Source organism: Dipodomys merriami, unplaced genomic scaffold, assembly GCF_024711535.1.
Source record: "Dipodomys merriami isolate MVZ:Mamm:240054 unplaced genomic scaffold, mDipMer1.0.p SCAF_64, whole genome shotgun sequence".
NCBI lineage: Eukaryota > Metazoa > Chordata > Mammalia > Rodentia > Heteromyidae > Dipodomys > Dipodomys merriami.
In genome coordinates, this window is record NW_027206224.1 from 1,153,455 (window position 1) to 1,385,511 (window position 232,057).

The 232,057-nt window shown below is 44.0% G+C and overlaps 4 protein-coding genes across 4 annotated transcripts; 3 read left to right on the plus strand and 1 right to left on the minus strand.

Moving 5' to 3' along the window:
* Nucleotides 1–55,588: 55,588 nt before the first annotated feature.
* Nucleotides 55,589–63,352, plus strand: LOC138815349 (26S proteasome non-ATPase regulatory subunit 7). Its single transcript, XM_070004684.1, has 7 exons — nucleotides 55,589–55,767; nucleotides 57,608–57,699; nucleotides 58,985–59,077; nucleotides 59,677–59,774; nucleotides 60,051–60,131; nucleotides 61,451–61,542; nucleotides 62,376–63,352. The coding sequence occupies exons 1-7, from the start codon at nucleotides 55,694–55,696 to the stop codon at nucleotides 62,818–62,820; spliced, it is 975 nt and encodes a 324-aa protein (XP_069860785.1). The 5' UTR covers nucleotides 55,589–55,693; the 3' UTR covers nucleotides 62,821–63,352.
* Nucleotides 63,353–77,787: 14,435 nt separating this feature from the next.
* LOC138815351 (NEDD4-like E3 ubiquitin-protein ligase WWP2) lies at nucleotides 77,788–196,453 on the minus strand. The gene is made up of 24 exons (XM_070004685.1): nucleotides 196,359–196,453; nucleotides 183,415–183,498; nucleotides 178,441–178,588; nucleotides 178,011–178,132; nucleotides 147,306–147,443; nucleotides 145,088–145,184; nucleotides 123,253–123,380; nucleotides 115,871–116,078; nucleotides 101,534–101,623; nucleotides 96,281–96,455; nucleotides 90,051–90,105; nucleotides 86,921–87,002; nucleotides 86,351–86,479; nucleotides 85,863–85,938; nucleotides 85,548–85,619; nucleotides 85,247–85,335; nucleotides 83,459–83,618; nucleotides 82,139–82,272; nucleotides 81,718–81,858; nucleotides 81,000–81,120; nucleotides 80,630–80,734; nucleotides 80,136–80,232; nucleotides 79,892–79,964; nucleotides 77,788–79,515 (listed from the first exon to the last, which is right to left on the minus strand). Exons 2-24 carry the CDS (start codon nucleotides 183,482–183,484, stop codon nucleotides 79,416–79,418), a joined length of 2,610 nt encoding a protein of 869 aa, XP_069860786.1. The 5' UTR covers nucleotides 183,485–183,498; nucleotides 196,359–196,453; the 3' UTR covers nucleotides 77,788–79,415.
* A 183-nt stretch (nucleotides 196,454–196,636) lies between these two features.
* Nucleotides 196,637–209,939, plus strand: LOC138815352 (RNA-binding protein NOB1). Its single transcript, XM_070004686.1, has 11 exons — nucleotides 196,637–197,143; nucleotides 199,545–199,624; nucleotides 200,384–200,972; nucleotides 201,070–201,202; nucleotides 203,255–203,385; nucleotides 205,032–205,103; nucleotides 205,476–205,604; nucleotides 205,695–205,886; nucleotides 206,462–206,559; nucleotides 208,392–208,536; nucleotides 209,376–209,939. Exons 3-11 carry the CDS (start codon nucleotides 200,910–200,912, stop codon nucleotides 209,643–209,645), a joined length of 1,233 nt encoding a protein of 410 aa, XP_069860787.1. The 5' UTR covers nucleotides 196,637–197,143; nucleotides 199,545–199,624; nucleotides 200,384–200,909; the 3' UTR covers nucleotides 209,646–209,939.
* An 8,393-nt stretch (nucleotides 209,940–218,332) lies between these two features.
* Nucleotides 218,333–229,333, plus strand: LOC138815353 (NAD(P)H dehydrogenase [quinone] 1). Its single transcript, XM_070004687.1, has 6 exons — nucleotides 218,333–218,785; nucleotides 223,746–223,910; nucleotides 224,027–224,157; nucleotides 226,099–226,212; nucleotides 227,083–227,184; nucleotides 228,421–229,333. Exons 1-6 carry the CDS (start codon nucleotides 218,779–218,781, stop codon nucleotides 228,733–228,735), a joined length of 834 nt encoding a protein of 277 aa, XP_069860788.1. The 5' UTR covers nucleotides 218,333–218,778; the 3' UTR covers nucleotides 228,736–229,333.
* Nucleotides 229,334–232,057: the final 2,724 nt, after the last annotated feature.

Consider the following 232,057-nt stretch of genomic DNA (forward strand, 5'->3'; position numbering starts at 1 on the left):
AGCAGAGAAGGGAATTTGTCTGGTCAAAGTCTTGGTGAAATATCTACATCCTTAAACATATAAACAGCCTCAGGATTGCAGGGAATGCCAAATGTCCATCATCCCTCACTCCCAGAATGCTTGAAAAATACATTTACATGCATTTGCCAATAACATCACCTCCTAAAACAAACACCTTTTTGCTTATGAATTTTTCCCTACTCTGACCACGTGAAAACCTGCCAATTTAGCATTCACCAGGAGACGAAGGCAACCACATAGACCATCTATCTCCAGCTAAGAAATTGAAATATAGATATAGAGATATATAGATATATATATAATGGAATAGAAAAAAATCAACCTTTGATGAAATAATTGCTTCTACTGTTATTTTTTCCTATTGATTCAGAAATGTGCTCGCTCTCTCTCTCTCCCTTCCTTTCTTGTCCCTACAGTGAGATACCCTGCTGCTGTACAGATGAAAGGTCCAGCCTCTTTAAAATTTCATGCAGCGCTCTTCACAACATCGAAGCTTTAAAGGCCCATGGGAAATTCAACATATTGTTACACTTGATGGAAGGAGATAAAAAATTACATGCAAAATATACTGTATATTCATTGTCTGGAAATGCTAGAAAGTTACGGCTTCCTGAATTTCACTAACCAGTATGGATGTGTATGTTCTGATTTCAATATTTGGAAACACAAAGGATGTCCACGGAGCACTGTAGCAAAAAATAAGACTGAAACTCCAACCATCCTGAGGTTAGATTCAGGGTCCCAAGATGAATGACTAGTGTTATTCATACTTTGTAAATTGCCCAAGATACATGAAGCATATTTTAAAGATACAAAAAGGAAAAAGGAAAAAGAAAGATCTTTTGAAATTTGTATATATTGTGGAGAGTTTTGGGGTTTTTTTAACCCAAAGTAACCTTTAATTTCTGTATGTCTGTAAGAAAAAATATGGAGATGGCCAATTTCTTACTATTTTATGTATAAATTACCTTCAAAAATTAATACTAGGATAGGCAAAACAACTCATGCCTATAATCCCAGCTATTTAGGAAGAAGAAATTGATAGCATCACAGCTCAAGGTCATTCCAGAGAAAAAAGTGGGACCCCTGTCTCAATCAATAAGCCAGATAAGATGATGGGCATCTGCCTCACAGATTTCAAACCCCAGTACTGCCACTATATAAATGTGTGTGTGTGTGTTGCATAGATGAATGAGTGCTGGAATGAAGTGTATGATGGCCTCTGAAGCAATCATTACTCTCTGTGATTTAACTATGAGTGGCCTTCATTTTGAAGACTAAATTTACATGTTAGACTACACAAATGTTAGGTTGTGTTTCATTATGGCCATCTACATGATCCATTAAGCCAGATAATTGTATTTTTGTGCCCATTCATCTTCTTCTTTCAAACATTTATTGGACATCAACTATGTTCCAGGTGCATGCTAATTATTAGTGATAAAACAAAGAAGTGTCCCCTGCCAAGGGCCTCTGACGTGTAAAGAAAGGATGCAGGTGGCCAAGCCTGGATGTCCCTCAGCAAAAGTAGATTTAGAATATCACAGTGGCACACAATGTGTTCTTCCCGGAGGAAGAGAAGAAAAATATGGCCCAAAGTCAGCCTAGGACCAGAAGCCCAGAAATCAGCAATTTGGTGAGATAGGTCAAGGTACTTGTAATAGAAGGCCAGTTTCAGCCACTATCAAGAGTACAACCACAGCCGGGCACTGGTGGCTCATGCCTGAAATCCTACCTAACTCAGGAGGCTGAGATCTGAAGATTGTAATTCAAAGCCAGCCCAGGCAGGAAAGTCCGTGAGACTCTTATCTCCAATTAACCACCAGAAAACCAGAAGTGGTGCTGTGGCACAAGTGGTAGAATGCTAGCTTTGAGCTGAAGAGCGCAGGGACAGCACCAAGCCCAGAGTTCAAGCCCCACAACCAACAAAAAATAAAAGAAAAGAAAAGAAAAGAGTGCAACCTCTACTGGACCTGATTAGAAGTAGAAAGCAAAAGCATGAAAGAAGAGGAGAACAAATCAGCATTTCCAGGGTGTCCACCAGTGTCATCGTTGTCTTAACAGTTCCTTACCATCTGATGTATGCCAGGAATTGGTCTAACTATTAAACACATCAGTGGAGAAATAAAACACAAAAGAAACCAACTGTAAGAGTAAAAACAAGCCTAGCACCAGTGGCTCGTGCCTATAATCCTAACTACTCAGGAGGCTGAGATCTGAGGATCATGGTTCAAAGCCAGCCTGGGCAGGAAAAGTCCAGGAGACTATCTCCAATAAACCACTCAGAAAACCAGAAGTGGCACTATGGCTCAAGTGGTAGAGTGCTAGCCTTGAGCTGACAGCACCCAGGTCCAGAGTTCAAGCCCTACAACCGACCAAATTAAAAAAAAAAAAAAAGGAAAACAGAACCTATTACTATTTGGATGTGTTTTGTCTCCACCAAAACTCATGTTGAAATTTTATGTTGCACAGTAGTGTTGGTATTTGAGCCATTAAGTAGGATGAAGGTCCTTTTCTTGTTCTTAAGTCTGGATTTGTTCTTAGAGTTCTAGTTTGGTTCTTATGTAGGCTCCACTGTCCCCTCCTCTTAGGCACAAGCCCAGTCCCCATTGCACGTGTCGTGAGATGTCATCTGACACAGGGCTGATGGCTTGAAGCCCACCATGTCCTTTCAATTTTCTCAATCTGTTTTGCTGCTTCCACTTTCCTTCTCCTTGGTCCATCTGGAAATCGCTGAGATGTGTCTCCTTGCTAGAAGTCTGCAGAGACAAGGCCAGGGGGGTGTTCAGGCCTGGGAGGTTAGGAGATAACCTCTCATTTAACAGAGGAAGGCCCTGAGGCATCAGCCACCTTGTCCAGGGTCTCACGGCAAAGCTGAGACCTGAAGCGGAATCCCCAGACCTAGATGGAATCACTGAACTCAGCATCTGGCAGTGAGTGTGGCCAATAATAGATGAAAAATTCAAGGGACAACTCTTAAAATACTCCAACTTTCCTAAAATTGAAGCGCTTTGTCAAAGGAAGACCATTCATGCTATTTTCAATCGCTTAACTCGTACAATTACCTATTACCATGTTTCTGGCTCAGGTATCAAGCCTGTTTCTTTGGTGGTGAGGGGGGAGGCGGGGAACATTACTGGGATTTGAATCCAGGACCTACACTACAATCTTACCATTTACACTTTCCATGTGGCCGGGATGACCATCACACCCCACACTTCTTGGTTGAGAAGGTTGAGAAGGTATTTCACGTGCTTTCTGCCCAGGCTGGACTGGAACCCTGGTCTTTCCCCTCACAAGTAACTAGGACTATTGGCATTCAGCCACCACACCTGGCTTCAAGCCATTTCAAAACTCAAAATTTTCTCTGAGAGACCCCAGGGAGATCTTTGCCTGATTTGTCCTCCATCTTTCCACCTGTGATCGAAATATTAACAGCTCTTCCTCTATGTAACACTAACAACAGACATTCTCTAACATTTATTCTGTAAAAAAAAAAAATTCACATGCAAATACTTATACAAAGTTATAATTGGGGATAACTGAATAGGCACTATTAATCCAAAAGCTTCTTTAAGTTTATCAGATAATAAAGCACACACTGAAAGATCACAGAAACAGAATGTACCCTCGAGTTACATCACACAGGAGGGGAAAAAAAAAATCTCTGGATAAGAAATTCAGGTTTATTTTATCTTAAATCAGAGCAAGGGGATTTAGGTTGCTCTTTTAATCTACTTGTGCATAATGATCTCTCAGATTAATCATACTGTTTAATAGAATATTACTATTAATTAGAAATGTCAGCGCTTCAGGCAGAGAATTATTGGGAAGTAAAAAAGGTCTATATTCCAAAGGCACATGAGAGAGAGAGGGAGAGATTTCCATTTCTGTCCGTGACATGATTCAGTTTCAATTCTCAATGGAAATTCCTCAACAAATCCAGCCTTTATAACACTAACATTTAGAAATATCTCCTTTTGAAGAACTAGTTGAACCGGAGTTTGCCTTGGACAATATTTTTGGTTATTTATAAGCCAACAATATTTTTTTAAATGAACGTGGGTTCAGAAAACCCTTCCTTGCTGTCCAGAGTCTTATTGCCACAAGTAGGGACCCTAGACAACACTAAGGCATAAGAACAGTTGGAGCTTCATTTATCCATCACACTGGCATCTTCCAAAAATGTCTTCCCACCTATCCGTCACCTCTCAGAGGGCCCCCTGCTGCCTCCTCATCCCCCCTGAAGCCACACATGTTACAAGCATGCCACTCTAGCTACCCAGGAAAAGCTCCATTGTCCATGCAGAGGCCCATGGGCTCTATCTGGAACATTTGTTCACTCCATACTTTTCTCTATGCAAGACACTTTCAGAATCATTCTCAGGCCCAGATCTAAAATCAGAGGCACCTCGGGTTTATGATTCGGTCCTATCTATTTTCACTCACTTGTGTTACACACATACACACACACACACACACACACACACACACACAGAGTAGGTATAAGAGCCCAACTCCCTCCATTTCTGAAACACCTCCCAAGGGATTTTCCAAGCAGTGCACAGCTCTTCTCTTCACTTGTCACGCCATCTCCATTCTCTTCAGGAACTGCCGCCCAATGTCCTTTGCCTCCCTATTTTCGACCTGTCACCTTTGACTTACTCAGTGGCTCTGTGGTGCCATACAAAGACACCTACAAATCAAGAAGAATGAGACCCACCCACCAGTGCCACCTTGATCTTTTCAGAACCTCTTCTTCTCCTTACCACTGGGCTTCTTCAAAACGTAGCAAGCTGAAGTCGAGAGCTTTCCAGAGCAAGAACGCTAGGATGGAAAAGATCGTGGCCCTCTGTGGAGTGTCAAGGTAGAAGTGGAGGAAAATGGCAAGAGAATGGGAAAGCTGGCTAATGATGGGCAAGGGCCAGATAATGGTAGCTTCAGGAACAGAAGATGTGTTTTGAAGATTAAAGTTTGTGTATTAAGTGCTTTCTGTATGCAATAAAATGGAGCGACTGCTCTTCTAAAACATACAACTTGGCTCTCTTCAACTTCATTTTGACATCCTCCAACCCACAGAAATAAGCCCCTCTCCTTCACTTGAAGTCTAATTGAAAATGAAGAATAATCTCTCCACTCTGGTGGGCGGGGGGAGGTGGCTTCCCTGGCAATGTCTGGGAATGGGAATGGATACAGAGCTTTATGTCATATAATGAACATGCAGAAATTAGAAGGCTTGCTTGGAAGTTTGGGTTCTGACTGATGGAGGCTGGATGCATTTGGTGAGAATTGAGCCAGAACTTGTCCACTGACGATGATTCGGTCTCACAGGGCAACCAAATTCAAAAGGTGATCCTGGTCTAGATCCTGGAAGGGGGGCTGTGAGGAGGAGAAATGATGAGGTTCGAATATGCACTGTGGAATACATAGAGGTAATGTGTCCATGTTCAGCTTCGTGTATTGGGAGTGATTATGTAATGCACATGAAGACTAAAGGGTAAAGAGACCCCCATGTACGCAACCTACTCATATGGTTCAAAGAAAGACTTTGTGTGTTTATATAGCAAGGAGATGGTAAAAATGGGTAACTGGTATATCTGAGTCAGTCATAAGAATCTTGTTTGTGCTGTTTCTGGAATAAGACAAGACCCCAAGCTGTGCCGCCACAGCCCATCTCTCCCGGAAGAGCTCCTGCTCAGCTGCTCATGCTCTATTCTCCTGAGTCAGCTGGGGGAGGTCCCATATGAGCTCTTCATCTTTGTAGACTTGAAAGTCTAGTCCTGATTCAGCCCTTGCTTGTTGTCTCTGGATCCAAAAGGATCTTTGGGAAAGTAGAAATGCCTGTGCCTTCTCCCTCTCCCCTCCCCACCACCTTCTCTCTTCCCTCCCCTCCCTTTCTAGGTTCTATCAAGACGGCTATCTCATTGTGACTTTGGTCAAAACCAAGCAATGAGTAGGGTTGTTGGAGATTTCCACTTTTCCTAACCTTTGAAGCATATGCGTCCTGAGGAGGCCCTAGACGTTCCCAGCACTCTCCGCCACATGCCCCCCACATCCCCCACATCCTGGTGTACAGGAAACACAAAATCCAGACAGCCCACCACCAAAAATGGCTACACTGGTGTTACACTATTGTTATATGTATGTGTATACACACACATGTATGTATATTAAATTGTATCATTCCCCACAAATGTGTATACATGTGTCCATTTTAAAAGCTTGATTTTTTTAATGGTACTGTTAAATGCAAAGTTGAAGGTGTAGCAGAAGACAATTGAGTGAACTCAATACACCCATATTTTTACAACTCCACCTGATAAAGATGAATGCTGCAGCGATTTTCAATTTTCAATTTAAAATATCTGCAAGCATGCTAAGAAACCTTTGTGTTTCTATAATTAATACACACGAATGGAAGAGTGCTATGCATATACTATCCTCTTTCCCCTTAACTGAGCTGGGCAAGCCATGGCTATTGCACCGACACAAAGCAGATGGTTGTAGATCTGGGGACTTCCCATCATTCCTCAGGAATGAGCTCAGGATGAAGACTGCATTTCCTCCATTACCTGGGTGGTTATGACATAGATGGCGATTGTCTACAATGTCCATCGATAGCCTCAGGCATCTTTCACATGGTAAAATTAAAATAAACTTGAGCAATCCCAGGATAGGGCACACCTGTCCCGCAGTGAAACTCCTTGTCAAGGTCCTGCCTGGCTGTGAAGTCAGAGAGGACATGGACAGGAGAGGAGGAGGAAGAAGGAAAGGAAGAGGGAGAAGAAGAAGGAGAGGAAGAGGGAGAAGAAGAAGGAGAGGAAGGAGAGGCAGAAGAGGAACAGTGAGAAGAGGAAGAAGCGTTTTTGTGTGTGTGCCAGTCTTGGGGCTTGAACTCAGGGCCTGGGCGCTGTCCCTGAGCTGCTTTTGCTCCAGGCTAGTGCTCTACCACCTGAACCACATCCAATTTTTTTCTGTTTATGTTGTACTGAGGGATTGAACCCAGGGCTGTATGCATGCTAGGCAAGCACTTTACCACTAAGACACATTCCCAGCCCAAGCTTTCTTCTAGTATTCATGGGTTGGTCTCTTCATCTGGTCTGTCCTGTTCTGATGATTACATAATAACCGAGAAGCTCATCACATAACCTAGGCTGGCCTCGAATTCACAGTTCTTCTGTCTTTTGTCTTCATTGCTAGAATTACAAGCATGCATCGCTACACCCTGCTGGGACTATTTTTTTAGGCAACATTATATACTTCCAAAATTTGAGATGCAAAGAGAAGATGAAGAATCTAAAACCTTAAAGTCATATCTTTGATTTCCCTGAAAAAGATAACCTTGCTTGGTTTATATTAATGTTGTTAGAAGGGCATTTATTCTTTTAAACACTATAGATACTCTTAGAAAAATTGCCTTAATAAACGCATAGAGGAAACTTTTACTTTTAAGTTAACTTGAAATATTTTATGGCCTCTCTTTTTGTATTCTATTTCTCCATGCAATTTTATGTAAGTTAAATGAACATTTTTCTTATGAACTAGCATAAGGTCTGAAAAAAATCTTACAGAGAAAAAAAAAACCAACTCTCTTCCCCTAAAACTAATACCCTTGAAAAAGGAGTCTAGTATTCTCCAAATGATAATTTGGACCAAATTGTGGGACTTTTTCATTGAAAAAGAAAAAAATAATACTATATTTTGAGTGACTAGGAATCAAGAGTTATAAGGAAATTTTCTGGAAGCTTTAACACTATAACTTATGACTGAAAATGTTCCTTCGTATATTAAATCTATTTTTACAAGATTATGCATTTTCAATTATACACAAAAAGGACACAGACGATACCTTTAAACCTTACAAATCTACTCATATGTGTATCCACTTTGTTCTTTTTTTTCTTTTATAAAATTTCCTGTGTTTTGTGTTCATACTCTACCTGATCAGAAGGTAACCTAAAACACACTTACTTTAATAACTTTTACATATCCATAAATATTTTTAAACCCTATAAATGTTTAACATTAGTATAGCATATCAAAGTACTGTTCTTTCTTCTGTAAATAAATCATTTGTAATCTGAAAACGGGGCTCAAGGGGAGGAAGGGGTGGAGAACAATACTGATCTTCTGGCTTATGAATCAAAAGACATTCCCAGACATAGACTTTCTTTCCAAATATGAAAGGCATTAAATATCTATCTTATAATAAGATGTTTTCCGCATGTTTCCTTTGGGTCAAACCCACTCAGCACATTCCTCCTCCCATTGCATGATGGAATTCTTAGTCTACTTTGTCATTTCTCCCTCTCGGAGGAGGGAGCTAGGATAGCTTTTGACCAAGAGTAACCCCACTCAGCATGGGCCCAATGAGTCACAATGTAAAAGAAAGAAAAAATATATCTATATACTATTACCGAACAAGTTATAATGTAAAAGATGAAAATATTACAAATGAATAATAATGTAAAAGAAAGATGAAAATACACAAATATTATACAAGGAGTTATAAAAAGATGAAAAAATATATTGTCCAATGATTATAACATAGAAGAAAAATGACAATATATAAATACTGCACGCACAGAGATGGCTGATCACATTACTTCTAAAGAAAAGGAGAAAATTCCCACTACCTGTGCTTTGAAAAGAATGACAGTGGCAAAAGACATAAGGCATTCACAAGATTGAAATAAATTTTAGGGTGACTAAATGTAATAGTTAACAGCAGTTTTTGGGGGTTTGTTTTTTTTTTTCCTGTGCTAGTACTGGGACTTGAACTCTGGAACTAAGTGCTCTCCCTTACCATTTTTTTTTTCTACTCAAGGCTCTACCACCTTAGTCATAGCTCTACTTCCAACATTTCTGGTGGTTAATCAGAGTTAAAGAGTCTCATGGACTTTCCTGCCCTAGATGGCTTTGAACCTAGATCCTCAGCTACCAGCCTCCCCTTTAGCTAGGATTACAGGCATGAGCCACTAATGCCTGTCAGTAAGGCATATTTTCAATTAAACCTTTCCTAAAACAGCCAACTGTCCAATATCTAAAGGACTAAAGGCAAACAATTGCTAGATCTCTAGGCACCCAGCAGCTATTGGCAGCCATGTTGCTTAGGCTTGTGCTATTCGAGTTGGTGATCGTGGTTCTTTTTTTAGAAGAAAACTCTCACGTTACTTCTGTGGTATCTCTGTCCCCTGCTTTTCCAGGCCTGTCACTAATTGATTACACTAGGCCAAGCAATTAGGACTGTAGCTGTCAATAAGTCTATATGAGCAGCCTTCCTCCTTGAGTGTGTCTTTGGCCACCTGAATTGTTCCACCTCACTTCCTCTCAGCCATATCAACTACTTCAAACAGACAAGGTGAGTCTGAAGCCATCACTTGGTTCTTCTGTGCATCTTTTAATTTCATGCACTACGGGGGGGGGGGGGATTGTAATCAGCATTAAACAAAAAATTGAGTCTTTAAGGCTTTGTTTTATATAATTTATCTTTCACCCAATCTGTTAGCACTTTATAGGAAATTTTAAAAGGCAGAGGGGGGAAAAAAAGTATTTGGTTGATCCTAGGTATTCAAGGAGCATTCAACCTCCAAATCTGAATCCTACTGCATTTCTATGAAATGTTATTTATCTGTTATCTCAACACAGTGAGACCTAATATGTTAAGCTAGCCCTGTTGTGATCTCCGGAAGAGAGAAGCCTTCAGCCCATGATATCACGGGTTTAGATCGGCTTTTGTCGCATGGCCTATAATTTATATGGAAAAAAGAAAAGAAAGGACAAAAGCGGCAAGGGAGTGGGAGGCAGGGGGAAGCAGCGAGGAACGGGATTAATATACCAGGATGGAGTGGGGGAACAGAACTGAGCTGATCTGTCCTGTGATTTAGCTTTTGCTTTGACACGAGCATTATTTTCACATTGGCAGAGATGTCTAGGGAAAAGGCTGGTCTTTTCCATTCCCCCATGTGATTAGGAAAGGACCAACACCACAAGTCACAGATGACAGGGACCCCACCCCACCCCCACCCCAAGTCCAGCAATTCGAACCTGACTAGCATCAGGAGAATGGCACTGAAGGGCAGCCTGGCAGATCAGATGCTCTTCAGCAATCACCTACTCAAGGAACTTTTCCTAAAGGGGAAAAAAATTAATATCTATTAAAAATGAAGTGTATATGAGAAGTACAACACTCCTTCCAACAAGGACTTTTTGAAAAATTCTATTTACAGCCCAGACTTTCCTGCCCTCTTGTGGAGAAACAACAGAGCTGTCTGTGAAGACATGATGGTGGCTGTTAGGAACAGACAGACAGTATTTTCCGTGATACTAGTGGCTTAGTGTCATGGTTGGGGTCCTCTGATGGAGACAGAAACTTCCCTAGCTGTTAAATGTTGTAACCAACACACAAATAAACTCTGGATAATAGAACAGAGTGGAGGAACCAGAGAAAACCGCAATGAGCTTTCAGTAATATTTAGACTTTTTTTTTTTTTCAAATAACTAAGAAGGTCAGGCACTAGAAGCTCATACCTGTAATCCTAGCTACTCAGGAGGCTGAGATCTGAGGATCTCGGCTCAAAGCCAGCCTGGGCAGGAAAGCCCATGAGACTCTAATCACCAATTAACCACCTAAAATCCGGAAGTGGTAGAATGCTAGCCTTGAGCTGAAATGCTCAGGGACAGCACCCAGGCCTAGAGTTCAAGTCCCATAACCACCACCACCACCAACAACAACAACAAAAAAAACACTAAAGAAGAGAGCAAGAGAAACAGCAGAGTTTTCAAAGACACACCAGGAAGATGGAGTTGTTTTTTAGTGTTCCATTCAGAGGATGGGTATCTCTTTACCACGGGGACTGCTACAATACATGGTCACCTAGCTGAACTAGCCTGGGCAGAGAACACAAAAACTCCATCAGCAACTCCTATAAAACCAGCTTCCTGCTATGCTTTGGGCTTTTTTAACTTGGTTGTTATTGTTGTTAAGCTTGTTGGTTTAAACTGACACCAATAAAACCTGAACCACATGTGCCATCCCCAGTTCCAATCACTGGCCAACTTAACACATCGGTTTGAAGTCTAAATCCGCAGTAGCCATCCACAGATGCTTTTTTTTTTTTTTTTTCACTTCTGAAATTAGCATAGGAAAGGCACTACAGTAGAATCCCAAGGGTTTTTTAAGGTTGTTTTTTAAGGCTTTAGAAGTAATGGGGGCAAGAAGAGAAAAATTCAGCGTCCTAGAAAAAAATTATCATGAAAAGTATCTTAAGCCTTCTGAAAGGCAGCATGATCTATTACAGATAGAACTTCTTCAAAGTTACACTCAGATGTCCACTGAGAATCCTAAACCAAGTGCCCAGTGTTAGAGCAACACAAGAGAAACACATAATGATTCCTGCCTTCCGTCTCTACATCTCTACCCAACTACTAGGGGAACCCAAGGAGATGAAGCCGGTTACTAGCAAGGCCTAAGTGGGCAAAACAGACTCACTAACGAATAAGCCAGAAAGAATGTCCAGGGCATCAGGGATTTCCTGACCAGAAGTGTGAGGGTTGAAGAGAAGGAGAAAGAGAGGGAGGGACAGAGGGAGAAAGAAGGCAGGGGAGAGAGAAAGCAGAGAGTGACTGAAGGTAGAGAAGGAATGGAGGAGCTGCTCCATGTAGCCCAACGGCTTATCAGGACTGGGATGTTGGGTTGGAAAGGCTCCTAGACGACATGGCACCTCAGTAGAAGGTGACTATTGTCAAAAGCGAGAGGTTGCCTAAGTAAAATGGAGCCAGATTAGCAAGAGCTTTGATCACAAAGCTGGAGTCTGCATTTCGTCATCAGGAGGCGATGAGCCATGTCCGGTAGGGGTTTATTGATGACCTGTCTGCAGAGGACTCTCAAGAGAGCATGGGGATGAGTAAGGCCATTCCAGTGATGCTGTAGTGACTCGAGCTGAGCAAGAGGAAGGGACTGAAGACAGTAACGAAGTACAGTTATGGTTGACCATAGGAAAGAACAAAGAAAATGCCTGCCATCCTGTGGGGATGGCAGGACAAGACACTGAGCAGACAGTCCCTGTGCTGTGTTCCCAGCCCTGTCTCAGGTGACACAACGTGGTGCAGGGTAGAAGTGTAACGTTCCTTCCGAATAGTCTTCTGTGTTTGTGTAAGCTTGAATCTACAGCATGCACAAGGCTCTGGGATCAATTCCCAGCATCACACACATAAAAAAAAAAAAAAAAGGAAAGGAGTGGAGGGGTAGACAGTCTAGATGCTCTCAGAATTTACCATTTGTGCTGGGTGCCTGTGGCTCACACCTGTAATCCTAGCTACTCAGGAGGCTGAGATCGGAGGATCATAGTTCAAAGCCAACCAGGGGCAGGAAACTCCATGAGACTCTTACCTCCAATTAATGACCAAAACAAGCTGGAAATGAAGCTGTAGCTCCAATGGTAGAATGCTAGCATAGAGCAAAGAAGCTCAGTATCCAGGCTCTGTGTTCAAACCTCAGGACCAGTGCCCTCCATCCCCCAAAAAAGAGAGAGACAGAGAGAGAACTTACCATTTGTCAATTGAGCACCTACAAAATAATAGAATTACATGCCAACACTTTCTCAATACATTTTCATTTAAGCTTTCTTGATAACCTACTGTATGCCTGGGAGTATATTAAGAAATACAAGAAAAATACAACAAAATTAAAACTCAGCCCCTGATCTCACCTTTTGATGTAGAGGAGAAATATAGGGACACAGTCTACTATGAATAGGGAGAATGAAGTCCAGCCTGTCTCAAAGGTAGTATGAATAAAACACACAGAAAAGCAGAGGAAAGGGGCTGGCAAAGTGGCTCAGTGGTAGAGTGCTTGCCTTGCATGCATGAGGCCCTGGATTCAATTCCTCAGCACCACACAAGCAGAAAAAGCCAGAAGTGGCACTGTGGCTCAAGTGGTAGAGCGTTACTTGAGCTGAAGAGCTGAGGGACAGCACCCAGGCCCAGAGTTCAGACCCCATGGCCAACAAAAAAAAAGAAAAAGAAAAAGAAAAGCAGAGGAAAAATGCCACCGATAGAAACCAGAGACTATAGAGCACATATCCTGAGTCTTGCAAATCAGAAAGTATGAATGTTCAAGATTTCCCCCTCAAAATTCTCTATACTAATGAAAACAAGTACAAAGTTAATAACAACAAAAATAAAGGGCTTTTGCAGGATTCCAGTGGCTCATTCCTATAATCCTAGCTTTTCAGGAGGCTGAGATCTAAGGATTGCGGTTCAAATCCAGCCAGGGCAGGAAAGTCCATGAGACTCTTATCTCCAATTAACCGCCAGAAAACTGGAAGTGGCGCTATCGCTCAAGTGGTAGAGTGCTAGCCTTTAGCTGAAGAGCTCAGGGACAGCATCCAGGCCCACAGTTCAAGTCCCATGACCGACAAAAATAATGGCTTTTGAAAAGACAAAGGGGCAGGAGATCAAGAGTTCTGTTGAGGGTGTAACACAGGTAGGTATATCGTAATGGATGACGCTGGAGAGGCAAGGGGCTCTCACTGCAGACTGAACGGGCAGTAGGGCACTCTAATGGAGTCACTTAGAGAGTTCCAACAAGGCTTGGCATGGATGGAATATGACCGGTAGGGAATTTAATATGGCAATAATGTATTTTGGGGGGGTCGGGGAGGATTGTTAATAGGTAAGGGTAACCAAAACCAATGTAAATAATCTCTATCAACAGCCTAGAACAAAATTGATAAGAAACTAAGAATTTTCTTTTCTTTTCTTTTCTTTTTGCCGAATACCTATCATAGTCTCAGCAGTAAGAGGGAAAACAGGCAGATTTCCAGGAGCATTTAAATAAGCAGACATAAGCAAGATGCCTCCAGGCTACAGTTTTTTTTTATTAGAATTCCCAATCCCCAGGCTGATCTTCCAACTTAAGCTGCCAAAATAAATGTAGATAACCTTTTAGTGGAGTTCAAAATCGAGCCAGTGAGGTCAATACATGTTCACATTAGTAAACTTTTCTTAGTGACTTACTGCAGTCTCTGGGAACATATTTTTTTATTACCCCAACAGCAATTCTTCTAGAAGAATATAAATACTGTTTATGGATTCCAATCCCAGCCTTTTCATGCTATCTGGGATTCCTTTTTCTTTTATCTTTTTTTTTTTGGGGGGGGGGCCAGTTCTGGGACTTGAACTCTTGGCCTGGGCACTGTCCCTCAGCTCTTCAGCTCAAGGCTAGCGCTCTACCACTTGAGCCACAGCGCCACTTCCGGCTTTTTTCTTTTTGCTTATGTGGTGCTGAGGAATCAAATCTAGGGCCTCAGGCATGCAAGGCAAGCGCTGTACCACTGAGCCACCTTCCCAGCCCCGCCCTGGGATTCTTGTATCTAGGATTAAACCCAAAAAATGAAAGTAATCTACTTGTTCTTGGGTAGCTTGTGCCCAAGGCTACTTCTTCAATTCTTAATTATGACCCCAAATCAGACAATCACAGTCATTAGACTCATGGGATAGTATCCCCCTACAAACCCAAAATTAACTTTTTAATGCAGTGTACTCAGCTATGCACAGGTAAAATTCCATCAAAATGGATTTAATTACAATTTTTAAAGCAGAGGTGGGAAAAGATCTGTATCTCAAGAGAGAACTGCCCCACCAATGCAATGATTTCTACAAGTAGAGATTTATTCCTAATCCCTGACATGGAAAGTATGAGTTCTTTTGAAGAGATTTGATCTCCTTCTAGGAGAAGAGCAAGATTTTCTTTGGGCTCTTTTATTTGTCATCAAGAAATAATTACCCTTAAAAAAAAACACTGCATTTGAAATTAAAGTAGAATTGTAAAACAGCTCAAATTTAACACAGCAATGAGCTGTCGTTGGCTTTTCGAATATGCATTTTGCCAATATATATTCTGATGCTAACAACCAGCTTTAAGGACAATTTGGAAACATGAAATTGAACACTTCTGCAGGGCAATTTGACAATATTTCTGTCCCAAAATGTACATATGGACCCTGATTATATAATTCCACCTCTAAGAATTTATCCTGAGAATAAGAAGTCATAGATCTATGCAAAAACTTAGCTTTAAGGAGGTTTACAGAAATACCATTTAGAACATAAAACTGTAAGATTAGGGGCATGTTTTATTTTTTATTTCCTAATACTTCAAATGGCTGTACAAGATGGTTACATATACTTGAATATTTAGTAAAGAATGGAAGACTGATGCTGGGCACCAGTGGCTCACACCTGTAATCCTACTCAGAAGGCTGAGATCTAAGAATCACGGTTCAAAGCTAGCCTGGGCATGAAAGTCTGTGAAACTCATCTCCAATTAACTACCAAAAAGCCAGAAGTGGATTTGTGGCTGAAGTGACAGAGTGCTAGCCTTGAGCATAAAAACTCAAGGACATGGGTTTGGAGGCTCAGGTGATAGACCATCAGACAATGAGTGAAAGTGTCAGATATCTAGTTGGAGTGTCAGTCTGGAACAATTTTTTTTAAAAAGCTCCAGGACAGCACCCAGGCCCTGAGGTGCACACACTCAGGTACACACACACACACGCAAAGACTGAATTTTAAAACAAAAATGATAGTAATGGTTTTCCCTAAACAGTAGGTCTCCAAACCATTTTTGGCTATTATTTCAAATTTTCTTCAATGAATATTTTTCTAGCAAGAAAAATACCAAAAACCAAAAACAAAAGAAGACCTCCCCTTCAGCTCCCTCTCCTCTTCCTCCCTAGATAGTCCACCCTTGAAGAATAACATATCTGAAGTCTCAAACCTCCAAAAAACAAAAAAACAAAAAAAATCACACCATGAAGACAAGAATGTACCCAACATCTTCACCAAGGCATGTTATTTCTTAATTTCTCCTGCTCAGTTAAGACCCTGTGTTCATGTGACTGATCAGTCTCTCTTTGTATTTCTCTATTGCTAGGCACTGTATGCCGGATGCATTTTCACCCTAACAAGCCCTAACACAAGTCTTGTGGACTGTTCATGCTTACCACTGAAGCAGACCCCTAAGATTGCTTGCTTCTCAAATACAGACAGACAGGAAGTCACTGTTGAACAAAAACAAATTTAATACCTTTGTAAATTTTCCCTGTCGCCGGACGGGAAGCAGCAAAAACTGAAAGATTTGAGACTGAGCTCTTCCTGCACAGCGTTAGTCCAGAGAGCTCATCTTAATGATGCCCCTGGTGGCAGGTAACATTTAATTTTTCTCAGTGTCATTGAAGAAGAATTAGATGTAAAACTCCAGGTAAGAGATTAATATTTCACAGCCTGAGGCTAAATACTTCAACATGAATATTCATAAAAGCCTATTCCGAGGGAAATCTCCTGTGAGTGTATATTTGAATCTTTTACATAGTTCAGAGAACTGGGCATTCTAGAGAGACATCTGGTCAACGAGCAGGCATTTCACTGCGTGTCTCGCTGCGTGTCTCGATATGCAGTCGTGGGGGAAAAGGAGGGGGCACCACATACACATACATACACACACACGCACGCACGCACGCACACACGCACACACGCACACACGCACACACGCGCACACACACACACACACACACAGCGCCTTTTTTTTTTTTTTAATCAGTTGCGGGGGCTGAACTCTGGGCCTGGGTACTGTCCCTCAGCTCTTCAGCTCAAAGCCAGGGCCCTACCACTTGAGCCACAGCGCCACTTCTGGCTTTTTTCTGCTTATGTGGTGCTGAGGAATCAAACCCAGGGCCTCATGCATGCAAGGCAAGCATTCTACCACTGAGCCAAATTCCCAGCCCACAGAGCCTCTTTCTAAAAGCACCAACCTAGTTTAAATGTGATCATTTACTCAGGTTTAACTCCCTGAGAATTCAGAGCCTGACTATGAATGGGCCTCTCTTAACGTTCCAAGATAACTTGGGGTGAAGGATGCTATGATTTGAGTGTGTTCCCTCCAAAATTCTGGTGTTGTCAATGTGATAGTGCTAAATAGATGGAAGCTGGGCACCAGTGACTCACATCTATAATCCTGTAATACTACTCTGGAGACTGAGATCTGAGGATCAAGGTTTGAAACCACCCAGTAGGAAAGTTCATGAGATTCTTAATCTCCAATTTAACACTAAAAATGCCAGAAGTGGAGCTGTGGCTTAAGTGAATGGTAGACCTCTATCTTTGAACACAAAAGCTGAGGAACAGTGCTGAGCTCCAGAGTTCAAGCCCCAGATCCAGTGCATGTGTGTGTGCACATACACAAAGATGGAGCCTTTAAAAGGTGATTAGCCACACAGAGGGTCAAACAGCAGAGCAAACGTGCCTCCTTGCAAATAGCCAAGCTTTTGGCTCTGTTCTATTTCCCAAGAATTCTGACAGTCCTATGGTACACCCTTGCAGGACACTAACAAGAGATTCCAGTGTTAAAGTTATGCAGAAGGACTTAGGAATTCCCTGAGCAATCTTGGCTTAGTAGTCATTGGACTCTTCTTCCTTAAGCTCATGTTGCCAACAGAATTCATTTTCTACTTTAGATACACTAGCTTATTATTCAAATCCAAAGGTGAGTTAACTTGCTGGTAGGGGATAGCTTTAGCACCACTCTATTTCATTATGGCACTGACAACCAAAAACAATCCATTTCATGATTCAGATCTTTAATAAAATTTCACTACACCCACAAAAATGCCTACTAAAATACATCATGTCCTGATTTTTTTTAATGCACACATTAGAAAGACATTTTCTCCATCATCCAAGAAGACTTTGGAAAACGCCCTGACAGGATTGCTGTCACTTTTCCTTGTACACATGACTCACTTCTGCCATCTGTTCTCATCCATCAGCTTCCTGAATGTTCTTTGGAATACAGTGTGTTTAGTTAGTTATCTCCAAGGAATATCAGCAATTGCCGGAAGCAGGAGCAAGACTTGATGCCAATTTGACATAATAGCCCAAACACAGTGATTGAATTGTTTAATTGAAGCCCCCCCCAGCTATAATGGGGTGCATACAAGGCCCGGACATCATGGAGAAAGAAAAGGAGCACTGTTCACAATAGCCAAGATTTGGAAACAACCTAGATGCCCCACTACTGATAAGTGGATCCAAAACTTGTGATACCTATACACAATGGAATATTATGCAGCCATTAGAAAGGACAAAATAATGGCATTTGCAGGGAAATGGATGGAACTAGAGCAAATTATTTTGAGCGAAGTAAACTAAGAACAAAGAAACAAATGGCACGTGGTCTCCCTGATATGTGGAATGCAAGAAGATATGACAAAGTAAACAGGACTCGGGAAACAAAGGACAGCCACCCACTTTGTCATATCATTGCTAAATGACTCCATGTTCTTGACCATATATATGGTAGATATATGCACACAACAGAAGGAAGCCAGAAGGAGGAACAGAGTAAGTGGGAAAAGGAACAACATACAACAAAGGGGCCGATCAGCCCCTTTGGACATAGAAGAAAAAGAACTAAGCAACCCAAAGACAGCGATGCAAAGGGAGGAATGAGAGGGAAAGAGGGAACAGCCTACACTAAGCAAAAGGAAAGAAATGTAAACATCACCTGATGGGGAAGAAATAATTTGTGTTGTCAAAGCTCATAGAATTCACAAACCTTATACCATGATGACAGTTTGCCTTGTGAGGGTTAAAATGTGTTTGTGACTTTAACTAAGTATCACTATTCCACAATTCTGTGAAAAATGTAAAATTTCTGTAAATCATCTAATCTCAGTTTTTAAAAAAAGTGAGAGAAGGGATGGGTTAGTAGCATTGGGAGACAATGTTGTCAGACACCTTGTACTCATATACTGTTTTGTAGAATGGGAACTTCTTTGTACAACTACTTAAAGGTATAATAATAAAAATGTTTAAAATAGGAAAAATGAGCTAGTGCTAAATAAAAAAAGGAGCTGAACCATGATCTGCTCTTTTTTAAGAAGCCACCCAATCCTCAAGGGATTACATCTGGACTCTGCAGAAGCCAGTCTAAAATCCAGGAGAGAGAAGTGACAAGGAAATACAGAGATGTACTGTATAGACATTGAGTCTGAATTGCTTGAAATCCCTTCATCCCTGCCCTGGCCTATAGCTTTCCAGCAAAGTGTGTGCATGTGGCACTTGCCATGTTGGGGCTGGTGTTGCCCATTCACCAATCAGCTTAGTAAATCTTGCCAACTTTCGGGCTACCCTAAAGCTCTCAGCTCTTGGAATCTGTGGGGCACCTGCACTTAACACACCCTGGCTGACTTGTGAACAAATTACTGTGTCATTTGGAAGATACTAGGCACTAAGTTTGCTAATTCTGGATGGTTCCTAATCCTCTCCCAACACAAAATATTCCTATTATTGCATCGGGGTACAAGGCAATTGGCCATCCATTACTGAGGTTTCTCTGAATCTTGACCCACGGTACTTTTTATGCCATTGTTTCTGTAACATCCTATCTTTCCCCCTACATTAATCTTATACTCAACAAAATGTTCAATAAATGATTCCACTGATGAGTTGTTTACTAGATAACGAAATCACTCTCCTCTGCACATATGGACACCTTGGTGTTTTCCCTCACCATCCTGGCCATTACTATAAAATGTTTTCTATCTGGTAGAGTGCTTACCTGCCTACCATAACCAAGATTTAATCCCTAGCACTCAAAATAAAAATGCTACCACCAACCAAGTCTTTCTCTTTAGTGTAAGTTCATCCACTGGCATGAGCTACACCTAAGATACAGTGTCCTATTTCTAGTTATTTTCCCTCAAGTCCAGCAAAAACATAAAGGCACTCACACAGCAATTTGAAAACAGATTTTTAGTATTTGGGATACCCACATTTTGTTCCATTTTCCAATGGAAAACATTGAGCAAACACGCATTCGTGGACTTTTTCTAAAACAATGATGGTAATTTTCTTAGATATAACCACACTGGTACGTTCACAGTCTGTCCGTGTATGTGAGGCTTCAATTGCACAGCTATGATATCAAATAAAGCTGCCACCAGCAGGTTTGGGAAGAGGTCCATCTGGGTCAGTAACTGAGGCCAGAGCCCATTCGTGGCATCAATCCTGCCCCCGGGGAACCAATCTGCTGTGGTTACACCTGGTCTGCATGGGACACCTTCCTTCCTCTTGGTGACTTAGCTGTTTCTGCCAATGTGTCAGGCGCCATCCTCAAAGTGAGCCATGTTGCACCCCAAGATGACTTGTGGCTTAAGTTCATAGTTGGGGGGAGGGTCCAAGCCACAGCAACCTCATAAACTCCGAAATAAAACGCTTAGCCCTGGAGTTGGGGGAAAAGCGAAGTTTTCTGTTGTTCGGTTTTCTTTCTGTTCTGGGGGTTCAATTCAGGGCTTTGTGCTTTCCAGGCAACTGTTCCACCACCACACACGACCAGATCCCAAGAGTGAATTTCCTGAAGGAATGGGATCACGCTGGACACGTAGCTCAGTGATTGAGCTCTTGTCTCACATGTGCAAGGGTCTAGTTCAAGCCCTAGTGTTAAAAACTACTTTTAGAAAACCAGAGGTAACAGCCAAATGCTATAACAGCCAAAGAAAGTCAGGAAATGATGCTATGCTGAAGGACAATCTGCAGGACAGGGCCTGCTTCAGGACGAGTTGCTTCCAGGGCGAAAGCCAGCAGGCAACCATGCACAGGTGCACTCAGTGGAGGACGTCTGAGCCACCCCCGCTACCCCCATGAGGAGCCACACACTCAAAGCCACCCAGAAGTTCTTTCACACAAACAGGGCTGGTAGGCCCTGCCCAGCCTATTCCACAGACACAATAAGCCAGGTATACCAGTTGGGGCTTCATGTAAATTGGCTCCTTTTAATCCTATGGCCACCCTGAAAAGTGAGTTTTCCTGATGAGAAAAAAATAACATTTTACCCAGGTGTACATTATAAGGACAAGCTAACCCCAAGACTCAAATTCAAGGACCACCAATCTCCTACTCCCAGACCTGCCCCTCCAAGCACTACATAACAGTTTACTTGTTTACCGTGGCACAGGAAAATGAAACAAGGCAAAAAGAAAAAAAAATAGAACTACCACTGCCAAAGCAGCTCTTCAATCTGGTAGCTTTCAGAATCAAAGCATGCTCCAAGATCTCCAGCTAAGTTCACAAAGGACATCAGAAAGAGCCAGAGGAAGCCTGTGAGCTGGCAACAGCCGAGGGAGACACAGCTCTGTCCCACGCACAGCAAAGCCCAGGTATGGCAATTCAACCCCATGGGTTCGATCTGTTGGGTCTAGCACAGGTGCCAGTCCAAGTCATGGCCTCTTGAAAGTCCCTCGGCATTTCCAGCACCCTCAAAACTCCCACCACCACCGAGGAAATCTTAGCCACCAAATCTCTAACAAAACTCAAAGCTATTTGTGCCCATAGTTTTCACTTCTGGAAACTCAGGAAAGATAACCTTAAATCTGAAATAATAAGCAGAAGACCACAAGACTAACAGGCAAAGGAAAACATTTCCATTTTGCATAACAACACTTATAAGAGAGGGCTGGGAAGGTGGCTCAGTGGTAGAGTGCTTGCCTTGCATGCTCGAGGCCCTGGGTTCGATTCCTCAGCACCACATAAGAAAAAAGCCAGAAGTGGCACTGTGGCTCAAGTGGTAGAGTGCTAGCCTTGAGCTGAAGAGCTGAGGGTCAGTGCCCAGGCCCAGAGTTCAGGCCCCACAACTGGACCAAAAAAAAAAAAAAAAAAAAAAACTTATAAGAGATTAAGCCAAAGGAATTAACATATGGAAGTTGTCATCAATATAACATCTCCTATCACAGAGAAATTGATGTTAGTTCTTACTCATTTTCTTATCTTTCTAAGCAGCAGTATGCTACTTCTGTGTCCATGAGAAATTCTAGAAAGAAAAATAAACTGGCATGGTCAAATACCAGAACAATATCTGCTACTTCCAAAGTATTTTAAAAGACAAAAAAAAAAAAAAAAGAATTAAAGTATCAGAACAAACAGAAAGGTATTTTTACTAGATTTTTTTCTGAATTTTTTTTCAATTTAAATCGAGAAAGGCTAGAGGTGTACCTCCAGTGGTAGAGCTCACACTTGCTCAGCAAGTGTGAGACCCCTGTTCAAAACCTAGATATTAGAGCAGACAGTTGTCATACTTTACAAATCTATTCAAAATTATTAAGAAGTTGGTTTCTTTAAAGCTAAATTCAGGGGTATGGTAGAGCACTTGGTAGAGCACAAGGCTCTGGGTTCTAACTCCAGCAGAAAGAGAGATAGAAGGACAGAGATAAACTGAGACAGAGGGAGGGGGAAGAGACAGAGAGAGAAAGAGACTATGAGAGAGGTGGAGAGGAAAGTTGAATTCGGAAAGAAATGATTTCTGCATTTTAGCAAGGAAAAGTCACATACCTTATTCTTCGGCCTAGAAATCCACAGACCCTCTACCAGCTGACCTTGTTTAAGAAGTGGACCCAAGCACAAGAGTCTAGAAACTGACTCAGCTGAGGACAGGGAGGTGGGGCCTTTGACTACCAACTGCCATCGCCCATTGGTTGAGGACTAAGCACAGAATCAACTCCACCCCCAACTACTCATGGGGAGCACCTGTGCCCCCCTCCAGCTCCCCCAGCTTGCCTGGCGCTCACCCCAGCTATGGGCAAGTGGGTAGGCTGAGGACGTGCAGCAGGGGTCAGCAGAGGTTGCCACGGTACTGAGTGGGTTGTTTTGTGGGGGGGCTGGGAGGGAAGGGGGTGTGTGTTGGCATTTGTTTCTTTGGTTTTTGTTTTTTTTTTTTAGTGCCCTCTACTTTGCATCACAGAGCCAATTGTGGGTAAATGCTGGCCTGCCAGGTCAGACTGTGCCAATAGAGAAGTCTAGAGACCTTGAGGAACTCTATCACTGCAAACAAATAAAAGTGCTGGGTATATTAATTTAAACAAAATATAAACACACGGGTGTTCCTGTACGACTGCCTTTGGCTGACATCAATGTTAAAATGGGTGAGCTTCCGGCAAGCAGATTGCCTGGTGTACGTGAGCCTCATCCAATCAGTTAAAGGCCTCAAAAGTGCAAAACAGTGGATCGATCCCCTGCAGAGTAACGGAGACTTCCTCTGTCTGGCTTGAACTGAGACACTGGGTTCTTGCCCTTTAACTCAAACTTCATGACCATCCCTTTTGGTTCTCGGGCTCCTCCTGACCTCAGACTGGAATTACTCTATTGGCTTTCTGAGGTCTTCAGCTTGCTTACTCACTTACCCTGCCGATCATGAGATTTCCCAGCCTCCATAGTTGCATGAATCAAAGCTTTATAATACATGTGTGTGTGTGTCCTTTGTACAGAAGTGCTGTCTTTCATTCCACAGGCAATTCTCTAATACACAACTGCTGACTGTTCTCATGTAAGGGTGAGGCGCAGAAAGATGGTATGTGAAAAAGACAAACCTCAAAGGTGACCAGATGAAACCTCGCGCATCTCATTGAGGGACTCTGGGGACATTACCGTTAGTAGGGCATTTCAGCCATTTTCCCAGGCAAAACTCCTCCAGTCTCCAGTTCCACACAGAAACTTATCAGAGCTTTCTTTTTTTTTTTTTGTATGTATGCCAGTCCTGGGGCTTGGGTGCTGTTCTTGAGCTCTTTAACTCAAGGCCTAGTGCTCTACCATTTGAGCCACAGCTCGACTTCCAAGTTTTCTGGTAGTTAATTGGAGATGAGAATCTCACAGACTTTCCAGCCCTGGGCTAGTTTTGAACCACCATCCTCAGATCTCAGCCTCCTGAGTTAGCTAGGCTTACTGGTAGGTGTGAGCCATCAGCGAGCGCCTGGCCTGTCAGGGCTTTCTGAAAGCTGTGGGGGAGGTGACAGTGGCTCCCATCAGCCATTGGGCATTCATCATCATTCTCATCTCAGGAGGAGTCACTTTGGTGGGAGGGGGGCTGTTTACCTGCTCCTTCCAGGGGCTTGCACCTGCTCCCCTGCCCTTGGCTGTACCCTCACCTGTTGGGGGCCTGAGCCTCTCTAGCGCTTGACTACTTTCCAGCTTCCTCAGTCCTTCAGAGTCAATTACGCTTTCCCAGCTAGTTGTCTGCCTCCAGGCTGGAGTAACAAGTGTCTGGGGTCCTTTGTCCTAATTTGTTCCTTAACTGTCATGGTAATGGAGCTGAAAGGGGACCCTGCTCACACTCCAGAAGTGATCAGTTTTAAAACTCCTCTTCCTCCAGGGTCCAAAGAATACTGTAGTCTGTGGTTTCCCAGAGTTGAGATTGCCACCCCTGTTTAAAGGAGAGAGGCCACAGAGGCAAAACCTGGCACTCACTGCCTCTGTCATTCATCATGCGATCCCAAACAAGCCATTCCAGTTGGTATCCTCAGTTTCTTCACCATCAAAGGTCAAAAAAAGTCGTGTGTGTGTGTGTGTGTGTGTGTGTGTGTGTCTGTGTCTGTGTGTGTGTATCTGTGTGTATGTGTGTCTGTGTGTGTCTATGTCTGTGTATGAGTATGTGTCTGTGTTTCTTTGGGGTACTGGAGATGTAACTCAGGGCCAAGTTCTCTACTACTTGAGCCAGGCCCTCAGCCCTTCTGCTCTTAGTTTGTGTTTCAGGGTCTCACGCTTTTCCTTTGGACGAGTCTTAGCCCAAGAGGGTGCCACCATACCTAGCTAACAAGCCATCTTCTCCTTGATGCAAAGATTGTATCTAAAGAACAATGGAAAAGTCAATATCAAATAAAAATGAAAACTATCTTTGACTTTTCAAATTCCAAAATTTCCTTTAAGACACAGGTCTGAAACAATTGGTGTTTGTTTGTTTTTGCTCCCCTCCTGAAACTCAGTAAGGACAATGCGAGGGCTAATGGAAGCAGGAACGGTATAACACCAATCAGAAGGTTTTTGCCCAGGGTAATTCAGGAGAAGCTCAAGGGACTTTCTTGAGTACTGAAGCTCATTAACATTAATAGCAGCTGTTGAGTTCATAATCAAATGGAAAGTGCCTCATGGAGTAAAAATACACTAATCTTCTGTATGGGCCACTCTGTCATACTCGCAGCATTCCAGGGGAAATGCGAACTGAGAAAGCATTAAATATATAAACATCACTGCCTTGTTAATTGAACTTCGTTTCCCTGCTCTCAACCTCTTTGATATGGGGGTTGGAGGAAGAGAGGAATATTTAATGTACATTTTTCATGAAAAGTCTCAATATTCATAGAAGCTTATATAGCAAGATATTTTTATAATAAAATAGGTATTTTTATAATAAAATATTCCCCTAGAAACTAAATCCCTGAAAAAAACCATAATTTTATTTTACTCTAAAAGAGGGAGGGGGAAGCTATCCTATATTTCTGTAAAAATATAATTCATCATTATTAAATTACCAGATTACATGCACAATTAAACTTATTTATTAAACAAGACATATGCCAACAACTTCCCTATAATCCTCTAAACCGTAATAGCAGATTTTCAACCTTAATAACAACATCATGCAGCTAATACTCAAAGGACTAATTTTAAAAGTAAAGTCATTTGGTAATTGAAACTGAAATTATACAATTAAGCACTTGAGTAACTTAAACATGAACATAAGTATCCTGACTCTGCCACTCTTGGCTTTTAGTCAAATGTGCTAGTGCCAGTCAGGATGTGTCACTCTAATCATTTCTGCTCTCTATCACATCTTGCTGAAAAGAAATCGAGAATCATTTGAAGTATTATTTTTTTTATTCCTGTGACTTTGCTCCTTCAGAACCACATTACTACTTCCTCTAATTAAGGCTTCAGTCAGATAATCAAGAATAACCCCACAATAATCAGGACTCCACAGAGATGGAGAAGAGAGATCTTTTATTTCTGTATCTATTCCCAGAAGGATGTACAAGATAAAAAGTTTCAACATCAGAAAAAAAAATATTATCTCAGCTGGGTGTAGTGGCACAGGCCTGTAATACTGGCTACTTGGGAGGCAAAAATAGAACTGAAAGTTCAAGGCTGGCCCAAGCAAAAGCTCGAGACCATCTCTGCAAGATAAACTACTATAGACCAGTGACAGGTGACATGTTAAGGGTCATCCCGAGCCAAAACAGGACACCGCCACTCCTCATCCCAGGTACTTGTTCAGGGAAAAGCCGAGGGGTTGAAGAGTCGCTGGACAGGCCAGCTCCGTCATGCAGTGGTCCCACGGTGTGCCCGGTGTGCCCGGAGCTCAGCTCCTCATTCAGACAGCAGTTGTTCCTTAGGTGATTATCCCATGTAGGTTCTGAGAAAACAACAATGGGCCAAGGAATGCCAATTCCTGCCTCCATTCCTGCACTCATTGTCGGGAAAGTTGTCAGATCTAAGATGGAGTCACGTATGTCAAACTCTCAACGTCATTTTGGGGCTACAATGGGCAAGTCCACATGCACATGTGTCTGATCTTAAGAACTGTCACAAGAGACTCAACCCAAACCACCAACTGGGCACAAAAGTCACGTGGACCTGATGGCAGAGGGACTGCCTGCTGAACTCTGGACTGCACTGTCTTGACCTTGTCCTCACAGTCCAGGACATTTGTTTTGAAATGGCTTCTGTGGCTTTCATCGCTTTACCTCCCACCATCCTCAGCTCCTTTGGCCTCCTCGGCTGGGTCCGCGCTCCACCATGGCATGTGCCCCACATGGCAGGTTGCAGTTCCTCCTCCCTCCCAAGGGTGGCGCAGCGGAGCAGGCATTTCTCCAGCAGTCGCTCCCTCCCAAGCCCCACTCATTACAATAAGGGGTCGCAGGTGGGCTGAAGACTTGGTTCTCCGTTGTACAGTGACAGTTTAGCGAGTGCCAGGCCCTGCGTTCAAACCCCAGTACCACCAAAAAAGAAAACATCAAGAAACAAAAGAGGTCGCAGGAGGATAACAACCCTGATCCTTTTTAATATGGCTTGATTCTGTACATGTAGTTTTGCTTGTTTCTTATCAGCCACAGAAGAAAGCCATGCTTTTAGATTAAGCCCCACATCAATGTTCATAAAGAAAGAAAACACTGATTCTTAATGGTGACAAAGTTCAGAGACAAAGAAAAGAGAAGAGAAGAAGGGGAAAAGCAACATTCTAGCCAAGTTTGCCCTTGGACACTCACAAGCAATCTTTTAATAGGCTGGGATAATTTAAGAGAACTGAAAGGCATTATGGGATGCTCTTACTAATGTACAAAATAAAAATAGCTGGATTCAGTCCCATGGGGAGTAAAGCAAATTCTTGAAGCTCTGATTTCCTACTTTATCCAGTAGAAGAATGAAAAGTAAAACAGCTCTACTTTCCAACCACTACACTGTGCATGTCTGAATGGTGGAGACAAGCCATTTCCAAAGCTTGTGCCTGGCAGCTTTGCTCCATGACTGGGAGACTGGAAACTATGAGACATAGCCAGCAAGACAGAAGGCTATGGGCTGCCCCAACACCATTCTAGTTTTGTTAGGCAAAATTCACATGATGTATTACCTCAATTGATCCTACAATGATCTCAAGCACTGGCCCAGCACCCACTCTGTGCCATGGGATAAGTGTAGGACAAAAGATGGAAAAACAGTCTCGTTATATTCTGTACACATAGATAAGCCACTGGCTTATACCATATACACTTGCCTACCTTGCTCAGTAAATGAGCAGTAGCTGCTGAATCAACATATAAACATCTAGAGTGCCAAGATGTTATGTTTCAAGAAAATAATTCTTTGGCCATATTAGCATCTTCAGCTATTTCAGACTCAAGAACAAAACTGTTCAACCAAGAAGGACTCCAAGCTACTCAAAGCTACTACCAAGTCACTTTGTAGAATCCCTTTCAGAGGCAAATTAGAAAGTAAGAATCTTCCTTGATTAAGCAGAGAAACACCTTCCATGGAAAAGGGTGAAGGAGGTGAATGTGGTCCAAAAAGGTGATGTGCATGTGTAGAAATGGAACAATGAAGCTTGTTGGGGAAGAGGGTAGAGGGAAGGAGGGAGAGTGATGGAGGAGCTGAATCTGATCAAGGAACACTTGATGGACATGTCAAAATGAACCCCCTTGTATGACTAATTGTTGCTAATTCTTCAAAGGTAGGGAAAAATTTCCCTTCCAGTATCAACATACTCCATCATGTTCTATTGCAATGCTAAAGAAATTAAGATGTAAAAATCTTGATCTAGATGTATTCAGAATCTAGATGGAGATCTTCTGCCCAATTCGACATCCACTTCCTCATTCAAAGGTCACTAAAATGCATACATCAGTCATCTTCTACTTTCTTTTAAGAATGCTTAATTTTAAACCTGATAAGTCTAAATGCAGTTGATATAATCTACAAATGACCTTACTAAGTCTTTCTACATCCCATAAAATTATATTAATTGTATCATTGTATCTAAGTTCCCAACTTACTGTGATATATTAGCATATTAAAATTAACTCTGCAGGCTCTAGTCAGTTCACCTTCTAAGCCAAGTTATCAGGACAAATTTGATTATATATATATATGTATATATATATATATATATATATATATATATATATATATATATATATATATATATATATATATAGTACCCCCTTGTGGTGTTACCTTCATACCCTCTGAGGACATTTTGTAACATTCTGTTTTTTTTTTAATCTTCTTCCACTAAGAGCAGTGGATACCTAATTAACCTTTTCTAGAAGCTAATAAAACCAAGGGGAACGTAAAGGGGCTATCATCAGATGGTGAGAAGTTATATGGCATTTCACCATTGAGTGATAAGTTTTGGAGCCATGTGTATTATTTTAACAGAAGGAAAATGCTCTTGAGAAAAAATTTCTACACACCAATTTCTATAGTTAAATTAAGGTATACAATCCTGAAATTATTCGCTCGGTTTTAATTCGTCTTACCAGCACATCCACTCAATACTAAGGAGAAATCTGATTTTTCAGAATAGTAAATGAAAATAAATTCTTCAGAAATCAGGGAGGGAAAAAAAGGAAGTTAGTCAAAAGATAAATTCGATGATTTTTCCCTCATAATTCATCCAACTTCCCTTTAGCAGATTGAAATGAACTATATCTTGCTGTTGTTCTTTTCAAATCTTCTTTACTAATTATGATTTTAATTTTATTAAAGTTTATGATACCATTTGCCAAAATTAGTAAGATTTGAAGGCACACAGGTAGATACAAATCTTATCCTGGTTTCATTTTGACTTTCCTATCTTTAATTTGTTACTATACTCCCCTCCAATCTCCTAAGCTCATCTTCTGTTTTCTTCAGCAATTGATTTTCATCTTAATTTGATTTCACCTTAATTTGATTTCATCTTAATTCTAGAACATTTTTATAATAACTCGGGAGCTACTGGATGAATCCGTAAATGAATGAATGAATGACAAATGAGTGGATGTGACCATCCACAATATTTTTGAGATCCCTAAAATAATGCCTGAGACATCGTTTAACCACATTTACTCACCTATGAGTTAATATTTTTAGATCGATTGTCAATAAGTTGGCAATCTCACATTCACAGTGAATTGCTACAGAATCAAACCAGTACATTTGTCAGACTAGTTTCACTCTGAGTTAAACAGTCCTGCAGTTTATCTTTGGTTCAAGCCAGTCAGCAATCCTAATTGATTTACAATGAAAATATCAAGCAGCTTTGTGTCAATTTACCTCTGGTTCAATAAAACAGCAGTTCTCGTTCAGTTCTGGAGATGCAGAAACATATTTACTAGGTACTGACTCAGATTCCATTGGATTCTTGATTACCATCTCAAATAAAACACAGTGAATTGGGTAGTTATTCATTCAACATTTTTTAAGACCTTACTTGGTTCCAGGAACTGTGTTAGACATTGAAATACATAAAGTAATAAATCACAATCCCTGACTGAAAGAATATCATGGTCTAGACGGAACAGGTGAGATAATATAGAGAGAAGTACATTATCCTAAGAGCTATTATTCTAATCCTAAATAAAAGTTAGTAAATAAATATAAAAATCAATGATCTCGGGTGGGTTAGAGAAGCCCTTGATGAGAAAATAAACAACAAATGCTGATGGGGATGCAGGGCAAAGGAACACTTATACCCTGTTGGTGTGAACGTAAATTAGTGCAGTCACTATAGAAATCAGTATGGCGGCCGGGCGCTGGTGGCTCACGCCTGTAATCCTAGCTACTCAGGAGGCTGAGATCTGAGGATCGTGGTTCAAAGCCAGCCCGGGCAGGAGAGACCGTGAGACTCCTATCTCCAATAAAACCACCAGAAAACCGGAAGTGGCGCTGTAGCTCAAGTGGTAGAGCGCTCACCTTGAGCTGAAGAGCTGAGGGACAGTGCCCAGGCCCAGAGTTCAAGCCCCACAGCCGACAAAAAAAAAAAAAAAAAAAAAGAAATCAGTATGGCACATCCTCAAGAAACCAAAAATTGTGTGGGGATTGGAGGAAAAAACTGGGAGAGAATGAAGGAAGGGGCAACATTGTCCAAAAGGAAGTGTATTCTTTCCTGATTCATGTAACTGTACCCTTCTATATAACACTTTTATAATAACAATTTAATTTTTTAAGGAAATAGAATGTACACCCAAAAGAACCCACATCATTCTCTAATAGTGATATCTAAATACCTCTGTTCATTATGCCAGTACTATTTGCAGTAGCCAAGTTATGAAATCAGTCTAGGTGACCATCAATAGATGAATGGATAAGGAAATTGGTATATATGCAGACTGGTGCCTGATTCAAGAATTTTAAAAAAGAATGAAATGTGTTTACAAGAAAACAAATGGGTTTGGAGAACACCATGTTAAGCAAAACAAGCCAAACTCAGAAAGACACCTACAGCATGTTTTTTTCTCATATGCCTAATCTAGATTAAAATTGTAAAAGACATGGAAGAAAATGGGGAAACTATTTGAGAAGAGAAAGGGGACCAGCAGGAGGAGAGAAAGGAGGACAGAAGACAATAATGGAAGGGATCTATGATCAAATATCCTTTATATACATGCATGAAGATGTCATAATTATTTTGTACAATAGTTATGTACAAACAAATTTTTTTAAGAAAATGACTTCCTGAGCCCTTAGAGTAATGGACTCACCAAAAACTATCAGAAAATTAAAAAGTAGGGCTGGAAATGTGGCTTAGTGGTAGAGTGCTTGCCTAGCATGCATGAAGCCCTGGGTTCAATTCCTCAGTACCACATAAACAGAAAAGGCCAGAAGTGGCGCTGTGGCTCAAGAGGTAGAGCGCTAGCCTTGAGCAAAAGAAGCTCAGGGACAGTGCCCAGGCCTTGAGTTCAAGCCCCAGGAGGAAGGAAGGAAGGAAGGAAGGAAGGAAGGAAGGGAGGAAGGGAGGGAGGAAGGGAGGGAGGGAGGGAGGGAGGGAGGGAGGGAGGGAGGGAGGGAGGGAGGGAAAGAGAAAGAAAGAAGGAGAGAGAGAAAGAAAGAAGGAGAGAGAGAAAGAAGAAAGGAGAGAGGGAGAAAGAAAGAAAGAAAGAAAGAAAGAAAGAAAGAAAGAAAGAAAGAAAGAAAGAAAGGGAGAGAAAGAGGGAGAGAGAAAGAAGGAAAGAAAGAAAATTAAAAAGTAGTTACTAGATCTTGTGCTATCAATAGGCAGGTCCTGAGCCCTCTCCTAGGCTGAGCATCCCTCTGCAGAGGGGCAAATGCTTTTTCCCCCATTTTCTGCTTCTTAGGGGAGGAAGGGTGAATAAATGCAATCAGGGTATCCAGCATACAGCCTGTGGAAAAAGGAAGGGTGACATTGTCCAAAGGAGAAATGTACTCACTACCTGAATTGAGAATACCTTCATAATAACAACAAAATCATAGTTTAAAAAGGAAAGAACCAAAAGAGAACCCCATGGCCATGGAGATCTGGGGAGACAGCAGAAATGTCTAGGTGTTTCCATAGTTACTTGTCTTGGGGTACCATATAAGCCCTTCTTTCTCTCCCCCCTATAAACCCAACTTTCCTCTGGATCGTTAGATAAGTGAACTTGGCATTTTACTATTGCTTTTGTTTCTGTTTAGCAAAGGGATGGCGGTGCTACCCTTTGGAATTTAGCTCAGTAACAAACCAGAGCTGATTTTGACATCCTCAGGGGCCCGGGGCATAGACTGATATTGCTGGACCCAGAGAACAGGGGGAAAGTTGACATCCAAGTTATGCCAAGTTATAATTGAAAAAATAATAAAAGCTACAATAGAGGTTCTGGGAGAGAGGAAAGGAACTGCCCGCTCTGCCTCAGGGAGGCAGTGATATCACATGGAAAGCGATTTTTAAACTCAAGTCTTGAAGGTTGAATAGCAATTGCAGAGAGAAAGAGACCAGAGACCGGGAAAGGCCTTCTATGGAGCAGATAGCACAAGCATGCTGGTGGACATTTAGGAAGAGCCAAGACAGCCAAGTATGGCCGGATAAGAAGGGTGCTCCTGCTTTGTTCGCGGCCAGAAGAGGCGCCATTTCTGTGTTGACGGGAACAGGTGTCTACTGTCATGAAATTTCTTGAAGTAGACTGGTTCTCTCTATATAATAGACTGTCCAATTTGTCTTCAGAATTTCCTTCCCTCCCCTTTCATCCATGCTTCCCTGGCAGAAGGACTTAACTCTGTCACAGACTTTGGCCATGGAAGGATAGAATGGGGAGCGATGGGTGCTCATTGCAAGCAGAAGCTTTGTTGACAGGATGCTTCTTCCTGTCCCTCTTACAAGGCCTGCCTTCTGTCATGAAAGAGTATGCCCGCCCAGCCACAATATATTATTTTCCCAGAGGAGGAAAATAAATATGAGGTGCTGAATTACATCCTTCTGCCGAAACTCATGTTGTTGAAGTCCTAACCTCCAACACAGTAGAATATGGCTCAGTGTGGAGACAGGCCCTTTGAAAAGGTGACTAATACACGGTGAGGCTGTTAGGTTAGATTCTAACCCAAATTAACCCTGTCCTTCTAAGAAGAGAAACACAGAGAGAAGCCAGGGATGCTCAGGCATCAAGGAGAAAAGACCATATGAGAGCACAGAAGTACAAATGGCTAATAGACCATGAAATGCTCGACATCCTTAGGCAGGAAGGAAATAAAAATGAAAACTATACTAAGGTTTCATCTCGCCCTGATCAGAACAGCATCCCTCAAGAAGCAACAATAACAATGCTGGCAAGGATGTTGGAGGAGTGGAGGAACCCTCCCACACTGGGGGGAAGGTAAATTGGTACAACCACTATATGCATCAGTATGGCGTTCCCTCAAAAAAGTAAAACCAGACCTATGTTACGACCCTGCCATCACCATTATTGGGCATAAAATGGAAGGAACATACGACAAAACACAAGAAAATTTTTCTACCCTCGTGTATAACATTCCTGTTTACAACAGCCAAACGGCAGAATCCGCTGAGAAATCCAAAAGCACAGACATGAATAAAGAAGACGCAGTGCCTACATGCCATGGAATACTACACAGCCATAAAGAAGAAAATAAAAAGTAAAATCATGTCATTTGCAGGAAAATGGATGGAACTGGAGATCCTCATGTTGAGTAAGATAAGCCAGGCTCCCAAAGCCAAATATCACATGTTTTCATTCATATGTGGAAGCTCAATGTAAAAGACTTACATATTCATAGGCATGTACAGTGCCCAGCACCACTATGGCAAGTGGAAGTTACAGAATCTGGCTTCCCCTTCCAGGGCCTGTGGGGAACCAGCACAACCATCTGTTCCTGGGGCCCCATGTGACTCTTGTCAGCCTCTGCTCCATCCTCGGTACAATCATCATCCGCTTACCTGGGTCTCGGACTCCCTCACATAGAGTTGTAAACTAGGTCCAGAGCGGGGCTGCCTCAGGTAATACTGGACCCTTCCACTTCACTTCCTCCCATGAAGCCACTGCCCTTCCAATCTCTGAGGCATAGACTCAGGAGAGAAAACCTGATTGGTTTCTGGCTAGCCAATGGAATGGCTGGCTCTGGCCGGATGCTCGTGCCTGTGCAACAGCTGCGTTCGATGGGAATCTGGGTCTGTGGTGGGGAAGGGAATTAGACATAGATAAGCCAGGAAAGAGTACATTTCGAAGGAAAGGTGGCTTAAACTATGGAGCGAGTATGGGTAATAAAGAGATTTATTACCCTTTCCTCGCAAAGGCAAATGTTAGAGGGCATAAATGGAGAACAGGAGTCTTGCATGGAAGACAGAGCGTGTGGGAAAAGGGACAAGAAGAGAAGCAATTCATTGATATAAATTTGGGCTATAAACGGTAATTACAGGTAATTCCCAGTAAGGGCTGGATATTGTAGAACATGCACGTAATCCTAGCTACTGGGAGAGTATAAATAGGAAGATCTCAGTCCCAGGCTGGTCCCAAGTGAAAAAACACAAGACCCTGTCTAGTTGGGGCATGGCTCAAGTGGTAGAATGCTTGCCTAGCAAGCACAATGTCCTAAATTCAAACCTTAGTTCAAACTGAAAAAGGCATTCCTAAGCATAACAATGAATTCAAAGCAAGTTTACTGACCACTGAAGTTAAAACATGTTGATAAGCCACCTTTTCAGTTTTAATAATTGACTCAAAGTCAACCAGGAAGACACACACACACACACACACACACACACACACACACACAGAGCATATCCTGCCTTTAAAACAAATCACCCCCAGCCCTTGGGTAAAGGATGGAAATAGAGCCTCCAAGATAAAGCAAACCTTTCCCAAGCTAGAAACAATGTTCATGCTGACCCAAAGTGCCATAGACAACTTCACCAATGCCACATGCAACTTGACCCCAAAATAAGACTCCCTCTCTTCCCCCTTTCCCTTTCTCCCTCCATCCTTCTGTGTGTCTCTCTCTCTCCAATCCTTTGCACCAGGAATGATTTTTTTTTAATTGCACCTCTCATTTTCTGGAGCACCTCCCTGAGATTCCAGAGGAAGCCATCACTGCTAAGCGGCGGCAAGTGTTTCTTTCCCAGCAAGGCACATTAATAATAATTACGTATGCTGCCATGCCAGCCTGTAGGCTCTTAGCTGAACTTATTTGAAGAATGAAGTTAATTTGGTTCCCCTCCCACCCTCACCAAAGACCTTTACTTAAATCAACTCTTACAATAATGAACAATAAGTCACAAGGACCTAAGGACCAGTCTTTTTTTTTTTTTAATTTGCAGTTTGCCAAGACCATAGACTATAAGCATACTTTCAGGGCTCATACACTGTCCTCTTTTCTGGTGCTCCCAGGCCTGGGCCTCAACTCCTTTTTTTCTGAATTCTCTAAAATTCTAGTAAAATATTAATTTTCCAGACAAGCCACTACTAATCATTTTGTGATAAGTTAGCCAAGCAAGCTTTATTTCATCATCCATTAATGATTACAAAAAATAAGAAAACCATCAAACCAATATGGTTTCAACATCTGTTTGGGTTTTTTTTTTCAATTTTTTGTTTGAGTTTTGTTAGATGTTCCTGCAGCCTTTCATAAGTGACTAATAGGAAAGAGACGAGACTAATAGGGAACACAGCTTTTATGTGATGGTTGTTTCCGTTAACAGCTGGTCTCAAAACTACTCAACATAAAAGCATACATTTTTTTAGGGAAGAAAAAAAACTGACCCCCAAAACTGCTTCATAAAAACTAAAGAATTTCATTTTTCAAAGCTTTAGAATTATTGGAGAGAATATAGCACTAAAAAGCCCCAAGAGTTTTGTTGTGTTTTTTAAAAAGAGAAAAAGTTGAAAGTTTCCACCTTAAATATCAGAGAGTAGAGATTTTACAGTACAATAAGTGTCAGAAGCAAAAATGCAATTCCTTTCAAAATCACATTTTAAAAAAAGCCTCTGTTTAAAAAAAAAAAAGTTCTCTTTCCCAAAATGAAATATGAACCTCAAACCACAGCAGCCTTGACCATCTTTCTATAAAGGTGCTCAGATATTCAAACCTACCCACCCAAACACCTTAGCACTCAGATTGAAGACAGTGTTTCCTCAGTAGTTGCTCTTTTTGGTTGAGGAAATAATATGAGATACAATGTTAAGACACACAGACACACACAGATACACATACACACACACACACAATCTGCACTGGTCACTGTGGTATGCCTGTAATCCCAGCTACTAGGAAGGCTGAGGCAGAAGGACAGCAAGAAGCCAGAAGTTAGAAGCCTAGACATGTGGATAACACAGTGAAAGCTTATCTCTTAAAGAAACACACACACACACACACACACACACACACACACACACACAACTTCCCATCATCCTGCACTTCCTTCCCAAAATGCATCAAAGATGTGAGTTCTTCACTTCAATGATTGGGGTGCTGTTATTGTTGTTTCTCCATCCCATATTTTCCATAGCAATGGACTTCTTTTATAGATGGGTACAAGTAGAGGATAGCTTCTCTGCGAAAATGTTAGGTGGACTCCGGGAGAGTATCTAGCGGCCAGGACTCTGGGAATAAAAGCCCAGCCCTCGCTAGAAGCTGCCTGCTGAGGCCCATCCCTGCCAAGCCTGCCCAGTTTTCACATGCCAGGGACCTGCGCCTCCTTCCCAACTGGGATAATGGGCTTTTCAGTCCTTTTTGCCAAATTACTGAGAGAGGGACCTATTTCTCCTCCCTGTGAAAAGAAACTAATAGTGACCGAAGTAGAATAACCTTAACCACTAAATTATACATTTACCAAGGACGGATGGATAAATGAAACTCCCGCCTCACACCCCACCAGATTCCTTCACAGTCAAAAGTTTATTAGAATGGCCAACACTTCACAAAAGTCCCTGACCTGCTTTTTTTTTTTTTCCTTTCCTCCATTCTTCATGGGCCTCCACCTTCCTACGGTCTGGCAAACATATTGGTTTTTCATTAATACACTGATGATTAAAGGGCAGAGTGGATTACTGCAGAATTGGAAAATACCAACAGATCTTTCTTAGGAGCTCCTGTCTTTTTCTGAGAGTAAATTCACACCAGCAGCTCTGTGAGGGAAAGCCTTTCACAACTGAGCATCTGTGTCTGTGTTCCCATGAGCACAAACACCACCGTTGTCTCTGGTTCCAGACCATTGACATTTTTCTCTGTAATCTTCGTGCCCGACACGTTGTCATGCACAGGTAGGTGCCTAATAAATACTATTGGATGATGGATGTACTCAATTATAGAATATTCGAAAATGCCCTATGTTTTAAAAATCTCTGGAACAGCAAAACTGTTAGAGCCTTTATGTCCAGCTTAATGCAACACCTGACTAGCTCATTTCAAAAAAAAACAAACCCACAGATGTGTAATCAAAGCTCAGAGTTTAAAAGCATCTCTGCCTATCAGCCCCACAAAACACAAAATCAAAATCAAATATGGAATTAATTTTCTAGGAAGCAATCAAAATTCAGATAAAATTTGCTACCCCCAAGAAAAATTCAGACTTAATATAGAAATGTTATGTTTTTCATTAAATAAAAGTTTTTAAAAGTCCACATTATTTAACATTCTCATCCACTCTCTTTCAAAACAAAACACACACACACATACACACACACACACACACACACACACACACACACACACACACACACACACACACAAAGTATTATTCCAAATAAAGTAGGGATTAGTGTTACAAATATGTTAGCAGCTAAGGACTGTGAGTTGAAGGGAAGCCCGCAGCATGGTTCACAGCCAAGTGTTGAGGGTGTATCATCGATGTTTTCGTCCTAACAATTTATCATTAAGTGTAGATGAGGTGGCCCCTGACTGTCACCAGCGGAGTCTGGTTTGTCCAAGTTTAGAGAACAGGGAATGGGGAGTGTGTCTTGCTATAGAACAAAAGAATTTGTTTTTATCACTTGCCTTTACCGCTGGAGAAAATGGCTGTGGTGTGTGGGACTCCATGATAAATGTAACCCCTCCAGTTCTTTATTGCCTCTGTAAATCACAGGACTGACAGCAGTTAATAAGAAAAGCTTCTGAGTGGTTTTGAAGTTTTGCTTTGTACAAATAAAGTCACATATTAAAGATTTTGCTACTCCTCAAGGTGTAGAGAAAAAAAAAACGTGTAGACCTTCCATAGTTTTTACTGTCGTCTTGTTTTAATTTTTCAAAACAAAAATAAAAAAGGTGGGAAGAAAACCTTTCAGACATGCCCATTGGAAGCATAAAACCAGATCATCCTTTAAATGGCTTCATATACTTATAGTGTTGACATTACAATCTCTTCTAGCTAAGCAAAGCTAGCTATTCAGATAAATACCAGAAAAGAATAGGGCTTAGAAAGATGGTCGTTACAGCAGATTTACTATTACATTTCTGACCATAACTGTATTCATTTGGCCAAAGCAAATTTTGATTCAGTGCTGAGGAGTAGAACTAGAAGCCTCACTGATCAGCTAGCTGACAGTGCAGTCATAGATTCTGGAATGCAAGTAGCTTTGCTCTCCAAGGAGCTCTGAATGCTTCAACCCACAATGATATCAAGGTCCCAAAGGGGTAGGCATCCATAGCTCACACTTGAAATCCTTGCTACGTAGGAGACTGAGATCTGAGAATCATGGTTTAAAACCAGGCCAGGCAGAAAAGTCTGTAAGACTCTTATCTCTAATTACCACTGAAAAGCTGAAAGTGAAGCTATGGCGCAAGTGATAGAGTGCTTTTTTTTTTAGCAAAAAAAAGCTCAAGGATGGGGGCTGGGAAGGTGGCTCAGTGGTAGAGCGCTTGCCTTGCATGCCTGAGGCCCTGGGTTCGATTCCTCAGCACCACATAAGCAAAAAGGAAAAAGCCGGAAGTGGTGCTGTAGCTTAAGTGGTAGAGCTCTAGCCTTGAGCTGAAGAGCTGAGGGGCAGCGCCCAGGCCCAGAGTTCAGGCCCCACAACCGGACCCAAAAAAAAAGCTCAAGGACAGCACCCAGGCCCTCAGTTCAAGGCCCAGGACTGGAACACACACACACACACACACACACACACACACACACACACACACACACACACACACACACACACACACACACACACAATCTAAAGCATAAATATTATTATTTGTAATTTCTTAGGAACAAAGCTAAACGACAAAACACAAGGAATGGTCTTTCCTGATTATCACTAAAATCCTCCACAGAACCAAAATCAGGATGAAAATCAGTATTCTTCTCTCAAGATCCCACTTGTTTTATCATCCAGAAAAATAGGCATTTTTGAATGTATTTTCCTGACAAGCACAATATGAAAAAGTTAGGAATGTTGTCCACCAGAAACTGGCCAGTTTACAACTTGAGGTTGTAAAGTTTACAACTTAAGGATTGTCCTAAGCAGCAAGAGCAAATAAAAATTAGACTTCCCCCTGCTACCCACTGACAGCTATTCAGGAGACTGAGATCTGAGGATCATAGTTTGAGGCCAGCCCAGGCCTCAAACAGTCCATGAGACTCTCATCTCCAATTAACTACTAAAAGCTGGAAGTAGACTATGCCTCAAGCATATTCTGTAGTTTTCCTCTCCATGGTTGGCCTTATTCTCACTGACCAATTCTTTCCAAGTTTCTCAACTTGTACTTTCCTCCCTCTAGCAATGACTTCCTGCGCCCAAAGGTGCCATGAACTCCTCTGAGGAAAATTCCAGATTGCACATGAATTATCTGAGTAAAGTTCCTTCACACTCTGATGGAGTTCACTAGTAGCAATGTGGCCAAGGTCTCTGGAGAAAGTCAGGTCTACTAAGGTGTTATATAGGTGTGAGCACATCAAAGCACCCAAGAGAGCTTCCCTACAGATGGACAGCACAGTAGACATCCCAACCTGATAAGGCAGAATGGGTACTACCACCATGGCATGTACCAGATTTCCTGGTGTTTAGAACAATTAGACTCACATCCAAAGGACCAGAAACATAGGACAAAGCAGTACGCAAATCCAAGCTGAGCCATTTTCTAACTTCCTGCCTTGCAAATCGCATATCTGAGTCCCTTTAAATCTATCTTACAGGATTTGTGCATGATAAGGTTCATAAAGCACTTGCAGAGTGCCTACACAGACAGTAGCCAATAAATCACTCATTTATTCAATGAACATATGCCAGGAAGAATGCTTTACATACATTATTTCATTTAATCTTCACAACACTTGTATGAATGGCCTTTACATAAAAGAAATATAGACAGTGGGATGTTTTTAAGAAATCCCAATCCAAAAGGGTAGAGGTAGAAAGAAATGGGCCTGAGAATGTAGTCAGAGAAGAGGCGTGCGGCCTACAGTCATTCTTCCCAGAGTGGGACTCAAAAGTGGCCCTGGAGAATCAAGTCTGAGCATCTACCAATCTCAGAAACCACCTCCCATGAATCAGGATTGAATCTATTCAACAAGTCTTTCCCAGGATTGTTGGTTCGATCTGGATGTAATAGGCAAGAAAGCTCAAAACAAAGCAGAAGCCATATTCTGAATAAATCAGGCTTCCTCTGCATTTATTTAAATTACATTGATAGTCATTCAGGCTATCTGAAACCCTTTTTCTCCCTTTCCAAAAACAAAATAGTTTTCCCTATAATCTGAGCTCACTGAGCAAACCTCAACCCTTCATTTCCTTCCTTTTGGGGAAGGGGGAGAGAGGGGGGAGGGGAGGGGGAGTTGGGAGGGCAGGGATGGTAGGGGAAACAAAGGAGGAGGCAACAATGCTTGATAAGAAATGTACTCATTACCTTGCTCATGTAATTGTAACCCCTCTGTACAGTATTTTCACAATAAAAAACTTATTAATAATAAAAATAAATAAATGAAGTTGTGGATCTTGAGAGACCCAGATGCAATGGGCATAAGAATATTGACTGATTTCAAGTACTGGCCAAGAAAGAGGTGATGATTAGACAGGAGACCACCAGGGCTTCAGGGGCATTGGGAACAGTCTATAACTCAGCTGGGAGAACATGTTTTATATATTTGACTGTTCTTACACACACATACACACACACACACACACACACACACACACACATACACACACACACATCATAGTATACTAAACACTCCACAATTAAAATGCAAAAAAGAAAAAGAAAACAGAACAAACAAAATGAATATTGTTAAAAAGCTCATGAACAAGCCAGGTGCCAATGGCTCTTGCCTATAGCTACTCAGCTACTCATAGCTACTCAGGAGGCTGAGATGTCAGGATCGCAGTTCAAAGCCAGCCTGGACAGAAAAGTCCCATGAGACTCTTATCTCCAATTAACCACCAGAAAACCAGAAGTAGTGCTGTGGCTCAAGTGGTAGAGTGCTAGCCTTGAGCTGAAGAGCTGAGGGACAGTGCCAGGTCCCGAGTTCAAGATCCACCACCACCACAAAAAACAAAACAAACAAACAAAAAAAAAAATCTGGAAGTGGACCTGTGGCTCAAACTGTTAGAGTGCTGGCCTTGAGCAAAAACAAAACAAACAAACAAAAAAAAAAAACTGGAAGTGGACCTGTGGCTCAAACTGTTAGAGTGCTGGCCTTGAGCAAAAGAGCTCCGGGACAGCACCCAAGCCCTGAGTTCAATCCCCACAACCATACACATACACACAAACACACATATACACAGCTCATGCACAAATTCTCCTAAGCTGATTGTGCTTTTGTACTGAATGCTCAGTGCCAACTTTTCAAAATCTATTTTATAGTATTTCATTTCTCTTAACTCTTTGAAGTGAGTTAACATTAATTCTTCAAACTTGGTTAATATGACCACGTTTGTGGATCTTTTAGAATCAACCTCCCTGGGCTGGGAAGGTGGCTCAGTGGTAGAGCGCTTGCCTTGTATGCATGAGGCCCTGGGTTCGATTCCTCAGCACCACATAAGCAAAAAGAAAAAAAAAGCCAGAAGTGGCACTGTGGCTCAAGTGGTAGAGCGCTAGCCTTGAGCTGAAGAGCTGAGGGACAGCGTCCAGGCCCAGAGTTCAGGCCCCACAACCGGACCCAAAAAAAAAAAAAAAGAATCAACCTCCCTTGCATGAACCTATAAGCTTCAATATACTAAGAATGTAACTAAATCATGTACTTGTTCAAAAGCAACCTAATTATCTTTCACATACATCTGTGTCTCTAGTGTCCAAGTTAATTAGAAATTACTAAACTGTAATAGTAAAATGGATACTTTTATCTTTATAATACTGGATAATATAAACTGGGAGCTTATAATATTGTTTCTTTACTACATTTTTTCATCCAACACACTTTTTAAAAAATGGCTTCACCTTTAGAAGACTGAACTTACAACATGTAAGTGATGTATAGATTTCAAATGTTTTCTTTTAATGGTTAGAATGGCCTAAAATTAGCTAAATTAAGTTTTTTTAAATGGAAGGGGGAAAGAAGATCCTTTGTAAATAACACCTGCATGTTACTTCATCTGACATACATTTCCTCTTCCTATGGTGCCTGTCTGTGTGGCCATGGACGGCTCCTAATCCCTGTTCTATGGGATGTATGCTGTATGTGTCATCCCTTGCTGAGGGAAAGCAAGATGTCATCTGAGTATCCTCTGTATTAGAAATTCCTACATCATCATAAATCCATACTCAATGCAGCTTAAATTATTCCCTATTGTCGTTTTGTATAACTTATTACATAACTTATTAACGTACATGTTACAACCAGACCTAGTTTTTAGCTTCAAACAGATTAGTTCTATCCAATGGCTTCCAACCTCTGAAGGTATACCTATCAGCATTTCAGCTAGTTTTCTTTCCTTGCCAGTGAGTAATTGCACAACTGTAAGATGTGAGCTCATTTGGAGGCATGAAAAGAGCTCTCCCTAAGATCACTTAATAGACTCAGGCATAATTATCAATTTCCTCTTGAAGCTAACATCTGATAAGAGAAAAGGAAAAGATTTTATTAATGATCAAAACACTTGACTTTCTGGACCTGTTCCATTTAATGAGGAAAACTCAGTTCTCTCCTCTTGGGTTTCTGCCAGGTGGTCTTTTACCAGGAAATCATTCTTAACTTCTAATCACAGTTCAACAACCATCTGCCAAATCATATACAGGTATTGATATTTGCCACTTTAGAGTTAAATTACATCAAATGTCAATGCAATCAACTCATTAGCAGGCTTGTGCCGAGCTTTGATGCTCACTACTCACTTCTCCGTCTCTTTGATTAAGCCATATATGGACCATATTCCCTCCCTGCCTATGAGCTGACCTGCTCAGTAATACCATTAATATAGAATCAAATAAGCAGGAGGAGGAAGTGGTTAAAATAAAACAACCCTGTGAGTGCTTTGGGTCCCTGTTAGGCAGAATGTCAATAGACTTTCATCTAGCAAGAAAAGCAAATGAAATCACAAAGTCACAAATCAAAAGCAAAAAGCAAATGGAATGAATCACAAAACTGCCCATGTTCAGGGAGAGTCACCAGAGGTCATTCCAAATTCCTGTGACTGCCTTTGGATCACATTTTGGTAGCAGTCTTCTACCTTCCTTGCTACCTGGGATTCTCCATCCTTCTAGCTGATGTCAAAGCCATATGCACACCTAGCGTACCAGAATGTGAAGGCAAGAGGTCAGCGTGGCTTGCTGGTATGGTGGCCCACTGCTCCCAATTTTATATCTCTTCTCTCCCTCAGTTATTGCCTGACATGATTTAACAACTGTAATTCCTTATTTAACGATGTCAAAGGTTTTTAGGAAATTGACTGTATTTCACCAGCGATGTATTTCTTCTTGATTACGGAGTGGTTAAAATGATTTTAAACCAAGACAGCAAAATAAAGCAGTAATAAAATCAATAAAAGGTGCTTAAAACATTCCTTCTATTAGGTAATGGCATTTAAAATATCCGTAGCTTGTAATGGCACTTAGGATATGCCCAAAAATCAATGAGCTAAATTACTTATTGAACTAGTTAATTTGAACATTGAGTTTTTTATGTATATTGATAAAATGGGCTACAGAATACTCCCAGAGTAGCAATACCACGTTTGTGGTCAGATGTCTCCCTCTGCTGGGAAAAAAAATTCTTCCAGTTACAAAAGAAAAAGGTAAAATGTATACATATTAGAAGATGTAGCCACAAAAGGTCCATAGGAGGCTTCTGGATCTTAGAAGGCTCTGAAAATTCATGGGAATAATGCAAAATTACTAAACACACACTTTTTAAAAAGGGGGGTGGGTGGCTCATACCTATAATCCAAGCTACTTAGGAGTCTGAGATCTGAGGATCATGGCTCAAAGCCAGCCTAGGCACAAAGTCCATGAGACTCTTATGTCCAATTAACTACCAGAGGGAAAAAAGCCAGAAGTAGAGCTGTGGCTAAAATAGTAGAGCACTAGCCTTGAGCAAAAAAAAAAAAAAAAAGCTCAGGGAAAGCACCTGGGCCTTGCGTTCAAGCCCCAGGACTGGCACATATGCACACACACGCACGCGTGCACACAGGCACACACACACACACACACACACACACACACACACACACACACACACAAATTGTTCTTAACTGGAATAAACATGGTCTCTTAGATTCAGCAAAAATAAAAGCTGAGACTCAAACTTTCATTATCTCAAAACTCTCTTCTTGATTTTCTAAACATTATCCTGGGGCGGGTTGATATATTCAGACTAAGATTATAAAAGCCTTGAATCCTTTTCCTTTGATGTCGGAAGGAAGGAATTTGAATACTAAAGTTTAAACCTATGCTCAAAGGAAAGGCTGCCTTTTAAGGAGTTTAATTTGATCCAAATCAAGCTTGAACTATCTTGATAAAAGAAGTCAAAGTACAAATCCACCAAGCAGTTTCACAGTCCTGGACTGTGGAAGGGGCAGGGAGGGACAGAAGAGTTTCCAATACTATTATTACCTTTTTTTCAAACATCTACTATTTAAAATGCCAAGTACTTGGTTGAAAAGACTCTCTACTGCTTCTCAATCTCTCCCCCCTGACAGTTCAGTCCTAAGCAGATGCTGGGGTTCTGAAGAGCCTCGACTTTTAACTCTGGCTACAAAGGAGAGCTTTAGACATTATGATAAAAAGGTGTGAAAATAGAAATGAAGGTGAAGCGGTTATCTGACACTTACTAAAAAGGTACATAAATCCTCCCGAAAAGTTACAGCTGGCCCAAAATGGACCATTTTCATTGCTAAGGGCTTCGTTAGTCCATCTCTTTATTTCCCTCACATTTCTGCACATGTCACCAATAGTCAAAATAATAGGTATATATAAAATTACATGCACTGATGAGAAATATTTAGTCAAAGAGCTCTGTTCTTTTTATGTAAGTTGTGGGGGGAGTTGTTGTCCTTGTTTTGTTGGTGTTGGTTTTGTGTTGGTTAGTACTGGGGCTTGAATTCAAGACCTTACATTCTTGCTTGGCTTTTTCATTCAAGGACAGAATTCTTCCATTTGAGCCACAGCTCCACTTATGGACTTTTACTGGTTAATTGCAGTACTTTTCTGCCAGGGCTGGATTTGAACCACGATCCTCAGATCTCAGATTACAGGCATGAGCTACCAGTGCCTGGCTCTACATAAGGGTTTTGTTTGGTTTGGTTTGGCATGTTTTTATACAAGACTACATAGGAAACCACTGCTGTAAAATCATTAAGATCCTGTAGTATAGACAGGCACCAATGGCTCACACCTGTAATCCTATCTATTCAAGAGGCGAAGATCTGAGGATTGCAGTTCAAAGTCAGCCCAGGCAGGAATGTCTGTGAGACTCTTATCTCCAATTAACCACTAGGAAACTGGAAGTGGTGCTGTGGCTCAAGCGGTAGAGCGTTAGTCTTGAGAAGAGCTCAGGGGCAGCACTCAGTCCCAAAGTTCAAGCCCTACAACCAACCAAAAAAATTTTTTTAAGATATTGTAGTATGTTACGTATTGCCAAGTTTTACATTACAGTTAAAAAATATCTGATTCTTACTTGACACCAATTCTAAAAAGATTATTAAGCTCTGGGGGGAAATTGCATAGATTTAAGGTGTATAATGTACACCTTACTTGTGAATTTATTACAGTTTTGACCAAGCTGAGTCAAAAATAATTTTAGGAAAAATAAAATAATCAAAGGAAATGTAAAAAAAAAAAAACAACGTTAACTTCCATGCACATACCACACAGCTCTATTGATGCAGAGAAAGTTGGTCACTGGTGGCTCACATCTGTAATTTTCAGTATCCAGGAGGCTGAAATCTGAGGATCAGAGTTAAAAAAAAAAAAAAAAAACAGCCTAGACAGGAAAGTCCATGAGATTCTTATCTCCAATTAACCAGTACAAAGCCAGAAGTGGAAGTGTGGCTCAAGTGGGAGAGTGCTAGCTTTGAGCAAAAAAGTTCAGGAACAGCATTCAAGCCCTGAATTCAAGACTCAATATGGGCCTTGAAGGGAGAGGGGGGAGGCTGGGCGAATGGCTCACGCCTGTAATCCTAGCTACTCAGGAAGCTGAGATCTGAGGATCACGGTTCAAAGCCAGCCCGGGCAGGAAAGTCCATGAGACTCATCTCTAATAAACCACCAGAAAACTGGAAGTGACATTGTGGTTCAAGTGGTAGAGTACTAGCTTTGAGCTGAAGAGCTGAGGGACAGTGTCCAAGCCCAGAGTTCAAGCCCCATGACCACAAAAAAAAAAAAAAAAGAGGAGTCAGTTGCATACATGGTCAGTTGTATTTAAAGCACTGTGCCATCTGTTGAGTTTCCCCTGCTCTTCATTTTGTGGAAATCTACCTCTGTAAAAGACCACATGGCAGCTCACACCTGTAATCCTAGCTACTCAGGAGGCTGAGATCTGAGGACTGCTGTTCAAAGCCAGCCTGAGCAGAAATGTCTGAGACTCTTTTGTTGTTGTTATTTGTTTGTTTTTGCCAATCCTGGGGCTGAACTCAGGGCCTGGACACTGTCCCTAAGTCTGTGCTCAAGGCTAGTACTCTACTACTTAAGCCACAATGCCACTTCTGGCTTTTTCTGTTTATGTGGCACTCAGGAATTGAACCCAGGGCTTCACGCATGCTAAGCAAGCACTCTACCACTAAGCCACATTTCCAGCCCACATCTGAGACTCTTATCTCCAAATTACCACCAAAAAGCCTGAAGTGTTGCTGTGGCTGAAGTGGTAGAGCACTTGAGCACAAAAGCTCAGGGACAGTGCCCAGGCCCTGAGTTCAAGCCCCAGGACACACACACACACACACACACACACACACACACACACAAGTAAATGATGCCCATAAAGCAAGATGGCAAAATGAAAGCACTTGGTTTACTTGATAAAGTGAAGGTGTTAGATTGTGTTAAAAGATGGTACATCTATGGTGGAAACTGGACAGAGTTATGGAAAAACAAATCAAGCATCCTCCATGCATAACTGAATTCTGCATCTGGAGTATGTGAGTTTGCATCAGTGGCCATATCCTCAGAAATAGAGAGCTATGAATACCAAGGTCCATTCTAATGTTTTGATACACTATCAAATGGCTTTGATATTCAACTAATTAACATATCCATTACCTTACATAGTTACCTTTTTTTATGTGTCTCGTGAGAGCATTAAAGATGTCATTCTAAGCAAACATCAAGTATATAAGAGAGTATGGTTGAGATATGAAACAAACATACATATATTGTAGGAGGGAAATATATACAATATATATTATATTTTCCCTCCATTTGCCAATATTTTCCAGGCAAGCACTCTACCACTTGAGCCATGTCTCTAGGCCTTTTAATTTTAGTTTTTCACATATGGTCCCATGGTTTTGCTGGGCTCATCTCAGACTACTATTCTCCTACTTCTGCCTCCCTGGTAGTTGAGATTATAGGTATGCACCACCAAGCTCAATCCTTGGATAGTTATTTTCTCAAAACTTGTAATACACCAAGTTCAAAGTGATTTGACTTGCTTTTAAAAGTTTTTCTAATTGTATTAAAATTCTGCTTCAGTTTCCACTCCAACTAGATCAAGTATGCATGCCTGGATCCAAAAAGAGAAGATTTATATAGAACAAAGCCTACACATCACATTGACGTTAGCCTTAGGATTGAGTTGTGTTTTGTTTTTTTCTTCTTCTTCTTTCAATGCATATTATTTAATATTGTTACCTCTGGGTGTCAAATTAACAATAAATGCTTCTTTGAGGCACTGCTGAATAAGGGGGGGAAAATCTCTGCCTTTAAAAAGAAGAAGAGCACCATGTGTTTTCAACTTTGTAAGTGTTTTGATAACAGATCCATGGGCCTGCTTCTAAAAGTCAGATAAAAGTAAGAAGGAATGCTAGGCAGTAGCATCCCACACCTATAATCTTAGCTACATAGGAGACTGAGATCTGAGGATTGTGGTTCAAAGGCAGCCCTGGTTTAAAAAAAAAATGTCTGGACACTATTATTGCCAATTAACCACCAAAAAGTTGAAAGTAGAGCTGTGGCTCAAGTGGCACAGCTCTAGCCTTGAGAAGTAAAAGCTAAAGGTCAGTGTCCTTAGCTGGCCTAGAGTTCACCCCAGTACACACACACACACACACACACACACACATACACACACACACACACACACACACACACACACACACACTTTGATTATTTAGGCTGATTGATTAATTATTTCTATTGAAGCTGGCACCATGTATAATAGGAAGAAGAGGTAAATTCAAATAAAAGTCTTAGAAGGCTCAAGCCAAAATGGCTTCTCTTCTAAGTCCGACCCACTAGGTTTTTCCTTTTATGGTCAACTGTTATAAGTGTTCCTGTGCCAATCTGAAAGTGTCTGGTTTAATCACAGCAGCCTCCTAGAAGAAAATTAACTCTTCAGATAGGAGATTTCCTACAGTCTCCACCGCAGTCTCACTGAGCTTCATCCAAGAGCAGGGAGCCATATTCCATGGTGACCACCTCCCAGGGCCTGAAAACACAATAGCAAATGATTTTCGAACATATTTTGTACCATGCAAGGGCTCCTGCGGAGAGTTCTATTTCCTGGATATGAACTAGAAATTGCTGCAATATTTCCAGTTCTTTTTAATTTTCAGCTAAATGAAATGTAACAACAACAGGATGAATGACAACCCGTGTCAAGGTCCAAGGCTAACTACCACACAGGACCATTCCTGGTACAAAGCACGAAACAAGGAGAGCTCATTAAACAAACTCAGTCTCCCCGCAACCATCAGCCACTGGAAAGATCAACGTTATCCTGAGCACAGTTTCAGAGAAAGGAATGATACAAAAACAATTAACTAAAAATACATGAGATAAAAGATAGAAAAAGAAAGTCTTGGTAAGGGCAAAAGTGAATTTTAATTCCTAATCTGCTAATTTACATAAAATATAAATGTCAGGGAAGGCAGAATGTAGTAGTACTTCATGCCTCTAATCCATATACTAGGAAGTGGAAATTAGGACAATAACAGAATAGGCAAAAAGTACCAGAATCAACTCCAAATGGATCAAAGAACTTGGAGTCAAAGCAGACACTCTGAAACACAAGGAAGGAATAGGAGAAACCCTAGGTCTCCTTGGCTCAGGCCGAAATTTTCTTAATAGAGATCCAGAAACACATCAAATCAAAGAAAGGTTGGACAAATGGGATTGCATGAAACTATAGAGCTTCTGCACGGCAAAGGACATAGCTAGCAAGAGCAATAGAAAGCCCACGGATTGGGAGAAGATCTTCACTAGCCATACAATGGACAAGGGTCTCATATCTAAAATATACTTGGAACTCAAAAAAAATTAAATCCCCAACAACAAATCCTCAAAGAAACAACTGCCCTATAAATAAGTGGGCTAAAGCCTTAAAGAGAGACTTCTCTGAAGAAGAAATAAGAATGGCCAATAGACACATGAAGAAATGCTCAACCTCTCTAGCCATAAAAGAAATGCAAATCAAAACAACATTGAGATACCACCTCACCCCAGTTAGAATGGCTATGACTCTAATAACAACAGATGCTGGAGGGGATGTAGCCAGAAGGGAACCCTATTGCATTGTTGGTGGGAGTGTAAACTTGTTCAACCACTTTGGAAAGTAGTATGGAGGTTCCTCAAAAGACTCCACATAGAGCTCCCCTATGACCCAACAATCCCACTTTTGGGCATTTACACAAATGCCCAAACAAGACCATACTAAAGCTACCAGCACAACTATGTTTACTGCAGCATTATTTACCATAGCTAAGATATGGAACCAACCCAGATGCCCCTCAGTAGATGAATGGATCAAGAAAATGTGGTATATATACACAATGGAATTCTGTGCCTCCATCAGAAAGAATGGCATTGCCCCATTTGTTAGGAAATGGAAACATTTGGAAAAAATTATATTAAGTGAAGTAAGCCAGACCCAAAGAAACATAGGTCTCATGGTTTCCCTTATTTGCAATAACTAGTATATCTCTGGGACAAGCAGAAAGGTCAGATAAGATGGTGTTAAGCGAAATGAACCCCAAGATAGGGACACAAGTGGTTTTTTCTTCCTTGCTATTGTTTCTAATATATTTATAAGGTACTGTGTGATTTTTTTGTTGCTTTGTATGTTCCTCCCCCACAGTAAAACCCCTGTTTTCACTGTATTTGATGTTGGTATAATTTGGGGAGAGGAAGGGAAAAAACAAATTGTTTAAATACGGATACAGATTGACCCATTGCAACAATGAGATGTACAAGATGCTATGTCAAAAACAAACTTTACAATGGGGGTGGGAGTAGCTGAGGAGGTGGGAGGGAAGGGATGGTAGGGGGAAAACAAAGGAGGAGGCAACAATGCTTGATAAGAAATGTACTCATTTCCTTGCTCATGTAACTGTAACCCCTCTGTACAGTATTTTCACAATAAAAAACTTAATAAAAAAAAGAATAGGCAAGAAGTTAGCAAGACCTTATTTCAACAAAAACACTGGGTGTACTGGCACATTCTTGTCTTCCAAGGATGATATATATGGGATAGTTAGAATGAGCATAGTCTAGAATAACCCAGTCCAAATACACACACACACACACACACACACACACACACACACACACACACACACACACACACAAACACAACCCCATCTAAAAAAATAAAACAAAAGTGGCTGGGTGTATGCCTCAAACAGTAGAGCACTTGCCTAGAAAATGCAAGATATTGAGTCAGGTACAATAGTGCATACCTGTAATCCCAGCTATGTGGGAGGTAGAGTTGGGAAGACCACAATTGAAGGCACAAGTTAGTAAAACTCTATCTCAAAAACAAGCAAGGTGTGTTGTGGTATTTTCCTATAATCCTATATAGGGCAGGAAGCAGAGGTAGGAAGAGTACCCGGTCAAAGCTATGGATATGGCTAGTAGTAGAGCACCTGCCAGCAAATTTAAGGCCTTAATTTCAATGCCCAGTACTATAAAAAAAAAAAAAAAAGACCAAAGGATGCTGAAAGAGGAAGTTCGTTTTGAGTTCCTGGAATCAGCAGGATTGTACCACAAGGTAATGAATTTGCCTATGTGTTGCAGCCTCTTACAGTAGGATCCAACAGTAGCAACCGAGAGTTTTCTGGCTAATATATTGGTATGCTGAGCCTTTGCATAATTAAATACAAAGATGTTAAAATGAGAGGCCTGTTTATCTATGAGGTGTTGCACTAGTAACCACTAGTAACCAGTTGCCCTGCTAATAGGCAGGGCATATTTTCAGTGACTCCGCTAAAACAATAGCAATATATAATAAATTTAGAAAAATTACAAAACAGAACAGCAAGAAAAAGTGAACAATAGTCAAGGGCATTGGCACACACCTATAATCCCAACTATATTGGAGGTCTCATGTAGGAAGACCATAGTCCAAGGCTGGTCACAAAACACCAAAGCAGCTCTCCCTCCTAAAGGGGGTTTGGATGTGTGTCTCAAGTATAGGATGACTGCCCAGAAAGCACAAGGCTATGAGTTCAAACTTCTTCAATAAATACCTAAATAAGAGAATTAAAAACATTCAGAATTGACTTAAAGATCAACATAGTTTGCACAGGAGCTCTTAGCAATACCAAGGTTAACTTTCCCACGCTCCTGGACAGAATCCATACCAGAACAGACACTATTAAGACTTGCTACACAGATGACAGAGTGGGAGGAGCTACAGAGAAAGCACAGGAAAGACACCAAAGCACTAGTTCTCAACATGGCCAGTACTTAAATGGTGGGTAAAGAAGCTGTAACAGGTGACGGCCCTTTCAAGCACCTACAGGAGCCAGGGCTGGAGATTGTCATAGAGCTAACCCACCATGGCACTCTGGACTTCTATCAAAATCCATGAGGTGCTAAACTGAGAGTCATGGCCAGTTCTTACTATGTAAGAATTCCCATTTTTGTCTCCAAAGACTGAGTCTGTGATTCTGCTTTAAGGCAGTCTGATTCTTCTCTTCTGAGGAGGTCCATCCTGGATCGCATTGGCTCATACACGTGGAATTCCAGTGGGCTTTTGGTTTGTCAGGTATGCTTAAGAATAGGAAACATAGTAATGAATACAGCTTAGGCTGAAGCTCTTCTATCTGCATTTTTTTTCTTCTAATCTTAACATGATAAATAGAAGCTGCCAAGTTGAAGGCATGCTTGCAGAACTATTATCCTAGTTCTTGGCTTACCATCAATAAGAACTCTTTCAAGATGCTGCCATCTGTGAGGGTTAACTTCCTAAACTAAAGACAAAGACCATCAAAGGAGAGGAAAATGCATAAACCTTCAAATCTCATCAGGTCTTCTTAAAGTTAAGTCCAAAATTCAATAAGCAAAAGATTTCTTATCCCTCCCTTCTGCATTTCTCTGAAAGCATTCAGCCCCAATAATAGTTACAATAACAGAGATGATTTCAAGTTAGTTCTACTTTTTGAAAAGTAAAAGGTAACAGAAAATACCTTCTTTTTCTTTTAAAAATAATCATTTTTAAGAAAGATGTACCTTTTATATTTCCATGCTTAAGCCTTATTTGACACATAAGAAAAAATCAAAATCAATCTTTGATCATCCAATAGTCATTCTTTATTTTATTTTAGTTGGTCGTGGGGCTTGAACTCTGGGCCTGGGAGCTGTCCCTGAGTTCTTCAGCTCAAGGCAAGTGCTCTAGCACCTAGCACTTGCCTTGAGTTTTCAGGTGGTTAACTGCCCAAGCTAGCTTTGAATTGTAATCCTCAGATCTCAGCCCCCAGGGTAGCTAGGATTACAGGTGTGAGCCACCGGCACCCAGCTTAGTCATTCTTTAAATATCCAGTTGTTAACAATAAAAGTATAGGGAAAAACTCTTCCTCACTCTTTCTATAATAGAAACATGAAGTTTCTCCTATGTTGAAGAGCATTATGGATGAAACTAGAAAGTCTCCCTTGAATCAAACACTAAAGACCAGTAAACATGATTTAACAAATTGTATAATGGGGCCTGAGAAATTTTCTTTTTTTTTTTTTTTGGTCAGTCATGGAGCCTGAACTCTGGGCCTGGGCGCTGTCCCTCAGCTCTTCAGCTCAAGGCTAGCACTCTACCAACTTGAGCCACAGCACTACTGCCAGCTTTTTCTGCTTATGTGGTGCCGAGGAATTGAACCCAGGGCCTCATGCACACAAAGTAAGCACTCTACCACTGAGCCACCTTCCCAGACCTGAGAAATTTTCTTAATTTAAAAATTCTGTTGTCATAATAGTAGCTGTCACCTATAGTCAAATAGCAATATTAAAAGGAATGAGGAAATCCCTAAGTAATACTCCCCAAAGTAGAAAGAATACTTGTAATGAATGTAGTTGGTTAGGAACCAGAAAGAATATCAGAAGCTCCCTAAACACACTAAAAGGAGGCTAAGATTCAGAGTGAAAGTAACTTAGTCATTCTTCAGACATGGAGGTGAGATCTCTTGAGCTCAGACCCAACAACAAAAGCTTATTTCTCACTCAGCAATTAAAACAGTAGTACATAGTATCCATATACACATATTAGGTGAATACTGAGTGACATTCAAGATATATTGTTTATAGAATACACTGTTTATTGAAGAGTATCTTCCAATAATTTTGAGTTGTATAGACTCATGCTTGCCTCTGTGTAACAGTTTGCAGATTAAGAAGACACCGGCTACCATGAATCTGTCTACTGGGATTTCTTTCCAGCACCCAGCAACTCTGCCACATAGGTACCTGCTGCATTTAGATTAGGTGTGCACCATCTAGTCATCATTTTATTTGTCATCCTGCTAACACTTTGTTGTTTGCATCTTTCTCAGCAAGAAATCCATGGAGCTTCATTTTTTTTTTAATGTTGGTCATGGGGCCTGGGTGCTGTCCCTCAGCTCTTCAGCTCAAGTCTAGCGCTCTACCACTTGAGCCGTAACACCACTTCCGGCTTTTTTTGTTTATGTGGTGCTGAGGAATCGAACCCAGGGCCTCATGCATACAAGGCAAGCACTCTACCACTGAGCCACCTTCCCAGCCCTCCACAGAGCTTCTTAACAAGGATTTTTATCTGTAGTGAACCCATTGTAGATATAACCCTGAAAATATGGACCCCTTGTTTGGGAGAGCCAGAGCACAAGCAGGGTATCTAGTTTACCATAATTAATTTAAGCACTCATAGTTTAGCCAGGACTTTCATTACTCAAACCACATTAAGAAAACTTAACAGTAAAAGAGAAGACATGTTTTTAAATAAATATCCATCAGAAAAGATGAGTATCTTATAAACAGTGGGAAACCTAATGCATTTTAGAAACATGTTGGGACAGTTTTTACACACAACACAGCCTTTTAGGCTTAAAGCAAATTGGGAATTATAATGAAGTAACTGGGCCTTTATGAAGAACTTATAAAGAGGGCCAAATTTGGGCTGTAGATCTAGCTTAGTGACATTAGGTTCTCCAACCCTCATTGTAAGATTTTATTTGAAAATGAACGTCTGTGGCCTGACACCAACTGCTTCCTGCTAGTCCTGTTAAGTAAGATAAAAAGTTAAGTAAAATAAAGACAGTGGAAACCTATAAAGATTAGGGAGAAATTCCCAACAATAAAAATAATGAGATTAAACTGGGCAGCAGTGTCTGTCTTATGCCTGTAATCATAGCTACTCAGGAGGCTGAGATCTGAGGATATAGGTTCAAAGCCAGCCCGGGCAGTAACCACCACAAAAGCTGGAAGTGGCGCTGTGGCTCAACTGGTAGAGCACTAGCCTTGAGGACAAAACTCAGTGCCCAGGCCCTGAGTTCAAGCCCCAGGACCAGCAAAAAGTATAATAATAATGATGATGATGATGATGATAATGATGATGATGACGATGATGAAAGATGAGATAAATTGTCTGCATTTGCATCAAAAGTGTGGTTTGGCATGAGTTCCTCCAAGAAATTCTGTTAAGTTTTGTGGAAATCTAAGGAACTGCTATTTATGTTTTTCAGCATGGTGGTTTTGAGGTCTGTTTGTTTTCTGAGGGGGAAGAACTGTGAGCTAAGAAGGAACTGGGGTGAAAAGCCATGGCAGGTCCAATACCAGGTCCAGCTTCATCGTCAGCTCTGAAGTCCAGAGAAGCCACCTCCAGGCGCGAAATCCAAGGCGGCCCCGCCACTCCTCAGCCCTCTCCCTTCCACAACATGGCGGCCCCGGCGACACTGTGGGCGCGCCACGCGAAGCACTCTGGGAGCGGAAAAAGGCTGCGCAGCGACCACCGGACCGGAAGAGGAGGAGCTAGGCCCGGAGGTTCCGCCGGTTGTCGCGGTCGCTCCCGCCGTTGGTGTTGCGGGTCGCCAAGAGCCAGGCCTGGCGGGCGGGGTTTGTCGCGATGCCGGAGTTGGCGGTGCAGAAGGTGGTGGTCCACCCCCTGGTGCTGCTCAGTGTGGTGGATCATTTCAACCGGTGAGCGGGCGGCGAGGGACGGCCTAGCGTCCGGGCGCTGGGGCTGCTGAGTCACCGGCGCGCTGGGGACGGGCACCGGCGCGGCGGCCCTCGGCTGCGGGAGCCGGCGACCCGCCCAGCCTGCGCTCCGGAGCCCGGGGCTGCCGGCTGGTGTGCGGAACTCCGGGCGATGGCGGGCGATGGCGGCGAGCAGATTCCAATTGACTCTGACCGCACGCACACACACACGCACGCACACACACGCACACACATACACACACGCACGCGCACACACGTCCCAGGCTCCTGCCACCCGCCTCTTTTCACCAGCAAAGACCCGGCACTTCCGCCTGGCGCTCAGGTGGCCCGCCGGGAGAAAGCTGTCACCGAGATTCTGGGCCTCCTGGAATGGGGAGGAAGAAGGGCGGTTTCCATTCATAAAATGTCTTCGTGGGAATCGGGTCTGATGCTATCCTGAAAACGTATAGACGAGGTGTGTCAGTTCTGGGCGTTACTGAATCCGGTGGGAGAACATCCCACAGAGCGCCCGGTGGGTGAGCTTTTGTTTGTTGTTTCTTGTTTTTGTTAGTGGTGGGGTTGTTTTTTTTTTTTTTCCTCCCCTCTTGGAAGCTGTTCATCCAGCTAGACCTGTTGCACGTGTTCCGAAGTTTCACAAGATAATTTTACTTGAATGAACATGTAAAGATCTCGTATGTTAAAAAAAAAAAAAAGTAAAATTACCTGCTGTAAAGTCGTGGCTGCCTATTGCCTGTCCCCCACACACACACACTCCCCCCAATTCTCCTGAACCTTACTTAGTGCAACCAGAAACAAACAAGAGTGAGGTTTGTGGTCTCCAGTTCCGCCGTTCAGCAGGATATGTGGGCTTTTCCACTGTACAGTAATTAGTAGAACCCATGGGATTCTAGGGGTTCTGATGGGGCATAGCCCAAGCAGATGCTGCCAGCTGCGGTGTCACATAAGTGTAGGCTTTTAATAAGTGGAGATATAGGGAAACTCAGTGTTAGAAGTGTTTGCAGTTAATTTCAAAGAAAAATAGTAACCATGAAGAATACAAAATCCTTGATTTTGTTCCAAACCCCAGATTTAGTGAACAGTTGATAGACTTGCTAAGATATGTGCCTTTAAAAAAAAATGTTTCAGTTAAAACCAGTGTGAAGACTAGAGGCTAGTTAAGGAATTGTGGTTGCATTTTATGCTGGCTTTTGTTTGTTCTTAGCAGAGAACTGCATTTCTGTGTCTTATTATTTGCTTAAGGTGATTTCCTGAAGATGGGTGACAAGAAGGGTGATTCACTATTGCTCTCTAGAAAGAAATCACTGAGGAGGAGGTTTGAATTGGAGCTCATCATCCTGATTCTCATTCATCCAGCCTCCCTGTCAACTCCCTTCTACCTTGTGCCTGATAAGGTGCATGTACTGGCACTTGTCGATATGGAGCAGATGTTCCACAAAAGAATTGGCAACATGGAAGGCATACCATAAAAACTGAGACCACTCTAGCAGCTTTGGCCCCAAAAAGATCTGGGGATAGGAAGAAAGTGTAGAGATGGGAAAGCTGCAAAGAAAAAAATTAAGTCACTTTTTTCTAAGCATGTATTACTTTGCAGCCAATGGTAAATAAAAATTGCTAGTGTGCAGTAGTACAAAGTACGCGAATCACTCCTCATGTGTAATAGGGTTGGGGTAGGTAGGTTAGGTAGCCAGTCCTACCCTAACCCTATTACATTTATTTAGGCTGATTTATTCCAGGGTAAATTGTTCAACTGTTGATAATCTGCCACCAAGTATCTAATGGTTAGATCCACTATGCAGACTGATCCGCCTGTTTCCTCACTTAGAATCGGCAAGGTTGGAAACCAGAAGCGGGTTGTTGGTGTGCTTTTGGGATCTTGGCAAAAGAAAATCCTTGATGTATCCAACAGTTTTGCAGGTAAAAAGCAACCTTTACATTTATCTAAGCACTATTACCTTCTTTTTCTTTCTTTTCCTTGAAAATTGTAACAAGGATTTCTTTTTAGTATAACTGGGTTAAATTAGGGAGAAATGGATAAGAGAGAAATGTCCTGTACCCCATAAAGTCTCCTTTGAGTTTACTTTTGGTTATCACTAGGTAAACATTATAGTTAGGCTGTATGGTCTACATTGTTGATTTTCTTCTCTTCTGTTGGAATGCTGGTGCACTGCAGACAGTGACAAAAAACAAGTAGGGCCATGTTTTAGGCTTGTCAGCACCTTAAACTTTCAACCGTGGCTATTGGAAATCTTTAGTCTTACAATTTGAATCATGAATTGTTGCAAGAACTTTACTTTTAGATCCATGTATTGTGTTCATGATCAAAGTTGCAACAAGAAAAAAGAAATAAAGAATTGCTGGCATGACCTGATTAGAGATCATGAATCCCACTGTCAAAAAGAATTGGCCAGCAGAGTGATCATCTAATGGAAGATATTAGAAAGTGATGGGGTGTTTAGAAGATGAAAAGCATGTGGCCAGTTTATAGAAAAGCTGGAAATCTGGAACTTTAATATAAATTCTCTTTTTTTTTTTGGATCCAGTCATGGGGCCTGAACTCTGGGCCTGGGCGCTGTCCCTCAGCTCTTCAGCTCAAGGCTAGCACTCTACCACTTGAGCTACAGCACCACTTCCGGCTTTTTTCTTTTTGCTTATGTGGTGCTGAGGAATCGAACCCAGGGCCTCAGGCATGCAAGGCAAGCGCTCTACTACTGAGCCACCTTCCCAGCCCAAATTCTCATTTTTTTAAATGAGGGCAACTAAAAAATATACTATGTTGTACAACAGAGGGGCCTATCAGCTGCACTGGACATAGATGAAAATGAACTAAGCAACTCAAAAGCAGTGGTGGAAGGGAGGGATGAGAGGGAAAGAGGAAGTGCTTCCATTAAGCAAAAGGAAAGAAATATAAATACCACCTGATGTAGAAGAAATAGTTGTATTGTCAAAGCTCATAGAATTCACAAGCTTGATAGACCATGATAATAACAACTTGCCTTGTGAAGGTTAAAAGTGTATTTGTGACTTTAAGTATCACTATTCTACAATACTGTAATATATGTATGTAATATATGTAATCTCAATAAAAAATGTTAAATATATATGTGCTATGTTGGACAAATAAAACAAAAAAGTGAGTTAGATTTGGCCTAGGGAATCTACCCTTCTGACGGCTGTGCTTTAATGTTTCTTTTTTTCTTAGTCCCTTTTGATGAAGATGACAAAGATGATTCTGTCTGGTTTTTAGACCATGATTATTTGGAAAACATGTATGGAATGTTTAAGAAGGTCAATGGTAAGTCTTGACTTTCTGTAGTGTGATGGCAGGATATTGAATTATATGTCTGTTTCTTTTTTGTTTAAGGCCAAGTGACCTTAAGTAAGTGGTAAAGGAATGAGTTAAAAATAAATAAGAAACTAGAATGCTGGCTTACAAGCCAGGTAGACCACCTAGTTTGAGGGTAGAGCTAGTCCTCTGACTGCAGCAGAAGAACAAAACATTCGCTAATAAAATCTACCTGCCCCTCAAACTTGAGCAAGAGATATATCACTTGGATTTTATTTCATTACAGCAACTACATTGCTTTGTATATAGTTAGTCCCACAACACTTACAGCTGCCATGTATATGATGTGAACTTTCAGTTACTCTTATATGGCCTTGGGATTGTTCTCTGGTTGTTTGACATATGACCGGTACACTAAACTAATTTGGGGTATTCGTGTCTCCAGATGACACACTGCTTGTTTTCCAAGAATTGTTTGAGTTTTCGGTTTCACAGTAGCATAAGTCAAGGGATTTTCAAAAATGCTGATGTCCTTCTCCTTCTTGAGCTGCTGCTATCAATCTTCATGAACTGATTTAAGCCTACTAAAGTTTTTTTCTTCTTCCCAGCCAGAGAAAGAATAGTTGGGTGGTACCACACAGGCCCTAAACTACACAAGAATGACATTGCCATCAATGAACTCATGAAAAGATACTGCCCTAACTCAGTAAGTACTCTCTTTGCCCACTAACTCAAATAAGAGAATCCTAGAAACGATTTGGATAGGAAATCCTTCCATGGCTTTGTAATAAATTTGAGCTCTCCTGATTTCTTCTGTTTAACCACACTATATACCACAACAAATGACAGGCTCATTTGAAATATAAACTCATTTTATGGCTTGTCTAACTGAATGAATGAAATAATTTCAGCAGTCAGGAAAAAGGCTGACATGATCCGTTAATTCCAGTGTGATATTTGCTAAGCTGTGTTTCTCTGCCAGGTATTGGTCATTATTGATGTGAAACCAAAGGACCTGGGGCTGCCCACTGAAGCGTATATATCAGTGGAAGAGGTTCATGATGTAAGTTATCTTTCTGTGCATGCAGGTTTAGTGGGGAGTTTCTTATTTTCAAGTCGACAAATCCTTTGTCTGTAACAAAGAGGACATTGATTTCTGCTGCCAGTTTTGATCTTGAATTTTTTATTGTCCAACTTTAGAAATAACAGACGATAAGAGAAATCCAAGATGCCCAGTTAGAGAGTTTGGGGCATTATTCCTCATCTAATAGGATCTCCATTCTTGTTGAGCCTATTCTTTGTCAGTATTCTCTTCTTCTTTAAGGTTTTAAATTCTTTCCTACAGTTAGTCAGAGCTGCCAAGACCCAGATGGCAAAATCCAAAGAGTTGAGGGATGGATTGCAGTCTGCTTTTGGATTTAGATATATGGTATTTATCCTTAATGTGTTGTAAAATTTGGAAAAGGATATTAAAGAGTACCTTCCTGCCAGTGTTCTTACACTAAGCCCTAGCCTTCTGTTTTTTCTTGGGGGTTGGAGGGGGGAGGATTGTAGCCAAATGGATTGCCTAGTTACAATCAGGCTTTTATCTCTGAGAGGTTGTTGGCTTTTTTTTTTAAGTTGATTTTTAGTGCTGCCTCTTTAGAAAAGGAATTTGGAGCTACTCTCACCTAAGAAGCAAGGATTTCAGTAGAGGATGAAAAGAGCACATGGCTGGGCAGAGCTTTCCATGAATTCCTAAAGACTGCAAGGCTCACACCATCCTTGTGTCCAAAGCAGGAGGGTGGGGGGTGCCTGGTAGATGATTGACACCATCCTGAGAAAGATAAGAGCTGACTTGTATAGCACATCACATCACATCGCTGAATGACTTGCCCAAGGCCCCTCAGCTCCCTTATCACATGCCCTTAACACCGATGGTGTTCTCTCATTCTGAACAAATCACAGCACCTTCTGGGCCTCCCCCTCCCAGCAGTCTGGCCACTGAACCCCTCACAGACTTTTGTACCACCTTTACAGGAGATGTGCAGCCTCTGGCTCTAGGCCTAAGAACAGTGCTCTCCACTCCCATCAAAACATCATTAAGCTGTCCAGAGATCCAGATCATTCCCCAACAGATCACTAAGGCAGACCACCAGCTACTCAGATTGCAGGCTTTTCACAGAAACAATTTAGAGGTCAGTGCTAACAGTCATGTCTAGACAGACTGTATCAGTGAGTATCCTTTGAAGACTGAACTTTCTAGGCTAAACTGACCCCCCACTGCCATGCAGATCTCAAATGAGACACTCATAAAATGAGATGACTGAAAGCAAAAGATTGAGGGTACGAAAAGAACAGTTTGTTTATTGAAAGTGAGTAACTATAAGTGTCTTCTCCCAGGATGGAACGCCAACCTCAAAAACATTTGAGCACGTGACCAGTGAGATTGGAGCAGAGGAAGCAGAGGAAGTTGGAGTGGAACACTTGCTAAGGTGAGACCCTTGTACAACATCTGAATTTTTTTATTGGAAAGCCAGAATCAGCTGCTGGTTCTGGCCATGAAGTAATGATTCTCCCATTTTGATCTTGTTTCAGACAAGATCTTACTAATGCAACCCATGCTGAACTTGAACTCTGTTCTCCTGCTTAGCCTCCTAAGCACTGGGTACTAGGGTTATAGTTATGTGCTGCCTGCTTAGCCCTTTAGTTTTCCTATCTCTAAGTTGGAGTGGTCTTATTAGTTCATCTCTAAATATCTTGAGTCAGAATATGTGACATTGCAGATAGTACATCTTATCCAGAAACCAAACATTGACTGTTGGGAACAGGTGTGTGAGATTCCGGTCTTCGCTCTCCACTGGCTGTCTTTCCAGTGACCAGAGCCTACTTACAGAAGGGATCTTCATCTTGGGATGGTGTTCAAACACCTTCATGTAATCCTCATTTGAAAAATTCATAGGTAGTGGTTGTGTGGGGTTTTTTTGTTTGTTTGTTTGTTTGGGGGATGTTTTCTTCTTTTTTGCACTGTCAAGAATCAAAGCCAGGTCCTTGCATATACTGAGCAAGACATACCACTGAGCTCCAGTTCAGTTCTGAAAAAGTCAGTTTTTATCAAGCAGTTTCTTCCCAAAACATGCCATCATCCTTCATGGAACAGTGAAGGAAGTAAAAGCTATGTTTGACTCTAGACAAAGTGAAGTAACATTTTTTTTTCTTTTGAAAATTTACCCCTCCTCTGCCAAGCTGGGTGTTTGCTTAGAATGTGAGGCCCTTCGTGGGGATGCGTAGCCTGATGCTCTTTCCTGCCTTTCTGTGGCTTATCCAGAGACATCAAGGACACCACCGTGGGCACTCTGTCACAGCGGATCACAAACCAGGTCCATGGTTTGAAGGGACTGAACTCCAAGCTTCTGGATATCAGGAGCTACCTGGAGAAAGTAGCCACAGGCAAGCTGCCCATCAACCACCAGATCATATACCAGCTGCAGGACGTCTTCAACCTGCTGCCGGACGTCAGCCTGCAGGAGTTTGTCAAGGCCTTCTACTTGAAGACCAATGACCAGATGGTGGTGGTGTACTTGGCCTCGCTGATCCGCTCTGTGGTTGCTCTGCATAACCTCATCAACAACAAGATCGCCAACCGTGACGCGGAGAAGAAGGAAGGGCAGGAGAAGGAGGAGAGCAAAAAGGAGAGGAAAGATGACAAAGACAAGGAAAAAGACAAGGAGAAGGGTGATGGAAAGAAAGACGAGAAAAAGGAGAAAAAGTAAAACTTGTAGCTTTTTTTAATGTGTGAATTAAAATCTTATAAACTAAGTCAGTGTGCCACTAGAGGGTTCTTTTTCACTTTCAGTGCTTGTTAAAGCTGTCTTGGTGAGAGCTCTCTATCACAGTCACTTCATGTGGCATTCCTTGGGAGTGAATGGACACGAACTGATCGGGAACCCAAACCACAGCTTCAGCTCAGGCGTCTTGATTGTATGAGAAAAGCAAAGAGAACTCAGCGTATCACTTTGTACTCTTCATTCTTTTGTCCATAAAACCAGGAGTTGAATTTGTTCCCATTTTAAGAGATTCATGGGGTCTGTTTCTGGTGGTTGACAAAATTGCTAAAAGGGATGCCTTGATCCCATATGCTCCCTGCCTCCTGACCCCTTGAGATCTGGCCCTTCTGAACCTTCAGCTTCAGAACAGCACGCGATGTTTTGGACCCACAACGTAGCTCTTGCATTCTCAGGGCTTGGGATCTAGCTCCTTACATTGTTTACCTTCAAAGACACAATTAAATGGCTTGGTTTTTAAGTCTGTGTTCTAGTAGTTTTTGACTTTTGAGAATGGTGATGTGTTCTTTGTTATAGCAAGAAGACAGATCTTCCATTGGAACTGCCTTACATTCTTTCATTTGATTTTCTTCATTTTGTTACTTTTTTTTGTTTTGGCAGATCTGGATACAAACTCAGGGCCTTGTGTTTTCAGAGTAGATCCTCTACCACTTGAGCCACAATCCCAGCCTTCACTACTTTAGGTTTTTTTTTCCCAACAAGGTCTTATATTGTAGTCAGGCCAGTCTGGACCACAATCCTCCTATTTATACTTTGCACATAGCTAGGATGACAGGCAGGTGCCATTGTACCTGGGTTTTTATATGTTAAGAGGAAGGTTTGGCCTTTTGCCTGGGCCAGCCTTGACTTTGATCCTCCCAATCTCCTGAGTAGGATGACAGGTATGAACCACCACCATTTGTCCTGCCTTGAATTCTATTTGACTTGATATCTTTTAGGAAAGAGAAGCACTCCTGGCACCCATCCCCTAAAACCAGGGGCCTAGTTTGTGTCTCAGATTCCTCATTATGAAGTGGTAGGTTGAAGTAGGACATCTCTGAAGTCCCCAAAACAGAAAAACTCATTTGCACTACCTAGAATGTTACTAGATATACCTAGGTATACCCAGGTCTCCTACTGGGACAAGAAAATAAGTTACTTCATCATTTGATAGAGTAGTCACCTGTATGTTCCTTTTCTTTCTTGAGCAGCTGAAGCTTTAGGTGGTCTCAAGTGCATGGTATGGATGATGGGAAATTTAAGAATATATAAAATAGCACAAAAGGTAAGTCAGTTAAATCTCCAAAACCTTATCATAAAATTATAGTGCCTGGAAATGGTCAGAAACATCTATTTACATTGCCCATGCTTGCCAAAGGGCTAAAATGGAAAAGTAAACTTACTCTTAAACACCCATGTCAAGTCCTTGAGGCTCATTAAGATTCTGAGATGAAAGGGAAAACTAAAGAAGAAAGTTTCATCTTTCACAGTTGCATCTAACTGGATAGAAGAAACGAAATAGTTCAAAACATTAAGACATCCAAGTCATGGGAGTGTTGGAAGACTTTGAGATTCAGGTGCCATGTTTAGAACCTGCTAACATGAGAGAAGGAAGTAGACAGTGGACTTGGTTCCAGGAATGAGAAAGACACAAGTATAGGGGAGAATAGGAGGCCCTGGTCCCTGGGCATTAGACAGGGAAAACGTGGAGAGTCACCTAAGGAGTGAGTCCTTCATATAAGGGACAAGTGCACTCCTGAGTTGAGTCCACACAAAATTCAGGTCTGCCTTTAATAGTGTGAATTGGACATTGAAAGTTTTTCCAGGGCTGCAAAGGTGGCTCTGCGGTAGAGTCCTTGCCTTGCATGCATGAGGCCCTGGGTTCCTCAGCACCACATAAGCAGAAAAAGCCAGAAGTGGTGCCATGGCTCAAGTGGCTCAAGTGGCAGAGCACTGGCCTTGAACTGAAGAGCTGAGGGACAGCGCCCAGGTGCAGAGCTCAAGCTCCATGATTGACAAAAAAAAGTTTTTCCATAGGCTAGTGAAATAGCACAACGCTACAAGCTTTTAAGCTTGTTAATAGTTCAATGGATTTGCATACTTATAGTGTAAGAAACAGGAATGCCCAGGCCTTATTCTGATAAATGTTTGACTCACAGAGGAGCCAAAAGTAACTTGTTTTCTTAATGAAATCTTCATTTCAAGAGAAAAATAATTTAAGGGGCTAGCAGGGCAACCCCATGGTAGAGTGCTTGTCTAATAAATGAGACCTGGGCTTGGTACCCAGCACTGCAAAAAGAAAACTGTAGCCCTTAGTGTCAGGCTCATTTTCCAACGTGAAGCTGCTATCAGCATGTAGGCTGATGATGCAGTCTTGCTTATATAAATAACTGTGTGGCTGCAAAACCCAGAGCCTACACCTAAAACTTTTATATATCTGACAATATATATCTAGGTTTATATATCTGACCATCTCCAGAGAATTTTCCTAAATAACATTTTTGAAAACACTGGAAAAGGTATCCTAGAAGAAGTCTGATCCCAAGACTGCATCTCACCACAGCTCTACCTTAGTGTGCCCTCCATTCCCCAATCCCTTCCCACTGACATCAGAATCCAGCCTGCTCCAGTCAGACCTTACACATGGTGGCATTCACTCCCTCCTGGTTTTCTGCCTCAAAAACAGCATAAGTATCCCTGAGGTTATGGGTTATACTTATTAAAAAGATGGAAACTATCAGGATTGGAGTAAGAACTTGGAGCCAACCCAATTAATTAAACACTTCCTCATTTGGCTCAAACCATCAAAACCTAAAGTGACAAAAGGGACATCCTCATTGGTTGGCCTTCCATATTCTCCAGAGTGCTACATGCGAAGTAAATCAAACAGGGCATAGAGACATAGAAGTGTACTCCAACTTTTGGACCCTTCAGTATGAAAATTCACACACATGCAATTATTTCATTTCTAGTAAATGCTTGACACTGGCCCTCATAAAAGAGGGCAATACTATTCACTAGGAAGCTAAGTGCTGGTCTTTTCTTCTACCACTTTCCTACAAAATGATTTTTTTTTTAAACCCTGATTTAGGGATGTTGGTTAAACTACATCATAGCTAAGAAAGCTGTATCTACTCAAACTGGATGGACGATACAAGCTAGGAAGTCAGAGGAATATTTGACATAGGTAACCCATAAGAAAACATTTACCCTTTCCCTAAGCAAATCATGCATAATGCAGCACTCCTTTGCATATGGCCTGACCCAGTCAACTTGGCATTATCCATTGTTGCCAAGGAACCAACACAAAGATCTTTTCCAGAACTAATAGCTATTTTTTTTTGCTGGACTAGACAAACAATTGACTCTGAAAATATAAAAAATTGAGGGAATATAAAAAAACGGGAAAGAAGTGAAGAAGAAACCATAATGTCAATGTTTCCAGGGCCCAAATAAAAAATTCCTTTATCATTCTTTAGGGGAGATCTGTTCTTCAACACTAGATGGTGCTGCTAACTGCTCTTAACCCCTTGTCAGGAGTAATGTTTTGTTCCAGTTAGCATAGACATGGGATCCCCCTAAAAACTGCTTCCTTACAGTTCTACTTTGAGCTGCAACCATCTAGGTAAGATTTTGAAGGAATTTGGATGGTGTATGAATTCAAAGAGGTTGGGTCAAGCTGCCTTAACTACTGTTCAGAGAATGAATGTATGGGTTTTATCTGACCTTTAGATGGCTCCTGCTCTGATATCCTCACTGCTTCTGTCATTTCTCCTGTGTGTGTGTGTGTGTGTGTGTGTGTGTGTTGTGTGTGTGTGTGTGTGTGTGTGTGTGTTGTGTGTGTGTGTGTGTGTGTGTGTGTGTGTGTGTAAGAGAGAGACAGAGAGACAGAGTGTGTCCTGAGGCTTGCTCAGAGCTTGGGCACTGTCCATGAGCTTTCTTTGCTCAAGACTGGTGTTCTACCACTTGAGCCATAGCTCTACTTCCACCTTTTTGGTGGTTAATTAGAGACAAGAGTCTCACAGACTTTCCTGCCCAAGCTGGCTTTGAACTGTGATCCTCAGACCTCAGCTTCTTGAGTAGCTAGAATTACAGGTATAAGCCATGGATCCTGATTTCTTTATACACCATTGTCAGTGAGTGTACTGGTGAACATGTATCAGAAGTTCTCCAAAAGCTAGGTATGTGGATTTGCAGCCATTGCCAATGTCTCTGGTGTAAATACACCACTTGATTCCAAGTGAACACCAGGAGTTGGGACCTGCACAGTTGCAACATTATAAAGTAGTTCCCCCATACAAACAATAGCCTCAAGAGCACGTAATAACAAAATGGTAAAATAATGAGGATATGATGTGTTTTAAGTCATTAACTTTTTCAATTGTTAAGTTTATGCTTTATTTTTTCAATGCCATGAATGCCAGGCAAGTGTTCTGGAGCTGAGTTAGACCCCATCCCTGGTTATGTTTAAACACCAGTTAAATTCCTGGCAGTTTAACAACTAGTTCTTGTGAACCTGAACTGGCTCCCAGCCAGTAGCAAAGAACCCCTCCCCCCTCCATCTTCACCAGTCCTGCTTCAATGACCGCTATCCTTATTAAAGACCCCAAAACCAAGGTCCAGCCCCTGACAGTTGATGCTACTTTGCACCTGCTTGCTTCTGCTCTTTTCAAGAAAAGTTAACATGGCTCGGGTCTTTAAAATCAACAGCAGCAGAGCATTGAAGGTGATAAACGCCTATCCTGTGCCTGAGGATTCTTCCAGAATAGGGGCATGGAGAGAGGGGGGAGTTGTTGGATTTAGTTCCATTTTTTAAAGCCCTTAATTGAACATTTTAGATCAACTATTCAAAGAGTGAAACCAACAACATCAGAATTAACTATGATCATTATTAAAGATGCATGTTCCTGGGCTCTAATTCAGATCTCTATATTAGAATCCCTGTGGGATTCTAAGAGTGAAAGTGTTTGTGGTGGTGGTGGTGGTGGTGGTGGTGGTGGTGGTGGTGGTCTTGTTGTTGTTTTTTTGTTGTTGTTGGTCATGGGGCTTGAACTCTGGGCTTGGGCGCTGTCCCTCAGCTCTTCAGCTCAACGTGAGCGTTCTACCACATAAGCCACAGTACCACTTCCGGTTTTCTAGTGGTTAATTGGAGACAGTCTCACAGACTTTCCTGCCTGGGCTGGCTTTGAACCGTGATCCTCAGATCTCAGCCTCCTGAGTAGCTAGGATTACAGATGTGAGCCACCATGCCAGGCCAGGGGTTTTGGTTTTTTATGGCATTAGGTTTTGAACTCAGGACCTCAAGGGCCTCATGCTTGCTAGGCAAGTGCTCTCATACTGAGCTATGTCTGTCTCCAGCCCTTTTATGTATCGGTTATGGTCTCACTTCCTACACAGGCCTGGAACATAGTCCTCCTATTTTTTGCTTCCCACCATAGCTGAGATATCAGGCCCATGCCATTGTACTCAGCTTCTTTGACTGAAATGCAGTATTGTGAACAACTGTACCCAAGCTAGCCTAGAACCACTGTCTTCTCACTCTCAGCCTCTTACATGGGCAGGATGGCAGGGGTGTATCATCATGTCCAGTTATCAGTGGAGAACTCTTTTTTTTTTTTCCTGAGCTGGCTAGAACAACAATCCTCCCATTCAAAACAATCAGGTAGGACCCTTGGTTTGTACCTAGTGAATAATACCATCATCTTCACATTTCTTAACCCCCAAAATGTAGAATTCACCCTTGATTTTACTCTCTCCCTCAGGCTCTATTTCCAATCCACTGGGAAAATCCTGTCAATCAACCTCCAGAAGCAATGCATACCTGCTCATCTGCCCATTTTCCACTCCGAGTCAAAGCCAGCGCCTGACCCCGCAGCCATCCATCCCCTCTCCTAGACTACCCAGCTGCCCACCAAGTTCTGAATGTGCCACACACCACACTGCCTTCAGGGGAATCTGGTTCGGCCATACCTCAAGTCACACCCCTTCAGGGTTCAGGCTCTCTCATTCTTCTCAGAGTCAAACCCAAGCTCTTCACAAGGGCCCAGAGCTAGACTCCCTCCCCTCCCCACCGGCCAATCTCATCACCCCTACTGCTACTCCCTCCTGGAAGCTCCCTCTCAGACCTCTTCCTCTCCCTCTTTACTCACCTGGCACCTTCTTATCTTTCTAGTGTGTAGGCTGAAACATCTGTTTAGAGATGCTTTCCCCACTCCCTAATCTATGGTTGCCCTTTCATCCACACCCTACTTTGCCACATCCTTCACTATTGTATAGTCTCTACTTAGAGGTTTCCTGTATTCTATGGCCAAGACGATCCATAGTGTGGCGGCGCTCTTTTGGAGAGGGACCAGGTATTAGTCAATGCTTAAATGCACAGGCCACTTCTCACCCACCTCTTATTTTAACTAGTATGAGCCAATTACAGGCAGTTGGCAAACCATGACTATAAGAATGGAATGAACTGCTGCCCAGAAGAAACAAGGCTTCTACACTGATGGCAGGCCAGCCCAGGTGCTCACAAAGAGGCCACTGAGGCAGGAGCTGAGCCTCAAACACTCCCTTCGGTGGGAGGCTGGGGATGCAAAGGCAGTCCTTCACACTAATTACTGCTGCAAGAGCATTGTCTTCCCTGCCACGCATGCTGTAATTACACAGGAAATGGCCTCCAAATTGTCCTTGAGAGACTGTCTTGCCAACTGGGTTTGGCTGGAGGCCCAGACAAGCACTAATGACATTGGAGGCCGGGAGTCGCAGTCACAGGCTGGGCCAGGCCCTGGCCAGGCAGAAATGTCAGGAGGGGGAAGGGACAGGGGAGACATCCACTCCCCAGGACTCTCCTTCCCCAAGCGCGGAGTGGGGAAGGTTCTCTTTCATTTGTTAGAAGCCATAACCATGTGTTGGGCATGGTGGTGTCATGCTTATGATCCCAGCACTCAGGAGACTGAGACAGGAGGAGTTCCAGGCCAGCCTGGGCTACCTCGTAAGATTCTGTCTCAAGGGAAAACTGTAATCTGATTTGAGAATAATGCATTTGTTATCTATGGCTGAGTAACAAATTATGAGACAACCTAGCAGTTAAAAATCAATACACATTTGTTATCTCCCAGTTTCTATGGGAAGGTTGCCCAGGCCCAGCTTACCTGGCTTCCTCGGCTCAGGGCTGCTTTTCAGGCTACAGGTGTGGCTACTGAGCTGTTAGACATCTGAAAGTTCCAGAAGGGAAGGATCCAGTTCCAAACTCAACAAGGCTTTCGGCAGGATTCAGGTCCTCCTGGGCCACAGCGGGCTGAGCTCATCTCTTGCCTGTGGGTCTCTCCAGCAAAGCAGTTTGATTCCTCATGCCAAGAAGACAATAGGAAGGCAGCTGGCAAAATGTAGCTGACAATCTTTGGCAATTAAACCACAGAAATGGCATTGCCTTGTGGGTGCCATATTTTCTTGGTTAGAAACAAGAATTAAACTAGCACACACTCAAGGGGAGAGGGTTACGCCACAAAGCTGAGAGCCCCATGAGGTGATCATTGGGGGCCAACTAAGAAATCCACCTATTTCAAGTAGGAACAGGAATTCACAAGGGTAATAAGCAATAGGCTATGTGTGGGTGGTTTGTGTTTTTTAGTTTTTAATTATGCAAAGGGGACTCATTATGCTATTTCCATATATGTATATAATGTACTTGGGCCAAATTCACCCTACTTGTTTTTAATCCCTCCACACCCTAGTAGGGTTTTCTTAGTAAATTTTGGTGCCTAATGAATGCCTTAGGATGAGGATAATCTTAGTGGGAAACACAAAAGTAAAATATCACCATGTCCTAGAGACAATAAAACCAAGGAAACCCATCTTACCACCCATCCCTTTATCTCCTCCTCCACTCCCACCCCAGCATCCACACACTACCACATCCTTACCAACCACATCTCTTATCCAGTCCTGCTGCATCCCAGCCCACCTCCACCTTACCACCATCACAGCCATTCTCTGTTGTAATAAAATACCCGAGACTGGTAATTTAGAAAGAAGTTTATTTGGCATGTGTTCTGGAGGCTAAGTTCCAGAGCATGGTGCTGACTTCTGTGTCTGGTGAGGGTGTTCTCAGCTCATAATGTGGCAGAGGGCGTTGCATGGCGAAACAACAAGTGTGATGACTGGAATCTCTTTCTCCCTCTCCCCCACCCCCACTATTAATGCCACCATGAGTGCCCTGCCCTTTTCACCTCATCTAACCCTAATACTACTCTATTTTTATTTTTGCCAATCCTAGGGCTTGAATTCAGGGCCTGGGCACTGTCCCTGAGCCTCTTTGTGCTCGAGGCTAGTGCTCTACCACTTGAGCCACAGTACCACTTCTGGCTTTTTCTGAATACTTTATTGTAGATAAGAGTCTCATGAGCTGGGCATCGGTGGCTCATACCTATAATCCTAGCTACTCAGGAAGCTGAGATCTGAAGATGGCAGTTCAGAGGCAGGAATGTCCATGAGACTCATCTCCAATTAACCACCAGAAAACTGAAAGTGGTGCTTTGGCTCAAGTGGTAGAGCACTAGCCTTGAGCTGAAGAGCTCAGGGACAGTGCCCAGGCCCAGAGTTCAAGCCCCACGACTGACCAAAAAAAAAGTCTCATGGACTTTTGTGCCTGGGCTGGCTTCCAATCTCAGCCTCCTGAGTTGCTAGGATTACAGGCATGAGCCATGGCCCCTGACCCCTCCTAATACTATAAAAACTCAATGTTCAACACATTAATTCAGAGGCACATTCAAATCATAGCATTCTATCTCTACAGTGACTGGAGGCCCTCAAACAGAGACCCTGTACATTTAGGGCCTCAATGTAAGGGTCATTAAGGAGTTGAATCTTCCTCTTAAACAGAGCCAGACGTATGGAGTTGTTCCTCTGTCCGCCTGTCCTCTTGTTGCTTTTTAAGGGTTTCAGCTGCCTCCTCCTACACTCCGGAGCCCATTCTTCCAGTGGCAGCCTGGGGCCCCGGCCTGGCATGACCTAGGAATAGCTGGCCCAGGACTATTGGTTTGGCTTGGTGTTTTGGCTTCCCTAGGCTCAGAGCCAGCGTCCAGAAGCCCAGCGGCGGCAATGTGCCTTTGCTTGCTGGCTGGCCTGCTGTCACCACGGGGGAAGCAGCAAGCTGGCCGTGTCTTCGTCGGGTTGGAGCTGACACAGACCTTGTCACTAGCTGTCTGTATAGGGCCACACCGCAGAGGCCCAGGAGCAGCAGCTCACAGTGTTTCTCTTGCTCAACAGTTCGTTTGCACTTTGGGTTTTCTTTCTGGCCCACACAATAATCCCTTTTGATTTTCAACAAGCCCTTCTTTTTCTATTTTTTTATTTTTATTTATTTTTCTTGGGGTCCGGTTGTGGGGCTTGAACTCTGGGCCTGGGCACTGTCCCTCAGCTCTTCAGCTCAAGGCCAGTGCTCTACCACTTGAGCCACAGCGCCACTTGTGGCTTTTTTTCTTTTTCTTTTTGCTTATGTGGTGCTGAGGAATCGAACCCAGGGCCTCAGGCATGCAAGGCAAGCGCTCTACCACTGAGCCACCTTCCCAGCCCCTTCTTTTTTTTTTTTTTTCTTTTTCTATTTTATGTCTTTATAATAATTGGAACAGAGAAGTTGACCAGGTAAGAATTTAGTAGTGAAGTTTGAAAGAACCCCAGGCTCTGATTTCCTCCTCCCCAGTACTAAGGGTTCAAATCAAGGCCTCTTATTCTACCCCTTGAACCATATCTCCAGCCCTATTGTCTGATGGGATCTCATGCTAGCTTTGCCCAGGCCAGCCTTGAGATACACTCATCCCACACCTCTGCCACTGGGTAGCACTACCATGCTTCACCTCTGTGCCTTTTTGGGGGGGGGAAGGGGAGGGGATTGGTAGGTCCGGAGGTTTGAACTGAGCCTGATCGCTGTCCCTGAGCCTCTCTGTGCTCAAGGCTAGCCGCACTACATGAGCCACGGTCTCACTTCTGGCTTGTTCTTAGTTTTATTAGAGATGAGTCTCAAGGGGACTTTCCTGCCCCAGGCTGGCTTCAAACTGCTATCCTCAGATCTCAGCCTCCCGAGTAGTTAGGATTACCGGAGTGTTCTTCCACTGGGGGCTTGAACTCAGGGCTTCATGTTCTTGCTTAGCTGTTTTTGCTACCACTTCAACCACAGTTCTACTTCCAATGTTTTGTTGGCTAATTGGAGATAAGAGTCTCTTGGAGTTTTCTGCTGAGCTGGCTTTGAACTATGATCCTTAGATCTCAGCCTTTTGCGTAGCTGGAATTATAGGTATGAGCTACCAATGCCTGATTGATAGTTAATTTTTAAATTTATTTTTGTTGGTCATGGGTCTTGAACTCGGCCTGGGCGCTGTCCCTGTATTCTTTTGCTCAAAACTAACACTCTACCACTTTGAGCCACAGCTTCACTTCCAGTTTTCTGGTGTTAACTGGAGATAAGAGTCTCTTGGACTTTCCTACCCAGGCTGGCTTTGAACCATAATCCTCAGATCTCAGCCTCCTGAGTAGCTAGGATTACAGGCATGTGCCACAGTGCCTGGCTAATTTTTTTTAAATACCAAAAAGATTCAAGGTTGCCAATAGTTGTTTTATGTTTCAGGAAAGAGAAATAAAGTTAGAAATATATTATAAAACATCAAAGATACCAACAGACATGACAACAGAACTAAGATGCTAGATGGTAACAAGCACCAGAATGCAGGCAAATGATTACAAAGTACTTGAACGGACACTGGTCCACAGAAGATATATTAACAAGCCCATGAAAAGAGGCCCAACACTACTAACCATCAGACAAATGCAAAACAAAACTACCTTCCAACTGTCAGAAAGGTGCCTATCAGGAAATAACAAAGGCTGGCAAAGATGTGGAAAAGGTAGACTACTTGTACACGAGTAGTGGAAATGTAAAATGAGATAGCTATGGACTGATGTCTTAAAAAATTAAAAATAGAATTACCATACAATGCATCAATTCCACTCCTGCATATATACCCCAAATTAAAAGCAGAGTTTCAAAGAGGTGCTGTATACTCATGTTCATAGCAGCAGTGAGAATGCAGAAATGCCCAACAGATAAATGAACAAACAAACTGTAGTATGTACATATAATGGGTTATTATTCAGCCTTAAAAAGGCCAATCTGGACTACATAGTAAAACTCTATCTTGAAATAAAATAAGGGGCTGGAGTTATAGTTTAGTGACAGAGCACTTAACCCAGAATACGTAAGGCCCAGGTTTAATCCCCAATACAGGGATGTTTGTGGGTACAGTGGCTCATGTCTGTAATCCCAGCTGCTCAGGAGGCAGCAATCAGGATTGCAATTTAAGGCCAGCCTAGGCAAATAGCTCACAAGACACTTCATCTCAACCAAGAGCCTGGAATGGTGGGACACACCTGTCACCCCATTGCAGGAAGCATAAGCAAGAGGATTGGGGTCCAGGAAGTAATGTAAGATCCTATATGAAAAAATAAACAAAAAAGGCCAAGGCATGGTTAATATGGTAGAGTGGCACCCTAAGGAGGTGAGTCCCTCAGCTCAAACCCCTTATACCAAAAAGAAAAGGAGGGCTGAGAATGTGGCTTAGTGGTAGAGTGCTTGCCTAGCATGCATGAAGCCCTGGGTTTGATTCCTCAGTACCACATACACAGAAAAAGCTGAGAGTGGCACTGCAGCTCAAGTGGTAAAGCACTTGAGGGACAGAGATCAAGGCACAGGACGGACCAAAAAAAAAAAAAAGAGGAGGAGGAGGAGGAAAGCAAGCAAAGAAAGAAAGAAGGTAGTCAGAGGCTGGGAAGGTGGCTCAGTGGTAGAGCACTTGCCTTGCATGCTCGAGGCCCTGGGTTCTATTCCTCAGCACCACATTAAAAAAAAGCCGGAAGTGGCGCTGAGGCTCAAGTGGTAGAGCACTAGCCTCGAGCTGAAGAGCTGAGGGAAAGCGCACAGGCCCAGAGTTCAGGCCCCACAACCGGACCCAAAAAAAAAAAAAGAAGGTAGTCAATCATAAAGATAGAAAGTAAAATGCTCATTGCCTGGGCTGGAGGAGAACTAAAAATGGGAAGTTACTTTTTAATGGGTTCAGAGTTTCTACATGATGAAAACATTTTTGGAGCCAGGTGTGAGAGCATACTCCTGTAATCCTCAGCACTCGAGGCCTTCACAGTGGTGCAAAGCCATCCTCAACTGAACAGAAAAACCTGTCAAAAAAATTTCTGGAAGCCGGGCGCCGGTGGCTCACGCCTGAATCCTAGCTACTCAGGAGTCTGAGATCTGAGGATCACGGTTCAAAGCCCGGGTAGGAAAGTCTGTGAGACTCTTATCTCCAATAAACCACTAGAAAACCAGAAGTGGCGCTGTGGCTCAAGCGGTAGAGCGCTAGCCTTGAACTGAAGAGTGCTGGGAAGGTGCCCAAGCTCAGAGTTCAAGCCCCACAACCGACAAAAACAAAAAACAAAACAAAAAAAATTCTGGAGATGGATAGTGGTAACAGTTGCACATTATAAATATATTTAATACCACTGAACTATATACCTATGATCTGTTTTCTTTTGTGTATTTTACACAACAGAAAAACCATTTGATAAATGAGTCCCTGAGTTCATGACAATGCTCAAAAGTTGCAAGTATTAGACAATGTGACTAGGCAATCTCAGCACCTGGGAGGTTGGGCTGAAGAATCCCGAGTTCAAGGCCAACCTGAGCTAGAGTAGAAAACCTCTCTCTCAAAAAAAAACCCCAAAACACCAAAGTCAAATTGTATGTTTCCATCTGAATCAGCTACTCATACAGGCCTGGACTAGAGGAAAGTGGGCTTTGGACTATGGTGCCTGAGCTACCCAAGAGTCAGAAGGACCTGCATTACAGGTATTGACCCAGGTCCCAGGGCAGACTGTAGGGAAATATGCTGAGGTCATGGCTTTGTGAAATGGACTCTTCTTCACTAGGAGAGGGGCCTTGTGGATACCAAGTCTGAGTCACCCTCCAAGAAGGCCCGCTATTTGTAAACATCTCTTTAAATGGAAGGAAGCTCTCAGACCTTTTGTGTTTCCAGAAAGCCCTCAATGCCCAGGACAGTGGGAGGGCAAAAACTGGGCTTTCCAGATCAGGCAAGAAGGTTCTACCCTCACAAGCCTTATGAGCACCCCGGATCCCCACTGGGGACTCAAGTGCCAAAAAGTCCTCCTGTTCTTCACTTCTGAAATATGTACCTCTGCCTAATAATATGTACCGATACTGGGGTGAGGTCTCTCTTGCAGTCTAGTTTTATTTGAAACATTTTAGACTAAGAAAAAAATTGAAGCTGGGTGCTGGTAACTCATGTCTATAATCCTAGCTACTCAGGAGGGTGAAATCTGAGCATTGTGGTTCAAGGCCAGACTGGAAAGACATTCTTTTGTTGTTGTTGTTGTTGTTTGTTGTTGTTTTGTCATGGGGCTTGAACTCTGGGCCTGGGCACTGTCCCTGTGCTCTTCAACTCAAGGTGAAAGCTCTACCACTTGACCCACAGAGCCATTTCCAGTTTTCTGGAAATTGGAGATATGAGTCTCACAGACATTCCTGCCCAGGCTGGCTTTGAACCACGATCCTTAGATCTCAGCTTCCTGAGTAGCTAGGCTGATAGGTGTAAGCCACTGGTGCCAGGCTGGAGAGACAAATTCATGAGATTATGATCTCCAATTAGCCTGCAAAGAGCTGTAAGTAGAGGTGTGGCTCAATTGGTGTGACTCAAGCACCAGCTTGAGTGAGAAAATTGAGCAAGAGCACAAAGCTTGGAGCTCAAGCCCCAGTTATGGCAAAGGAAAGGGGAGGGAGAGGATGGGAAACAGAAGGGTGGAAAGAGAAAAGAAAATCAAGAAAATAACTGAGGATATAACAAAAAGAGGGGAAGAGGTAATTGGGACCCAAGAGGAAAGCTGTGCTGGAAATCACTGCATTAGTCTATATAGCAAAACTATGTAATGGTAGTAATCGAAATATTTAGTCACTTTTTTTTCTTTTTAGAATAAGCTTCTACAAAAAGGGCCGAAGTCACATACAAGTACAAGGGCAGGAGGCAGGAGTTAGAAATAGGATAGGACAAGAGACAGGTGCTCACAGGTGTCCGCTGCAAAGCAGGTAGCAGGAGATTCTGGCAGGGCTAGGCTGGTTCGGCAAGGGCCTGTGAGGACTTCAAAGTTTATCTGGAGTGATCCAAAAGCAAATACATCAACAATGGTTGCCTCCAGAAGGGGATCAGAGTGAGCAAGAAACTGTGAGTGAAGGAGACCTTTGTGTCTGTGAATTTGAACTTTTAAAATAAAGGCACAGCCAGACAAAATGGTACATGCCTGTAATCCCAGAATTACACAGTAGAGGCAGGAGGATCCCCCCATTCAAGGCCAGCCTGGACAGGTATTAAAAGTTTCAAGTCAGCTTGGACTAGCCAATGAGATACTGTCTTTAAGAAAAAGTTCATGCTGGGTGCCTGTGGCTCATGCTTATAATCCTTGCTACTCAGGAGGCTAAGATCTGAGGATCGCAGTTCAACGCCAACCCAGGCAAGAAAGGCTGAAACTCTTATCTCCAATAGACTACTCAAAAAAAAGCCAGAAGTGACTCTCTACTTGAGCAAAAAAGAAGCTCAGGGACAGTGCCCAGGACCAGAGTTTGAGCTTCAGGACCAGTTTAAAGAAAAAAGAGAAAAAAAAAAGCTCATGATCAACAATATCATTTCTAGAAATGATATTGATATCCACACCTCCCAGAAGTAGGGCCAGCTTGGTAATGGCACATATGCTTCTCAAACTCACAAGGGGGCCAGGGAACTTGCCTTGGTCTGGGCCTAGAGGGTCCACAGGGCTCCAAGGCCCATGGCCTGGAGGGCAGTGAGTGGGCAGACAAGCCACACCGACACTACCCACAGCTGCTGATTGTTTATTGCACAAGAAACTGGCAATACCAAGGCAGGGCGGGCATTACAAAACAGTCCATCAACCAATCCAGCGGTGCTGCTGCAGGGCATTCCACAAACACTTCAGTTATATACATGTATGCACGCACACATACGAACACACGTGAACATCCTCGCTGGCAGCTCCCACACAGCCCCCAGCCCCCAGGCCCTTGCGGTGACTCGTGCAGAGCAAGTACAATGAGTGATCAAAGGAAGGGCTGCACTGCAGCAAGCCGGCCACTCAAATCACTGCAGCCTGGGTGGGTGCGGACTGAGCCTCCCTACACAGGGGAAGGACTGGATGTAGAGGAAAGACCATCCTCAGAAGGTGTCAGGGACTGGCTGGAGAACCCGCCCAGGGCCCAGGAGGCTGGTCTGCAGCCTCACAGCCCTGGGAACCTGGACTAGGGAGCACCCAAGCAGAACTTGCACAACTAGATGTCAATCAGGGGCTGCGTCCCCACAATGGAGGCTCATGGGAGTCAAATAAGCCAGGCCCTTGGGGCAGCTCCTGAGCTAGCCTTCTGCTAGTTTTCGGTGGTGTTATTTCCCACTGGCAGATAAAGACTCAAGTCTATACAGCCTCAGCTGGCCAGGATGCCTCCATTCTAAGCTAGGGACTGACAGCTGCTGCAGCTCCGGAGGTTCTCAGAGATGACCCCCAGGCCCACCTGCCCCTTGCCGGGGCCCCGCCTGGGTGACTGCATGAAGCAAAGGGAATCCTAGTGAAGGCGCAAATGTGATGAGCTCAGGGCCTTGGCTGCTGGGCAGCCAAGCCTCCAGGTGAGGCCTACTGAGCTCACAGAACGGCTAAGCTGGTTCCTGAGAGAAGGGACAGATGGGAAAACTGGACCGATGGGGCTGGGTCCCCTTGAGGCCTCAGGACACCCGAGGTACCAGCTCCTTGACAGAAAGGGACAGCAGCATACCAAAAACAAAGCAGGAAACAACCCTAAACACAAACACTTCAAGTTTCTGTAGAAGGCCAGCCTGAGGGAGTTCGTCATTTCCCTCCTGGGGATCCCTGTGGTGTGTGGCTCACCCAGTCCTTGGCTGGCAAGAGACGAGCTGGCCACACCAAGAATTGGGGGAACCAAGTCCACTGCTGAGCCTCTGTGGCTACGGCCTGCCTGGGAGGGAAGCGAAGCTGCCTCCATGCAGTTTCTCCCTCAGACCTGCATTTCAGACAGACCTGGGAAGTTGTAGCTAAGCACAAACTCCCATGCCCGCAAAGACCCTCGGCTTTCTCACTCCAGGGCAGCCATCCCAAGTGGCTGATCTCGCCTAAGCACGCACTCTACACAGCCCAGGCTTTTGTCCTAGGGGTAGTTCTGAAGACAGGGTCAACCCTCAGACTTTGCAGTGGGTGATGGGGCCAAAGGTGACTAGGGGCTTTATTCCAGACTGCCACCAGCAGGCAGGAGGGAGGGCTACAACCGCCTCCTGGCTCTTCTGTCACCAACGTGATGAAAGCAAGGTCCCACGCAGGGCCACCATCCATGGGGGCCTCCTGAGGGCTGCGTGGCCAGTGACCTCTCGGGCAGGGAGGACTTGGGACTACATGTGCACTGAGGGGTATGGGAGGGACCGCCGCAGTTACTCCTGTCCGAAGCCCTCAGTCTCCTCAATGGCATACAGCAGCTTCTCTTTCAGCTGTTCATAGCTCTTGTAGGGTGGGAGATCCAGGCGGTTGAAGCTGTCAGGATGGGAGAGAACGGTGCGCATCAGGAGGCCAGGGCCCTAGGGCACTACCACATCAGCCCTCTGTGAATTAGGTCCTAGACCCTGAAGGCATCTGTGGAAGGTACAGGACCCTATAAAAATGGCGAGGGACTAGGGGCCCTTGGCACAGTAGCTCTGCCTACTGCAAGTGTTCTGTTTCAATGGAACAAGACGTAGGTCAGAGGCTGGGGGAGAGGTGATCTGTCACAGCCCCACTTCTCCCGCCTGACACCCCAGGGCCGTGCAAGTGTCATTCTCAGAGCCTAGGCCCCAGTTGCCCTCCTCACTGGACTGGGAGGAACCCGTCGGATCCATGCAGCTCCACCACATCCCACCCAAAGAAGGCTTACCAGGTATGGCTTCTGGGCAGCCATGTTTCCTTGCCAACCTTGTCAATGCAGAACTTCTGTGGGCCATTGCTCCCTGTTATCCAAGGTGAGAGCACATCTTCCGTCAGCCTTTCCCATGGCACAGCCCGCATGCAGCTCTTCCCCACCATTGGCTTGCTCGCTTTCAGAAAGACGCCAGGTCCCACCCTCCTCTCCAACCATCCTGACCCCCAGCCAGGGGGGCAGCAGGACAAAGAAAACGTACCAATGAGCTCGGCAAATCCCCCAACAGGCAGGCGGCAGGTTCCTGTAACGAACTGCAGGAGGCGGATCCTCTTCTCATTGTCCATCTCCTTCACCACCTGCGACCCCAACAAGCCAAGGCAGTCAGGGGACACAGCTGGCCCAGGCGCCCACTGGGCAGGGGATGACAGCTACCAACCCGGGAAGCCTCAACCTCTACCTGAACCGCTACGAGGTATGACCAACAACAACTGTACTTCCTGCCTGCAGGCCTCCCTAGGTCCTTACCAGCTGGCCCCAGGCTGACCTCCACACACACTGGCCCCAGCCCAGCCCCCTTTCTGTCCAGAGCCAGGCTGAGCCTCTCCTGCAAGTTGGGGGAGTTGAGGAGACTGTCCGAGAGTGTCCAGGTTCTTGAGCCCGAGGTCTAATGAAGTCCCATTTCCTTGAGGTCACTCTAAAATGTCCTCTGCCAAGACCAGTCCCCAGCCCAGCAGGAGGGGACCCAGCACCCACCTGCCAGAACCACTGGATCTGCTTGCTGTTCTTGGTGTAGTGCCGGTAGATGGTGTTCTTCTGCCAGTCACTCATGTCTATCTCCTGCATGCCGCACAGCATCAGCTGCAGGGACGGAGGAGTCAGCGACCCCAGCAATAACCCCACCTCTGGGGTGGGGTTATAGCAGTTTAAGTCCTATGGGTAACACATGTCCCTGCACTCTCCACCCATGTGTCCCAGGGAAGTGGGGGCTGAGGACCCCAGTGACAACCACCCGCCCTACCACACCAGGCAGCCAAAGGTTGGGGGGGCGGGGGGGGAGTTGACTAGGGAGTTTCTGTGATTACCCCTGAAGCAGGGACTCGGGGTTCCTGCCTTCAACACGCACCTCCAGCTCTTTTTCATCAAAGTAGCGCAACCACTCAAGTGGGGCTACCTCGTTGAAGCCATCCAAGAAGGCTCTGGTCTGCTCTTCCACACCACGTGTGAAACGCCAATCAGTCAGCAACCTAGAACCAAAGAGCAGACACAGGTGGAGCCTGGGACACCTGGCCTGGCTGCCTTCCTACCTGTGTAGTGAACAAATCCACTGAGTCATTTGGGATACTCAAACTATGGCCTTAGACCAGAGCCCAGAAACGTCTCTGTGACATGGAGATATGCCCCATTCCCATACTACCTCCTCCTCGCACTTTTCCCACCATCACTCATTGAACCTTAGCTGTTCAGCAGTGTGGGCAGGAAAGCCTAGGCCAAAGGCCTGAAGAAGATGTGTGGAGGTGTGCACACCAGCACCCAACAGATAGCGGACTTAAGCAAGTAAGACACAGAAATTCCCTGTTGGGAAAGAGATGGTGATATCTAAGTAAGTTCCCTCAGCTGGGAAGCCTCCCTCACACAGAAAGGTAAGCAAGGGCCAGAGGCTGTGGCTCCCCTAGCTCATGTCATTACATGGCCAGCCATGGACCACCAGCCCAGGTGAGTGCAACTGAGAGGCTCCTGCAATCTGTGCTGACCTATGGGCCCCAGAGACAAGAGTAGAAACCCATTCTCAGGGACCTGCTGGGTCCCTCCCTCCCCAACCCCTCCCATGACCTGAGACTCACATGATGTACTCTTCCTTGTTCTCCTCGGTCACTCGGATGCTCTCGCCACCTTCCTTCAGCTCATGAGTTGTCACCTTGCCCAGGATCTCCATGTCCTGGATAAAGAACAGCTCCAGGCCACATTCTTCTAGGTTGTTCTCTCTGGAGCACAGGAGGCCAAGGGGGAAGGTGTTCATCTTGTTGCCTATGAGGCACCAAAGACTCACAGATGGGCCTAGAATCCTGATCAGTGGCAGAGGACATCTCCTGATATAGGAGAGGACTCTGGACTCACCCTACAGTGCCTGGAAAGTCTCTCCACAAGCTCATAGAAAAGTCAGGTAAGTGTAAATGCTCAGAACCTCTCTGGCATAGGAGACTAAAACCGAGTACCCAGGTAGAGCCCTGTTCTCTGTCAGCTCAGAGCAAGCACAGGACTTACTTGATCCAGACAATGGAGTTGTAAAATTCAGGGTCAATGGACTCCAAGTCTTTCAGAGTTGGTCTCTTGTTGAGCATCCGCTTGTAGAAAGGGAGGGTGAAGCCTGTGTCAATGAACTTTCCATGGTACAATGCCTGAGGAAGGAAGAAGCAGGGTGTGAGGCAGGCAGGCAGGCAGGCTCTGAGCCAAAAGGCTGCTCCACTACCTTCCTTCCCTCCCCAGGGGGACTGTAAGCAGCCAGCTGTTTCGGGGACCAGGAAATAAGCATACTATTCTGTCTTGACGTGGACCCTGAGACACACTCTGATCCCATCCTGCTAGCCACAGAGATAAGGAGCAGGGCTGACCCACTGTGGCTGAGAATGCCCCCCAGGCTACTCCTAGTCAAGCAGAGGCCTGACTCATGCCCAAGGAAGACTTGTTCACAACAGCTCCAGGTGGCAGCCCTGATTCACTGGGTGCTCACAGCAGGTGGAGGAGGAAGCCAAAACAAAGCCAGTGTGGTAGAGAGTGAAACCTGGTGGCCAGGGGTAATAGTCTAGGGCTTCACTGGCCTGTCCTGGTTGCTGGGCCAGGCGGGTCTCCAGCCCACTTTCAGAGCCTGGAGCCTTGGCCAAGGACATCCAGATGATGGGAAGGACCATATTTAGTCACAAACCCTTAAGGACCTTATCCTCCCGAGAGGGGAAGGAGGATACTTTTGGGACTCCAGGAAAAGAAGCACAGCACAGTCAGCACAGCGGCGGCTATGGCCTCCACAGGCTCTCTTGCACATAACTGGATCTCCATTCCCACAAGATACCGTGGAAGACATGGCATGGTCTCCCTGTCCACAGTCATATTGGGTGCCTATATCTGGGTGCCTCCCCTAGGTTTTGCACCAGTCTAGTCTTCCCTCCACCCATGGATCATGACAGGCGGCAGCACCTTCCAGAGACTGGCAGGCAGCTATGGCTTTACTCAGCCCAGCCACCAACCCAGTACCCCACAGGGTGCACTTTTAACATTAGTGAAGCCTACTGCTCAGGGACCCTGGGATTCTACTCGTAAAGTGCTACACAATCACATGAGTAACCTGCAGTACTTCACAGTGGGTCACCGAGAAAGCTCTGGATTCTCTAGAACTATCTCTAGCTCTTCCCATTTTCAGGTGCAAACTTCTGCGGGGGAGACAGCGGGTGCCAGTATAGGAAGCGTGGCTCTCCCTGGGTGCTGCCTGGAGGGCTCAGGGGAAGAATATGTCCCCCTGGTATTCCAGGGGGAGGAAGGGAAAGGGAAGGAAGCACTCCTGGGACTTGGGGACTTCCAGGTTCCCCTTACCATAGCAATGAATCTGCCAATAAAGCGGAAGTAGGTGAGGTGGTCAGGGTTGATGGACGAGGCCGGGTTGATCTGCAGACAGTAATTGTTCTTGCCAGCATATTCAAATAAACAGTACATAGGGTTGAGCACCTCGTGGGACAAAAGGAAAAACCACTCTCTGTGAGGGAAGAGAGAAAAACAAGAGCAATAGATCCCTCCGTACACCTGCACAGAGATTGTGACTGCCGTGTGTCCCAGGGGGTCTGGGGACTGTTCCCAGACAAGCAGCTGGGTAGCAAGCCAGCTGGGCTCAGACTGAGGGTGAACTAAGACAGTGGCACTTGAGGATAATGCTCAGGAAAATTGTGAGTTCCAGGGCTGTGGCACATTCCAAGACTTTATGTCATCTGTGCAGCGCTTTGCATGACTAAGTTGCTCCTATTGTCCTTGGCCTCCAGGCATAACTGTGTAGGTTGTACACTACACAAGGGTACTAAGTTATACATTTCACACATTTGCACATTTATTGCTATAGTATTTCTATGCAGTTGCTGTATGACAGCAACCAACCTGCTTCCACTTTATCTGATGCGGCATGTAAATATATGGTAACATTCCCAATACCTGCACCATGAAAACTGTGCTGCGCATACCTCCAGATTCTAATCCTCACCAAGCAGCAATAGCACAGGCATCTCACTTCACTCACCATTGCCCTCCCTCACCATCTCCTTTCCCACGCTCCCCCGCATTCATCTGAACCCACACCCACACCTTAGCATCTATTTGCACCCCAGGTCCAAGCCTCAAGCCAGAATTCAGAGTCCTTTCAGGCTTGAGCTAAGTTGGCAGAGGACTGTTCCCAGTGGGGCGGGCCCTGGAGGCTGGGCTGTTTGTGGCTGGGTAGACGGAGTCCTTCGATGCAGAGGGTACCCCGGTATCCTGTCCGTGGTTCTACCCTGTGGTAGAACAGCATGATGTAACCTACCATAGGGTAAAACCACTGGCAGGACACAGAGAGAGACAAACAGGGCGGAGCCACACCAGAAGCCCACCAAGCAGAGCCTGGAGAGGAGTCACCACAGAAAAAAGAACAATCCATCCACAGGGCAACACAGAAGGCAACACCACCAGCAAACAGAGGGTGAGAAGAGGGGGAGCCCAACACCAAGCGAGGAGATAGCCCCACACCATGAGGTCAGCGGGCTGAGGTCACCGCAGCTGAGATGCTCCTTCTCTCTGTCGGGGCTATGGGCCTATTGGCGGAGGCTGCACTTTCTCGGGCAGCTTGTTAACTCCTGTGAGTACACCAGGCTGAGCACAGGATAGTGTCCTGGGCTCTTTTGGAGTCTAACAGCCATTTTGGTTTTCTTGGTCTCTGTACACATAAGAGCCCTTTATCACAGCACGGTTTATACATTCCATGATACCCATCTTCACCTGTCCTGGACCCCTTGGGATTAAAGGAGCCCTGGGATTGACTTTAAGGAAAACCCCAGGGGCCCCAATATTCAGCCACTGTCCACTGATACAACTGGACTGGTTGCTAAGACAGAAAAACAATAACATGTTGTCTGGTATAGAGCCATGGCCTTGTCCCCCAGGAGCCCTCTATCAACCCATTGCCCACTAACTAAGGGCTGGTGCCTGCTCCTGTGCCTACTGGGACCAGCCAGGAGGGTTAAATGTTCTGAGTGTCATCCCATGGCCTTCCGGAAGATGCAATGTGAGCAAGGAGGAGACACTTTCTGGCTCCTCCCCCCGTAGCCACTGGGTACAGCACATCCAACTGACATCCAAGCTCACCTGGCGATGCCACCATAGTCCAGGCCCTCCTCGCCACGCATGATGATATAGAGCCGGCGGCGCAGGTCATAGGGTTTCATGTTCATGATCTGAGGAAACAGGGTATCTGGCCAGCCTGCCACTGTCTCCAGGATGGCAGGTGAAGGATGGGGAGGTGGGAAAGAGACTCTAAGGTCTGTTCAAGAGACACATCACTGATGCCTGTGCCTTGGGAATTCCACAATATGGGTCTGACAGAGGATGCCTGTGACAGAGGGTAGGGCAATGGACCAAGGGCTTTTGCTGGCCCTGGATCTCTAACCTGTTGGAAAGAATCCTCAAAGAGTGTCTGCCTGGAAACGCTGATCTTCACGTGACTGGGTAGGGCATTTGACTGGAGAAAAAAAAAAAGACAAAAAACTCAAAACCTCACAGGGCATCTGTTCAATGGGTTTTCCTGTCTACATGAAAAGGCATCTCCCCCACTTTCCAGGAATGGAAGCTAGCTTCCTAGATACCTAGAGCAGGGTGAGAGAAACATGGTGCCTGTAGCTAGATTGCAGACATTCTAAGGGCTGGACCAGTAAATCAAATTAAGAGCATTCAACAGTCCCGGGACCCTGGGACCAGAACTCACATGGCAAAGGAAACGGAACTGGTGATACTTCCACCGGAAACTGCGGTCATAGGCACCAGGAGAACCTTGTTTCGTCCTGGAGAGAATAAATAACGCTCTGGAATTTGTGATTTCTCAAAAATGAACAACCTGTCTTTGTTAGCTGTAGGGAAAGCAGATGCTATGGGAATTTCAAGATGTAAAGTAAAAGCATAAAAGAAAGGAAATGACTACTACTAAGAACTCTGGAGAGTCAAGAGAAAATGTAGAATCAATGGCAGACCTCTTGCTTTTGGAGAAATATCTCTAAGTGCTATTCTGAATCAACAAGATAGCCCTTTCCTCTCCATTCCTTTGTAGTGACACCAACACTGGCCACTAGAGGGCAGTGAGCAGCATAACACATCTACTCTAGCCACCCAATGCTAAAGCTCCCCACCCTGAGCCAGCCTGACAGTTTGGGCCTGTGCTTACACTCACTGCTGCCACCTATGAAGGAAGGTCCTTACCCTGACTCAAACCCTGGGCGAGGATCCTTAAAGGTGGTGGTGCGGGTATTGTGGTCCACGAAGTACCGCACTCCCTCACTGGTATATTTCATCTCCCATCCTGGGGGCAAGGCTGGTTCCTGGATCATCCTGGAAGCACAAGGAGAAGTTAAAAGCTGGTCCCATCTCTGGACCTCCACTTAGGAGGCAGGGGTCCTCAAACTGCTGCTCTGTTGATCTCTGGGGTGGGCAGAGAGAAACCACTTACTAGGGCCAGGCTAAAGGCCAGCCCTGGACAAACGGTTCTAACCTGAGTGGCTGCTAGCAATTGTGAGCCACCAAGTTCCCTAGTCCTGCTTCTTATGAGGTGGGGTAGAAGTGACCTCCGCCTTTTGCAATCATATTGTCACAGTCAGTACAGACACTGCAGCCCCTACCAGTGGTTACTCCTTATTCACCAGGACTGTCTATTTAAGGAACCCCAATGCCATAGCCTAAGAATCTTGTAGAGATTCCCAATGTCAGCACTTGTAGAGTAAATGCAATTCAAAGCCACTTAGCCAATGAGCCCCTCTCAGCCTGAACTCTTACCCCTGGGTTCGAGGGTCTTCCCACTGAGTGGTGCGTGTGTTGTGGTTCACGTAATACACCCGTCCATTGTCCTGTCTCTTTTCTGCCATTGAAGAAGAAAGGAGAGAAAATAATCACATTCAAGCACCCTTCTCCTCAGCTCCTTTGGCCTGGGTGCTAGATGTGAATTTCTTTCCCTAGAGCCATGTTTAGGGACCAAAGCCTGGCTAACTCATGCTTGTCAAAAGAAAAACGAATGAAGAGACTTTCCCTGTTGCAGAGTGGGGAGAGATGCACACGTTTCTAACTTGTGGCTGTGGGAAGGGGAGCATGGCGGCTCTGAGTGGGACAGCCTGGCTAAACCAGCCAGCTGTGTTCAGCCAGGCTGATCCCTACCCACTCCACACACACACGCCACGCTAAGTCTTCCTTCAGCACCACAGGACAGGACATGGGGCAGGCCATCAGCTCCACATGGGTGGGAGGAAAATGGGGGCCAAGGCTCTTAAGCCCAATGAAGCCACCTTTCCTGGGAAGTTTTTGATGCTTTGAAGTTGTCCTGGAAACAAACAGTATTAATGGCTCTCCCCCTTTTATAACAATAGGATGACATTAAAGAAAGTGATAATAATTAGTTCCAGAAGCTCCGAGAAACCTAAAAAGTGAAAGGAAGGCCGAACTGAGGAGATCAGGCTCTTCCTGACAGAAGCAAGCTTGAATACTCCCAGGATCAGTCCAAGGTTTTTGTCTCCAACTCTCCCTTCCTGCTGTTTTATGGCTGGAATTTTATAAATACAGACATTACCTGTCAATCATACTTCAATGAAGATGAGAAATGAAATAAAAATAAAGACAAATGAGAGAAAGAACAGGAGGTAGATTCAACTATTACAAAGCGACCACCTCCTGCCCATGGATGCTACTGATCATAGAAGGCTGTCCTCCCCTGAGGTTCCTGAACAATGGCCACTCCTAGCCCAGGAGCTATGGCTGTGACCTACAGTGGCTCGGAGGCCTGGGCCACCATTCCTGGCATAGCCACAATGCTGAGGCCTCTTTACACTCATAAGCAGCCTTACTGCACACAAATTCAGTGTACGGGAACAACCATGGAGTCATCCCTGGAGTGGCAGAAAGAGACCTGGAAGCTCGGGGCAGGAGGAGCACTGGCAGGCTCATCGCTGCTGCCATGCTCCTCTGGCTATGGCAGGAGCTTCTCGGCCGCAGCCCTGAGGCTGCTAACACCAAGCCCAAACCAGTGGGATTGGCCTCTGAGCAGAATGTTCTTTTTGTACTTTTGGAACGTAACTGTTTTGTGGCTCTTTCTGATTGTTCATAAACAGCACGGACTCTTCTCTGTCCAGTTGTAATGTTTTCCCACTTAGTGCCTGGGACCCATTTACAAGTCTTGATAGCTGCTCTTTTTTTTTTTTTTTTTAAAGCAAAACTTCTACAGAAATAAACTCACTTGACTAGACTCCATCATCTGCCTCTGAAGAGCTAGAAACAAACTCCAGGTCCTGATCTTGATGTTGCTGGCTGCCAAACAGCCTTACAGATTCTTGTGAGGCCAGAGGTCCTTTCCCTGTCTACATGAGGATCCCAAGAGCATGTTTGATATGCTGCTCATCTTGGAGATACTAATAACCTTGTATTGGTCCAAGGAACCTGGCAGGTCACTTGCGTACACAGAGATTCCCTACCTGAAAGTCAAGAAATACATGGAAGCTAGGAGTACTGGCTATAAGTCTAGCTATTTGGGAGGCTGAGAGCAAGAGGATCATGGTTTGAGGCCAGTCTGGGCAAAAAGATTATAAGATCCCATCTTGATAGAAAAAGCTGGACATAATGTATCATCCCAGAGGCAAGAGTGAGACTCTACCTCAAAAACAGCCAGAGCTAAGAGGGCTCACTTGATAGAGCACCTGTCTAGCAAATGTGAGGTCCTGTTTTCAAACCCCAGTACCAAAGAAGAAAAAGAAGAGGAGGAGGAGGAGGAAGAAATAATTCTACCGAAAGGAAATGTACTCTTTATGTGACTTATGAAATGGTAACCCCTCTGTATATCACCCTTATAAAAACAATAAATAATGATGATGATGATGATGATGATATGTGGGAGATTTACTGATAACTCCCACTAGAAGAGAGTGTCTCCTAGCACTCTCGAATGCAGTGGGAACTCACCAGCTGAAGCTCTGTAGGTCCAGAGGAGTTGACAGAACCTCTAAAATTACTATAAGGGAGCAGCTGCCTGGACAGGCTCCAGCCCCCCAGCAGCACTTCTGCAGGCAGATGCCCATCCTACCACTGTCAGCATCTCAGGAGTTTCACCACTTCTGGGGGTGAGCACTCCCTGCCAAGTGAATACTGTCTGTGAACACCACTTACTGTTTTCTGCTGCCCCAACCAATAAACAAAACACACCACCCGCTGATTCCTGTGAAAACTGCCCCCTTCAGCACTCGGGGACTCTTGCCGGATTGGACGACATCCTACCCACCTCAGAGAACTGCAGAATGCGCCCATCTCACCATATCTAATGACACCTCTTTCATAGCTACTCCTTCCTAGAATAGCCATGAGGCCTATAATCTCTCCTAAGCCATGGGTGTCTATCCTTTAACTCATTCTTGGTGCATCACATCAACGACTTGGAATATGTGAGTGGTAGTAGCTACCAGTGGAAAGGACTGAGCATGATGCCATAGCCCTTAGAAGTGCTAACTAGCACTGCTGCCCTTTCACACTCACCGTCCAGTACAAACAGCTATGTGGCAAATACAAGAGGGGCTGCATTAGTCAAATTAAGCTGAAGTTCCCCAATATCTTAGCTGCAAAGAAAGATCTGTTAAGGTGCTCCCTTCCAGCCAGAATCACAAACCTGACAGAAGTCCATTTGGAAAACAGACAGGGGTCAAAAGACCTTGTCATGGGCTGGATTTCTGAGTTGACACCTTGAAACTTCCGACCAGAACCCAATAGTCCCACAATCTTTTTAGGGTCACATTCCTTTGCCATGGCCCAAGGAAGTCCCAACCTGCCAGCTCCACCATTTGTCATTGCTCTGACATGCAGAAGAAGGGAGAGAGGGGCATGGCTGATGCACCGCAGGCCTAGGGCACAGAACGGAAAAGGACGCAGTACTTACCCCAGCCAGGAGGGAGGGGGCCCAAGGGATCGTGGTCAGTCGAGGCGCTCGAAGACTAAACACAAGAAACACAGCAGAACACAGAGGTTAAAAAAAAAAAAGAAAAGAAAAAAAGCCACCAGTTAAAAATAAATCGATCAAAATAAAACACTAACAACTCACTTCCACATTTCAGCAGCAGGACCTTAGGTGGCACTACTCTTCTAAAGTCTTTGTTTAAAAACAACAAACAAATAAACAAACCCAGAAAAACAAAGAGCTCTGAAGAGGGCAGAGCCCAACTGGGTCTGGAGAAGTGTAGAGCGAGTCGGAGGAAGAGGTACTCGGAAGAAGGTGGGCCAGAGTGCTAGGGCAGGAGCAGGCGCAGGTATGGCAAGAGGGCTTGGGAACACAGGGCTGCCCCGCCAGCTCGCCGCCAGCTTCTGCTCAGCTCCTGCTCAGAGCATCCAAGGCAAATGAAATCCCCACCACCCCTAACTTTCTCCAAGAACCACACACGGGAGGGGAAAAAATACCACAGGCCTTTCCAATGAAATCATTCCCACAAGCCCTGCCCACACCCAGGGCTTCCTGGCTAGAGCTGGGCCCTCCTCCTTTCACCTCCCTCCTGGGTATACAGCATCCACCCAGACTGAGGGCACATTCATGCCCCGAGCCCCTCACCTCCCCCAGGAATGCTTTCCTTCCCCTGCACAAAGCACCTTTATTCTTCCCCTGCCTGAACCTGAAGTTGCTCAGTGTTCTGTGTTTGCCTGTCTGGGGAAGGTGAGCTGGGGGTGGGGTGGCAAGAGAGATGGGGAGAGGGAGAGGGGGAACAGGCTCCAGGACTTCAAGGTCACTGTTTGCATTAGAGTGCCCCCCACCCCTCCCCACCTAATTCTGCTTCAAGGTCCCTGGGGAAGGGCTTCAGTGGATGGAGAGTTCTCATATCCTTTGGGGAAGGGGAGGGGGGATGCTGTCAAAACCTTTTCATAGTTAAATAAAACAAGTATTGTTCTGCTCCTGCTTACTCCCCCCTCCCCGAAGCATTTTTATTACACTTACTAAAATTTAATCGTTATATTAAGGGATCAAGTTCTAAATGCAGACTTCAGGCTGCGGGGCTGGCCCCGTCTGGGAGTGATGGAGCCACACGCAGGACGCAGGATGAATGGGGCTCAGTCTCAGCTTGAGCAAACATTGGTGGAGTTTTTACTGCCAAGAGCTCCCTTCATAGCCCTCCCTCCACCCGCGAGTGAAAGAACAGAGAAACGTTCTTTCCGAGGTGGTAACACAGGCTACTCTTCCAAGCCAGTTCCAACAAAGACGTTTTAAGTCTTGCAACCATAAGTTCCTTGACGGGACAGGGCCCCTTTCAGTGGAGGGCCTCTTGCCACACAGAATGCAACTGCACCCAGCAGGCGAAAGCTGGCCTCAATTTAGGGCACAATCTCTAGGATGTGCGTACAACCACCATTGCAATTCAGACTTGTCTCAACACTGGAAAACACTGCTCCAATTCACAGCGGTCATCTGGGTGTGTGTTTGGAGTGGAGGAGGGATGGAGGTGGTGGGGTGCGGCATTTCACAAATCCCAATTCCTCCCACTTTGCTTTGTAGTTACCACCTAAGAACAGTCACTGTGAAAAAAAAACAACTCAGCAACAGGAGCAGAAGAGCAAAAATGAAAGTGCATCTCATAGATAATGATAGAACACTACAGCAATGGCTTCACAAGAAGTGTCTTCAAGAAACTAAAGAAAATTAAAAAAAAAAAGGAGGATTGCCAGGCACTGGTGGCTCCCCTCTGTAATTCTAGTAACTGAGGAGGCTGAGATCTGAGGACAGAGATTCAAAGCCAGCAGAGGCAGGAAAGTCTGTGAGACTCTTATCTCCAATTAACCACCAGAAAACTGGAAGTGAGGTGACTGAAAGTGGTACAGTGCTAGCCTTGAGTAAAAAAGCTCAGAGACAACACCCAGGCCCTGAGTTCAAGCCCCACAACAAAAAAGAAAAAGAAAAAAAAGGAGGACTTGGTACCTGCTGCCTCCAATCTCTTTGAGGAAGGAATGTATAAAGTACCCACAGGCTCCAGTGGGAATTCAGCTATGATCAGTAGATTTATAGTTATCTTCTGCTTCACTCTACATATCAACAGACCAAAAGTTCTTTACTGATGAACAAAAATGTTTATCAGATCTTTTTTGTTGTTGTTGTTGGTATGTGAAGCTTGAATGGGAGGCCTGGGTGCTGTCATTGAGCACTTTTTGCTCAAGGCTAATACTCTACAACCAGAAGCCACAGCTCCATTTCCAGCTTTTGAGTGGTTAATTGAAGATAAGATAAGCTAGCATGAGCTAGCTCGAACTGTGATCCTCAGATCTCAGCCCCCTGAGTAGCTAGCACTGCAGGCGTGAGCCACTAGCACCCAGCTTAAAAAAAAACAACAAACAAAAACAAAACAAGGTCTCAGTATGTTGCCTCCACTGGTTTCAAATCCCTGGGCTCAAATAATCCTCCTGCCTCAGCCTCCTGAGTAGCTAGGATTACAGGGGTCTGCCACCATACCAGACATAACCAACCTTTTTCTTAGTTTTTGTCATTAAAAAAAAAATATCCAAAATCCCACAATGTTGGCTCTTTTTCATTAAAGTGCGTTCTTATTTCATGTCTTTGGGACCCTCCCATCCATCTCCCTCAGAACTCCACTCATCCCACCTCAACCTAGAGGAAGAAAGAAGGACAGCAGAGGGAGAGACCCAACGTTGACACACAACATAGGAAATCAGAATCATTGGAAACATGCTCATATAATTTTACTTCTCATAATTAGAGCAAAGCACTTGACTATTTTGGATATTTCTTCCTAAGGCATATATTATAATTTGAAAAATGAGAAAAGAAAGCTAAGGAAGAGAGTGAACAGAAGCTAAGGAAAAGTGAAAAATAAAAGCCAACTATAATGGCCAGAAAACAAATAAAAATCACCTCCAATGAGGTACTAAGGGGTCAAACCAAGGGCCTTGCATGTGCTAAACATGTGGGCCATGCCCCAGCATAACTGCTGCTTCTCTTCCAACACATTTCTCCTAAAAAGTGTCATACGGAACAGAGCTGGCAAGCATACAGATATGACGAGGGGACTTGGGGCCACAGGAGACACCCTGGGAGATAGTGGTAACTACTCCAAGAGGCAATATTATTTGTGGTTAGAACATAATGGAGTGCTGTGCTACTGGACTGCTCTCCTATGTCCCAGGATTGGGATATCTGGGGTGCAGACCATGAGCCAGAGAGCTCACGTGAGTTTAAGTCCCTCAGGGACTAAACACAAAGTCCCAGCAATATTTTAAGATACAAACTAAGAAATAAAGAATGTCTAGCAAATACAGCAGAGAAGCAAATACAGCCTAGGGCAAGAAAGGTTCTGGGAAGGGCAGAGGGGTTGAAGAGGGGAAGGAGGCATTGCATTTTTTTTAGGATATACCCAATGGACTTGGAACGAAACCGAGGTGCTTGAGAATTCAGTCTGAGAAGGCTCTCGGGAACGGAAGGGAGGTGACAGCTTCTGGATAGTGCCCATAGATAGAACACATAGTTAGGAGCACACCATGATTTGTGTCAGCCCTGCCATCGCTGGCTTTCTTCTTTGCTCATTAGGACAGGGCAAGGGGGGAAATGAAGGCCGAGGTACTGCAGAGATGGCAGGCTATGTGACTGGTTTTGACACAATGGCACAGGACCGCCAGCGTACCCAGTGGGCCACAGCAGTGGCCCCACAAGCATGGGGCCAAAGAAAACTACAAGGGAGAAATAAACAAACAAAAATACACATACAATGACCTCAAGAAACAAAGGCAAATTGGGAGTTAGGAAAGAAACACACACCAGAAATATGGAGAACAATAACCTAGAGAACATGAAGAAAGTATGAGTGGAGGCAGACGGAGGAAACGTGGGCTTCGCTTGACTCCCATTCTGAACTGTATTTCATACTCTCTGCAGTCTAGTTAAGAACAAGATCTCAGTTTAAGCTGAGCAAGAGGAGGAGGGGACACCACTGTATAGTATCAGCTCTTAAGTCTTCCGAGTCAAACCCTGGTCCAAAGCCAAACCCCAAAACAACTGTATGAAAGCAACCCTTCTTGCTTGTAACCAGGACATGGCACCACAGCAAACGAGAGGGAAAAGTAAAGCCATAGGGGGAGGAAAAGCAACAGAAGGACATTGAGAGCAGAGCAAAACAAGATTCCCATCACATTTTTCAATACAAGATGTGTTCCATGGAGAAAAGGCGGCCCCCACCTCCATACAGTCCTGTCCTGTGTCCCCAGCTAAGCTGTGCAAACCATTTTTGAGGACTCAGAAAGAAAGACGTTTCTACATTGTAGTTTTTCTTCTAGGGAATTCTCCAAATCCAAGGTCTACCAGTATGGGAAGACATGCTAAAATGAGAGAGGCAGGCAAGAGGAATGAGGGCTCCACCAACGCCACACAGAGTTGGGTGGCAGCTCCTTCCAATCTCCCCTTTCACACCCAAAACATCCCAGTCAACCTCGAGAATGAACTGCCTGGAATATGGTACAGATTAAAAGACAGTCTTCAGTGCACTTTTTTTTAAAGAAAAGTTGGATAAACAGGAAGACAAAACCATGGTAAGACTTCTAAGTTGTGTCCTTGTCTATAAGCCAAAGTACAAACAGATCAAAGAAGAAAGATGCCCCAAACCTTCCCAGGTCTGGAGCCAGGATCACCCAAGGAAATAGCAGGCAAATTCTCTGGGGCCCAGTTCAAGAGGAATGAGCTGGGGAAATGACCAGATTTCATTCAATTTTGAAACTTCCTATGGATGCCAGGCATACTCTGGGCATGTGGCATAGTGACAGTCACAATGCTGACTGGGCAAGACCACCAGGGCCTGGTGCTCATGAATGGGCATAACAGTTGGCTGTGAAGGCAATTTCCTAAAACAAACAGCATCAACCCTACTAAGAAAACTGAGGTACTCCTCCGTTTCCTCACTTTCTGGCAGAAGCAACAGAGGGACAAGCTAGCCAAGAGAGATGCTATCATGACTTACGGTTGAAAATGGAGTTTCTGGTTTAGGTAAGCAAGTCAAGAGCCACAAAGGTGATAAAACAACTGCTATTTTATTAAATGGAATTAAAATTTTTCTGAGCACCTAATTAAAATAGCATCTAATTTAGAAATACACTGTGGAATTAAAATTCATTTCAAATAAACAAAGTTATACATGATGATTAAAAGTCATGGTCCAGCCAGGCTCACGTCTATAATCCTGGCTACTCAGGAGGCTGAGATCTGAGTATGGAAGTTCAAAGCCAGCCCAGGTAGGAAAGTCATAAGACTCTTCTCTCCAATTAACTACCAGAATACCAGAAGTAGAGCTGTGACTCAAGTGGTAGAGTACTAGGCTTGAGCAAAAAATCTCAGGGACCCCAAGCCCCTGAGTTCAATCTCAGGACCAGCACACACACACACACACACACACACACACACACACACACACACACACACACACACACACACACACACACACACACACACACACACACACACACACACACACACACACACACACACACACACACACACACACACACACACACACACACACACACTCACTCATGGCATGGTCCAGTTCAAAATACTAATGCTAGGGGCTGGGAAGGTAGCTCAGTGGTAGAGTGCTTGCCTAGCATGCATGAGGCCCTGGGTTCGATTCCTCAGTACCACATAAGCAGAAAAAGCTGGAAGCGGCGCTGTGGCTCAAGTGGTAGAATGCTAGCCTTGAGCTAGCACCCAGGCCCAGAGTTCAAGCCCCACAACCGACAAAAAAAAAAAAAACTATAGCAGTAACAAAGATCAAGTGCTGTGATCTAGAAAGCTGAATACGGGCCAAGTCAAACTTGACCTCCAGGTTTCAAGTCAGAAAAAATGGCTTTGAATGGAGAAGGTAGCAAAGAAAGCCAGTCTTAGACGATAGTGAAGTCAGTTTCAGATATGTTGATTCCCTAAACACCAAGGCTGGCCATGGAGTTACCAAGTTAGAAACACTGGAATCCGAGGAATTTCACTGTGATGAGTAAAATCTCCAGAGTCAGAGCACTGACATCTCTGGCCACCTTCTTCCCAGCCCATCACCTATATGGGTCTATAGTCAATGCGTGAGACTGCATATTCTAGCACGTATGGAAGTTGCCCCCCTGGTGGCAGGCCCCTGTCCTCACCTGGTAGAGGAATCTTTGGCTGAAGTGCTGCATTGCTCCCTGAAGCTGATTCCGCTGTGACTGCCATTGCTCATAGTTCCGCACATATTCAGCTGTCGGGCGCTGCCAGGTGGTAGTCCGAGTATTGTGATCCACATAGTAAAACCTCCCTCGAGGATCTGTGCGTTTTTCCCAGCTAGAAATATTAAGCTCAGAATGAATATAGTGACCAACTACTTCCATCCACAAACTCTAGACAAATCTCAGATGGCCCCTCAGAAAGGGCTGAGGGAGGGTGAAGCGTAGCTCAGGAACATGGATGTTCTGTAAGGCAAGGTCAGGGCACAGAGGCTTATGGAACTAGATCGTTATGACAGGCCTCTGTGGTTTCCAGTTTGGGGTTTTGTAGAAGCTGAATTTGTTCCCAAACTGAGCTGAATGCTTAACTGGGCTAGGAGTAAGCATGCAATCTGTACTGGGAAAATCAAAGTGGATTTCAGAACTTTTGCTAGGTATTCTGCAAACAAACAAACAAACAAACATCCAGAAAACATAAGTCATCTTTTCTGCATAGTGTCCTGCATCCTATGCTTTCTTCTTCCTCAGAGGTGTTCCCAAACTTGACTCTACTCTGAGGAGGTTCTCAGGGGCAGCAGCATTGCTGTTGATGTGTATATGTGTATGGTGGTGGTACACAGGTGGCAGTGTGTATGTGTATACACATGTGGCATGCACATGTGGCAGAGGAACAGGAGTGATGGGAATCTAACAGCTCCCTTCACAAACTTTCAACTGGTCTAGTTTTAATTTTATCTCACGCACTCTTTGGGTTCTCCAATCACTGAGCCTTTCTAGGGCTCCATGGAGGCAGCTAGGAACCACGTCCTGCTGGATGCCTGATCCTGCAGGCTTGGGTTTCAGCGTCCTAAGCTCTGCCACTTATGATCAGAAACTAAACTTGAATTAATATCTCTCCCACATGTTGTTTGTCCTCCTCCATTCCTTTATTTTTGAGGGATTATACTTCATTGTCATTTTAGTAGATTTTCTAGAAGAATGGAAATACATATTCAATCTACATTTTAACTAGAAGTCCTCTGCCACAGTCAATTTCAGCTTCAAAAGCTATCTCTCCTTTCCTGTCCTCTCTTCTTCTCTCCCCCTCTTCTTTTCTTCTCTCTTTCTCCACCCAGCCTTACAGTTCTGAGGTATGAATTTACTTAAGCTCAATCATTTAAACTACATCACCAGCCCAGTAACAATTATGCTCCTTGTCCATTTTTTGTTTTGTTTTGTTTTTGTTTTCACAGTGCTGAGGACTGAATTTAGAGCCTTAAGCATGTTAGGCATGTGCTCTGCCATTGGAGGACATCCTCAGCTTTCAGGAGAGATCTTATGCACTAGTAATATTTAAAAACAGCAGTGCTTGGAGGCCTAGTCAGTCTTTTCACTGTACAGAATATATCACTGAACTAGGAGCCTTGCTGCACACACCTTGAGTACCTTGAATTTACACTAATGTTCCATTCCAGTAAAGCTGTTCCATGCATCATTTTTCACATTCCATGTGCAAGCTGGTGCCTCCACAGTCTTTCCAGCCTGGACCATCTTCCTGTTCTTACATTAAGTCCAACCCTTTCTACAAGAGTTTGCTCCACCTCCCTCTGGAAGGCTTTCCAAGCCCTAATGCTCTATAATCATCCTTCCTTCCACCTACTTCTGCTCTGAGCACTGCTTGAGAGTGACTAAAAAACAAATGATTGGATTCATTGTAGCTAACAGTTCCAAAGTTTTGAGCTCCTAGATAAAATGCCAGGGCTGCACACATGTTCCCATGGATTTTCTTTTTCTTTTCTTTTCTTTTTTTTTTTTTGGGGGGGGGGTCCGGTGGTGGGGCCTGAACTCTGGGCCTAGGCGCTGTCCCTCAGCTCTTCAGCTCAAGGCTAGCGCTCTACCATTTGAGCCACAGCACCACTTCCAGCTTTTTTCTTTTTGCTTATGTGGTGCTGAGGAATTGAACCCAGGGCCTCAGGCATGCAAGGCAAGCGCTCTACCAGTGAGCCACCTTCCCAGCCCCCTCCCATGGATTTTCTATAAGGAGCTGGCCATGAGAAAGTATGAACCCTTTGGTTTCATCTTGTGCCTTGTGTCTTGGTATGTTGAGATAATGGCACCATCTGTAGTTTCAAAGTTTCTCCCATTATGGTTTATATTTTCCTGGGGTAGGACTTCTCCCATTAACTGGTCTTAAAATAAAAACCATAATCATTGTGTTTTGAGTACTCTATTATAATTATATAGTAAAGTAGGAGCAAAAGGTTCAAAGATGTTCATCTAAAACTTAGAACTAATAAGCTATACCCTTAGAAATTATATCTTTACTTCAGTTCTATCCAAATCCTCATCAGGCCAAGGTCTTCATACTTTGTAGACTAGAGAATTGAGAGGCAGCAGTAGCTCATTTCCAGAATTCCTGCTGCTTTCAGAAATGCATATCAAAATACACAAAGTTCAAGTATGCAACACATTCCACTGAAGTCAATGCTTAATTTGTGATACACTGAGAAATTAAAATATTGATTAGATGTTTGAGCATATGAAAGAAATACTAACAATATATGGTACTTTTTTAAAAAATCTGCACTGATAGATGGATAAATGATATACTGCTTAAGATTTGCTTCAAAATACTCTGAGTGTAGGAGGAAAGTGGACATGGGTTATACAGGAAATGATCTTTCTCTACAAAGGGCCCAAAAGTAGGTATTTTAGGCTTTGGGGTCATTTAATCTCTGTTGCAATTACTCCAGCCACCGGTCAGCACAAAAGTCATTTTAAAAGGTAAGCAAGGATGGGGATAGGGCTGTGGTAGAGTCCTTGCCTAGCATGCACCAGACCCTGGGTTTGATTCCTAACACCACTTTAAAAAAATAAAACAGGCTTGCTCTTGCTCTTGCTCTTGCTCTTCTTCTCTTCCTCTTGCTGCTCTTTTCTTGCTCTCTCTCTTTCCCAGCCACATGGAGTGCCAACCTTGCCTGGTCCCAGCAGGTCTACCCCTTAACCTGAATACCACGTGAGTGCTACTGTTCTTACCCCTCTCTCTGCTCTTTTCTGGCTCTTTTCTCTCTCTCTTTCCTCTCTTCCCAGCTCTCTCTCATTCCCAGGCCTTTCCCAGCCATGTGGAGTGCCAACCTTGCCTGGTCCCAGCAGGTCTACTACCCCTTACCTGAATACCACGTGCGTGCTGGTGCAGTTCTTACTCGGCTACCTCTTTTTAAAAACCTAACAGTTTCCTCATGTTATTTATAATTTAAGGAAGCTCAATGCCAGACATTACTATTTTCTGTAGTTGTATGTTACAAGATCTACATTCATTCCCATGGAATGTTTTATTTTTGTTGGGTGTGGTGGTCCTTGTACTAGGGCTTCAACTCAGGACCTGGTAATGTCACTTCAGTTTTTTGCTCAAGGCTGGGACCCTTCCACTTGAGCTACCTCACTGCTTCTGGCTTTTTAGTGTTAACTGGAAATAAGACTGGATAGGTTATGGAGGGGGTATGACTGTGATACATTGTATCCATGTATGGGAACTTCACAACCTCCTTCTTGTACAACCAATACTTGCTAATAAAAAGAAAGATAATTAGAAAAAAAAATAAAAAATTAAAAATTAAAAAAAAAACTGGGTGCCAGTGGCTCATGCCACTAGGATTACAGAATCCTAGCTACTCAGGAGGCTGAGATCTGAGGATTGTGGTTCAAAGCCAGCACAGGCAGGAATGAGCTATTAGAAAACAAGAAGTGGTGCTGTGGCTCAAGCGGTAGAGCACTCACCGTGAGCTAAAGAGCGTAGGGACAGCACCCAGCCTAGAGTTCAAGTTAAAAAATAGGCAGAGGCCTACCCTTGATACAGCTGAGACAAAGCTGGCTATGAGTTTACAGTTGCTGAAACAAATGGTAAATATGTGAAGACTTATTTAACTTATTTACTATCCTCTCTATTATGCACATACTTGAAACTTTCCATTATATGAAAATTTCCACAATCAAATAGTGAACTGGCTTTTGTTTTTTGGTTTTTTTTTTTATTAAGAAGTCAATGTTTAACTTTGGTAACATCATTTGACTTTAGGAAACAAAGTGAACAGTAATGATGACAAATGATGAGTTCCATTCCCGGGTGGGTAAGGAAGTGAAGGGAGACTCGAGCATTCTACTGGAAATTTCTAGGGCCAGAAGGTGAGGTGGTATTTGCCTGGCACACGCCTGGTAGCTGGAAAAAGCTAAGCACCGAAGCTTGCCCAAGAGTCCCCAGCACTACCATCCTTCCCTCTGCAAACTTGGGTGGTGAAATGTTCGTATTTATGCAAGAGCCCTTCATGGCTGCCCCAGTGGGGAATGAGCAGAACACATTCCTTTTTGACAGAGTACTTTCTGTCCCTGGCAAACAGGGAATCAAACCCCTTCTCCTTAAACGTGGGCAGTTTTCCCTCCCTTGGAAGCCGCTGTCATCTCTCGGCTTTGGAGAACTCAGCTGTGTTCTCACCAAGTCCAGCTGTAAGATGAGCACTGTGGAGTCGGGCACCGGTGGTTCACGCCTGTAATTCTAGCTGCTAAGGAAGCTGAGATCTGAGAATCATGATTTAAAGCCAGCCCGGGCAGGAAAGTCTGTGAGACTCTTATCTCCAATAACCCATCAGAAAACGAAGTGGCACTGTGGCTCAAGTGGTAGAGCACTCACCTTGAGCTGAAGAGCTGAGGACAGTGCCCAGGCCGAGTTCAAGCCCCACCACCACCACCACCACCACCACCAACAACAACAACAACAACAAGAGCACTGTGCCTTTCAGGGCAGGTTCTACAGTGATGTGCATAAATGCTCTTTCTAAATCAATCTCCCTGTACCTGTTTTCTCCTTAGCAATTTTCTAAGAATTTTAGTATGTCCTAAGAAATGAGAGCAGAATTCAGGTAACTGGATAGGAAAAGCAATCAAATAAATCAGAATAAATATCATCATACTCTAATACCATATAGAGAACACCCAGACCTAATGTGGGTGACATGATTGGGGACCAAGGAAACACTAAGGCCCGGAGGCTTTTCCAGACCCTTTGCCTTCGGTCATGTCAGTTCTCAATATCATTTAATGAAGCCCAGGGACATCAGTCAGCAGTACAGGGTAAAACAGACAGTGATGGTGAGAATGATGGAGAAGCCCTGGGAGTCTCTTGTTGCCAGTTCTAAAGTCTCAAGGCTTTACATGTGTCCTTACCCTGGAGGGAGAGGCCGCTCCCAGGTGGTTGTCTTTGTATTGTGGTCAACATAATAGACACGCCCATTGGGTAGCTCTCGCTGCTCCCACCTGGAAGATAAAGCCAAGGATGATGAATGAGATACACAGTTCCAAGGTATAGCTTCTGTTAGAAAGGCAGTCCTTAACTACAGGTGTGAAAAATTTTCAGGAAACACCAAATATGAGGTTCAAAGTCAACCCACTGGTCACACCAGTTCCATGCTATCACTTAAGGTAGCTTCCAGGTATGCTTGTTTCATTTTGTTTTGTGAGACAGGATCTTACTATGCATACGTAGCCCAGGCTAGCGTCAAACTGGCCATACGTCTGCCTCTGCCCTTCAAATGGTAAGGTTTATCGGCATGTGTCACCAGGCCCATCCATGAGTTGTTGAGGAGACTACAGTAACCACCCTTTATGTGTGTCCCTACACAGACGATTGCAATGTACCTTGTAAAGTCTAAATTTATAATGCCACACCTGTTCTTCTAACACTATATATATTTATAGCCATATTTCCTTTTAAAATAATTCACTAGAAGATGTCCTTGCTTTTCATTTTTTAGTCATGCTAGGGATGGAAGCCTATGTACCATGCTAGTCAAGTACTTACTACTGAGCTGAAACTCGCCAGTCCTAACAGGGATTTTTTTTTTTTAAGAGATCTGAATGGGTCCAAAAACATGACATACAATTATTTACAGACTGAGGTTCAGTCTGGATGCAAGTTACTGTTACCAGGGTGCTGAGGTGAGGTGATTCATCGGTGCTAACGGAAGAATGACAATGCTAACACATGATGCAGAGACCCCATGAGCAGGAAATACAAATCAGCCTAATGTCATCCCTGTACTCCTGCCACTCATACACAGTCTGACCACTCCACTTACCTACAGTACAGCCTACAATTAAACATACAATATGGTAACATATATAAAGGATACAAAAACTTTATATAATATCTACCACCTTATAAAAAAATGTTAATGATCCAGGAGCCTCTATGTTTTCATTTGTTTCGATTTCTTCTGCATTTGGGTGTTGCTTAGGGGAAGACAGCACCTTTTCAGAGAAACTACTATGTATTCTGTTGTGCTGAGGTGCTTGTTTTGAAAACGTCTATTTGTTTGGGCTGAGTACAGCTTTGCAGTAAATGATTTTGCTGCTTCAATTAGTTTCCCTTCCTACCCCCCCCCTGCTTGAAATAAAAAATAAAAATAAGAAAATGTGAATCTGTTCCAGAAAACGATGTGAGCAAAACGTACAAAGACATGACTGTATCTGTAATAAACACTAGATGAACATAGAAAATTTCCTAAGCAAACCTGGCCATAAATACTATACAAAACCTATAGACACGTACAAGCTATCTCAGTTTACCACATTATCTGCCTCACTATCTATACCTAGTATTCTATCTCCTGTCTGATTTCAGCTAACCCTCTATGGCCAACTTGATATAAACACCCATAAGTCCCACTCCTTGCAATATCTACTTGCACAAGCAGTTTACTCCAAGACAAGAGCCCTATTGACTGTGATGTTACATCATTAAATTATTTAACATGTGGGAAATTGTTATATTGGTAAGTTCCTAGCTCTTTTGCATGTCACTGACAAATTCTGTGTATGCCTGGAACTCATTTTTCCTCCATAAGCCCTTTGGTGTTTATTATACAATTTCTGCATAGTGTGGTAACTTGTAACCCTATTTACACTATAGCAGATCTGACTGCATGCCAAAATGTATCATAACTTCTACTATTACACCTACAGTAGGTGTAATAGTAAAGGTAAAAACAAAATAAAAACAAAAGGAGGGGCTGGGAAGGTGGCTCAGTGGTAGAGCGCTTGCCTTGCATGCATGAAGCCCTGGATTCGATTCCTCAGCACCACATAAGCAAAAAGAAAAAAGCTGAAAGTGGCACTGTGGCTCAAGTGGTAGAGCACTAGCCTTGAGCTGAAGAGCTGAGGGACAGCGTCCAGGCCCAGAGTTCAGGCCCCAGGACTGGAACCAAAACAAAAACAAAAACAAAAGGAGGTTCAAGTAGTATATATTTCTTAGTATGTACAAGGCCCTGGGTTCAATCCTTAGTATGGAGGGAAAAGGGGGAAAGAAGGAAGGAAAGCAAGAAGACAGGGGAGGGGGAGGGAGTTGGGAGGGGAGGGAGGAAAGGAAGAAAAAGAAAAAGGAAGGGAAAGGATATTTACTTTTTACTCCATTTACATTTGACACAAGAGGAAATTTTTGGTTTTATTATATTTTGCCTAATTTTTAAATTGGAAGATAGAAGAATACTTCAAATTCCATGCATTGCTGCAAACAAAATTGAGTTAACTCCTCCTCTCTTATCATCTATGATTTCGGTGGCTCTTTTGAGCCCAGGCCCAGATGAGATCTGCCCTTCCCATCTTTGATCACAGCTGATCCTAGAAATGAAAGTCTCTCTTTCAGGGACTGTTATTGTCCAGCAAGACTCCATGTCCTTCTACAAACCCTCTCAACTGGCTTAGCTAGAAAATAGTTATTACCAGAGGAACAAGACCTTTCTTGCACAGCCCCTTTTCATATCTACATTTTTCCTTTTAAATTGGACTCCTGCTCAGATTAAATGTCCGTGTGGGTCCTCCCTGATCCCTGACCTGGTCTACCTCCCTTTCTTAAGAGAACTCTCACTCCTCCCTAACCTGCACAGCTATTCAGGAGTCACACAAATCTCTTCCCTTCATTCATGCAGCACAGTCAGTCACTTCTATTGCCAGCCACATGAGTCTCCCGCTTTTGCTGACCCACATAGATTAAGCCTCCCGACTCTCTTGGTATGGCCTCCCCTTGCCAAGAAAATGATACTGGCATTGACTTTTCATCAGCACATCCCTGTCAGGGGTTAAGTTCTGTCCCTTGCAAGCTTCTTCTTCACACAGAGATGAAAAGGCTTTTCAATCCAACTGCCCATGGGTCTCCCTCAATGCTGCATCTTGGACACGTGGGCCATATCTGCTCTGGCTGAATAGCTTTCTTTGATGCTCTCAGAAACAGTGTTCAAAGAACTGAATGGCTCCTTGGCCTTCAGTGAGTAGAGTTGACTGTGGACTGCACAGGGTATTTGTGCTGGAAAGCACTTAACAAGGAGTCTCGGTTACAACTAATCTCAGGTAATTTTTCTTTTACCTAGATTACCATTACTCCTACAGGTGCCCTTTAGATGGTTATACCTTCTGCCCACACACCTTAAACTTCCCACACTCACCATCACCAAAAGGTCAAACACTAAAAGAACTGCCTATTAAGATGATGGCAATCATCTCTCTCTTGTATTATCTGAAAAGACTTTGTCTGGTCACTGGAACCATATTTTTTTTGTAGAAGGCTTCCTAAAAGATCTCTATTATCTCCCATTAAGTGTGCATTCAACCATCTCAATCAATCAATGTCTTAGTCAGATCTCCCTGTGTGTAGACAGAATCGCAGTTTTACCCAAAGTAGTAGCAGTTTTACCCAACTTTTTGGGGAGGGGTTAATGCTGGACAAGGAATATCAGTATTAAAGAAGTTTTCCTGAAATGACCCTAACAAATTTATATCTCAAGGTTCAAGTGGTAGAGTGCCTGTCTAGCAAGCATGAGGTTCTAAGTTCAAACCCCAGTACCACCAAACCAAGAAGGAACAAAGAAAAAGAAGATATACATAATAAAATGCTCAAAAATTCTCTTAGTAAGTGCATTATTAATTTGTATTAGTCATTAGTTTGCTCAGTTCTCATTAACGCAGGCACTGGGCAGTAGTAAAGCTCTCAAGCAAAATACACTTTCTCCATTAGAAAATAAAGTCATGCCAGAACCTTTATATACCCTAGAGAAATGATATCTTGCTGGGGTTGGACAAAAGATGAACTTCAGAAGAATATTCTGGAAGTATTCAAGTTTTCCTAAAACTGTCTATGCAGAAAGTTAATTCCCCACAGGCAAAACAACATAAAACTTGTGTTTTCTTTTTTTAAAATAAAATATATTTTATTATGGATGCTTCACCAACAAATCCTACCCCCTACAAACTCTGGCCACTTCCGGGGTGAAACATAAGATTTATATCCTGCGAAGGGATGTTTTTAGCCTGTTTTATGAGTCAGAAACCTGTGTGCAGTGGCACATACCTCTTGCTCACAGCTTTCACGGCTTTAGGAGATCCTTTGTCAACTGAGTAGGAAATGTTTTAAACTGCATCCTTCCCCCCAAGGGCCTTTTCTGAAATACTGAACTAGCCTTTAATAACGATCAACAACCAGCGCTTTATGCTCTCTAAGCTCAGTATATCAGAGTACCAGCTACTGAGGCTCCTGACTTAAGTCTGGTTTTCTTCTCCTTTTCCTCAAGTCATTCCATTTTCTCTGATTTGGAAAAATGCCCAAAGCTCTTCAATGGAAGTTGGAAACACTCAAAATATGTTTTCAAGACAATTCTTGGACAAGGTGTCCATGAAAACAATTTTTTTCACATTTACTTTCATATAAAAAGTTGGAAATGTAGAGTCTGAAAATAGTTAATGGGAGCCAGAAAAGGGTCTTCTCTTTCTAAAGAGCAATTTGGCAAGAAGGTCTTCTCTGTATGAATGTCCTTTAGCACATCAACTTTTCCTTCTAGAATATAGCCTAAAGAAATAATTATGTGTCAGAAATTGAACTGTACGCATATATATCATATCACACTATAAATGCTGTAAGCAAACTGAAGCAATCTAAAGTTGATCAAAGAAATGACGTTACTCCCACAACAGTTATTCATTATTTGAAAATAAAATTGTAGATGACTATTGATTTCTAATTTTTACAATACATTGAGTAGAAAAGCTATTTAGTAAATGACATATTTAAGATAATTTAAGTTATGTGTAAATTAAATATGTATGCTTTTCTTATTAAATCTAAAATGTCACTGGTTATATGAGTATTTAATACACTGCTAAAAAAAAAGGACAGGGCTGGGAAGGTGGCTCAGTGGTAGAGCGCTTGCCTTGCATGCTCAAGGCCCTGGGTTCGATTCCTCAGCACCACATAAGCAAAAAGAAAAAAGCCAGAAGTGGCGCTGTGGCTCAAGTGGTAGAGCGCTAGCCTTGAGCTGAAGAGCTGAGGGACAGTGCCCAGGCCCAGAGTTCAGGCCCCACGACCGGACCCAAAAAAATTTAAAAAAATAAAAAAAAATAAAAAAGGACACTGTCAATTAAACAATGGTATGCCAATGCTCATACATTGCACCATGATTTTAAAGAAGTGAAATAAGATACATAGCAAATCAATAATACATGAGAGGTGTATATATATATATGTAAAATTTTTAGAATTCCAGAGTAAGGAAGAATATGAAAAATTTGGCTTTAAAAGTTTAAATTCCAACACAATAAAAGTCACCACAAAGTGAAAAGATAGAGACTGAGCAAAAGTATTTGTAGTGCATATCATTTAGAAGTGATTACTATCCAACAAATATTAAGAATCCTGCAATTTAAAAAGATACAAAAGGCAAATAGAAAAATGGAAAAAATAAATGAATAGATAATTCCCAAAAGAGAAATCTAAGAATCAAATAAAACATTACAAAGAGATTCAATGTCAATGGTGATGAAGGAAACTCAAAACCGCACACACACACACACCAAAATACCATTTACACCATTAGACTGGCCACACTGAGAAAATCTGACAATAGTGTATTAGCTGGAGAGTTTACACACACACACACACACACACACACACACACACACACACACACACACACACACACACACAAACACACACGAGTACGAATTGGTGGGCAGACTTGAGAAAGTAATTTCTTAATTATCTACTAGAATTCAAAATCTTCATTTGTACAATGTACATATTCCAGTTCCAGGACAAATCTTTTTGTTTGCATTCTTTTGTTATTTTTTTTGAAACAGTTTCACTAGTGGCCCAGGCTGGCTTTGATTCTCCTGCCGCTGCCTCCCAAGGGCTAGGATGACAAGTGTATACCAACATACCTGGCCCAAAACAAACCTTAAAGCAACAAACAACATGGGGATAGTGGCACACACCTGTAATTCCAGAACACAGGAGGTATAGTGCTGGAGAGTTTGAAGCCAGACTGGGCTATAGAGCAAAACCCTGTCTCAAGAAACCATACATACACACATATACACACTGTCTCTCACACACTATAATTCTCAGGTACTTGGGAACTGGAGGTAGGGGAGCCAAAGTCTTAAGATTAGCCTGGGCAAAAGACCCTATCTGAAAAAACAAACTAAAGCCAAAAGGACTAGGAGTGTGGCTGGAGTGGGAGAGTATGAAATTCTGAGTTCAATGAAAAAATCCTTAGTACCATCAAAAATAACAACAACAAAAAAAAATAGGTGGCACTGGTGGCTTACACCTGTAATCCTAGCTACTCAGGAGGCTGAGATCCGAAGATAGCAGTTCAAAGCCAAGCTGGGCAGAAAAGTCCCTGTAAGACTCTCATCTCCAATGAACTGCTCAAAAACCAGAAGTGCAGCAGGGCACCGGTGGCTCACACCTATAATCCTAGCTACTCAGGAGGCTGAGCTCTGAGGATCCTGGTTCAAAGACAGCCCAGGTAGAAAAGTCCGTGAGACTCTTTATCTCCAATAAACGACCAGAAAACTGGAAGTGGCACTGTGGCTCAAGTGGTAGAGCGCTCACCTTGAGCTGAAGAGCTAAGGTACAACACCGAGGCCCAGAGTTCAAGCCCCATGATCAACCAAAAAAAAAAAAAAAAAAAAAAAAAAAAACAGAAGTGGCACTGTGGTAGAAACACTAGCCTTGAGCACAGAGGCTCGGGGACAGTGCCCAGGCCCTCTGAGCCCAAGCCATACATCTGACACACACACAAATAAAAGACCAGGCACCAGTGGCTAACGCCTGTAATTCTAACTAATCAGAAGGTTGAGATCTAAGGATCATGGTTCAAAACCAGCCTGGCCAAGAAAGTCCATGAAACTTTTCTTTCTAATAAGCTACTCAGAAAAAGCTGGAAGTGTCATTGTGTAGTAGAAGAGTGCTAGCCTTGAGTAGAAGAGTGCTAGCCTTGAGCACCAAGAGGCTCAGGGACAGAGCCCAGGCCTTAAACTCAAGCCCCAGGACCAGCAAAAAAAAAAAAAAAAAAGTAGCTATACAAGTAGTATAGTGTTGTGAAGACTACATAAAATAATCTAGGAATAAAATTTAGCCATCCTCAACACACTATAAATGTTTAGAATAATTTTTAAATGTCAATGATTAAATCTGGGTGAGTCTGTACTACATTATTGTTGTTGCTGATCTATTTCTTTTCTAATTTTATATCAATGAGCTTTTATAATGAGATCAAGAAGGAAATTAAGCTGGGCACCAGTGGCTCATGCCTGTAATCCTAGCTACTCAGGAGGCTGAGATCTGAAGATCATGATTTTAAGCTAGCCCAGGAAGGAAACAGGAAATTATGTGAGACTCATCTCCAACTAACCACTCAAAAACTGGAAGTGAGCTATGGCTCAAAGTGGTAGATGCTAGCCTTGAGCAAAGAGTGCAGGGACAGCGTCCAGGCCTTGAGTTTAAGCCCCACACTAACCAAAAAAAAAAAAAAGGAAATTAAAACTGGAAGTATGGTTCAAGTAATTAATGCCAGCCTTGAACAAAAAAAACCTAAGCAAAACACCAGGCTCTGAGTTCAAGCCCTAGTACTAGTATAAAAAGAAAAGCAAAAAAGAAGGAAATTAAAATTAAAGAGTACCCATTTGACCAATATTTATCTGTCTCCATAGAAGCCATATATTATACTGAGAGGTGGGAATGCAAAGATGGTCACAATACTCCTGCTCTAGAGATGCTCTCAAGAGGTATAGTGAAAATGGAAACAGTTATGCATGGTTACACACACAGACACAGAGCAACGACCTGGGACATTAGACCAACGATGTCTTTGGAAAAAGCCTTCTATTCTGAGATGAGAAGGAAGCCAGATGCATACTATTCAGCATTACCTAAGCATGTAAAACCCTTTCAGGGTCAAGAGCTAAACTATATTCAGCCCTAAAACATGCTAGGGAAAGGCATCAAATCTCTCAATATAATCCTTTAATCTGGAGCTACTCAAAATGTGATCCACAGCCTAAACTGTAAACAGTCCTAGGACCAGACAAGTTGCTTAGCACTTAGAAACTTTTGTGCCTTTAACATCACCACAACATCCAAATGAATGAATTCACAAATTCACCCCCTTGCACAGAGTGTAGAACAAAAAGCATGGTTCTGCAATACATTGAAATTTTTTAAAATACATTGAAACAAAACAGCAGTAAAATGGCCAATTCCTTACAAAACATCTTAGAAGTGTTGTTTTACAACTCTGGGTAGGGCTGGGAAGGTAGTGGTAGAGCACTTGCCTTGCATGCCTAAGGCCCTGTGTTTGATTCCTCAGCACCACATAAGCAAAAAGAAAAAAGCCAGAAGTGGCGCCGTGGCTCAAGTGGTAGAGTGCTAGCCTTGAGCTGAAGAGCTGAGGGACAGTGCCCAGGCCCAGAGTTCAGACCCCACGACTGGACCCAAAAATAAATAAATAAATAAAAAATAAAACTCTGGGTAAACACGGTGAGACCAAAAAAGGATACTTAAGAGAGAAACACAAAGGTGCAATGCCTATATGCCTCTTCATATTAGCATAAAATAATATATATTTCGAAACGAACTCCAAGATATCTCTCTTTTTTTGTTTTAATTCATATCTTTTTTATATTTTTTATTTTGTGATGATCTGTCTGCTTTCCCTTATGTATAATATATTCAAGTGTGTATCTTTAGGAGGGTTGGGGGAGGGTACTGAGGGAAAAGAGTGGAAAAAGTTCAACAGCGAAGCTCACTAGACACTGGTGAAAGTGAATTATACAATTCATGGGTAGGGACAGGAAGGAGAGACTGGGAGAGTGAGAGAACAGAAGACACTGTACAGAAGGAAATATACTCAGTACCTGGCTCAGGTAAACATAATCCTTCTGTATATCACCTCTATTGTAACAATAAAGTAAATTAATTAATTTTAAAAAACAAAAAGGGTAAGGTTCTGGGGACAGTGCGGAACTTGAGTTTGGAATGGAACTCAATGATAGAGGTTTGTTCAGAGCTTAGCAGACACACTTCAAATTCTAATGTCTTTTCCAGTGTTTCTACAAACAAAACACCAAAGAACTGTCACAAGGCTGTCATCTTTGATAGGGTCTCAAAGACCATCTAGCGAAAGTGCCTCTTGGGTCTTGGGGGGGCAGGGCAGATAGCAAATCCAAAAGATCTAGAAAACACCCCTCCTCAATTAATTCTACTGTGAGGCAGGAAACAGGGCAGCCAATGACTGCAGGAGCAAAAGCATGGTGTGAAACTGCAGGGTTGAGGGAAAGCCAGCAGTCCAAACACAACGCCCTCCCTTATGTAAGAAACCACAGTCGTGTGCTGGCTGCCAGGGGGAAATAATGTGCCTCTGTGTAGGAGGGAACGCAGAGAGCTGCAGAGACCAGGGTGCGCTTGGGGTTGTCGAAGCCACGTACACATGGTCTGTCAATAAGCATTCAGTCCCCAAAGTGGGCTCAGAGTTGACAAAAACCAGACAGCTGACTAACGCAGACTCACTTCCCATTACCCCCTGCTTAGACCCCTATATCTCACACATCCCTTCAAAGCCCTGCAGCCTGGGAGCTCCACACCCTGGCAAGGGCTTCTTTTGTCCTGCTCAAGTTAAAAGCTCCAGAAAAGTTTCAAGAAAAGGAAAGAGGGAAATAATTGAGTATTGTATTTGAACTTGCCTAGTTCAGGCCTTCAGGGCTTACATACATTACAGAGATGTGTGACTTCTTTACCGCTAGTCTCCTGGACTGGAAATTTTAGAAGGGTGCCCCGCAACCTGCAAAATAGACCCTTGAATCCCCAAGTGAACCTTGATCCCGTTGTTCACTGAGGAAGACTGAGGAGTTGAGAAGATTAAGTTTGAAACAGTTGGCTGGAGGCCTTAGCAAACAATAGTTTGTCTAAGAAACTTCTCCTTAAAGAGGAGCCATGCTCCAGGGATATATTTGAACCCCAAACTAGGAAACCCAGTTAACAATTGTGTTCAGCTCAACTTCCTTGCTGGCGGGAAGAAAATGTAATATTCTTGTCATAGTTGCTCTTCCTTTGAAACATTCAAGAAGCAGAATACATTTATCCAGGTAAAGGAAACATTTTTTAAAGATAGTATTTAAATGTATTAATTTATTACTTACAAATAAGTCTTGGCAGCCTACTTGTGCCATCCAACTTGTTCTACTTTCTTCTATCTATCTTCCTGCTATCTATAGACCAGTAGGGTGATGATCACAGTGTGACAAGAGCCACACACATACATGCAAGGGTCAGAGAAGGATTCCCAGAGGTATTACCAATGGAGCTGAGAGTTGAAGACATTTAGAAATTAACAGACAAAATGTTAAGGACACTCTCAGGAAGAAGGTCCTGCATGGGGGAGGGTCCTCAGCCTGGAGAAAGGGTAGAATGCAATGGTCGAACCAAAGGGAAGCAAGGAGAAAACTGTTCAGACTTGCTCAAGGATTTAGGAATTTATCCCTAATAATAATAATAGGATAGCTCATGCCTATAATCCTAGCTACTCAGGGGCTGAGATCTGAGGATGGTGGTTCAAAGCCAGCCCAGGCAGGAAAGTCCGTGAGACTCTTATCTCCAATAAACCACCAGAAAACCAGAAAGTGGCACTGTGCTCAAGTGGTAGGATGCTAGCCTTGAGCTAAAGAGCTGAGGGACAGCACCTAGGCCCAGAGTTCAAGCCACATGACTAACAAAAATAATAATAAAAAAATAAAATAATAGGAAGCTCCCACACACAGTACTTCAAGTAGTGAAAGGTCATACATACTCAGAATTTTAATTTAAAAGATTTAAAAAACTGGACAAGGGTAAGAACAGGTCATTTGAGTGACAGAGAATGGTACCTTAGTCTGGGATATGGCAAAAGCATGTAGTCAAAGGGGAAGATTTGACAGTTCTTTTAGAGATAGAATCATTCATTCACTTAACCATTTCCTAGAGTCCTGTGATGTGCCAGGCACTGTACTAAATGCTAGACATGTGGTGGTAATAGGAAATACATAATTCCTGCCTAGCGGCACTAATAGTATTAGAGAACAGGCAGCCACTCAGCAAAGCATTTAAATTGCACTTGGAACAAATGCTAAGAAGAATGGAGAACTAAAAGCATAATCCAGAGGACTAGAGGTGGGGCTGGATAACTGGACAGATGTCAGAAAGAAATAAAAGATGAATAACCTGAGAGTTGGCTGGGCAGATGGTGGCACTATATTTGGGAGGGAAATCAGATTCTAGACAGGATGAGGTTAATAGGATGACGGGTTTTGTTTCAGACATGGAACAATAGGCTGAAGATACAGAAAGGAGAACTAGCATGAGATTCCCTTTGGAATCTCACCCAAGGGAATGGGTGAGGTAACCAGAAGGACCAAAGGAGAATACAGTGGTAGACCATTTTGAGCACAAGATCATTTCTTGTTCTGCATTTGTAATACCAGTCCTGGACTTGATATATCTTAAAAAGTATGAATATCCTGTTTGATAAAGAATTGGATGGGCTGGAAATGTGGCTTAGTGTTAGAGTGCTTGCCTAGCATGCATAAAGCCCTGGGTTCGATTCCTCAGTACCATATAAACAAAAGGCCGGAAGTGGCACTGTTGCTCAAGTGGTGGAGCACTAGCCTTGAGCTCAGAGAGAGCCCAGGCCCCGAGTTCAAGCCCTAAGGACCAGAAAAAAAGAAAAAGAAAAAGAATTGGAACATGTAAAATCAAGACTGTCACCAGAGTACCAGTAAATAACGTAGGTGCTGCATTTATACACACACACACACACACACACACACACACACACACACACACCACACACCACACACACACACACACACACACACACACAGACACACACACACATATACTCACAAAAGACAAAGACTAGGTAATAAGTCTCATTTCCTATGGGCAGCCCTTCTATTGGGCTATCACCAATACCCTCTGTGCTATTTGAATTAACATAACAGATTTCATTCCCTCATTAGTCTCTAATTCCTGAAGCCAAAATACCATAAATAAGTTAATAATCCACTTATCTGGGTCTTTAAATTTATACACAAATTTAGGGTGCGATGGGCAGGGGTGGCAGGTCTATGAATCCAAAGGTCACTGTGGAAACCATGTCCTTTCTTGCTTTGAACACAGACAAGACATAGGAAAGCCTGTTGTCTCACTATTGTACACTCAGCAGGGCTGGTGGTCATCCCTAGTTAGAAAACAGGTTATGTAAACCCTGAGACAGTCCTCAAAGAGACTGAGCATGCCTAGTTGTCATACAGATGGGCACCTAATAGCCTTTGTAAGCTAGGAAATTGTGACTTCCATACCCTTCTCAGGACCATCATACATATTAAAGCAGGTAACAGCTACCCCAGACCCACACACAGGCCTTGTCACCTCCTAAATGTTCCAAGGGAAAAGAGCTGTTCAGACTCTTCCTCAGAAAAGTGGTTCAGCCTCTGGCCAGATGAGGGAGGGGAATGAGCCTCTCTGGGCTGCTCAAGTCGCCAGACTGAGAATAAAGAGCGTTTACAGAGTCTGGAGTTTTCCAGCTGCCTGGAAACAGGAAGTGCCCAGTCCAGGAGAACAGTAACCTTCACACACGCCCTACATAAAGACATGTTGAGCCATTAGCCCTAATTGCCTGTGACTGACACAGGACTGAGGCCGGCCTTCCAGGCATTTGCTCAGTGGAAAGAAAACAAACAGCTCACTGGGGACACAGGCAGCCATTTTCTCTGTTTTCTGCCAAAATGGTTCTGCTCTCTTCCCCCCAAATTATAGCATAGAGATTTGAAATTACACACCGAAGGTCTTTTGAGTATTCTGCACCACACATAAAAGAGAAAAGCAATCTCTGAAGGGAGTAGTTAGACATATGCAATTGGTTAATAATCTTTTCACAAAATCAAAAACTTGACTACCCCCCCATCCCCCCCAAAACTAAACTTTAAGAGCTGCCTTTCAACATTTTCAATTGTCTCAGGGTCAAAGCATTAAGTATTTGAAATACTTTTTATTTGATCAACATACTTTATTAAGAGACTGGAGTTAACAGTGTACCCAAGTATACATGGCCAAAAATCACATATGCCTTCAGGTTTAGGATTTTTAATGGCTGGCTTTCAGAAATGGCTTTCAGAACAATAAAGCACATTGTATGTCAAGCAAGAGTTCTTAGATTCTTCCTTTCTCTCCTTCATGAACTATACAGAAAGGTTCAGAGGACATCCACAATCACCAAACCAACTTCAGCTGGATTATCAGGGCCTGTTACACTCTCGGCATCAGTTTCTTCCCTACCATCTTGATAACCAAGGTAAAACTGGACTGGTCCTGACCATGGTCAGTAGTTGCTAAGAGTTCATTTCCCAGTTTCAGAAGCATTCTCTTCCTTAAGGAAGAGAATGCTTGTCTCTTTCACAATCACTTTGTTCAGCAAGTGCTTCACATACACCACTTTCTTGGAAGTCTCTAAGCTTCCTAGAAAGATGTGTAAGCTCATTATCTCTACCTTACCAAAATGGCAGATGCTGCCCAGGATCACATAGGAGGGATGAAAGGGCAGATTCAACCCCAGGTCTATTTGATTTACAAGTCCTGGTTCTTCGAACTCTGCCCTCTATACATTCAAACTTGAACTTCCCTTTGGCTCACTGGGATCATCTTCTCATTAAAGGTCTAACCACTAGTTTAATTCCAAACTAAAAGGATGGGAAAAAAAATGAAACATTAGGAGCTATGGTATCATCATCTCCAGCTATAGAAATAGCACATAGCAATATTAATTAACCACCAACAATCCAAGGCCCCATAGGTGAAGATAAAATTCCAGAGAGAAAACCCTTTCTACATGGGATCAAGGGAAACACCCTCCCAAGATCCAAAAAGGCAAAATGAGTTCCTTGTTCCACAGAAGCCACTCTGAATCAAGCTGTTCAAGTCTCGGCATAAGGTAGCATTGATTCTGTCCAGATGATTTAGATTCCTTTTCAGATTTATGTAGAACAAGCAGTTTTTCCACACCTCCCTCCCCTTCTATACATGGAGGTCTCCCTAGAGACTACCGGCTACTAGTAGGTAATAAATAACCATGCTGTTTCTGACCTGGTGAAGGAGGCCCAGTCTTTGAGGAGGAAAGCACTGCGGTGGGACCACAGGCTACTCACCCAGCAGGCAGGGCATCCGGGGCCTGGGCAGCAGGCAGCTGCTGTGTCCCTGAAGTACTGGGCTCTTCTCCCCCAGCCGGTGTGGCAGGAGCAGGGAGAGATGTTGTGTTGGGGTTTGGGGTCACACTCAAGGCTGTGACAGGCGGGGATGTGACACCAACAACAGAAGGTTCTTCAGGATCCGGGGCTGTAGTAGGTTCCTCATTCACTGAAAATGCACAAACCATACTTTAAAGATCGTCTTAGGAATAAGAATGTGTGCTTACTTTGACTAAGCTTTCTACTAAATGGGCATCTGCAGTTTCCGCTAAATGTAGCATCTGCAGTTGCTAGGTGACAACAAGAAGTTTTATAAAATGTTTTATAGTTATAGTAATCAGGAATCTGAAATAAATATATCAAATACTATCTTTCCATATAACTGTACTAGCCTTTTCTAATATATTGTGGTTATACTGACTATAATAAAAGAAGGCACCAATGGCTTATGTTTATAATCCTGGCTACTCAGGAGGCTAAGACCTGGAAGACAAAAGTTTGAAGTCAACCCAGGAGGAAAAGTCTGAGATTCCATCTCCAATTAACCAGCAAGAGCTAGGCTGAAGATGTATCTCAAGGGGAAGAACATCAGCTATGAGCAAGAAAGCCAAGCAGGAGCACAAGGCCTTTGGCTCTAAACCCTCATACTGGGAGAGGGAGGGGAAAGAAGAAAAGATGAAGATAAAAGGGAACCACATTGGTAAATGAAACCAAATTCACAGGGTCACATCCTTGTTTTTTGTACAGTTGTCATTTGTCTGCTAGACAAACACACATTCTTTAAAAAAAAAAAAAAAACTCCACACATGAAAAGGCAAAAAACAAACAAACAACACTTCCAGTAATGTGCTTACTTTTCTTTAAGATCTATGCTTAAGGACAGAATCTAGGATTAACATTCTAAATAAAAGGGGTATCAAATGTTAAAGACTGCTCTCATAGGTAATAGACAAAGAAGTAAGCTACTTCCTGTGTTTCCTTATTTTGCTATTTTCTCCATAGCTCTGACTACTGTATATGTCCACAAGGACCCCAGAGCATTGCAACATCATTACCTTTAAAAAAAATTATCAAATGATTTTTTTTAAAAATTGGCATTTTAGAAAAATGGATGAGTCATATGCAGAGAAATTTTTACATGTGCTTATGTAAGTGTACATTTCTATTAATTTGCATTAGAAAACACCCTAATCATTATTTAGCCTCACCTCTCCAACTCAGAAACTTGTTTTATAGTTTCAAATGGCTATCTAGATTTTTCCTGGAACATTTCTTCTGACAGGGGCCCACTATGGAACCTAAGCAGGGTTGAGCAGATACATCTGCAAAAAACTTTCTTCTTTTGTTAATCAGAATTCCATTAGCTAGTCTGAGTCTTGAACCTCAAAAACAATTCAGAGTAAGCATCTGGTATATTTCATGCTTTGCATTAGTCCTCTTCTCTAATAAGAAATCTATTTCTTTCAGTGGTTATCATTTGGCAGCCCTCTCACAGCTGTCTTCTGTCACTCCCCTAAATAATATGAGGAACTGAACATAATAAATTAGATGCCACCAGACCAGCAGAGTCAGATTGCTAAACTAAATTAGATTAGTTAACATTTATAGAGCATGGGTCTATGTGCTAAGCCAAGGTGCAAAACACTTTTAAGTTGTTTCCTTTAAACCTCATACACAATCCCACAATTTAGGTACCATTGATGGCTCACACTTTATTTACACTGAAGAAACTATCAGAAGCTAAGTAACCTGAAAGGGGCATGTTGCATCTAAATTTGCCTGCATCCAAGATGGAAAGTACCCATTCTTCACTCATTCATATTTAGATTCTCTGCACACTGTTTATTGTGATCCAAGATTTTGATAATTCTGATCAACCACTGGATACAAAATGGCTAAACATGAGAGTGTTGGTGAGCTGAAACTACAAGCCTTCACAGGATGTAACATCAAGTTTAATCTTCACAAGTAGGAAAAAGACAGGATGCAAGGGATGCCTCTGGTTGATTCATTCAATTTTTCCCCAGTACAGAAACTATCTGGCACATGTGCAAAATTACTTGCTTAAAAAATGCCTAAATCTTATGCAGTTCATGTTTCCCATAACATAAATGCAAGACTTTATATTTGTATTCCTTAGTCTATCTCAGTCAAGCTAGTAACACATAACAGATGGCAATTCCTTTTATGTTAATCTATAAATTCAACTCAGTTCCATTTTTTTAATCCTATCATTGCATTCTCCAGAGCTAGGTACGTTCATTCTAAAATTTATAAGGAGAACTAAGTCCAGAGTACTCATCCCTTGTGAAGAATCACAGCACTTGTGATTTCAGCTTTACTGCCCACAGCCCCTGGGACATCCATTGGTACTTAGCTCAAATGTGGCTTCACCTCTTTTTCTTAAAATTATGAAGGACTAGTCTTATACTTTTTTACATTGTCTACAATGTTTGGCAAAACAGCTTTGATAAAACACCTAGTCAATAAATACTCATTCAATAAACCCAATCTAGGGGGAAAAAGACATTTGAAGACAGGCACAGTGGCTCACACCTGTAATTCTAACTACTTTGGGAGGATAATAGTTGGTGGCCAGTACAGACTGCCCAGCTCAAAAAAAAAAAAAGTCGGACATGGTGGTAAACATATATCAGCTACAGTGAGAAGCATAAATAGGAGGATCATGGTTCAGGCTGGCTTGGGGAAAAAAAACTAGACCCTTTCTCAAAAAATACCAGTGCAAAAAGGGCTGGGAATCTGCTTCAAACGGTAGAACAGAAGGCCCCAAGTTTAAACCCCAGACCACCAAAAAATAAGGATATGGGGGGGAAGATATTTGAAATAAAATCATGTGCATTTATTTCCAAATACTATTGAATATTCTATTTTTTAGAATAAATTTTGATATAGCAAAGTTGGGTGTACCTTCACCCAATATTATAATTTTATATAACCATGGCTCATCTGTTAAAAGTAAAATATTAATTAGCATAGTACTATTCACTAAATTCAACATTATTTGGATTTTACTAATTTCCCACTAAGGTTCATTTTCTAAGGAAAATGAAACAATGAGGTGGCACTTAGTACTGACAGCAATCAGGATCCTTCATTGCCTTCAGTAGATATAATATACTTTTATTACATCCTTCATCCTCCCAAGAGCCTCCTGAGGAAGATATTGTTTCCATTTCCCCCAAAACAGCACTGAAGTTTACTGAAGGGCAACTTGGAGAAATACCACATATTCAGCAAGCAGGAGAACAGTGCTCAAACCCAGAACACCCTGAGGTGAAACAATGAAGAAGGAAAGAAATGAAGGTGGCTCAGGTGGTTTTCCTGGATAGGAAGAAATGCAGGGCACCAAGTGTGGGTGGGGTTAAGTAGGCAAAATGGCAGTTGAACAGCCTCTGGTTTCTCTAACTGTGGATATTTCACAAGATTCCCTCTGTGATGGTGGTTAAATACTCGTCTTTATGAATCACATATTCATTTAAGACTAGGACACACTCTAGCTATAGTTAGCCAACAAAAAGATCAGCAATTGGAAATTCTCTTTCTTAATCCTAGACACGCTGCCAGCTCACTCTGCATTCCCAGACATCCAGGCGGGAGGGCATAGGCTCCTGGTGTGCACACGTCTTTTTAGTCCATACCTCAGACACATGGAGGGTGATCAGCTACAACAGAGGCATTTTCCATGAAAGATAAGCTCCTAATGTGATCCACAGTACAGCAGCCAGAATTGTTCCCCTGTGACATGCAAGCATCTGCACTTCCAATGCAGTTGCTCAGTCACAAATACACAAAAGCTACCAAAATAGAAAAAAAAATGTTCATGAAAGCAGGGAGATTACATGGAAAAAAGAGGCACAGAAAATTACAAACTTATACCCTGGTAACTGACTGATGGGATGACTAAATTCCATTTCCAGAAAATATAGAGATTAATACAATTCTCATACTACAACATACTTGTAAGACTTCAAAGCCTAGAATTTGTTTTGAAAAATCTATGCACTACCAAAGAGAAAAGACAGTAAGATAGATCTAGCCTTCCCAGACATTATATCCTATAGCCAGGCACTGATAGCTCCTGCCTGTAGTCCTAGCTACTCAGTAGGCTGAGATCTGAGGATCACAGTTTGAAGCCAGCACAGGTAGGAAAGTCTATGAGACTCTTATCTCCAATTAACCACCAAAAAGTGGTAGAACACTAGCCCGGAGCAAAGAAGTCCAGGGATAGCACCCAGGCCCTCAGTTCAGGTCCCAGGACCAGCACATATACAAAAGAAAAGTAAATAGAAAGATTATATAGGTAAGTGGAAGCATATATAAAAAGATAATAAAGTGAAACCACCTATTTCCATGCTGCATAATTATTTTTTTATTGTGAAAATACTGTACAGAGGGGTTACAATTACATGGGCAAGATAATGAGTACATTTCTTATCAAGCATTGTAGCCTCCTCCTTTGTTTCCCCTTCCCATCCCATCGTCCCCCACCCCCCCTACTCAACCCTCCCCTCCCATGTTGCATAATTATAACTATATGAAATTATAAAGACAAAAGCTATATGCCAATCTCTATGACTTATATAGCTTATTCTTTATAATAAAATTTATGAGTTACATATTCTTTCTCACTTTAAGAATGAGAAAATGAGCCAGGTGCTGGTGGCTCATGCCTGTAAATCCTAGCTACCTGGGAGGCTGAGATCTGAGGATCACAGTTTGAAGCCAGCCCAGGCAGAAAAGTCTCTGTGAGGCTCTTATCTTCAATTAACCACTAAAAATCGGAAATAGTGCTGTGGATGAAGTGGCAGAGTGCTAGCCTTGAGCACAAAGAGGCCTAGGGACAGCACCTAGGCCTTGAGTTCAAGCCCACAACCAACCCCCACCCCCACCCCCAAAAAAAGAATGAGAAATTACTGCCCAGTAAGTCACTGCTCTTATACACACTACACAAAAGAGTCAGGATTCAACCACAGCCAGTGTGACTGATGTGCATGGAAATTACATTTAAGGAGGCAGTAACAAATGTAATTTTTTGGGTAAAGTTTTCAATAAAGAATTAGAAAGTAAATCATTCCATACAAGTCTCAATGAAGTGCTATACCATTAGTCTATTTCTCAGTTCCACCACTTTAAAACTTAGAAATATTATAGCTATATAGACAGGCTACCACTCACTTTCATTTTATTAAAAAAAAAAATTCACAGTTGTGACAACATGAAAAAAAAACCCACCTGGAACTCAATTCTGGTTTTACCCCAAATTTCTTTTGCATGCATAACTGCAGCACACAGCCAAAAGAGCTGTTAAATAAATCTTGAATGTCTGTGAAACCTCTGTTGGGAGGCATAGCTCCTACCACCGCCATCTTGGAACTGGTTCTCACAAGGCTCACATCCTCAAACCTTCTTTTGTCCTGCATGGCCAAAGCAGAGAGCTTCTGCTTGTCCCCACCCACTCCACAGTACACGGAACATCTTTCTGTACCTTTGGATAGACATGAAAGAGCTTCTAAAGTCCAGGCTGCCTGAGAGATAAAGGTAAACCGTTGTCATGGCAGAAAGCAGAGAAGCAGAAGCCAAGCCTTCATATTTTAGTGGGCAGGGATCCCTGAAGTACAACTACTTAAATTTTAGGAACAGTTTGGGCATTAAAATACACCACCATAAAACATTTCCCAGGCAGGCTGGGGCTTTCTGTAGACATGGCTGGCACCTACCTCTTCTACTGGAACAGAATGTTCCTGGAGATAAGGACAAGAAGCAAAGGTACCCAAAACAAAATGTAGGAGAAACAAAAATCTGACTAAATGCTCAAGAAGATTGACTCAAAGACTGTCACCATATAAAGTGAACTTCCAGTAGTTTCAGGAAGAACAGCAGTGGTGGTTGAGGGAAACCACTATCCCAGTAATGTGGACCCTGGAAGGAAAAGAGGTTGGGATCTCAGCCATGCCATCTGGGAAACAACTGGTCCAAAATGGCCAGTTCTTTTCCCCCATTTGGAAATGCTGGCCCTTCTCCACAAGCAACTTATTTTTCTAAGAGAAACATGTTTACTGGCACAAAGTGCCAGGACACTGTCGCCTTCACACAGACAGAAAGGTCCCAACATATCAATACAGTTATTGGCACATGTGTTCCAGGCAGACTAAGACAGTAGCTGCTGGGACTCCTCCTTGTCCCCCAGGCTCAGGGTGAGCTAGTTAACCCAGATCCTTTAGAAAAGTTCCAAACTTCAGAGAGGAAGTCAAGTCACTGTGCTTTCAGTGAGCTGTGCTGGACATAGACTACTCCACCTAGTAGTCCATTGCAGATAATAAATAACTAAATAAGCTACCCAAGGGGCTCTGAAGGCCCCATACAGTGCTGCCAGGAAACTGGAAGTTATTACAGAGTAATTCAAATAGTCTTTTTTACTCTGTCTATCACACATAAGTCACTAACAATCAGATGACCATACAATGCTGCTCTGGATCTTGTGTCTTTCGTGTTATATCTCTGCCATCACAAACAAGCATCTTCAAAATTATTTCAGGGTCACTTACCAATTTGAAAGCCTGCATTCTCTGACCTAGAGTTTGTGGAGGCAAATGTCTATGACTCTTTCCTGTCCTAATTAAGGCAAATGACCACGTGACCAGCAGTCACTAAGTTTCAGCCATGTCCAAGAAGTTAAGAAAAAAAGTTTGTTCTCTTCTCTTTCTTTTCTGACACTTTCCCAATCATACAGAGAGAAACAGGACAAAGAGCAATTTGTTTTGAAACAGGTCCTTCCGTTGCTCTTACAGGAAAGCAGAGAAGTTCTATTTGTATGTACATAAAATCAAGTGTCTCTTCTCAAATGGGATCCACTCTGGAATGGGGTCAGCACAGTCCCCTGTGGCACTCTGACTTTGCACCAGGTCGGCAAACTGACCCCGCTCCCAATGCTGCCAGATCTTCTCCAGCTCACATCTTAGCAATGAACTTGGTCTCTTTTCTCTAGTCTGACAATTTTCTTAAATTAAGGAAACATTTTAAACATGATGTATAAATAAGAAATAGTCCCCCAAATAAAATTCAGTGTTGGTAAGAAATGAATAGGATATTTCATTTTAGAATATTTTTAGAATATTTTATTTATGTGTAAGAGAGTACTTTAGAAATGAACAGTAACATGAAAAATAACCTTGGTTGTCCAGAAAAAGCTAGAGATCAAAGATTAAAATGATGGATTTAAATTGGTGTTGGTATTGGAGTTTTCTATCACCACCCCTACTCTATATGCTGACACATGTCTGAAACCATGGCTGGACAGGTGAGCATTCTGTGCTATCACTCACCTGTGCCACCGGCCAGGCCACTGTGGCTTGGGTTCTTGGTGGGTTGGCGGTGCCGGTTCCTGGTACCAGGGCTTTGCTCGCTGGTTGCTGTGGTTGTTCTGGCTGAACCACCTGAATGTCTGTGTGTCCTGGGAATTCAGAGTATAAAGCAGACAGATATAAGTCACTGTGAAAAAGAAAGATGCATAGCCCACTTGGACACTGTATTCCCTCTCTTGCTATTTATTAGAAGTAAGATCTGTAATAGCCCATCTTAGGTTTTGACTCAACAGAGGTTGGCTCCAAGAGATGCCCAGGAAAGCTTCCTTCTTGGTAAAAGCCCAACAGGCAGCTTTGTGCAAACTTTTCCACTTGAAGTAAACAAATCCAGAGTGAATTCCCCCACATCTGAAGTAACTGTGAAATATCCTGAGCCCATCACACTGTTTTTATTGGGCTTCAATGTTAGAAATAAACAAGACTCACTGGACAGACTACAGATGAAGTATTTTCCCCATTAGGCAAAAAAAGCTCACACTTATCCAAATCCATTTTTTCTCCTATAGCTGGCAAGATGAATTTCTTGGAAGCAGAAGTTAAAGGGCATTAAAAAAAACTGAGCTGGGCACTGGTGGTTCACGCCTATAATCCTAGTTACTCAGGAGGCTGAGATCTGAGGATCACAGTTCAAAGCCAGCCCAGGCAGGAAGTCCATGAGACTTATCTCCAATTAACCACCAGAAAGCTGGAAGTGGCGCTGTAGCTCAAGTGGTAGAGTGCTCGCCTTGAGCTAAAGAGCTCAGGGACAGCACCCAGGCCTGAGTTCAAGCCCCATGACAAAAAAAAAATCCTTAGTCAATGCATATAATGATATGTTTGACCTAGGAAAGATGACTCAACAGCTTACTCAAATGCAGGAATGAGACCCAATGCAGAAAGTGATCTATTATGCCACAAAGGAGACAGTGGGATTGAGCTGAAGAAAACCAACTTGACATATACACAGAACATAGGCAATGTGTGTGTGTTTATATATGTATATATGTATACATATATATATATATATGTATATATGAATTGGAACTATGAGATTATTTAAATCATCAGTGAAGACTCTCCAAACAACAAAACAGAAGCCCAGAGAACAACTTACAATATGTGACACAGAGCAATGTGATAGCACTATTATCAACAATCAAAGTAATAATAATGACCATGATGACCAGGGAGGAATATGATGTTTATTCATCTGAAATGTGTTCCAGTGTACATATGTGTGTATATGCTCATTTAATGTGGCCATCTAAAAGGAACATACTGTTGTTACCTGCATTCTAAAGAAGAAAAAAACTAATACAAAGAAGTTACATAGAAAGTGGACACAGAGCATAGATTTGCATCCGGGCAATATAACTTTGATAGTTCCTTCTCACTGGCTGGAACATGGGTAGGAAGCCTTTTTAATTCTTCTTGGGCTATTCTTCCACCAGTTAGCTGGCCAATGCCAAGACCAAGACTTAGCACAGAAAGTTCCCTGCTAGGAGAATCTAAACCCACCAGAGCATCCTTCTGATGAGTCTTTGGTCCATAAGAGAACAAGCCTGCAGCACAATAAACGAAAGGATCCAGGGGGAACTACCCTTGCTGACTATCTTCTCAGTAACAGATTTTTCTGACTAGATAACACAAACCAAAATATGAACATCAATTATCTTTGGATGCCAGGAATATGGACATCTTTAAATTAACATGTAATAAGATAAGCAGATTATATTATGATAATTCCATAGATGTGTACAGTGTTCTTTGAACAAGTGAGTCCTTCCATTATACACCCATCTTCCCTGCTTTCCAAAGTCTTCAGTGAGTTCTATTATCTGTCTTCATGTATGTGTGTGCATGTGAGCAAATATGTGTGTGTGCATAAAAATATACTTCAGTCCTCCTCACCTTTCAGTATCTTTTTCTTTCTCCCATTTATATTCCCACCATTATTTTTTATCATCATCATCATCATCATCATCATCATCATCATTTTGGGTCTAGATTCCACAGGTAAGTGAAAACAACTGATAGCTAGCTTTTCTGTCTCAGCTTTTCTTACTCAACATGATGATATCCAGCTCCATCTCCTTTCCTGCCAATGTCATAATTACATCTTTGTTTATGGCTGAGTAATATTCCATAGTATATATGTACCCTATTTTCTTTATCAACTCATCATGTCTTGAGCATTTTTGCTGATTCCATAGTTTGATTATTGTGGAGACAGCTGCAGTAAACATGGGTACACAGGTATCTCTCTCATATACTGATTTATATATACACCTACCTACAAGTAGTAAGATAGGTCTGCTTTTAGTTTTAGGGGGAACCTCCAGAGTTACCTTAGTTTACATTCCTACCAGCAATATATAGGGTTCCATTAGCCCCACATCCTCAATAGCGTTTGTTGTTTGTGTTCTTGATGATTGCCATTCTGGCTGAGGTGAGGTAGATCTTGGTGTAGTTTTGATTTGCATTTCCATTTTATTTTTGCTTTTTGTACTCATCTAGATTTTCCTAGTTTCATTTACTGAGTCTGTACTCTTTTGAGTAAAGAAAAGACCCACAATTTTTCAAAGGGAAAAAGAAAAGTTTTCTTCAGAGAGGGAGAGAGAGACTTAGCAGACTCTTAAGTCTGTCATACCTAAAGAAGGTGTGGTCATTAAAAATGGAGAGTATACTGATCTGTGGAAATAAAGATTCACTTTAGACTCTCTTTTCCATCTTATTTTTTCCCCCGAGCTAATTTCATAAATCAAAAGCTGTCAACCATACCTCAAAGAAAAATATTTCAAAGTCTCCACTTCATGGGAAGAAATGTTGGTATTAAGCATTTTACCACAACTCCTCATTGAAAGCAGAATGAGCACAAACTAGTTCCAAAAGGAAAGGCAGTGTTTAGCAACTGGCCAACATGTGTTTGTGTGTGCATATGTGTTGAGAGAGAAGATCTTGAGAGAGGTAAAATTGGTTAATAGGAGGTTCATTTCAGCCAAGAATTCCCTTACAAGGACAAAAAAGGCCTTTCTGATTTGCAGCTCTCACCCCAGGAGAGGCCTCTATCCCGTCCAGAGCAGCAGGCTATGTGGGCAGCACCAGAAAGGAACATCAATCCTGTGAGAGGATGGGTCCTCCCAAGGCCTGATTACTTCCAGTGGCCATGGCTTGTGTCCTTCTGCAGAGCATCTAGGCACAAGGACAGGGTGGGTCCCATTACTCTATTGGCTCCTCCTTCCCATCTGCAAAAGGGCATGTGGTCAGAGTTGAGAGAGAATACTTTCAGAAATGTTTAACCACTAATGATAGCAGCTCACCCTGAATGACAGGCTGGAGCAGGGCCGGGATTAGCCTATAAACCAGGGGCAGCTGGGACCACTTTGCATGAATTGCTACCTCCCTGCCTATGGCCAAGTGCCACCCACCTCTGCCCATGGCCTCCCTCCCCCAAGTCATATCCACAGGCTTTGCCCAGTTCTTCCCTGCCCCAAATCTGGAGTTTCCAAGTTTTTACTCTTGTATTACCTTAAAAAAAAAAAAAAAAAAAAAAAAAAAAAAAGACATTCAGAGGGAAGAGAAAAGTCTCGAGAGTTGAGGAAAATCAGCAGTTTCTGCTCCTGGAGCACTCATTCATCACTTATAAGATGTGATTGTGTCATAACTCTGAACTGGCCCACAGAATGAAACCACATACCACAGGCCAAAATAACACTAGAACAGACTTGGGGTGATGGGGAGGAGATGAGCTGGCCTCTGCCACAGACACCTTGGCTTCGGCTCTGCCAGTGACTTCAACCTTGGCCTGATCCCACTCAACATTTAGGGGGCAGGGAAGAGTTATGTAGCCCCAGGACAGGAAGAAAGAAAAGGGACAAACTTCAGTCTGGCCAAATTCCACGGGTAGTATCAAGTCACCCAAAGTACAGAAATTCGGCTCACTCTATACCATGCTTTCCCCAGAAAGCTCGTGTGTCTTTATCTAAGTTCCTTCTCTCTAGAACTGAAGGCAGAAAGGGATGCCAATCAAAGCCAGAGTCTGGGGACCCTCTCTCCATACTCCTCAAAGTGTATGTGAGAACTCAGGAGAGAAGAGTTCTTCGTTATCACAGCCCTGTTCTCTGTCATATTCTGACAACTAGAACTTGGGATGTTTTGGGACATCCTGCCTCACCCTTCATGAAGGCCACTGAGTGTACTCAACCATTATTTTCTGAGTGCTTGGTCTTCTTTGAGGATTGGCAACAAAACAGAGTCTCTGACCTTGACAAGCTCACACCTTGGTGGAAATGCAGGGATGTATAATTTGGCTTTAATACTGATGTGTGGGAACCATGATGACCAGTGAGTGAGCCTTGCTGACTACTTGGCGTTGCCCTGATAGGGTAGCCTGGGTAGGGTAGCCTGGCTCCCCATATTCACATATGATACAGAGTAATTCAATAAAGTCAAATTGCATCTCTTTGGTTTAATAAAGGAAACCACATTTTACAACACTCTGGATGGACTTAATACTACTGAACTGTTCACTTTTAAATGGTTACAATGATAAAATTCCATTATGCAGCCTTCTATGACTTTTTTTTTTTGAGCCTCAAACTCTCCATCCTCTGCTGTAGCCTCCCAACTTGTAGAAGGCTAAGCCAGGAGGTTTAGTCATTAAGTCTCTCAAGTGCTGGGAAACTGAGCCATTAAGGCTAAGGAGGTCATGAACTCAGGACCTCATATTTGCTAGACTGGTACTCTTGTCATTCTAACCATACCTCCAGCTGTTTTTTTGCTGGTTATTTTGGACATAGAGTTTTGAGAACTTTCCTGCCCCAGCTGGCCCTAAACTATGACCCTCCAGATCTGTTTCCTGAGTAGTAGGATAATGGGCTGAGCCACTGGTACCCATCACCTTATAGGTTTTACTTCTATTAAGAAGGGGAAAAAAATAGCACCAGATGTCAGTAGCTTACATTTGTAATTCTAGCTACTTAGAAGGCTGAGATCTGAGGATCACAGTTTGAAGCCAACCCAGGCAAGAAAAGCTGTGAGACTCTCATCTCTGGTTAACTACCAAAAAGCCATTAGTGGAGCTGTGGCTCAAGTAGCAGTGTACTACCCTTTAGCCAAAATAAAAGTTCAGAGACAACGCCCAGACCCTGAGTTCAATCCCATGACCAATACAAAAAAAAAAATTAAAAAAGAAATGAAAGCATTAGTAATGTGCAGAGTCTAAAAATATAATGACTTAAGTCAGAAAAAAAACATGTTTTACACATTGAAAAGTAGAATTCAAGGACTGTGGGGCAGCCTAGTGATAGAGTAGATACAACAGCCTAGCATATTTAAGACCCTGAGTTTGACCACCAATGCACCAAAAGAAAACATAGAACTCAAAATTTGGTAGTGGCTCAGAATTTTAGATTGTTAAATATAGCTTTAACAAACCGATTAAAAGAAAACAGTTTAGTGCTAGAGTGATAGTTCAGTGGTACTTTCTTAGTATCTAACATGAATCTGAGGTCAAAGAGCCTCCCTTCCACATGTTTTGATATATTAGATTTTTCTCAAACCTTCTTGCTTTTTTTTTTTTTTGGTTGGTCATGGGGCTTGAACTCTTCTGGGGCCTGGACGCTGTCCTTCAGCCCTTCAGCTCAAGGCTAGCACTCTACCACTTTAGCCACAGCGCCACTTCCAGTTTCCTAAGTGGTTTATTGGAGATAAGAGTCTCACGGACTTTCCTGCCCAGACTGGCTTTGAACCGCAATCCTCGGATCTCAGCCTCCTGAGCAGCTAGGATTACAGGCATGAGCCACCAGCGCCCAGCTTGCTTTTCTTAATTTTGAAGTAGTGATGATTAAATTTAGGACCTGTACTTCATAAGCAGGTATTCTACCACTTGAGCCATGCCTCTAGCCATTCGCAAAAGTTTTTTTGTATCAATGAATGTGGAGATTCATTTTAAGCCCAGAGAAAAACATCAAGAATTCATGGATGGCTCAATACCAGACACCAAGTATGCTGAACTATCATGGCAAAGACTCACAATATGGAAGGGAGGCTCTTTAAGCTCACATTAACCCATTAGTATTCACGCTCAGAAAAGAGAAATTTAAGGATCTAAGGAAGCCAGGCACGAGTGGCTCACATCTGTAATCCTAGCTACTCAGGAGGCTGAGATCTGAGGGATCACAGTTCAATGCCAGCCCCGACAGGAAAGTCCATGAGACTCTAATCTCCAATAAGCAACCAGAGAACCAGCTCAAGTGGCAGAGCTCTAGCCTTGAGCTGAAGAGCTGAGGGACACCACTCAGGCTCAGAGTTCAAGCCCCATGACTCCCCTCCCCCGCCCCAAAAAAAGGATCTAATGATTGATGACTGGTTTTCTGCCATTTTAATAAAACAAACACAGGTTAAGATTGCCTAATAAATTTAACCCATCTCATTCTAATCCAAGGAAAGAGAATTGATATTTCCCTGGGATTACTACAACCTAGAGGGCTTCTGTCTCCCATTCTACCTCTTCTCCAGTTATGCTAAACTGGTCATTGTCTTTTAATAGCAGTATGAGGGAAAAAACAAAAAAATTGAGTAATGCTGGGCTAGCTTCCAGCAAGACAGAACCAGCAAGATACTGGTACTTGAAATAGAAGCACAAAAAAAAAAAAATTAAAAAGGGAAATGGTGATGGGAAAAGAACCAGTCTCTACCATTGAGAAAGGTATCAATAAGCAACTGTACTCTACCCACACCTTTCGCTACTCTTCCTCTTTACTCTTGTGGATTTTAAAAAAGGAGAGGTGAGCCAGGAAAGGTTCAATTACAGTTAAAATAGAACCATTCTAGTCATTCTAACAATAATTTATGGCTCCATTCCACACCCTACCTCTAGGCTGCCAGACAGGGAAGGTAAAAATAAAACTGCTGCTAAGTCCATTCTAAATTACAGAAAGACAAATTTTTTACTTTTGTTCAACCTGGAGTACACAGAAATCCTCTCAATGGTGGCAGCTTTACTGGACCAAGACATTCATCTCATGAGAGAACAAACAATAAATTGTGACTCATCCAATTCTAGGTTGTATATTGGGCTTAATTGAAAAGAATGCTAAAACATGTCTGACCTTGAGAAAAAGCCCAAGTTCAGAGGGGAAGTGTTCACCTACTCAGCACAGATTGTGATTTGTCCTGAAGACTAGGACAAATCCTGAAGCTGAATGATAAAGGAATGGGATGCTCTCACAGGAGCAAGAATTGGGCCTCCAAGCTCCCCTAACATAAAGGAAGAATCCGCATGAAGCTGGTCTAGAAAGGGATTTGAAATACCAACTTGTAGATGGACCAGACAGTATCTTTACCTTCTTCCTACTGCTATCATATTATCATTGAATCTGACCCCCAAAGTAACTTGAAGGATCTATATAAGAGATGACCCTCTCCTTGAGATGACTCGTCTATATCTGTTGGATTCTACTTCCACAGATTCAAACAACTGCATATCAAAACAAACACGGACTTTCTTTTCTTGGCATAGCCTTCTAAACTCTTGCTGAGGGAAATTCAGGCCCTTTTCCAATCTGTTTGCTTGGCACACTCTTTTCTGGACTCCACCCAGATGGCTTCTAAGCCAAATCAAATGTCCCTCATCTCCCAAATGAGAGTAAATCTTTCATTTTCTAACAAAGCACACTGATCACTTCCTCCATGGCACTTCTACTTGCAAGCATGTATTTGTCTGTGTTTATGTAATGTCTGTCTCCAATAAGGCCAAGACAGTGGGACCACATAATTATTTTCTGTGTCTTTGTACACCCAGCACCTAGCATGTTGAATAAATTAAAGAAGCAAGCAAATCAGGTTCAAAAGCACTCTAGGACCTATAATCTGTAGAACTTTGCATATTTTTGTCAATCCAGTCACTCATCACCTCTCCCATTGTTTTTAAAGAATGGAACCTGCCAGCAGAGCACATACCTCTAGTCATAACTACTCAAGAGGCTGAAGCAAGAGACCACTTAAGTTTCTAAGATGTTTGAGACCAAGATGAACAACATAGTGACTCCCTGTCTCAAAAAATGAAGCCAGTAGTGGTAGAGTGCCTGCCTAGCAAGCTTGAAGTCCTAGGTTCGATTCCTAATTAACAAATAAACAGAAAAAGCCAGAAGTGATGCTGTGGCTCAAGTGGTAGAGTGCTAGCCTTGAGCAAAAGAAGCTCAGGGAACAGTGCCCAGGCCTGAGTCCAAGCCTCAAAATTGGCAAAAAAAAAAAAAAAAAAAAAAAAAAAGCCAGGTGCTGATGGCTCACACCTGTAATTAGTCTAGCTAATCAGGAGGCTGAGATCTGGGGATTGTTTGAAGTCAGCCCTGGCAAAGAAACCAAAAGCAGAGCTATAGTTCAAGTGGTAGAATACTAGCCTTGAGCAAAAGAAGCTCAGGGACAGCGCCGAGGCCCTGAAATCAGTATCAATCACAAAAAAATAAACGTGAAACAAGGGGAACTGAGCAGGCAGAGAAACCCACCCCTCTGGTGGTGAGAGATGCTGAGGAAACAGAAAACCAGTCTCCCCCGACCAAGGCCCCTCAAGCCATCACACCTCAGGAGTCAGGACGCCAAGGAATGTAAACCAGTAGCAAGACCCACCTGAAGTTCTGGCAAATGACGAGGGGGAATACAAGACTCTTTCAACTCAACAAATATTGACTGAGCGGCTGCTACGTGCAGCCAGGCACTATGCTGGGTCCTAGTAGGGACACAAAGATGAATAGAACACACAGAGCCCTTGAAGCAGTGTTCTGCCAGGCCTCAGGCCACGCGCCACCAGAAACCCAACAAACAACATGAAACAGGAAGAAGCAAGACCTCGACTCTATTCATCATCCCTTTCTATGTGTAAAGAAAAAAAGAACACACATATAATTTGATTTCAAATAAAATTCTCTCTTCCTTTTTTTTTAAGCCAGGGAAAAAGTATGTGCTTAGTATACTAAATTGAGTCCCTCAGTTTGATCTCCAGACCAAAACAAAACAAAAAAAACTCTTTATGATTTTTTTTTTTTTGGTTGGTCATGGGGCCTGAACTCTGGGCCTGGGCGCCATCCCTCTGCTCTTCAGCTCAAGGATAGCGCTGAGCTACCACTGAGCCACCTTCCCAGTTCCTGAAATAGTTTTAAGGTAAAAATCTCAAAATAAAATTGTTAAGGAAAAAACAAAATAAACCTAATCTCCCTTGGGCTGGGAAGGTGGCTCAGTGGTAGAGTGCTTGCCTTGGCATGCATGAGGCCCTGGGTTCGATTCCTCAGCACCACATAAGCAGAAAAAAGCCGGAAGTGGTGCTATGGCTCAAGTGGTAGAGCGTTAGCCTTGAGCTGAAGAGCTGAGGGACAGCGCCCAGGCCCAAAGTTCAGGCCCCACGACAACTAAAAAAAAAAAATCTCCCTTTTTTCCTCCATATCCTACGTTTTTAATTAATTTCTTTTTTTTTTTTTTTTTTTTTTTTGGTCAGTCGTGGGGCCAGGCCTGAACTCTGGAGCTGGGCACTGTCCCTCAGCTCTTCAGCTCAAGGCTAGCACTCTACCACTTGAGCCATAGCACCACTTCCGGCTTTTTTCTGCTTATGTGGTACTGAGGAATCGAACCCAGGGTCTCATGCATGCAAGGCAAGCACTCTACCACTGAGCCATCTTCCCAGCCCTCTCTTTTTTTTTGCCAAAATAGTAGTATGACTTAAATGTTAGAGCACCTATTTAGCAAGCTGGAGGCACTGGGTTCAAATTTCAGTACTGTCAAAAAAAAAATTTGTTGTCAGTGTATTAAAGAAGTCCAACTTCAAAGGCCATTTGTTAGCATATAAAGTAGACCCAAAACATAGATGTAATATGTCCATAAAAAGCCAAACAAGGAAGTGGTGCTGTGGCTCAAATGGTAGAGCACCAGCCTTGAGCTGAAGAGCTCAAAAACAGTGTCCAGGCCTGGAGTTCAAGCCCACGACCAACCAAAAAAAAAAAAAAAAGCCAAACAAAATCTGCAGATAGGCACTAATAAGTAAGTTCTTGTTCTCTTGACACTATTGGATGATACATTTGACATTCCATTTTCAAATAATCAGCAAATCATAAATCTGTTCTTTTTTTTTTTTCTAAAGCACTACTGGGGTTTAAACTCAGGGCCTCATGCTTGGTAAGTAAACATTTCACCATTTGGCCATAGTTTTTTCCTTTTTGGCAACAGGGTCTAGCTGTTTGAATCCAGCCCAGATGGCCTCAAATTTATAGTCCTCTGCCTCAGCGTCTAAGTAGTCAGATCACATGTGTGCATGACCAGGCCAGGCTAAGATTCTTCTAGAGGGCAGTCTCACCAGATGCCAGTGGCTTACACCTGTCATCCTAGCTACTCAGAAGGCTGAGATCTTTGAACCAAGATTCAAAGCTAGCCTGGGCAGACAAATCCAAAAGATTGCTTTCTAATTAGTCAGTGAAAAAAAGCTGTTAAGTGGAAGTGTGGCTCAAGCAGTAGAGTGCCAGCCTTGCACTCAAAACCAAAACAGTGAGGCCCTGAGGTCAAGCCCTAGTAATAGCACACAAAAATAATTTTTTTTAAGATTTCTAAGGATTGGAGGCATGGCTCATTGATAGAACATGAAACTTTAAAAAATTACAAGTACAAATAAAATTCACCATTTTTTTGTTTGTATGCCAGTCCTGGGATTTTAACTCAGGGCCTACATGCTGACCCAAGCTTTTTTTCTTTTTTTTTTTAAATCAGTTGTAGGGCTTGAACTTGGGGCCTGGGCATGGTCCCTAAGCAGTTTTTGCTCAAGGCCAGTGCTCTATCACTTTGAGCCACAGCACCACTTTCTGTCCTGAACTTTCATGCTCAAGAATAGAGCTCTACCACTTGAGCCACCAACTCCACTTTTGGGTTTTTGGTGACTAATTGGAGATAAGAGTCTCAGGGACTTTCCTGTCCAGGTTGGCTCCAAACAGACATCCTCAGATCTTAGCATCTTAAGTAGTTAGGATTACAGGTATGAGCCACTGGCATCTAGCTCTACAATGCCTCTTTTGAATAGCATAATCAGTCACCCTTTTTTATGAAATACATACACACACATACAGTATACTATACATATACACATATACACTATTTTTCTTCATGAACCCAACATTTCTTCCTTTTATTTTTTGAGACAAACTGGATTAGAAATCACAATTCTGTGTCACTCTCAAGAGTGCTGGGATCATATATATATACATACATACATATATATATATATATATACATACACTACACCTGACTCAATCTTAGTATTTATTTGTTTATTTGTGCATACATGTGTGTGTTTATGTGAGGGGGGTGCATGGGCACACATGTGCACACTGGTCTGGGGCTTGAACTCAGGGTGCTGTCCCTGAGCTATTTTGCTCAAGACTAGTACTCTTCCACTTGAGTTACAGCCCCACTTCCAACTTTTTTTTTTTTAATATTTTTATTGTAAAGATACTATACAGAGGGTTACAGTTACATGAGTGAGGTAATGAGTACACTTCCACTTCCTCTTGAGCATTGTTACCCCCTCCATTGTTTTCCCCCTACCATCCCCTCCCTCCCTCCCTTCCCCAAGGTTCTTTTTTTTTTTTTTTTTTTTTGTCGGTATAGTGGGGCTTGAACTCTGGGCCTGGGCGTTGTCCCTCAGCTCTCCAGCTCAAGGCGAGCGCTCTACCACTTGAGCTACAGCGCCACTTCCGGTTTTCTGGTGGTTTATTGGAGATAGGAGTCTCACGGTCTCTCCTGCCCGGGCTGGCTTTGAACCGTGATCCTTAGATCTCAGCCTCCTGAGTAGCTAGGATTACAGGCGTGAGCCACCAGCGCCCGGCTCTTTTTTTTTTTTTTAATTGTGATTAAGTGATTACTTAATTTCCGGAAATTCACAGTATTGTGGAATAATGATGCTCATTTAAAGTCACTAGTTCATTCTAACTTTCCTGGAGCAAATTGTCTATCACAGTCTGTAATATATAACGGTGCTCATATGTTATATACCATATATGTGATCAGCAGCATGGGGATATTTAGTAGTGGTTCAACCAGATGAGTGGGAGTTCTTTGTTTCTTAAGTCCTGTTAGTTTTGTCATATCACCTAACATTTTGGATTCATCATCCACTTATCAGGGAGACCATGTACTGTTTGTCTCTTCGTTCTTGGCTTAACTCCCTCAACATGATTCCTTCTAGCTCCATCCATTTCCCTGCAAATGCCATTATTTTGTCATTTCTAATGGCTGCATAGTATTCCATTGTGTATAGATACCACAATTTTTGGATCCATTCATCTGTGGTGGGGCATCTAGGTTGTTTCCATATCCTAGCTATTGCGAACAGTGCTGCAATAAACATGGAGGTGCACGTGTCCTTGTATATTGGTTCCTGTTGTTCAGGGTAGATGCCTAGAAGTGGTATGACTGGGTCGTAAGGGAGGTCAATCTTTAGCTTTCTAAGGACCCTCCAGACTGCTTTCCAAAGTGGTTGTATGAGTGTACATTCCCACCAGCAGTGTAATAGTGTTCCTCGTTCTCCACATCCCCTCCAGCATTTGTCGTTGGCTGATTTCCCACTTCCAACTTTTTGGTGATTAACTAGAGATAAGGAACTTTCCTGCCTGGGCTGACTTTAAATCACAATCCTTAGATCTCAGCCTTATGAGTAGCTAGGATTACAGTCATGAGCCACTGGTACCTGGCTCAAACTTACTTTTTAAATGATTAAGCTTTTAAAAGCCAGAAGGAAAAAAAAAAAGCAACACTGGAATTTCATTATTCTATTATTAAAGAAGTCAAGGCAGGGGCTGGGAAGATGGCTCAGTGGTAGAGTGCTTGCCTTGCATGCCTGAGGCCCTGGGTTCGATTCCTCAGCACCACATAAGCAAAAAGAAAAAAGCCAGAAGTGGCACTGTAGCTCAAGTGGTAGAGCGCTAGCCTTGAGCTGAAGAGCTGAGGGACAGCGCCCAGGCCCAGAGTTCAGGTCCCATGACTGGACCCCCCCCCCCCAAAAAAAAAAAAGAAGTCAAGGCACAAAATGCTTCTAGAAAGGATTTGGCCACTGTGTTAAACCTGCCAATAGCTCAGATGGGCTTTTATGGCAGTAATTTTTGAAGAATGATAGGAGCGATGCCAGGGTGGTAAAAACTGATAAATAAGTGGGAAAGCTCAAAGAATACTGAGACCAATACCTTCACTACATTTTCAAAATAACTTCATGAAACCATAAAACAATACTATATTTCAGTGAAAAGCCTAATTATGGGATTCTTTCAGCATTTGAAAGGCATTCTATTCGGCTATGCAGTTTGTAATCCCAAAGGTAGTCACTGAACCAAACCCCAAACCACCTCCACCAACCATGGCGCTTCTAAAAGAGCTATCCAGTTCCAACAGAATCCTAAAGGAAAAGTCTAAACTCATCATACCAAACCACAGCCACAAACACCATGGCTTATGCAACCCCTTTCCTTGCCATCACAGCTGTCCAAAGCATTCACAGCCAGTGGTGCTCTGGTCTATCACCATGTACCAAGCTGCCCATGAATAAAGACTCATTCCTCCAAGACCTGTATTTATTTTTAAATTAGCTTCCCTCTGAATCCTTTCTCTTTTTGTCACAAATTTTTAGGACTGAGAAGCCCCAGAGTCTAGTCACAGATCTGGTTAACATAGAATTATCACTCCTGCATTCTGTGATGCTGTCATTTTGTCTCAGTCCTCTTGCCTATGATTAAGAATACGATATTTTGCTCTGTCTCTTAAGTGTGGTTTTTATTTCTCTTCCTCTTATAGATGTACTTTCATAGGAACGGCTCTGCTCAAAAGTCATGAAGTACCCCTATTCAGAGAGCCTGCTCACACATGTAATCCTAGCTACTAAGGAGGTTGAGATCTGAGGATCATGGTTCAAAGCCAGCCCAGGCCAAAAAATCTGTGAGACTCTTATCTCCAACTAACCAGAAAACTGGAAGTGATGCTGTGGCTCAAAGTGGTAGAGCACTAGCCTTGAACAAAAGAGCTTAGGAACAGTGTCCAGACCCTGAGTTCAAGCCACACAACCAACTAAAAGCAACAAGAAGAATGGTGTATGGAGGCTGGAGGAGACAAACAAAACAAAGCAATGTGATTTAAAACTGAGCAAAAGACCCAAACTGACACCTTCCAAACAAAATACAGAGATAGAAAGCAGTAAATGAGCTGGGTGCCGGTGGTTCATGCATGTAGTCCTAGCTATTCAAGAGGCTGAGATCGGGGCTGGGAAGGTGGCTCAGTGGTAGAGCGCTTGCCTTGCATGCATGAGGCCCTGGGTTCAATTCCTCAGCACCACATAAGCAAAAAAGAAAAAAGAAAAAAAGCCGGAAGTGGCACTGTGGCTCAAGTGGTAGAGCGCTAGCCTTGAGCTGAAGAGCTGAGGGACAGCGCCCAGGCCCAGAGTTCAAGCCCCACGACCAGACCACCCCACCACCACCAAAAAAAATCAAGAGGCTGAGATCTAAGGATCACAGTTCAAAGCCAGCCCAGACAGAAAAGTTCCCGTGAAACTTTTCTCTCCAATTAACCACTCAAAAACCAGAAGTAGAACTGTGGTAGAGTTTAGACTTGTGCAAAAGAGTTCAGGAACAATGCCTAGGCCCTGAATTCAAGCCCTATGACCTACGAAAGAAAGAAAGAAAGAAAGAAAGAAAGAAAGAAAGAAAGAAAGGAAGGAAGGAAGGAAGGAAGGAAGGAAGGAGAAGGAAGGAAGAAAGGAAGAAAGAAAGAAAGAAAGAAAGAAAGAAAGAAAGAAAGAAAGAAAGAAAGAAAGAAAGAGAACGAAAACAGTACATGAAATAAAATGTTCTTGGGCTGGGAAGGTGGCTCAGTGGTAGAGTGCTTGCCTTGCATGCATGAGGCCCTGGGTTCGATTTCTCAGCACCACATAAGCAAAAAGAAAAAAGCCAGGGGCTGGGAAGTTGGCTCAGTGGTAGAGCACTTGCCTTGCATGCCTGAGGCCTTGGGTTCGATTCCTCAGCACCACATAAGCAAAAAGAAAAAAGCCGGAAGTGGCGCTGTGGCTCAAGTGGTAGAGTGCTAGCCTTGAGCTGAAGAGCTGAGGGACAGCGCCCAGGCCCAGAGTTCAGGCCCCATGACCGGACCCAAAAAAAAAAAACCAGGTGGCAAGCTAGATTTGGTCTTAGAAACCATAGTGGGCTGCAGTGATATCTCCCCAATCAATAACTTATATACCAACACTGCCAAATATTCTCTACTTCTCAGGATAAGTTAGGATACATTCTCTTATTACCCTTGCCTTTGTCCTTGCTGTACATGCCAGTAGAATCTCCTTGACCCCTACCTCGGGGGTCAGGCAAATGCCTTCAAAATGCAGCTCGATTGTGTGAAATCACCTCCAAATCCACTAAGTAAACTTCCCCCTGTGTCTCTCTTACCTGTAACACACAACACCACTAAGGGACCCATTACCATAGACTAAGACTGTTGCCCAATTTATCTGTCTTCTATTAAGAGGCAATTCTTGATGTCAGGAAGCATAACTTTTATTGCTTTGTGACCAGGGCCTTCATATGCCATGCTTCTTCCTAGTCCTAACCAGTTTTGTTTTGTTTTGTTTTTGGCCAGTCCTGGGGCTTGAACTCAAGGCCTGAGCACTGTCCCTGAGCTTCTTTTGCTCAAGGTTAGCACTCTATCACTTGAGCCACATGCTCCTTCGGGATATTTTTGTTTATGTGGTATTAAGGAATCAAACCCAGGGCTTCCTGCATTTTAGGCAAACACTCTACCACACAGCCACATTCCCAAGCCCCCTAACCAGATTTCTAGCATCACATCTCCCTAGGTTCATACAGAGGAACTACCAAATAAAAATCTATGGAACCTGAATAAATAAATATATAACAATGGAGTATGTATCATTTAAGTTAAAGCATAACTAATATATCAGTATATAAGTTAATGTGGAATTTATCTCCAGGATTATCTTCTCCACTTCCCCAAGCACTAGAGCTTAAACTCAGGGCCTCTGGCTCTTTTTTCAGCCTTTTTTTGCATTCAACTGGGGCTTTACTATTTGAGTCCTATCTCTACATCTGGCTTTTTGCTAGTAAATTAGAGATAAGAATCTCTTGGATTTGTCTGCCCCAGATTAGCTTCAAACCTCAATCCTCAGATCTCTGCCTTCTAAGTAGCTATGATTATAGGCCTGAGCCACTGGCACCTGGCTCATGATGACTTTTGATGTCTGGCTTTGTGGGGTCCTTACTAGTCATGGTCCCAATTTATTCCATACCTGCCAACTGCTTAGAAGAAAACACACAAACAGAAACTGTCTCATTTATCACTGTTTTGCTTACTCCCTTCTCTTCGTCAGCAACGCTAAATAATGCTGCAGCCAGAATTTAAGGAAACGCTGTTGAGTGGGAGGACTGAATGGAAACTGTGAAGGAGCTAAACTCAGTTTCAAGTTGACAGAGTGACATCTCACAGTCAGGTAGCTCGCAGTTGTCACAATGGAAGATGGGGCAGCTGTAGCCAACACTAACAGAGAATGGCCCAGTACCTGAAGGCTCAGCTCCCAAATTCCCTCTTTCTCTGTCGGTTTCCCTTCCCAATTCTCCACTGGCCCTCCCAGGACTTCCTGAAGTGTTCCCAGCAGCCTCACACCCGTCTGAGTTTATTTTTCTTTCCTTTCTGGGATGGGCTGTCTGCAGACACAGCCGATGAGCTATTTAGAGCTCACCAGAGACTTTGGGGCTGCACAGGTTCCCAGAATATAGCCCTTTTAAGCCCTCAAAGGTCACTAATGCCAAGGCAAGGGAGCCAATAAATCTGGTGCATTTTCATAAAGCAGGACAAAAAGGAGGAAAAGGTGGGAGAATAAAAATATGAGAAGAGTTTTGAAACTTTCATACGCAGAGAATCACTAGAGGGACATGTTCCCATGCAGATTTGGAACAACATTGGCCAATACCAACAGCTAGTGAGGAATGAAGGCCTTTAGCTCTTCAAAACCTCATACACACAACTGAAATGAATATACTCAGGAGGGGGTAATAACGCTGGATAGGAAATGGACTCATTACCTTGCTCACGTAACTGTAACCCCTCTGTACAGTATCTTTACAATAAAAAATATATATTAAAAAATGAAAATAAATTGTTTAAGCCCTAAATACACATGCTCTTTTCTTTCTCTCCTTTCTCTCTCTCTTTCCCTCCCTCCCTCCTGTCCCCCCTCCCCCCATCCACCCCCCCACCCCCACCACACACACATCCCGTGCACCAGTCCTAAGAGCTGTCCCTGAGTTTTGTTGTACAAAGCTAGTACTCTACCACTTGAACCACAGCTCTACTTCCAGCTTTTTTCTTCCTCTTCTTTTGGTGCTTAATAGAAGATAAGGGTCTCACAGACTTTCTTGCCCAGGCTGGCTTCAAATTGCAATCTGCAGATCTCAGCCTTCTGAGGAGCTAGGATTATAGGCATGAGACTCCAATTAAATACCCAAAAAGCCAGACATGGAGCTGAGGCTCAAGTAGTAAAGTACAAGCCTTGAGCACAAAAGGCTTAGGGACAGAGTCCAAGCCCAAGGACTGACACACACACACACACACAAAAAAATTTTTTGGGGGGGTCCGGTCGTGGGGCCTGAACTCTGGGCCTGGGCGCTGTCCCTCAACTCTTCAGCTCAAGGCTATCACTCTACCACTTGAGCCACAGCACCACTTCCGGCTTTTTTTCTTTTTTGCTTATGTGGTGCTGAGGAATCGAACCCAGGGCCTCAGGCATGCAAGGCAAGCGCTCTACCACTGAGCCACCTTCCCAGCCCCAGATTTTATAGAACTCTTTTTTTTTTTTTTTGATTGGTCGTGGGGCTTGAACTCTGGGCTTGGGCTCTGTCCCTGCACTCTTCAGCTCAAGGTAAGCACTCTACCACTTGAGCCACAGCACTACCTCAAAAAAAATTTTAAGTAATCATAAAAATGTTTTGTTTGCTGGGCACTGGTGGTTCATGCCTATAATCCTAACTACTCAGGAGGCTGAGATGTGAGGATCTTGTTTCAAAGCCAGCCTGGGCACAAAAGTCTGTGAGATTTTTTTTTTTTTTTTTTTTTTTTTGCCAGTCATGGGGCCTGAACTCTAGGCCTGGGCGCTGTCCCTCAGCTCTTCAGCTCCAGGCTAGCGTTCTACCACTTAAGCCACAGCACCATAGGACAGCACCCAGGCCCTGAGTTCAAGCTACATAACCAACCAAAAACTAAAAACAAAAATGTACTGTTATCCAGTTCTCTTTTCCATTTCTTACCAGTATTGGGACAAAACCACCATGTTAATATAACTCGTTCACCCATGTTTACTATGGGATAGTTTTCCATCGCAGGAACAGTGTCAATATCATCAGTCTGCTTGCAGACGAATTTATGCCACTTGAGTCATGCTACTATCCCATGCTGGCTTCCATGTGGCAGGCCAGACAACAAAACAATCAGAGACCCTTCACCTGACTGTTCTTTGTAAGTAGGCAAGATCCCTCTAAGGAATGAAGTCAGACCCCTTGCTGAGGAAGCAGATGGTGGCTTGCTCTGCAGGCTGAATCTCTCACAGCAAACCCCTCCACAAGTCCACTGCTGCTCTCAAAGTCCAGGAAGAGGAAAGGAAAGGCTGCCTTGGCCTTGCAATTTTCACATTCTTGAACACATCAGAGCATCTCTGTTTGAGTTCAAAAAAAGACCTACCCTTTAAGACAGTGAGAGCTAAATATTTAGTCTAGGAGGCAGAAGCCCATCATTCTCTCTGCCCAAGGAAGCAAGACCTGCAGCAGATTGCCCCTTGAATCTTGAAAGTTCACTTCACCACCTCCCAATCACAGTCCTGGCTAAGCGTATCAGCAGTGTCTCACTTCTCAGGACCTGGATGGGGAGGGGGGTGTGCAACAGTAAGACTCAAGATGCAAAGAAAAACCAGCATCCTACCATCACTGAGCACTCTCGGTATGCAAAGCCCTCCAAGTGGCACACCTCATTGCAGTTAATTATTATAGTAACTTGGTGAGGCAAGTGACATCCCTTTTTACCCTTTAAAAAATTGAGGCTCTTAAGAGACTTAAGAGAATTCCCCAATATCAATTACAGAAGTTAAATGACAGGCTGGGGTTTGATCTGTCTTCTGATTCCAAAGCCTTACATCCTTACCCATTGGACTACTCAACTACAACCTAGACAGGGAAGTACACAGTGATCTTTACAATGGCAGAATATTCTATCTTGGGTCATATCTTCAAAAGTGTTTGCTGCTGAATGGCAGCAGGCTCCACATGAATGCATGATAAATACCAGACAGCAGAATCTGGTGAAAACTCAAGAGGGCACAGAGGGTCAGATGCCACAGCAAATGGGCAGACTAACAAGGACTCCACCCAGCTCAAGCTCTGGAAGGCACTGTGCCCACCAATAATTAACCAGCACTGAATGCCTATCATGTAGGATGAGTGAGGACTTTCTGGTGAATTCTGGCTGCTATTTTAACACACACATACACACACACACACACACACACACACACACACACACACACACACACATGCACGCATGATTTTCAACACAAATGAGTCAAAGAGAAGTTATTAGAATCCATCAATGTCAAGGTTGATTAACAAAGAAATCTAGAGACTAATAAGTAGGTCAAGAATTCGGGTTCCAACTTGCTAAGAGTTGTACTCTCTGCCTTCCAGCCCCAAGTTAAGTGACACCAAACTTTCCCAAGTCCAACTTTAACCCAAACTTTCCAAGTCCAACTAAAGGAACAAGCCAGCAGTTATTAAGCACCCAAGCAAAGGCAGCAGCACTCTCAGAAAAGTGAAATACTGATGTGTGCCATGTCACTACTGAAGACATTCTGTTCCCTCCAGTTCTGATTCATTTCTTTATAGATTCAAAGTTTACCGATCATATTGTCAAGACTAACTTCTATGCCCTTTCTGTTTATCCAATCTTGTAGGAATCTAGCAACTCACAGAAAATACAGCTTGTCTTCATGTACGACATAACAACTGTGCAGACTTGAAATGAGAACAACTTCTAATTCTACAGACAAAGGTCTAAATGTCCATCCTCTCTTGTCCCCAGCATCTTCTGATAACCACAACCTCTGTGTATGTGACTTTATGTGTGTTGTGTGTGAACATGCGTGCATGTGTGCACACATGTGCATGTGTTCCAGTCCTGGAACTTGATCTCAGCACTGTCCCTGAGCTTTTTTGCTCAAGTCTAGCACTCTACCACTTTGAGTTGCAGCGCCACTTCCAGTATTCTGGTGGTTAACTGGAGATAAGAGTCTCACAGATTTTCCTGCTTGGGCTAGCTTTGAACCACAACCTTCAGACTTTAGTCTTCTGAGAAGCGAGGATTACAGGCATGAGCCACCAGTGCTCAGCTGATAACCATAACCTCTTAAACTCACAAACCAACCCAAGCTAGAGAAGCTGAGAGCTGCCCTCAGAAGAGGCTGTCAAGATGATATGGGCCATTAACTGGCTAAAATCAGACTCTACTTTTCAAAGCATTATTCCCTACTCCCTGGGATTTGTTGAGAAGTTTTTACCCATTCTTCACCCACTGACAAAAAAATAATATAAATTTATAAGCTATACTCCTAGGATTCTTTTTCTTAAAAATACTTGAGAGGATGTATATTATAATAAACAATAAACATATGACCCAACATTCTCACTTGCCTCTTTAATACACTCAAAACTATTCTGCTTAAGAATTTGGTTGCCATGGAAATAGGTTTATACCATTAATGCAGGTATAAGATGGGGAAATAATAGCCAGGTGCCAGTGGCTCATGCCTGTAATCCTAGCTACTCAGGAGGCTGAGATCTGAAGATCATGGTTCAAAGCCAGCCCAGATAAGAAACTTCATGAGACTCTTATCTCCAATAAACCACCAGAGAACCAGAAGTGGCGTTATGGCTCAAGCTGAAGAGTTGAGCAACAGCACCGAGGCCCAGAGTTCAAGCCCCTTGACAAAAAAAAAAAACAAAAAAAGGGGGGGGGAATAAAATTATATCATTCTGGTATGCAAAATAAGTATAATATAACTCAGACTACAAGCATAGACTTGTTTTTGTTTGTTTTTGTTCGTTGTGAAACCTGAACTCTGGGCCTGGGCACTATTCCTCAGCTCTTCAGCTCAAGGCTAGCACTGTACCACTTGAACCACAGTGCCACTTCTGGCTTTTTCTGCTTACGTGGTACTGAGGATCAAACCCAGGGCTTCATGCATGCAAGGCAAGCACTCTACCACTGAGCCACCTTCCCAGCCCCATAGACCTGTTTTTAACTGACATTACAAAAGGAACCACAGGCCACTCCTGAAAATAAAAATACAATCAAAATTTTGTATCCAAAAAACCATGCTCCACATACTTCTATATACATCCTAAAAGGACAACTATGGCCGGCCAGCCCCTAATGTTTAAAAAAGCAATTCCAAAATCATTGTCAAGGAGTCACTGCTCCTTCTAAGAATCCTGAATTCTTTAACATACTGAATAAATTATAAGATCAATAGTTGGCTTTTTCTTTTCCTTTTGGAAATAGGATCTTGCTATGTAGTCCAAGCTATTTTCAACCTCTACATCCTCCTATCTCAGTGTCCTGAGTACTGAAATTACATATGTGCCACCATGCTCAGCTTCCAATGTTTTCTAAATAATTTCTTGCCATTTCTCAGGTGATTTCAATCCCTTCAAGCACCTTCCCATTTCTTTCTCATTACCAAGAGGGGTCTTACCGAGATCTTCCACCAAAGCAGTTTGTGCTGGGGGGTTGATGCCGGTTCTCCGAACCAATGGATGTCCCACTGGATTCTCTAGAAGATGACTGTGATCCTGGAAAGAAGATCAATCACAAAGACAGAGAGAGAGAGAGAGAGAGAGAGAGAGAGAGAGAGAGAGAGAGAGAAAATCTCAACCCTTGTTTGGTAATTGGCTACCAAGCACAGAACTTCCACTATTAAGTTCTTCACCACAATGGGCTATGGACATTCTGCTAGCTATAGCTGCTGGCAGGAGAAGGAATAGGGACAATTGTGTGAGATTTAATCTATACTACAATAGGAGGGTTGAGCCTAGGAAACAGCATCTCTTCTCCAAGACACTCAAGAACATCAAAGGTACTAATGAGGGCTAGGAATGTAGCTTAGTTTTAGATTACTTGCCAAGCAAGCATGAAGCCCTGGGTTCAATTCCTCAGTATCACATAAACAAACAAACAAACAAAAAGCCAGAAGTGGCTCTGTGGCTCAAGTAGAGCACTAGCTTTGAGCACAGAGAGGCTCAGGGACAGTGCCCAGGCCCTGAATTCCTGAATTCAAGCCCTAGGACTGGAGGAGGGGAGCGGGGAGGAAGGTACTAATGAGCAGTCTGCCACATTAAGTGAACTGCAACCTCACAATTGTGAGACAAAGAACATAAAGTTAGGAATAAGGAATGAGGGCATTTCTCCATAGTGGAGAGAGCCTTTAAAAAGCCAAATGAGACAGGCACTGGCAGCTCACACCTGTAATCCTAGCTACTCAGGAGACTAAGATCTGAGCATCACATCTTGAAGCCAACCCAGGCAAAAAAGTCCTTGAGATTCTGCTCTCCAATTAACTACCAAAAAGCTGGGAGTAGAGCTGTGGCTCAAGTAGAAGTTTTGAACAACAAAGACTCAAATGAAATCAGACACTCTTCAACTAAAGCCCTTCTGCTTCTCAGAATGAGGTTCAACATCCTTGTGATGGCTGCATGATCTGAGGAAAACTACCCTTCCAGTCTCATCTCCATGCTCCTCCTCCTTGTTTCCCAGGATCTGGTCACCCTGGTACCTCTGTTTCCATGTGGACCCAGCACCTTTTTCCCCTGCACTCGCAACCCAGCCTATCTAAATGTCTCATAGACTCTTCCTTGGTTTAGATGAAATCCTCCAGGGTACACGAATCTTAAACCACCCTGTATTTTTCTTTCATGGCTTATGTTTCAGGGTCAGTTATGTAATTACTTGCATGTTTACCCATTTGATGTGACTTTTGCCCATGACCATCTGGACAGCACCTGGACTGAGACTTTGGACATTCCAGGTGTTCAATTATGTATATCTGTATTGAATGAGTGCATGAGGTGTGTTTTCCTCTATGCAGAAGTACCCCAAGTGCCGTTCAGCCTGGTGGAGGAAATCTTGTCAACAGTCAAAATATATCCAACCAGATTCTACCCACCTACCTTTGAATTAGAATCCAAATTTTACCCCCTTGAAACTCAGAAAAGTGCCATGGTTACAACACATCTAACAAAATTTTTATAAGAAAAAATTATAGAGAAACCCAACCCTTTGCAGACCTTAGACTTCATGAAATAATTTCCTGTTAAATCCAAAGCTGACTAATTTAAGACTAAATCAGAAGGAACATTCTATAAATCCCCAAAACAAAGCAGAAGACATTCCCCAATCTCCTTGTTTCAGTCTGCCTTTTTTTCCCCGCTGTTTTTGGGATGGGAGATGAGACAGAGACTCTAGGCTGCCAGCCTGTCTTTTGCTGCTGTGTAATTCTAGAAGTACGTGTTGTCCCCTCCTCAACCTATACCAAAAGGCAAAAACTTGTCCTTCTCAGGAAGTACTTCTTCCAATACTAGGGAGAAGAAAACAGGCCAAAGTCATATTTGCTAATGATATTTTATTTTCCAGAGTTTACGTGGGATGAAAAAGCATTTTTTCTCTTGCTTTCAATCAAAAAAAAACACACACAAAAAGATGTGACATTTATTTTGGTCCTTGATCAGAAAACTGCTTGGAAATTCATGTCACAATTTTGATCTGGAAAGCTAAGAAGAGTCAGAGCTAGACGTTTGCCAGGAATGATTATACAGTACTCAAAGTGAGACACCTGGTAGAAAACCAAGCTCTCAGAACCTCATGGTCCCTACCCTGCCTTGTCCTGGTTCAGCCCTGGGGAGCAGGGTGACACTTACCATCTGTCACAGCACTGCCATTAGGCACACTTCCCAGATCAACAGTTGGTCCATCCAGGAAAATTGTCAGCTCTCCACCCGAAACAACACTGCCTTTGTTCTCTGTCTGCAGGTTCAGGGTCAGTTGTGTATTCTCCACTGTTGGGTACAAAATGCAATACGGTTAAATTAAGTCAAATGTACCCTTACTATCCATAGGATGTTGCACTGGGTCTCTCCAGCTCCTTTGGGCATCTGAAGCTATTTTTGGTCAGTTTCACTGAGGGTCTTGGTGAGTTTCTACAAAATAGACACTGGTAATTTGGAAACTAGTTCTTTCAAGAGCCAAGGGGTGTAGGAGAAGCTGAAGCATCTGCCCCTATCAGCATTTTGGTGAATGTAAGCGTGCCACCTTGGAAGTGGATCCTCCACTTCAGATGAGCGTAACCTAGGCAACATGGCCACTACTACCTTCTAAGAAGAGATGCCAGGCCAGGCTGCGCCAAACTGTGGACACACTACAACTATGAGAGAAAGCATGCTGCTTTCATTTCTCTGAACAGGGAATGTCCCCGTTCCTATCTCTAGCAGACCCAAAACCTAAACGTCTAGCAAAGCAGTACAGGAATTAATCAGGCAGATGCTGTCAGGCATACTGGATTCAAATCTTAGCGCTACTACCTAAGAGCTGAGTAGCAATTCGCAAATTACTTAACCAAAGCACTGGTCTCCCTGCCGGCAAAACAGAAGAAATCATAGCACCTTTTACAGAGAACAGTTTGAGCACTTTAAAGAGCTCCAATAAGCTACTATTTTTACTATCACCTGTTGACTTTCCCGTTGGCTAAAGAGTTCATTTAGTCTATAGTCACCCTTGATCTTTCTGAGACTTTTTTAGGCTGTAGTAACGAACTCCATGAATCCCCAGATAAGCCACAAGATGATCACAAGGATAAATAGCCTATCTTGTTTCTAGGACAACTCCCAAGGACTTTTTGCATCACTGCTGGCACTGAGATTGCCTTCCTAATATCTCAAGCCTATTGGTTTACAAATGGAAGGTGGGCATTTACCCCAATTCCTGGAGTGATGCAATGTTCAACAGGAAAGTGGTGGGCACAAGGCCTCCAGCTGCTGAATGCCCTCTATCCTGCTCTTCTGACAGTCGCCACAAGCATCACCTGAATTGTCTTCTCCACAGTCTCTCCTCAAAGCTCAATTTAACTCTTCTACCTACCTTGCCCACTAATGTCTCCAGCAGATTTGACACCCTTATGGACACACAAGTTACCCTATAACCTTTTGGGGTAGAGTTAATGTTCAAAATGAGCCAGTCAGGAAGAAGAGTCTGAATGTTTGAGAACATAACCCTATTATGTTCTATTTACTAACAAGAAAGCCAGAGAGACCCTGGCAGCCATCATCACCAAGTAGTCAACTTTAGCATCTCTAAGAACACTCAGTTCCTGATGGGATGGAATATGAAGAACATGTTACTTGTAAAGTCCTTTTGCTAAAAGCACTTAATCTAAAATCTATTAAAGCCTCTGAATCTACTTCACAGTTCACATGAAATAGGGACAGGCTAAATAATAACCATGAGACAAGCACACAAATCCAGAATATAGAACATCTCCAGGATAATTTTCCAGGATTCTTGGAAAAATCAATAGTATTTAATACATTGTTATTGAAACAAAAAAGTGGGGGAGGAAAGGAAGGACTCTTTCTAAATTAAAGAAGAAAAGTGTGCCGGGCGCTGGTGGCTCACGCCTGCAATCCTAGCTACTCAGGAGGCTGAGATCTGAGGATCGCGGTTCAAAGCCAGCCCGGGCAGGGGAGACCGTGAGACTCCTATCTCCAATAAACCACCAGAAAACCGGAAGTGGCGCTGTAGCTCAAGTGGTAGAGCGCTCGCCTTGAGCTGAAGACCTGAGGGACAGCGCTCAGGCCCAGAGTTCAAGCCCCACGACCGACAAAAAAAAAAAAAGAAGAAAAGTGTGTGTCATGGATGATTGGTTTTTTTTTTTCTTTTTCTTTCTTTTTTTTTGAGGGGCTTGAACTCTTGGCCTGGGCACTGTCTCTGAGCTCTTCAGCTCAAGGCAAATGATCTACCACTTGAGCACAGCACCACTCCCAGTTTTCTGGTGGTTAACTGAAGATAAGAGTCTCATGGACTTTCCTGTCCGGGCTGGGTTTGAACCACAATCCTCAGATCTCAGCCTCCTGAGTAGCTAGGATTGCAGGCATGAGCCACCTGTACCTGGTTATTGTATTCTAAACTAAGTATTAGATGACATTTGCAGTTAATGTAAAGTTTCTTAGGTTCAATAACAGTACCACCATTTTAAATATAAGAACATCCTATTCTTAGGAGATGGAGAATAGATTATATCTATACTTACTCTCAAGCGACCTTTTAGAACAGGCAAAAGTTTTTAGGATAAAGTGTCATGGTATCTTCAGTTTATCTTCACTAGGTCAGGAGAAGATATGCACATAGCCACACATTCACATGTACAGAAGATAAAACAGATGCTGTAAAAAGTTAACTGTGGCCGGGCTCTGGCTAACGCCTGTAATCCTAGCTACTCAGGAGGCTGAGATCTGAGGATTGTGGTTCAAACCCAGCCCAGACAGGAAAGTCCATGAGACTCTTATCTTCAGTTAACCACCAGAAAATCTGAGGAAAGTCGGTGAAACTTTTATCTCCAATAAACCACCAGAAAACCTGAAGTGGCACTGTAGCTCAAGTGGTAGAGTGCTAGCTTTGAGCTGAAGACCTGAGGGGCAGTGCTCAGACCCAGAGTTCAACCCCCATGACCGACAAAAAAAAAAAAAAAAAGTTAACTAGGGATCTGGGTGGAGGGCACTTGGGTGTTCATTGCAGCACACTTTTAGTTCTCCTGTATGCTTGCAAATTTCATAATAAACAGTTGGAGAAGGGATTTTTGAAATTGGTTAGGCTATTAAAAATTAAACCTCTGAGAACAGAACGCCTTATTATTCTCTCCAAAAGAAATTTAAAAAAAAAAAAACAACCTGAGCCAGGGGAACCCTACAATGCATAATGGGACTAAAGAAACCATTAGCTAATTGAGTGACAGACTGGAGCACACAGACAGGCTGAAAGGCGTAAGTGTGGCTGGAACGCATACACTGGAATCTTAGTTATAAATAGCGTCCTCAGCCACCTCACCTCTGAGCCCTCTGGTTTCACTACAGCCATGCTGACATCTCTACAAAGACCCTTTCTCTTCCAGCAAGTCTTCCTACTGCTTTTGGAGGCACAGCTCAAAAAATCAAGAAACCCATGGGGGTTGGGGTGTAGCTTGGTGGTAGAGCATGCATGAAACTTTGAGAAGGAAGCAAGCAAGCAAAGAAGGAAAGAAATCAGAAAGAAAGAAAGGAAAGCCATGCAAAAGTGGAAATAGGAGGGCAATTTCCATAACTGGAAATGCTTTTAGCAAAAAAAAAAAAAAAAGCTCATCCACCGCTCTAAGCTTGGCAGGCCCTGCGCTAGCTGGATTCTTGAAGCTTATGTATACTTTGTACTGAGCACCCACATTCTGTACTCACTGTGATTCTACCAGAATAAAATATGAGTATCCATACACCAGAGGTGTGAATATTCTAATTGGAAGAAAGAGAAAACATGGTATAATCTGTTTAGAAGATGGCAAGTACAGTAGGAAAAAAAATGAAAACAAGCATGGGGGTCAGAGAGCTTCACTGAAAGATGACTGGGGTAGAAAGTCTCATGAGAGAAGTGACAACTGAGCATATGGCAGAGGCATGTAAATATCCAGAGGAAGAATAATTCTATTCTAGGCCAAGGAAAAAGCAAGTTTGAAGGTCCTAGGTGAGAGCTTGTCAGGCTCATGTGAGAAACAGCAGAGAGGCCAATGTAGATGGAGTAAAGTAAGGAGAGAGAGGAGAGGGAGATGAAGGCAGGAGGTAATGGAGCCGAAGCATTAGCCCTGGAGCCCTTGCAAGCCCTCGGTGTTCTCCATGTAAGTGGGCTGCCACGAGAAGGTTGGAAGGGAGAAAATCCTACAGAAGCACAATCCCTCTGGCTGCAGGACAAACAAGGGTTGATGCAGACCAGACAAACTAGGAAATCACTGTGTAACACAGACCAGAGGAGAGGGTGACCTGGGCCAAGGCAATGGCAATATCTTCCATTTGTCTTAGAAAATTCAGCCTAGAATTTTTTGTTTTTGTGTTCCACTTCCATATTTTGGTCTGTAAAAGGCTTTTGTGGGTAACATTTCATATGACAGGGGTTATTTTATTGAAGCAATGGCATTGACATTCTCTTGGGTTTTCTCTCCTTATGAGATTCGATTTCAAACAAGTAGTCTGGACCATTATAGAACAACATTTTGTGTTTGGTCTACATCAAAAGTGGTCTGCCTAAGTTACTCTTGGTTATATCTAAAATATTTTTAATATTCTTTACATAAAAATTGATGTTAGGGTTTTTTTTTTTTTTTTTTTTTTTTTTTTTTTGCTGGTTGTGGGGCCTGAACTCTGGGCCTGAGCACTGTCAGCTCTTCAGCTCAAGACTAGCACTCTACCGCTTGAGCCATAGCGCCAATTCTGGCTTTTTCTGCTTATGTGGTGCTGAGGAATAGAACCCAGGGCCTCATGCATGCAAGGCAAGCACTCTACCACTGAGCCACCTTCCCAGCCCTGATGTTAGGTTTTTAAAGCTTTAGGGGCTTTATCTATTTTTCCAAGTCACTTAATTATTTTTTTAAAGTATTTGGGAACTATAGATGTGGCTCAAGCAGTAGAATATCTGCCTAGCAAACATGAACCCTTGAGTTCAAACTTCAATACTAACAGAAGAAAAAAATAACAACCAAAAAAGTATTTTGTCCCTACTTTGTAATTTTATCAAAATAAAATATATTGAAAGCAAGGGCTGGGAAGGTGGCTCAGTGGTAGAGCGCTTGCCTTGCATGCATGAGGCCCTGGGTTCGATTCCCCAGCACCACATAAGCAAAAAGAAAAAAGCCGGAAGTGGCACTGTGGCTCAAATGGTAGAGTGCTAGCCTTGAGCTGAAGAGCTGAGGGACAGCACCCAGGCCCAGAGTTCAGGCCCACGACTGGACCCAAAAAAAAACAAAACAAAAAAAAAATATATTGAAAGCAAGATAATAAAAAGAAAAAAGAAAAAAAACTTAGGACTCAACCTCCTGTTTGGTATAATGTTAGGAAAGACCCATGACTCCCCACAGAGCACATGAGCAGGCCCTACAAACCCTTTGGACAATTCATAGGCAGGGACAGCAAATAAAAGGCCAACTGAGGGCATGGCTAGAGGAAATCAGATTTAATTAGAGCCAAACAGAAAATAATAATAATAATAATAATAATAAACATTCTGCTGGCAAGAGACTTCAGGTCTACCAAAAAAGCCAAAGGCATGAGGCTCATGCCAACTTCAGCAATCAGCCAGCATCCTTTTTTGTTTATACGACCACACTCTTTCTTCTTATTCTAAGTACCAACTAGTTACTAGAACACCATGATGCTACTTTATGAAGATCGACAAACAGTGGTAAAGCTGGTATTAGAATCTGCGGGAATGAACCTGGAAAATCTCAAGGACAGTGTCAGGCAAGGCCTTTAATAGCCAGCCCACCAAGACACATAAGCAAATGCCAGGTTCCCCCTAATGGAAATGCATACCACCACGCCAAGAACAACAGAGAACCTGGATCAGGACAAGCCCTTAGATCCACCCATGAGTGTACAGAAGCAGAGTGATGTTAAGCCACATTTCAGGGCAACAGTAACAAAACCTAAAATGAGGAAAACCAGACAGGACAAAGTGTTCCGTTTCGTCAACAACAGACTCAAAGCGTGAAAAGGAAGGAAATCCCTAGGTTAAAAGACTTGTAAGGACCTGATGGAGTGGCTCAAGTAGTAGAGCACTTGTTTAGCAAACAAAGACCTGGCTTCAAATCCCAGCACTCTCTTCTTTTTAAATTTTATTTTAATATGTTAGCATTTTCAAAATTTAAAAACATTAAAAGAAAGAAAAAAACAAGTAAAAGAAAAGGAGAGATTTGAAAGACATAGCAATTTTGTTTGTATCCTGACTTAAATAAACCAATGGCAGAGAAGAAGAAACTTGCACAAGTGGAGAAATATAAAAACAAGTTAGATTGCTGCTAAGATAAATAATTACCATTAGAGTTTTTTAGGTATGAAATTAACATGAAGGTTATGAGTTCAGGTTGGTTGGTTGGTTAGTTGGTTGGTTGTTTGGTTGGTTGGTTGGTTGGTTGGGTTGACTAACTGGTGTAGAGATTGAACCCAAAACTATAGGTATGCCAGGTAAATGTTCCATCACTGAGCCACACCTCTAGCCCAAGATTATGATTTTGAAGAGCGCCCATCTTTCAGAGATACAGACAGACATATTCATGGATGAAATAGGTCTGGGGTTTACTAAGCCAGTGGGCATGTGGTGGGCAATTAGATGAGACAGGAATGGTTGTTTGAAGATGTCTGCTGAGCTGGGTGAGAGGCACACATTGACTACTTTTTGCACATGGGTGTTTTCATGTCTGCTCCATATTTTCTTCACAATTTTCTATTTTCCCCCAGGCCAGCATACCTAAGGCACAAGCAGCAACTAAAAAACTTGAAAGAGTCAACATTACACACATAGCTGGAAATACTAAAAGACAAAAAATACAGTGGTCAAGCTGTTTGGGGAATAACTGCTACTCCTATTTTCCTAGCTTCAAAGCTTTGGATGTACAAGTGGCTTCAGGTTAACAATGTCCTATTGTGAAGAGTTGGTACGCATAACAAGAATGAGTAAGACTTTTCTAAGAGTTACTTTTTCACTTTCTTGACTTCGACTTTATAATATGTTGTTTGCAAGTGGTATTAATAAGTATAGATAAATAGGGTCCGGAAGTTGCCCTCATTCCAACAAAAGAAAAAAACCTACATAATCCATAACTGCCAAAAACATGCTACTAAAAAGTGATTCTATTTATGAAATTCAGAACTCTTGCCCAGACAGTTTCATAGTATGGTAGGAAGAACTTTCTGATTAAGGGTCTTTTATTATCACTATCTCTAGCACACCAACAAAATAGGGCATGGAGCACTATGTTGAGTTTTGGGTTGGTTTTGTTTTTTGAACTGCTAAAGATAGAATCCAGGGCCTCATATACACTCTAATGTATTTGTCTTATTTTTTTTAAAGAAAAAATAGCTTTCTTTCTGTTCCTGTTCACAGGTACGGATTTACCTGGAAATGTGAGAAAATGAAATGACATAAAAGTAGAATGCTTATATAAGGGAGACCCAGAATTTTAGGGTTAAGTAGTGTCTCTAAAACCTAATGAAGCTAGAATTGATTTGGCCTTCACAGAGCTGTTCCATAGAACCAGCCTCCTTCCTTCTGGCTCCCTCTGCCTTCAATCGCACAAGTCCATCAAAACAACGTGAAAAGAAACGGAGCATTCATTAACAGGTCAGTGTTCATTCTACACATAACTGCAAAACACTGGTGCACAGAGGAACGGAACCAGAGGAAATTCCAGAAGGGTAAAGAGTAAATAGTGTCCTTTCTATTCCCCAGGTCCCTGTAACCTGGTACTCACAGGCTGGAGTCTACCCAAGTTGAAAGAGAGCACTCTTTCACATCCTCTTTGCAGTCAACAAAACCAGAAAATTCAAGGTTTACCATTATGAGCTTTCTCTGGCACCCAACTGTAGCTATAACCTAGTAAGTATAAGTCTTTCCTACCTAGCTGGAATCCGGTTGTAAAAACTGGAATGCTTGTTGGAGTACCAAGAATGTCTTTGCTTTGCCCACCTTTCCCCTGCCTCTAACATGCATGCCTTGGCAGGTTCTTCTCAGAACACAGTGGATAAGGGTCTATCTTGACCTTGAAGACCCTTCATTGTTGTGCTGCTGGAAATCTACCCTTCAGCATACCTTACTATTTGGGTCTACTGTGGGCTCCATTAATTCTTTAAGAAAATGGTTTCACTTTACAAAAACAGTTTATAAGTTTTGTTTCTCTCTTTCTTATTCATTTATTAGAGAAACATCGATTAGGCACCCACTATCTGCTAAGCACTGCTAGGGGCTAGGTTATGATAGAGGAGAAAAGCACATGTTCTGCTGATTACTAAGTGATCAGTTTACATTGATTGCTAGCAGGCAGCCTGAGGTTGGGCAAGCTTTAAGACTGAGCCACAATCTAGGAAAGCCTGGAAATTAAAGGACATTTAGTAATACATCCAGCCAGGGCCCAGGTCACAGACTTACCTCAGGCAGAAAAGGGGAAGAATACCCTTAACTCACAAGTCCACACAAAAGAGCTTAAATAATAGTCAAGAGGAAGAAAGGCTAAACAACAAATTCAATAAAATAATGACAAGAATGACCAATGAAATAAAGGAGATGATGTACAAACAGCTAAAATTCATTCAAAGATGCAAACTACTAGAGACTTTGAACCACTGAATGAACTAGAAAAGACAATAAAAGAGGAATTCAATAAAGATACAGAAATCTTGACAGGGAAAAAATAGAATCCTGGAAATGAAGATCAATGGTCCAAATAAAAAACTCAATCAAGGGGCTGGAAAGGTGGCTCATTTGTAGAGCACTTGCCTTGCATGCCTGAGGCCCTGGGTTCGATTCCTCAGCACCACCTAAGCAAAAAGAAAAAAGTCGGAAGTGGTGCTGTGGCTAAAGTGGTAGAGCGCTAGTCTTGAGCTGAAGAGCTGAGGGACAGCGCCCAAGCCCAGAGTTCAGGTCCCATGACCGGACCCAAAAAAAAAAAACCTCAATCAAAATCCTCTTTAATTGAACAGAAGAAGCTGAAAATAAGGCATCAGAGGTTGAAGATAAAGTGGAGGCATTTGATTAGTCAAAGACATTGAAAAAAATAAGAAGATATCAATGGAATTCACAAAGACATTGGGGGAAAAAACTAGGAGGATATGAATGGAATTTACAATGGAAAATTAAAGGTCTTAATTCTCCCATCAAAAGACTAGAAATTCAACTTGAATTAAAAAGCAAGACACAAGCTGGGTGACAGTGGCTAATGCCTATATTCCTAACTACTAAGGAAGTCTGAGATATATGAATTGAGAGTCAAAACCAGCCAAGGAGACAAAATTACAAGACTCTTCTCTAAGTAAATAGTAAAAGGCCAGAACTGGAGGTGTGGCTCAAGTGGTAGAATACCAACCAATAAAAGCCTAAGCACAAGTCTCTGAGTCCAAGCAGAAAGAAAGAAAGAAAGAAAGAAAGAAAGAAAGAAAGAAAGAAAGAAAGAAAGAAAGAAAGAAAGAAAGAAAGAAAGAAAGGAAGGAAGGAAGGAAGGAAGGAAGGAAGGAAGGAAGGAAGAAAGGAAGGAAGGAAGGAAGAAAGGAAGGAAGAAAGAAAAGAAGAGGAAGAAAGGAAGGAAGGAAGGAAGGAAGGAAGGAAGAAAGAAAGAAAGGAAGGAAGAAAGGAAGGAAGGAAGGAAGGAAGAAAAGGAAGGAAGAAAGAAAGAAAGAAAGAAAGAAAGAAGGAAAGAAGGAAAGAAAGAAGGAAGAAGGGAGGGAGGGAGGAAGGAAGGAAGCAAGCAAGCAAGCAAGCAAGCAAGCAAGCAAGGAAGGAAGGAAGGAAGGAAAGAAGGAAGGAAGGAAGGGAAAAGAGAAGAAAATAAAACCCAGCCACTTGTTGACTACAAGAAACATATCTTGGGCTGGGAAGGTGGCTCAGTGGTAGAGCGCTTGCCTTGCATGCCAGAGGCCCTGGGTTCGATTCCTCAGCACCACATAAGCAAAAAAGAAAAAAGCCGGAAGTGGCACTGTGGCTCAAATGGTAGAGTGCTAGCCTTGAGCTGAAGAGCTGAGGGACAGCGCCCAGGCCCAGAGTTCAGGCCCCAGAACCGGGCCAAAAAAAAAAAACACATCTTACTCACAAAGACAAGTATAGCATTAGCATGAAAGGATGGAAAAAGATCCTCCAAGCAAATGGACTTGAATTATACTATAGAGTCATAGTAACAAAAACAGCACAGTACTGTCATAAAAAGAGATCTGAAGGCCAATGGAAGGGAAAAGAAGACCCAGGAATAAAACCACACAGCTATAGCCATATAATTTTCCACAAGGGAGCCCAAAACATACTGAAGAAAAGACAGCCTTATCAATAAATGGTGCTGGTAAAACTAGTTATAGACCTGCAGGAGACTGAAATTTAACCCGTATCTTTAACCCTGTACAAAATCAACTCCAAATGGATCAAATAATTCAAAGTAAAACCTGAAACTTTAACAAAAGAAAAGGCCTGGAAGGTAGAGGCACAATTCCAAATGTCTTGTAAACAAGAATATGAATTGACAAATGAGCTGGTCACCAGTGTCACATGCCTGTAAAACTAGCTACTCAGGAGGCTGAGATGTAAGGTCACAGTTCAAAGCCAGCCCAGCACAGAAGTCCATGAGACTCTTGTCTCCAATTAACCACCAGAAAACTGGAAGTGGCACTATGGCTCAAGTGATAGAGCACTAGCCTTGAGCTGAAGAGCTGAGGGACAGTGCCCAGGCCCAGAGTTCAAGCCCCATGCCCCCCCCCAAAAAAAGAATAAAAGAACTGACAAATGAGACTACATCAGATTTAAGTTTCCATACTACAAAAGAAACAATTCCTAGAATCAAGAGTTGACCTACTGAATGGGAGAAAAAAAGTCTTGGCTAGCTACTCAACAAATAAAGGGTTAATGTTCAGAATATACAAAGAGCACAAGCTGGGCAGCCTGTAATCCTAGCTACTCAGGAGGCTGAGATCTGAGGATCGCAGATTAAAGCTAGCCCAGACAGAAAAGTCTAAAACTCTTATCCCCAATTAACCACCAGAAAACCAGAAGTGGTGTTGCAGCTCAAGGCAGTAGAGCACTAGCTTTGAGCAAAAAAGCTCAGGGACAGCAAGCACCCAGGCCATTGAGTTCAAACCCTATGACCAACCAAAAAAAAAAAGCACAAAATGTTAAGCAGTTAAAGAACAATTAATCCCACCAGGTACCCATGGCTCAAACCGGCCTGTAATCCCAACTACACAGGATGATGAGATCTAAGGATCTCAGCTGGAAGTCAGTCAGGGCAGAAAAGTCCATGAGACTCTCATCTCCAGTACCCAAAGGGCCAGAAGTAGAGCTGTGGCTCAAGTGGTAGAACACTAGCCTTGAGCAAAAAAGCTCAGGGACAGCATCCAGGCTCTGAGTTCAAGTCAAATGAAAACACTGGACCTAAGACATACATATTCATGAATATATACATATGTCCACATACATATATAAGTGATATTCTTGTGTATATCATATATATGTATATATACACACACATAGAATAGAATTCTAACTATAGGACTATGTAGGAGGATAGGGAAAAGGAGAGGAATGAATATTTCTAAACACATTACAACAGTGTATGATGTCATAAGCAAGCTCAGTGAATGTTGTAGATTAGTAGGGGTTGGGGAGGTGAAGAAAGAGAAAACAATAGAAAAGTTATTCTCAGAAAATATACTACATGCAGGTCAGAAATACCAGTAGGTGGCAAGGGTATGAGGAACTAATAAAGATGAATAACAATCAAAGAATTTTATTTGCATGCATGAAAATAAAACAATGAGCCAGGCACTGGTGGCTCACGCCTGTAATCCTAGCAACCCAGGAGACCTAAAGATCACAGTTCAAAGCCAGCCCAGGCAGGAAAGTCTGTGAGACTCTTATCTCCAATTAACCAAAGGGGGGGGGGGGGGAAAGAAGTGGTGCTGTGGTTTAAAGTGGCTAAATAGCTCAGGATAGCACCTAGTCCCTGAGTTCAAGCCCCACAACTGACAAAAGAGAGAAGAGAGAAGAGAGAGAGAGAGAGAGAGAGAGAGAGAGAGAGAGAGAGAGAGAGAGAGAGAGAAAACAATGAAACCAGTTAAAATGTTTTATGATGGGGAGAGGAGTAAGAAGTGATTAAGGAAATGATGCTGATTGATATACATTGTAGACATGTATGGTAATATCCCAATGAAACCCTCTCATTGTACAACTAATGTATGCTAATAAAAAAATTCTAATAAAGATTTAGGGAAATAAAATATAGATCAGGAAAAATAAAGTCTTTAGAATAAATAGTTCACATCGGTTACTGCTGTCTCCTCATTAGCGCTCCTTTGCCTCAAGGGTAGGGAAAGTCCTCCTCACACCATTAATCTCCATTCCCAGACTCGCCAGCTTTCACAGATCATCCATTCTCTGTGCCCAAAGGAAATCTCAGCCACACACTACCTATCACTGTTGCCCAGGACCAAAGCCATGTCTATAAACACAGCAGGCTTGCAACACAGACCTCCTTTTAAAGGTTATTTGCATAGCAAAATGTAGAAGCCTACTAGAAAAATAATTTTATGGAGAAAATGCTGGTTTTAAAAGACTCCCTTTTTAAAAGCAATTTTGTTCCTCTTATTCATTTTTGTTATTCATTTATTAGCATATATTTACTTTATTAGTGTAGGTTAATTTAATTGCTCATTTTACTAGCATATATCACTTGTACAAAATAAAGAATTTCATTATGACACTTCCACACATGTATATAAGGTACTCATACTCGGCCATCCTTTACCCTCTCTTATCTCTCTATGCACCCTCTCACTTCCCAAATAGTCCAAATAGTCCTTCTATTTTCATGACTTTTCCTCATATGGGAGAAAATGTGGTATTTGTCTGTCTGAGTCTGGCTTATTTCACATAACATCATAATTTCTAGTTCTATTTGTTTTCCTGCAAATGACATAACTTTGCCTTTTTATGGCTAATAATACTCCATTATATTTTTTATCTATTCATTTCTTGGGCACTGAGGCTGATCCCGATAAGTTGGCTAATATGAATAATGCCACAATAAACATAGGTATGCAAGTATTGCACAGTGACTTAGATTTCTTCAGAAGGGGTAAAGCTGGATCATAGTTATTCTATTCTATAGGAGTCCATACTGACTCCTATCATGGCAACACTGATCTACATTTTCAGCATGTGCTACAGCATACAAAGCTTTCTTTATCTTTTCCACCCTCACCCTCATTTGTTGTTTCATCAAAGATAACCATTCTGACTGGAGTGAGAGAATTTCAATATAGTTTTGATTTATGTATTCCTGACAGCTAAGGATAATGCATATTTTTTCATATATATAATTAGCCTGTGTACTTCTAGTACTAGTCTACATTTGTGTCCGATATATACTATATGTATATGCAGAGACTTGATCTTAGAGCCTCGAGCTGTCACTCAAGATTGGACTCAACTACTGAAGAGTTGTAAACTTTTGAAGGAGTTTATCCCTTGTTGTCACTGTATTTGATTTTGGTACCCTAGGTATCGTATATACGTTTATCTGAATTAGGGAAGGGAAGAGGAACAATAAGATGGTGAGATGAAGGACAAGCAAGGAACCAATGCAACAGCAATATTCACAAGACAATATGTTAGAAATGATCTAACAACTTGGGGGGGGGAAGGGGAGAGAAATGAGGGAGGGGGTAACAAGTTTGACAAGAAATGTACTTATTACTTATGTAACTGTAACTCTTCTGTACATCACCTTGCCAATAAAAATAAAAAGGAAGAAAAAACTTTTGAAGGAACACATTGCCTTACTTTTTCATATTTCTTATGTTTCCAAGTTATAATTTGCACATCTGATTGGATGTTAACTCTTGGTTTTCTTCATCTTAATGAGCAGTTTTCTTTTCTCCCTTCCTCCCCTCCTCCATCCTTTCCTTCCTTCCTTTCTTTCTTCTTCCCTTCCTCCCTCCCTCCCGCCTTCTTCCTTCTTTCTTTCCTTTCTATTTTTGATATGTCAGTCCTGTGGCTTGAACTCAAGGCCTAGGTATTGAGCTTTTGTGCTCAAGGCTACTACTTAGAGCCACAGTTCCATTTCTAGGTGTTTTTGTTTGTTTGTTTGTTTGGTGGTTAACTGGCAATAAAAGCCTCATGTACTTTCCTGCCCAAGCTGGCTTTGAACTGTGATCCTCAGATCTCAGCTTCCTAGGTAGCTAGGATTACAGGCTTGAGCCACTCAAACACAGCTATGAGCAACCTTCTTTTGAGAGCTCAATCCCCAGGTGCCACGTGTGGTTATGGCTTCAGTTTCTCCTCCCTCCCAGGGAGGCAGGGTTCAAAGGGTTCAAGCTACAGGCTATTTCCTATTTTCTGTTCATAGCTTTTCTGTTTCTCCATGCTTTTCAGCTGTTCTGTCACCAGTTTTGTGATTCCTGATGATCTCCTTAGAATACACTGTTACACTGACTACTACTCACTCATTGACTCACACATAACCTTCTAACCCACCACCTTATTTCAGAAGCTAAAACTGAATTTTTAGAAACTACAATTTCAGAGGTTTGAAATACTATATCCAAATTAGGATTTGGATTAAGCAATAATTAATCTATAATAGTAAGTCTAAAGAAGAGATGTTATAGAATGATTGTAAAAACAAGTATATCAAGGGGAAGAAAACAGTCCATCTCCAGGCAATGGTCTCATTTTCCAATTAGCAATTCAACGCCACTATTTCATGCCTATAACATTTCCCAGTTTAGACATGATGGCTAGGTGGCTGACAAATAGCTCATGTCTTCCAAAAAAAATCTGAATTATTCTGGAAGCAGGTCAAGAGGAATGGAAGGTATTTCTAGAACTGTGCAAATAATATAGCTTTACACTAACAGTAATTTGAGTCAGAAAAGTAGTTCCCTGAACTTCCTTCAGTGATTTTGCCTCTAAACCTCAGTTGGCCAGTGTGGAGGCTGCCCAGCTACACATAGCCACTGAGCACTTGAAATGAAGCCACACTGGATTGAGATGTGCTGTAAATGTAAGAGACACATCCAATGTCAAAGACCTGGTATCAAAAAAAGAAAATATTTCATTGATAGTTCTTTTCTTTATATTTAATGTGTGACAATAACCTTTTGTATTGTAAGCCAGGTACCAGTGGCTCACACCCGTAATTGTAGCTACTCAGGAGGCTGAGCCTGAGGATCACTGTTCAAAGCCAGCCCAGGCAGGAAAGTCTATGAGACTCTTATCTCCAATTAGCCACCAGAAAATCAGAAGTACAACTGTGGCTCAAAGTAGTAGAGCAACTAGACTTTAGCAAAAATGCTCAGGGACAGTGGCTAGGCCCTAAGTTGAAGCTCCATGATTGACAAAAAAAAAAAAAAAAAATGTATTATTAGCTATACAGATATATAGTAAGTACAAGATACACTGTTAGAATTAAGGTCACCTTTACTTTTTTCCTTCTTTTTAAGGTGGCTACAAATTTTAAATTACATTTGTTGCATTATGTCAACCTGGTGCCAGCTTCCTTCTTTCATCTCTGTCAGTCTTGTCCTGCTCTCTACTTACCTTGCCTGGTCCCAAGTCCTTCTCTGTACAAACTGACCCCATCCAGCCCATTTCTACCATGAACTGTTCTTCACAGCCTGGAATGTTTTTCTCTTGTTCTCCTTCTCACTCTCTGGGTAAATAGCTGTCACTCTACAAAGCCTTCCCTGCCATACACGCATCCCTCCTCAAGGCTGGGGCAAGTACCATGATGCAATCCCAGAGCACCTATACTTCTTCCCATGACATCTACTCAAATGGAATGTCTTAAGCCATTAGTCTGTTCAATGCCTGTCTGTTTTTTCTCTAGATTTTCTCTCCTTAATTTCAGAAGAACTATAATCTGTTCTGCCTTGTTCAGTGATTCAAAGCTAACATCTAGCTTAGCAATTAATTATTTATGGTATGAAAGCCAGCAAATAAACTCTTCTTGTTGTTGTTTTGTTGTTTTGGTTTTTTTTAGCAAATAAACTTTAGTCTTTCCCTCTACAGGGAATCTCACAATCCTAACCAAATGCCCTGCAGAGATAAAGGAAATCTCTCCTCCACACACAAAACCCTGTTCCAACATAGAGAACTGAAGTCTAAGAAGAAAGAAAAGGTGGAAACACCTTGATCACCAACTCTAGATTATAACATAAAGGTCATAATATACCTTAGAGAAAGAAAAAGCTGGCAACTGCCTTGGCCTGCATTCAGCCTTCTAAGGGTAAAGTCATCCTTTATCACACACATGTTCTCCAAAGGCTGGCCAACTTTCAGAGCCCACAGCCTTACAGAACACTTCAGAGGCAGCAGCCCACCCGGCTGCATTGAGGTGGCCAGCCCAGGGAATGAACTCCTAACAGAAAGCTTTTCTTCTCTCCTCATATGAGTTCCACAAGGCAATCTCTCAGCCAGTAACACAGAAAGTAGGTTTGTTTGAACATTCATTGCAGGGTCTATATGTTTATTTTTCAAGACTCCTGGCTAAAAGGACCTTTCTTTCAAGCAGCTCTTGACTGACACCAAAGCCACAAAATGGACCCCTCCTATAACTTTGAGGGGGTAGGAGTGCTGGCTGCAAGAGGGGGCTCTTTTGGCTTCCTTAGGTATTTCTTGAGGCTCTGGCTTGGGCCTATCTGCCTGAGGTGCAGATGATGGAAAGCAACAACACACAGAGACCTTTTCAGAGACTATTAACGAGGGGTTGAAATCCCAGAGCCTGGCATCTGGTGCCAATCAAGAGTACAGTAGGGGGCTGGGAATGTGGCTTAGTGATAGAGTGCTTGCCGAGCAGGAATGAAGCTCTCAGTTCGATTCCTTAATACTACATAAAGAGAAAAAGCTGGACGTGGTACAGTGGCTTAAGTGGTAGAGTGCTAGCCTTGAGCAAAAGAAGCTTAGGGACAGTGCCCAAGCCCTGAGTTCAATCCCAGGACTGGCAAAAAAAAAAAAAAAAAAAAAAGTATGGTCGTCACTAATGTCACCACAACCAGACAGGGGCAAATGAAACAAAGGCTTGCATTTGGGATACCAGGGACCAGAATGGGAATTTACTCGAAATGGGCATAGAGGATTGTTGAAATGATGAAAACATTCATAGTAATAGTCATACATGTTTTGGGTTGTTGTTTTTTTTGGCCAGTTCTGGTGGGGCTTGAAGCCAGGGCCCAGTTGCTATCCCTGAGCCTCTTTGTGTTCAAGGCTAGACCTCTACCACTTGAGCCACATTACTACTCCTGACTTTTTCTGAGTATTTTATTGGAGATAAAGGGTCTCATGGACTTTCCTGCCCAGGCTGGCTTTGAACCATGATACTCAGATCTCAGCCTCCTGAACAGCTAAGGTTATAGGCATGAGCCACCAGCACCCACCTTCTTCTTCTACCCCACCCCTCACCCCTTTGGTGATACTAGAGCCTGAATTTAGGGCTTTGGCACTTGCTAGGCTGGCCCTCTACCACTTGAGCCATACCTCCAGCCCTGTTTTTTTGCTATTTTTGAAGTAAGGTCTCACTTCCTCCCACTGAGTACCAAGGTGAATTGTGATCTTTAAGCTTTCTCATCTGTCCTAGCTAAAATCACAGGGACACCAGCCTCTAGCATCCTTCCATGGAGATAAGAATCTCACAGCTTTTTGCCTGAGCTGGCCTGAAACTGTGATCCTCCCAGTCTCAGCCTCCCATGTGTCTCAGGATGAGAGGCATGAACTACTAAGAGGTCTCTCAAACTATTCTGCCTAGGCTACTCTAAAACTCTGACCTTCCTAGTCTTGGCCTCCCAGTAGCCAGTGTCAATTTGGCAAATTTCTTAAAAAGCATACAGTTGAAGCCAGGCACCAGTGGCTCACGCCTGTAATCCTAGCTACTCAGGAGGCCGAGATCTGAGGATCTCAGTTCAAAGCCAGCCTGGACAGGAAACTCCGTGAAACTCTTATCTCCAATAAACCACCAGAAAACCAGAAGTGGCACTGTGACTCAGGTGGTAGAGTGCTAGCCTTGGGCTGAAGAGCTCAGGGACAGCACCCAGGCCCAGAGTTCAAGCCCCATGACCGACAAAAAAAAGCTCAGGGACAATGCCCAGGCCCTGAGTTCAAGCCCCAGGACTGACAAAGAAAAAAAAAGGCAAAAAAATAAAAAATAAAAGCATGGATGGGAGGTGTGGCTCAGGGGGTATGATGCCTACCAATGGGAATAAAGTGTCAGATATTGAGTTGGAATCCAGGTCTCAGACCAAATTAAAGAAAAAAGAAAATGCAGTATGAGAAGGAAGGCCTCACTGAGAAAATATCTGAAAACATGATAGCATGACAGAGAGAACAGCTATGAGGACACAGGACAAGGATTTCAGGAAGAGGGCAGCCAGTGCAAAAGCTTTAGGCAAGAGGGCATCAGTGAGCCAATGAGAAGAGCAAGGAGGTAAGACAGATTGCTCTAACAGTCATCAGGTAAGGGGAGGATCTGAGAGCCTTCAAGGCAAAAAGGGATCGGCCTTAGTTGTGACTCAAAGTGAGATGGGAAACCTCTGGAGGAGGGATATGACTTGACCTAGTTTCAAGTATTCATGTTGCAGGATTCAAAACTCTATTGTAAAGAGCAAAGGAAGAGGCAAGGAGACATTAAGAAAGCTCTATAAAACAGTTCAGAGTGATAAGGGCTTGGAAATAGGCAGCAGCTGCAGAATTAGAAATGATCTAATCCGGGGCTAGGAAAGTGGCTCAGTGGTAGAGTGCTTGTCTTGCATGCATGAGGCCCTGGGTTCAATTCCTCAGCACCACATAAGCAGAAAAAAAAAAACCGTGGCACTGTGGCTCAAGTGGTAGAGCGCTAGCCTTGAGCTGAAGAGCTGAGGGACAGCACCCAGGCCCAGAGTTCAGGCCCCACAACCGGACCCCAAAAAAAAAAAAGTAATGATCTAATCCTAGAATACATGATCAAGTTACTGAAGACAGGAGTTGCTGATGGCCAGGTTGGAAGGCAGATACACGTATATATTCATTGTCCATGTGTAAATTGGTCCAGACTTTAAAAAGAGCTCAGGCAGCAGGCACCAAAAGGGTTGAACTATGCCTGCCTTTTCACCTAGAAGTCACATCTAGAAATATACCCTAAGAATAAGAGTGAACAGGAGTACAAAGTTATCTGTACAAGAATTTAACCAGGGGCTGGGAAGGTGACTCAGCAGTAGAGTGCTCGCCTCACATGCATGAGGCCCTGGGTTCAATTCCTCAGCACCACATAAACAGAAAAGGCTGGAAGTGGCGCTGTGGCTCAAGTGGTAGAGCTCAGGGTCAGCGCCCAGGCCTAGAGTTCAAGCCCCACAACCAACCAAAAAAAAAAAAAAGAAAGAAAGAAAGAAAGAAGAGAAAAGAAAGAAAGAATGTAACCAAAAAAAAAAAAGATTAGAATAATAAAATTACAAAAAATGGCCATGGCTTAACAGTAGGTACAAAACAAAACAAATAAAACTTGTTATTACCGCATTAGAACTAATCCAGTTTCACTGAAATGGAAAGAAAAAGGTCAAGAAAAAGTTACAAAAAAGTATGTAACTGAGCTCCAACTTGAATGAAAAAAGGAAATACATACAAATGTGCACACAAACATGACATTAGGACCCCTTAATGGATCTATAAAGGTATATTAACAGGAGTCTGAGTAACAGACCTAGTGTTTTAAACTCTCTCTCAAAAGGCAGCATGCACAAGTTATGGACAAGGGCTAGTGAACAAGAAACCTATGTTAAATCTTAACTCTCCCAGGCCCATCAATGACCTTGGACAAAGTATGTAACCTCCCTCAGCCTTGGTTTCCGCATCCAAGAAGATGGCAATATAATTACTTTAAGGTACAGAGGAGGTTAAGGAAGCTCAAATACAGACAGTCCCCAGCTAGGTACTATATAATCCTAGCTATTGAGGAGGCTGAGATCTGAGGATCACAGTTCAAAGCTAGCTCATGCAGAAAAGTCCCATGAGAAAAGTCCCATGAGACACTTATCTCCAAATAACCCAGAATTGAAGCTGTGGCTCAAAGTAGTAGAATGCTAGACTTGAGCAAAAGAGTTCAGCGACAGCACCCAGGCCCTAAATTTAAGCCCTACAACCCCCACCCAAAAAAAGATAGAGAAAAAAAAATAGTCCCCAATTTTTAATGGCTCATTTTCAGATTTCTTAACTTCATGATGGTGCCAAAGCAATATCCATTCAATGGAAACCACACTTGTAATTTTGGATTTGAATCTTGTCCCTGGCTAATGGTTTACAGATCTCTGTCTCTCTCTCTCTCTCTGATGATCCTGGGAGGGAGAGGCAGACCACAGCTCTCAGTTAGCTAGGATACCCAGGGAGAAGGGCAAGATACTCAACACATCACACTGTGTTGCTAAACTCTGATGCTTGGTAGGTTAGGTGCATCAAATACACTCTCAACTCTGGATATTTTCAACTTACAATGAATTTACATTGTAAATGTAATGTTATATAATGTAAATGGATAATATAACCTCGTAAGTCATAGAAGGTCTGTAAAAATGTACGAGAGAGAGAGAGAGAGAGAGAGAGAGAGAGAGAGAGAGAGAGAGAGAGAGAGTGTTAGTACTGAAGCTTGAACTCAGGGCCTAGTACTTTCCCTTAGCTTTTTCACTCAAAGATGGTGCTGTACCACTTGAGCCATAACTCCACTGCTGGCTTTTTGCTGGCTAACTGAAGATCAGAATTTCAGATCTGTCTGCATGATACTTAAGATATCAGCCTCCTGAGTAGACAGAATTATAGGCATGAGCACTAGTGCAGGGCTATCTATATATTCTTTTATTTTTATTTTATTTTTTTTGTCAGTCATGGGGCTTGAACTCTGGGCCTGAGCACTGTCCCTCACCTCTTCAGCTCAAGGCTAGCACTCTACCACTTTAGCTACAGCGCCATTTCACGGACTTTCTTGCCCGGGCTGCCTTTGAATCGCGATCTTCTGATCTCAGCCTCCTCAGTAGCCAAGATTACAGGCATGAGCCACCAGTGCCCAGCTCTATATATTCTTATATATACATAGAGAGGGAAACCAAACAAGGTCTGACACATACTAAGCACTCAGAATATTTGTCTTCTTTTTAAACAGTATGTATGAAATAAGAAAATACACATTTAACTTTAATACGTATTGCTTTTTGTTTTATTTTCTTCTGCTTTTTATTCTTTTTTTTTTTTTTTGCTGGTCGTGGGGCCTGAACTCTGGGCCTGGGCACTGTCCCTCAGCTCTTCAGCTCAAGGCTAGTGCTCTACCACTTGAGCCACAGCACCACTTCCGGCTTTTTCTGCTTATGTAGTGCTGAGGAATTGAACCCAGGGCAAGGCAAGCACTCTCCCACTGAGGCACCTTCTCAGCCCTGCTTTTTATTCTCAATTGTAGCAATACATATAGAAAAACACATAGACTTTCATTGCTGTTAATAATCAAAAATAGTAATAATTTCCAATTTCAAGAGCAAGAAAAAAAATCTTCTCACTTTGAGTATGCCATGCATTTGAAATAACTATTTCTCAGTTATTTCTGTTATTTACTAGGTTTACCAAGTTTATGAAAGTAACTAGCTATGTAGAATGTGTTTAGCCATTTCAATCATGAGGCCTGTTGTGCTTTATTGCTGTATCTGAAATGATCATTCTCTACTGGCTTACAGAATGTAATACAGTGCTTTTCACCTTTTTTCCTTTTTCTTTCTTATTTTAAAAACAAACCCTCACCCAGGCTGGCCTCAAACTTCTGCACTCCTCAGCTTCTCAACTGCTGAGATTACAGATGTATGCTACACAACCAGGCAGCCTTTCACTTTCGTCCCTTAACCACTGCCTCCTCAGCTATAAAAATGTGAGTGGAAAAAAAAAAAAGAGTGGTTTTTCAGACTTAAATTTTCAAATCGTTTTTAACTGGATGGCGACTTTCAAAATATTTCCTCTCTCTCCCTCTGAATCAAGTTCCAAGAAAGGTGTGGGAGTTTTATTTATTTTTTAGCTGAAAAAGTAGAAAAACAGTGTCTGTATTTACTTCAGAATAAGTACATGCACTATCTATCAGGAGTGGCTCTTGAACCCTGAGGCCCATCCACTACAACACTCCATCCTCACCAAAAACCAGGAAGATCTGGCTCCTAACTGGCCAGTCTGTTTTCAGAAAGGAAGGCACCCTAACAAGTCTGTACTTAAAATATTTTTAACTAAATAAGGATCTGTTTTCTTTCTTTCTTTCTTTCTTCTTTTAATCGGGAGGGGATTCAGAGAGGGGAAAGGAAAGAACCATATGTAGAAAACCCTCCATTTGTCACCACAGTATGGGGGCAATTCTCAAATCACCTCTATATATTCTAGACTTCAGGAAACAAGTGACTGACTGTATGGACGGTGCTGGGGCTAGGGTTCTCAGGCGCAGCACAGCAGATCCAGGGTCTGAAATTGGGATTGGAGGGTTCAGTGTGAAGTCTTGATATTGAACAGATAAGATACAGAAAGCAATATTTTCATGTGTGCACAGATGATGTGTGCATGTGAGTATGTGTCAGATTGTTAAAAAATAAAATAAAAATTCTGAAGAGCCAAGAAACTTCAGAGGAAGACTGGTGAGAAGTGTGTGGAACCATACGAGGATGTAAACAATCCAGAAGGGAAAAAAAACAACTAGATCCCTCCCCCAAAATAAAGTCCACACTGATTTAAAAGTAAAATGTTTTAAAAAATAAGTAACAAAAAGCATCTCACATGTAGGTCAGGTTGATGTAAAGGCTGTAACTAAATTTACTTCCCCACACACACTACTTGTTTAAAGGTTCTCAAACTTAACTTTACATCTGTGACTCCTGTGGGGTTTGTTAAAACACAGATTGCTGGGCCCATTCCCCAGAGTATCTAATTCTGTGGTCTGGAACAGACCTAGGCATTTACATTTCTTTCAGGAGACGCCCATACTGCTAGTCCCAGGACCACACTCTGAAAACCACTAGGTTAGCTGGCATTGCAATGCTCATTTGCCCTTCTTTTCTGAGTTTAAATGTCACCATCATACGGTAAATTCAAAAGCTGAATTATATTTGGACAAAAAAAAATATATGATAGGGACATGTCCAAATACAGGATCAAGCTTGAGAGAGCTACCCACCCTTGAAGAAGACAAAGTACCACTTCATCTCTTGAAGAGGCCACACCATGGATGATTTTAGCATCAAGAGGATGGTAGTAATAAATTACAACTCCATGAATAAAATAAGAAACCATGACTGACAATACATAGTATGCTTGTATACAAGAAAAAGAGAAAGCTCTTTCTTGTAGCACTATGTCAACTGGTAAGTAGAAGATGAAAACAGGAATAATAACCACCATCACAGTAAAACCATGACTGCACATAAAACCTAGTAAGTGAAGGTGCAAAAAGAAACCCATCTCCTCACAAGTTATTTTTTTAATTGCAAAAGCAAACAGTTGCAGTGGAGAAACACTAGAGGGCAGCACCATAACAAAATGATCAAAATTAATGTCATGTGAGTTGTCTGTTGAGACCATGAACTAAGGATATAACATCCCTGCTCATCAGAGAATGCATATTCTGACTCTAGTGAGAAACAGCAGAGAAAGCCAAAATGAAGGGATTCTATCAAATGATCTGTGCTCTTTTTCTTTGATGGGGGGGGGAGAGAGGGTACTGGCATTTGAACTGAGGGCTTTGCACTTGCTCAGCTGGCACTCTATCACTTGAGTCACACATCCAGCTCTGACTTTTGGTCATAGACTTTGCTCAGGCTGGCTTTAAACAGTGATCCCCTGGATCTCAGTATCTTGAGTAGCCAGCATTACAGGCATGAACCACCAATGTCTGGCTGATCTGTGCTAACAATGCAAAATCATGAATAAAAAAAAAAAAAAGGCCTAAAGCCAGGCACTGGTGGCTCATGCATGTAATCCTAGCTACTCAGGAGATCTGATAGTGGTTCAAAGCCAACCTGGGCAGGAAAAATCTGTGAGACTTTTATTTCCAATTAACCACCAGAAAACAAGAGGTGGAACTGTGGCTCATTGTGGTAGAGTGATAGCCTTGAGCAGAAAAGCTCAGGAACAGTGCCCATGCCCTGAGTTCAAGCCCATGACTAACTAAAAAAAAGGCCCAAGAACCCCAGATTTGGTAACTAAATACAAAGCAGCATCTTAGTAAATGCATGAAATACTGCACCAAGAGAAAAAGTCACTTGAAGCTCATTACTGTGACAACTCAAAAACTGAAATGAGAAGATAATATTATAAAAGTTAAATTTCATTTGGTTAGTTGCACTATATCTATGTAAGAGAAGAAACAATCCATCTTGTTAGCAAGTAACAAGCATTTCAGGAGAAAGCACAAGGTATATGTTACCCTAAAGTGGTTCAGAGAATAATTATATACGTATATATAAATGAAAATAATGTAAAAGCAAATGTATTAAAATATTAACCATCAGTTGAAGTGTGCAGAGAAATTCTTTGTTATGACATTATTTTTTTGAGGTACTAAGGATTGAACTTAGGGTTCACGCAGCTATTCCCTTAGCCCTTTTTGTTTTGTATTGTTTTAAAAATGGTATCTATATAACTTTGCTCAGGATCTGCTTGAACTCCTACCTCAACCTCCTAAGTACCTGGGATTATATGTGGGCACCACCACACCAGCACTCAGGAAGCCAAAACTAAAAGATCACGAGTTCAAGGCCAGTCTAGGCTACATAGTGAATTCTAGGCCAGCCTTGACTACATAATGTGATTCTACCCTACCAACCTCCTCCAGGAAAATACCTCTAATAGAAAGGGTTTTTGAAATCAATATGTGGGCTGGGTATATAGCTCAGTATTACAAGCTAATGCTTACCTGGCATGCATTAGACCCTGGGTTTAATCTCTAACATGAGTGCACATGCACACACAAACAATACGCAACCCAATTGATTTGGAGTAGAACTATCTTTAGGAGCCAGACCAGCACTTTCGGTCAAATCCTCTCTGCAGCCATACCCAGGTCAACATCCCTGCAGAAAGCCAAGGCTGGCCATACATATACAGAGCCTGAGAAAAACCCTCCAGCATAGCATCCCTCTGCTAAGAGAAGACACAAAACAGCCAGCTGAGTTTCCTAGTCAACTTACAAGTCCAACCAAGGGAAACAAGGAAACAAGTGCAAGAACTAGTTACATCTGTGGAACAGAAGAATGCCAGGAAGGGCATCTGCTGCCTTTCCAGAGAAGAGCTATTTTAGAATGACCAGACCAAAGGGAGAAAAACCGATCTAACATAATGGGACCCATTTGCCCTGTGTGACTGCATTCATATCTGGCCTCTGGAAGCATTTGCAGCCCAGCAGCTCTAGGCTGACAGCAGGCACCGAAAACATGGTGTTGAAATGTCCCAAGATAAGGACATTTCCACTCCACCTCACCAAAGCTTCTGAATTTGCCCCACCCTGGGATTCTCTTCAGTGACAACTTCAAGACTGCCTCCAGGCAAAAGGCCTCACACCAGAAAATGATCTCTGTGGCCTACTTCAGGGACTCAAACTTGCTAACTTTTAGGATGAACTTTTGTATCAGAGGAGACAGCTACTATTTACATAGGTCTTACATGTGCCAGATGCTGTTCTCAGTTCATTTGATATCAAAACAACATTTTGCAGAAAATGAAATAAAGCACATAGAAGTTCCGTGACTCACTCCTCAATGTCAGCAAACTGCTGGAATCAAGACTGTCATCCAGTTAGTCTGGCCCCTGCATCTACAAAGTATGAATAGCTCCTCTATACAACATATTTACAGTCACCCAGAAATGGCTTTGCTCTTTTTAATAGAAGGCTTTGTGAAACATGACCATAACATTTTGTACACAGACTGTGCTGCTGTCATTCTAGATTTGATTTCCCGAGAAAAAGTAGCCACTGCCCTACCAAGAGCCACACTTCCCATCAGACTCTGATCTAATGGGCTTACTACCCAACTCAGCCATACACAAATGTGCCAGCAACAGCTACAACCAACACCCCAAGCAGCACAACCATTGGAAAGCACAGAACATACCTTTCTAGGGCTGGGAAGATGACTCAGTGGTAGAGTGCTTGCCTTGCATGCATGAGGCCCTGGGTTCTATTCCTCAGCACCACATAAGCAGAAAAAGCCAGAAGTGGCACTGCTGTGGCTCCAGTGGTAGAGTGCTAGCCTTGAGCTGAAGAGCTCAGGGACAATGCCCAGGCCGAGTTCAGGCATCACGACCGACCAAAAAAAAAAAAAAAAAAAGAATATGCCTTTCTAAATAACCCTGGGCATGAAGAGGAAATCTCAATATTAATTACAAACAATGAGCAAAACAACAAGATTTATGAAATACAGTATTTGTACAGCACTAGAAAACTGATGATACCTACAAAAGGTAAACATATCCACCCTGTGAACCCATGCTGCTATGCATGCGTAGATCTCCTCAAATATGTGTGTGAAGAATGGTCACAGCAAGGACCGGGGGTGTTGCAGCTTGCATGGTAGAACACCTGTGTGCTGAGCAAGCATGAGGCCCTGAGTACCCCTGCCCCTCCCCACAAAAAAATGTTCACAATGACAAAACTGAAAACAACTCAAATGCTCACCAAGAGGAAATCAGACAGATTGTGGCATACTCATATATTATAATATAACAACTAAATCTCATACCAGACTTCTGATACATTAATGGGTGAATTTTATAGATATAAAATGATAAGCCAGTCAAAAGAGCATGTTTCAAGTAGTAGAAAACCTGCCTAGCAAGCACAAGGCCTTAGGCCTCGACTTCAAATCCCATAGAAAGAAAGAAAGAAAGAAAGAAAGAAAGAAAGAAAGAAAGAAAGAAAGAAAGAAAGAAAGAGAGAGAGAGAGAGAGAGAGAGAGAGAGAGAAAGAAAGAAAGAAAGAAAGAAAGAAAGAAAGAAAGAAAGAAAGAAAGAAAGAAAGAAAGAAAGAAAGAAAAAGAAAGAAAGAAAGAAAGAGAGAAAGAAAGAAGAGAGAGAGGGGGAGGGAGGGAGGGAGGGAGGGAGGGAGGAAGGAAGGAAGGAAGGAAGGAAGGAAGGAGGGAAGGAGGGAAGGAGGGAAGGAAGGAGGGAAGGAGGGAAGGAAACAAGAGAAGCGAGAGGGAGGGAGAGGGAGGAAGAGAAGGAGAGAGAGGGAAGAAGGAAAGAGAGAAAGAGAGGAAGGGAGGAAGAAGGGAAGAAGGGAGAAAGAGAAAGGGAAAAAGGGAGAAAGAGAAAGACAGATCTGCAAAGACAAAAAGAAAAGTAAAAGGAGAAAAGGGAAAGAAAGGAAAGGAAGGGAGGAGAAAAGGGTACTGTATGATCTCAGTGATATGAACATTAGGAAAATGTTCTGTATCTTGATCAAAGTGGTGATAAGCACAGATGTGAACGTGTGAATATATGCACATATTCATCAAGCCGTAACATTTAAACTTGTGCACTTTACTTTGAAAAAAAATTCCAATACTCACAAGAAAAAAAATCAGAGACAAGTTTAAAGCAAGAATATTTTCATTATGAAACAAGAAAGGACAAAAATGTACTAAGCTTTCAATTTGAAAAGTTATAAAATGAGTGAGTGAGTAAATGAATGAATGAAGACAAACAGATATAAGGGAAAAAGTGAATAAAGCTAAAAACAGAAAATAGAAAGTATGACATAATTGACAAATCCAAATTGCTCTGTTTAAAGCAAGCTAAAGGACTAGGTACATAGCTTAGTGGTAGAGTGCTTGCTGAGTATGCACAAGAGCCTCTGTTTCATCCCAGCACCACAGGAAAAAAAAAGAAGAAAACTAAAAACAAAAAGTTAAAACAGCTGAGCGCTGGTGGCTCACATCTGTAATCCCAGCTATCAGGGAGATCTAAAGATTGCAGTTCGAAGCCACCCAGGGCACAAAAGACCCCATGAGACACTTATCTCCAATTAACCACTCAATAACCAGAAGTGGCACTGTAGCTCAAATTAGTAAAGCGCTAGCCTTGAGCAGAAGAGCTCAGGACAGCACCTAGGCCCTGAGTTCAAGCCCCATGACCAACCAGAAACAACAACAACAAAAAAGTTAAAACCACTTAAGCTAGTCAGGAAGAAAAGCTGAGAGAAAAATATATGAGTACCAAAAATCTAAGTAAAAACAATTACCCACATTTGATAAAATAAAATACTATTTAGATCCTTATACTAGTACATAAGAATATCTCATGAAACAATTCTCTCAGAAAAAAATGAATTAACAAAATTGACTCAAGATGAATCAGGAAAGTTGAATAAACCAATAATTATGGAAAGTGGGGGACTGAAAAGCCATCAAAGAATTATTTCAAAGGAAGATGCCAGGCCTGGTTGGTTTTATGGTTGAGTTCTTTCCTGTACTCATGGAACAGATCATTCCCGTGCTAGGAGTCAGTTCCCAAAGTTGGAAAGTGCTTCAATTTACTTTATAAAATTAGTTTAGCCTTGATTTCAAAACTTTCAAAAATAGAGCAAAACTACAGACAAGTCTTACTGATGTATACAGACAGAAAACCCCCAAGAAAGAATTAATAGTGATCCTAACAAAATCTTCAAGGAAAAATCTACCTCAAGCAATTAAGTATATTCTAGAAACTCAAAGACTATAACTATTGGGAGGTTAAAGCAGTAAATAGCAATCATGTCTTCATCTTAACGGTTGCTTAGAATATCTGAGAAAAGTTTAACAATCATCCTTTTTTAATAATAATGATTAATAAAGCAAGTAAGACAAGTTACTGCTGAGTACTAGTGGCTCATGCCTGTAATCCTAGCTACTCAGGAGACTGAGAGCTGAGGATCACATTTCAAAGGCAATTAGGGCAGAAAAGTCTAAGAGATTCTTTTTATTTTCATGGGGCTTGAACTCTGGGCTTGGGCGCTGTCCCCCAGCTCTTCAGCTCAAGGTGAGCGCTCTACCATTTGGGCCACAGCACCATTTCCGGTTTTCTTGTAGTTTATTGGAGATTAGAGTCTCACAGACTTTCCTGCCTGGGCTGGTTTTGAGCCCCAATCCTCAGATCTCAGCCTCCAGAGTAGCTAGGATTACAGGCGTGAGCCACCAGTGCCCAGCTAGGAGACTCTTTATCTCCAACTTATCACCAACGAGCTGGAAAGAAAGCTTAAATGGTAGAGTGTTAGCATTGTCCAAAAAATGTTCAAGGTCAGCTGAGTTCAAACCCCAAGACCAATATAAAATAATAAAATAAAATACAAATAAATAAATGGCTAGGCATGGTGATACATATCTATAACCAACAATCAGGAGGCTGAAGCAGGACCACAGTGACTTCAAGACCAGCCTAAGCTACATAACAACACTCTATCTCAGAAAACCAAAATAGTAAAAATAAATAAATGAAGACTGATACATTTTACAGAGGCAAAGGCATACTGTGTTCACATTATGCTCTGAACTCTGCTCTGTTTCATTGAAATCACACTATTAATATATGTCTGCACACAGATTAAAAGCTAAAAAAGTATACATACCAAAATGTTAGCAGTAATGTGAGGTGCTGGTTTACAGTGAGTTTTATTTTTTGCATGTTTGTGTGCTTTTCTGTAATGTTCTGATTTTTCAACTATTACTTCTATAACAAAGACCTGGTATGTAGAGTTGGAGGTGTGATTCAATAAAAGAGCACAGGCCCTGGTTCAATCCCCACTACTACAAACAAAAACAAATCTTGTCTGTTAACTAGACAAATGAAGATGGGGAAAGAGTCCATTCATATTTGTGTTACACCATAATGTGAGAATTTCCAGATAAATAACAAATACAACCTTCCTTGATAATCAATCCCAACAAGCAGGCTAGGGCTTGGGAAAATAAAGACTAGTAAGCATCAGAACCAAAACAGAGACATAGCCATGCTCTTTCACCATTCCTCAGGCCAACAGGGTCCATCACATCTCTATAATGCCAGCAGAAAAGACTGGCTCCTAAGGAAAAGACTCTTAAATCAATGTAAACTTCCCTGGGACTCAGCACTCCCCACCCCCACATCTCTCTCAGCCTAAATCTACTTTCAAAAAATATTTTCTCAACAGCAGCCATCAAGGCTTTCTTTCTGCAACGTTCAGTCGCTACATATGGCCCTGCTCTGAATAGAGGCTTTATGAGGGAGGGTCTAAAGCCCACAGGCTCAGGTTAGGCCACTGACCACAAACAGCAACAAACAGAAAAGTGAAGATTTATATGCCCAGGTGACAGAGGCACTCTCAATAATTCAGGTGGAGCTGCCATCTCCCAACATCCAGTAATCACCCACAAAGCCCTACTAACCATGAGGTACATGCACACACACACATATGTGTATGCACACGCATACATACACAGACACATATGTGTATGCAAACGCATACACAAACACATACACACATATACATCCTTTGTTCTGTTCTAGGGTTCAGAAAAGGAAAGCAGTGATTTAGGCTGGAGGCATTTGACAGTTTAACCCAACATATCACACATCTGAGTCAGAAAGGGGCACAGGGAAGGTCTACACCCTGAGAAAGGATGGGGGGACTCGGCAATTTATCTCACCACTAAGGCCCAGGATGCAGGAGATTGAATGCCGGCAGAGGCAGAAAGGCTCTTAGCCTTCCTCACATTCCACAAACAGCAAGTGAGGTCAGAAGCATTGCAGCCCTGGCCCTAAGTGTTGAAGGTGAAAGGGTACCCCAGGCCCACTTGCTTGCCCTCCCCAGCCCCACGGATGAATCACTTCAGCTACCCCTTCATCATACGTACTTTTGCCCCCATTGTTCTTCAGGACGTTAGATAGGTTGACAGAAGCGGTGCCTAGAAGTTCATTTCTCAAGGTATGGCAGCTCCAGACCTTCAAATCTAAGTGGCTCTGGGCCGTGACATTCCTGGAAAACAAAGACCTGATTCATGGCATCGGAGCAGATTGATCACTCCTATAACTTGCAAGAAAACAGTTACACTACACAGCTAACATCTGGGGGTTGCAAAACAGGAAGACACTGGCATACACCTTTCCCCACCCCAATGCTGACCTGCAACCCTCTAGCTAACAATGAATGCTCTGTGAGCTCTATGATGCAGAAACACGGAGAGAGGAGCCCTGGGGCAGGAGCCAGAGGCTCCCCCTCATCCTTGAAGGGAACCTCTGCCTTCCCCTTCTTATTGCCTTCCAGAAGAAATGACTTTCTCTTACAAAACGATGATCTCATTCCAGAGAAGCTCAGAGCTCCCGATGCGCTTGCCCGTCTTCTTGGTCTCGCTGGGGAGTCCATCCACGGCCACCTCCACATAGGAGTTAATACGAGGCTGTCGAGTGTGCACCTTGGGCTTTGCCGACACCACTGCATTGGACAGGAGAAAGAGTGGAAGATGAGCCAGAGAGTTCCCATGCCCTCCTGTGGCAGGTGGTCTGCCTACTCTTGTGGAATCTCTTCAAAAGTAAATTTTCCTTTCTCCTGCTTCTTAAAAAGAAAAAAGAAACCTTTATAAGAAACGAGTATTGAAAAATTTAAAAACCATGAAGCATAAGAAAAAAGTCAGTTTTTATCTGAAACCCCTGAGATGATCATCATTAGTTATCATGACAAACTTATTTTTATTTCTTTAATTCTTTAAAGTTCTTCCCCATCCAAAGTCTTTTTTTTTTTCATTTGGCAGTGCTGAGGATGAAGACTGAGTAAGCAAGCATTATGTCAGTGACCTATACCCAACCCCCAAAACAACCCTGCAATATAATTCTGTTGTATGACAATGTTCATTATTTTTTTTACCATTGTTAAGATTTGCTTATAATTTCTTGCTCTACGCTAGCCTTGAGCTAAAGAGCTGAGGGACAATGCTCAGGCCCAGAGTTCAGGCTCCATGACCAGACCCTCCCCCCAAAAAAAGAAAGAAAAATTGCCACAAATATACATATATGCATGTACTGAATATTTCCCAAAAGTATATGAACATTTTCATTTATTTATTTTTTGTCAGTCCTGTGGGGCTTGAACTTAGGGCCTGAGCACTGTCCCTGAGCTTCTTTTGCTGAAGGCTAGCACTCTACCACTTGAGTCACAGCTCCACTTCCAGCTTTTTTTTTTTAAGTAGCTTACTGGAGATAAGGATCTCATAGACTTTTCTGACTGGGCTAGCTTTGAACCACTATCCTCAGATCTGTCTCCTAAGTAGCTAGGATTATAGGCATGAACCACTGGCACCCATCATAAACATTTTTTTTAAGTTCTTAAAACTGCCTAATTCCCTTTCACAAAGGGTAAACCTAGGTGGACACTACATATAGGAATAGATCCATTTCACCAAACACTGCAGAGTGCTGATTAATGTTTCTTCACTCTTGGCAAACCATACAGATCTTTAAAAACAGTTTCAAGGTAATTTTAAGACTCAATGAGGACTTATCATAGACACTGCTATGCACACACTATCCAACAAATGCATGAGATGGGGAATAAGCCAGCATGCCACTTTACCAGGAAGAAACAGGACTAAGAAGTGAGGTCATTGGATGCCCAGCCAGAAAGCCACAAGCCAAAATGTACACCCACCAGCCTGACTCCACACTATACTGGATGTTGTTGTCCACTCTAGTATTCTTCTTCAATAAACAGTAAGGCCAAATATTTTTCATGTGCTGATTAGTCATCTGTATTTCCTTCCCCACCCTCCCCCCCAGCCCCTGCCTGTGGCTATAATTTTATTTTTTCTTTTTTTTAATATATATTTTTAGCCGGGCGCTGGTGGCTCACGCCTGTAAACCTAGCTACTCAGGAGGCTGAGATCTGAGGATCGCGGTTCAAAGCCAGCCCGGGCAGGAGAGACCGTGAGACTCCTATCTCCAATAAACCACCAGAAAACCGGAAGTGGCGCTGTAGCTCAAGTGGTAGAGCGCTCGCCTTGAGCTGAAGAGCTGAGGGACAGCGCCCAGGCCCAGATTTCAAGCCCCCACGACCGACAAAAATATATATATATATTTTTTTTTTAATTGTAAAGATACTGTACGGAGAGGTTACAGTTACCTGAGTAAGGTAATGAGTACGTTTCCTATCAAGCATTGTTACTCCCTCCTTTGTTTTTCCCATACCATCCCTCCCCTCCCCTGTATTTCCTTTTCTTTTGGTAGGCTTTCTCATGTTCACTTGGCACCAGCAAGCCAAAATCTCACAGAGCAACAAGCCAAGCAAGTACTATGCCTCAGGGGAATGTGTCTCTCAGGACCTCATGATGCTGGCGAAAAACCTAGGCTGTAAGAAAAAAAAAAACGCCTCTACCATCTTCCATGCTATGCCCCAAATCACAGGATGTGACTGATCAGAGGCACCCTCTGTTGAGAGTAAGCAAATCTCCCTCACAGGCAATAAGGGAGGTAGATGACTGTCCCTTACAGGCCCACAACCTAGAATAGGTCAAATATTCCAGGTTATATCTGCAATAACTTTCTCCAGAGCCAAAAGGAAGGAAGTCTAGAAACAAAAAACAAAAACAAAAGCAAAACACAGTTGTGGCTATGATTCAGAAGCAACAAGGGTCAGTATTGGGAATTAAGGTTGGTGGTGCTGAGGCTGAACGGGGAAGAAAAACACAGGACCTTACATACAGCCCAAGGTTAGCTGAGGCCACCTGCTGGTGAAAAGGCAGCCCTACATGTCTTTAACTTAAGGCCTTGTTTTAATGGAGAGTCCTGTAATTGAAAGGAAATTTGCAAAATGAATACGAAGAATTCCTCTACACGCTCCATTCAAGTCACCTGATGTTACTGTACATTACACTAGCTCTGCTTCCCCCCCTGAATCTATCTCTTTCTCTCTCTCTCTCTCTTTCTCTCTCTCTCTCTCTCACACACACACACATTTGTAGATACTCTGTCTCTTCACTTCTCATTACCTCCAGGTATATTTCCCCCAAAACAAAAATACTTTCCAGCCAGGTGCTGGTGGCTCACACCTGCAAGCACAGCTACTCAGGAGGCTGAGATCTGAGGATCATGGTTCAAAGCCAGTCCGGGCAGGAAAGTCCATGAGATTCTTATCTCCAATTAACCACCAGAAAAAACGAGTAGTGGCTCTGTGGCTCAAGCGGTAGAGCGCTAGCCTTGAGCTGGAGAGCTGAGGGACAGTGCCCAAGCCCAGAGTTCAAGCCCCATAACCAACAAAAAAAAAAAAAAAAATTCCAACACAACCAAGGGTACAATGATCAAGACATTTAACAATTTACACTATTCTTTAATCTTCAGACCTTATTCAAGTTTTACTAACTCACTGTCCATCATAGGACCCAATCTAGAATCACATGTTGCACTTACTAGCCTTACTTGATGTTTCCAACATACAGAAAAATTAAAAGAACAAGGAACATCTGCATAGTCATCACTAATTGTTGCCATTTTGTTCTGTTTGCTTTTCCCATGTGTCTCTATGTATCTGTATCAGGCTCTGGAAGAGAACTTCTGTGATAACAAATTATAGTTACTTTTTTTGGAGGGGGGAGGAGGTTGGTCATATGGCTTGAACTCTGGGCCTGGGCACTATCTCCTAGCTCTTCTGCTCAAGGTGTTTACACTCTACTGCTTGAGAGCCACAGCACCACTTCTGGTTTTCTGGTGGTTAATTGGGGATGAGTCTCACGGACTTTATTGCCAGGGCTGGCTTTGAACAGCAATCCTCAGATCGCAGCCTCCTGAGTAGCTAGGATTATAGGCATGAGCCACCAGTGCCTGGCTATCTGGCTACAGTTACTTTTGTTGCTGCTGTCTGAACTGGGTTTTGAACACAGAATCTCACACTTGCTAATCTTCACTTGAGTTATGCCTCCAGCCACCCCCCACCTTTTTTTTTTTTTTTTTTTTTTGACTTTAGGTATTTTCAGCCAAGCTTTCCTTTTATTTATTTATTTATTTTTGCCTAGGCAGGTCAGCCTGGACCACAAACTCTGGCTTAAGTCTTTGGTGTAGGATGACAGACACGAATAAGTATGCTTATGTTTTTGTTGTGATGGGGGGGGGGGGGTCTTGATAACTTTGCCCAGGCTGACCTCAAACCCAGATCTTCCACACAGATCTCCACTTGCCAAGTAGCTGGCATTACAGGTATGAGGTACTGCATCTAACATGACCATTGGGTGCATTTAGAAGACTAAGCCACCAACCAGGTTGGCTCATTCAGGATATGAGGAAGAAAATTCAGGAGCTCAGTTCTGGACATGTGTAACACAGATATTTACTAAACACTCAGATATATTATCCACCGGAAAAAAATAAGACATACTTCTTTTATCAAGCTCTGACTTTCCCTTAGAGATATTCTGTTCAACTCTGCCTCCTCTAGACTTTGCCCTAAGTGTCCTGTGGTCTTCCTAAGCAATCCAAGACTTCTGCATGGGACATTCAGTCATTACAAGACCGAGGAACAACAAAGTGGAGGTGACAAGTGGGCTACTAGATACGAATGTGGAGTTCCAAAATAAGGCCCAGCTGAAGACACAAATTTGAGAATGAGTAGACACTAATCACTCCATCAGGCTAGATCAATCACTTAGGGTATGAGAAGATAGGAAAGAGCCCAGGACAGGAAAAAAATCACCATTTCAGACCATTTTAGCCCAAAGTTCCTTTCTTCATTCCTTCTTTTTCAAGAATCCTGGCTATAGCCGGGCACCAGTGGCTCATGCCAATATTCCTAGGTACTCAGAAGGCTGAGATCTGAGGATCATGGTTTGGAGTCAGCCCAGACAGGTAAGCATGTAAGACTCTTATCTCCAATAAACTACTCAGAAAAAGCCAGAAGTGGTGCTGTGGCTCAAGTAATAGAGCACTAGCCTTGAGCAAAAGAAGCTCCGGAACAATGCCCAGATGGCCCCAGGACTGGCAAAAGAAAGAAAGAAAGAATGAAAGAAAGAAAGAAAGAAAGAAAGAAAGAAAGAAAGAAAGAAAGAAAGAAAGAAAGAAAGAAAGAAAGAAAGAAGAAAGAAAGAGAAAGAGGAAAAGGAAAAGGAAAAGGAAAAGAAAAAAATGCTGTCTACAAAGTAACAATCTGATAAGAATGAGGAGGGAGGCTCAAAGGCTATTCTAGAAGATACTGCTCTCCATACCAAGGTGTGGATATGACCCACATCCTGCCCAAAGAATGGGCTATATGACAAATGATCTCCACCACACAGAGCCACTCACCTTTCAAGGTAAGCTGAGACTTCTCAAAAGGGAGGGCCACTCCTGCCCGGCTGGAGCTGGCAGATGCCATATCATCACCAGGAACTGCAATACAAGCAAAGCAGTGGACTTAGCTACTTCTTGAGAAGATTAAAGACATAAACTCAATTTTAATATTTATGTTAAAATTAAAGAGACAGAAAAAAAACTGCATGGCGGTACATGCCTGTAAGCCCAGCACTTGGGGGTGGGGAAGAGAAGGGTAGGGGGTTGAAGCTAGAGTATTACATATCTGTTTATCCCCATCTCAACCCAGCCTGGGCTACATAGCAAGTTCTAGGCCAGCCAGGGCTACATCTTGAGACCTTCTCAAAACAACAAAAAATTAAAAATAAAGAGACAGAGGCAAAATAAATCAGAGTGTTTGTTGTCCCTCTGTCTCATAATGGCTAAATGCTCCTACAGCAGTTTTAGGAGAGCCTAAGAGGACCACAGGACAAAAAGGGCAATGTCTGGAGAATGCAGAATAGAACAGAACATCTCCAAAACCAAAGTCTCTGATCAACAACAAAAAACTAATAGGACTGTTTGAATTGGGTAAAAGATCTGAATAGACATTTCACCAAAGAAACCCAAATGGCTAATGAAGCCATCAGGTGTCCCTGTCACTCCATCTTGACTAGAAGCGGAAGTCAAGCTGGCATTCTGAATGTATCTGTACTCAAATGTTATTTTTCTTTTGGAACATCATCATTTGTCATTTGGAAAGACATCAGCTCATTAAACTATGTAAAGATTCCAAATGTTGACACATTTCATTATACAATATCAAAAAAATCACATTTGTGAATGTCACCTCTAATCTCCTCACATAAACCTCCAAGCACTAGTAGTTGCCCAGCTCCTAGTGGTAGATATACAAGTCCCAAAATTCAGATCTATACTTAAGAACTATTTTGTCACTGGCAACAAATACTGCCAGTTGTTTTCCTTGAAATGTCAGGCTCACTTCACTCATTTTGGAGAAGTCTGCCAAATACTCCTCTAGTGACTTTCATTTGTCTCTTAGTTGTTTTCTCAAGTAAAAAATGACATTTCATGAAAAAGCAAGAATTCAACCCTTAATTCAAACAAGTGTTACAAGTGCTGTCAGCACAGCCCTCGCAGTTCAGTGTGCAGCGTGTACTGTCTGGCCTACTCCCCGTCAGCCCAGAACACTACAAACACATGTGCTTGCTCCAGAGTCAGTACTGAGTACAGGCACAGGTTTCACTGTGTCTGTACACCTGAGTTCATGCTGCGGCACTGTTTTTCCACCCTTTGCTCTGCAGGCAGCAAACAGAGTCAGGCTGTGTGGTCTCTGTCTCTCTCTCTGTCTCTCTCTCTGTCTCTCTCTGTCTCTCTCTCTCTCTCTCTCTCTCTCTCTCCTCTCTCCCCTCCCTCCCTCCCTCCCTCCCTCCCTCCCTCTCTCTCTCTCTCTCTCTCTCTCTCTCTCTCTCTCTCTCTCTCTCTCTGCTACCACCATCAGGGTGTCCCAAAGCTCAGGGCTGTATTCTCCTCTTAGTCTTCCCAGCCTGTCTCATAGTTTTCAGATCATCTTCTTGTTGACAATCCCAAATTGGTGTGCCCCATAGGATGCTCAGCCTTGATACTCAGAATGTCACATGCACTGACCTGGAAAGAAAACTGCACTTTCAACACAGAGACAGAGGAACTGCTCATCCGTCCTCAGCTCAGGACAACTCCTTCTAGTGGCTCAGGGCAATCCTCCCAACTTGCCTACTTCCCCTTTCTCTTCTACACCCCACAGCCAAAGTCAATAAATCCCTCTGGTCATACCTTTAATCTTTCCAAGTTCAATCCAAAGCACCAAGATCTCTCACCCAGATTATGGTTGTCCCTCTACCTGCCCTTTGCCCCCATCAATCATATCTCCAATTCATTGGAGTCATTTTTGTTTTAATTATGTAAAGGATGTCCCATCACTCAGATATTCAAAACTATCCAGCCACTTCCTATCTGCCACGGTTTGGACATGAAGAAATCCCCTAAAAAGGCTGCTGTGGGAAGGGCTTGGTCTCCAGCTGGTGGAGTTATGGGGAAGGGATTGGCTCATCGGGGCTCTAACCTCACCAGCAGATGACCCATCCCATGAGTTCACAGCTGAACAACCCAGTGGTGGGGTCTGTGTGGAGGAAGCAGATTGCTGGGCGTTTACCCTTGAAGAGAGGGTCATACACTGCTCTCTGCCCTCTCCCCAGCTATCCTCTAAACATGAGATAAGCAGCTTGCAGCCCACATGCTTCCTGCCAATATGTTCTGCCATGGACTGAAACCAAGAGTAGAAATAAACCTTTCCACCTTTAAGCTGTTTCTCTCAAGTATCATCACCATGACAGTAAACTGAGACTACACCTTCTAACTCTGTAAAAGTCAAAGTTGTACAAGTGACCTACAAGGGACTCCATGATACCCTCTTATCCCTTATCGACACACACCTCCCTGATTCCATCCTCTATGGGATCTCTGCAGTCCCAGGGCTGAGGAGTTTATTCCTTTAATGTCTGCCTACTGGCTGAAGTGTAAGCCTCCTGAGGGCTGTGATGTCTGACTCAAGTTTACCTGGAAGTTGGTTTCTAGAACAAGACCTGGTTCTTAGTAGGAATATTTCTGGAATGAATGAACTTGAGCCTCAGGTTTCTAAGATTTAAAAAGATGTTTCCACTCCCTTAAACTAAATTTATCTGGGAGAAGCAGGAGGAAGACCTAGTCTCTCTGCTGCTATCAGAAAAGAAAGATTAAAAGCCTATTGGGAAGAAGTCTTGAAGGCTTCTAACTCTACCCTACCTCTTACTTCTTTCATGTTTGTTGTTGCCAGTCCTGGGGCTTGAACTCACGGTCTGGGCACTGCCCCTGAGCTGCTTTTGCTCAAGGCTAGCACTCTACCACTTGAGCCACAGCACCACTTATGTTTTTTTCTGTTTATGTGGTACTTGAGAATCGAACCCAGGGCTTTGTGAATGTTAGGCGAACACTCTACTACTAAGCCACATTCCCAGCCCTACCTCCTATAGAGTTAAAGAAACAAAAACTGGACTTTATCCCACTCTGAGATCAGATAGAAAGAGGAGGTGAGATTCTCCACTGTATACAGAAGCCATGTTTACGGCCATGGTTGTAATGGCAAAAATTTCTGAGGGAATGGATAAACTATATTTCTAAAATGGAACAAGGCCTGGTGGCTCATGCCTGTAATCCCAGTTACCTGGAAGGGAAAGATCAACAGAATCATAGTTCAACTTACTGCCAGCCTGGGCAATAAGTTAATACTCCATCTCAACAAACAAGCCAGGGATAGTAATTCACATCAATGATGTGGGGAGTCAGCAGTGAGAAGACTGATGTCTGGGGTCAGACAGTCCAATGGACAAAAACATAGATAGTCCAACTGAAAAATAACCTAAAGCCAAAAGGAAATAGGGGCATAGTCAAGTGATAGAGCACCTGCTGAGCAAGTGAAAGGTCTTGAGTTCAAACCCCAGTACTGCCCAAATAGAAATATGAGCTGTTAACAGAGATGTTAATTCAGTTTACCTGTACAGGTCCCAAATCAGAAGAGAAAGGAAAAAAGCAAGCAAGCAGCCTGAGCTCAGCAGATGCTGTTGTTGTATACCTGAACATACACAGAACATCTGTTTTATGTTGTGACACACAAATGTAGTAAAACATAAAATCATAGACATGAAAGATATGCCAAACTCAAATTCAGAACAGAAGTTCCTTATGGAGTCAGAGAGCAGTGAACAGGGGACTTGGAAAAAGGAAAGACCAAGAGGACTTCCACAGTATCTGCAGCATTTTATCTTTAAAAGGACAAAGTTCTGGGCTGGGAAGGTGGCTCAGTGGTAGAGCGCTTGCCTTGCATACCTGAGGCCCTGGGTTCGATTCCTTAGCACCACATAAGCAAAAAGAAAAAAGCCGGAAGTGGCACTGTAGCTCAAGTGGTAGAGCGCTAGCCTTGAGCTGAAGAGCTGAGGGACAGCGCCCAGGCCCAGAGTTCAGGCCTCACGACTGGACCCAAAAAAAAAAAAAAAAGGACAAAGTTCTGAGAGCTGGTGACTCACACCTGTAATCCTAGCTACTGAGGAGGCTGAGATCTGAGGATCATGGTTTGAAGCCAGCCCAGGAGGAAAAAGTTTGTGAGACTCTCATCTCCAATTAACCACCAAAAAGCTGGAAATTGATGGAGGTGTGACTCAAGCACTAGCCTTGAGCACAAAAGTTCATGGATAGTACCTAAGCCCTTAGTTCAAGCCCTAGGACACAAATGTGCTGAAGCAATATGGTAAACACTTTCATAAACCAGAAGCAGCTTAGACTGTCATGTTTGTCTTTGAACCATTGGGATTTTTTTTTTATAACTGAATAATAATTTTAAGGGAGAGATCCTAACTTGAGCAATGAAGATAAAAGCAATGATTATAAATTTAACTCTGGGGCTTTTAGTAACAGGGGCTGAAATACTAAAAGCTAGAAATCCATTATTTATAGGCTTTAAAAATAAAAGAATATTTTAAAAATCTTTGCATCTACTGGGACTCTTTCCTAAGGCAACTCAACTAAGGGTCATTTTTAAACTACCTTGTTCTCCTGGGCTTTGCTGCTTTTAGCCTTTGTTCTAACACTTCAAGCTCCATCTACAAGGCCTGGGAAGCAGGAGAAAAACTAACCTTTTTGATCCCCAAAACAGAATCAGTGGGATAAATTTGAAAGAAGGCTCAGAAAGAACCCAGACAAGTGGAGGAGGTGGAAAAGCAGGGTGGAGAGGCCACCCTGTTTTCTTCTTCTCTGTCCTTCATAACTAGTCTGCTATTTATCCAGTCACCCAGGTCTGCCGAGCCAATCAGGCAGGCATAGCCAAGCTCCACATAACAGAAAATAACCATCACCAGGAAGGGAAAACCAACAGCAAGCCCATCCAAGTATTTTCAAGCCCATTGGCTTTTGTCTCTGTGTCTCATCCTAGACAGGGTTCCTAGCATGAATGGAACTGGACTCAAATCTCCACTGTGCACTGCAGGAAGCTCTTGAAACATCAGGCCCCAGTCTACGTCTACTCTGACTATATATATATATATGTATATGTGTGTGTGTGTGTGTGTGTGTGTGTGTACTCCAGGAATGTTTCCCTGCTAACAGTGGTGAGATGAGTTTACATCCGAATGTCCAAAAGACAAAAGACCTGAAAGCAGGGGAGGAGCCTGGAGCAGGCAGGGGAGAAGGGAAAACACATTTAGAATATGACTGTAGTTTAGATACAAAAAGAAGGTCACCACTGAAAGCACTGATGCATTTAGTGGAAGACAGGGAGAAACACCTCCCCACACACACTATAGCAGGTACATCTACCCAAATTTCTCAAAAATGAATGAATGAATGTCCCCTGAACTTACTTTCCACAGAAATCTTAACAAGCGTCTTTCAAAATAAAAGCCTATATGGGTAGAGTTACAGTCTCAGAGTCCCCTCCACTATCTCAAGCAAGAGAGCTTTTAATCTCCCAAAGAACAGTTTAAAACAAGCTGGAAGGCCTCACTCGAGTCAGGCTGAGTGTAGGGCTGGAGGGTAGGGATCAGGCACCACACTGACTCAGGGACATAAGTGAAAGCAGAGGTCTGGGGCAAGTCCCAAAGCTCTACCCCAGTGGCCTTCCCTCCCTGGGGTCTCAACATACAGAAACAAGCTGGGGATGGAGGTAGAGTGCTTGCCTCACAGGGGAAAGGCCTGGGCTTCCACCCCAAGCACTGCAAAAAATGCAAGGGAAAGACTGAATGTATTCACATGGAAACAACAGAATCACGTGGCGCCACACTAGACAAGTGGGCAGTGGTGGCTGGTACTGCACTAAAATCTTTTTTGTTGTTGTTCCTTTTTTTTTGTTTTTGGCAGAAGTGGGCATGGAACTCAGGACCTCGTGCATATTAGTCCAGCTCCCTACCACTGAGCCATACGCCCACCCCTGTACTTGAATCTCATGGGCTCCCACAAGACAGATAGCACATGGAAAACAGGGTGGCTGCATTTTTTTCTTTATTGAAATACAATTTACATATTAAATTACTGTCCTTTTTAAGGCATTCAATTAAGTGGGGTTTTTTAAAATTATATTCAGAGTTGTGCTACCATCATCACTAATTCCAGAACACTTTCATCACCCCCAAAGAAATTTAGTATTCCACCATTCACAATCACTACCATTTGCTCCTGCTCCCAGCACCTGATAACCATTCATCTATTTTCTGGCTCTACAGATTTGCCGATTCCAGATATTTCATATATGTAGACTCATACAGTATATTGCCTTTTATGGTATGTTTTCAAGATTTATCCTCATGTTAGCATGTATCAGAACTTATATTCCTACTTTAATGCTGAGTAATATTCCGTTGTATTCATATATTTGGTTTATCCACTCACCAGCTGATGGACATTTATAGCAGAATGGGTTCTTTTTTTTTTCCCCAGTGTGGGAGATTGAAGCCAGAACCTTACTTGTACTATGCAAACACTTTACACTTTGGCCTACACCTTTAGCCTGCACCTGACCATTCTTCACCAACTTCAGCAAGAAACTCTCATATCAATTTTTTTAGAAGCAAATAGTCTTAATCACTTAGTAGATACTGAAATGTCAGCTAAAAGCTAAACTACTTTGTGTGTGCGCTGGGTGCCAGTGGCTCACGCCTGTAATCCTAGCTACTCAGTTGGCTGAGATCTGAGGATAGAGGTTCAAAGCCAGCCCCGGCAGGAAAGTCCATTGAGACTCTTACCTCCAATAAACCACCAGAAAACCGGAGGTGGCGCTGAGGCTCAAGCAGTAGAGCGCTTGCCATGAGCTGAAGAGTACAGGGACAGCGCCCGAGCCCAGAGCTCAAGCCCCACAACCAACAACAACAACAAAAAAAAATACTGTGTGTGCGCAAGTGTGTGTTGCTCAGGACTGAACCCAGGACCTTGAGCATGGTAGGCAAGCATTCTACCACTGAGCTACATATCCAGCCTTAAACTTGTTCTTGATACTAAGATATAAAAGCCTAAGTTCTGGGATTGTAGCCCTTTAATTCCTAAAATCTTGATTCAGCTTTGAGTTAGAAACTTACAAACCCTGGAGATAAAAAGGCCTGTATAAAATGAGAAGGTAAAAGTAAAACACACAAGATGCAGATTTTACTGGTAATTAACCAGCTACAAATTGACCCTGCATCCATTTCTTAAAAGATGAGCAAGAGAAGGTTGATGAAAAGATCCCTCCCTTCCTTCATACTGTTCCAGTTCTTTCCAACACTGGTGCTTCTTTCTTGACCTCTTTTCTCTGCCCAGCCTTCTACTCAGCAAGGGTCCATGTTGATAAACAATCAAATGGCTCTGAACTCAGAGCCAATGACATCTATTCCAAGATGAAGCACATAAAAAATGAAGAAAGGATAGTAATGGAATTACGGGTGAATATTAAAAGATATGGACACATCTCAGGACCAAATAAGAGGTAAAGGGTAAGTGACCTGATCCCAGGTCAAGATCCCAGGTCTAAGCATTTTGGCATTTTCCTACAACTACATGCAGTCCTTACTAGTCAACTTAAAATCCCTGACTGCTCATCTGCTGGGGATAGGTGGAGGGAGAGGGCAAAGCCAGGGAATTTGAAACCTTTTTTAAAAAGAAAAAAAAAAAAAAGGGAGGGGGTGGAAAGGTGGCTCAGTGGTAGAGCGCTTGCCTTGCATGCTTGAGGCCCTGGGTTCGATTCCTCAGCACCACATAAGCAGAAAAAAGAAAAAACGAAAGTGGTGCTGTGGCTCAAGTGGTAGAGTGCTAGCCTTGAACTGAAGAGCTGAGGGACAGCGCCCAGGCCCAGAGTTCAGACCCCAGGACCGGACCAAAAAAAAAAAAAAAAGAAAGAAAAAAGTCTAGCTGGAATCTAAGGAGAACAGATCTTCACTACTGCTGCACCTCTCAGAAATTCTAGTCAGCCAGGTGCTGGGTGGCTCATACCTGTGATCCTACTCAGGAAGATGAGATCTGAGAATGGTGGCTCGAAGCCAGCCCAGTCAGCAAAGTCTGTGAAACTTTTATTATTATTGTTGTTGTTGTTGTTATCTTTAGGTGGCTGTACAAAGTAGTTGCCATTTAACAAAATAGTTTATGAATAAAGTATACCTTGTTTGATGTCACTCCTTTCAACATTCCCACCTACCCTTCCCCTCTCCATCCCTTCTTTACTCTTCTAAATTTCCTACCATATACAGTGATACTCACCACCAATTAACCAAAGAGCCACAAGTGGAGCTGTGGCTCAAGCGGTAGAGTACTAGGCTGAAAAAAGCTCAGGGATAGCACTTGGGGGCCCGAGTTCAAACCCCAGTATCAAAATAATTAAGTAATTAATTCCAGAGTCCATAGTAGCCCTAAGTTATCAAAAATCACTTGGAAGTGGCTCTCAGATTTGATCCCAAGGGGGATTTAGATTCACAAACCCACTGTCAGCCATCTGAGTTCACAGTTCAGATCACATCTAAACTCACAGACCAAATTCACATCTCAGCTCCTCCATTTCTTAGTCACATGACCTCGCACAAGTCACTCTACCTTCAGTGGGATTCTCTTTGTGTCACATCTATAAAATGGAAAGATGCCTGACAAAAAAGACGTCAGGACTAGGGTGTGGCTCATGGTAGAGCGCCTACCCAGCAAGTGTAGGGCCCTTAATTCAAATGCTAGTATTGAAGAAAAAGAAAAGTGTCCAATATATGTTTGATGAAACCAGTATTTCATTAAAAATCCATTATCCATCTTGCCTGGCTGTCTTACTCCCATCCTTGCTGGAGGTCTTGAAATTGGTTTCCAATACAGAAAGCCAGATTCATCCCAGAAAATTGGCATTCAAATTGATTTCAACAGCACTACAAAGATGCTCAGTTTGAAGAGCATTCTCCTTAAGAAAAAAAAAAGAAACCCATTAGCTTGTGGTTTGCAAAAGGGTCTTTAACTGTAAAGTGAAAGGAGAAATTCAACTTCTCACAGATACACTACAATGCTTTGCTACTCTTCAAATACTAACAATTATAACAACAGTTTAGGTTTACTTCAAAAGTTAATAGCCTGGGGCTGGGAAGGTGGCTCAGTGGTAAAGCACTTGCCTTGTATGCTTGAGGCCCTGGGTTCGATTCCTCAGCACCCATAAGCAAAAAAAAAAAAAAAAGTTGTGGCTAAAGTGGTAGAGTGCTAGCCTTGAGCTGAAGAGCTGAGGGGCAGCGCCCAGGCTCAGAGTTCAGGCCCACAACCGGACCCAAAATAAAACAAAACAAAAGTTAATATCCAAATCTTGGCACTGGTGACTCATGCCTATAATCCTCGCTACTCAGGAGGATGGGATCTGAGAATCACAACTCAAAGCCAGCTCAGGCAGGAAAGTCCATGAGACTCTTATCTCCAATAAACCACCAGAAAATCCTAAGCAACGTTATGGCTCAAGTGGTAGAGCGCTAGCCTTGAGCTGAAGAGCTGAGAGGCAGCACCCAGGCCCAGAGTTCAAGCCCCACAACCGACCAAAAAAAAAAAAAAAAAGTGAAACCTCAATGCAGTAAGGCGGGTGGGAAGGTATACTTCTATAACCCCAGCTATACAGGAGGCCTAGGAAGGACACACAGTCTTAGGCAAGCCCCAGCAAAAAGTGCAACCTATTGGAAAAATAATCTAAAGTTGGGGCTGGGAAGGTGGCTCAGTGGTAGAGCGCTTGCCTTGCATGCCTGAGGCCCTGGGTTTGATTCCTCAGCACCACATAAGCAAAAAGAAAAAAGCTGGAAATGGCACTGTGGCTCAAGTGGTAGAGCACTAGCCTTGAGCTGAAGAGCTGAGGGGCAGCGCCCAGGCCCAGAGTTCAGGCCCCACGACCAGACCCCCCCCCAAAAAAATCTAAAGTTAAAAGGGGGGGAGGGTGGTGACAGAGGCATTGTTCAAGTGCCTGTCTACCAAGTTCAAGGCCCTGAGTTCAAAACCTCAGTACTAGGCCGGGCGCTGGTGGCTCATGCCTGTAATCCTAGCTACTCAGGAGGCTGAGATCTGAGGATCGCGGTTCAAAGCCAGCCCGGGCAGGAGAGACCGTGAGACTCCTATCTCCAATAAACCACCAGAAAACCGGAAGTGGCGCTGTAGCTCAAGTGGTAGAGTGCTCGCCTTGAGCTGAAGAGCTGAGGGACAGCGCCCAGGCCCAGAGTTCAAGCCCCACGACCGACAAAAAAAAAAAAAAAAAAAAAAAAACCTCAGTACTAGGGGGAGGGGGGAGAGGGTTATGTTTCCAAACAGCAGTATTCTTTTCAGAGACATATTCACATTACTCTCTGGGTGACCTCATCCAGTCTCAACTTTTACTCCATCCCCATGGTAACAGCTTCCATACAAACATCTCCAGCCAAGGCCTGCCAGACTCCCATCAATACCTTCACCTGCATTTCTTTTAGGCATCTGACAATCCACATGAACTGAACCAGAAGGCTAAGAACTTGGCTCAGGTAGGAAGTGCGCCTATCAAACACAGGCTCTGAGTTCAAACGGCCAGTTGTAGCCTCCCCCCAAAAAAACAAAAAACAAGAACACTCCTTTGGGTTGGGGATTTAGTTCAGTGGAAGAACAAACACCTGCCTAGTAAGTACAAGGCCATGAGTTCAATCCTCAGCTCTGGGAAAAAGAAAAAAAAAGGAAGGAGGAAGGAAGGAAGGAAGGAAGGAAGGAAGGAGAGAGAGTACAAAACTGAGCTGGACTCTGTTCTTCTCCCCACCCCCCCTTCAGTTAAAGACAACTCCATTCTTCCAGCTGTCCTTATTGAAGCCTTTGACTCCTGTTTTGGCCAATGTTTGATGACTAAAGGCCACACAGCTAAGTGGTTGGCCAAGAGATTTGATCTCACTTTCTAGCCCATCTCCTTTGTTACACAGCTGGCTATTTTTGGTTATTGGCCCATGTGAAAATAAACATGAAGAAAAGAACTTGGACTGACCAAATGCCCACAATGTACAAGGTGTGGTTAAGGAAGCCAAATAAAATAAAAACCCTGCCCTTCAAGAATTTGCAAAGTGGGCTAGGGAGGTGGCTCAGTGGTAGAGTGCTTGCCTTGCACACATGAGGCCCTGGGTTCAATTCCTCAGCACCACATAAACAAAAAGAAAAAAGCTGGAAGTGGTGCTGTGGCTCAAGTGGTAGAGCACTAGCCTTAAGCTGAAGAGCTGAGGGACAGCGCCCAGGCCCAGAGTTCAGGCCCCACGACCGACCATAAAAAAAAAAAAAAAAAAAAAAAAGAATTTGCAAAGTAACAGGAAGAAAAGAGACCAGTAAGCAAGTGCAGTAAGTTACTTTTTAACCATGTCAACTCTTTTAGAAATAATTGTTCCTTTTGAACTGGGAATGACACCTTCCCAATCTCTCAGGGATAATACACAGGTTAACTTTTTTTTTTTTTTTTTTTTTTTGTCGGTCGTGGGGCTTGAACTCTGGGCCTGGGCGCTGTCCCTCAGCTCTTCAGCTCAAGGCGAGCGCTCTACCACTTGAGCTACAGCGCCACTTCCGGTTTTCTGGTGGTTTATTGGAGATAGGAGTCTCACGGTCTCTCCTGCCCGGGCTGGCTTTGAACCGCGATCCTCAGATCTCAGCCTCCTGAGTAGCTAGGATTACAGGCGTGAGCCACCAGCGCCCGGCTCACAGGTTAACTTTTAAAGGTATGTCAAGCTATCCAAAACCTTGACCTCCTAATACATTACCCAAGGACTTTTATTTCCCTCTCCTGGCTTCTTGTGAATGTCCAGTTTGAACATTCACCCCAACTACAACACATTCAAGGCATTCCCTTCACGTATGCACATGTTAGTAAATACCAAGGCAAAAAAAAGCAAGGGGACCAAATTTGAACGGCGGTATTTTAACTTCGCCATCACGATCCAGGTCACAGTTCTACACAACACGACAGGGACCTCTCAAGTCACCCTACCTAGTTACAGCTTGTCAAGATAAGCAGTCACGTGGCAAGGACAGCTGAATAATTTAAACCCACGGAAAAGTCCTTAAAGCAGTGGTTAAGTTCACAGTCCAAAACTGCAGCAGTGACAAGTGTGAAGGTGAGACCGGCCTAGGGCGCAGACAACAGCATAGGTTAAAAGGCAGGTTATGGCCCAAGTGGTTATGATTATTAGTATCATTATTATTATTATGTAAAGGCTCAAAGACGACCTGATGGGAGAAAAATCTCCAAGGAAGATGGTGTGAAAGGCCAGCTTCCCCAGATGGGGGAAGCCGCCTGGAGCTGGACGAAGAGGGCGTGCCGAAAGCATCAAGATTCGGGGAGTCTTTCAGAAGTTTGAAGAACTGAATGGGACCGAAATCCAAGTTCCGGGCAGCCAATCACGCCCCAAGAATTAGGAAGGAAGAGACGCTGGGGGAGAGAGAGAGGTCCAGGCCGCGTTTCCTCCCTCCCTCCGCGCTCCCTCCCGGGCCAGCCACCCGCCCATTCCAATCCAGACACCCCCCGCCCACCCCCGGTCTCAGCTCCGACCCCAGTCGCCCCTTCCTCGGGCGCGCACAACTCCACAGAGCTCGCGCGCGGCTTGGCATCCCTGGGGCACCCCGGCTCTCCGGGTCTCCTCTCCCGGAAGCGCCCGCGGCCCTCGCAGCCCCCCGCCAAGCCCCGGGCGCCCACTTCAGCCGCCCGCCTCAGGCGTGCGCCCCGCCCGGGCGGGAGCCGAGACACCCCTCCTCGGAGGCCGGAACCGCCGCGCCAGGCCCCTCCCACAGGAAGCCGCCGCCCCCCTGGCCGCTCCGGTCCCGCCCGCCCCCGGACCCCCCGCGCGCCGCCCGTCACCCCCCCCCCCCAGGCCCTCCACCCGCCCACCGCCGCCCGCGCCCCGGGCGGAAGCGCTCGCTACCTGCTGCGGTCACCTCAGAGGCGCCCAACTCCGCTCCCACTTCCGCCTTCCAGCGCCCGCACTCCGGCCGGGTCACGTGACCGAGCGCGCGCGGTCACCTGACCCGGAAGTGGTTGGCTGAGCTCCCAGGTGCGGCCGACCTGGGCCGGGTCCCGCGGGCCTTGGGCTTGAGGCGCTGCGGGTGGCCCGGCGGCTGGCTGGCTGGCTGGCTGGTGCGCTCCCGGGTGGTCGGGGGTCTCCGCCCTCCGCGTGGCCCCCACGTGGCCGCAGGAATCCCGGCGGCACTGGACGCCAGCCGAGCCGACACCGCGCAGGTGACACTTGTGCGCCCCACGTTCCTGGGGAAGAGAAGCCAAGTACATACAGCGCTCCGGATTGTAAGAAGTAGCGACTTCAGGAAAATAAACTCGGCTCTAAGCCGATGTGCGAGACAGGGCCGCGCGCCGGTGGCTGGCGCCTGGCATCGTAGCCACCCGGGAGGCTGAGGCCCGGGATCGCGCCTCCAACAGCCCGGCACGAAGGTCCGCCAGACGCTGATCTCCAACTAAACCGCCGGAAAGCCGGAAGTGGCGCTGTGGCTCAAGTGGTAGGGCGCTCGCCTTGAGCTGAAGAGCTGAGGGACAGCGCCCAGGCCCAGAGTTCAAGTCCCACGACCAAAAAAAAAAAAGACAAGCCTGTCATCCTGGCCCTTGTCCAGTTTGGGCTACATAGGGAGACCACATATTAACCCGCACTCGCTCTCCGAAAATGTAATTCATAGACTTATGTGTACAAAGAGAATAGAGGTAGGTGTGGCGGGGCGGGCCATTTTATAGGCCTAGGTGAGGTTTAGAAGCTTTTCCATTTTTGCATTCTGTCCCTGGAACAGAGGCTGTACAATAGTCGGGCTTTGGTTCTAGACCCTAGAACGGGGGCTAACCCCCAGTAGGGAAGGGAATGTCAATACAAGATGATTAATATCAATACAAGATGATTAACTAGATTTCATTGTCAGTTAACTCATATATACTTCTTTTTTTTTATTGTGAAAATACCATACAGAGGGGTTACAATTACATGGGTAAGATAGTGAGTACATTTCTTAACCATTGTTGCCTCCTTTGTTTCCCCTTCCCATCCCTTCTCCACTCCCCACCCGTATATAATTCTTTTGGATAATATGTCCCTTGCACTTTTTTTTATGACAGTCCTGACAGGACCTGGGCACTGTCCCTGAGCTCTTCTACCACATTGAGTCACAGCGCCACTTCCCAGTTTCTGGTGGTTAGAAATAGGAGTCTTATGCATGGACTTTGCTGCTCAGGCTGGCTTTGAACCACTCTCCTCAGATCTCAGCCTCTTAAGTGTAAGGTCCGCTCCTGGATGGCCAGCAGACTCCACCCTCCTCACAGCAAAGTCTCCACCCAGTACCTGTGTTACCTAGGCAACTGGAACACCTGGAAGAGGTCACATCTGCATCCGCTGAGGTCACATCTGAATTTGATGTGGCCACACCTTTCTCTGCCCATACCCTAGATAAGGGCTAGCCCAGGCCCAGACTCTCTCTCTCTCTGTTCTTTTCTGCTTTCTCTTACTCTCTTGCTGCTTTTTTCTAGCTCTCTCTGCTTTCTCTCTGCTCTCTTTGTGTATTTTTGTGTGTGTGTGTGTATTTTTTTTTTCTTTGTGTATTTTTTTTTTTTGGGTCCGGTCATGGGGCCTGAACTCTGGGCCTGGACGCTATCCCTCAACTCTTCAGCTCAAGGCTAGCGCTCTACCACTTGAGCCATAGCGCCACTTCCGGCTTTTTTCTTATTGCTTATGTGGTGCTGGGGAATCGAACCCAGGGCCTCAGGCATGCAAGGCAAGCGCTCTACCACTGAGCCACCTTCCCAGCCCCTCTGCTCTAGCTCTTTCCTCTCTCTTTCCTCTCTTTCCCAGCTCTCTCTCATTCCCAGGCCTTTCCCAGCCACGTGGAGTGCCAACCTTGCCTGGTCCCAGCAGGTCTACTGAACCTACTCCTTACCTGAATACCACCTGCGTGCTGGTGCTGTTCTTACTCGGCTACCTCTTTTTAAAAACCTAACATAAATGGTGCTAACACTAATTAGCTAGGATTATAGAATGAGCCACCAACTCATGTAAATTTTTGATAATCGTGTTTTGATATTTCTTTTGCCCACAAGCTTAAAAAAAAAAAAAAAAAGGCCCTGGCTGGGAACATGACTCAGTGGTACAGTGCTTGCCTTGCATGCATGAGGCCATGGGTTCGATTTCTCAGCACCACTTAAGCAGAAAAAGCCGGAAGTGGTCCTGTGGCTCAAGTGTAGAGTGCTAATGAGCTGAAAAGCTGAGGGACAGCGCTCAGGTCCAGAGTTCAAGCCCCACGATGACAAAAAAAAAAAAAAAAAAAAAAAAAAAAAATTCCTCAGCACCACATAAACAGAAAAAGCCAGAAGTGGTGCTGTGGGTCAAGTAGTAGAATGCAAGCCTTGAGCAAAAAGCAGCTCAGGGAAGAAATGGGAGGTAGAAAAATAAATAAAAAAGTTAAAAAGAAGAAGAAGAAGCTGCTCAGGGACAGTGCCCAGGCCCTAAATTCAAGCCCCAGGACTGACACACACCAAAAAATAAAAGTAATAAGAGCTGGGTGTTGGTGGCTCACACCTGTAATCCTAGCTACTCAGGAGGCTGAGATCTGAGGATTGTGGTTCAAAGCCAGCCCAGGCAGAAAAGTCCATGAGAGGGGTTGGGAAGGTGGCTCAGTGGTAGAGCGCTTGCCTTGCATGCATGAGGCCCTGGGTTCGATTCCTCAGCACCACATAAGCAAAAAAGAAAAAAGCCAGAAGTAGCGCTGTGGCTCTAATGGTAAAGCGCTAGCCTTGAGCTGAAGAGCTAAAGGACAGCGTCCAGGCCCAGAGTTCAGGCCCCACGACAAGACCCCAAAAAAAAAAAAAAAAAAAAAAGTCCGTGAGACTTTATCTCCAATAAACCACTAGAAAACTGGAAGTGGCGCTGTGGCTCAAGTGGTAGCATGCTCTTCTTGAGCTGAAGAGCTGAGGGATAGTGCCCAGACTCAGAGTTCAAGCCCCATGATGAAAGAAAGGGGGTGGGGGGGAGGAAGGGAGGGAGAGAAGAAAAGAAAGACAGACAGACTTGGGAAGAGAAATCCCCTCCTATATAACTAGTATAAACTTTTTTTTAAAAAAATAGGTTTTTGGAAGAGTTAAAATGCGATCGTTGGAGCTTTGAGGATGTACTGTTGCTGAAGGAGAGAACCTGGAGAAACAAAGGTGCCAAGACAGTTCTTTGAAGGGCATGAAGAATGGGGAAGGAAGAGGGATTTTGGTCACTGCTGCTGGGTACCATCAGGGCACTGAAGGATTTTGGGTAGGACAAATTAGGCACAATTTTAAAGGGAAGACTGAAGGAAGACCCAAGAAAGAAAGTGAGTGAAGGTAGATAAGAATGACTAAAATCAGAGCTGGATGCTGGTGGCGCATGTCTGTAATCCTAGCTACTCAGGAGGCTGAGATCTGCAGATCCCAGTTCAAAACCAGCCCTGGCAGGATCTCCAATAAACTACCAGAAAACTGGAAGTGGTGCTGTGGCTCAAGTGGTAGAGCACTAGCTTCGAGCTGAGGGACAGTGCCCAGGCCCACAGTTCAAGCCTCGTGACTGACCAAAAAAAAAGGACTCATCAACATTTAGCCAAAGTGTACTAGGCTAGAACTTATGATGGTGAAATCTCAAGTTTAAAAGGAATTTGTGTGTGTGTGTGTGTGTGTGTGTGTGTGTGTGTGTGTGTGTGTGATGGAGCTTGACCTTGGGGTGTAATGCTGTCCCTGAGAGCTCTTTGGCTGTAGCTACCACATTGAACCATATTGCCACTTCCAGGTTTTAGGTCATTAGAGATAAAAGCCTCACGGAGACTTTCTGCCCCTGCTGGCTTCGAACCGCCATCCTCAGATCTCAGCCTCCTGAGTAACTAGGATTACAGGCACAGGTCTCCTGCACCCAGTTAGGTGGTTTTGTTTTTTGTTTCTTTCCAGGTTGAACTCTAAAAAGTAAAAGAGCAGCTGGGCACTGATCGCTCATGCCTATAATCCTAACTACCCAGGAATGTGAGACATGAAGATCCCAGGGCAGGGAAGTCTACGATTCTTTTCTCCAGTTAACCACCAAAAAAAAAAAAAAAAAGCTGGAATGAAGCTGTGGGTCAAGAGCTAGCCTTGAGCAAAAAAAGTAACAAAAACAAAGAAACCTCTGAGTGACAGCGCCCAGGGCCGAGTGCCCCAGGATCAGCACAAAAGCGGAAAATAAAATTCTTAAAAACTAAAGGATATGAAGTGAGCGCTAGAACAGATCTCCAGTAACTACAAGACTTAACCTCGCCCAGCCCGAACTGACGGAGTCGCTGCGCATGCGCAAGGCCGCGCCGTGAGCCGCGGAGCTCCGGCCGCCAGGGGGCGCCGCTAAATCGCGGCGGCTGTTCCTCCGGATTCCCAGAGGCCTAGGTTGAGACGTCGTGACGCGCCGGCCCTGCGCGCACGCGCGCTCCCTGGCGGTCCTGTCAACATGGCGCCGGTGGAGCACGTCGTGGCCGACGCCGGGGCTTTCTTGAAGGACGCGCCTTTGCAGGTACGGGAGATCCCGCCCGAGGAACAAAGCCCGGGGTGGCTCGCGGGGGTGCGGGGGGGGGGGGGGGCGGGCGTGAGCCGGGCCGATCTCTCCGCAGGACATCGGGAAACACATCTACACCATCCGCGAGGTCGTCAGCGAGATCCGGGACCGGGCCACGCGCCGGCGGCTCGCCGTCCTGCCGTACGAGCTGCGGTTCAAGGAGCCGCGCCCGGAGTGCGTGCGGCGGGGTGAGCGCCGCGGCCGGGGCGTGGGGCGCGGGGCCTGCCGGGGCCCGCCGGGGCCCGGGCTGGAGGATCGGGGGTCTCAAGCGTGGGGAGCGAGGTCTTCCTGGGCCCGGAGTGGCCGGACCCGCCACCACCCCCGCACCGCTCCCGAGAGGTCTCAGCCGCGGGGCCCCCTCTGTAAAACGAGAAAGACGCCTACCGCCAGGTTGCAGCGCCGTGAACCGGGCGCGGGCCCCTCGGCACCGCGTCCTGCGCGCTCTTAGCCCACAGGGTGGATTCAGAACAGAACGGGCGCTGCCGAGGTGGAGGCTTGCGGGTTGAAGGCCACCAGCGCAGGGAGGTCAATTAACTACCAGAACAGCCGGAAGGGGAGCTTAGGGACAGCACACAGGCCCCGAGAGACAGACAGACAGACACACACACACAGACACACACACACACACACACACACACACACACACACACACACACACACACACACACACACACACACACACACACACACACACACACACACACACACGCGAGCCTGGTATATTAAGGACCTGGTCAAAAAGAAAAAAGTCAGATCGCTCACTGTTAGTTTTCTTAGGGACGATGCTTTTTGGATGTGAAGGCCCGCCTCAGCCCAGAAAAAAAGAAAAAAGAAAGGAAAAAGGGATGTTTTTAGACCTTGTACTAATTATAATTAGACCTTAAATAAAACTAAAGTTATCTCTTGCCTGGGAGTCATCGTTGCTCTCTTGTTAGGAATGAAAGGTTCTCAGCAGTTGAAGTATTTTAGAAGTTAGAGGCTGAGAGGACAGACATTGTTACCCATTCTAATAGTTTCTGGTTTCTGTGGCTTTCTCTACCAACTTGCTACCTATGGGATCTTTGCCAGGTTGTTGGAAGCTTTTTCTCTCTCCTCTCTCTCCTCTCTTCCTCTCCTTTCTCCTCTCCTTGAACTCTGGCCTGGGTGCTGCTCTTCAGCTCAAAGCTAGCACCACTTCTGGTTTTCTGGTGGTTAATTAGAAGAGTCTCACCGACTTTCCTGCCCCAGCTGGCTTTGAACCACAATCTTCAGATCTCAGCCTCCTAAGTATCTAGGATTAGAGGTGTGAGCCACTACCACCCGGATGTGGGGGATTATTTTTGAGATTAAGGTCTCCCCTTCATGCCAGATTTGGCCTAGACTTCCATCTTCCTACCTAGCTTTCTGCTTTAGCTGAAATGACAGGTATTTGCCACCACACTTAGCTTTTTATTGGTTTAAGTGGGGTTGGGTAAAGTTTTTGCCTAGGTTGGCTGCAAAACTAGATCACTTTCCTCCTGAGTAGTGAGGGTTATAGGTATAAGCCACTATAATTTTTTTTTGGGGGGGGGTTGTAGTCCTGGGGCTAGCACTCTACCACTTGAGCCACAGCACCACTTTCAGCTTTCTCTGGGTATGTGTACTGAGGGATCAAACCCAGGGACTGATGCATGCTAGGCAAGAACTCTACCATTGAGCCACATTCCCAGCCCTCAGCTCACTCTTTTAAAAACTTTCAGGCTAGAGATGAGACTCAGCAGCAGAGTACCTGCCCAGCAGGCATGAGGTTCAAATCCCAGTACTGCCAAAAAACAAAGAGATCTAAAAAAAATTTCAAAAACGGTCTGTGGTTATAAAGCAATTTAGTATTTTTTTTCATCATAACTTTCCATTCCATTTGGACTCTAATTATTCTCTTCATCTAGATTGTTATAGTTAGAATCTTAGAGCTGGGAGAGGAGGATTCTATTCTAAGCTTTCATAAGGACATTTTATCCTTTATGCAAATACTGGGCTAACTGCTGAGACTTTCAACTATCTTTTCCTTCATCTGCTCACACTAGGATGCAGTAGGACTCATGCTAGTTACAGCATGAATTTTGGTGGTGGAGAATAGTGTCTCAACTGAGGGTAGAATTGAATGAGTTGTGTTGCCATTTTTATGGGTTACTGGCTTTTTTTCTTTATGGTTATTTGGGGTCCTATTATTTTTGGGGGGGAGGGTTGGCGTCTAATCAAAGTTGGGGATCTCTTGCTTTCAGTGACTGAGTTTTCAAAGAAAACTGGAGACTATCCCAGCCTCTCAGCCACAGATATCCAGGTGCTGGCACTTACTTACCAGTTGGAAGCAGATTTTGTTGGGGTGTCTCACCTGAAACAAGAACCAGAAAAGGTAAGTCCAGAGAGCTGGGGTTTTGTTTTTCAATTCACTTTTTTGTTGTGGAAGTGGAGGAAGCGGTGTAATGGGACGCTGTCTGCATTTACTACAGCAGCCTCATGGTTGATTGGCTTCATTTCTACTGAGCCACAGCCCTGAGGATTTTGAATTTGGACAGCATTTATCAATTTCCTGATAAATGTTTCTTGGTGTGTCTTGAAAGATAGAACCTCTTGAAAGAAATAGCTTCAAAGCCATTACACCTACACAGAAACAATAGTCCTCTAACGTCACCCAAGGAGCCATCAGTTGTTGTATTTCTCATTGTTTTATAATTAGTAAGCCTGGTTTTCATCAGCATCCAAATACAGCTCGTTAATTGCAAATAAGCAAATGTGTGTCTTGATCCATATGTTCCTAGGAAGGATTGTTTAAGTTTTGAAAATGGAAAGATCAAAAATCTTGTTTGAGTAGAATGCTTTTTGGAAGTGCAAAAAGAAGGAACACTAGTGCTTGAATGCTTGCCTTTTTTATAGTCCTTTCTGACGTTCACTGTGGGCTCCTGTTGGGGACTCGAACTTGGTTGGTTTGAAGACATTGACGATGGATTGACTCGGACTCACTGGCTGAGTCCAGGCCAGAGGACTTTGGAAGCCAGCCAGTTAACCTGGAGATAATTTATTTCTGATAGTGTTCACAAAAATCATAAGCAGTGTTTGCTTTTTTTGTTTATTTTTTGTCGGTTGTGGGGCTTGAACTCTGGGCCTGGGCATTGTCCCTGAGCTCTTCAGCTCAAGGCAAGCACTCTACCACTTGAGCCACAGCACCACTTCCTGTTTTCTGGTAGTTTGTTAGAGATAAAGAGTTTCATGGACTTTCCTGCCCTGGCTGACTTTGAACTGTGATCCTCAGATCTAAGCCTCTTGAGTATCTAGGATTACAGGCATGAGCCACTGGCGCCTGGCTACAAGCAGTGTTTTTTGTTGTTGTCTTTGGTCAGTTGTGGGGCTTGAACTCTGGGCCTGGATGCTATCCCTCAGCTCTTCAGCTCAAGGCTAGTGCTCTACACTTGAGCCACAGCACCACTTCCAGATTTTTCTGTTTATGTGATGCTGAGGAATCAAACCCAAGGCTTCATGCATGCAAGGAAAGCACTCTACCACTGAGCCACCTTCCCAGCCCCACAAGCAGTGTTTTTATCTGACTGCCTGTGCTAGTTAGATCTATCCTCCCTATCTATTCCCAGCCAGGTTTAGAATCCTCTGGTTTAAAGGTCTAAAAGTGATACCTTACAACACAAACTTGCATGTCACCAGAATGCATTGATTGGTATGCGATGCTTTGGAACAGTGCTTCCTTTGACCCAGCAGTCCAGCTCTGAGGCATCTGTCCTAAGTGTAATGGGCAGTGACATTCACACATGTTGAGGAATTGAATCCCAAGTTCTTACTTAATTGTGCTGGGATGGGAAAATATTGTCATTTTTTTCTATGTATATATTCTTATATTTTCCAGTCTTTTTAAACATTGGATAGGTTTTATTTCAGTAACTATGGGGGAAATATTTTGCCTTTTTAAAAAATAATCCTTCATGTTGTAGTTTCAAGCTAAATTTCCTTGCTCAGTGGTCATCTTATTTATCCTATTATTATTTCTTTAAGGTTAGAGTGAGCTCCTCCACTCAGCACCCAGAAAACCCTCTGCACATTTCTGGTTTTCATCTGCCTTCCAAGGTAATTCCATCTACAAACCATATTCCTCAAGCTCTTGTTCTGTATTGCTTAAGACAAGGTCTCCCCAGGTAGCCCAGGTTCATGGTCCTCCTGCCGCAGCCTCCCACATGCTGGGATTAGAGGTGCCATCACCAAGCCTGGCTCTACAGGCTCTCTGTCTGTAGAAAACCAAACTTGCATTTTCTGTTAGCAGTATTTTCCATCCCTGTCCGAACTGACTTGCAGGTCATGTGATTACACTCACTTTTCCAGTTTTAAGTTGTCACTGGAAGAAGGGGGAATAGCTCAGTGAAGGTATGCACAGCACTCTGGGTTTGGTCCCCAGCATCACAGAAAAGATGTTTTTTTAATGTCTATGTGTTTTAATCTTAGCCTAAACCCCGTCCAGAAACGTCCAATCATGGATACACGGCTGATGGTCCTGAGAGCGTGGAATTCAGTTCCTTTGTGTTCTGGAGGAGCCCCCTGCCTAACATTGACCGCGAGCTGCAGGAGCTACTGGTGAGGCCTGGCTCTGGTCTGCAGCTTACCCTGCGCTAGCTGGTCCACCCATCTCCAGTGGGCTGGAACTCTATGCTATTGCTATTTCAGATTGATGGAGGGGAAGAGGAGGAGGAGGAGGAGAGAGAAGATGGATTCGAAGATAGGAAAGAAGACAGCGATGACGATGGGGGTGGGTGGATAACGCCCAGCAACATCAAACAGATCCAGCAGGAGTTGGAGCAGTGTGACCACCCGAAGGACGTGCGGGTCGGCTGTGTGACCACAGACTTCGCTATGCAGGTGAGGGGTGGACACAGGCCAGTCCTGGACCTTGCATCATGCTGTCACTGGCATGGTCCTGTCGGGGTTTGGGGATTGTGCAGCACTGCTGGTGTCTACCGCTGCTTTTTCTGGCTCCAGGAATTTGACCTGTGTCCTTTAGCAACATTTGTATTGTGTATCTGATGTTCGAATTGGACTTAGTTTAGTTGAACTCAGTTAGGTACATGGAGAAGGTAGGCAGGTTTTTCAACGCAGAAGTGGGACTCCTTTCCTCTGATAGAATGTCTCTGTTGAGACAGCTTGCTCACAATGAGCACAGGAGGCCTGTCCTTGCCAGAGTCCCTGTCTAGTGCATACACCTGGAGAGATACCTCTAGGTGACCAACTGGAGGCGTGGGTCAGGTGATAGAATGCCAGCCACAAGTGAGAAAGCTAAACAAATGTACAAGACTCAGAGGTTCAGGCCTCAGGACTAACACACAAAAACCACAACCACAAAAGGTATGAGCCAAACCAAGGTATCTAGCTGACTAACTACAAAGTTTGTGTTAAGATCTAACTTGTGTCTGGTTTCCTTCACCTGCTGCTTGCAGAATGTTCTGCTGCAGATGGGGCTGCACGTGCTGGCGGTGAACGGCATGCTGATCCGAGAGGCCCGGAGCTACATCCTGCGTTGCCATGGCTGCTTCAAGTATGTAGCGATGCGCAGAACCTGGGGCCCCGCTGCTGTGCCCGCTGCTGAGAACTTCCAAGCAGAGCGCTATATTCCATCCCTATTTTTCGCCCGCCTTCTCATTCTGGGGTGCCCTGGTTCCACTCTACCAGAGCACAGAGGTTGCCAGCAACTCCACACGCACAAACACATCCCCTTGGGGGTCTGGGTTCATTCTAGATGTTCACCCTGGACTGTTTCTGGGGGGAGTGACCAATTTGCTTTGAAGTAATGCACTGGGAGACTGAGTTTTGTAGAACAGAGATGAAACAAGACCAGACTGTATACTTCATGCCTGAAATTTCAGAGTAAGACCAAAGTCTAAATCTTTTTTTTTTTTTTTTGGTCTGTCATGGGGCTTGAACTCTGGACCTGGACGCTGTCCCTCAGTTCTTCAGCTCAAGGCGAGCGTGCTACCACTTGAGCTACAGCACCACTTCTGGTTTTCTAGTGGTTTATTGGAGATAGGAGTCTCATGGTCTTTCCTGACTGGGCTGGCTTTGAACTGCGATCCTCAGATCTCAGCCTCCTAAGTAGCTAGGATTACAGGCATGAGCCACCGGCACCCGGCTCCAAGTCTAAATCTTTAGTACAGGAATTCATGTCCAGATTCCCTCTTCCTGTGTGAATCTGCCACTCAGTTACTGCCAGGCTTGGAACTTAGTCCACAACACCTGTGAGCGGGCACTTGGTTCTCTCTTAGACTTACAGGCAGGGGGAGGCGCTTCTCCAGCCATGTCACCCTCATTTCCTGTCCTGACACACGCTGGGACATTCCTATGGCTGCTGCCTGGCCCCTGACAGGGGCAGCTTTAGCCTGTCCGGGGTCCTTCCTGGGAGCTTGAGTGAACAGGATTGAGGCCCGCTCTCCAGCCATTCGTCACCCCCACCAGGTGTTGCCTGTGTGATTCTTGGCTACCTCCGGTGGTACTGTCCAGGCCAACGATCAGGGACAGGGTAGGAGCCGTAACAGTAAGCTCTAGAAAGGACACTTGCTCCTTAGGTCACTTACCTTTCCCTCCGAGGAAGGCAGCAGCCTTTGCTGTGTGTTTAGTGCAGGAACCCAGGCGGCCTCTGTGTGTGTGTGTGTGTGTGTGTGTGTGTGTGTGTGTGTGTGTGTGTGTGTGTGTGTGTGTGTGTGTGTGTGTGTGTGTGTGTGTGTGTGTGTGTGTGTGTGTGTGTGTGCGCACCAGTACTGGAGCTTGACTGTGTGTGTGTGTGTGTGTGTGTGTGTGTGTGGTGTGTATGCACCAGTACTGGAGCTTGACTGTGTGTGTGTGTGTGTGTGTATGCACCAGTACTGGAGCTTGACTGTGTGTGTGTGTGTGTGTGTGTGTGTGCGTGCGCGCGCGCGTGTATGCACCAGTACTGGAGCTTGACTGTGTGTGTGTGTGTGTGTGTGCGTGTGTGTGTGTGTGCGTGTGTGTGCGCGTGTGCGCGTGCGCGCGCACCAGTACTGGAGCTTGAACTGGAGGCCAGGGCACTGTCCCTTAGTTTTAGTTTTTTTCCTCTCAAGGCTTGAGCCCCACCTCTACTTGTGGCTTTTTGCTGGTTAATAGGAAATGAGTCTCCTGACCAGGTTAGCTTTGAACCTGAATCCTTAGATCTCAGCCTCTCGGGTGGCTAGGATTATAGGTGTGAGCCACTGGGCGCTCGCCAGCCTTTTATAAAGATGTATGTGGTACCTTGCAGCTCTCTGCATGCATTCAACGCCCCTTGTCCTTTCCTCCCCAGAGGCTGGGGACCGCTGTGCACCGGGGCTATGTTTGCTGCCTGCAGTGCCAGCCTACAACATCTCTTCTGCCCTCCAGGACAACGTCAGACATGAGCCGCGTGTTCTGTGCGCACTGTGGGAACAAGACCCTGAAGAAGGTGTCTGTGACCGTCAGTGACGATGGCACCCTGCACATGCACTTTTCCCGCAACCCCAAGGTGCTGAACCCCCGTGGCCTCCGGGTGAGTGCCAGCGTCTCCCCACACTCAGAGCACGGGATTGAAAGCCTGGGCTGGGGGGGGGGGGGAACCAGAGACCAGTCCCCTTGCGAGGTTCTAAGCGGAGCTGACGTCCTTCCTACCGACCGTGTGGTGTACATGCAAAGATGGGGCTCTGAAGTTTGGGCAAAAACAGCTTGGAGTGACTGTGTGGTGGCAGAGGGTAGGTGGTTATGGTTGCCGGTTTCTGGTGGTGGCAGTGTTGATCGGTCACTTGGTTAATCTGATGGACTCGGCCGTGTAAGGTTACAGAACTAGTAACTTACTTTAGAGAGACGCTGTAGTGAAATTGCCGAATTGTGAGTCACTGCGCCTCTGTGTTGCTTGGCATTCTAGCTGAAGAGGCTCTGACCTTTTATTCCCATTTATTCCTAAGTGTGAGCTTGTGAATTTTTATTTCCGTCTCTGGAATGTGCTCCTCACTTGGAGGCTGAGATTGTGCCCCGCGTGGCCAGCAGGGGCCCGTGGAGCCGCCCTGGGTGCCCCTGGATCACACTTGTTCTTCCCGGCACAGAGTGGTCCCAGGCCCTAGAATCCGCCGTGGCTCTTGGAGTCCCGGGGATCTCCCTGCACAGCGCAGCCCCGTGCCCCTCCCCAGGGCCCTCCCTGACACCGTGCGCGCCGCCGGGCCACAGGCCTGCTTCGCCCCAGCGCAGTTTGTCTGCCAGTTCACGATTGCTGACACACAGAGCTGTGACAGTGGTGCCAGGTCACTAGGAAGCGCCCTGCAGGTGTGCGGGGCTCTGCGGTCGGCGGGACCCCGCTGTGCTCCGTTGTAACTGCCTTCCCGGGTCTGTCTGCAGTACTCACTGCCCACCCCCAAGGGGGGCAAGTACGCCGTGAGCCCCCACCTGACGGAGGATCAGCGCTTCCCGCAGCTGCGGCTCTCCCGGAAGGCCAGGCAGAAGACCGACGTGTTCGCCCCGGACTACATCGCCGGCGTGTCCCCCTTCGCGGAGAACGACATCTGCAGCCGCTCGGCCATGCTGCAGGTCCGCGACGGCTCCTTGGGAGCGGGCCGGAGACGACTAAATCCCAACGCTTCCAGAAAGAAGTTTGTGAAGAAAAGGTGAAGCTCGAGGCCCCGCCGCTGAACTGCGCTGCGCTCGCCCCGGGCGCTCGCTCGGGACGCCGGCGTCTCCTCCAGCTGCGCGGCCCGTGAAGCATCCGGATGGGAGCAGGGGCTGGGCCACCCAGTGCTGCAGCTCACCGCTGTCTAGGGCGGCTGGGGAAGCCGAGCCCACCTCGCTCCAGGCCGCAGGAGCAGGAATTCCATGAACACAAAGGGAGCGAAGCTCAAACCTTCAAAGGAGGGATGTTCCAAGTTGGCAGTATTTTTCTAATAAACAAGCTCACAAGTTGTTGCACATTTTTTGCACCTGGGGAATGAGAGGGCTGACGCTTCCTGCTGCGGACCTAGGAACAAAGGGCCAGGTTTATCTTGGTAGAAATTGTGTTTCAAGCCGGGCGCTGGTGGCTCATGCCTGTAATCCTAGCTACTCAGGAGGCTGAGATCTGAGGATTGCAGTTCAAAGTCAGCCCTGGGCAGGAGAGACCGTGAGACTCCTATCTCCAATAAACCACCAGAAAACCGGAAGTGGCGCTGTAGCTCAAGTGGTAGAGCGCTTGCCTTGAGCTGAAGAGCTGAGGGACAGCGCCCAGGCCCAGAGTTCAAGCCCCACGACCGACAAAAAAAAAAAAAGAAAGAAATTGTGTTTCACAATAAAGAAGTGCCTTTTTTTTTTTTTTTTTGGTTGTGGATCCTGAACTCTGGGCCTGGGCGCTGACCCTCAGCTCTTCAGCTCAAGGCGAGTGCTCTACCACTTGAGCTACAGTGTCACTTGCAGTTTTCTGGTGGTTTTGGAGATAAGAGTCTCACTGACTTTTCCTGCCCAGGCTGGCCTTGAAACAAGATCCTCAGATCTCAGGCTCCTGAGTAGCTAGGATTACAGGCGTGAGCCACTGGCGCCTGGCTACTTTTTTCTTTTTTTAGGTGATATTGAGATTAAATTAAGAACCTTAGGCTTGCCGGCAGGTGCTCTATCACTTTTTTTTTTTTTTAAATTGAGTTACTCAGCAAAGTTGAGTATAATGAATGCATATGGGTCACTTACTGCTCTGGGTTCACACACGCTGTCTCCCAGGGTAAGGACGGTTCTAATTCGGGAAGTTGAACACCAGTAAATTACTTGGCACTGGAAACCACCCAGTGTCAGTCACAGAGACCAGTTGCACTCCAGTGTGAAGGCCATCATGTAGAGCTCTAAGCATTAACCTATGTATTACAGTCTCCACCTTAACAACTGAACAGCAGCCCACTTAATAATAGCTCAGAGTGTAGTTAAAGGCATGGCTGCCCTTACCCAGCAGGCCTGGACCCTAGCAGATGTTAAAGCACATTCTCCAAGTCACAGACTGTCAGTGAACAAGCCAAGATTTCCACTCAGTCCACTGCTGTTTATAAACAAATGTCCCTGCTTGAAAGCAAGCATGCTCAACCCTGGCTTGTGTGATCCATAGGGCTGGGCTCCAGCTGTTGGGCTGATGCCACCTTAATAAAACCCAGGGTGTGGGGACAAAGACATGACCCCACCTCACCTGCCTTCTCTACTGTCCATACTGAAACAGGAAAATAGGGCCATATAACAAATACCCTGCATCATATCTTTCCATTATCAGCTAAAAACTAAGAGACCATTTCAGGTACCAAAAGAAATGGGTAGTAGGGGAGGGGGAACGAAATAATGCAAAGGGGGTGCTAGTGGCTCACGCCTGTAATCCTAGCTACTCAGGAGGCCAAGATATGAGGATCGTGGTTCAAAGTCAGCCTGGGCAGGAAAGTCCATGAAACTCTGATCTTTTTTTTTTTTTTGGGGGGGGGTCCGGTTGTGGGGCCTGAACTCTGGGCTTGGGCGCTGTCCCTCAGCTCAAGGCTAGCGATCTACCACTTGAGCCACACCACTACTTCCAGCTTTTTCTTTTTGCTTATGTGGTGCTGGAATCGAACCCAGAGCCTCAGGCATGCAAGGCAAGCGCTTTATCACTGAGCCACCTTCCCAGCCCCGAGACTCTGATCTTAAACCACCAGAAAACTGGAAGTGGTGCTAGTTCAAATGGTAGAGCGCTCGCCTTGAGCTCAAGAGCTCAGAGACAGCGCCTAGGCCCAGAGCAAGCCCCACTACCTACCCAGAAAAAAAATGCAGTTTTGAAGATTCTCAGACCTCTTGAGGAAGGAAATGGAGGGTGACCACTGCCCTCTATGTGTCACGTGTTGAATTGCAGCTGCATCCAACAATACCTAAATGATCCTCTAAATCCATTGGCATAATGGAAGGAAGGGACCAGAGCCTTACCAGGTGAAGTTCACCTCTCTAAGGATTTCTCTTAGTAGGAGCCAAGAGGATGGACAGAAGATGAAGACACACAGGCTGTTCCTGTGCTGTTTTATTTATCCTCCCACAGCAGCTTTGTTACTTTTTTTTTTTTTGGTCTTTATTGGTACTGGGGATCGAACCCACGACATTGCACTTGACAATCACTTTGCCACTGAGCTACATCCCAGCCCCCACACCAGCTTTGAGCGTCCCCTTCTGCTTCCCAGTCTCATCCATTTCCACTCCATTCAGGAGAAACCGAAAGTTTTCTGAGTGGGTCAAGGTTTTGACAGTAAGCCACATGGGATTTTTGATAATCACAGCAACAGTGTGGTTTAAAAAAAAAATCATGAAAAAAATTCACTAAGTCATCTCCAAACTGAAAGAAATAAATCCTATAGGTAGGACTGGGGGCATGACAGTAGGTAGAGCACTTACCTAGCAAGTGTGAGGTTTTGAATATAAACCCCCACCAAAAGATACGTCAGAAAAGTCATTATGAGGGCTGGGAAGGTGGCTCCGTGGTAGAGTGCTTGCCTCGTCATTATGAGGGCTGGGAAGGTGGCTCCGTGGTAGAGTGCTTGCCTCGTATGCATGAGGTTCTGGGTTTGATTCCTCAGCACAACATAAGCAGAAAAAGCTGGAAGTGGTGCTGTGGCTCAAGTGGTAGAGCACTAGCCTAGAGATGAAGAGCTGAGGGACGGTGCCCAGGCCCAGAGTTCAGGCAAAAAAAGAAGAAGAAAAAAAGTCCTATGAGACTCATCTCCATTTCCAATTCATCTCCAATTAGCCACTCAAAAACCAGAAATAGTGCTGTGGCTCAAAGTGGCAGAACACATACCTTGAGCAAAAAGAGCTCAGGGATAGTGCCCAGGTCTTGAGTTCAAGCCCCACAACCAGTAACACAAGATGAGCTCTTACAGATAGGTCATAGGCATGGTGGTACATGCCTTTAATCCCACCACTCAGGAGGATAGGCAGGGAGATCCCAAGTACAGGGGCAATCTGGGCTACCTAACAGGAAACAGTGATGTGGATCCTGAGAGGTCAGGCAGGAGGCGGGTGCGCTGATGGGTGATCATGGGACAGGTGAAGGTAGCACATCTGCAGTAAAAGGCAGAGAATTTCAGAAGGAAGAGGGGAATCCAGATATCATAAGTTAAAGAAACAGCTGGGAGTCCAGATGGGCCAAGCTAGGCGGCCTGGCAGGGGCAGAGCACTGGAGGGGAGAGAGCACTGTTCAGGGAGGAGGAGGAGTCCTCTTGAGTCTTCACTTGGGAACTAAGTAGTGATGGCACAAGCATTCAAGGAACTCCCAGAGCCTGGGGAAAGAAGCACCCCCAAAACAGCACGGAAGGTGATCATCCAAGCTCACACAGGCCAGCAGCAGTCATGGAGTTCCACTAACCACAGCAAAAAAAATAGCATCATGCAAAGGCATGGGGTGAAATATTCTCAGAGGGAAAATTAGCTCCACACCAAAGGATGCTCTGGTGCTGCCTCCCATGATACACCTCAAAAGCTCCCATTCCCAGCCAGAGCAATCCTGCTGCCTTGCCCAATGCCTAGGACCAGGTGCCAGGTGGAAAACTCCCATGGGACAATGATCTCTAGTGTGGCTCAAGTGATAGAGTGCCGGACTCTAAGCAAAAAATTCCAAGTGAGGACAGGTGCCAGGGGCTCACATCTGTAATCCTAGATACTCAGGAGGCTGAGATCTGAGGCTCACAGTTCAAAGCCAGCCAAGCAAGAAAGTCTGAGAGACTCTTACCTCTAATTAACCACCCAAAAGTTGGGCATGGAACTGTGGTTCAAGTGTTACAGTGGTAGCCTTGAGCAAAAAAAGTTTAGGAGCCAGGCTCCAGTGGCTCATGTCTGTAATTCTAGCTGCTCGGGAGACTGAGATCTGAGGACAAGCCAGCCTGGGTAGGAAAGTCCATGAGACTGTTATCGCCAATAAACCACCAGAAAACCGAAGTGGTGCTGTGGCACAAGCCATAGAACCCTTGCCTTGAGCTGAAGAGCTGAGGGACACCGCTCAGGCCCAGAGTTCAAGCCCCAGGACCAGCACAGAAAGAAAAGAAAAACAATAACAAATAAATTCCACCCACCATGATGGGGTTCACATGAAAGATGAGGAGCTACTTGCAGGGTGACAGATCCAAGCATGGAGAAGGTCGCCCTTTCCTACCTTACCTCCTACGATCTGCTACACGGGATTTCTACATAGCATAAAATCCCTTCACAGCAAGTGAATGTCGTTTCAAAGGAAATTTGATCAGAGGGTTCTAAGCCCCATGGAGGATGTCCTCATCAAACACCTACGTGACAAGCCAAAATTCCAGCAAGACCTACCCAGACACAAGTCCAACCTGACACCACATGTCCTGGGGGCAGTTACAATGGTGGTGGAAGACAGGAAGGCAGACAAGGACAGAAAGTTTTGTTCCCATTAAGGGCCCTATTTCCTCCAGGAATACTTGGCTTGTATCCACAGAAACCACGGAGGACAACAGAAACCCAGGTCCCCAGACAGGCCCCAGAATGGCTCGGAGCCGATGTACAAAAGTCCATCATCTCCAGTACCGAGAAAAAGCCAGGGGCTTTGGGGATTCTCCTGGTGCAAAGCAGCAACTGCACACGTGGCCACCACGCGCTCCCAGGGGACTCATGAACGTTTGCATCCTCCTCAGAAAGATGGGACCCCTGAGGATTCTCTTGTTCCAGCTTTTGTTTATTTCTAGATAATGAAGACAATCAACAAAACTTCCCAGATGTACTGTCCTGTCCTGTGGGGCCGGTGGGCTAGGAGAGGAAGATTAAGAACATACAATGCTGCGATCTCAAGATTGCAGTTCAAAGCCAGCCCAGAGTCTGATCTCAAATTAAGGGGGGAGGCGGTGGCAAAAGTGGAGGTATGGCTAAAGTGGTAGAGTGCTAGTCCTGAGCAGAAAAAGCCAAGCAAGAACGGAAGACCCTGAGTTCAAGCCCCAGTAGTGGCACCAAAAATAAATCAAACAAAAACTCCATCGATTTGCAGAAGGAATCATTTGTTTCCCATCAAGCTCACCTACTTAATATGCTCCTGGGGTATACTGGGCAGAACACGTGCCTTATATTTCAAAGTCCTGGATTTGATCCCTAGCACCAGAAAGAACAAGAAAAACGGCCTAGACACTTCCCACCTTGCGGCTGGGGTCTGAACTGAGCACAATTTTGTGTAGTTTGCCAAACTCATTGCTACCCTCGAAACCAGGCAAGCCCAGCCTGAATTCAGCCTGACCTGCAACTTCACCAGGAAAGTCAAACCATCATTAGGGAGCCCTCCAGGCCCCTCCCAGCAGGACAGGCCTTCCTCCACGGATGGTGCCGAGTGAAGCTCAAAAGGGCTCACGCTGCCCCAGGCCCTCGCTCTGAAGCTCCACTTTCTCCAGCTGACACCTTCTTTGCAGACACTCTTAAGCCGGTCTCTGCCAGGTCACAGTCGCTCCAGTCACCCAAGGCAAGGCCCAGCCTCGCCCAGCACTTTGACTGGCAGCCACGCCCCGGAAGTGAGGGCTGGCTACCTTCCCTCCACACACGCTCGCCCACCCCCCAGCCGCCAGCACACAGCTGCAGCGCTTCCGTGGTCCGAAAGTTGCAGGGTCTTTCTTGGGGGGAAACTGCCAAGGTTCACCTGTTTGCACCTCACGTGCCTTTCCTGAGATGGTGCTTCGTCCACGGCTTTCTAGAACTCCAGGGCCTGGCAAGAAAGTTCCAAGAGTTAATCATGGAATAGACTTCCCGCAGAGTCACACGTACAAAGGCGTGGGCAGTGATGGGACCATTTGGGAAAGGCCGGGCTCTCAGGGACAAGAGCCAGTGGGGAGCCAGGAGCAGCTGCGGGTCTGAAGGGACCAAGGGAGGGGCCATACTTCTAGAGCCCAGGAAAGCGGGAGCCCCCGCAGAGGGGCACCCCCAAGAGCTGCTTTGCTGAGGATGGGAGATGGCGTGGTAGGAGCCTCTCCTTCTTCCTGCCTCTCTGATCTCCAAATGGGGCCCATTGGCTCCACATCTGGAAGCCAGGGGGCCAAGGAGCTGAAGGGACAAGCAGAGTTTCTTTTCTGGACTCACAGAAGGTGGAGTCCGACCCATGGGCGAAGGGGGGGGCGGGGCAAGCTAGGCTTCATGCATGCTAGGCAACTACTCCACTAAGCCACAGTCCCAGCAAGAAGTAACTAAAGCAAACAATGGCTGGAGTTGTGGCTCAAGTGGTAGAGTGTCCGACTAGCAAGTGTGAGACCCTAAATTCAGTTCCCAGTCACACCAAAACCAATACATAAAACTTGAAATGTTTAGTGATTATGCTGAATATGATACTCTCGTCAAGTATTTCTACGCTAGTCCTTGATTCTCCATTGTTAGTTTTTGTGTTTTGTCAGTTATGGGGTGCTGTTCCTGAACTTTTTTGCCTAAGGCCAGCGCTCTACCACTTTTGAGCCACAGCTCCACATCCAGCTTTTGAGTGGTTAATCAGAGATAAGAGTCTCATGGGGGACTTTTCTTCCCTGGGATGGCTTTGAACTATGATCCTCAGATCTTAGCCTCCTGAGTAGCTAGGTGTAAGCCCCTTGTGCCAGGCTTGATTTTCCATCTTTAGACAGTATCAATTTGCTTTGTATCATGAAAAGAAGCACAGATAGTTTCTTTATAGTCAGAGCTCAGATGATGGGAGCTATAAACCTCAGGCACTAGAGTTAAGGAAATACCAGAAAATCTCATGATCAAGATTGTTTATTGTTTTATTGTATCATAAAATTACTGAAGGGCTAGGATGTAGCTCAGTGGCAAAGCACTTGCCTAGTAAATGAAATGTCCTGGGTTCGATCACCAGTACCAGATCACCAAGGCAGGAAATTCCCTGAGACTCTTATCTCCAATAAACTGGAAGTGGTGTTGTGGCTGAAGTGGTAGAGTGCTAACCTTAACCTTAAGAGCACAGGGACAGCATCCAGGCCCAGAGTTCAAGCCCCATGACATAATAATGATGATGATGATGATGATGATGATGATGATGATGATGAAGAAAGCTGGCTTACGCCTGTAATCCTAGCTACTCAGGAGGCTGAGATCTGAGGATCACAGTTCAAAGCCAGCTGAGCAGGAAAGTCCATGAGACTCTTTTCTCCTATTAACCACCAGAGGGCTGGGAAGGTGGCTCAGTGGTAGAGCGCTTGCCTTGCATGCATGAGGCCCTGGGTTCGATTCCTCAGTACCACATAAACAGAAAACGCCGGAAGTGGCGCTGTGGCTCAAGTGGTAGAGCGCTAGCCTTTAGCTGAAGAGCTGAAGGACGGCGCCCAGGCCCAGAGTTCAAGCCCACGACTGGACCCCCACCCCCCAAAAAAGAGAGAAACTTCTATTACGGGGGGCCGGCGCTGGCCGGCCGGCGGGAGCGCTTCTTGGCGAAGTGGTCCCAGCTCCCGCGCCGAGCACTGGCGGCTTTATACCTTGGCCCGGCCGCCCCGCCGGGAACGGGGCGGCTTCCGGGGGCGGGGCCGGGCGCCGGCACCCTCGGGGCGCCGGGCCGCGGAGGGGGGCTCCCCACGTGCGGACCACCAAAATAAAAGCAGCTCGTGGAGGCCGGGGGGGGGGAGGAGAGGGGCTTCCAGGACGCGTGAGGGTGGGGGGCACGCGCGCCCGCGCCCCGTCCCGAGCACACGTGGGCTCTGGCTGTGGAGGCCCCGGGCTCTGCAGAGAACGGGCTGGGTGGGTGCGTGCTGTCCGTTAGCTCAGATCCTGCTGACTCACCGTGACTCTGGAAGTGGCGCTGTGACTCAGGCGGTAGCGCGCTGGCCCAGGCCCTGAGTTCAAGCCCCACGACCAACACACACACACATAATTAATGAAGAAAAAAAGTGCAGGAAAACAAAATACCAAGGTGTTAAAGACAGGCTTTCTATGACTGGTTTTTCCTTTGCCGTAGGTGCATAAGGCTTGGCTTATTGAATGGGGGGCGGGCGCATGCCTGTGCAATTTCAACTCGGGTCTCAAGGCCTCAGTCAGAGCTAGCCTCTAGCACTTAAGCCACACCTCCAGTTCTGGCTTTTCACCAGTTGAAGAGAAGCGTCTCAGCTTTGTCTGTTCCCTCTGACTTTGGGTCTTGATCCTCAGATCTCAACCTCCTAAGCAGCTTGGATTACAGGCTGGAGCCACCGTGGCCTGGCTTTAATCTGTTTTGAGCTCTGTTGATTTGCCTTTCGCAAGATCGATTTGCTCCCCATTACCAGGCGAGGAGGAACAAGGAGGGGTGCTCTGCAGGCCCCTACATGCAGGATCTGAGCCTCCCAAGAGAACCTCGCTTATTTCCATCAGACAAGTCTCCCCCGCGCTCTGGCGGTCCAAGGCCAGAGTCACCGTGAGTCAGCGCGCACCCTCCCAGCCCGTTTTCTGCAGAGCCCGGGAGACGCCCCAAGAGCCCGGGGCCTCCACAGCCAGAGCCCACGTGTGCTCGGGACGGGGCGCGGGCGCGCGTGCCCCCCACCCTCACGCGTCCTGGAAGCCCCTCTCCCCCCGGCCTCCACGAGCTGCTTTTATTTTGGTGGTCCGCACGTGGGGAGCCCCCCTCCGCGGCCCGGCGCCCCGAGGGTGCCGGCGCCCGGCCCCGCCCCCGGAAGCCGCCCCGTTCCCGGCGGGGCGGCCGGGCCAAGGTATAAAGCCGCCAGTCCTCGGCGCGGGAGCTGGGACCACTTCGCCAAGAAGCGTTCCCGCCGGCCGGCCAGCGCCTGCCCCCGGCCAGGGTTGCCCCGGCAACCAGCAGCCCAGCCAATCCGCGCCCAGTGCCGCTGGAGCCATGGCCGGTGAGTGGAGCTGCGTTTCGAGTTTCCCGTCACTTCTCCGATTCCGGGCGGCCTGATCCTGAATCCTTTGCGACCCGTAGTGTGGGGCCCACTTGAGCTGGTGCTCGATCCATTTTGGTGACAGATTCCCTACGCCGCCTTCAGACCCGGGGTCCTTCCAAGGCCTTGACCAGCTGCATCACCTCCAAGGCTCCAGTACTTTTCCACAGTCTCCCTGAGGCGGAGCAGCGCCAAGGGTCAGGACGCATTTCCTCCAATGGACCTGCTTCGGCCTGCACCCCGCCTCACCCCACCCACCCCGCCCCGCACACACCCTAGGCTAAAAGTACGGGGGGGTGGGGGGGAGAAGCTTGCCCATGCAGCAGGCCGCACGCAGTTGTAAACGTTTCTAGAAAAGGACGGAGATACTGGCTAAGCCCTATCCACCATGCTGGGAAACAGAGCAGGGGAAAGGTGGTGGTGGTGGTTGTTCAAGCCAGTGCTGGTTTTGAACTCACAGCCTGGGTGCCGTCCCTGAGCCTTTTCACTCGTTTGGTGCTGTACCACTTGTGCCACAGCTCCATTACTGGCTTTTCTGATGGCAAATTGGAGATTCAGAGTCTCACGGACATTCCTGTCCTAGCTGATTTAGGCCCCTCAATCCTCAGATCTCACCCTCTCTGAGTAGCTAGCATTCCAGGCACGAGCCACTGGTGCCCAGAAATATTTTCTGATTTTTCCAACTCTACAGGAAGCCCTCTGTTTATGTGTAGCAAGCCCTTGAGGGGAAATGGGAAGATTTGGATCTGGTAATACCAGCTAATTAAATCCTGAGGTGGACTGTGGAGCATCTGTGACCAGGATTCAAATGGGAGTAGAGGAAGGATTCCCCAGACTGATTTGAGGCTTACCTCTATTTCTAGTAGGGTTTCTCGATTGCTTCTTCTTCCTGCCAAAAAGGCCGTGTAGAAAATAAATCTTTTGGTGCTGACAGTGCCTCCACTAAGAGCATGCCACAATCTCCTTCTGGCTCTGACACTGCTTGTATAACTTCTACGAGGTGGGTCATCAGTGAATCCCTGGGGGGAGGACAGCTTGAGAGATGATAGTTTCATGTAGAAGGTTAGTAAAAACGACTAGCTTTTAGACTGGCTTGAGGTTGAAGGAAAGGAAGAAGGTGAACACCAGAACAACAGAGCAGAACAGGGTCTGTTCCCAGAGGACTCTGACCACCAGAATTGAGGTTCCAAGGGATGTATTGCAAGGGCCCAGAGAAAGTGGGGGGGGAAGGCCCTCAGGAGACACTGATGGAGGGGCTAAGAGGTTGGTATGTGAGGAAATTAGTATGTCCTGGGAAAAAAGGAAAAGCTGGTGAGGAAATAAAAGAGTGAAGGAATGAGGGCTCTCAGTTCATGGAAAAGTGAGGGTGAACCTGTGTAATCAGTTCTTAGAGGCCCATGAACAGAGATGTGCTTGAGGCTCAGGGAGAGGAGTGACTCAATAGTAGAGCAAAATATAGATGCATTTATGTTTATCTAATATTTTATATATATAAAGGTTATTTTTTTTAAAGGTATATTTGCTGGGCACTGGTGGCTCACACCTATAATCCTAGCTATTCAGGAAGCTGAGATCTGAGGATTGTGGTTCAAAGCTGGTCTGGGCAGGAAAGTCTGTGAGACTCTTATCTCTCATTAACCATCTAAAATCCAGAAATGGAGCTGTGGCTAAAAGTAGTAGAGAGCTAGTCTTGAGCAAAAAGGCTCAGGGACAGTACCCAGGCCCAGAGCTTAAACCCCATGACTGACCCCCCCCCCAAAAAAAAGATCTATTTGCTTCAGTGAGATAGACCTCTCTACACCATGCATAACAAGAACTAATTAATGTTAAGCTAGAGGCGCCAAGAATATGGCAGGGAGGAGGTCTTCAAGAGGGATGAGGCTTTGTCTGGCTGATCAGTACCAAGTTTGTGACTTTGCTGCAATAAAAGAGTTTGAGGACACATGCAGCTAGAGACCAAAACAGGTTCACAGTAAAGCAAAGCAAAGAAAGGATAGTACACAGTCCAGACACGGCTGCGGGCAGGCGCTAATAAGCATGCTCTAATATCAGGGGGGTTTGACTTAAATTTAACCAGAGATGTTTCCCTATGTTCTAGATGTGTCCTGATATGCCCGATCATTCTTGCTGGTACACTGTTCTGGCTTTATTGATTGGGCCCGAAGATATCAAGTCTATTCGTTTGGTTTACTGAATTGGGTTACTATGGTGATGGTGTCTGCTTTTCCTCAGTCTCCCTTTCAGCAAAGGATAGTTTCATCCTATGCTCCTTTAAAGGTGTCCTTCCTGGAAATAAGTTTGTTTTTTTGTTTGTTTTGTCAGTCCTGGGGCTTGAACTCGGGTCCTGGGCACTCTCCCTGAACTTCTTTTTGCTCAAGGCTAGCATTCTACCACTTGAGCCACAGTGCCACTTCTGGCTTTTTCCGTTTATGTGGTCCTGAGGAATGGAACCCAGGGCTTCATGTATGCTAGGCAAGCACTCTACCACTGAGCCAAATTTCCAGCCCAGTTTTTGTTTATTTTTCCAAACAATTTTTGTGCATTGAAGAGTCATTTTCTCAAGTCTTGTCCTATAAGTGCCTATCTGTTTAATTATTGAGGTATCCTTGGTGCCCAGAGCATACTAATTATTTGGGCAAGTAGGCCAAGGTGGGGGGGGGGAGAGAGAGAGAGAGAGAGAGAGAGAGAGAGAGAGAGAGAGAGAGAGAGAGAGAGAGAGAGAGAGAGAGCTGCCTTAAAACACAAAACAAGGAACAAACAAAAACCCGAACTGTATATTGCAGCTTTAGTGAGGGAATGTGAAGCATAAAGCAAAGGAATTAGTGTCTATGCTTTCAATCCATCGATTCATTAATGCAATATGGCAGGTGCTGGGAAGGCCGTCCATGTTGGCTAGCCCTGAAGCTGCAAGTTTGGTTTTTTCCTGAGGAATTTTGCCCTTACCTCTCCTGTCCCCGGCATCATTGTTTCCCTGAAGTGGCTGTGTATGTGTCCTGTTGCCTCTCTTATGTGAATTCTGAGAACATCTAACTTGCCCTGGGTCATGTTGCTAGCAGGAAGGAAGTGGAAATGAACCTTCCAAGTCCACAAAGCCGGGTTTTGTGCATGGAAAAGGATGTCTACTTACCCAGGATTATTACTTTTGTGTTGTAAATTGGATTTACTCTTCATTGCTGCAAACAAAAATGACTATTTATTTTGTGGTATTGGGAATGGAACCGAGTCTTTTGTGCATTCTAGGCAAGTGCTATATCACTAAGCTACATCTATGGGCAGCTTTTCCACTGTGTGATTTTGTTGTTTTGAGACAGGGTCTTGGTATATAACTCAGGCTGGTCTTGAACTCATGATCCACCTTGAGTGTTGGGATTGCAAGCATGTGCCACACCTGGTTTCTTCTTTAATTTTAAAATTATTTTTGGTGGTACTGGGGATTGAACTCAGACAAGGCAGGTGCTCTACCACTTGAGCCATACATTGACCCATTTACTTAATGTGTGTGTGTGGGCCTGGATACTGTCACTGAGCTTTTGTGCTCAAGGCTACCACTCAGTCTACTACTTAAGGTACCCCTAAACTTCTGGCTTTTGGGGGGATGGTTAATGGGAGATAAGGGTTTCATGGACTTTCTACCTCGGGTGTCAGCCTCTTGAGTAGCTAGGATTATAGTGTGAGCCACTGGCACCTGGCTTAATTTTTTTTTTGGTCTTGGAAAGATAAACAGTAGATATCCTGATTTGATTGTTTTCTGTGAAGTGCCTTTACTATTTTTAATAGTTTACTGCTCAGGAAATGTTTAATAAGCAAGTCTATGGAATACAAAATGCCAAAGTGATGTTTAGTAAGCTGACAAAATTAACAAAGAAAGTACTTGACCAGTGCTTAATATGCCCATATTTCTCCCAATAGCATTATGAACGCACAGATTTTGAATGATCGTAACTATTTAAAATTAGAAACGAAGCTGGGCGCTGGTGGCTCACGCCTGTAATCCTAGCTACTCAGGAGGCTGAGATCTGAGGATCGTGGTTCAAAGCCAGCCCGGGCAGGAGAGACCGTGAAACTCCTATCTCCAATAAACCACCAGAAAACCGGAAGTGGCGCTGTAGCCTTGAGCTGAAGAGCTGAGGGACAGCGCCCAGGCCCAGAGTTCAAGCCCCACGGCCGACAAAAAAAAAAAAAAAAAAAAAAAAATTAGAAATGAGGGCTGGGAAGGTGGCTCAGTAGTAGAGCGCTTGCCTTGCATGCCTGAGGCCCTGGGTTCAATTCCTCAGCACCACATAAGCAAAAAGAAAAAAGTCGGAAGTGGTGCTGTGACTCAAGTGGTAGAGCACTAGCCTTGAACTGAAGAGCTGAGGGACAGCGTCCAGGCCCAGAGTTCAGGCCCCATGACCGGACCCAAAATAAATAAATAAATAAAAAAATAAAAATAAAATTAGAAACAAACTCACAATTCTGCCTCAACCTTCCATATGCTGAGATGGCAGGTTGGAGCCCTGTGAAACACTGTGAGTAATGACAAGATGGTCCAAAAGTTTGGGATTTTGGGAGCCCTTTGAATTTCAAGGTTTTGGATGGGGGATGACTCAACTGGTAACATCTAGCCAAGTATTTCCAAATGTGAAAGACAGCAGATTTCAGCCTGTGTGGATTTCCTATGTCTTGTGTATTTATTTATTTATTTTTAATTAAATTAAATTAAATTTATTTTTTGCCAGTCCTGGGGATTGAACTCAGGGTCTAGACACTGTCCCTGAACTTCTTTTGCTCAAGGCTAGTGCTGTACCACTTAAGCCACAGCTCCACTTCCAGCTTTTTCTGTTTATCTGGTACTGAGGAATCGAACCCAGGGTTTCATGTATACTAGGCAAGCTCTCTACCACTAAGCCACCTTCCCAGCCCCTGTCCTGTGTATTTCTAGTCAGGACAGCACTGATCGTCCTGGCACACTCAGAAAGGACATCCTTCAACCATGCCATGAAGGAGGCAGCTGTGGAGGCTCTGAAGGGCAGAGGATGGAAGGTGATGGAGTCTGACCTCTATGCCATGAACTTCAATCCCCTCATTTCCAGAAAGGACATCACAGGTAGGAGCTGCCTTCCCCACCCCTCCTTTTCCTGAGTTCTTTGTGGAACTCCTTGCTGGTGGGCGCTGTGGTCCAGCCCTGGCCTCCAGGGCTTCAGCCTCTTTGTCCTCCTGCAGGTGAGCTGAAGGACCCTGAGAACTTTCAGTATCCTGCTGAGGCCTCGCTAGCTTACAAGGAAGGTCGCCTGAGCCCGGATATTGTGGCTGAGCAAAAGAAACTGGAAGCTGCAGACCTTGTGATATTTCAGGTATGGTAAGGATAGGATATCAGAAGAGCTGTCTGTGCCGGGCGCCGGTGGCTTTGGCCTAGAATCCTGACTACTCAGGAGGCTGAGATTTTCCAGCGCAGGCAGGAAAGTCTGTGAGACTCTTATCTCCAATTAACTCCCCAAAAAGCTGGAAGTGGAGCTGTGGCTCAAGGGGGTCGAGTGCTAGCCTTGAGCCAAAAGGCTCAGAGACAGTACCCAGGACCTGCTGAGTTCAATCTCCAGGACAGCACTCCCCTCTTCCCCTCCCTTCCCCCCCCAAAAAAAAGCTGTCTGGGATGCTTAAATTCTTACTGTTCTCAGCCTGTCCCCTCACTAGCTGTGCGAGCTTACACAGTCTGTTCTGTAGTAAGGGCGATTGCTTCAAAGCTCAGCATGGCACAGAGTTGTACATGCTGTGCATCTGGCCATGGCATTCAAGAATAATGTCTTACCGTGTAGCTATTCAGGCTTTGAACTTGAGACCTTCCTGACTCAGCCTCCTTCCTGAGTGCTGGCATGCTAGTCCTCTTTGCCTAGAGGAAGGAGATTCCAAAAATGAAGCAGGAGTCTTCAGCATTTCCCTTCCCTGTGCCTAACTTCCCTTCGTTCAGTTATTCTCAGTGGACTCAGTCTCTCCTCTCTCCATGGAAATCCTGAACCATTTACAGAGTGGCATGTAAGACACGGACTTCCTTGCTGCTGGGGTGTCCCAGCTGGAGGGGGCTGGCCCTGCTTAGGGGGCTTCCTGCTGCCTGCAGCGGAGTCATCTCCCCATTTGTTCAGCAGACAACACTGCGGCTGTGTGTGCATCTTTTCCATCGTCTTCCCCGTAAAGGCAGTGCGCTCTGCAGTCAATGACCTGGCTGCTAGCGACCCTCACCAGCCTTTCCATGCTCATCACAGAGCGTATATGGTGCTGAAAACTGCCCAGGGAAGGTGTTATAGGCTGTAGTTCTCCTGGCTGTTATTCGAAAGCACGTGATCCCTACGGCCCTTTTTCCTACCCCTCAGGCCTGTGGGTATGAAGTGATATCACACTGGCAGCCAGAGCTCCACAGAATGGCTTACATTTTGTTTTTGCTGTTGGTCTTTGCAGTGCTGGGGATAAAACCAGGCCCATCAAGCCTGCTAATTATCCACACAGGATTTTTTTTTAGTGGTGGTGGTGGTGGTGGTGGTGGTGGTGTGTGGGTGTGTGTGTTTGTGTGGGTATGCTGGTCTTGAGGCTTGAACTCAGTGCTTGGGCATTGTCTTGGAGTGTTATGTTTCTGAGATCTCCCTAAAGGCTTTCCAGGTAGGCTTTGAACTCATGAGCCCCCTACTCCAATATCCCAACTTGCGAGGGTGACAGGTATACATCGTTTGCATTTTGACAGTTTTCTTTTTCTTTCTTTCTGCCTGGGCACTGTCCCTTATTTGTTTTTTAGCTCAAGACCGATACTCTAACTTGGGCTCTACTTTGGCTTTTTGGTGGTCAACTAGAGATAAGAATCTCATGGACTTTCCTACCCTAGGCTGGTTTCAAACTGTGATTGTCAGTCTCCTGAGTGGCTGGGATTACAGGTGCAAGCCACCAGCACTGGCTTTTTTTGTTGTTGGAAGTATCAGGGTTTGAACTTCCTTGTGCTTTCTAGAAAAGCCTTCTACCTGCGCTACCTGCGCTTGCTCTCTCTCTCAGCTTTTGAGATAGGGTCTCAATATGTAGCTCAGGCTGACCTTGAATAACTATGCCAAACTCCTGGGCTCAAGGGACGATCCTCCACACCTCAGCCTCCCGAGTAGCTGAGATGACAGGGAAAGGGCATCACATTCCACTAATTTTCACTTTTCTTTTAAATATACTAACTCCTCCAGAGGGACTGTCAAGCCCTGAAGGAAGGTGGCTCTCCACAGGGTCACAGAAACACCTGGAGCTGACCTCTGGTATCTTCTGTCCCACAGTTCCCGCTGCAGTGGTTTGGAATGCCTGCCATTCTGAAAGGCTGGTTTGAGCGAGTGCTCGTGGCAGGGTTTGCCTACACGTACGCTGCCATGTACGACAAGGGCCCTTTCCAGGTAGGTGAGCTGTTGTTTGCTGGGGCAGGGGGGGCGGGGGGAGTCTGTGTACATTCCCTCCATAGGTTGAGCTTTGAGCATAGCTAAGCACCAAGTCCTCTGGGAGGAATGCCTGACAAAGGTCTTAGACACAGAAAGTGACATCATGCTTGGGAGTTGTTTGAAAATATTCCAGAATAAACGGCAGGAGGAGTGAGGGGAGGAGCTAGAGTGGCGGTGAGAGTTGAGGCTGGTGGTAGATGCATCAACAGACTATTCATGACTTTCTCTTCTTTATGTTTGAAATTTTCCATAATAAAAATAAAAGTGCACCTTTGTTTTGTTCTTGAGCCCCAAATACTGCTTGAGAAATGTTTTGCCAAGTGACAGGGTTTTTTTTGTTGTTGTTGTTTTGTTTTTAGTTTTTTAGTTTGTTTTTGGTGATAGTCCTGGGTCTTGAACTCTGGGCCTGGACACTGTTTCTGAGCTCTTTTGGCTTCAAAGCCTACTATTTGAGCCACAGCTCCCCTTCCAGCTGTTTGTGATTAATTGGAGATAAGGGTCTCTTGGACTTTTCCTACTGAGCTGGCTTCAACTCTCAATCCTCAGATCTCAGCCTTCTGAGTAGCTAGGACTACAGGCAAGAGCGCCAGGGCCCAGGTGTGAGAGGTCTTTTGTTCCGCATAACTGCCTTCAGTTGCTGGGACAGCGCTGAGCTGCTGGCTGCAGGCAGGTGCGTGGAGCCTTTGGCCTGCCCATCCTCCCTGTCTGTGGATGGTCCAGGCTGGAACTTCTGCAGCCACACTGTGTGCAACAGAAACAGCCAACAGCGTGGGCATGCGTGTCCCATTCTGTGCAGTCTTTCATGGAGGCTTGTTTTCTCTTTCCCAGAATAAGAAGACGGTGCTCTCCATCACCACTGGTGGCAGTGGCTCCATGTACTCCCTTCAGGGTGTCCACGGGGACATGAACATCAATCTCTGGCCAATTCAGGTACCTTGTGCTCAGTGAGCCTGCAGGGAATTCATTAATTGAGCTTTCCTTGGGGCCAAACACAAGATGGGCGGTGTGAGGATGACTGCAGAGCAGGGACTCAGAACCTGCCTGACCTCTGGCCCAGGGTTTCTAGCACATGGTCCAACATGCACATGCCTAGTCCAACTGCACTCTTTCTTAGCCATGTACTGGTGCATACAGGCCTCAATTTGTGGAGCCTGGGGCTCTGGTTCTCCTCTTTCCAGAAGACACGCATCACTCACCAATCTTTCTGGTTTCCTTCAGTGTCACGGACTCTGAGAAGTTTTTTATGATTCAGGTTTTTTGTTTTTGTCAGTCATGGGTCTTGAACCCAGGGCCTGGACACTGTCCCTAAGTTTTTCTGCTCAAGGCTAGTGCTCTGCCACTTTGAGCCATTGCTCCACTTGCAGTTTTCTGGTGGTTAATTGGAGATAAGAGCACAGACTTTCCTTCCTGGGCTGGCTTTCAACCATGACCTTCAGATCTTAGCCTCCTGAGCAGGATTATAGGTGTGAGCCACCAGTGCCTAGCTGTCCAGCCAGTTTTTTAGAGCTGAATTAAAAACTGCTATCTGAGAAGAGCTTCTGGGGAAATCACCAGGTTTGAACTCAGGGTCTTATACTTCTTATGACAGGGAGCTCTATCATTGGAGCCATGTCCCTAGCCTTTTTTTGTTTTTGTTTTTTTCCCCCAATAGGGTCTTGAATTTTTGCCTGGACCACAATCCTCTTACCTCTGCCTCCAAGCTCCACTGTAGCTAGAATTTCAAGGGATGTACCACCACCCCTGGCCTTAACCTTTCAAAGCAGTGAGTTGGAGAGGAAAGCGAGTGAAGTAGCTGTCTGGAAGAATCATCGAGACTGATCTTGTTAGGTAGAGAGGCAGAGAAATGCACATCAGCCTTCCTTGGCAGGAATTAGCCACCAAGAAGCCTAAACTCTCCCTAATGTAATAGAACTTCAGCTCTTTTGGCAAAGGATCCAGGTTGGCACACTTTCAAAGTTTCACTCATTTCAAGAAGAGCACAGAGGAATAGGCTGACGCAGGGCACAGCTGGTAGGAAGGATAAAAGGAGAGGAGGTGCAGCTGAGCAGACTCTCCAGGGCACCTCAGTTCTCCTCACTGGAGTCTCCCTTTGGGCAGCCCAGATCAACTTCTTTTTGTGAGCAGGACTGATTCTGTGACTAACTTCTGTGCTTCGTGTCTCCTCAGAGTGGCACTTTGCATTTCTGTGGCTTCCAAGTCTTAGAACCTCAGCTGACTTACAGCATTGGGCATGTGCCACCGGATGCCCGAACCCAGATCCTGGAAGGATGGAAGAAACGCCTGGAAAATATTTGGGAGGAAACACCACTGTATTTTGCTCCAAGCAGCCTCTTTGACCTAAACTTCCAGGCAGGATTCCTTATGAAAAAAGAAGTAGAGGAGGAACAGAAAAATAAGAAATTTGGCCTTTCTGTGGGCCATCACTTGGGCAAGTCCATTCCAACTGACAACCAGATCAAAGCCAGAAAAAATGACTCATAGGCTTTCTTTTCTAACATGTAGACAGCCTAGGTATCATTCTGTTTCCCCAACTTGCTTTAGATTTTAAGGTTTGTGTTTTTCCTCAGGTCCATAAAGAATGAGTAGGAAAAGGATTAGGTTGTATTTGTAACATTGTAGATAGTCTTACTATTTCAGTGTAACTGGTTGTTAGGATTGCTAGTGTGGCTTTTAGACTGTTTTAGTCATTAGAGGCCACTTGGGTGGTAAAGCAAAGAAAGGTGTAGGAAAATGCTAGAAAATAGTCTTGAAGGTCAGCTATACAATTTAATTCCTTTTTTTAGGGCTGAACTGTTAGGGCCAATTCGAGCTAGATATCATCCAAATCTCCAGTGATCTATTTTAATTACCTCTCTATGGTTTACAGCAGAAGGGGAATTGCCCAGAGAAAATAATGACTGAATCCATCTAGCCTAAGGGACTTTGTTTGGTTGTTAGCAATCCAATGCTTGTTTATGATCTTTATTGGTTTCAATTACTATACAGTGACTAATATGCCTCTCTTCCTCCAACTTTTTTTTGTACCCATGTGCACATATACCTTAAAATGAAGCTAATAAAGGTCTCTTCTTTTCCTTAATCTTCTAATTTTTGCAGAAATAATCCCACATGTTCACACCTTATATCTTCTATACTGATTGAATTAAAGAAAGGAAATAGTACATTTAATACTTTTTTTTTTTTTTTTTTGCCCTTCCTGGGACTTGTACTCACGGCCTGTGCACTGTCCCTGAGCTCCTTTTGCTCAAGGCTAGCACTCTACCCACTTGAGCCACAGTGCCACTTCCAACTTTTTCTGTTTATGTGGTACTGAGGAATCGAACCAAGGGCTTCATGCATGCTAGGCAAGCACTCTACCACCAAGCCACATTCCCAGCCCACATTTAATACTTTTTAAGTATTAAAAACAGTAGGTGTCCATAAAAAAAGTATTTTGTCTGAGCTATGTCTGGAAGGTTGTTTATATAACATTACTAAGTTTATGGATTTCTTTTTGAAGGATTTGTTTGGATGGATCCCATGACTTTTGGGATAAAGTTGCACACCTACAAGTTTACTAATTTGGTGAACAATATCGGCATAGGATAATGTTATGTCCGCATGCTCACACATGATCAAAGAAACCCAGCGCCTTATACAGGCTAAATAAGCCCTCTATCTTTGAACTACAGACCAACTTCCAATTTTGGAGTAACATTTTATATTCTAATATTAATTCTTAGACAATTTAAATGTCTTCACAATTGCTATAATTCAAGTAGAATTTGATGAAAGACTGCCCTCTTGTGGTGTATTGAAGGAGAATAAAGATACAAAGCCAGGTGACCTGAAAATGGGAATCAGCCTGTGTGTGTGTGTTTGTCCAGATGTGTGTGTGTGTCCAGATGCCCTTCCATAGTATACACAATAGCAGAGAGGGAGGTGTTTCAGTTTGAAAATGTACTCTATTGCCTTAATCGTCACTGCAGTTCTGTGGCAAGTTTTGCAAAGTTCCAAATTATATAAAATTTGGTTTTACAAAACAAAACAAAAGGCCAATAGCCAGGTACCAGTGTAATGGGTTCAAGAAGGAAGGAGAGGAAGGAGAAATAATGTAGATGTGTGATCAAAGAAACTAATTGCATTTTTTTTTTTTTTTGGTCTGTCGTGGGACTTGAACTCTGGGCCTGGGCGTTGTCCCTCAGCTCTTCAGCTCAAGGCGCCACTTCCGGTTTTCAGGTGGTTTTATTGGAGATAGGAGTCTCACGGTCTCTCCTGCCCGGGCTGGCTTTGACCCGCGATCCTCAGATCTCAGCCTCCTGAGTAGCTAGGATTACAGGCGTGAGCCACCAGCGCCCGGCTGAAACTAATTGCATTTTTAAGAGATAAGAAACAAAGCAAATGCATATGCCAATGAGAATGACTAAAAGTTTTGATGTGGAGGCCAATTAAAGGGACAAAGGCATGTCCTTCACTAAAGAAAAAAGAAACAGCATTGGTTAATAATACTAAGATAAGGTAACATTCTGAGTTACTTATTGGGTGCTATAGGAACTAAGTATCTTATATGTACTACTGTACTTAACACTTGTGACAACTTTTTAAGGAAGGTTCTATTGTTTCCACTTTATAGAAGGGAAAACTAAGAAGTGGGAGTTACAACAGTAAAATGTGGGTGTCAGGGCTCTCAAAGGGGAGGCAAACTCAAGAGCCCACACTTTGACACACTGTATTAACACGGCCTCAGAATCAGCAGAGATGCTGGGATGCTGAACCTAAAGCCCGGAGTATCAATCAGTACTTCCTTCCTGAGAACAAGACTGTTAGTTGAGAAACTGGAGCTGGTCCTAGAGTTTCTATTGTGTCCTGAACAGTGATTCCTGTTTCCACTGTCTTCTGGGCTTTATATATGGCTGCTGAGAATCTTATGACACAGCAGATGCTCTTAGGCCATGCCCATCCCACCCCTCTCCCCTCCCCCTCCATTCCACCCCCCTCTCCCCTCCCCTCAGCTCCATTCCACCCCCCCCTCCCCCTCAGCTCTTCTTGCTTTAGCCAGCTAATTTTTTTTTTTTTTTTTGAAGAGTCTAGAGTTATGGCCCAGCCAGCCTGGACTGTGGTCTTCCTCTTTAGGCTTTCCCCATAGCTGGGATGACAGGAGATGGAGTCCTGTAAATGTGTTGCCTGGGCTGGCCTCCAACAACCACCTATACGTCCCTCTCCAGAGTAGCTCCAATTACAAGTGCAGGCTACTGTGTCCCCAGCTTGCTTACAGTTTTTTTTAACCATAGAGTTACTGTGTTATCTCAGGCTGGCCTCAAACTAAAGATCTTCCTGAATCAGCTTGCTGATTGCTGGATTTACATCTGGTACAGCATAGGACTCCTACCGGTTTGAAGCAACCTGAAGTAGGGTCAGCATTTTGGCAGCCATATCCTGTTTTAGCCTCACCTTCAGATTGACGTTTTCCCTCTATATTGTTTCTGAGGGAGAAAAGTATATAATCTTACATTTATACTATTAAATTTCATGTGAATTTCCAGTGCTAAAATAAAAAAATGCCAAGACAATTTTTAATTCTCTTTAGAAGGGTAACATTGTTAAACCATAGTCAGAGGACAGCTCAATGGATGAATACATTTAGATGTTAAAAACTGTCATTCCTTCTTAAAATTTGGTAAGAAAGTGTATATTGTCTAAAGCAGTTTATTATTTACATACTACATTCATATCTACCTAGCAACTTTTCCTTTTCTTTCCTAACCTCCCATGCATAGTTCCTCCTCCTTCACCTCTCCCCCAATCCATGCATCACCTGAAACAA

Excerpts from the sequence above, each read along its gene's own strand:
- LOC138815349 (XM_070004684.1), top strand. The coding sequence starts at position 55,694 with ATGCCGGAGTTGGCGGTGCAGAAGGTGGTGGTCCACCCCCTGGTGCTG. Across the intron at positions 57,700-58,984 it reads TGTATCCAACAGTTTTGCAG|TCCCTTTTGATGAAGATGAC; the intron begins GTAAAAAGCAAC and ends TTTTTTTCTTAG. Across the intron at positions 59,078-59,676 it reads AATGTTTAAGAAGGTCAATG|CCAGAGAAAGAATAGTTGGG; the intron begins GTAAGTCTTGAC and ends TCTTCTTCCCAG.
- LOC138815351 (XM_070004685.1), bottom strand. The coding sequence starts at position 183,484 with ATGGCATCTGCCAGCTCCAGCCGGGCAGGAGTGGCCCTCCCTTTTGAG. Across the intron at positions 101,624-115,870 it reads CCGGATGCCCTGCCTGCTGG|GTGGGAGCAGCGAGAGCTAC; the intron begins GTGAGTAGCCTG and ends TTTATCTTCCAG. Across the intron at positions 79,965-80,135 it reads GGGATTTGCCGAGCTCATTG|GGAGCAATGGCCCACAGAAG; the intron begins GTACGTTTTCTT and ends CTTGGATAACAG.
- LOC138815352 (XM_070004686.1), top strand. The coding sequence starts at position 200,910 with ATGGCGCCGGTGGAGCACGTCGTGGCCGACGCCGGGGCTTTCTTGAAG. Across the intron at positions 205,104-205,475 it reads GTTTTCATCTGCCTTCCAAG|CCTAAACCCCGTCCAGAAAC; the intron begins GTAATTCCATCT and ends TTTTAATCTTAG. Across the intron at positions 206,560-208,391 it reads CGTTGCCATGGCTGCTTCAA|GACAACGTCAGACATGAGCC; the intron begins GTATGTAGCGAT and ends TCTGCCCTCCAG.
- LOC138815353 (XM_070004687.1), top strand. Across the intron at positions 223,911-224,026 it reads TTCCAGAAAGGACATCACAG|GTGAGCTGAAGGACCCTGAG; the intron begins GTAGGAGCTGCC and ends GTCCTCCTGCAG. Across the intron at positions 224,158-226,098 it reads CAGACCTTGTGATATTTCAG|TTCCCGCTGCAGTGGTTTGG; the intron begins GTATGGTAAGGA and ends TCTGTCCCACAG.